The following is a 288,358-nucleotide window of genomic DNA, read 5'->3' as shown; positions in this document are numbered from 1 at the left end:
TGTTGTGATGAAGCACTTCTCCATGGTGGGGGAAGCACCACCTGGCCTGGAGCTGAGAGAGCCTGCTGCTGTGCCCATGCATGCCAGGATGGTGGCAGCCTCTGCCTCCCGCCTTCTCAGGGTGCTGGCAACAGCGCCCGCCTCCAGCAGGTTGAAGGAAATCCAACCGCAGCAGCTGGAGAGCCAGCCAAGGAAAGCTCAGCACCATAAAGACCACAGTAATTATTGTTCTGCACATAAAATAATATTGCTGTTGTTAATCATGTGGTAATCATGACAAGTGATGGGCTTAGCTGACACCTTCTTGCTGTGGTAAATAAACTGATTGTTGTTTATTAGCCGCCTGTGGTGTTGCCTTCCTCTGTCTCCGTTGCCTGTCTTATCATCTTGCCAGATAGTGCTCATATTGCACTCACCATAAAAAGTTAACTCAGAGACCCTGATACTTGGGGCCAGTTTTCATCATACTTGCACCTCGCACCATGGTGCAAGAGCGATGCAAACCTGACATGTGATTTATAAAGCCACGCAGAACCCCTTTGTTTGGTCCTGAGTGGCTTCATAAATCTGGGGTATGGCAACGCAGCTTAAATCGCTGTGTTTGCCTTACTCTGCCGTGGGAAGACATTTCATGGGTGTTGCGTTGGTGTACCCACTTAACTCCCATGGTTTTTGACGCATTCCCAGATTTAACAAAACTGCTTAACTTGGGAATGCGCGAAAAAGATACGCCTTCCCAGGAAAGGTTAGATCTGTCAGTCTAAGGGTGGTCTTCCCCCAAACGTTTTGCTTTGAACCTCCACGTTTTTGCTGTATTTATCTTTTTGTTGACCTTAGGACTCTGAGCACTTTACCACTGCTAGCCAGTGCTAAAGTGAATGCGCTTCTTCCCGAAACATGCTTTTGATTGGTGTATACCTTATTGACCTATTTAGTTTACATGTAAGCCCATTGTAAAATGGTACCCCATGTACCCAGTGACTGTAAGTGTAATGCTACAAGCAGCAGTGGTGGCTGGCATCTATGGGGTGAGGGGGGCACACGCAAGAGCAAATAAAATAACATTAAACACTTACTGAGTCCTCAGCACTGGATCTGTTCTTTCTTCTACTGCAGCCTGCCCACCATGAAACTCACTTGACTCATCATAGCGATGCTTTCAAGAGCGCAACCTAATTTCCGGAAGCAGCCTCACTCAGTGCTCTACAGCGCTCTGGAGGCCTGCACTTGCTCTAACCCAGCTGTCTGAAGGCAGCTGGGTTAGAAATGTTTAAAGTACGCATGTGTGTCTGGCCAAAAATACATGCCCACTTTAAACAGTGCACATACATCCCACCCTCCTTCGTCTGCTGTCACTCAACAGGGCCCACCCCATCCTGACACTCTGTTCGGGATGGGGATGAAAAATAAAATTGTAATGAATTAACATGTTATTTTTCATCTCTGGGGCTTTGGTGGTAATTTAAGTGAGGTGACCCTCCTCCGCTCCCACGGAGGAGTCGCCCATGATCAGCAGGCTTGCAGCACAGATTGTGCCACTTACAGAAGTAGAGCCCTTTAAACCTGTCTCAAGCCGGCCATTGCAGGATGTAAGCATGTAGTTTACTGTCAAGACCTACATGCCAAGCCTTAAAAACGTCATTTTTATTACATATAAGTCACCCCTAAGGTTGGTCCAAGGTAGACCTGAGGGCAGAGTGCTATGTAAGTAAAAAGTGGGACATGCACCTTTATCTTTTGCGTGCCATGGTAGTAACAAACAGCCTATTTCGTTTTTCAGTACTGTGAGGCCTACCCCTCTCATTGGGTAGCAATGGAATTTCCTTAATAATCTTTAAAACTGTAATTCCAGATCATAGAGGAGTAGCTTTTTGATGTTTCATATGTTTGTGTTGGTATTGATAAATCCTTCTTACTGGTGTGGTTGGATTTGACTTTACTGTTTTAGAAATGCCACTTTTAAAAAGTGGACATTTCTCCGTACTTACTACTCTGTGAGTTTGACAGCCCGTCCCCAATACATATCTGGGCTGGGCTGGGCTGGGCTGGGTGACAGCTATATTTGTGCATTTTATCTGAACATTCACAACACAGGACGCTCAACTGCATCTGCATTCATCTGCATACTGATGGGTCATTCTTGGCAGGTGGGAGGTGAGGAGGTGGCACTTTACTTGAATAGGTAGTGTCCTGCCTCCACACAAAGGGCTGATTTACCCCTGATAGCTAGGCTGCCAGACAGGACTGGGCTGAAAGGGGACCTGTGCACTTTAGAGAGTTCTTTTGAAGTCAACCCCCACATCAAAGGCACATTTGGGTATAAGTACTGGCTCTCTGACCCCATCTAATCAGACACTTTTTGGACCTGTAACCATCACTAGATCTACATCTGCACATTGTCAGAAGGTACTGCTGTGCTGCCAGGAGGCGCTGCCTCCGTGCTTTCTGCTCTGCTGTGTTGGCCTGCTGCTTTTTAAGCTGCAGGAAGGACTACCACTTTGCGACATGCCTTGCTGTGCTGGCCTTCTGCCTGCTACTTTAGTGCTCTGTGGACTAAACGTGTTCTCCAAGTGCTTTTTGACTTGCCCCCTGATCCCTGAAGTCTCAGGGCTATTAAAGACTTTGCCTTCTAGTCTCTGCCATGGGGCTTTGCACCCTGTGCGTCCAGCAGTGGGCTGTTGACAACAAACAAATAGCTCCTAATCCCCTGCTTGTGGTCGGAGCAGAGTGAGCGCTTCACCCACTGGCAGATCCAAAGCATGTGGTAACCAGGAATAACGCTTCCTCCCCCACAGAACGAGAGAGCTTGAGAGCTGTTTGTTACTATGTTTTCACTGAACACCCTATAATGGAGTCCGCTGCCCCCCCTTTTGCTGTGTAGCCACGCCTGTACCTGTCACCGCTACAGTTCATGTCAGCCCAAGCGTCCTGCCTCTACACACGATGCTGTTGCACTCCAGGCGGACACTGCAGCATACTTTGTGGTTGCTGTTGTCTTGACGACGAAAGACTCACCTTCCGCACCACGTCCCTGGATCAAGGTTTGCTGGACTATGTCATGCCCGCCTCCATCAACGAAGGGAGCTGTAGTGCAGCTTGCTGAATGACAGCCTTTATTTCAAAAAGGAACTTTGATCCCCCAGACCCAAGAGGTCTCTGAGGCTGACCTATGCAACATCATGGACAGCTGGGGGTTCCGGGACTGAGTAGAGACATCCTCATTGAGGACTTCCACGGAGTACTGCTCATGCGCATCTACAGTGAGAAAGTTCCCAAGCCATTGAATGAATGAATGAATGAATGAAAGAGATTATAAAGCGCAAGACTCACCCCCAAAGGGGTGTCTCCATGCTGCAAGCGGAGGTGGAAAAGCTAGGAAACTGGATCAGTTCTTAAACAGTTCCGTCTTCAGGAGTTTCCTGAACTTTAGGAAAGTAGCACAATTGCATAAGTGGGTACAGAGCGAATTCCAGTATCGTGGGGCAAGGTACGAGAAAGTTGTGCCACCAGAGCGAAGTTTGTTGAACCGAGGAACTTTAAGAAGGGCCTTCTTCCTCGAGCGCAGAGATCTACTCGATAGATAGCGTGTACGTTTTCCTGCCAATTACCTAGGGCCTCTGTTGTTAAGGACTTTATGGACCAAACAGCAGATTTTAAATGTTGTTCTTTTACGAATCGGAAGCCAGTGGACACGTCTTAGTAAGGGGAGAGAAGCTGTTGTAGGTGGCATGTTGAGGGCCAGCCGCGCCGCCGTTTTCTGAACCACTTGCATCCTGTTCAAAACGGCTTCACTTGCTGCTGCTAGGAGGGCATTGCAGTAGTCAAGACGACTGATTACCAAGGCTTGGATCAGGATTTGCGTACTGATAAAGGAAGGAGATTGAACACACTGCTTAGAAGCCTCAAAGTATAGAAACAGGTGCCTGTAGTAGAAGCTGCTTGATCTCTCATAGATAGAGAATGGTCTAGATAGACCTCTAAGTTCTTTGCAGTCATTGTTAGGCGGGGCATGGCTGACGGCCACCAATCATGGGACCACAGTATTTGTGAATTGCTGAAAATTAAGATTTAGGTTTAATAAGCATAACGCTGGAGACAGTTTATCATCAACTAGCCTTTGTCAAATGAAAAGAGAAGCTGGGTGTTGTCAGCATATGAGAAGGGAATAAACCCATGGTCTCAAAAAATGTTTGCAGGAGAGTCCACGTACACATTGAATATTGTGGGGCTAAGGCACGAGTCCTGTGGCACCCCCTTCATGAGAGTTCTAATACCAGAGCAAAAAGGACCTGCTCCAGTAAGCTACAGGGCCATTGAAGTGCTAACCCTTGAATTCCAGTTTCATTGAGTCTTTGAAGGAGCTTCTGGTGGGATACAGTATCGAATGCTGCAGACAAGTCTAGCAGCACTAGCGATACGGCCATATTATTGTCCATCTAATAAAATCTGTAACACCTATAAGGGTAGATTCAGTGGAATAATTTGGTCTAAAACCGGACTGTGAGGCGTCAAGACAGCCTTGGGATTCTAGGTACTCCATGAGCTTCACAATAATATGTTTTTCAAGTAGTTTACTCATAAGTGGAAGGAGTAAAATGGGATGGTAGTTAGATAGCTCTGTTGGGGTACATTGGCCTTTATACAAATCGGAAGTACTTGCGCTGCTTTCCAGGCCAGGGGTAATTTCCCCTCACTCAAGGATAGGTTAAATAGAGTACATATGGAAGGAGCGGGGTGTTTATCCAATAAGACAAAGATGCTAGCTGGTATTAGGTCATTAGGGGAGCCCAAATTAGCTAATTCTAGCATCTCTTCTACTATTGAAACCTGTAAAAACGAGAAGATTGTTAGGGCAGAGTCTGGTCCTCTTGCAGCTAAAGGGAGTAAGGTAGAAGTAACTAAAGTTTCGGAATCATTTGGAAATTTATTGTATATTTTGTTAACTTTTTCTTCAAAAAGTCAAATATGTCATGGCACAAATCTTGGGAGTGAAGAATTGTATTGCCACTGGCCCTAGGTGTTGTGAATGATTTAAGAATGTTATAGGGTTCCTTCGAGGAGTTACCAGCTTGACTTAATTGGGAGGAGATATGGGCTTTCCGGACCAACTTGAGACTTTTATGGTAAAGGGCAATAGCATTTTTAAACATTTCTTTATCTATCTGAGTGTGGGTTTTTCGCCACATCTTTTCCAATTTTTAACATTTAGATTTCTCTCCCCGTAGTTCAGGAGTTAACCAAGCTGCATGCTTTCTTTAGGGGTTTAATGCTGTTTCTTGGGTAGAGCCAGCACATCCATAACTGATTTTATAGCATCCTGCAGTTCGTTTAGCCTATCGTTGATATCACCAGGTGTATCAAGGGTGGGAGGTATGAACTCCTTCAAAAATGCCTCCTCTGCTATTCCTTTCTTTTCCTTTTCTAATTTTACCATAAAGATCCTAAGAAGAGCGGAGATAATTATACCACTGCTATGTTTAACGCTTGCATAACTTTAAAAGTATACTTGTGATTTTTAACTTTTTGGCCTTGCTTTGTTCAGGATATAATCTATATTTCTAAACCTGTGTGGAGTCTTTTTGTGATGTATTCATTGTGTTACTGCATGTGTGTGTTGCGCAAATACTTTACACATTACCTCTTTTGATAAGCCTGTCTGCTCTGTGCCAAACTAAAAAAGGTTGGCACCAGTCATCTCAGTTGTGAATCTAGCTTACCCTGACAAGATTGGTGGGTCCTGCCTGGCTTGGGTGTACACTTTAGCCAACCATAAACCCCATTTCTAACATTGGTGGCAGCGGTGGGATAGGACTTGCGTTTGTGCACTATCATACAGTAACTCATTGAAAATCTGCTCTCGTATGGCTATCCCGAAGAATAATTCTTATACTCCGCTTAGCGCTGTGGGTGTGTTGCCACCGATATTTCAGGATGCTGTAACATTTAAATGGTACTCTGCGGGCTTAAAAGACATCAGCGATCTGGGACAAGACGGTCAGCTGGCCTCCTTTTCCTTCCTAAAGGATAAGTTTCATTTGCACTCTAATGATTTCTTTAAATATTTGCAGGTCAGGAGTTTTTTGGATAGGAATTATCGTAGAAATCCTACCTTATGTGATAAGATTATCTTACTTGAATTGATCAAGAAAAGAGCCAGCATAGGCGTTATCTATCAGTATCTCATGTCAGATCTCCCCGACGATCTGGACATTCATAATGTTAAGTGGGCGGAGAAATTTGGTATTCCAATAGTAGATTTGAAATACCCGCTTGAACTAGCTAGCTCTGTTTTAATTTCGGGTACTTTGCGTATGCAAAGCTACATGACTATGTTCAACCTATATCATACCCCGCCAAGATTGCTAGCTGGGGGGGGGGTGGTAAGGGGGATTCTTGCTCTAGATGTACATTTTTTGCAGCTGATGCAATTCATATGTTTTATTCATGTCCTAATTTGAGTTTTTTTCTGAAGGATACTGAGGTTTTTATCAATCAGGTGCTCAAAATCCCGGTTAACATCTCTCCGGAGTTAATCATAACAGGCTGTGAATATTCAGGAGTTATTGAAAGAACAAGGTATGTTCAAGGATTCCTGTTCATTGCAATGGCAATGATACGGTTATGTATAACTTCACAGTGGTTGAGTCCGGAGGCTCCTATCTTTGATCACTGGAAAGCTAGGATGTTGGCTTGGTATAATTTGGAATCTTCAGTGTACTTGTTGAGAGGGAACAGGAGGCGCCAAGTGGCATCTAAGATTTGGGCCCCCTTTGAGTACTGGCTCTCGCATTAAAACCATTTTCTCCCCCCTTTTTTTTTCTCTCCATTGATGTAAAATCCTAAATTGTTTAGTAGGTCAAACTTTTCTTATCGTTGATTAATATATATGTATTCATTAACTTTTTTCCCCGACTCAACACAATGTGTTATTGTTCTTATGTCTCTGGCTTTTTGTTGAAAAAATAATAAATAAAGTAAAAAATAAATAAACTTACTGATCCCAGGAAGCTTGCTGAGGAGGTGGACCTCTGGGTCAGCACCAGAGGGTCCAAGAAAGTTCGGAGAACTCCCAACAGGGGGTTAGGGTTCCCATCAGAAGAAGGAGAGGGGAGATAAAAAGCCAGAGTTCTCCAAAAGCCCCCATAACAGCTCACAGAGGAAGGGTATGATTCCCATTCCCAATCTGGCCACTAGAAGAAAAACTACACTGACAAAAGTCAGCAACCCAAGCCCTTCATGTGTTGGAGTACTATGAGTATGGGCACTACAAGGGGGATCCAAGTGTCCAAAAAGAGTGCAACCTCCCACAGGAGGAAAGGTTCCAGGGATGGAGAGTGTAGTGTTAGGGGAGGAGTTTGTCCCAGTTATTGGGGGGTAGGGAATTCGTGAGGACCTGTAAAATATTGAGATTTCCATTAAGCTCTAACAGTGCTCCTCTGTTCCTTATTGAACCACGCGTGCCCTGAAATCCCATTGGTGAGACACTGATAGGACTTGTACTTTACACTGACATCCACATAGCTCTAACAGTGCTCCCTTGTCCATTAGTGCACCATGCGAGCACGGATATCCATGTAAATCATCACATAAGGTGGTTGCCTTGTTCTATGCGTGTTGCAGAATGCAGCACACATAGAAAGAGGAGAAAAACGAGAAGAAATGAAAACATTTCTCCTTGTTGTGCCTCCTTACACCTAGTGTAAAATTTGAAATGTGGCAGAAGCTGTGGGTGTTGTGTGAGAACCCCCACGGCAACATCCATTGCACGCCCCTTTCACGCTAAGTGTTGCGTGTAAAGGGGACATATTCACAAGGACACGAAAAGCAGCAGGTTGCACCACCGGTGCGTGACAAAAAGTGAAGCACCATTGGAGCAAGGGGATTGTAAATATCCCATCTGGCCCATTGGTTCGCGGTCCCTGACTTCTTTTGACACACCGGCGGCGCAGTGTGCCTGCCTATAGTTACAGGGCCAAGTAAAGTCACCTTGCATGACTTTTTATGGCTTTGTAAATATGGGCCCCTTGCACGCATTACTCTGCATGAAAGTGGTGTTCCATGGGTGTTGCCATTTAATATCCATGGAACCTGACGCATTCCCAGATTTGCAATATTTAGTTAAGCTGGGAGTGGGGCAAAATACTACACCTCCCCAGAGGAGGTGTAGGAGTGTCTCAACGAGAAGAAATACTTGTATTTCTCCTTTTTTGTTCCTCTTTCTATGTGTGCTGCATTTTGCAACATGTATAGAAAGACGAAAACACAATCAATGATTGTTTTTGTGCAGGAATGTATCCCTTCCTGAACAAAAACAATCATCCCCACAATGTAGGCACCCTTGCAACATGAAGCAAGGGTGTTTGCACTGGCGCAAGGCTGTTTGTGCGCTGGAGGACAGGAATGCACCTTATCTTGTACATATGGCTCAATCCTGCACTTTTATTTTGATGCACGGCAGCACTGCCATGCGTCAAAATATAGAACATGAGTCCCTCTGGCCCTCTTTTACAAGTTTTTGGCACAGGGCAGCGCAGTAAGTCACTTTTCTGTGCTGCTCTGCGTGAAAAAGAAAGGGCAGGAATGCTACTTATTTATAACACACGGCACATTCCTGTCCTTTCCCACTGCTATGGTGCCAGTTTGGCTTCCTTGCCTCAACGTAGGCACCTTTGCACCATGGTGAAAGAGTGTCTGCGTTGTCAGGATTGTTTTTGTGCAGGAAGGGAGACCTTCCTGAACAAAAACCATCAATGGAGGCATTTTCCTCCTTCTATCTGCACTGCAGATTACAGTGTGCAAAGAAAGATAAAAAAACGAGGAGAAAAAAGTAATTTCTCCTCGTTTTGCCTCCCCTGGGGAGGCGTAGCCTATTGAGACATTTCCAGGTTTACAAGTCATTGTAAATCTGGGAATGCGTCAAAACCCATCGGTATTGTGTGGGAACACGGACCGCTACGTCCATGGAACGCCTCCTTGATGTAGAGTAAGGCAACGCTGCTGCTTGCGCTACTTTGTCTTACTTCCTATCTATGAGGCCATGAAAAGCCACGCAAAGTGGCTTTGTTTGGCCGCGTAGATATGGGTCTGCACTCTGTGCCAATGGTGTGTCAAAAAAAGGGACGCACGGGCAGTGCAATGGGTTTGTAAATAGGCCTCTGTATCTTGCAGTGTGTGGGGGGGGATAAGGCCAGAACAGCGTTGGCAGTCGCAGGCTTAGAACAGAGAAGTGGTGGCCAAGGGCAAATATGGTGTTTAAAAGTGAAGTGAAGTATTTTTGTTGTCAATATTCTGTCCTTTCAATATTTTGTCCATTTCATTCGATATTTTTGTAGTCTATATTCCGTCCATTCGATATTCTGTCCATTCTATATTTTTAACTCGATATTAAGGTAATTCTATATTTTTTACTCGATATTATGGCACCATGGAAATTACCACAAAGGCGTGACGATACCAGAGCCGGCACCAGCGTCTCTGCCACCTGCCCAATCACAGCTGGACCAACCGCAATGCGGCGCAGGGGCGTAGTGTCACCCCCAGGAGCCCATTGGGCAATAACCACGCCTCACACCAAGATTGGGTAAAAGGCCGCTTTATTGGACAGGTAGGCAGTATAATAAATGCATACATATCATATACAAAACATTTCCCAAGCTAACACCCCATCCCCTAAGCCATGACCCCCTAACCACTATTTCCCCACCTTCTACATCCTAAAGCTCCTCCCAGAACGCCTAACCCAGTCTCCTGCCTACCTCTTGGCTCCAACTTCTCTCCCCTGCTTCCCTCTACCCAAACCTATACTTAATGCTCCCAACCCTTCCTGCCTGTCTTGCTTTCCTCCAAATCTGCCACCAGGAAAAATCCTATCACAGGTGTTTTTCCTGTCACCCCCCCCCCCCCCTCCGTAGGCCATTTTCATTATAGAAATGGTATGTAAAAAACCACTGTCCCCAAACAGGAGAATCTTTATTATTTGAACCAATAAATGAAGAACAAACAAGAAACAAATGTATTGTCGCTGTAACAGCCAAAACACATTATCTCAATACAAATGTACACAGAGGAAAAAACCCCGCCCCCTCAAAACTCTGAAACTGCTCTATAATGGAACTAATAAACACATCAGAAGAAATTTACCAAGGAACAGAGAAAAAAGTAAAAGGGGGAAAAGAAAAGAAAAATGGTGTGAAAGAAAATGTAGGGGTGAATGGAGAGAAACAAGAAAAGATGAATAAATCGTGACGAAAAGGAATGGATGGAGAGAGAAATAGGATGTCAGCAAAATGTCATAGCTATTGATAACGAAAAACGTATACAGGCCCACTGTCGCTATAACAGTAAATTCTTTAACACCATGGATTAATTTTCAAAATCCCGGCAATCATGTCTTTAATGTTTAACAAATAAATTTCATTACCGATGAACCCCATCGTGCCTAAAGAATTAAAAATCTGCCTTGTGAATCTCCTTCATGCACCAACCAAAAGATTCTATTTATAAAACAAAAGCGTTGCAAATCGCGATTTACTTTTAAAATTGATACTTGTATAGCGCACTACTCACCCACAAGGGTCTCAAGGTGCTTGTTCAAATACCGCTGTGGAACCAATCCTGGCTTTCCCTGTGAGGTGTCCACTCCTGGGCATCCCCAAGGTGGAGGCCAGGCATCCTTAGCGTTGTGGGGGCCGTTGTGGAGATTAGGCAAGCTATTGCCCAGAGTTCAAGAGTGGGACTCCATGATTAGAATAGGCACCGAGGCGAGAATTATCAGGTCCATGGAATTTTGAGCCCAAGACCCGCCGAGGCGGGGAATTGAACCCTGGTCCTGGGCTAGACCTCTGCATCAGGGTCTGCCACTCTAACCATTGAGCCACACTTCTCCACACTTCTTTTCTGTCTGCTCTTTCAATGCCAGTATGACTGTCCGCCCCTCTCCAAACTCTCCGAGGCAGAAGTGCTGTTAACATGAGTCGTGATTGCGGCTGATACTTTATGAAAAGTTCTAGATCTGTTTTCATTTCAATCAATAAACCCAAACCTGACAATTGGACTAAATCATTCTCACCCAGATGTATTAAAAGGATATCTGGCATGTTCTTAGGGGGGAATTCGCCTATCAATGGTAAAAACTGGCCCCATCTCATTCCACTCTTACCCCACCATGATAAGGCCACTGCATCAGAAGAAAAACACAGGTTCTTGCCAAAATGTCTCTTATTTGCCTGGGTAGCTGCCCATTTTATGAATGAATGGCCGATGAGCCAAACATTCTTGCGGGAGGACTCCACACCTGGAAAGAAATGACAATGAATATCCTTGAAATCAAATGATATGTTCCAATCGTCTGACATAACGTAAAAAACAATCGGAAGACCATCTCGAACAATTTCTTAATGTCACCCACAGAAAAACCCCACCTAGCTGCTTCCGAAGCGGCCCCAATACGAAAAGAGTGTGTACCAAAATTCGGGGGATTCTCGCTAATACTCTTCAAAGACTTCCTAAGGATAGCTAGTAATTGTGGAGCTGTAAAACGAGAACCGTTATGATGGCGAAAAACACATTTAGACAATGCACCACCAATGCTCAAAAATTCAGACCACGCTTGGAAAGGGCAAAGAGAACCTACTATAGCCTGTAAAACAACTGTAGAACCTTTGCCTGTCTGATCGTTTTTGGACTGTTCTAGAAATATTTCAATGTGTGAAGTAAATCTTGAAACATTGAAAGTCTTCAAGTCATCATGAATGTCAGTACCCAGTAGCTCAGAGACCCTGAAAGCCCCAAAAAAGAGCCATACCATGCACAATTTGATCAAACGGAATTCAAATTCAGAAAAACAAATATTGGGAAGAACCAGGATAATCTTAGTTAGCAGCTGTAGGGATATAGGTTCTCGTTGATATGAACCCCACTTTCTGGACTTAGCCCAACCTTGTAGAATGCGTTTACCCATCTCTCTTGCTGAAGGCTTGTATCCCGAGAATGATTTCCCATAAAAGGAAATACCTGCCAGTTTACCAGCAATAGTGGTTGAGGAAATATTCTTTTTAATGTTAAGCATAATTAAATTTACCACACCATCTCTACGCTGCCGTAAACCCAGACCATTGCAAATTCTAAATGTAGCACCTGACCCTAAAAATTCCATCCAAGCTCTTTTCTTTAAGCCAACTTGGTGCTTTGTACTAGAGAGTTCTCGACGAGCTAATAAGCAGTCATATCCCTAAACTCCATACCTCGCTGGGAATGAGAGTCCTTCGTAAGTCTGCTCCGGGCGCCAAACCACGGAATCTCTCCCACTGAAAACGAGACAGGGCATCCGCGATATTTTTAGCTTTGTCTGCAAAGTGTTTTGCCTTGAAAACAATGTTACATTTTAAGCATCCCATCATAAAGTTCTGTAATAGCTTTAGCATCCTTTTGTCTTTTGCTTTCTGCCCATTCACTAACTCCACCATTGTTTTGTTGTCCACATTAAATAATACTGTTTTATTTGCCAATTTGAAACCTCATACTGTAAGAGCCACTATGAGTGGAAACAATTCCAAAAAAGCGATGCTCTTCTTCTCGGCAACCCAATTGTCAGGCTATCTCTCTGCACGCCACTTACTGTCCCAAAACAGGCCAAAACCATGAGTGCCAGAAGCGTCAGAAAAAAGTTGTAATTGCCAAACAAAGTCTTCGCCAAGCGACCAAAGTGTAATGCCATTGAAATCTGATAAAAATGTGGTCCAAACCTCAAAATCAGCTCGCATATGTGCTGTCACCCTAAGTCTATGGTGAGGGAGCTTCAAACCAGACATGGAAAAACCTAGTCTCCTGCAAAAAGACCTTCCAGCACGTATGACCTTACAAGCAAAATTCAGATGTCCCAGTAAACATTGAGCTTCCACCAAAGTCAATTTCTGTACAGAGCGTGCATGTACTAAAAGGCCTGTAATTTCTGTAATCTTCTTTTTAGGGAGCCTGCATTGTGATGGTGTCAATCTCTATGCCCAGATACATAAGGCAACAACTAGGGCCCTCAGTTTTATCCTCTGCCAAAGGCACGCCCAGTGTCTCTGCAAAAAGTTGAAAGTCATGTAAAGCAGCTGCACATTGTTGTGAATTAGCTGCGCCTATAAAAAGAAAATCATCCAAATAATGTGTAATGCCTTTGTGCCCTGTGTGGAATGAAAAACACCACTGAAGAAAATAACTAAATGCTTTAAAGAGTTTACAGGAAATGGCACAGCCCATAGGGAGGGTCTTATCAACAAAGTATTTACCTTAAAAAAATATGCCTAGTAAGGAAAAATCTGAAGGATGTATGGGCAACAGTCAAAAAGCGGATTTAATACAGCACTTAGCTAAATGTGACCCCTCACCCATGTCTTTTATCATAAGTAAAGCGGAATCTACTGACTCAAAATGTACCATGGAATCCTCCTTTGCAATGAAATCATTAACCGAATAACCTTGCGGCCATGACAATTGTTGGATCATTCTGTATTCTCCCTCAGCCTTTTTTGGTACAACGCCCAATGGAGATACAATAAAATTTTCCAAAGGGCAGTGATCGAAAGGCCCCGCCATCCGGCCTTCTCGGACCTCTGTCAAAAGTTTCTCCCGAACTATGGGGCCAATTATGATGTCGGGCTGATTGCCACCGCCAGCCTGGCGGGGGCAATCCGCCCGACATCCACACTCGTTTACCCACCCGCCATATTATTATGGCGGGGGGGCCTCGGCGGACGGAAAGACCGTCCGCCGCTTTTCCGCCCGGTCGCCTTGCGGCTGGGGCGGAAAAGGAATAATATGGTGGCCGTGTCTATCAGACACCGCCAGCCATATTATGATGGGCATTTTCCAATGCCTTTCCGTGGTGGCAATTCCGTCACGGAAAGGCTTGCGGAGACTCCCTGCTGGGGCCCGTTGCAGGCCCCCTGAGAGTCCGGGGGTGGGGGGTGCACATGGGGGGTACCTATGGTACCCCCCCGCATTTCAAAGTGCAACATGGCAGGCACCGCGCGGTGCCTGTCATGTTGTGATTTGAAATGCACAACGTGCATTTTTACCATTGCGGCAGGCGGCGCTTTCTGCACCGCCCGCCACAATGGTAAAAATACAGGATGCGCCCGCCACTGTGGCGGGCGCATCCTCATTGTCAAGGCGGGACCGCCGCACCTATGGCGGGCGGTCTCATTTTGAACTGGGATGGCGGGCGGACTAAGTCCGCCCTCCATCCTAATGGACCCCCTATGTGTGGAAAATTATTTGCAGATTTTAAATTCTGTGCAAACCTGGGGCTTCTTGGACCTTGGTATCCCAGACTGAAACCTTCTTGAAAACCCCAATATAGCAGATTAGCATTCAGGGTGTCTGGGTATAATCGCAACCAGTTACATAGGATGTCTACCTTGATTGGTGTAAAAGCCCTTGTTTCCAAACTGTGGTGGAAACCCTCCTCCTCTACCTGGCAAACTGTGCCCCCAATGTATCTGTTACCCGAAACATTGTGTGACTGCATGTTTACCCCCGCATCTGGAACATTCGTGCCTGTATTTGCAAGGGTTCCTAGTGCAGTAACCTTTGTTGAAATTCCAGCAAGCACCGGATAACATGGTTTGAGGTCTGCTCCATACCCCCACCCCACCCGGGGTGGGCCAAGATTGAAAGAGCCGGTGCGCCACTGCTAAGCCACTGCCGTGTGTAATGATGGGTGTGGCCTTTGTGGATACATCCATTGAACCCAAAGCTCATTGTCGACTTCCCCCCAAGGTTTGTCCGGCATCGTTAGCCTAGCCCTGAACTCCTCGTCTTAATGAAGACATGCGTAACCACCAAATTCATTTGCTGCCTTTCTAATGATATCAATATATTTAAAAAGAGAGAACGATCTGTCAGCAAATTTTTCACAATACACACTAGCAAACATGAGAAAAGCAGAAGTCCATGAATCTATATTGGTATGAACCCTTGGCCGTTTTGAATGCTCCCAAGCCTCTTCTTTGGAACCTTCTTTCGCTTGTATCTCCCTATGAAGAAGTTTAAAAACATCAATGAAATCCCCTTTCCATATCCTATCCTTCGTAGTCTTGCTCAAATGTGCACCCAAAGGCATAGCCACACCCATATAAGGCAGATGTTTAAAATTGATAGCCGTTTAAGGATCAGAGTCTGTTTTGTTTTCCGTCTCTTTAACTAGATGTAATGTTGGAACCATGTTGGAACCATGTTAGAAACTGTGCCCCCTTGCTTACTATCATTAATGCCATCCTGCAAAGAATCTACGTAATGTGCCCCTTCAGTACCCAAGCCCTTGTCTAATCTTATGCGTTTCGCAATCGATACTTGATGCTCACCTGACTTATTCAAAGCTTTGTATTCTGGCAGGCAAGCGTGCTTCACCCCTTTGTTCTGCTGTTGGGCTCCAAAAGTATTGTTGTCCTTTGTGTTATTCTGCAAAAAATAAAAGCTAGACAAGTCTTTAGTAAACCCCCCCTGCACCCTCCAAAGTCTTTGGCAAAACAACTTCCCTGTCTTCAGACTGCGACAATTCCCCGTCTTCTAAGGAGACAGAGTCCTCATCCTTTGCAAAAGAAACTACCACCCCATCCTGGCGTAACCTACCACCTTTACCACTACTACTAGGAATCTCCCCGTCCCCGACACCTCCATCAAATTCCCTCCAATTGACCACTTTCTTAAACCGAGTCGCTCTCTTGTCCTCCAAAGGTGTTGGGAAAGCTGCTGAAACTGCCCTCGTGTTCTGACTTCTGGTGGAGCAGGATGCCTGATGCCTGCCTGACGCACTCTCACTGCCATTTGCTGAGTCTGACAGTATTGAACCCTCGTGGGACTGCAAACCGCTTAATTTTGCAGTCAGATTCTTACAGCCCACTTGTAATTTCAGTAACCCGGCCTCGTCTGAAATATCCTGAGGAATCCATACCCATTCGCCTTGCACTCCAAGCTGTTTGGAACAGGGAACTTGTATCCTGTTCATTTGAGTAAGCATGTCCTTGGAAGGTGTAAGGAAATGTACTGGAACTGAAAAGTCAGAGGCCTTATCAGACACCTTATCTCTATGTATGGGTAATGACTGTTCACGGTGAAAATGTTGCAAAAATGTTTCCTGTCCCACAAGAACATCTCCATGCTCATTGGATATCACAGGAGATAAACCCCTATCCATATGTATTTCCGGAGAAAAAACAGAGTAATTTTTCTTAAACCTGCCAAAAATACCAATTTTCTTTGTCACATCAGAAATATTAGCAGGCAAGCTGGGCTTAGTCTCAACCTGGCCACTAGATGGAGTGCTCTGCACATGAGAGACCTTTTTAGAAGAAACTTGAGTCTGTGCTTTATTTTTCTTAAAAACGACCTTCTATTTATTTTAAGGGCAGGTACAGTGGTGGTTCTTGGTCTTCCATTTTCCCTTCTTTCTAATGGAATCATTGCTAGACTTGGGCCCAGGCGCTTCACTCTGCTGTCGCTGTAATTTTGTATCATGATGAGAAGCCATTTGCGAAAGCTCACCTTTCTCTGACCCTGCCGGTGAGCCTTCACTCGAACAACATGCAGCCACAGCTGCAGACTCTCCTCCTGCCGCCTGACGCTTCCCCTGCTCTAGGCCGACCCACACCTGTGACAGCGTGCCCGGCACAAGCAGGTCTTCTCTCCCCGCAGCCGCTAGCATACGGAGCGCTTCCTGCACTGAAGCGGAGGCGTTCTCCATTACAATAAATAAATGCATCGCAAATAAAATTTACCGCGCTGTGGCAGCCAAACTTCTAACGCCTTAGTCGCCTTCTGGAAATTACCACGAAGGCGCGACGATACCAGAGCCGGTACCAGCATCTCGCGCCACCTGCCCAATCACAGCTGGACCAACCGCAACGCGGCGCAGGGGCGTACCACCGCCCGAACTCACCCGGGGGTAAACACTCTACCAGTGTCACCCCCAGGAGCCCATTCGGTTGTTACCGCTCAGAATTGGAGCTCTGCAACCATGGTGACTCGGAGTTACCCTGTGTCCCTGTTCTAGCATCAGTGGCAAGCTGTGCATTCACGAAGCACCAGTGTGCAAAACTTCTCTTGTGTGCTATTTTGTCGTGGGCTATTCTCAGTCGCGTGTGGGAATGGATGGGAACGTTTCCCGGCTCCTCTGTGATTTGGAACAAGCGCCCAGAACGTGAAGTATGTATTATTTATACTGGTATCCGCGAGGGCGGTGCAGTCAGCATTGCATACCCTTGGAATGCAGCCAGTGTTTGCCTGAACACTCCACCCTCTGTGTGTCTGGTATCAGGCAAATGTGGTGTCCAATAATATGTAACAGAAACGGTAGCTCTGTTTAAAACAAAAACACACACCGCCCCCCCCCCCCCCCCTTTCACTGGATGACATGCTTCCCCCCGCCCCACACGCTCTTTCCGCAGTGCCATTTCCCTATTCGATTAGCGCTCGTTCTTGCTGCACGTGATTTAAGGTTAGCAGCACCTTCCGAGCGCGTGCCATTGTTCCTGCACATTCTGCCTCTGCTTGAGTTTGGGCTCAATGTCTGTAGTAAAGCTTGCGTGCCTTTTTTTCGTCCCACTTGGTGCTTTCGCGTGTTCAGGCGTTTCTTCTGTGACGCTAATTTCCAGGCCAGTTCGGGAGTCCGCTTTTGACATCCCTGCCCCTGCTTGAGGCCCGGAGGCGGGATCTGAGCCTCACGTGGCCAGGCTGGCAGGTGAAGCCTTGCAGGCCAGGAGCAGCTGTACGGCGCTCTTGAAAACATATCAGCTGTGCAGCGTGTACACAGAAGCTGGGCTTTCTTTTCTCGAAAATACCAAACAGGGGCGATGGACTGGTGGAAGTTGTCTGAACGAGGTGTGAGCATTCTTTTCTTCCCTCCAGAAGGGCTGCCAATAGATCTGGCAATTGACATTGTGGCATGCCGGATTTCCACATATCTGACCTCTGCCTCATAAAAGAACAGCCTCGCATTCGCTGCACGTTCACCTTGATTCTTTTTGTTATGGTATTACAATGAAGATTGTCATACCTTACTACCCCGGACAAGGCTTTGAAGTGCTTTGCTAAGGGACTACATGCAACTATGTGGAGCCCAGAGTTACTTTGTAGAGCTAGTTGTAACTGCTGCAGTTGGTCGCAAATAATGCACAGTCACTGGAATTATATGGTAGAGGAGGACACAATTATGCGGCAAGAAGAGCGAAATTTATGTAGCAAACTTTCTGGCAATATTACTTCACTACTTTGTGTGTGTGTTTTTTTTCTTCTCTCTGTCTCTCACAATGTTAACACTTCCTGGGCAAATGTTTCACCTCATTAGCTTTAGGTTACCAGGGTTAATGTCTAAACACAGCAACGAGCAACTGGAATGTGACACTGCGCACTAACACCAGTAGCAGCATTTCTAGACCCTTTTAATTAGTTTGAGTTAGAAAAAAACATAGAAGATGCTGGATTATGTGGCAAAACCATAATTATTTGGAAAGCTGCCTTCAACTCACCTATTTCCAGTATCCTTGGTTATTCAACATGAGTCCGTGTACCACTAAGTTTACAGTGCTTTTAATTTAGAGGAAAGCTGGTTGTTCATTGTCTCTGATGCGAATGGTTTAGCTATGTATCCACTGGTATTCTTAATTGTCTCTCTCTGATTAAAGGGAATGGGGGGCTTGCCTTATTATTCTGTTGTGTTGTCATCTTAGTACAGTGTGTTTATTGGATGGCAAGCATGTTGTTATCGTTTTCTATGTTATTTGGTGCTGTCCTCGCGCCACTGGCCTGGAATGTTTTATTTTGAGGAGAATTCTATGTGACGGTTTGTTCAGGCGCTGAGCTGCGCTTGTCCTGGACGTCTGAATAAATCTTACACTTGCCTCTTTGTTCTCCACCATTTCCTGTCCCTTCTGTAAACTGTGACTTTGGCACAGGCAATAAAGGCTTGGCACTCAGGACCACCCCACCCAACATTTTGTAAAGCTCTTTTGCTGATAACACAGGCAGCCTGCCTGCTATTCCAGGTAGAAAGGTGTTGACATGCTGTGTATCAACAGTTGGCTCTTCGGGGATGGTGTGCGTTGAGGCATCCGAAGTACTGCCACAGCAGAAAACATTCCGCCTCTTCCTTGGACATGCACCCGCCCTCTCCTTAAAGCGCATGCGTGGTATGCAAGAAATTACATACAACTTTGGGAGGGAAGGGGGGCAAGCCACACCAACAACCATTTGTGTATGTAAAAGGCCGCTTTATTGAAACAGGTGCATATCACAACTTTACTAACACTGGCCTTTGCCTTACAAAACTCAATCCTCTCTAGACATAAAATGACCTGACCCCTTGGCTTTCCTCCCCCACCCCTACGATCCCCACATCATAAAACCCCCACCCTGCAACATACAATACATACATTTCCATAACAATAAATATTACACAATAAATATTACACAATCTTATAACATAGCATTTAAAACTCCTACCCTCGCATGACCTACAATCCTACCTGCCTTTCTGCAACTGTAACTAACGAACCTCTAATGTAAACTTCCAACCTGCTTAACCTTTCCCCACTCCTGTTCCCCAACCCCCCAACTTAACCATAAACTACCAGACTCCAGCCAAAGTTGGCCAACTTCAAAAACAACCCCACCAGCACCTTTTACAAGCGACAAATCCACAACAGTATAGTCCCCTATGCACCTGTTCCAACCAGGGCTCTGCCTGAAAAAACCTTCCCTAACAGTCTCCCACAAAAAAACGCCAAAGCCTAGGGATGGTGGCTGGGGAGGCGCCAACAACCCCTAATTAGCCTTGGGCTATCTTTCAAAATTGGGCTACATTTGGGCTAGTCCCAAAGTAGCCCAAGGCCACAAAATGGCCACGCCCGTCTGGCCCCCACCCCTTCGCAATCTGCCCAGGGGGGCAGACCTCACGGTGCTCGGCTGCCCCCAAACCCCACTTGGGTTGGAAGGGGGGGCAAGCCACACTGACAACCATTTGGGTGTGTAAAAGGCTGCTTTATTGAAACAGGTGCATATCACAACTTTACTAACACTGGCACTTTGCCTTACAAAACTGAAACCTCTCTAGACATAAAATTACCTGACCCCTTGTCTTTCCTCCCCCACCCCTATGATCCCCACATCATAAAACCCCTACCCTGCAACATACAATGCATACATTTCCATAACAATAAATATTACACAATCTTATAACATAGAATTTAAAACTCCTACCCTCCCATGACCTACAATCCTACCTGCCTTCCTGCAACTGTAACTAACAAACCTCTAATGTAAACTTCCAACCTGCTTAACCTTTCCAGTTCACAAACTCCCCAAACTTAACCATAAACTACCAAACTCCAGCCAAACTTGGCCAACTTCAAAAACAACCCCGTCACCCAGGAAAAGGCGGGAGGGTAGGTGAATATGCCGCCTCCACCTTCCTCTGCCCCCCTGACCTCTAGCCTTAACTCCCAGCCCCCTCCCCTCCCCAGGCCCCCTGTCTAACCTAACCCCCTTCGGATCCCCAGAAAATGCCCTGCTCAGCCTCTGCGCACTCCCAGCATCCTGGCCAGCACCTCCCTTAACTCCAACAAATAGAGATCCATTCCAAGTCGTGAAAGGTACACCCCATCGCCCCTAAAAAATTCTGGTGCTTCATAACGAATGTCCTTATTTCTGATTCTAGAAAAGCCCAAATGGCGACCAAACCTTACCATCTCAACATTCACCTTCCTCCTGGCCTTATCCACCGCACCGGGGTTCACTGCACCCCTCCACACCTGACACAGGACAAACTCTGTCCAGACCACCGTGCACCCTGACCACTGCCTCCTAATCTCCTCCTAATCCTTCTTTATGGCCCTCATCAACACTAGCCCCGTCTCTCTGACCATGTCATTCTCCCCCAAGTGGAGGACCAGGACATAAGGACACCTACCAGCCATCAACATCCTGTTCAGCACGTTCAAAAGTTCCCTCCAGAGCATACCCCCTTTCCCTTCCAACAAACATTAAACAAATCTGGGTTAAATCCAAGGTTCTCCCTAAAATAACTGGAGCGGGCCTGAACCTGGGCCCATTTCACAAACGAGTGGCCCACGATCCATATTGGCATATCCCTGGCGAAGGGACCCGTCACCGAACCTGAAACAAAAAACATGAGTGAGTACAGGGGAAAACATACACAATATGACAGGGGATCAAGTAGCTCCAGCGATTTAAAATAATCCTGTTGCAATTCCTACAATTGACAGAACTGCCTCTGGCTATTTCATTAACTTTGATACGTTTTCGGAGGATCCCAGTGAACCTGAACGCCAGCAAAGAGAACATTCAAAGAACAAGCAACAGAACTTTTTCAACATCTGGAAAAGACTTATCTAGTTTCACCATGGGTTGAACTATGGATTGTGTTGGATATATTTTTTCTTTCTTCTACTTTGGTTGACTCATTTATTAACTTTGGGAATGCTGATATATGGGAGATATAGTAAAAAGGACACAACAAGTAAGAACATCAACTTACTCCTCAAGCCACACAAATAATCTCATCGTGAACAAAGAGACTTGTCATCTGTGAACATCACAGCCATTCCTATACCTGGTGGTATGGCTTGGGACAGAACTGATTATGACATCTTTGGTCCTGCAGAGCTGCTGAAGATTCTACACCAATTCAAGGTTTCCTTGAGTGACTCTGTTTCATCTAGTACCTTTTCACATGATTGGGACTTTGAGACTGTTAATAATATGATGTTAGACTTAGAAATATCTGCAAAATTTACAAATCATGAGTACTTAGAAGGTTCATCAGATTATGAACAAATGTAGTGTTATAATCACTATGGTCATCATTTTTTGCACAAATCTGCAAATCCTAGAAATGTTTATACTTATAATCAATGGGAACATTGTCCAACGCCACCTAAGGTTTGCTCGAAAACATTTTATGACAAATTTCCATACTTTTCAGGTTTTAATGTTTCAAATCCGGAAACATTTTATTTTAAAGATACAAATAAGACAGGACTGATAAGTATGCTGACAAAGACAAAGCAAATCTATTCTGCGACCTTTTATGCTCAATTGTCTACTTTAGGTTTTGACTTCTGGAAAGACAACATTGAGACAAAAACTGCCTGGGACACAAAGGACTGGCAGGTACAGAGACTAGAAGCTTTATTTAGAGCCTGCATCATCCCTGACCAAATCATGTTTTTGAATGACACTGTTCAACAGACATCTTGTCTTGGCTTAGCGAAGATAAAAGATTTAAAGATACCGCCAAAACCTACACCTACACCTGATAGTAAAAACACTACAGAGGGGGTTGTCAACATACATACTATTTTTCTTCAAAACAGAACAGATCCTGATTAGAAAAAAATGGTTCATCTTGCCCACAGACACAAACAACTGTCAAGATAGATTCCTGAATAAGACACAAGGGTTCACATTCACTAGGCCAGATTCCGGATATGTCCAGAGACAACATATAGGGATAGTAACATCATACAGTGTAGGGAAACTGTGCCTGGAGTGGCTACAAAAATCTACACTACAAGAATTAAAACAACACTTATCTTTACTTAAAGATGGCGTTGATTTACGGGACTTCTTAAAAGGACCTATGAAACCGATCTAATTCATTTAGAGAAATCTCTCTCTGTAGTTGACAATGGGTTAACGGCTCTGTCATCCAGAATATGTTCTTTGGACAGCATAGTAACCTCTGCCATAGACATAATGCAACAGGACTTGGTCATGTTACAACACGGTCAGTCACAATTGCGTTCTATAATGCTTTTAGGCTGGTCATTACAAAACCTTCATTCTGGCTATGTGCCATGGCGTCTAATCAACACCACATCATTGTTTTCTGAATTTAACCTTACAGATAAACAAATCACTTTAGCACAAAGAGGAGCAGACTATACGGTACTGAGCATTGAAAAACTGGAAAGATTACCATTAACTGTTTCTGAGAAACCAGCAACAGAATGGATAAATACACGGTACGATCACTCTGCCTGTCACAATTTTCCATTTTCAGTATTGCTTAAAACATATACCAGCAGGAGTATATGAAAGGTTGGGTAAAGAATACATCAAGACACCCTGGGATTTACCATACACACACAGATGTTGGAGTGGGGGAAAGGAAGTGTTTCTTAGTGGTACAAATTGTGAAAACACACTAAGCGGTACACTTTTATGTTAGGGTATTAATATACACGGGGCCTGCGATGGTTACTTGAACAACTTATCCTTCCACCTGCAAGGTTCTCCAGCTGCAGTGATTGATCCAATTTTTAGACAACTTTCTAATGGAAGTTATATTATGTTTAATGATCACAGCTGCTCTGGCATGTTGCCAGGAATACCCTATCTAGTAAGCGTGTCAGCCAGGGTCACTTGCTGTATGCAAGTATTGTTTCCTAAAACCAAGACAGACCGGGAGTCTCCGTTATGGCCTTCACTGAACATCTCTTCTATACAAATTGATACTTTAAGCAAAATGAAAGCCATTCTTTTACAAAAAAAACATGCCACTGACCTCGTCTAAAGAAAGATATGATCTGCAAGTTGCAACAACTTCTGCGGAGATACATGCCCTTTTATCGACAAACTGCCCTATACATGTCTCAGAAATGTTAGGTCGTATCTTAAACATGTCTGATACAAGTGGTACTGTACATGTATTTAAGACAGTTGTTTTGGGACTGTTAGCACCCTTTGAAGCAGTCCTAGGCATTTTTCCAAACTTCGTGCACTCGGTGTTCGGCAGACTGCCTCTACTTTTGGGACTCGTATCAGGGATACTATTTTTGCTCCTTCTGCTCCGATATGGCAAGCCAAGTCACCATCGACACCCAGATCACCTTGGAGAACACCCTCCTGCAATGAAGTATCGTGAGCGCATGATACAGATTCTGGGTCTTACTCGTTTAAGAGATATCTGAACACCACGTGGTTCCTATCATTTCGACCAATCTGGCAAGCTTGCACTTACCTGTTCTACGATACCTGCTATATGGAGACGAATGCGTACTAGACATCTGTCTGACACTCCCATCAGTCCCGCCAATGGAAGTTGATACTTTGTTTGGACCAGTAACGGCTCATGCATAGTGTTGTCCCCAGCGGCTACCAATCCTGATGACGGCATTCGTTGAGAGCTCACAGACGCACAAATCAGTCGGTGAGACGGTGAGCAACAGGCACACAGGTACCATCTACTTCGAACATTGCTAATGCGGATGATGCTGACGGCGCTGCTTCTCATCTATGTGCTATTGATCTGCTTAACGAGGTAGTCCAATTTTCACCTACAGTAGTATGCAAATTCTTTACCATCTTAGACAATTTGATGTTTTCTCCTACCAATGACACTTCTAACTTTGGAACTCTATTTTTTCTATGATTTGACATTTTTCCCAGATTGATTTTTTTTTTGTTGGTACAAAGTAATCTGCTTAAAGTAAAACTATTCATAGAGAACTAGAATTTTTGGAATAACTTCCAAGAGACAATATTGGACCTCGTCAACGCTCAAACGGTTTATATACTCTGTCATGGAATGGTCTCAACTTTTTCTTCTGTATTTAAGAGCCATTTCATATATGTATTTTCGTGATTCATTCGTATAGCAGTTTTTTCAAATGTCATACTATATGCTTTGAGTGAAACATTGCTTTTAAATTCGTACAGCACAAATGCTCTTTTCGCGTACAACCATTTCAATTGCATTTTTATGTATTTTGGGTGGGTTTTTAACTCATTATGTTTAGATATATTTTAATGTCTTTAGAACTTAGTGATGTCGTACATAATAAAGTGGAGTGGGTGTTGTGTGGCGTTTTATGCTCCGAGTGAATTTTCCCGATCTATGCCCTTATATAGGTACAATTCACATTGCCCTAATATAGGCATAGAAATCATTCCTGTATTCAGACATAGCCCATGCAGACCAAATACAAGCATGGCTACTTCCACCCGTACCAAAAGTCACAACGATTTCTTGGAAAATCGGCTTAAGCAGTTAGGGAACTTCCCCTTGCTCGAATATTGATTTGTCCAAGAAGTCATGTACTTTGCAAAGACCTACTATTCCCTAGGGGTTCTTTCTTGACGTTAGCATGCCGACTTTACGTCAAACTTTACGTCAAACTAGACACCTTCAAGGTATAAATATGCCTTCACTTGCTACAGCAAGACACGGTGGTTCGGAGCAGTTCGACTATCTACTTGCCCGATGCAGCTCGCTACAGCAAGTGCCAAAGGAAGCCGACCCTCCAGCTGACGCACTGATCGAGAGGCTGCCTTTCTCTTGCTGAGAATCCAGCTACAGTGTTTCCAAGCTCCTCTTGCGGGGTGTTGGGAAATCGAGTCCCGAGACAGGGATACCAGACCTCCTTCATTCTAAATTAAGGTATGGAGCTGATTAGAACCTAAGAGAAATCTTGGATAGATTCTTGGCAAAGAACACTAAACCTAGGCTACACAATACTTACTTCCTCCCGCGTACTTGACTTAGGTTAGGTACATTGGGGTAGGCGTATTTTAGAAGCACCAGTTGAGTATTTTAGTCATTGTTATTTATGTATGTATTTTTATGGTATAGAAACCATACAATGCTCTTACAGTATTATTTTATAATATTGTTCTCGCTGTATGCATTATACTTTGCAGCCTGCATTACGATTGTAGCAGTTCATTTCTTTTGCATGAGAAAGAAGACTGTTCAATAAATTCTTTTTATTGAAAAACGCCTGTCTCTCTATTTCTCTGCACCGATGTAAAAACGAAGCATGCACGATTGACTGAGTGAAATACTTATCTATTGTTTCCACGACTCTAGAGATATATTTCTTATCCTTGGAAAACAAAGTTGTCATGTTTATGCAGTTGTCAGAAACTAATCCCTTCTTATGAATTTGAGAAAGTTTCTAGTGACCTCTGAGCTAGCTGGCACTCACTATTAAGTTTAATATATTGGATAGAGACCTAGTCGACCTCGGTCCTACATCTAAACTATAGGATATATTTTTCCAATGCGCAGAGCCTATTGGGAATATAGGAACTTCACGACATAGATATGGAACATTTCTGCAATGTCCGGTCATACAGTGCAGCTAGTTGTCTTGCTGTGTGGCGTTAAAAACTAATAATCTGGCTCAAAATATTGAAAGATGCCTTGAATATCTCAGTGGGATTAAATCTGACATTTATTGGCTCCAGTCCCAGGTGCAATCCACAGAGATTCTAGTTCTCAATGCCACAAGTGATCGCGTGGTGAGGTTGCTGGACCGAGACAGTGAGGTTAGTTCAAAGTGAGGTGTGTGAGGACTTGATCTCTTTACTGTGTCTTTTTTTCCACCGTTTCCACCTCATGCTATATATTCTCAGAGGTCTGACTTCAGTAAATCCTCCTCAGGATATACCCCTCTCCCACTCCAGTACATAACAACTGCCAGCAGAACACAGTGTGGCACTGACGTATCAACCTCCCCTCCTCTGATCTGTCAACCTCAACCTCTATGATGCACCAATCTGCACTCCCTATAATGTATCAATCTCCACTCCCTCTGAAGTATCAATCTCCACTCCCTCTGATATGTCAATCTCCACTCCCTCTGATGTATCAATCTCCACTTCCTTTGATATGTCAATCTCCACTCCCTCTGATGTATCAATCTCCAGTTCCCCGGGTGTATCAATCTCCACTCCCTCCGATGTATCAATCTCCACTCCCTCTGATATGTCAATCTCCACTCCCTCTGATGTAACAATCTCCACTCCTTCTGATGTAACAATCTCCAGTCCCTCTGTTGTATCAGTCTCCACTTCCTCTAATATATCAGTCTCCACTCCCTCTGATGTATCTGTCTCCTCTCCTTCTGATGTATCAGTCTACACTCTCTCTGATGTATCCATGTTCACTCCTTCTGATGTATTAGTAGGTCCTCTTTCTGATGTATCAATCTCCCCTCCCTCTGATGTATTAGTATCCACTCCCTCCATGTATCAATCTTCCCTCCCGCTGATGTATCAGTTTATACTCCCTATGATGTGTTAGTCTCACATCCCTATTGCGTATCAATGTCCACTCCCTCTGATCTATCTACCTCCACTCCTCCGATGTGTCAATTTCTACTCCCTCTGAATGTATGTCTCCACTCCCTCTGATGTATCAATCTTCACTTCCTCTGATTTACCAATCACCCCTCTGTCTGATGTATCAACCTCCACTCCTATCATCTATCAACCTAAACTTCTCTGATGCATCAATCTCCAATCCCTCTGATTTATCAGTGTCCACTCCATTTGATGTATCACTCTCCAATCCCTCTGCTGTATAAAACTCCACTCTTTCTGGTGAATCAATCTCCACTTCCTATGATCTATCCACCTCCACTCCTCCAATGTATCAATTTCTACTCCCTCTGATGTTTGTCTCCACCCCCTCCGATGTATCAATCTCCACTCTTCTGGTGTATCAATCTCCACTCCTTCTAGTGTATCAATCTCCATTCTCCAGTGTGAGAAGAGACAGCTCTGGGGACAGATAGTGTGAGAAGAGACAGGTCTGGAGACAGATAGTGTAAGAAGAGATAGGCCCGGAGACAGATAGTGTGAGAGAAGAAGCAGGTCTGGAGACAGATAGTGTAAGAAGATACAGGTCCGGAGACAGATAGTGTGAGAGGAGAATCAGGTCTGGAAACAGATAGTGTAAGAATAGACAGGTCTGGAGACAGATAGTTTGAGAAGAGACAGGTCTGGAGACAGATGTTGTGAGAAGAGACAGGTCTGGGGACAGATAGTGTAAGAAGAGACAGGTCTGGAGACAGATAGTGTGAGAAGAGACAGGTCTGGAGACAGATAGTGTAAGAAGAGACAGGTCCGGAGACAGATAGTGTGAGAGGAGAATCAGGTCTGGAGACAGATAGTGTAAGAATAGACAGGTCTGGAGACAGATAGTTTGAGAAGAGACAGGTCTGGAGACAGATGTTGTGAGAAGAGACAGGTCTGGGGACAGATAGTGTAAGAAGAGACAGGTATGGAGACAGTGTGAGAAAAGACAGGTCTGGGGACAGATAGTGTGAGAAGAGACAGGTCTGGGGACAGATAGTGTGAGAAGAGACAGGTCTGGGGACAGATAGTGTAAGAAGAGACAGGTCTGGAGACAGATAGTGTAAGAAGAGATAGGTCCAGATACAGATAGTGTGAGAGAAGAAGCAGGTCTGGAGACAGATTGTGTGAGAGGAGAATCAGGTCTGGAGACAGATAGTGTAAGAATAGACAGGTCTGGAGACAGATAGTTTGAGAAGAGACAGGTCTGGAGACAGATGTTGTGAGAAGAGACAGGTCTGGGGACAGATAGTGTAAGAAGAGACAGGTCTGGAGACAGATAGTGTGAGAAGAGACAGGTCTGGAGACAGATAGTGTAAGAAGAGACAGGTCCGGAGACAGATAGTGTGAGAGGAGAATCAGGTCTGGAGACAGATAGTGTAAGAATAGACAGGTCTGGAGACAGATAGTTTGAGAAGAGACAGGTCTGGAGACAGATGTTGTGAGAAGAGACAGGTCTGGGGACAGATAGTGTAAGAAGAGACAGGTATGGAGACAGTGTGAGAAAAGACAGATCTGGAGACAGATAGTGTGAGAAGAGACAGGTCTGGAGACAGATAGTGTGAGAAGAGACAGGTCTGGAGACAGATAGTGTGAGAAGAGACAGGTCTGGAGACAGATAGTGTGAGAAGAGACAGGTCTGGAGACAGATAGTGTAGGAAGAGCTAGGTCTGGAGACAGATAGTGTACGAATAGACAGGTCTGGAGGCAGATAGTTTGAGAAGAGACAGGTCTGGAGACAGATGTTATGAGAAGAGACAGGTCTGGGGACAGATAGTGTAAGAAGAGAGGTCTGGAGACAGATAGTTTAAGAATAGACAGGTCTGGAGACAGATAGTTTGAGAAGAGACAGGTCTGGAGACAGATGTTGTGAGAAGAGACAGGTCTGGGGACAGATAGTGTAAGAAGAGACAGGTATGGAGACAGTGTGAGAAAAGACAGGTCTGGGGACAGATAGTGTAAGAAGAGACTGGTCCGGAGACAGATAGTGTGAGAGGAGAATCAGGTCTGGAGACAGATAGTGTAAGAATAGACAGGTCTGGAGACAGATAGTTTGAGAAGAGACAGGTCTGGGGACAGATAGTGTAAGAAGAGACAGGTATGGAGACAGTGTGAGAAAAGACAGGTCTGGGGACAGATAGTGTGAGAAGAGACAGGTCTGGGGACAGATAGTGTGAGAAGAGACAGGTCTGGGGACAGATAGTGTAAGAAGAGACAGGTCTGGGGACAGATAGTGTAAGAAGAGACAGGTCTGGAGACAGATAGTGTAAGAAGAGATAGGTCCAGATACAGATAGTGTGAGAGAAGAAGCAGGTCTGGAGACAGATGGTGTGAGAGGAGAATCAGGTCTGGAGACAGATAGTGTAAGAATAGACAGGTCTGGAGACAGATAGTTTGAGAAGAGACAGGTCTGGAGACAGATGTTGTGAGAAGAGACAGGTCTGGGGACAGATAGTGTAAGAAGAGACAGGTATGGAGACAGTGTGAGAAAAGACAGATCTGGAGACAGATAGTGTGAGAAGAGACAGGTCTGGAGACAGATAGTGTGAGAAGAGACAGGTCTGGAGACAGATAGTGTGAGAAGAGACAGGTCTGGAGACAGATAGTGTGAGAAGAGACAGGTCTGGAGACAGATAGTGTAGGAAGAGCTAGGTCTGGAGACAGATAGTGTACGAATAGACAGGTCTGGAGGCAGATAGTTTGAGAAGAGACAGGTCTGGAGACAAATGTTATGAGAAGAGACAGGTCTGGGGACAGATAGTGTAAGAAGAGAGGTCTGGAGACAGATAGTGTAAGAAGAGACAGGTCTGGAGACAGATAGTGTGAGAGGAGAGTCAGGTCTGGAGACAGATAGTGTGAGAGGAGAGTCAGGTCTGGAGACAGATGGCGTGAGAGGAGAGTCAGGTCTGGAGACAGATGGCGTGAGAGGAGAGTCAGGTCTGGGGACAGATGGCGTGAGAGGAGAGTCAGGTCTGGAGACAGATAGTGTGAGATGAGAGCCAGCAATGGAGACAGATAGTGTGAGAGTCGAGGCAGGTCTGGAGACAGATAGTGTGAGAATAGACAGGTCTGGAGACAGTGTGAGAAGAGACAGGTCTGGAGATAGATGGTGTAGGAAGAGCTAGGTCTGGAGACAGATAGTGTATGAATAGACAGGTCTGGAGGCAGATAGTTTGAGAAGAGACAGGTCCGGAGACAGATAGTGTGAGAGGAGAATCAGGTCTGGAGACAGATAGTGTAAGAATAGACAGGTCTGGAGACAGATAGTTTGAGAAGAGACAGGTCTGGAGACAGATGTTGTGAGAAGAGACAGGTCTGGGGACAGATAGTGTAAGAAGAGACAGGTATGGAGACAGTGTGAGAAAAGACAGATCTGGAGACAGATAGTGTGAGAAGAGACAGGTCTGGAGACAGATAGTGTGAGAAGAGACAGGTCTGGAGACAGATAGTGTGAGAAGAGACAGGTCTGGAGACAGATAGTGTGAGAAGAGACAGGTCTGGAGACAGATAATTTGAGAAGAGACAGGTCTGGAGACAGATGTTGTGAGAAGAGACAGGTCTGGGGACAGATAGTGTAAGAAGAGACAGGTATGGAGACAGTGTGAGAAAAGACAGATCTGGAGACAGATAGTGTGAGAAGAGACAGGTCTGGAGACAGATAGTGTGAGAAGAGACAGGTCTGGAGACAGATAGTGTGAGAAGAGACAGGTCTGGAGACAGATAGTGTGAGAAGAGACAGGTCTGGAGATAGATGGTGTAGGAAGAGCTAGGTCTGGAGACAGATAGTGTACGAATAGACAGGTCTGGAGGCAGATAGTTTGAGAAGAGTCAGGTCTGGAGACAGATGGCGTGAGAGGAGAGTCAGGTCTGGAGACAGATGGCGTGAGAGGAGAGTCAGGTCTGGAGACAGATAGTGTGAGATGAGAGCCAGCAATGGAGACAGATAGTGTGAGAGTCGAGGCAGGTCTGGAGACAGATAGTGTGAGAAGAGACAGGTCTGGAGACAGATAGTGTGAGAAGAGACAGGTCTGGCCATTGGTGCTGACAAGTAAGGTCTGGTGAGAAGACAAGCAATTTTGCTCCACCATCTGGGTGTTGAAGAGCGTAGGCTGTAAGAAGATTTGCCTGAAATCTCTTTAGGATTTGGGGGTGGGCAGCCCACGAATGTATATAAGACGTCTTTACAAATATTGGATGCACAATTTACAACAAAAGTTAACTTTCTATTAGAGCTGCATACCTTTTTTTCTAGGTCTCAAAGAGCAGAGGAGGACATTGCATCCTATGCAGCAGCATTATGAGGATTGTCATTGATGTGCTAATTTTAACATTTGAGTGATTCTTTGATTAAGGATCAAATAGTGCAATCCATGAATAGTAACAGAGTAAAGGAAAAACTCTTAATCAAGGATCCAACAGTTGAAGATGCCATAAAAATGCCAAAGGGCTCAAACACACGCAAATGTGGATAAATGAAATGGATAAAGGTTGTGTAAGTGAACTATGGAAGGAATCTCAGGCCAAGGTATCTGAAATTGTAGAGCCCAAAGAAGACGTTAAGAAAGTAAAATCTAATCACAAAGTCAATCAACATGTGTTGGAAATGGGATCCCCGGCTGGCCAGGGCTTTCGCCAAAGTCAGCCAGAGACCACCACTCCCAAGTCAGGGCAAGGGAGTTACACACCAAGATAACCCCTACTCACCCTCTAGGTAACGTGGCGCGAGCAGCAAGGCTAAACTTGGAGGCGATGTAAGTTAAGTATTTGCGCACGCACCCCAGCAACAACACCCAAAGGCCCACCACAAAGGAAACTCCACACAAGGTTATATAAAAATAGCCTTTGTATTACACCAACACACATTAGATAAAACACACACTTTACAATGTGCCAGGGGCACGGGCAGAATTTACAGGGGATATTTACAAGACAGGGCCACCTGGACCACTGTCCGGAATTAGCACTTTTAGAAGTAACAATACAATACTTGTAGGCCTAGAACTTAGAACATAGCCTATCAGACAGTACCTTCCGTCCTGGTTGCACGGGATAATGCGAGTGACCTCCTTAGTAAGCTTGAGCGGGCGACCCAGCGAAGCGGCGCGGCTCAGGGGAGAGCGGCGCTGCTCGAGGCTTGGACGGGCTGCCGGCACGGTACAAGCGTTTCTCTGGGGCGACCAATGTGTGCGGCTCAGAAGAGGAGGGGGAGGCAGGATGCGGGCGACCCAGCGAAGCGGCGCGGCTCAGGGGAGAGCGGCGCTGCTCGAGGCTTGGACGGGCTGCCGGCACGAGCTGCTGAGGGGAACGAGCGAGGCACACTTCAGCGAGGCCCCAGGGGCCAAGGGAGATCAGACAAGTCCCAGCAATTTGGCAGGGAAGGCACCATAGAGTCCACTGGTCCTGGGACTCTGGTCAGGGGGCAAGCTTAGTATCAAGCCCTTGGGATCACTTATAACAGAAGATCACTGTAACACAAAATAGGACATAAAGCACAAAACCAGTACCCACTGGTAACTGGTAAGTCCCCCATACGCAATCCTAACCACCCTAGGAACAGGTCACGCAGGGAACCAGGACCTTACTAGCACCACCTGCACTAGCAAGAACAACCACCTCAGTATCACAATACAAGTAGGGGCATAGATCTGGGGACAAAACACATGATGCAGAACCTACATTCAGCGGTGTAAGGAACACATGACGCATCAACACACGTTCAGCCGTGTAAGGAACAGGGCACATAATGTATCAACAACACATTCAGAGGTGCAGCAAAGAGCACTTTGCAGAAATCACAGTAACATGAACTTACATCAAAGTCCAGGGTCCAGGTTGCGCCACTGCGCCAAGACCTAAACGTAGCAGCTGCCCACAAAGTGCTGGGCAGCTGAGGGACAGAACAGGGGGCCTAAACGCTGCAGCTGGCTCTAAGTGCTGCGCAGCTGGGGAAAGGCCATGGATGAAGGAGTGCGCCTCACTCCTAAAGTCCAGAACATGTCCCTAGGGAGGAAAATACCTAAACGGTGCAGCTGCCCACTACTTGCTGGGCAGCTGGAAAACAAATCTGCGACAGGGGCCCTCACCGGCCCCTCAGGACAAGGACTGCGCCCAACTGAGCCCTCTGGCTCTAAAACATCACTTGCCCGTCGTTGGAGCCCTCTAGGCTCAAGAAACACTACTGCCCAGTGTGGGAGCCCTCAGGCTCTGCAGTAAATACAATGCCCCAACACGTTGGAGCCACGGGGCTCAGCACGAGCTCCTCGGGCCCTTTCACTCGATACTGTGCCCTGGGGAAACGTTGGGGCGGCCCTCTACCATCCGGGGCCGCCCTGAAGGCACCTGAAGGCGGAGCGCACGGACAGAAGAAAACGCTATGCCCCCACCGAGCCCTCTAGGCTCAAAGAACTACTGGGGGCCGTTGGAGCGGCCCTCTGTCAAGCGGGGCCGCTCAGCGTTGCGAGGGGATCCCTCGCGCACTTTCACCACCCCCCACCCCCCCCCCGGAGCAGCTCTACTCACCGGCTGCTCTCCGGGGGCGGCGGGGGACACCATCTTCTTGCAGCAGTCTGCCGGGGCCCTTCCTCGCTCACGGGGGCCTCGGCGGGTGTCAGCAGGGCAGCAGGGCAGCGGGCGGGGCTCTCTCACCTCATGAGAGCCCCGCTTTCTAGACACAGGGGTCTTCTCCCGGTCCCCCATCTCGGGACCGGGACTCAGCCCCAGGCTCGGTCTCCCTGGCGGCGCTGGCCAATCCCAGCGCGGCGGCGGGCGGGACTTCCTCCGGCAAACCGGAAGTCCCGCCCCGCATCAGGCACTGTAGTGCCTGACTTCCTGTTTTGCGGCGCTCGGGCCGCGGCGGTGAATCTCGGGGGCATTTCAGAGGGGTGGCACCCTCGAGATTAAAAATAAACAGCGAGGTGGGCACTCGCTCGCTTTAAGTAATAAACAGGGGCAAAAGTAAAAATAAAGCGCTCCGATCGCTAGGGAACAACACAGCGCTTTCAAGCGCTAGGGGCAGAATAAAAGCGCTCCCATGCGCTATAAAGCCAATAAAGCGCTCCTTGCGCTAGGCAACAGTCCCTCTGGCATCCAGGAGCTGGGCAGGGCAAAGAGGCCCCACGAGTCCAGGGACAAGCACAGCAGAGAAAAGTCCTCCAGGGCATCAAGGCAAGGCAGAGAGACCCCAGAGGGAGAAGGCATCCAGGGGCTGGGCACGGCCCAGGGAGGCAAGCCTTCCCCTGGGCCCAAGCAGCAACACGCCCCTGGTAGTTTCAAGTTGGCAAACAAGAACATTTTCCAAGAGGTCACAGCCTCTTTTTATACAGACAAATCCTTTGTCTAAGGGTGCAGGGTGGGGGAGAAACCAGTCGCAGCTGGTTCTGGAGCACTCTTGATGGCCCAACCACCCATTTCATTCACTGGGGAGGCTAGGGTCGTTAGACACACCACAGGGGGGCGGAGCCAGCATTGTGTGGGGAAAACCCAGCCCATCCAGGACACAGGTACACTCCTCCCACACATCACTCATGCTAATCTCACACTCACCACCGGGCAGACCCATCCAGACTTCCTGGAGCCTGGCATGCCAGCCAGCTCCAGTCAATCACGCCCCAGCACCCTCACTGCACACATATCTCAATGTCCAGAAGTAGCACTTCCCTTCTAGACACATACATGCTGCATACACCATCTCGCAGCATTCACTCCCCCGAGTTCACACATACCAAACTTGACCATGCACACCTCACGCATCAGGAACTACCAGGGACACAGACATTCCCCATGCATTCCTATGGGAGGGCAGGCCAATCTCACACACGCACTCAGGGAGAGCACGCACTTTACACTGCGCCACAGTGCTAAAGTGCGCAAAGACCAGAAATCACTACACTTCAAGGCAAAAAGTTCAGGGGTGAACCTGCCACAAGGCCCAAGTCCAACACAACCCCCTTCCAGCCAAAACGCAGGGTAGGCCAATCACCACTGTTAGAACAGGGACGCGGGCCCGCACTGCAGGGACACCCTCCGGTTCTACGCCACGTTGATCCATAAGACAAGCCCATCCTACAAAAAAACAGGTCCAACTAGGCTACCCCACTGGTACTCCTTACTTGTCCACGGCTAGGACCAGGCCCTAGGCCACCTAGATACCACTGGTCCTTGCCAATCCACAGAGTGGGGGGTAGTAACCCCTGGCCTACAATAGCCATTCTCCACTCCCTTTCTCAGGGTAGTTCCAAACTACCACTGATCCTTCAACCTAGGGTCCGTACCCTCAGGCTGACCAGAGGTCACGGGCATGATTGCCCCACCCTACCTCTACTTCTGAAGCACTCTCCAGAACACAACTCTCCCACCTGGGATCCACATTCAGCGGATGCACAGGGGTCAGACTCCCTCTGACCCCCTTCCAGAGTTCTACACCCTCCCACTGTAGAACAGGGTCCCTCCACTTAAGGTAGGCCCCACCTGCTCTCAGGGTAGTACCACAACACTCAGCCAAGAACCCTAAAGATCCCTGCTAGGCCTGTACCACCCCTTCTGGGAAACACAGGGTCTCTTCACTTAAGATGAGCCCCACCTGTGTTCACAGGGGTACCCCTAGAAGACAAACCGGCCAGGACACTGGCTACAGTCGCCCTGCCGTCCAGGACAGGCAACACCTGACCCTGGCTCCCCAACCTATGGACGCTACCCTTTGGTAACATGAAAATCAAAGAAAAAGGAGCAGAATCAGTCTACTTCCTCAGGCTCTTATTCCAGGATCATAAAATGTTATTGATGTGGAGCACTGGGACACATAACATCTAGCACAAGGTGTGCTGCAAGGAATGTTGTATGCCACAATTGTGGACGAAGAGGCCATTTTGCCAAAGTTTGCAGAATGAAAGGAGGAACTGTAAAAGTTAAGCAAGTTGATGATGCATGTAAAAGTGTACATGAAATAGTACTCGATATTGAAGAGGTGGATGATAGTGAAGAATGGATCAATACAACTCAAGAAGAAAAAGTGTTAGAGAAAGAAAACACAGACAAGTTGGAAAAACCTCTCTGTAACCTGCATATAGATGACCATTAAGGGCCAGATGTAGGTAGAACTTATTTACCGATTCTTAATTACCGAATTTTACCGATTCGGTAAATAAGAATCGGTAAATAAGAAGGGGGGGTATGTAGGAACATCCAGAAGTTCCATTTACCGAATCGGTAAATATCTGTATTTACCGATTCGGTAAATACCGACCGGTATTGCTCCATTCATTCCTATGGGCTTTGAAGCCCATAGGAATGAATGGGGCATTACCGGTCGGTATTTACCGAATCGGTAAATACCGATTTTGACAAGGGTGCAGGGGGTGTCACTTTGACACCCTCTAGCACCCCCAAAAAAGGTTCGGGGGCCATGTGGCAGGCATACCTGCCCTAAGGGCAGGTCTGCCTGTCATATGGCACAGGTGTGCATGCACACATGTGCATGCACACCTGAATCGGTATTTTTCCATCAAATATATTTGATGGTAAAATACAGATTCAGTAAGGGTTGTGGGACTCAGAAGAGTCCCACCTACAAATCAAAAATATCGAATAGGTAAAATATGTGGCCCTACATACCATTTTGTAAATACCGGTCGGTAACGGCCGAAAATACCGATTTTCGGCCGTTACCGACCGACCTACATCCGGCCCTAAGTGAGGATACTGGCTGACTTGGGGAGTTTATACACTTTGATAGCTATTCTAAAGCTACCTATGGAAAAATCTTGGAGGATGTAGAACAGAACAAATCTGACATCAGGGTCATAGGGTATGGAGGAATACCCACAGACATCATGAGGATTAGATGGATGAAAATTGAGTATGGGAAGTAAGATATATTTGGACGTGTGTACAATACCAAGCAGGGGTCAGCTCTATTGGGCTTGCATCATCTAAAGGATCTCAAAATAATACTAAATCCGAATGCCAAACAACAAGTTATGCCAGTTGAAGTACATAGTGTGGCCACAGAGATTGACACTCGAGAGCCGTATAGTGAAAAGTAGCTTTAAAGATTTGCTGAAGTATTCATGGAAAGTCTGGGCAAATTAAAAGGTTTCTCACAGAAAATTGTGCTGAAGAATGGTGCTGTTGCAGTTGTTCACAAAGGAAGGAATATCCCACACCTGATGAGAGAGCCATTGCAAAAAGAACTTCATAAATTATTGGAATAAAAGAGCATTGAGCCAATTGAGTCCTCAGAGTGGCTAGCACCCATTGTGGTGGCCCCTGAGGAGGGGGGGAAGATTCACCTGGACATTGTCTTGCGTGAACTCAATAAAAGCCTTTGGGTTGAAAGACAACTGCTCCCGAAAATTTCAGAGATGCTGATATCAGTGGGGGGTGGGGAAATTTTAAGTGTCATGGATATGTCTGCTGCATATCATCAAATTGATCTCCATGAGAGATCCAGACATTTTACATCATTTGTCAGACTTCTGTGGGCCTATCGGTATTGAAGGATGCCCTTTGGTTTAGCTCGGGCCTCAGCAGTGTTCCAAAGTAGGATGCAGCACATATGTAATGGATTAAAATACTTTTTATGTTTTCAGTACAATATCTTGATAGTGGGGAAGACTGAAAAAGAACATAACGAATTATTGGAACAAGTGATTGAATGATTGTGTAAGTGTGAGTTAACAGTAAAGAGGGGGAAGTGCCAATTAAGGAAAAACTGAGTAACATATTTGGGACATGAGATCTCTAAAGAGGGCATTTGACCTAAGAAAAGTATAGTGTTGGCTGTACGTGATGTTCGTAAACCGGTTTGTAGAGTTCAGCTAAAATTCTTTTTAGGTCTGGCATAATATTGTTTCAAATTTGTAGCCAATTTTACTGAAATAGTTGAACCTTGAGATTGTTAATGAAAAATAATATCATCTTCATTTGGGACGAGAATTGTGATTTGGCTTTCCCGTATATAAAGGATAGAATTCTGCAAGCTCCTACATTAGGGCATTTCGATGACCTATATAATTAACAACTTATGCAAGCAGTGTTGGAGTTGGGGCTGTGTTGACACAAATCAAAGATGGTCAAAACAGGTTTGTAGGGTTTGCTTCGAGTCGGCTTCAGAAAGCGGAGGCCTCATACTTGAGAGAGAGGCTCACAAACATTTCAAGTATTTTGTGTTGGGATTACAATTCAAAGTTAAGACCAATCACAAACCACTAATACACTTATTCAAAGGGGGGAAAGGACTTGAAGCAAGTGTGACCCCAAGGATATCCAGGTGGTTGCTATTGGTGTAATAATATAATTTTGTTGTTGAATATGTTATGGGCTTTTAAAATGTTGTTGCGGACTTTCTGTCTAGAATGCCTGTGAATGAACCTGACCAAGAGACAGAGGCAGAGGTGATAGTGGTAATGGTAGGGAGAGAAGAAATCGCTCTAGGGAATGAGGAATGGAATGCAGTAATCAAATGGAAGAGGATATACAATTAAATGATTAAAAAAAAAATGTGAGTTCTGGTTGGGATAATTAAGCAATTCATGGTGTGGGACTGAATGCCTACCGCAATGTGAAGGTTGAAATAAGTGTACATGAAGGGAGATTGATGCAGAGGACCCAGATTATTCCACCAGAGAAATTAAGGAGGAAAATAATCCAAACAGCACATGAGGGACATCCAGGGCCCAATATGACAAAGATACGAGCGCATCAGTCTTTTTGGTGGCCCAAAATGGATCATATCATTGAAAGTATTATCAAGGAATGCTACGCGGGCACCAACAGCGTCAAAACCAAAGTTGTGAGACAACCACCACTGCGTTGCTTGGAGTTACCTAATGGACCTTGGGAAAGGTTGGCCATTGATGTGTTGGGTCCTGTGGGCAGACTCGGCATGAGAGACAGATATATGATTGTGCTGATTGATTACCACACAAAAAGGCTTGCCACCAAATCTACTGATCACCTTGATACTGAAACTTTTATCAGATTTCTGTAGGGCGTGTTCATGGAGGAGGGTATTCCCAAGAAACTAGTTTCAGACAACAGGGTACAATTTGTTTATAAGACGAGGACAGATTTTGGGAAAAGATGGGTGTCAAACATGAGAAGTTGACATTCTTCAGACCTCAGGCCAATGGCCTAGTTAAGCGAGGCAATTTTCTAATTATGGGAAACATGAAACTGTCCTTGACCAGTGGGTGACCATGGAAAGAGGAGCAGAGGAAATTGGTGTGGACATACAGAGTTATGCCTCACTCAATGGCTGGTGTGTCACATTTCATTCCCCTTAAAGGAAGAGAACCACAGAGGAAGTATATTCCAGTATAAGAGTGTGAGTGGTTTGACCGAAATGCTGTAAAAGAGAGCGTGAGAGAAAAACAACAAAAATCTGAGAAATATAATAAGACAAAGAAAGGTGTAAAAAGAGTGGACATAAAGAAAAGTGATTGAGTGGCATGCGAAAAGGTGGGATTGTTACAGGAAAGGGGAAAGTACATTTTCCCAACCACTCAACGTGAAAGAGGTAAAACGCAGTGTAGTGATTCTGGAGGATGGACCTGTGTGGAGTTTGGGGAGTGTGTTCAAGTCTCTAAAAAGAGACATGAACGAGGAAGAAGAACAATAGTACTAACAGTCATTGCATAAAATCTTGTGCACTTGCATTTGCATTTTATAAACAATTTACTGAGTGCATACATTGTATACATCTGCACATCATTATGATGTCTTAAAAGTTATTCCTTGAGTACATGTGTTTCTAAGAGATACTCATTTAACACTGCATTAAGGTTGTAAAAGCATAAGCTGTTTCTTTTCTTCTTATTGATTATCATCTGTAAGTATAAGGGTGGGATGTGTAGAGTTGGTAGAACTTTGAATATGTACTACAGAATTTATTATGAGGGTGACATGCATTTTCTGGTGGATTGAGGCAGGAGTGGAGTGGAAAGCTGTAAGCTGGAGATAACCTCATGGACAGAATACACTTAGATATTGATCTATCAACTATTTGTTTAGTGAATCCTTACAGCGAGGAAGGTCTGCAGATGTATAGTGTGAGATGAGAGGTAGGTCTCAAGACAGTGTGAGAGGAGAAGCAGGTCTGGAGACAGTGTAAAAAGAGACAGGTCTGGAGACGGATAGTGTGAGAGGATAGGCAGGTCACAAGACAGATAGTATACGAAGAGACAGGTCTGGAGACAGCTAGTGTGAGAGGAGAGGTGGGTCTGGGGACAGATAGTGTGAGAAGAGAGGCAGCCTGTAGACAGGTTGAGAGGTGAGGCTGCCTTGAGACAGGTCTGAAGACAGTGTGAGAGGATAATAAGGTCTGTAGACTGATATTGTGAGGAGAGGCAGGTATGGAGACAGCGTGAGAGGAGAGCCATATCTGGAAACAGATGGTGTGAGACGAAGGCAGGTCTGTAGATAGATAGTGTGAGACGAGAGGTAGCCTTGAGACAGGTAGTGTGAGAGGAAAGGCAGCACTAGACAGTCTGAGAGGAGAGGCAGGTATGGAGACAGACAGTGTGAGAGGAAAGACAGGTCTATAGGCTGATAGAGTAAGAGGAGAGGCAGGTCTGGAGAAAGTGTGAGAGGAAAGGCAGCCTTGAGACTGATAGTGCGAGAGAAGAGGCAGATCTGTTGACAGATAGTGTGAGGAGAAGCAGGTCTGGAGACAGCGTGAGAGGAGAGGCATATCTGGAAACAGATGGTGTGAGAGGAAGGCAGGTCTGTAGATAGATAGTGTGAGAGGAGAGGCAGCATTGAGACATGTAGTGTGAGAGGAGAGGCAGCTCTAGAGACAGTGTGAGAGGGGAGGCAGGTCTGGAGACAACGTGAGAGGAGAGGCATATCTGGAAACATATGGTGTAAGAGGAAGGCAGGTCAGTAGATAGTGTGAGAGGAGAGGCAGCCTGGAGACGGATAGTGTGAGAGGAGAGGCAGGTCAGAAGACAGCGTGAAAGGACAGGCACATCTGGAAACAGATGTTGTGAGGTGAAGACAGGCCAGTAGATAGTGTTAGAGGAGAAGAAACCCTGGCAACAGATAGTGTGAGGAGAGGCAGGTCTATAGACTGATAATGTAGGAAGAGAGGCAGGTCTGAAGACTGTGAGAGGAGAGGCAGCCTTGAGGCAGGTAGTGTGAGAGGAGATGGTGTAAGAGGAAGGCAGGTCATTAGTGTGAGTGGTGAGGCAGGTCTGGAAACAGATAGTGTGAGAGGAGAGGCGAATGATCCCCAAAAAGAAATCCATGTTAGACCTGGCACCATTGGCGTGGGTCTCCCTTCCATTTTTGCTGTTGCCTCATGTATTTTTGCTGGTGTTAGATGCTGTGGGCACTGTGCCACTGCTATGCTATTCAGTGCCACAGTGCAAGTGCTCCCTATTGTAAATTGATGTATTAATCAGTGGTTCCATGTTTGGCTATTTGGTTTACTTGTCAGACCTTAGTCTAGTGCCCTGAGTGTGCCCAGGGTGTGTAAATCCAAATGCTGCTGGTGGGCCTGCAGCACTGGTTGTGCCACCCACAGAAGCAGCCTTGTAAAATGTGTCTAAGATCTGCCATTGCAGAGCCTGTTTGCAGTCTGGTACTGTCACACTGACTGGGCAAGTGCACCCACTCACCAGTCCCTACACCTTCCCTTTTCTTCATATCAGTCACCCCTATGGTAGGCCCAAGGGCAGGGTGCATTGAACGTATAAGGTAGGACAAGCCCTGATGTGTGTGGCATGGCCTAATAGTGAATTCAGCCATTTTCGTTTTTTACTATTGCAAGGCTACCTGTTCTCCATAGGCCAGAATGGGCTGTTAGATTATTACATGTTTATAATCCTAACTGACTCTGAGATCATGGTAGAAATTCGAGTTTAGTATGCCTGAACTCAGAATGATATAATACATCTTTCAGTGAAGGTGGTTTTAATATTCTGTGTTTGCAAAAAACACTTTTAGAAAGTAGGTATTTGCTTTCCTAACCTTTAAAGCCTGCCTCTGCTAGGTTGTGTATTCCTTTGTCTGGTTTTGTGAGTGACAGGGCTGGGGGATTCCAAGAGACAGGATGAATCAGCCCAGTGGTGAATAGAGAGATCTGCATCTAGATGGGAGGGAGGAGTTGCACCTGAACCTTGAATAGGGCTGTGCCTGCCTTGCACAATGCTGGCTCCACCTCCTGGGGAGCGGCTGATGTCTCTGCCCTGCACACTGAAAGAAGAGAAGGAGTCCTGTAAACAAAGTGCTCCAGGACTGTACTTGCCTTCCACAATGTTGGCTCCACCTCCTGTGGGGCACCTGATGTGCCTGCCCTGCACTGTGAAAGGAAAGGAGAAGTCTGGTAAATAGAGTGCTTCAGAACTGGTTTGGAATAGGCAAAGGCCCCTCTCCCCTCAGAGAACAAAGGATTTTGGGGTATAAATATTGGGACCCTGATCCCATGAAATTAGATCACTTTGGACTACAAGAAGAAACCTTTACTGAGGAGAGGAACCTGAAGAAACTGAGGAGAGATGATTCCCAAGCTGAAGTGCTGCTTGGGGGATTGGCCTGCAGTGGTTGCCTTACTGCCAAAGGAAGGAGAAAGGAACTTTGTGTACTTTGCTTTCAACTTGTGAAGGATCTCCAAGGGCTTGGAAAAGAGCTTGCCTCCTGCTGAAGTCTCAGGGACAACAGACTTCAACCCCCAGCTCCCCATAGTTGTTTTGGAAGTGCCTGCTGCTGTTTTGTGCCTTCTGAGGAACTGCGTGTCGCAAGGAGCTGGAAGCGCGACTCATTGAGAAGAAGCGTGTCGCCGTCGCTGTAACTGCCATCGCAACTCCGAAGGAGGGTGTCACCACTGGAACTGTCGCACTGCACCGCATCAGAGAGAAGCGTGCCGCAATGAAGAGGAAGCGTGTCAACGTTGCTGCTGCTGCTGTCGCAACTCCAAAGAAGGGTGTTGCCGATGTAGCTGTCGCATTGCACCTCATCAAGATAAGAGTATCGCAACGAGGTTGCAGCGTGTCGCCGTCGCTGTGCTTACCGTGGCAACTCCAAAGGAGGGTGTCGCAGCTGGAACTGTCGCACTGCACTGCATCGAAGAAAAGTGCCTCGCATCCCCGAGAAGTGCATCGCCATCGGAGCTGCTGCCGTCGCATCATGGATGTCGCCGCTGTAGTTGTTGCATCGTGCGGAAGCTTCATGCATTGTGGGAGAAGATTGTCGCAAGTGGATCTGCTGCCGTCTCATCGCGGAACAAGGATGTCGCCGCTGCAGTCCACGCATCGAACGAGAACTATTCGAATCCCCGTGACGCATCTGGAAGATCTTCACGTCTTTATTTCTTTGTACTTTAACTTTGCCGCATTTCCCTCGCTGCGACGTTACTTGTCGTGGAAGCGCGATGTAACCTAAGGTACATTGACGCAAAGTGTCGCATCTTAAGAACTGAACTAAACTAAGCTAAATCTACCATCTTAAAGTAACAGTATTGTGTATTTTTGTCGTTTATAGTCTTGTGGTAATGCTACACAAAGTATACTTATTTTTTATATAAAGCCTTGTGTGGTGTCCATCTGTAGTGTTGTCACTGGGTTCCTGTATGTGGTCACAAATGCTTTACACACTGCCTCTGAGATAAGCCTGGCTGCTCGTGCCAAGCTACCAAGGGAGTGAGTAGGGTTTATTTTAGGAGTGTAATCCCCTTATTCTGACAAGAGGCAAGGGTCCCTATTTGTCACAAGTACCTACCTGTGCCAACTAGAGACCCCCAAATCTAACATTTGTGGTCAGCGGTGAGGATTCTGGACTTTCATTTGTGACTCATGTACCGTGATTGGTGAACACTACTTAGTGAGTGCAGACCATAACGCAACCACATACTTTTTGCTAAATTCCTTTTTGAATTTTTGTTTTCTATTTTTGAAAGATGCCTGATTCAGTTATCATGGGAGATACAGAATCCATAGCCTCTATTGATTGTGAATGGGAAGAAGAGAAGCTAGAGAGCTACAAAGTAAAACAGCTGAAGTACTACTGCAAAAAGTTCAGTGTTTCCACCTCTGGGTTCAGAGAGAGTTCTACAAGGCGCTGAGGGCTTGGGTAGAAGCAAAGAAAACTCATGAGATTGAGGAGGATGACCTGGCAGTTGTGCAACAGGAAGGGCCATTGGGCTCAGGAGGAAGGAAGGTACCTTCCCCCGCAGGTAGCATTGGTTCTGGCAAAAGTCTGTCTCCAGAGGAGTTGGAGGACAGAGAGAGATCAAGAAGGCATGAAATGGAGATGACCAAGTTCAAGGTGAATAGGCAACTGGAAATAGAAAATAGGAGATTAGATATAGAGGAAAAGGAAATGCAGTTTGAGCATGAAAATGTTTTGAGGGAGTTGGAGTTTAAAACCAAAAGTTTGGAGGTTACTCCCTCTGGTGGCAGCGTACCGTCAGTACATACAGAAAGTAGAGTGTATATTCCCAAGGATGTGGTGAAAGAGTTTTACAAAAATGATGATATTGGTCAGGGGTTCAGTGCCTATGAGGTAGCCATGTCTTCCCACCGGGTCCCTGAGAGAGATTGGGGAGCGGGGTTGTGGGGAAGTCCACAATTCATACAGCCACATGAAAGATGCTTTGATGTCTAGATATGGTTTGACACCTGAGCTCTATAGACAGAGGTTCAGGAAACGCAAAAAGTTAGAAAACAGTACTTGGGTTGAATATGTCACTTTGTTTTGCATAGCATTGGATGGTTGGGTGAAGGGCAGCAAGGTTAATGCTTTTCAAGGTCTCTTTGATTTGATTGCATGGGAGTACTTGTGTGATAACTGTTTTCCAGAGCTGCGCCAGCATCTGATAGATAGCAAGCTAACTAACCCTAGGAAGCTTGCTGAGGAGGTGGACCGCTGGGTGAGCACCCGGGTCCACAAGTGTCACGTGGGAGACTCAGCCAAAGGTGGGCAGGGTCGCCAGCAGAAGAGTGAGGGGGACAAGGGTAAACAGAAGGAGTTCCGTAAAGGGCCCCAAAGTAATTCCCAAGGGAACCAAGGGAAAAGTTCCCAGCCTCCCCCAGAGAAGAAGCACGGGCCCGACAGGTAGTCCTGTTCCCCAGTGGCCCCTGAAGTGTTACAAGTCTGGCGACCTGGGTCATAAGGCGAATGATGCCAGGTGCCACCTGTTTGGTAAACCAGCACCCACTGGTGCTCTGCCCCGGCAGATGGCTAGTGTAGCCTTGGTGGAGGAGATTGATGTCCAAGGTGGGTGGAGTCCCACAAAGATGACCTTAGTCTCTTTAGGAAACCGTGAGATGGTCTCAGAAGCTCAGCTGTCCAGGAACACTAAGAAATATGGGCAGTGAGTGACCATCAATGGCCAAAAGGTTGAGGCCCTTAGAGATACAGGAGCCAGTGTGACAGCTGTCCGGTGTCACCTGGTGTCTCACGAGCAGATTATCCCGCATGCATTTTTTTGGAGTTGTTGCCGCCGACAACACAGAGATTCATTGTCCAATGGCTCAGGTTCCCTTTGAGTGGGGGGTGGTCTCTGGTACTCTTCAGGGAGCTGTGAGGCCTGCCATGCCTGTTGACTGTTTGTTGGGGAACGATTTGCAGAGCTCCCCTTGGGAAAAGGTGGAGAAAACAAGTCACTTGAAGAGGGTTGGACTGCCTGACTGGGTGTGCGTGACCACTCGGTCAGTGTCAGCCAGTAGGGGTTCTCATGAGGACCTGGAGCCTGAGAGGGAGGCCCAGGAACCTGCCTTAGAGAGAAGTGACGGGGCATGGCAAAATGGCCCGAAGTTCCCCCGGTCTAGGAGGAGGTAGACCCTGAGGGGGATGCCCTGGAACCTATCTTGGGGCAAGTAGCTGAACTGGGGGACCTGCCTGAGCTGACCCATTGGCAGCCAAAAGGAGGCCCCGCCAGGGAAGAATTCTGCAAGGAGCAGAGAGAGTGCCCTTCTCTTGTGGGCTTGCGGCAACAGACTGCAAGCCAGGCAGCAGGTGATCAGTCAGGATCACACTTGATTTACTGGGTAAATGGTCTCCTGTATAGTGAGCCTAAGGTTGCTGAACCTCGGTCAGCCTGTGTGCTGGTGGTACCCCTGAAGTTCAGAGCCTTCCTCCTGGGGCTGGCTCATGATGTGCCATTAGCAGGACATTTAGGGCAGAACAAGACCTTTGAAAGGCTTGTTGTCCACTTTCATTGTCCCCAATTGCGCAAGAGTTCAGATACTCATTGCAGAATTTGTCAGACTTGCAAGGCAAGTGGAAAGAGTGGGAGGAAGCACAAGGCTCCTCTCCAGCCATTCTCTGTGGTCAGTACCCCCTTTGAGCGGGTGGGGATTGACATTGTGGGGCCACTGGACCCCAAGACAGTCATGGGCAACAGGTTCATCCTGGTCTTGGTGGACCATGCTACCTGGTACCCGGAAGCCATACCTCTGAGGACAGTGACGGCCCCTGTGGTGGGACGAGCACTGATGGCAATTTTCTCCTGAGTGGGATTCCCTCGAGAGATAGTGTCTGACGGGGGAACCAACTTAATTTCCAAGTATATGAAGTCCATGTGGCAGTAGTGTGGGGTAACTTACAAGTTCACCACTCCTTACCGGGGAACATCGTTTACGACGCGGTTTTTACACCGCAGTGCCTTTACCCCGCAGCTATTACAACGCAAGTCGTTTCTACGACTTGCCCTGGATGGCGCTGTGGGATAAGGAATCTTGCAATTTTATATTCCAACACCTTCCCTACTGTTACGGGGACTGGTGTTGGAATATAAGATTATAAGATTCCTAAATCCACGCCCTACAGCGCAAGTCGTTGTAACGACTTGCGTTGTAAGACTTGCGTGGTAAAGGCATGCGTTGTTACAACATGCGTTGTAACAACGTACATCCCTCCTTACCACCCCCAAGGTTCAACCGGACCCTGAAGGGCATGATAATGGGTCTTCAGGAACCCATGAGGCATAAGTGGGACGTCCTCTTACCATGCCTACTGTTTGCATACCGGGAGGTACCACATAAATCTCTAGGGTTCAGTCCCTTTCAGCTTCTCTGTGGACACCCAGTCAGAGGACCTCTGAGTCTGGTCAAAGAAGGCTGGGAGCAATCTCCCAGGAAACCTCCCCAGGATGTGTATAGCTACATGGTGGCCTTCAGGAACCAGACTAGGTGTGTCAGGCATCTCGCTGAGGTGAATCTGGAAGCCAGCCAGGAGGAGATGAAGCAATGGTATGACCAGAATGCCACTCTGGTAGAGCTTCAACCTGGACAAAAGGTGTGGGTCATGGCCCCAGTGGAGCCCTGTGCGCTCCAAGGTAAGCGGACCGGACCTTTTGAGGTTGTGGAGCGCAAGAGTCCAGTTACCTACTTGGTGGACTTGTGGTTTCCTAGGAACCCCTTGAGGGTCCTACATGTCAACCGCCTTAAGCCTGACTTAGAGAGGTCTGAAGTGGGCATGCTCTTGGCAACAGATGCTGGGATGGAGGAGGAGACTGAGCCTCTTCCTGACCTCCTGTCAGCCTCAGATGGGTCAGTGGATGTTGTTAACCTCTCTTCCACCCTGACCCATGAGCAACAGAATGACTGCCACCAGTTGCTGGAACAGTTTTCTGATCTGTTCTCCCTGGTTCCTTGTGTCACGTGATGTGGGCACAGGAGACAGCTTACCTGTGAAGCATAAAACTTACAGGGTAACTGACAGGGTGAGGGCTTGCATCAAAGAGGAGGTCTCAAAGATGCTTGCGCTAGGGGTGATTGAGTCCTCCATCAGTCCTTGGGCCAGCCCAGTGTTCTTGGTCTCGAAGGCTGCCGTGCCAGGTGCCACACCCGAACTCCGGTTCTGTGTGGACTACAGAGGGCTCAATTCAGTCACGAAGACTGAGGCGCACCCCATCCCCAGAGCTGATGGGCTCATTGATCGGCTAGGGGCTGCACGGTACCTCAGCACGTTTGACTTAACGTCTGGGTACTAGCAGATCGCCTTGACTGATGGGGCCAAGGAGAGGTCAGCATTCTCCACACCAGGTGGGCATTTCCAGTTCCGTGTTATGCCCTTTGGGATGAAGGATGCCCCTGCCAGGCTGCCACCTTTCAGATGTTGGTCAACCATGTGTTGGTTGGACTGGATGAGTTCAGTGACGCCTACCTGGATGACATCGCAGTGTTCAGTGCCAGTTGGGAGGAACATCTGCGCCACCGCTGGGAAGTGTTGATGGCGCTGCGGAAGGCAGGCCTCATGATCAAAGCGAGTAAGTGCCAGATCAGGCAGGGTTCACTGGTGTACTTAGGACACCAAGTTGGGAGCGGCCAGGTGGCGCCCCTACAACCCAAGATTGAAACCATCCTAGCTTGGGAGCCACCCAAAACCCAGACAGAGGTGAGAGCCTTTTTAGGTCTCACAGGGTATTACAGGAGGTTTGTCAAGGGGTATGGCAACATTGTTGCACCCTTGACAGAGCTGACTTCCAGGAAGCAGCCCAAGAAGGTGATCCGGACTGACACCTGTCAGAAAGCTTTTGAGGCCCTGAAAGCTGCCATGTGCACGGTGCACGTGCTCCTGGCATCCAACATCTCAAGAGAGTTTATCGTTCAAACAGACGCTTCAGAGCATGGTGTTAGAGATGTTCTTTCACAGATGAATGAGGAGGGCCTAGATCAACCTGTAGCATTTATCAGTAGAAGGTTACTTCCACAGGAACAGAGATGGAGTGCTATTGAGCGTGAGGCATTTGCTGTGGTCTGGGCTGTGAAGAAACTGAGACCATACCTGTTTGGGACTCACTTCCGGGTTCAGACAGACCACAGGCCCCTCAGATGGTTTATGCAAATGGGGGGTGAGAATCCAAAGCTGTTGAGGTGGTCTATTTCCCTACACGGTATGGACTTTACGGTGGAACATTGCCCTGATACAGAACACACCAACGCTGATGGTCTGTCCAGATTTTTCCACCCTAGTGAAGAGAACTCCCAGGAATTAGGGTAGTTCTCCTCACATTTCAGCTGGAAGGGACACGTGTTAGACCTGGCACCATTGGCGTGGGTCTCCCTCCATTTTTGCTCTTGCCTCATGTATTTTTGCTGGTGTTAGATGCTTTGGGTACTGTGCCACAGATATTCAGTGCCACAGCGCAAGTGCTCTGTTGTAAATGAAGCCAGGATACAGATATAAGACTTAATTGGTATTTATTAAGTACCATAGAGAAGAACTGGTGATCCCATCAGAAAGCAGGGAGCTAACTGACTAAGTAGAACACAGTAGGTAATGACATCAAGGATATGGAATGTCAGGCTTAAAGGGATACAGTAAAACATAAGTGAAGAGAATACAACATATCCTCTTCCCTTCATATGGAAAAACTAGTTAAATAAAAAAACAAATTACAAGCACATGTCCTTCGTTACAGAGAGAGACCTTATTTGCAAACAAAATCATGTAAGTAACCTGGAGGTCTTCTGTCTCTCTGAGCTCTACCAACATTAACATCTTTAGAAGAAACGTCATGGTCGCACTCAGCTTTTTTGTACAGTGCTACACGCCTCAAGTTCCAACTTTCACCGTTGAATAGAGTTACAAACCTTTTGTGAACAGACCTAACTTTGAATGGTCCTCTGAACTTTGTCAACCCAACCCCAATTCGACCAGGCTTGACTTTCACCCAATCATTCACCGCAATCTTGCAACTTCCATCCGGTTCACTTACAACGTTAGGGTTGTCAGGACCAACATTTATCAACTCTTTCATCCAGGCAGCAACCAATTTGGTGCCAGCTGAACGCCCCCTCATGATGTTAAAAGGAACCGTTCCAGTCACACCATTTTCAGTGGTTCTGTAGGCCCAAACTAGGTCGTTAACCAATTCTCTCACATTTGTCCTGGACGAAATTGCCATCTGAATAGCACCCTTAACCATCCGGTTCGCCCTCTCGACTATTCCGTTTCCCTGGGGATTGTAAAGTGAGGTTCTTGAATGCGCAATACCGCACTCTTTCAAGAAATTAGCCATCTCTAGGGAAGTCAACTGTGTCCCATTATCGGTGATGATCCTGGTTGGGAAACCTTCCTCTCTAAAAATGTCAGTTAACACGGTGATAGTGTTGTTGGTTGTGATCTCTTTCATGAATTTAACCACTAACCACTTTGAGGAAATGTCAACTACTACTAACCCAAACCGCATATCTTGACTCAACTGGTAAAATGGGCCAATGAAGTCCATACATATAGTGTGCCATGGACACCCTGGGTCACCTAATGAGCCACAGCCAGCCTGACTACCGACTTTAAGTCTCTTCTCACTCTCTAAGCAGTCTATACATTTTTCCACCCACTGAGATATTTCAAAGTCCATACCGGGCCACCAAAAATTCTCCCTAAGTCTCCTCTTGGTGAGGGATTGGCCCAGATGGCCTTCGTGGGCTAACTTGAATAGAGCAAATCTCACATCTTGTGGAGGAATGAACTTATCTTCCATTAAAATCAAGAAACCATCATTGTCTAAAACTGACAGTTGTTCAAGGACTTTCAAATATGGACGAAGTGCTGGGGATAGGCAACTCTCTCTCCTTGGACCCTTTACTATCAATTCCTTTACTTCCCTCAATACTACATCTTTAGCCATGGAGGTATTCCATAGACTCTTACTGATCGCTCCAGCACAGATATCCACTACCTCATCTACAGCAGCTACAGACCCCTCGGAATTGGATGATTCTACTCCCAACTTATCTACTAACTCCCAAGGTAGTGGTAGTCTAGAAAGTCCATCAGCTTGGCAATTCTTCCACCCTGGAATGTACTCAATAGTATACAGATACTCTTGAATCCTAGCAGCGAGTCTAGTTAACCTCGCGGAACCCTTGCCAGCTCCTCCAGGTGATAGGATTTTAACTAAGGGTTTGTGGTCTGTCAACAGAGTAAACTTGAACCCCCACAAATACATCCTGTAATATTCACAACCCCATGCTGCGGCTAAAGCTTCTCGCTCAATTATGGAGTAATTCCTCTCAGCTGTTGTGAGCGTCCTTGAAGCAAAAGCTACAGTTTTGACCCCAGACTCATGTACCTGAGCCAAAACTGCACCAACACCCACAGCACTGGCATCCACAGTCAAGACTGACCTGCGGTTGGTATCAAATGGTGTTAAGATGCCTGCATCACAAATTTCGACCTTGATTTTTTTGAAACACTCTTCTTGCTCCTCACACCACACAAACTTGCATCCTTTTCTTAACAACACCTTAATCTTTTCTGTCTTCTCTGCAAAATCTTTTACAAATTTGGCATAATATTCAATGAGGCCGAGGAACGACCTTAACTGATCTTTGTCGCATGGAGCTGGTGCATTCCTGATAGAGTCTAATAAATCTCGCTTTGGTTTTACACCATCAACCGACAGAGTATATCCGAGATATTCAATTTCCTCCACTGCAAATTTACATTTCTCTTTTTTAAGAGTCAATCCGGCTTGTTCCATCCTTTCCAAAACAGTTTTTAAGATCAGGTTGTGCTCTTCAACAGTCGCACCAAATATCAGAACATCGTCTTGAAAATACACAACGTTGTTTACTCCTTTCAGTACGGCCCCCATCATTCTTTGAAACACTCCAGCTGCGGAGGCAAGTCCGAAGGGCATACGTGTGAATTGGTAAATCCCCTCAGTTGTTATAAAAGCTGTCAACGCCTTTGAGTCCTGATGTAATTTTATTTGATGATACGCGCTGCGGAGGTCTAGCTTAGAGAAGTACTTTCCTCCTTTTAGTGACAAAACTAATTCGTTGATGTTTGGTAACGGGTAGTTATCCACTACTATGTTTTGGTTCAGGGTGCGAAGGTCCACACAAAAACGAAATTTTCCGTCAGATTTGGTTGTGATAACTACTGGAGAAATCCAGGGTGATGTTTCTATCTGTTCTATCACTCCCTGATCCAACATTTCCTTCAACATCTTCTTCACTTCTTCACGTGCAATAAATGGAACTTTCCTTACCCTGTGTTGCATAGGCATAGCATCATCGCGCAGTACAATTTTATGTACATAACCTCTCAACTCTCCAATGTGCTCATCAAACAAACCATTCATTCCTTCAACAATTGAATCTGTGGTTATGCTATCCACAACCATCACCTGTTGTGCTGCCCTGGGATTAATGATTATACTAAGGTCGTACTGTTGCCCCCATCCTAAAATCGCTGGGCCTGATCTGGCTACATACACCTTCCCTTTAACAGAACGGTCCTTAAATGATATCACACATACCATAAATCCAATTACATCTATGCTCTCACCTTGGTAACCACAAGGACTAATGTCGCTAGGCAATAACTGCACATCTTTCCAATTTTCTAAGTACATGTCTTTGGGTATGATAGTCCACAATGACCCTGGATCAACCATCAGCTGGGTCTCTATTCCATCAATAAAAAATTGAGCTTTGGGCCTGAACCTTCTACCAGGCTCACCTTCATTGACACTATCCTCACCCAGACACAATATTTTATTGGCACCCTCTACTCCAACAATGTTTTTCACTATATCCCTGTTTTCCACAACAGCCACTTTATCTACATTTCCTCCCCTACACATCTTGGAGAAATGTCCCTTCCTCCCACATTTCCTACATACTTTATCAATTGCAAAGCATCTCCTAAAGTCTGAGTTATGAAAAGTACTCCCGCACCTACTACACATCCTTCCTTGAAATCTGTTCTTGTCATTACTAGAAAACCCATTGTTGAACCTCCTGGGACCTCTCTCACTCAACTCTCCACTTTTCCTGCTCACAGCAGCAACTTCATCTTGTTCAACACACGAAACCCCTTGCCCTTGCACATTTTCCTTTCCAGTATCTCTCTTTTCTATCTCTTTCATACACGCATTAGACTCTTCAACTACTTTCGCTATATCAATGGCCATTTGTAAAGTAGGGTTTTTCGCAGCCCACAGTTTTTCCTGCATTTTCTTATTGCGACATTGTACTATCAACTGGTCTCGTATCATTTCATCTCTTATCTCGCCAAAACTACACTTAATGGACAGTTCACGTAACCTAGCCACAAATTGATCTACTGATTCTTCAATTCTTTGAGGCTGAGTGTAGAATTTATGCCTGGCCATAACGATATTTACTTCTTTTGCATACTGTTTTTTCATGCGAGCCTTTGCTTCCGTGTATACATTGGTTATTGCTCTTCCATCTTGATTTATTCCTACTGGGAGATATTTAAATGAACGTTGACCTTCCTTGCCTAGAGCGCTTAATAAAAGGGCTTTTTTTCTTGTTGCGCTGAAATCTTTCCCATCAAGTGCTTCTATGTAATTCTCAAAAATGTCTATCCATTCATCCCACTCAATGGGTGGATCTCCAGTAGATTGCAAGAACATGGGAGGTACGATAACATTCAAGTTCTCCATATCAATAACAAATAGAAAAGAGAGAGAAGAAAAAAAAAAACAAAAAAAAACAAGGAAAACGACCAAAAATGAGAAATTTTTTTTTCAAATTGCAGGTTCTCAATGTATTGTTTTTAAGATAGTGTAGGTACTATATTCCCCTTTTTTTTTTGTATAAGAACAGTGAGTTTTAATTCATGTGGTTGTTCATCTATGTCAAACACATCAAGTACTAAAGTCTATAGTCGACCTCTTGACAAGCTCTTGATTAATCAAATAATTTCCTCACCGTTTGAATCATCTCTTTTGTTGTGTGTAGACACTCGTTTGCAGAAAGAACAGTAGCGGAGAATGTTTTTGTCTGTTACCGCGATATTTGTTTACCGCGTTAGTGAGGTTGCTTAGTTTCTTCACTCGGCTTCAAAATGGCCGCTACGTCGCGTCAATACGTCACTTCCTTGACGCTCGTTTCCTTTTCCTGTCCGACGTTCTCTTCCCTACCTGACGTAGGTTGCAGTAAGAATGGCTCCGTTGGGGAAGAGGTCACGGGATTCTGCGGGTGAGTAGGCACGCGAGCTGGATTTAAAAGATGCAGCGCGACGCCAAATGCTTGTCAGTTAGTTCCAAAAGATGCTTTTACTCACTGCGTGTGAATGCAAAAGTGGAGCCTGTTTCTGTCGTTTGAATTCTATCAAAAACGCAGTATGATACTTTAAGATTTACAGTTTGATGTGGCAAAAACATACCAGGGAATCTTCTTGCTTCTGGTTGGGTCGCAAACGCATAAGCCAATGTCCTCATATGCGCTTGGATTCAGCTTATCACAATTTCCATAAAACGATGTAGTTTTATGTAGAATAAATCATTCACAGTTCTACGACCAATTCGGTTATGGTTCAATTTAAATCCAAAGTATAAGCAGATTTCAAACTCACCGGTTGTTTGAGAAAGGAGCAGATTTTACTTGTCGTCTTTAAATTTTGGACATATCTATATTTAGAAATTCCTGTTGACAGTTCTGCTTTGTTTAAAATGTCCGATTCCTTTCAAACTTGCGTGGTTTCTTTTCTTCAAAATCTGCGTGGTTCTTTTCACCAGTGGAGTTCTCCTCCCTCTATGGTTGTTCAGCTCCTTCTGCTCATCGTCGCCATGTGTTGTAAATGAAGCCAGGATACAGATATAAGACTTAATTGGTATTTATTAAGTACCATAGAGAAGAACTGGTGATCCCATCAGAAAGCAGGGAGCTAACTGACTAAGTAGAACACAGTAGGTAATGACATCAAGGATATGGAATGTCAGGCTTAAAGGGATACAGTAAAACATAAGTGAAGAGAATACAACATGCTCCCTATTGTAAATTGATGTATTGTGGTTCCATGTTTTGCTATTTGGTTTACTTGTCAGACCCTAGTCTAGTGCACTGAGTGTGCCCAGGGCTTTTAAATCCAAATGCTGCTGGTGGGCCTGCAGCACTGGTTGTGCCACCCACAGAAGCAGCCTTGTAAAATGTGTCTAAGGTCTGCCATTGCAGAGCCTGTGTGCAGTCTGGTACTGTACTGTCACACTGACTGGGCAAGTGCACCCACTTGCCAGTCCCTAAACCTTCCATTTTCTTCATATCAGTCACCCCTATGGTAGGCCCAAGGGCAGGATGCAATGTAAGTATAAGGTAGGACAAGCCCTGATGGGTGTCCCAATAGTGAATTACAGCCATTTTCGTTTTTCACTATTGCAAGGCTACCGGTTCTCCATAGGACAGAATGGGCTGTTAGACTATTGCATGTTTATAATCCTAACTGGCTCAGAGAACATGGTAGAAATTCAAGTTTAGTATGCCTGAACTCAGAATGATAGAATACATCTTTTAGTGAAGTTGGTTTTAACATTCTGTGTTTGCTAATACCACTTTTAGAAAGTAGGTATTTGCTTGCCTAACCTTTCAAGCCTGCCTCTGCTAGGTTGTGTATTCCTTTGTCTGGTTTTGTGAGTGACAGGGCTGGGGCGTTCCAAGAGACAAGATGAGTCAGCCCAGTGGAGAAGAGAGATCTGCATCTAGATGGGAGGGAGGAGTTGCACCTGAACCTTGAATAGGGATGTGCCTGCCTTCCACAATGCTGGCTCCACCTCCTGGGGAGCGGCTGATGGCTCTGCCCTGCAAACTGAAAGAAGAGAAGGAGTCCTGTAAACAAAGTGCTCCAGGACTGTACTTGCCTTCCACAATGCTGGCTCCACCTCCTGTGGGGCGTCTGATGTGCCTGCCCTGCACTGTGAAAGGAAAGGAGAAGTCTGGTGAACAGACTACTTCAGAACTGGTTTGGACTGGGCAAAGGCCCCTCTCCCCTCAGAGAACAAAGGATTTGGGGGTATAAATATTGGCACCCTGATCCCATGAAATTAGATCACTTTGGACTACAAGAAGAAACCTTTACCGAGGAGAGGAACCTGAAGAAACTGAGGAGAGACTATTCCCAAGCTGAAGTGCTGCTTGGGGGATTGGCCTGCAGTGGTTGCCTTACTGCCAAAGGAAGGAGAAAGGAACTTTGTGTACTTTGCTTTCAACTTGTGAAGAATCTCCAAGGGCTTGGAAAAGAGCTTGCCTCCTGCTGAAGTCTCAGAGACAACAGACTTCAACCCCCAGCTCCCCAGAGTTCTTTTGGAAGTGCCTGCTGCTGTTTTGTGCCTTGAGGTACTGCGTGTCGCAAGGAGCTGGAAGCGCGACTCATCAAGAAGAATCGTGTCGCTGTGCCTGCCGTCGCAACTCCGAAGGAGGGTGTCGCCGTGTAGTTCTGAAAATTCTGGACTCGTGAATAAAACTTCGTCGTAGCATGACGATTTTTATATCAAAAGACCGAGAATGACTAGTACACTATGTACAACCATTTTCGTCATATTCAAGTGACGATTTCATTTCGCCTCGAAATCGTCATTTTCGTCCTGAACCCTTGGCTTCCATTTTGTGTACGGCAGCCATTTTGTGAGTTGCCCTCACATAGGCAGATGATTAAAGCCAAATTCGATTCCCAAGGACACGTACACCTAATTGACTTTTCTCTGACCTGGGCAAGCTGGAACCATTGCCCCAGGCCAAACCTGTTCGGTCAGTTCCTCTCCCAGTGGCCGAACGAGATAGCATCAAGGCACAACATGCCAGAAACCCTTTTCATCGCACACACACCCTGCCTAATCTTGCTCACACCTGCCCCTGCTCTTTTCTCTCTCACTTGCTTTATGATGAGGAGGTGCCCGTTTTTATTGGGGGTCCACCGATATCTGATGGAAATGTTGGGCCTTGCCGGGTAATTTGTTGTGGGCTGGACAAACTGAAATGTGGGCTTGTCATCATGACTCTGCTTTTTCTTTGTAGTGGAAACATGTGAATAGTATACTAAAATGTGGAGAATGTTTGCCTGAAGCACAATATTTTGTATAAAAAGAGAAGCCTGGCTTTGTAAGATTGAGCAGTCTCCTGAGAATATACATCCTGTGTTGTTGTACTTCTAGGACGCCTGTTACTTGGTTGCAGCCAATAAAATCGATCCTTGACTTCACCTAGAAGACTCTGAGTTTCTGTGGTCTAAATCAGGAAAGTACTCGAGGTCTTTGGGTGTGTACCCTGACACCACTGGGTTACCGGTTCGGTACCGGTTCTGAAAAACCCAGTACCTCAGTTGGCGCCCAACGTGGGGCGATACCAGCGGTACCGGTCCAGCCAGAGGTTCGTGAGGAGCTTCGTGAGAAAATTCTGGAGGAAGGCCAACCACTTCATCGACCCCTGCATGTCGACGTGGTCCGAAAGTCTTTGCTGTGAGGTTCCCCGCTTCCCGACGGCTACAAAGGACTGCTGCCCTGGCTATCGCCCTGATTTGGACCCTTGAAGTTTGGTAGAGTGAAACGATAAGACGAGTCTCTGGTGACGTCATCGATATCTCAGTTAAGTATAAGTGGAGCGTCTCCCAGTCCTTAGTTGGTCTTAGTTTGGGTATCCCCTTGGGATCACTTTGTTTGGAACTTGCAAGTGCCAAAGCCGAAGGACTCGTGTATTCACGAGAATATCGTAATCGATAATCCTTTGAAGTTTGAAGCTAGACTAGAGAGCGAAGATGCCTGGTCTTAGCAGACTTGGAAATTTGTTTTGTCTTGGTTGTAGTAATAGGGATTCCCGATTGGAGGACTCGTGTCCGGTTCCTCCGATTGGAACTCCAACGTATGAATTGTATGTGAAACATGGAGTAGGCCCCATCACATACAATGAAGTGTGGATCAAATACACCAGAAAAGATGGTGTTTTAAAATGGCCCCAATATGGTAGCTTTGACACGGAAATCCTAGATAACCTCGAAGTTAAACTTTTCAAGAAGAAAGCCCGACCGGCGATGTTTGACTCTTTCCGCCTATGGCGTAAGGAAGCCAAACAGAAGGAAATTAAATTAGCGAAGAAAAATAAGAGAGAAAGGGGTATTTCGATAATGCAAGCTGCTATGCAGTTTAAAGACAATGAAGAAGAACAGATGAGTGAGCAGTTGCACAGGCAACGTAAAATGGTGATAGATAAATGCTATCCAATTTTGCCGCCTCTTCAGCAAGATGCAGCAAAAGAGCTTGAAAAGGATCCCCTAATGTCGCATTTGTTAAGTTCGCCACCCCCCTATGCGCAAAATGCTACGGCACCTCCGCAACCTTTAGTTGCGCAACCTGTGATTGCATTGCCTCCTGCTCCTCCACAGCACCCACCAGCTACTCTTCAGCTGGCTCCTGCTCCTCCGGTGCAGTCTCCTCAAGGGCCACCGACTTTTACATCTGCTCTTCCTATACTTCCTACAACTTTGACTACTATATCGACTACCACTCCTGGTACTCCTCCTGACACTGCCTCTGCATCTGCCTCGTCTCACCCTGCTTTTCCGCTTGTCTTTTCATCGACTTCTCCTTCTGTTCGTCAGAGAGTGGCTAGTACTGTTACTAGTATTTTATATCCTTTCTTTGGAGAGGCAAGTCCGGCTCCTGTCTCTGAGCATAAACAGTTGCGTAGCCAACAGCCTGATTCTAGGGAGAAGGAAACGTTAAATCATTTGGCACATAGATGGGTGACTGACCCGACAATATATGATCTAAATTCTGTTATGGATGTCTTCCATCAGTGGGAAGCATCAAAGCAGAGATACGTTTTTGAGAAAATGTGTGTTTTTCTATGTGAAGATTTAGAGGAAAATGATTTGGACTCTAATCCGCCCGAGCTGAGCCATGTACGGTTCGAATTCTCAAAAGGCGCAATTGTGGGTTCAGATGTTAGGAAAGCAGTTGCGACGTTGTTGTCGCTTAGGACTGAAGGTGTTTCTAAGTCGTTGTTTGAGTCTGATTCTTCTGTTAAAAAGAAGGGAAGACAATACCCCTTGAGAGAAGTTCCCCCACAATGGAGAGAGGGTGACGCAAATGCTAATCCGGTTATTCTGCCACACTTTCAGCGTGTGTGGGTACATGTTCCTTGGAAGCGAGCTGAAGTTTTGGCCCTTAAACAGACATTGCCTGATCCCCGTAAGAATCCTGCAGGGTATTACAAAGAATTGTCGCAGACTGCAGGTTCATGCATCATGAATTTAGCGGATATAGACATGTTGTTTGGGAACGTTGTTCCACAGCCTTTATGGGGAAAGATCCGTCATACAGATCATGATCAGGAGTTGGGTGACTCATGGGCTAATATTGCTGCTGCAGATGCCCTACAAATTGGTGGTGCTAAGCCTGAGCCTTTAGTAGCAGAACTTCCTGGTAAGATCATTGATTACATGAAAACGATAATGCCTGCGATGCGTGTAAACTGGGATAAGTTGTCTGCGTGTAAGCAGAAGAAAGATGAAACAGTGTCTGATTTCTTCACCAGGTTTGAAGAGACGTTTGTCGACCACAGTGGTCAAGATATGAGCACAGAAGGTGGTCAGCGATTGTTCGTTGATAAATTTGTGCACAATCTGCTTCCAGAGTTGTGTAAAAAGTTGAAAGATTCAGAAAGTTCTTGGGCAGTTTCCTCTTCAGCACAGATATTGGCTACTGCACAATATTACGAAAATCGAGACAAAGACGAGAAAGATAGAGCAGAAAAGAAAACTAAAGAGTTGAAAACGAAGGTTCTGTTACAGCAAGCGTATCCGCCACGTGGTGGTGGTGGCCAGAATAATGGTGGTCAGAATTACTATCAGAATAATTATCAGCAGCCTCAACAGTATCAGAGGAACTCGCAAAGAGTCGAGTATACTCAACCACGTGTCCCTGTAGGCCCCAATCAGTGTTCATATTGTAAAGAAGAGGGTCATTTCAAGTATAGTTGTCCCATTTTATTACAGCGTACAAATGGTGCTTCTGGTGGAAGAGGTCGGGGTGTTCAACAAGCGTCTAGAGGTAGAGGACGTGGAAATTTCCCCCAGAACACACAGTCTCTTCCACCTCAAAATTCGATGAATAGGTTCGATCAGCAGAATAACGCATCTGGTAGGACGGCTCAGTACTATGCTGATGATTACTATGCAGAAGATGAGCATATGGAAGGTAATGATTGCTAGGACAGCCATAGACAAAGAGAGGGAGTTGTTTCAGTTCCAGTAGATCAGAGTGGACCATACGTTGAGGTGATTACATCACGTGTGTCAGAACCTTTTCTGTTGGATACTGGTGCTACAAAGAGTTCTATTATGCACTCAAAACTCCACGGCGCACCTTTGTCTGGTGAAATGAATGTTTCTGTAGGTTTTTCTGGTGCCCCGGTTAGGAACCCGATTTCTAGTCCTATGTCCCTTTCTGTTGGTCCTTGTGAATTCGAAGCACCCCTTATTCTGACAACTGGTTGTGGTGAAAACTTGTTAGGATTAGATCTGTTAAAAAGATTGTATGCGACTTTGTACTGTTCTCCTTCAGGAGTACAACTCACAATGGGTAAGAAAGTGGTTTCTCCAATGTATTTGTCAAGGGATAACCTTCCGACAGAATTATCGTTTCTTCCTGATATTCTTTGGGCTACTGGTCCTAATGATGTGGGCCTTTTGGAAATACCACCATATGTTGTAACATTGAAAGCCAATGTTAAAATGCCACGCATTCCCCAATACAAAATTTCTAGTGAAGGTGAAAAAGCGTTGTTAGCGATCATTTCCGATTTGATTGAAAAGGATGTGATTGAAGAGACAAGAGGCAACGTTTGCAATAGTCCTGTTCTGCCTGATTTGAAACGTACTGATCCTTCCCAGCCACCTGTTTACAGATTTGTGATTGATCTCAGAGAGGTAAATAAAATAGTTGTGCCACAATTCCCAGTTGTTCCTGACATTACTGCGCTATTGACTATGATTCCAGCTTCTGCCACCTGGTTTTTGGTGATTGACTTGAAAAATGCTTTCTTCAGCATCCCGATTGCTGAGGAGAGCAGGGATATTTTTGGCTTCAGTTTAGGAGGACAAAGCTTCCGCTTTAAACGCGCTCCCCAGGGCTACTGTGAAAGTCCATCAATATATAGTCAAGCTCTAAAAACACAGCTTGATACGATTGTTTTACCTGATGGTGCTACTCTTGTACAGTACGTTGATGATTTGCTTGTTGCTGCAGATACTGAGGAAATCTGTAAAGAAGCCACATTGTCAATATTGCGTCATCTGTGTGATTTACATCACAAGGTGTCATTTTCCAAATTGCAATATTGTCGACAAGAAGTGACCTACTTAGGTCATCTCTTATCGAAGGAGGGAAGGAAACTGACCCCAGAAAGAATTCAGGCAATAGCGAAATTGAGTGTGCCAAGAACACAGAGAGAAGTGCGTGCTTTCTTGGGCATTACATCATATTGCAGGCAATGGATACCAAATTTTTCGTTATTAGCCAAACCTTTGGTGGCATTAACGTGTAAAGATACACCCAATCCCGTTCCTTGGTCTGAAGAGTGTCAGAAAAGTTTTTCTGAATTGCGCACAGCATTATGTTCGGCTCCTGTGTTGGGTACCCCCAACTACAGTAAGCCCTTTACATTGTATGTCCATGAGAAAGAAGGTTGTGCATCGTCATTGTTGACACAGTTGTTTGGAGACAAGCAGCGCCCATGTGCATATTTTTCGTCGACTTTGGATCCGGTAGCTAAAGCATTGCCAAGTTGTTTAAGGGCAACAGCGGCAGCAGCTGTTTCTATTCGACAGTCTGCTGGTCTAGTGATGAATAACATGTTAGTTGTGATGGTTCCACATGCAGTAGACACGTTGTTAAACAGAACCAAGACACAGCACTTAACTAGTGCTCGATTGTCAGGTTACGAGTTGACATTGTTAGCGAGTCATGTGCACATAAAAAGATGCAACACTCTCAACCCAGCTACGTTGTTGCCAATTGTAGAGGAGTTAGATGCTTCAGAACAGCATGATTGTTTTCTTAGAACAGAAGAAGAAACGAAAGGGAGAGTAGATCTCCAAGATACTCCTCTTGCTGAATGTGATGGTACATTATGGGTGGATGGTTCATGCTTCAAGCTTCCGAATGGTGATACGACTGCAGCATATGCTGTCACGACTTTGCATACGATTGTTGAAGCTGCACGTATCCCACATAATTCAGCTCAAGCAGCAGAATTGATTGCACTTACAAGAGCATGTGTGTTGTCGAAAGGAATGAAAGTGACCATCTACACCGACAGTCAGTATGCGTTTGGAGTGGCTCACAGTTTTGGACGATTGTGGAAAGAACTTGGGTTCCTGACTTCGCATGGAGCTAAGATTCAGCATGGTCAGTTGGTGAATGAGCTTCTTGAATCACTGACCTTGCCTCTACAAGTTGCGATTGTGAAATGTAGTGCTCACAAGAAGGTGACTGATGATGTTGGTCGTGGAAATGCATTTGCTGACGAAATCGCGAAAGAAACTGCAAGGAATGTGATGAGCCGAATGTATGTTGCAGGCCCTGCAAGATGGGTTGGTGATGTTGGAATGTGTGAAGACACGATAGAGAGTGTGAAATCTATTCAAGCTGAAGCTACAGAGAAAGAGTTGAGTGTGTGGAGAGAAAGTACGGGTAGAATGGATGCAAATGGTTGTTGGGTTGAATTGTCAGAGCATCAGAGATGGTTGTTACCCGATGCGTACGTGCTTGCAGTGGTTACAATGGCTCATGGAATGGCTCACATCAGCGTGAAAGGGATTTGTAAGTTGTTGGCTCCAGTATGGCAAAATGCAGGAATTCCTAAGTGTGCAGAGAATGTGGTCAAGAATTGCATGGTGTGTCTGAAACACAATCCTGGTAGGGGAACCCCAACTCCAGCTGGTCATTTTGCACCTCCTACGTATCCGTTTGAGGTTTTGCAGCTAGATTTCATCCACATGGAGAGGTGCAACAACTTAAAATACGTACTCGTTGTTGTTTGTGCCTTCTCAAGATGGGTAGAAGCATATCCCCTAAAGGACAATACTGCCTTGTCCACAGCGAAAGCCCTTGTGAAAAAGTTCTTCCCTAGATTTGGAATGCCTAGAATGGTCTGGAGTGACAATGGAAGTGAATTTGTGGGTCGTGTGATGAAGAAAGTATGTGAAGGGCTAGGCATTCACCAGAAGTTTCACGCTGCAAATCACCCCCAAATCAGCTGGACTAGTAGAATGCTATAATGGCACGCTGAAGTTAAAATTAGCCAAGATTCAAGCGATCACTGGTCTTAAATGGCCTGATGCTCTACCCTTAGCACTCCTATCAACCAGAATGACTGTGCATTCGCGAGTGGGACCTAGTCCATATGAGATCGTTTTCGGCCGCCCGGCCAACATATGGGGAGTGCCAAGGCCCACAAAGTTCAGTGAAATCGAACACCCTGTTTTGCTTGACTATTTGTACGAATTGATGGCTAAATTGCGTGTTTTACATCAACAGGTCCATGACACCCTGCCTCCGGTCTCTGAAACTCCAGGTCATCCCATCGACCCTGGATCCTGGGTTCTCGTGAAGAACTTCCAGCGAACCAAGAACGACCAGCCCAGGTGGACCGGACCGCACCTCGTCCTTCTTTTCACGAGATCAGCTGTTCGAGTGGAAGGGAAAAAGCACTGGATCCACGGGGTCCATTGTAAAAGGGTACCTTTACCTCTGCCGTATGACCAGTGGGTCCAGAAGGGTGTCGCCGACTCAGAGACTGAAACTGTGCCACGTTTTCTGCCTTTCAGTGATGCACGTGTAAAAGGAACACTTACTGAAAAAGAGAGTGACAATATTTTGCAACCAGCTGTATCACCGTCAGTTCGATTGGACACTACAGAGCCTGAACTCCTGTTTCAGGACCAGACAGTACCTGGAAAGAAGCGCTATAATTTAAGGCCGAGACCTATGGACAAATAAAATTCTTTTTTTTCCCCTGCTATTTTTGAAAGTGCAGCTCTCCCATCTGAGAAACTTGCTTATTTTTGTTTTTCGAACCGCCATCCGGGTTCCGCTGCTAGGGCCGCGATTGTCCAAAGTCTTTGGGGTGCAGCTGACGACGTTAGGTCGACAGTTCTGGTTGGTCCAGGGGAGTTGCCCTAGACTGACGGAAGCATTCCTTAGCAGAAACAACCTCCCATCGCAGGCAGCACTTTAGAGAGGATGGAGTTTTTCGAGATGGAGAGACCTGCCAAAACAATGAACTTTAAAGCCAGGATACGTAAAATTATGACAAAGAAAAACTTTTTGATATTGTGCATGTTCATGTTATTCAGTATGATAATGTTTTTAATAGGATATGTTTTATTCTCTTATCGAGTAACATTTGCACCCACTATATCGCCCATACCTCCTCCTACTGTTTCCTCACACTCTTTTCAACGTCTTCCTGAACATGAATCCGCTAGGAGATTAGAGTTTATTAATAACTCCTTTGTTCAGCTTTTGCACCAACACCAACTAGTAATGAACACGACTAACTGTTGGGTGTGTGGTCTTAAGCTATGCACCACGGATAAAGGTATCCCTTATCTGGTCCTGCCTTTCAGCCATAATGGTTCTGTGTGGGCATACAGAACGATGTTCATCTATGCTTGTGAAGTCCACCCCCTACGTTCTGTAAAAGACAATCCTAAGAATAGTGCTCTAGTTAAGGGTATAGTCGACATGATTAAGGAAGATATTTCTTATGAAACTACCCCCGAAGATGAGACACTTGCCTATATAGGATGGAACGTGACCGGATATGGAACTACTCTGAGTGAGAAACAGCAAGCTAAGAGATCCTCCCTGATTTGGATTGTACCCCATCAGGGTCACCTGTGTTTGCAAGGTACTGGCAAGAATCCCAGAGCTCAGTTAGGGAAGAGAATCTGTACTCAAACGTATGTTTTTGGGTCTCAGACTTCCCCTGCGTTTTTAGCAGCTAAGGGTACCTATTTCATCTGCCATGATAGAGCCTATACATGGTTGCCCCCTGACTTTTCGGGCTCATGTTTTGTTTCGTTCCTGTTGCCTCCCACCTACACAGCAGCGGCAGATTACCACAAGACAAGTATAGTTAGAGGTGTATTAAGTAAAGAAGACACCACAGGTCAAGAATTTGGGGACTTCGTAAAGGGTTTTCTGCCGTTCTGGGGACCCATGGTTAACAGCAGGAACATAAGGCAATTGACAAGGGTAGTTGAATCCACCGTAGTTGAAACTGCTGGTGCCCTTAGTAACTTGACTGCTGAGCTCCAGTCGGATCGTCTTATGACCCTTCACAACAGGGTCGCATTAGATGTCATACTTGCAGACCGAGGTGGGGTATGTAAATTGATCCAATCGAGTTGCTGTGTTTTCATTCCAGATAACGCTCCAACAGTGTACCAGGCCATCTCCAAACTGCATAAGATTTCCGAATCTATTCATGTGGATAAAGGAGATTGGTCTTTGATGGGATGGTTCTGGGAACTGATATCTGGCTGGGGATGGACAATTCTGATGGTCATTGGGATGGTCTTAGCTATTCTTTTCCTGTTCTGTCTGTGCGTGCAGTGTGCTTCTGCAATATGTGGCCTCTGTGCTACATCATGTGTAAGGAAACCTGTATCAAGAGACGGGCTAAGTACTAGAATGATGTTACAGCAACATCTCAATGACTTTAGGAATATAGACCTGGACTCAGATTAGCATGAGATTAGGTTAATTGCCTATGTAAGGGCAAAAGGAGGGTTTGTAGTTCTGAAAATTCTGGACTCGTGAATAAAACTTCGTCGTAGCATGACGATTTTTATATCAAAAGACCGAGAATGACTAGTACACTATGTACAAGCATTTTCGTCATATTCGAGTGACGATTTCACCTCAAAATCGTAATTTTCGTCCTGAACCCTTGGCTTCCATTTTGTGTACGGCAGCCATTTTGTGAGTTGCCCTCACATAGGCAGATGATTAAAGCCAAATTCGATTCCCAAGGACACGTAAATCAGGAAAGTACTCGAGGTCTTTGGGTGTGTACCCTGACACCACTGGGTTACCGGTTCGGTACCAGTTCTGAAAAACCCAGTACCTCAGCCGCTGGAACTGTCGCACTGCACCGCATCGGAGAGAAGCGTGCCGCAACGAAGAGGAAGCGTGTCCCCGTCGCTGCTGCTGCCGTCGCAACTCCGAAGGAGGGTGTCGCCGCTGTAGCTGTCGCATTGCACTACATCGAGAGAAGAGCCTCGCAACGAGGTCGAAGCGTGTCGCTGTCGCTGTGCCTGTTGTTGCAACTCCAAAGGAGGGTGTCGCCACTGGAACTGTCTCACTGCACCGCATCGAAGAAAAGCGCCTCGCATCCCCGAGAAGCGCACCGCCGTCGGAGCTGCTGCCGTCGCATCGTCGATTTCCCCGCTGTAGTCGTTGCATTGTGCGGAAACTTCACGCATCGTGGGAGAAGAGTGTCGGAAGTGGATCTGCTGCCATCGCATCGCGGAAGAAGAGTGTCGCCGCTGCAGTCCACGCATCGAACCGAGAACTTCTCGCATCCCCGGAAAAGCGTGCCGAATCTGGAAGATCTTCACGTCTTTATTTCTTTGTACTTGAACTTTGCTGCATTTCCCTCGCTGCGACATTGTTTGTCGTGGAAGCGCAACGCAACCTATTGTACATAGACGCAAAGTGTTGCATCTTAAGAACGGAACTAAACTAAGTTAAATCTACCATCTTAAAGTAACAGTATTGTGTATTTTTGTGGTTTATGGTCTAGTGGTAACTCTATATAAAGTATACTTATTTTTTATATAAAGCCTTGTGTGCTGTCCATCTATAGTGTTGTCACTGGGTTACTGTATGTGGTCACAAATGCTTTACACACTGCCTCTGAGATAAGCCTGGCTGCTCGTGCCAAGCTAACAAGGGGTGAGTAGTGGGTATTTTAGGAGTGTAATCCCCTTATCCTGACTAGAGGCAAGGGCCCCTATTTGTCACAAGTACCTACCTGTGCCAACTAGAGACCCCCAAATCTAACAATCCAAAAAAACATCCAGGTCAGGGTCACCACATCATCTCAGTGGAGACCTGGAACTCGTTATTCCCATTGTCCATCATTTCACATCACTAAGATCAATGTGCACGAAGGTCCTAGGCCTTGTGTTTGTTCCCTTTTATTGGCCAGTCTATTTCAGGAATTCCACCAAAACCTGGAGATCTGTGAGCATGTGAACATCCCCAGCCAATGCACATCTCAGCCCAGCAGAGTGTCCAGTTCGTTACGTTTTTTCTCGACCAATATGAATCTCTGGCGTGCTTCCTTCATGTGTAAAGCCGGCATTTATAGAACTTTGGAGCCAGCAACTGTGAGGTCCCTTTGTTTTGTGGCTAATTGGTGAATTTTATCCCGGTCTCTGTAGCATAGCAGTTTGGCAATAAGAGGGCATGTCAGGGCACCTGGTATTGGCCTCGGGGCAAGCAAACAATGTGCCCCCTCAACCATATGCTTACGGAACAAGTTCTCATGTCCAAATAGTATGTCTAGCATCTTTTTGAACTAGTCTTTAATTTTTCCCACCTCAATTTTCTCAGGAATGCCCAGAACATGGAGATTTCACCTACGAGATTGGAGCTCCAAATCCAATATATGTTATTCTGTCATAGCGATGCAAGTCGAGTGCTTATCAAGCTGCTCCTTCATCCCATCCAGTAGATGTGTGAGGGCTGCAACATTGCCTTCAAAGGCATCTCAAGTACTAGGTTTGCATATCTATTTCAGCATTAGCCACCTCTATTGTTTCTGGGTCATTGGAGGAGCCCCCTTCTTTGACTTTCTCCTGTGACCTGGTGACTTTTCTGGATTCAAACTGGAGTCAGACTTGTATGTTATCTACTGTACCCATCGTGTGGGAACACATTGTGTTAATAAGCGAACTGAGTCTGCTGGCACCTGAGTCCCCACAGTCTAGGCCCACTATGAGAAAAGTAAGGTAGAACACTGTGCCCACATGTAATCAAAGCTCTCCCCTTCGTTTTGTGTTGCAGGAAACCAGCAGCAGGGGCACTCGCTCCTCCCACGCTCCCTAATGCAGCTATGGACTCAGGAGTATGAGTTTCAAGTAAGCCTTAATAGGCATATGTGGTTTACAAGTGCCTCAGCAAGCGCCTACACTGATATGTTCTATGAAAAATCCAGTGCTGGAGAACATGCAGTACTGTCTAAGTGCGTCTCCCTATTTACCCTACCGATATTTATTCACCCCCACGGCTGGCTCTGCTTGAGTGTGTGAATCTATGAACGATCCAGTGCTGGTGATCATGCAGTGTTGCCTATGTGCATATCCCTAGGGTCCCTACCAATATTTATTCACCCCACGCCTGGTTCTGCTTTGAGTGTGTGAATCTATGAAAGATCCAGTGCTGGTGATCATGCAGTGGTGTCTATGTGCGTCTCCCTAGGGTCCCTACCAATATATATTCACCCCGTGCCTGGCGCTGCTTTGAGTGTGTGAATCTATGAAAGATCCAGTGCTGGTGAACATGCAGTACTGTCTATGTGCGTCTCCCTACGGTTCCTACCTATATTTATTCACCCCACGGCTGGCTCTGCTTCGAGTGTGAAAATCTATGAAAGATACAATGCTGAAAAACATGCAGTACTGTCTATGTGTGTCTCCCTAGGGGCCGTACCGATATTTATTCACCCCACGGCTGGCTCTGCTTCGAGTGTGTGAATCTATGAAAGATCCAGTGCTGGAAAACATGCAGTACTGTGTATGTGTGTCTCCCTGTACTGTGTATGTGTGTCTCCCTAGGGGCCGTACAGATATTTATTCATCCCGCGGCTGGCTCTGCTTCGAGTGTGTGAATCTATGAAAAATCCAGTGCTGAAGAACATGCAGTACTGTCTATGTGCGTCTCCCAAGGGTCCCTACCAATATTTATTCACCCCACGCCTGGCTCTGCTTCGAGTGTGTGAATCTATGAAAGCCAATATTTATTCACCCCATGCCTGGCTCTGCTTTGAGTGTGAGAATCTATAAAAGATTCAGTGCTGAAGAACATGCAGTACTGTCTATGTGCATCTCCCTAGGGTCCCTACCAATATTTATTCACCCCAAGCCTGGCTCTGCTCCGAGTGTGTGAATCTATGAAAGCCAATATTTATTCACCCCACGCCTGGCTCTGCTTCGAGTGTGTGAATCTATGAAAGATCCAGTGCTGGTGAACATGCAGTACTGTCTATGTGCATCTCCCTAGGGTCCCTACCATTATTTATTCATCCCACGCCTGTCTCTGCTTCGAGTGTGTGAATCTATGCAAGTTCCAGTGCTGGTGAACATGTTGTACTGTCAGTGCGTCTCCTTAAGGTCCCTACCAATATTTATTCCCCCCACGCCTGGCTCTGCTTTGAGTGTGTGAATCTCTGACAGATCCAGTGCTGGTGAACATGCAGTACTGTCTGCGTTTCCTTAGGGTCCCTACCAATATTTCTTCACCCCATGCCTGCCTCTGCTTCGAGTGTGTGAATCTATGAAAGATCCAGTGCTGGTGATCATGCAGTGTTGTCTATGTGCGTCTCCCTAGGGTCCCTACCGATATTTATTCACCCCACACCTGGCTCTGCTTTGAGTGTGTGAATCTATGAAAGATCCAGTGCTGGTGAACATGCAGTACTGTCTATGTGCGTCTCCCTACGGTCCCTACTTATATTTATTCACACCATGACTGGCAATGCTACGAGTGTGTGAATCTATGAAAGATCCAATGCTGGAAAATATGCAGTACTGTCTATGTGTGTCTCCCTAGGGCCGTACTGATATTTATTCACCCCACGGCTGGCTCTGCTTTGAGTGTGTGAATCTATGAAAGATCCAGTGCTGGAGAACATGCAGTACTGTGTGTCTCCATAGGGGCCGTACCGATATTTATTCACCCCACGGCTGGCTCCGCTTCGAGTGTGTGAATCTATGAAAGATCCAGTGCTGGTGAACATGCAGTACTGTCTATGTGCGTCTCCCTACCAATATTTATTCACCCCATGCCTGTCTCTGCTTTGAGTGTGAGAATCTATGAAAGATCCAGTGCTGGAGAACGTGCAGTACTGTCTGTGCGTCTTGCTAGGGTCCCTACCAATATTTATTCACCCCAAGCCTGGCTCTGCATCGAGTGTGTGAATCTATGAAAGCAAATATTTATTCACCCCACGCCTGGCTCTGCTTTGAGTGTGTGAATCTATGAATGATCCAGTGCTGGTGAACATGCAGTACTGTCTATGTGTGTCTCTCTAGAGTCCCTACCAATATTTATTCACCCCATGCCCGGATATGCTTTGAGTTCTACTAAGAATTCCTTCTTGTGCTGCCAGTTTTGTTTCAAATTTCCACATAAATAATTCAGTGTAACCATATAGTAACAGCATCCACCTTCCACCGTTAGTCACGGTTGAATGCTACTACCACTTGCTATGTTTCTCCTCACACGTACAGATGAACATATGATTTCAGCATCTCATGTGCACTGAGACTCCTGCCAGTGTTTTCAACTCCCAACACACATTCATTGTTTCTGCTTTCTGAGATCTTCATACAAAAACAGTGGTGTTTTAAGTGCTTTATTCATCAATTTGTTTGTACAAACCTTTAAAACCATTTATCGGTACAATTACCATCTCCATGCCCTCGTATGTACAAATGCATTTTGAAGCTCCTGCAACCAAGCAGAGTGGAAGAACAGAATTGTCAAAATCAGCTGTAGTTTGGCCCATTTTGTCTTTTTTTTTCCGTTATAGCTTGGAGTGGGATCTTGCACAGCCTCGCTAAAATATTCTCCCTTTTCCATGTATTCTGGGATCTGGGAGTGGACTTGGGGCCTAATATTGCTACACTGAGGCAGGTTGGGCTTCATAAAGCAGCTGCACAGCGGCCGTCCACCGATGCAATGCTTAGTCTGCAGCTTAAAGAGGATTGAGACGCTGTGCCCATCATGTCTTCAACACACCTAGTCTGTCACTAAGGAAGGCCGGAGGCACTCTGACATCAAGTCTTCTCCACACCAAGGCTTCAGCTGAGGTTCTGTGGCCATCATGTTTTCTCCATACTTGGGACAGATTTATTACAAAGTCACGCAACGCAACACAGCAAGACAACTTGCGGCTCTCCGTAACAGGGAGAGAGCAGGGATGTGCCATATCTACTAAGATATGACTCACTCCTGCTCTTTCCCTGTAAAGAGTCACTTCAGGCTGTCTAGTGCCACCACAAGCCCCCTTGGGCTATGGGGCAAGGGTTCCTGCATTACAGGCAAATTGCTTTTGTACAGGAAGGGACGCCTAGTTTCAACGCAAGCACCCTTGCACAATGGTGCAAGGGTGCCTGCATTACAGGCAGGATTGTTTTTGTGCAGGAAGGGACGCCTAGATCCACGCAAGCACCCTTGCGATATGGTGCAAGGGTGCCTGCATTACAGGCAGGATTGGTTTTGTGCCGGAAGGGGCACCTAGATCCAACGCAGGTACCCTTTAGATATGGCGCAAGGGTGCCTGCATTACAGGCAGGATTGTTTTTGTGCGGGAAGGGACACCTAGCTCCAAAGCAAGCACCCTTGCGCTATGGTGCAAGGGTGCCTGCATTACAGGCAGGATTGTTTTTGTGGATGAAGGGACGCCTAACTCCAACGCAAGAAAGGGTGCCTGTATTACATGCAGGATTGTTTCTGTGGAGGAAGGGACGCCTAGCTCCAACGCAAGCACCCTTGCGCTATGGTGCAAGCGTGCCTGCATTTGAAGCAGGATTGTTTTTGTGCAGGACGGGACAACTAGCTCCAACGCGAGCAAGGTTGCCTGCATTACAGGCAGGATTGTTTCTGTGCAGGAAGGTGCACCTAGCTCCAACGCAAGCACCCTTGCAAGGGTGCCTGCATTTCAAGCAAGATTGTTTTTGTGCGGGACGGGACAACTAGCTCCAACTCAAGCAAGGGTTCCTGCATTGCAGACAGGATTGTTTCTGTGGAGGAAGGGACGCCTAGCTCCAACGCAAGCACCCTTGCGCTATGGTGCAAGCATGCCTGCATTTCAAGCAGGATTGTTTTTGTGCAGGACGGGACAACTAGCTCCAACGCAAGCAAGGGTGCCTGCATTACAGGCAGGATTGTTTCTGTGCAGGAAGGTGCGCCTAGCTCCAACGCAAGCACCCTTGCAAGGGTGCCTGCATTTCAAGCAAGATTGTTTTTGTGCGGGACGGGACAACTAGCTCCAACGCAAGCAAGGGTGCCTGCATTACAGGCAAGATTGTTTCTGTGCAGGAAGGGACGCCTAGCTCCAACGCAAGCACCCTTGCGCTATGGTGCAAGCGTGCCTGCATTTCAAGCAGGATTGTTTTTGTGCGGGACGGGACAACTAGCTCGAACGCAACCACCCTTGCGCTATGGTGCAAGGGTGCCTGCATTTCAAGCAGGATTGTTTTTGTGCAGGACGGGACAACTAGCTCCAACGCAAGAAAGGGTGCCTGCATTACATGCAGGATTGTTTCTGTGCAGGAAGGTACGCTTAGCTCCAACGCAAGCACCCTTGCGCTATGGTGCAAGCGTGCCTGCATTTCAAGCAGGATTGTTTTTGTGCAGGACGGGACAACTAGCTCCAATGCAAGCAAGGGTGCCTGCATTACAGGCAGGATTGTTTCTGTGCAGGAAGGGTCGCCTAGCTCCAACGCAAGCACCCTTGCGCTATGGTGCAAGGGTGCCTGCATTTCAAGCAGGATTGTTTTTGTGCAGGACGGGACAACTAGCTCCAACGCAAGAAAGGGTGCCTGCATTACATGCAGGATTGTTTCTGTGCAGGAAGGTACGCTTAGCTCCAACGCAAGCACCCTTGCGCTATGGTGCAAGCGTGCCCGCATTTCAAGCAGGATTGTTTTTGTGCAGGACGGGACAACTAGCTCCAATGCAAGCAAGGGTGCCTGCATTACAGGCAGGATTGTTTCTGTGCAGGAAGGGTCGCCTAGCTCCAACGCAAGCACCCTTGCGCTATGGTGCAATGGTGCCTGCATTACAGATAGGATTGTTGTTGTGCAGGAAGGCATACCTTTCTGCACAAAAACAATCCTTTGAGGTACCTTCCTCTTTTTATGTGTGCTGCAGAATGCAATAGATGTAGAAAAAGGAAGGCCTACCACTGTGACGCATTCACATGTTTACAAGTCTTTGTAAATCTGGGAATGCAGCAAAATTCATGCATGGATGCATGGGAACGCCCATGCTTGACCCATGGAGCGCCTTCCTAAAGCAGAACAACGCAAGGCAGCAATTTGCAGTACCATGCATTACTCTGGATTTACTAATCCACGCAGAGCCATGCAAGGTGGTCTTGTGTTACGTGGTAAATCTGACTAAAGCCCTTGCGTTTCCTTCTGTCCCCTTGTGTGACACATGGGCTTCATATATCTGGTCCCTAGTCTTTAGTTTAGGAAGGATCGAGGCAGGGTGGCCATCATATCTTCTCCATACGTTGGCTTCCGTTAGGAAGGGGTGAGTTGGGGATGCTTCCTCCCCTTAGGTCTGGCCCTCAGTCCAGGAGGGGTGGGCTCACTATGAGGGTCTCTTCAAGTATTACAAGTGCTGCACAAGGGATGCTTCACTCCCTCATCTCAGGATGGGACCCTATGAGGGTCTCTACAAGCGTTTCACTCCAGATCTCAACCTTAGCCCAGGGCGGGCCCGGTTCTCTGAATGATGCATTGCGTTGTTACTTCCCTTCCAACCTGGATCTCAGTCTCGGAGGGACATGGTCTTCATCTTCCTTTCCTTGCTTGAACAGGAGTCCAAGAAGGCTCTTGGTCTCTATAACATGAAACATGCACCGTCGGCTCCATCTCGGAGAGCGGTCTAGGTGGGAAGCAGTCTCCACCCAACGGTGCACTGTGGCTTTTCATTCCTCTCTATGCTGTCCCTTCAGCTAGGAATCATCTGCAGTTCCAATAACAAATAATAATAATAATAATAATAATAATAATAATAATAATATTAACAAATAGAGTGCCTTTGTTTCATTAATAAACATTATTTCCAAAGTATAATACTGTATAAATATATGCTGTTTGGATAATTGGCAAGATGTGGCCGTCACACTGGCATTTGTAGTAGAGCTTGAGAGATGATCCTGTGTCTCCGTGCCATCCGTGGCAGTGGGTCACAGCAGGACACAGTTCAGGAAGCCGACATCCCAGGCTGGCTGCATTTTTAGCATTGGCTGTCTACAACCACAGGAGTGCCTGACTGCACTCCCAGAAGTGTCTGACTACACTCCCAATTGTGTCTAACTACACTCCCAAGTGTGTCTGACTACAATCCCAGGAGTGTCTGACTACAGTCCCAGGAGTGGCTGCCAATACTCCCAGGAGTGAAAGTCCACACTGCCACAAGTGGGTGCCTACATTCTGAGGAGTGGCTGTTCACAATCTCAGGACCTGGCTGGCTGGCCACATTCATAGGAGTGATGGCCTCGCTTCTTGGATTGACTGCTGACACTCAAAGGACTGTCTGCACACATTTCCATCTCTGAATGGCCATGTGCTCTTGTCTGGCATGTCTAGGGAGGTGAGAATGCCTGCTAGTTCTGGACCCAGCAGATAACACCTACCACCTAATCCCCGGAAATGGCTCTTTGGTTTGCCCCCTGCTATAGAGCTCTGGGAGTCTTGAGCTTGGGGTGAGGGCACCTAATGGAGGGGCACAGTCCATGTCAAGGAATTGGTCACTGAGTGGGTCAGGCTTGGGCTTAACCAATGGGAGAGATATCACTTGCTCTCTCTCACAGTCCCTTCATTCACCCTCCTCAGAGGGTAGAAAGAATTCATATAGTGGCAATGTAAACAATGCACATCTTCAGAGTTCTTCTTTTTGCTGCTCGTTGGGGCATTCTTCCACCTTGTTTTTTCTTCAAGTTTGATGATCATTGAGATGGTCCAGACTGAAAATTAAAACAGAACCGTGTTAAGGAATCGGCATCAGTGTACATGAGATTATCAGGCATTCTAGGCAAGCACACTCTGCACTCATTTAGTGATCAGATAGCATAAGACTGCACCTTCTGTACTTATTGAATAATTGGATACTGTGAGGAAGCAGCCTTTGCACTCACTGATTAATCAAATATTCTAAAAAAGCACCTGCTGCACTAAGTGAGTATTAAGATATTTGCAAACCCTCTGTGCATGCGCACGCACACAATCACATACGTCAGCTCCTTCAGACCCTCAGCTAGAAGGTGCTACACACATTTAAGTTACTCCCTTCCTGAGCAGTGACCCTGCATCAGTCACTCTCTAGGCAGAGTGAACACATGGTGGTTGGGTGGAGTAGAGGGGCAGAGTGTGTGTTGCATGTATGTGTTGTCCACAGAAGTGCACTGACCCTGGGCAGCTGCACAACACGTGTGATTCACTAGCTATGGTACCCATCATTAGGCTTTAGGTGGACCATGGTTCCTTCTAAGAGGTGGAAGTGGGCTTCAGGTGAGTGACTGCAATGTCACGAAAACATTATCCAAAGGTCAGTGATGTGAGCCTTCTCCCCCAGATCACTGAAGGTGTGTGACATCTGCATTGCCATGCACCATGCACTATCGCTAGCATGATGCACTGGGCATGAGCTGGAATTGAGCATGATGGGTCCCACTTTCCATCACCCTTCCTTCAGCTGGATGGGGCATCATGACCGGTCTTGTCAACCTCTTATAATAACTTCATGGCACATGTGGCTACCAGTGGCCTGACTCTCACCAGGACACTGATTCTCATCTGGCTATCTTTTGACACAGAATGTCAGGAAGACTTTATGTCTGAGCTGACTACTGGTCTTCTCAGCTTCTCATCAGGACATTATGCCACACTTGCTACTTGTTGATTCAGACTATCATCCAGACTTTATGCACTAGCCAGAAGGCTACTAAATCTCCACTATTCCCTATATGCTGAGAATTCAAACCATTATTCTAAGGTCTATGAACCTCCTTGGAACAGCTTGACTACTTCCCTCTGGGTAAAATAGCCACTAAAAGAGTGGCAAAATGCTCTAATACCTCACTCGCCCTACTATTGACTTCAGTATTTACAAACCCTTCTCACTTTTTTATCCATTTACTTGGAAAAGATATGTTGTGTATAAAAATGGCAATTTATAAAAGTTCATCTTTCTTCTTATTTTTACACATTATTAGTTGCTTGAACAGACTTACCATCCAGCCAGTGTTCGGGGCACAGTATCCAGATCAGGAAGCAACTGTGGATGGTCTCAAGGACTCAATAAATCTACGCAAAAAGAGCGTTCTTCTGCAGAGCTGGTTGGGTAGAGAGAGAAGCACAGGTTTTTATCATTTGCTAATCCCCATCACCAGGTTACATCAGTCTCAAGAGTCCCAGCCATGATCCTAGACTAGCTATAACCTAGGAGTCATCAGAACCTAGTCCTCACCCAACTAATGAGGTAGCAGAACAGAGACCATCATACTCAAACTTCAAGCACCTAACACTGAACCACACACAACCTAGAAGTTATCAGAAACCAGACCACACCCAACCATTAGGAGAGAGGATGTGGCCTGATGGCCAGAGCGGTGGACCTTGCGGCTGGGGAACCAGGTTCAAGTCTCGGCAGGGATGGTCAACATCTTGTGATTCTGGGCAAATCACTTAATTTTCCTGTGCCTCACAAAATGAATGTGTCCGTCTGTAACGCAAGTGGTTCTCATGTAAAGCGCTCTGATACCTTCGGTACTATTTTGCGCTATATAAAGCATCAGAACCTGGACTACACCTAACCCATGAGGGATCAGAACCAGAACCACACCCAACCCTGAAACACCCAACCCTAGACCATACCTAACCCAGAAGGTATCAGAAGACATACAATTCTCAATGTTGGAGGCATCCGAATCTGGACCATGCTCAACCCATGAATTATCAGAACCAGCACCATACCCAACCCTGGACCACACCCAACCCAGGCCTATCAGAACCTATACCATATCCAACCCAGGAGGCATCATAACCTGGACCACACCCAATCCATGATGTATCAGAACAGAACCTAGACCACACCCAACCCTTGAGGTATCAGAACCAGCACCATACCCAACCCTGAACAACCCGACTCCTGACAACACTCAACTCTGAAATACCCAACCCTGGACAATACCCAACCCAGTATGTATCAGAAGACATACCATTCTCAATGTAGGAGGCCTCAGAAACTGGACCACACTCAGCCATGCACGAGGTATTAGAGCCAGCACCAAACCCAACCCTGGACCACACCCAACCCAGGACGTATCAGAACAATGATCATCCCAACCCTGGATGTATCAGAACCTATACCACACCCAACCCTTGAGGTATCAGAATCAGATCCTATGCCACACCCAACGCAGGTGGTATCAGAATCAGATCCTATGCCACACCCAACGCAGGTGGTATCAGAACCATGACTATCCCAACCCAGGTGGTATCAGAACCATGACCATCCCAACCAAGGAGGCATTAGAACCTGGACCACACCCAACCCATGAGGTATCAGAATCAGGACCTACCCAAAACTGAACCACCCAAAACCCTTACTTCACCCAACCCAGGTGGTATCAGAATCAAGGCTGTCCCCAAGCCAGGATCACACCAACACAGGAGGTATTGGAATCCAGACCATGCCCAACCCTGAAACACCCAACCCTGGACCATACCCAACATCTTAGGTATCAGAAGACATGCCAAACTTAATGTAGGAAGCATTAGAACATGGACCACACTCAACCCATGATGTATCAGAACCAGCACCATAACCAGCCTTGGACCACACCCAACTAAGGAGGTATCAGAACCTTGACCATATCCAACCCAGGAGGCATCAGAAACTGGACCACACTCAATCCATGATGTATCAGAACAGAAACTACACCACACTCCAACCCTTGAGGCATCAGAATCAGGACCATACCCAATACAGAATGACCCGACTCCTGACCACACCCAACCCAGCTGGTATCAGAACCATGACCATTCCAACCCAGGAGGCATTAGAACCTGGACCACACCCAACCCATGAGGTATCAGAATCAGAACAATACCCAACACTGAACCCCCCGAAACCCTGACCACACCCAACCCAGGTGGTATCAGAACCAGGGCTGTACCCAAGCCTGGATCACACCTACACAGGAGGTATCAGAATCCAGACCATACCCAACCCTGAAGCACCTAACCCTGGATGACACCCATCCCAGTAGGAATCAGAACCCACACCATATAGAACTCAGGAGGCATCAGAACCTGGACCGCATCCCTCTTAGCAGGCATCAAACTGGCCCACACCCAATGCATGAGGCATCAGAACCATGACCATCCCTGTCCCAGAAGAAAATAGGTTACTCACCTATAACTGTATTGCATTCCATGTGAGACCCAAGAGTGGTCTTTTTAGAGGATTTTGTAGGTTGGCTCCGTAGAGGAATGAGAATTAGTCGAAACTATTGTTTTTGTCACTGTCTGACACAGGCTTCTTTCTGTTCTTATGTTTTTAGAGCCATGACAACAATCCCCTTCCACGTTCCTTCAATATTTTAGTAGAGAAGGTACGACATACTTTACATTCCCCTGCCTTAGGAGATGGATACAGGCAGTAGATTCAGTCTTGATATGGGTCATCGGAATAAAGGTTCTTTTTACCACAGGTAGCACAGGCCCAGAATATGCTCTTCGAAGCTTTTTCTGACATGTTGAAGTCAGATTTTGAGCAAACAAAAACACAGATATACAGGGTTATGAATATATTTGAAGAGATATAGCCTTAAAATGTATTGTAGAACAAGTCTTGAACAGGTAGAACTGAGCAGAGCTCAGTAGAGACTCCCTCACACGATGTGCAGTAGAAAATCTGAGCGACTGGGGCTTCTCTCAGGAGTATTCCAGAGGGCGGTAACCTGATTGATTGAATCTTAAGTTTGATCTCTTTTTTGACAAAATGACTATGATAGTAAACTGAAGGGCCTATGCCTTCCTAGCCTACACCTATCATTGCATTGCTTTTATAAGGTACAGTGCGCCGGGGAATGATTCCAGCATGTGAATCCATGAAAGATTCAATACTGGAGTAACAATCCCAGACCAAACTCAACCCAGGAAGTATTAGGAAAGAACCTGGACCACATCCACCCCATGGGGTATCGGAATCCAGGCCATTTCCAACCCTGAAACATCCAACCCAGACCATACAGAACCCAGGAGACAAAAGAACTGAACCACACCCAGCCCAGGACCAGGACCCGATGTGCTCTACTAAACCGAAAGGCAGATTCTGGAGGGTCTTTTGATATCAATTACCTTGTTAAATATTAAGTTGTCAGGTGTTTATATAAGATATACATCTATATGTGTAGTTTATGTCTGGTGTAAAGGGATTTGCATGCATAAACGGTAATACTTTAAAGAATTGACTGGACTGCTGTAGTAGATACACACATGTTCTTTTCTGAGTGTGCCAGTGTTTATGTCACACCTATATTGGGGCGTTGTGCACAGGAGCTTTGCAATGTTGTTATCAAATGATAATTATGGGGACTGGGATGTGCTGTAATGTCGCACTGCTTAAGGGTCACTCGTAAAGGCATCTCAACCCTCGTTTGAGAGTTAAAGCTTTTACAGAAAGATTGTTAAAAACCACATTCCTTTAGAATACATTCAGATTGCATGCAATCACATAAACCTATGCCTGCTATATTCCTAAAACCCTGCATGGAAAATTGACCTTGATTTACGCGTTCAACTTCTCCCTCTCTTATTTATCTTAAATGCCCCTGTCCCTTACTTCTTCCTTCTGTTTGCCTCTTGTGTAAATAGACTTCTCTAAATTCATGTCTGTCTTAATCTCCCTTTCTTTGAAATCATATCCCTGCAACTTGGCAATATCTGTTAATTTCATCAAAAACAAGCTTCTCAGACAACCCCCTCTCATGGGACCCTTCCGGGTGAGTAGTGCGCTATACAAGTGTTATGATTGATTGATAGATTGATGATCACCGTTAAGTCTTTAAAGTGCTAGAAAAACTGGAGTAACTTCATGGAAAGGTTTCTTTTAGAGCACAAGACAAATCCTCATGACCAAAGAAAGGACTGACCCCAAATGTTAACCCAAGAGGTACAAGAATCTGGATCATATGGAACCCACAAGGTAACAGAACATGTATAAAACCTAACCCACGAGGAATTAGAACTTGGAAAGTACCTAACTTTGGAGTTATCCAAACTTGGAAAATACCCAGCCAATGAAAAAACATAACGTGGACTATACCTAACTCAGGCTGGACCATAAACAAACCAGGAGCAGAACTTGGACCAAATCAAACAGAAAAGGCAAAACTTGGACCACACCCTACCCAGGAGGTACTGAAACCTGGTGTAAATAGCAAGGACCCCCTGGGTAGTAACAATCTATAGACTCCTAGGGCAGGGTAACAACATATGCGAAAAAATTCTAGGACGTCTAGGTATATAGGTGTACAGATAAGACAGGCCAGTTATCAAGAAGGAACAGTAGGGGAGGATGAACGAAGTTGTATAAAAAGTATATTTTTATTTTGTATATTTAAAAATCATATTAGAAATGACTGGGGGTCAAACCAATATGACGGGTATTAAAATAGCTTTGTCAAAATTCCATACAATAATCATAACGAGTTAACATAAAATTCATAGTACAAAAAATAGAGAAATATATTAACAAAAGCATACAGATAATCACATCAATAATAAAACAAGCATAGGAACTCGACGCGCGTTTCGGCAGGGGACCGCCTTCTTCAGGAGACACAATTTTAATTCAAAGGTAGACTTCTATCCGTACAGCAAGAACACCCAAGGGGAGTCTTCATACAAACGTGATGCGTATATGGAATAGGTATTGGTAGAGGGATTCCTTATGATTCCATGAACGATGGATGAAAATTGCTGACGAAGTTATTCATTAAATAAACACTTGATGGCCATATTCGAGGTGTCCTAGAACAATGGGTACCGGAAAAACACTATAGCTAGAGCCTACATTAGATGGTAGACTTGACGCTTGAAACAAGGTCGCTGTTGATGGCACCTTATCTCGTTGTTAATTAAACAGGCTCTTGGTGTATCTTAAAACGCGCCTTGTAATGTGGAAAAATAAGACACTCGTAATGTGGCTCGATACTGGCGGACAGCAAGATGTAGCTGCTTCGTCTTCCGGCGTGTGGGGGTTCGTCCTCCCTAGCGATACAATGACATTGCTTGCTGTCCGCCAGTATCGAGCCACATTACGAGTGTCTTATTTTTCCACATTACAAGGCGCGATTTTAAAGCCACCACTCAGAATTGCGTCGAACACAGGCACTACTTCGTTTTAAGATACACCAAGAGCCTGTTTAATTAACAACGAGATAAGGTGCCATCAACAGCGACCTTGTTTCAAGCGTCAAGTCTACCATCTAATGTAGGCTCTAGCTATAGTGTTTTTCCGGTACCCATTGTTCTAGGACACCTCGAATATGGCCATCAAGTGTTTATTTAATGAATAACTTCGTCAGCAATTTTCATCCATCGTTCATGGAATCATAAGGAATCCCTCTACCAATACCTATTCCATATACGCATCACGTTTGTATGAAGACTCCCCTTGGGTGTTCTTGCTGTACGGATAGAAGTCTACCTTTGAATTAAAATTGTGTCTCCTGAAGAAGGCGGTCCCCTGCCGAAACGCGCGTCGAGTTCCTATGCTTGTTTTATTTTTGATGTGATTATCTGTATGCTTTTGTTAATATATTTCTCTATTTTTTGTACTATGAATTTTATGTTAACTCGTTATGATTATTGTATGGAATTTTGACAAAGCTATTTTAATACCCATCATATTGGTTTGACCCCCAGTCATTTCTAATATGATTTTTAAATATACAAAATAAAAATATACTTTTTATACAACTTCGTTCATCCTCCCCTACTGTTCCTTCTTGATAACTGGCCTGTCTTATCTGTACACCTATATACCTAGACGTCCTAGAATTTTTTCGCATATGGTACTGAAACCTGGGACATACAGAATATAGGATGCGTCAGAATATGAACCCTGCTGAGCCCAGGAGATATCAGAACCTGTATCACAACGAATCCAGTATCATAATCTGTACCACACAAAATCCAGGAGTTATGGAATCCTGAACCAAAATCAACCCCAGAGCTATCAGGACCTGGACCTGCTCATAATTCCAGACCAGGGAGGTTTCAGAACCTGGACTAAATCAGGTGTTAGAAACATGATTAATTAAAAAGAGGGTAAAAGCAGCATTCCCACCTATGCTGGGGCCACAGAGACCATTCATATGGAGGCAGGAATAATAGCTGTTTTCACTAATGTCTGGATTAATGGAAGCAGTTCCCTGCATAAGCCCCTTGGCTAGAGCGGGACAGAACGCTTTTCGATTAGAGTAGGTTCAGTGACACCATGACCATCTAGATAAGATATGGGTATCGCACAACAGGCCCCGGCCCTATTGTCCTCCTTCCTTAGGGATCATTCACAGAGGGTGCTGCTACATCAGCTCTATTTGGAGGCCTTCTCCCTGTCGTGCGGAGTGCTGCAGGGGTCATCATTAAGCCCCACACTTTTCAACCGAAATGTGTTTTCACTTATAGCCATCATATGGGCCTATGGGATGTATGTGATATCATTTGCTGATGACACACAGATCATTGTGTTGGTTCCTAAGAACTCTGCTGCCACTGCAGATACTTTTTCTCAATTCATGTCAGCAGTTGCAGACTGGATGAGACGGACTTTCTAAAAATTAAATGGCGATAAAACCCAGGTGGTACTCTTTAACCCGCACTCCTCGAGTTTGAATAGCAATTGGAGGCCAGCCACTTTAGGTACCTGCCATGTCCCAGTGGACAAGGCTAGAAATCTCAGGGTAATCCTAGATACTGAACTTACACTCAATGACCAGGCTAATTGCTCTGTGGCAACCTGCTTCTGGTTCATAAGGATGCTTAGCAGGGGCGGATTGGCACTGCGGGCACTCGGGCATGGGCCGGTGTCTCAGTGCACTCTGCCGGCCAGTTTTTTCCCCCTTTTCCCAGTCCACAGAGAGCACTGACAGGGAGAGGAAAGCAGCTTCGCTGGGCAGCCGTTCAGCGATGTTCAGCTGTGGCCTCTCCTTGAACCCCTGCTCTGCCAAACAATCATGCGGATGGTGGGCTGGGGAGGGGTGATTGTGTACCAGAATCTGACTCCCAGGGGGCCAGGTGTTGAGCCATTTGAGCCATTTTCACCTCCACCCCCTGGGGCCCGCACAGCCCAGAAACATTAATATTAACACCTTGCCCACAGCCCTTCTCTTTCAAGGCATAGTGGGCGAGGAAGAATGGGTCTTGCTGTGGGGGCCAGGTGATGTTGGGAACTCACACTATCTTAGCCTTCCCCCACTCCCATGGATGGCCCAGCAGCTGTGTTTTTTGCTTTATCTCCTCTCCTACCATGCCATTGCCCTGAGGCGCTGAAGGGCTGGGGAGGGCTGAGTAATTTACAAATAGCTGGGGGCTCTGTTTTTCAGGTGCCCCTGCGCTGGAGGGCTGGGAAATAATTCTTTAAGAGAAAGGGGCCTCACTGTTTTTCAGGTGACTCCTGCGCTGGAGAGCTGGGAAATAACTTTTTAAGAGAAAGGGGCCACACTGTTTTCAGGTGCTCCTGTGCTGGAGGGCTGGGGAATCATTTTGTAATAGAAAGGAGCCTCGCTCTTTTTCATTTGCTACAGCTTGTAGGACATTGTCACCTTGGCCCCGTGTCCTTCCCAAGAACAAAATCCTCCCACTTACATTCCTTGTGTGTTTCCTGAAAGGGCATGCCCGCGAATGTTGGCCACTTTTTTTGTCAGTGCCCGGGCCAAATTGTGATCCCAATCCGACCCTGATGCTTAGGAACAAGTTTCTTTTTATTCTCCTGCTAGCACGAAAGTAGGTCGCACTAGCCCTGGTCAAGTGCAGACTGAACTATTGTAACTCATTCTATCCTGACTCCAATATCAGCACAAAACACAAACTGCAAGAAGTATAGAATGTGATTGCAAGAATGATTCTTGATATTCCCCGGTGCCAATCAGCCACTGTGCGGCTGGGCGCCTTACACTGGCTTCCCATCAGAAAGCGCATTATGTTTAATATCGTCAGTATGGTGCGCAGGCCCTTTTCTCTCTAGCCCAGTGGGGATTAAAGATATGTTTCACTGGTATATTCCAAGTAGAAACCATTGCTCGGCACACTAACCTGTGCCTAGGACCCAAAAGAAGATATAGGGAGATAGAGCCTTTTCGACGCAAGTAGACTCTGCAACTCTATTCCGCAAACCGTGACAGCTATTTCAGAGCTGTTGCCTTTCAGAAAAGCAATGAAAACCTATCTCTATATAGGCAGCATTCTCTTTTATCGTGGGCTTATACACATGATTTAGTGCTGGACGGTCAGCTTTGGCACCTTGATGCCCTTGGATAAATGTTGCGCTCTATAAAATTAAGATCAAATCAAAAGTGGAAGTATTTCACGTAGTCCCCTTCCAGAAGTTTGGGATCAATGTGGTCACTTGTACCACTATGCTATGGCATTCCTAATAAGAAAAGATCAATTGGTGTATTTATGGGGGTGAAGGGCAAAGCAGCACATTTCCATCGGGATCTGACAGTGCTCCACGAAGGTGATATTAATGGAGATACTAACTAAACCTGGGAGGTGAACTCCACTCCGCTTGCGAAGTTTGCGGAGTTTCCCCGCACTCTGGAGTTTTTTCCTCACTCGCGATCATCAAAGTCAAGTGGAAAATAAACATCCCAGCGATATTTCTCAATGCGGGGTGGTCAGGTTTGTTATTGTGAGTGGTCGCGTATGCTCGCGACCGCTCTCGATGAGAAACTGCTTGGTCGCGTTGAGAAAGCTGCCGCTCGTGTAAAAATCTTCTCGAGCGACAGAAAAGGGAAAGAAGGGACCGCTTGCACTGTGCAATGTGCCGTTCGTGATGATTGCACAGTGAGGACTAGCAGCCGCACTGTGCAATCACCGCAAACAGCATTTTTCAATGGAACTCGGTGGATTGCGGAGCTCCGCGCAGCGTGGCAGAGTTTTTTCCCACTTCGCGGAGTTCTGTGTAGCGCAACTCCTCGAATTCCGCCTAGGGTTAGTACTAGCTAGGGCAGAATGAAAAGACACCACTCTCATCTCTATCCGGTCAATATTAATATTTCCATCAGGACACGGCCAAGAACATAGTGAATCAGCAGTGGTTCATAAGTGAATGTTTATGTCATGTTTGCTGCTAGTGAAACAAGGTGATTAGTTTAATGAAGGATTTATTCAAGCACAAAGAGCAAGACATCCCATATATAACACGGTGGTTTAACTGTACCCCAAGCCTCCTCTTTTAAACACGCTTTCCTGCGACAAATTGTAGCTTGTGGCATAACATTGTATATTGTAAAATAGTATGCCAGAATAAACCTAGCTGTATGGAGGAATTTAACACACGACACGCTTCACTTCTATCGGAGGAAGCATTCTTGATAGACTGTCTCATAAAGGCCTTCTCCACTAGGGTAGAACTCCTCCTCTTTCTTTGGGCCTTAGAGACTTCATGCCTCAGAGTCCACATTTTGTGGCAGGTAAGCGCTAATTTAAGCACCAGAAAAGTAATTACTTCCTGACTATGCATCAACAAGCACACCCCAGGCTATGATTGCAAGAACCCTGGGATACTTGCAGCTTCTCATTTGGCCTATGGGGGTGTCACAACAGTGCTGTTCAGGATATAATGAAAGAAAATACCTGGGTGATGGAGTATTTATTTTCTGGTTATTTGAGTAATGGGCATACAAGTGTGATTTCCCCCATAAACAATCACCATAAGACAGCGTGAGACTTAGGGCACAGTCAGGGATGTGTCAGACACAAAACACAAGAGTGATTGCACTGTCCATACTTGCATTTTGAGTTAGTGAGCTGGTACTGAATCAACATAATATCTGTCACCAGACATTTTCTGTGACTGCAGGAGGCCTGACCAGGCTACTTACCATCCACACAATGAAGGGCACAACAATGATCACCAGGCCGAACAGGACGATGAGTAAAATGGCCCACCAAGGAGGCTTCTCTTCTGATGAAACACCAGCAGCAACTGTAATTTTTACAATAACAGAAATGGTGAAATATGATGCATTAGATAAAAGGACTTGTTACCTATAATCCTGGTTTGCTCTCAGGGGAATCTCCATTAAAATCATAAGCACAGAATAGTCTAGCCCACGTGCGGGGATCCCAGAGCACCTCTTTACAATATATATTCTTCAGTGTAGATGTTCGCCCTTTCTTCACCAAGGCCAAGATAAGCATTTTATTTATTAAAATGGTTTGCAGCTTATAAATGAGGCTATGTCGGCCAATTACTTTAATTTGCATTTTAAAAGGGAGTAAGTAATATACAATTTACAAAAACAGGAATATGAGCAGGAGCTGTGTAATATGCCCCTATAAATCTCATTCACAAACTTTTTTTTAAAGGAAGATGGAGAAGAAGGAAGAGGACAATGTAAGCCTATAGGTTTTAGTTCTGCATCTATGAAAAGTGATTGTGTGCCATAAGGAATCACAGCCCACCAGTATCCCATCATGCTGAGTAGGTGGCAATTACCTCAGCTCTTTTTTACCTAGCAAACAGTACTACGACTTAAGGAAATAGACTACCTATTAATCATCTCTGTCCCTTCCACCTGGTAGGAGGGTGGGTTGCTTATGATCTCAATGGAGATTCCCCTGAGACAGAACCAGGATTACAAAGTAAAAAACCATTGTTCTTTCTCATGGGATCTCCATTGATAATAATGAGCACTGAACAGAGTTGCAAGCCCATTCCTACAAACTGTGGTAGAAGAAGAAAAAGACATTACATAGAGAACACTAAGCAAAGAGATTCCTCAGGGAAGCCTGTCCTATTTGAGCATATGTCCCAACAATAGAGTGTGGTAAAAGTGTAAACCGATTTCCACATAGCTGCTTTGTGTATTACAGCAATATTATTTTTTCTTATCAAAGCAGCTGTAGCTACTTTCTCTCTAGTGGAAGGAGTTTTGGTCTACCAGACAGAACTTTATTCACTTTTTGGTAGCATAGCAGGACAGGATGCAAGAAACTATCCACCTAGATATTGATTGTTCATACATGGCGAAACCTGTACGTACAGGGCCATACTTTACAAATACTTGATTAGATTTGTGTATGTCTTTTGTTTTGTCTAAATAAAATGTTAAGATCAGTCTACCATCTAAAGTGTAGAGAGATCGTTCTGTGGGAGTGGAAGGGTGCTGAAAGATAGCAGGCAAAATAATGGACTGATTAATGTGAAAATCCAAAACAACTTTGCGTAGGATTTTCGGATACCATGTCCTCAAAAATGTATCTTCTAACAATGAAGTTACCATCAAACCCAGTGACAAGGGTGGTGGTATTGTGGTTTTAGACATTATGGATTACAAAGAAAAAATTCAGGCAATGTTGGAAGTACCTGAACATTATTCAAGAACTAACACATATCCAGAACAGAGAATTAAAACAAAAATTCATAACATCACTCAGAGAGCCCTGGAGAAAGGCTTGATTTGCACGCAGGAGTTTGAGTACCTCAATAGGCCATTTAATAACATTCCGGTTCTATGTAGAGTACCCATAACCCATAAAAATACTACTAAACCGCTGTTTAGACCAATTATATCTACTATTGGGTCTATAACTGAACCACTATCCAAAAACTTTGATGTGTTTTTACAGCCCCTGGTATCTGATCTTCCTGCCTATGTTAGAGACACTGGCAACCTGGTTGGGAAGATAGACGATATAGCCTTCAATTCCCATACTGATGTTTTTGTCTCTATGGACATTGAGGCGCTATATACAAATAACCCCCAAAGAGGGGCACTAGAAGCAGTAAAAAGCCCCCTTGAGAAAAGTGACAGCCAAGATGACCATTTGTTCATCCTAGAGTGTCTGGCCATAGTACTCCAGGAGAATTATTTCGCATTCAACAAATCGATTTACAAATAAATTCAGGGCGTGAGTATGGGCACGGCTTGCTCCCCAAATGTAGCCAATATTTTTATGGGTGCATTTAAAGAGCCATTCATTTTTAATGAGATTGCACCATTTTTTTAAAAATCCAACATTGGCAATCAATTTATTAATGACATTTTTTCATATGCAGCGGTCCAGAAGAACAACTCACTGACTTCATTTTATAGATTAACTTGTGTGATCCCCATTTGTGGTTCAGTCCAAAATGAGCAAAGAGAGGATTGAATTCCTCGATATTTGGATCCAAGTTATTGACAAAACTATCGAGGTCTCTCTCTATACTAAGCCCAAAGCAAGAAACACGCTCCTTCAATATGAGAGCTATCGCCCGCGGTGTCAGATAGACAGCATACCGTTCAGTCAGTATCTGCGGTTACGCAGAAACTGTACTAACATCTGGAATTTTGACCTGCATGCGTAACAACTAAAAGGCAAACTCCTTAACAGAGGATACCCCCATAGACTCATCAAGGAAGCCTATAAGAGGGCTAAGTATTACAATAGATAGGCACTTCTTCAAAACAAACTCATCGCAGATGACATCAAGTTGGTATATGTTACCCAACACTCTCATTTTAACAACATACTCCGCCAGATCATCAATTCGCAGTAGCATATTTTTAACTCAGGCCACCAAGTCAACTATTTACCCTGACCAATTTTTGATTTTCGGCGGAATAAAAATCTCCAAATTCATTAGTCAAATCGATTCTTCCTGGAGAAAAGGAATATACTCATATCTGTCACAGGAAAGAACACCATCAGTGGCACACATAAATGTGGCAATTTTGCCATGTATTCAACTCTGCTATTGTATCATCAGAACTAGAATGGGGTAAACGAAAATTCCATTTTAAAAAATGACCAACTGCAGAACTACCAACATTGTGCATCTTATTTTATGTCCCTGCCAATAGGGCTACGTAGGTGGAATGAGCAGAGAATTTAGAATTAGGTTTGGTGAGCACAAATCCGCTATCAGAAATAAGCGCACAGGTGCTCCATTGGTTGCGCATTGGCATGAACTAAAACATTCAGAAAAAGATCTCAAATGGATTATTCTAGATAGAATACATCATCCTAAGCGGGGCAATATTGATAGCCTGAGACGTAAGAGGGAAGTGATTAGGATATATAACCCCCAGACCGCTATCACTAGCCTTAATGAATATCTACCATGGGAAAATGCCATAATGTAAATATATTTTTTCCTTTACCCTTATGCATGCTGAGTAAGTTCAGTATTTATTTATTTAGATTTGTAGAGCGCCTTATCACGCAGGGGTCTCTAAGCGCTTGTCAGAGGGTACACACAAGTTCGATGAAGAGGCAGAGAGCTGCTAGGGCGTACCCCAAGCCTCCAGGAAGAGCACGGTTTTAAGCTTCTTCCTGAAGGGTAGGAGGTTTGGTTCCTTGCGCAAGTTCACTGGCAAGTTGTTCCAAGCCACGGGAATTGCATTGGAGAAAGCTCTCCCTCCCATAGAAGATAGTTTAAAGAGGGGCAGACCAGGTGGGTGGCATCTACTGATCGAAGGGTCCTGCTGGGAGCGTAGGGGACTAGACGTTCCTTGATGTATTTTGGGGCTTGTCCGTACAGGGCTTTATGTGTGGTACAGAGACCCTTGAACATAATTTGCTGCTTAATTGGGAGCCAGTGGAGCTCACGTAACAGTGGTGTAACGTGTGCCCGTCTAGGTTTTTTAAAAGTTAATCTTGCTGCGTCGTTCATGACTATTTGTAATCTGGCCAACAGTTGTTGAGGGAGGCCAGCATACAACAAATTGCCATAATCCAGATCCGACAAGATCACAGCTGATACCGCCCGTTCAATTCGCAAAGAAGGGAAGGGGGTGTTTTGGCCAAAAAACAGGGACTTGGAAAAAAAGAGGGTTGTGAAGGACATTTTCTGTAGGCAGTAACATGTTGTCAAATGGACCTTAATAGAACACACAGTCTACCTCAAGAACTTGAAAACCTTTCTTTTCCCCAATTAAAATCCCCCCCATGCCTCACTGAATAGCTTTGGGTGGTAGGGTCTGAATGGGGGAGAGGGCGTTGGCAACCAAACTCTTGGTGGCGATACCGTAGCGCGGGGACACACTAGCCTAGTGTAACCAGGCGCTTTACAAACTTGCATATTATTAATATTATAATTGCAAGCCGGAATTGGCCAAATAAAGCGAGTATGGAAGTGTAGCTTCTTCTTGGCAAATAGATCAAAGTTCTTGTCAGAACATCAGACGCTGAATCTCTTCCATTTAAAAGAGTAAGCTGAACACGTTAACGGACTTTTAGCCTCTTTGAGAATATTGATGCATTCCTGTGGTATATTTAAATGTCTATATTTTACGAGCTCTGGAGCCATGCTGCCAAATTCAAAGAATAGAGATTTGGGATGAAGCATCTGACCTCCAAATTTCATGAGAACGTCCAGTCTATACAGCAACTTCATGTGAGGATGTTCTCACATGTGGAGAAGGTCTATTAACTACCATTGTCGGGGCCACTCCGGAGCTATTAAAATCATTCAGGCCTTTGAGTAAGACAGCTTGATGATTACTGATGGAATTAGGGGGATTAGAGGAAAAGTAAAGAGAAATTTGCCGGGCCAGGCGATCCATAGGGCATTCCACGATGTACCTCAAGGCAAAGTTTGGTAATTTTTTATTTTATGCAGTTGCAAATAAATCCCACGTGCCAATGATGGTTTGAACGACATTGTTGTTCAGAACCTACTCGTGATTTTCTTAAAGAATCCTGCTGAGGGAGTCTGCATAAATATTCTTTACCCTTGGTAGATGGGTTGTAGTGATTCTCAGGTCCCTCGCTAACAACCAATTCCATAATATTTGGGCTTCCAGTTACAAGGCTCAGGATCTTTTTCCTCCTTGCCTGTTCAGAGAGTGCATTGTCGTTAGGTTTTCAGTCTGATCAAGAAATTATTTAATGTTGAAGGACCGTAGGAAAGACCACAATGCTAAAGGAACAGCTTGTAGTTTCAGGACATTCAAGATAAGTAATTTCTTTCATGGACCATGTTCCCTGAATTTGAAGGTGATCCTTGTGCGCTCCCCAAGCTAACAGAGAGGCTTAGGTCACTATCGTCTGGGAGGGAACATCCTGATGTAAATGCTTCCTTGCACGAGATTTTTCGGCTTGCACCACCATTTGAGAGAGTGCCTCGCTGTGAGGAGAAGTGTGATCTTGTCTTCATGGTTGCCTGAGCATTTACTCCACTGGCCCTCCAGATACTCTTGTAATGGTATCATCTGAAGACGGGCATTTGGCATCAAAAATATGCAAAATGCCTTCGTGCTTTTAAAGAAGATACTTTTCTCACCATTGGATGAGAGATTGACATTTTAGACTTATGGATACAAGTCTCTCTACTAAAGGATACACTTTTGCTTTTATGCAGTCTATAGTTCCTCCTAGATAATGAAGAGGCTGAACAGATTATGAGGTTGATTTCTGGTGATTGACATGGAGACTGAGGGCCTTATTACGATCCCGACTGTAGCATTACAATGCGATCGGACCATACTCCCATTTCTCTATGGGAGCTTTTGCTACTGCCATAAACCGGCCTTAGCACAAGCTCCCATAGTGAAATGGGAGAACCTGTTCATCCCTGCACCATGTGGCAGGCACCTTAAGGTACCTGTCACTCGGTGCAGGGATTAGCAGGGGACACCATAGGTGCCCCCTCAGCCCCCAACCAGAGGCCACAGGGTTAAGGAGGCCCTGCTAGAGACCCGAGGTCAATTTCTGACAGACTTTGCATGTCAGAAAGCCCAACATGGTAAGCCTGTCGGAAACTGACATCGTAATCCCTATGGCAGAAATGCTGTCCAGAGGGATTAAGGTCAGGCCTCCGAATGGCCAATGGGTTCTTTGAGCCTGTTGGAATCCAGCCGAATGACCAGCTGGTTTTACCTCCCACTGCCTGCATCATAATGTGGTAGTCGAAAGTGAAACCTGCGATGAGATCCGGAAAGCCTCAGACTGTGGTAGGAGGCTTTCTGGGTTTCACAATAATGAGGTCTGAGCCTATTCAGAATAGAGTTAGATGTTAGATGTTGAATTTGTGCTTGTTGTTGCATTGACGCCTTGATAATCCAGTTATCTAAGTATGGATAAATGAATATTCTGCGTATCCTGTGATGTGTGGCGACCAATGCGATAAACTTAGGAAAAGCTTTGGGGGCTGTACTTATAGTGATCATGTACTACTACAAATCTCAGGAATTTGCTGTGTTTCCTGGCTACTAGAATGTGAAAGTACGTCTCCTGAGGAACTATGTAACACAGCCATTCTCCTTGATGGAGTTTAGGATAAATTAGATGTAATGCTAACATTCTGGATTTTTCTCTCTGTATTCATTTGTTTGCAACTTTCAGATCTAGTATGGGTCTGAATTCATTTTTGGGACCTTTATTGTTGACCAAGAAATAAAGGTAATAAATCCCTGTTCGCCATGGGTTGGGAGGTACAAGCTCCACCGCATACTTCTGTAGAAGGATGTTCACTTCTGATCTCAGCATTTTAAGACATTGATTGGAGGATTTTAGTGGAATATTTTGTGAAAGACTGATGAATATGAGGCTATAACCATTCTGTACAAATTTCAGAACCCAGGCATATGGTGGGTAACAGATGAAGGGAAGGCAGAGGCTCACTGTTTGGAGCCTGTAGGAGGTTTTCCTACTTGTAGATATTGGTAGCCACCTCTTTCCTTTGGTTGACGCCTTTGGCACTGCTGGAAAGGGCTTTGCTGCTAATGTTGGTGGTGGCCTTGCAACCAATGAGAGGTGTGAACCCATTTTGGATAGTACTGCCTTTCATAAGGTTTGTAAGGGTGGATTCATTGCTCCTTACATTTCTCCTGAACAAGGACTTGATCACAATTAGGCCTGGGTAGAGTTCGCAGAGTTCCTCTATGTAGAATTCCGGGTAATGACCAAAAAACCCTGCTGCGCTACGCAGAGTTCCACAAGTGGCAAAGTGTGTCAAGTAGCACCATTCATGCTGATTTTGACCAGCCGGTGTTTGTCCCACACTGGAAAATCAGCGCCAACGGCGCAATGCACAGCGTAAGAGAGCACGGCTTCTTTCTGCCGCTCGAGTAGATGCTTTACTTGAGCCGCAGCTTCCTCAATGCGAACGGAAGGTTTCTAAATGCATGCTGTAGCAACCATTTGTTGCTGGGAGGTGGTCTAGCATTGGATTTTCCTCGCTCATGCTCGCTAACTTAACATTAGCGAGCGAGGAAAAAACTCTGTCCCGCAGAACTGAGTTTTTCGGAGCTCTGCCTGCTCCGTGGAGTGCGGCTATGGAAAGTCAAGAAGAAGGGCTAGCGAAGATGGTGTGTACCCCTGGAATATTCTGAGTCAGACGTTGATGGCCACCTTCTTGTTCTCAATCCCCTGACCCTTTCTACAGATCTGGTATGCCTCAATATTGGCAGGCTTTTGGATGTCGATTTCCCTCTATGTCTCGATGTTGACAGACTTTTCGTCGTCGGGCGACCCTTGTGCCTTGACGTCATGGAAACCTTGGACATTGACCTCCTGTGTCTTGATGTTGAATATTATCTCCTTCTTGACTTTGATCCAGCTCTAGATGATGAGCATGGAGGCACTGTACCTCATACCATGTCGATGCCAACCTGGAATTGCATCCTTTTTTACTATTTTTTCTCATTAGATCTTCTTCTCCTGGAGTCCTCAGAGGAAGGTGGAAGAGTCCTGGTAGAGGTTTGACCCTCTAGTCGCTCATGTGATGTCCTACCTTTTGTACTGTGCTTCATGCTTTCTGCATCGCTCTTCAGCTCCATGAAGGGGAATCTTCTCTATATCCCCCAGGGTACACCTGGAAAAGGTCTTGGATGTGACTGACAGGAAGAGAGAAAATACACACATCCAGAGGATCAGATTTGGCCTTCTTTCTGTCACAGATAGACCTTTTGTCAAATCAAGATGGCATTTTATTTGATTAGAAAAATTATTCTCCTGTCGGAAATCGACAAGAAAACGCTGGAAATGTTGGAAACCATTGAGTTAAGGTGTTGACAAAAAATTCGGAGTCAATCAATCAATCAATCAATCCATTCGTAAAGCACGCTACTCACCCGTGAGGGTATCAAGGCGCTGGCGGGAGGGGGGGGTGCCACTACTGCTCGAATAACCAGGTCTTGAGGTGTCTCCTGAAGGTGAGATGGTCCTGGGTCAGTCGTAGGTGTGCGGGGATGGAGTTCCATGTCTTGGCTGCCAGGTAGGAGAATGATCTTCCTCCGGTGGTGGCTCTGCGAATCTGTGGGACGGTGGCGAGGGCGAGGCTGGTGGAGCGGAGCTGGAGGGTGGGGGTGTAGAACTAGAGGCGGTTGTTGAGGTATTCGGGCCCATGTTGTGAAGTGCTTTGGGTACGTGGGTGAGCAGCCTGAACGTGATCCTCTTGCTGACGGGGAGCCAGTGCAGGTTTCTCAGGTGGGCGGATGTGTGGTTGTGGCGAGGGATGTCGAGGATGAGTCATGCGGAGGCGTTCTGTATGCCCTGAAGCCGTTTCTGAAGTTTAGCTGTGGTTCCTGCGTATAGGGCGTTTCAGTAGTCCAGTCGGCTGGTGACGAGGGCCTGGGTGACTGTCTTTCTGGTTTTGGTGGGGATCCACCGGAAGATCTTTCGGAGCATGCGCAGGGTGTTGAAGCATGAGGACGAGACTGCGTTGACTTGCTTGGTCATCGTGAGGGAGGAGTCCAGGATGAATCCCAGGTTGCGAGCGTCGTCAGTGGGTGTCGGTGCGGTGCCCAGCGTCGTGGGCCACCAGGAGTCGTCCCAGGTGGATGAGTATTGTCCGAGGATGAGAACCTCCATCTTGTCCGTGTTGAGCTTCAGACGGCTGTGCTTCAACCATTCTGCGACATCTTTCATTCCATCCTGGAAGTTGGCTTTGGCGGTGAGAGGGTCTTTGGTGAGGGAGAGTATCAGTTGGGGGTCGTCGGCGTAGGAGATGACGTTGAGGTTGTGTTTGCGTGCGATGGTAGCAAGGGGGCTCATGTAGATATTGAGGAGGGTTGGGCTGAGTGAAGAGCCCTGCGGTACACCGCAGATGATCTTGGTGGCCTCGGAGCGGAAGGGAGGGAGGCTGACTCTCTGGGTTCTGTCGGAGAGGAACGTTGTGATCCAGTCCAGGGCCTTTCCTTGGATCCCAGAGTTGTAGAGGCGGGTTATTAGGGTGCGGTGGCAGACGGTATCAAAGGCTGCTGAGAGGTCCAGGAGGATGAGAGCGGCTGTCTCTCCGTTGTCCATCAGGGTCCTGATGTCATCGGTGGCTGCGATGAGGGCTGTCTCGGTGCTGTGGTTGGCTCGGAATCCGGACTGGAATCGGTCGAGCGAGTTGTTTGCTTAGAGGAATGCAGCCAGCTGTTTATTGACGGTCTTCTCAATGACTTTAGCCGGGAAGGGGAGAAGAGAGATGGGGCGAAAGTTCTTGAGGTCTTTGGGGTCCGCTGTTGGTTTCTTCAGAAGGGCATTGATTTCTGCGTGTTTCCAGCTTCCAGGGAAGGTGGCTGATGTGAAGGAGCTGTTAATGATGTGAAGGAGGTGTGGTGCGATGATGGTGTCAGCTTTGTTGAAGATATGATGAGGACATGGGTCGGAGGGGGAGTCGGAGTGGATGGTGTTCATGAGGTGGGTGGTGTCTTCAGTGCTGATGGGCGTCCATGCGCTGAGGCTGGTGGTGGGGGTCGTTGGTTTGGTGGCTGGAGGTGGAGTCTGGGGTCCGAAGCTATCATGTATATCTGCGATCTTGCGGTGGAAGAATGCGGCGAGGGAGTTGCAGAGGTCTTGCGACGGTGTGATGTCGTTGTTCCTGGCGCTGGGGTTGGAGAGCTCTTTGATGATGCTGAAGGGTTCCTTGCTGTTTTGGGATTTGTTGTCCAGCCGCTCTTTGAACGATGTCCTTTTGGTGGTGCGGATCATCTGGTGATATTCGCGGGTGGCGCTCTTGAGGGCTGTCATGTTTTCTGATGTCCGCTTGTGGCGCCAAGCTTTTTCGAGGGTTCGGCATGATTCCTTTGTGATTTTGAGGGCGTCTGTGAACCATGAGGTTTTTCTGTTGCTAGTCTTGCCTGGGTGTTTCTACAATGGAGCGAGGTCATCGGCGCAGTTGGTGATCCACTGTGCGAGATTGTCTGCTGCGTCGTTGGTGTCAGGGGTGTCGACAGGTGGGTTCTGGCTCAGCGATGTGGTCAGCTGGTCTGTGGTGACTCTGCTCCAGCACCTGCGGGGGATCTGTAGCGTGTGGTGGTGGGATGTGGTCTTCTTGAAGGTGAAGTGGATGCAGCTGTGGTCGGTCCAGTGTAGTCCGGTGGAGTGGCTTTAAGGCAACATGGTTGCTGGCAGAGAAGATGGGGTCGAGCGTGTGGCCGGCGTAGTAGGTGGGGGTGTTCACCAGTTGCTTGAGTCCGAGGTTGGCGAGGTTGTCGAGCAGGTTGGTGGTGTTGTTGTCGTGGTTTTTCTCCAGGTGGAAGTTAAGGTCCCCTAGGAGGATGTACTCTGGTGAGGCTAGGGCGTGCGGACTGATGAAGTCGGCGATGGCTTCGCTGAATTGTGTCCATGGGCCTGGGGGTCTGTAGATGAGCGTTCCTCTGAGGGTGGTCTGGGGGTCAGTGTGGATCTGGAAGTGTGGGTGTGCGGCGGCGGTGATTATGTCTTCAGCGTTGGTCGTGACGCTGATGGTGTTCCTGTAGATGATGGCGATTCCTCCTCCAGTTTTGTTGACGCGGTCCTTCCGGGTGATTTTGTAGCCGTCTGGGATGGCTATGGCGATGTCGGGGGTCGAGGAGGCATTCATCCAGGTTTCCGTGAGGAAGGCGACGTCTGGTGCTGTTGTATCAAGGAGTTCCCAGAGGTTGATGGCCTGTTTGTGGACGGAGCAGGTGTTGAGGAGGATGCACTTGAGGTGGTTGTTGTTGTCGTTGCTGTGTTCGGTGGGCGGGGTGCAGGTTCGGAGGCAGGAGAATTTGCATGCTTGGCTGGTGAAGGGTCAGTGGGTGCGCTTCGGGGTGGATCGGTGGCAGGCGGCAGGTCGTCCTGTGTTGAGTCCGGTGAGGGTGGCGGTGTCGTACCTCAGTCGGGTGCCCTGGCACCAGCTAGGGCCAGGGGTTCTGGCGCTGGGCGTGGTCCAGGCGCGGACGGGCGCATATCGGCTTGCCTTTGGCGCGCCAGCAGCGCGCTCGCTGCGCACGTCTGCTGCGCGATCTCCATAAGAGGCGAAGTGGGAGGGAGGGGCAGCTGGGAGGCGGGAGCGGGGTGGCCAATGGATGGGTGGGCAGGGGAACAGAAAGAAAAAGGGGGCGGGGCCACGGGGGAGCAGCGGCGGGAAGCGGGGAGCGGGGGGGCACCGAGGGCAGGGGCGCACAAGGAGCGCCTAAAAACCCACAAAAGACAATGGCCCAGTAAAAATACAGGAGAGCAACAACAAAAGTACAGTGAAGAAAGCAATGCAAACCCGGGGCACACCAGTGGCGAACCCTCGGCGCCACTCGGGTCCTAGAAGAGTCGAGCGGCGTGGGGAGTGACCTGGGGTCAGGTCACGCTCGCCTGCGCCGCGCGACCTCCGTAAGAGGCCAAGTGGAAGGGAGGGGCAGCTGGGAGGTGGGAGTGGGGTGGCCAGTGGGCGGGCGGGCAGGGGACCAGAGAGAAAAAGGGGGCGGGCCACAGGGGAGCAGAGGCGGGGAGCGGGGTGGCACCGAGGGCAGGGGCGCACAAGGAGCGCCTATAAATCCACAAAAGACAATGGCACAGTAAAAATACAGGAGAGCAACAACAAAAGTACAGTGAGGAAAGCAATGCAAACCCAGGGCACACCAGTGGCGAACGTTCGGCGGCACTCGGGTCCTAGAGGAGTCGAGCGGCGTGGGGAGTGACCTGGGGTCAGGTGAAAGTTTTGAAGGAACATCCCAAAAAAGGCTGAGCACAGTGCTCTAAGATCCTGTTACCAGGAGCTAGAAAAATTAACTGAGGTACCTGCCACCTACTGGGCATGATAGAATACAGTGGGCTGTGCTTCCTTAAGACACAGAGTCACTTTACATATCTGCAGAGCTGCAGCCTATAGGTCTACATTGCCTTCTTCCTTCTTCTCCATGTTCCTTTAATAAATATTTATGAATGACATTTATAAGGACAAATTACACAGCTCCTGCTAATTTCCTTGTTTTTTTAATTATATATTACCCCTTTTTAGAATGTAAATTAAAGCAATTGGCCAAATGCAGCTTAATTTATAGGCTGCAAAACATTTTAATAAATGAATTGCTCTGCCTGGCCCAACTGAAAAAATACGAACATCTATACCGATCCCCGCATGTGTGCTGGACTACTCAGTTCCCCTGGGAGAGAAATCATGTTCTTATTGGTTAGACTGCATAGTCCAAAAATTCTCTTCCCTACAAACATGCATGAACTGTCAGCTCTCGCCTTCAGAGCATTGCTCCAGAAAGTAGGAAGCATGTGAATATCACACACGGTGAAATGGAAAACCGATGCAAATGTGTACTTCTACAAAATTGCTGGTGTAGACCACAGTGGCTGCTCAGCACTCAAAGCTGGTATTGCCTCACACTGAGATATCTCTCTGCTGGTGTCGCCTTAAACTGAGATATCTCTCTGCTGGTGTCGCCTCAAACTGAGATATCTCTCTGGTGGTGTTGCCTCACAACGAGATTTCTTCCTGGTGGTATCATCACACACTGAGATATCTCTTTAGTGGTGTCAGCGCGCTCTGAGATATCTCTTAGCTGGTATCACCTCACAAAGAGATATCTGTGCTGGTATTGCCTTACACTGAGATATCTCTGTGCTTGTGTCACCCCACACTGAGATATCTGTGTCGGTATTGCCTCATACTAAGATATCTCTTTGCTGGTGTCACCTCACGCTGAGATCTCTCTCTGTTGGTATCACCTCAAACTGAGACTTGTGTCACCTCACACAGAGATATCTCTGCTGGTATCAACTCACCCTGAGCTATCTCTATGGGAATCACCTCAGACTGAGATATCTCTCTGCTGGTGTCACCTCACACTCAGATGTCTCCATCGGAATCACCTCACACTGAGATATCTCTCTGCTGGTATCACCTCACACTCAGATATCTCCATCGGTATCACCTCACACTGAGATATCTCTCTGCTGGTATCACCTCACATTAAGCTACTTCTTTGCTGGTGTCGCCTCGCACTGAGATATCTCTCTGCTGGCGTCACTTTTCACTAAGATATCTATCTGCTGGGGTCAGTTTACTCTGATATATATATCTCTCTGCTGGAATCACCTCACACAGAGATATCTCTCTGCTGGTATCACATTGCATTGAGATACATCTTTGCTGGTGTCGCCTTTCACTAAGATATCTCTTTGCTGGTGCTACTTCGCTCTGAGATATCTGCTGCTACCAGCATAAACTAAGATATTTCTCTGCTGGCATCGCCTCACACAGAGATATTTCTCTGCTGGAGTCACCTCACATTGAGTTTTCTCTGCTGGTGTCACGTCACACTGAGATCCCTCTCTGCTGGAGTTACCTCACTCTGTGCTCTGTTCTCTCCCTCACTCTCTGTATTCATCACCTTAGTTCCACCTCCCTCCACAGATAGATTCTCTGTGTACTCTAACCTTACTGACTATGAACTCTGCTAAAACACTTTCTAATGTCTCTTCTCTATACTAGACTCTCTGAACACTCAGCATATGCATTCTTTATTGTCTCATTGTTCCTATAAATTCTTACAACACATACTTTACTCTCCACAATCTACAGACTGAGCCAATACACATTTACTTGGGGATCTCCCCCACACATTCTCTAAGGAATCCCTAAGTTCATATTGTCGGTAGGATATCCCAGACGCTTTCTCTAGGAACTCTGCCCGGCTCTAGGTTCCAGTGCACCTGTGGTGCACACCACGGCTTGTAGTACGCACATTCCCCTCGAGGAGCTCCCCTCGAGGCGCTGCGCTGCGCAGGCACTCTCAGTGTTACAACTTAGTTAGGGTCTACTTACCGGCATTGGATGGACGGGTTGTAGAGGCTGTAGTGGTGTCACCCGTTCTGCCAGCTGCACCTGTTGCTCTGCTGGTAGTTGCAGTGCTGGCAGATGATCCAGTTCTACCAGCTGTTGTAGTGCTGGTTGTAGCAGTGCTGGCTGTAGCAGTGCCAGTTGTTGTGGCGCTGATCATACCAGGGCCAGTTGTAGCAGTGCCAGTGGTTTCACTACTGGTTGTAGCAGTGCCAGTTCTTGCACTGCCGGTTGTTGCAGTGCTGGTCGTAGCAGGGCCAGTTGTTGCAGAGCTGGTGGTAGCAGGGCCAGTTGTAGCAGAGCTGGTGGTAGCAGGGCCAGTTGTAGCAGAGCTGTTAGTAGCAGGGCTAGTTGTAGCAGAGCTGTTGATAGCAGGGCCAGTTGTAGCAGAACTGGACGTAGCAGGGCCTGTTGTAGCAGAGCTGGTTGTAGCAGAGCCAGTTGTAGCAGAGTTGGTCATGGCAGGGCCTGTTGTAGCAGAGCTGGTGGTAGCAGGGCCAGTTGTAGCAGAGCTGGTGGTAGCAGGGCCTGTTGTTGCAGAGCTGGTCGTAGCAGGGCCAGTTGTTGCAGAGCTGGTCGTAGCAGGGCCAGTTGTTGCAGAGCTGGTCGTAGCAGGGCCAGTTGTAGCAGAGCTTGTCGTAGCAGGACCAGTTGTAGCAGAGCTGGTCGTAGCAGGGCCAGTTGTAGCAGGGCTGGTTGTAGCAGAGGTGGTCATAGCAGGGCCAGTTGTAGCAGAACTGGACGTAGCAGGGCCTGTTGTAGCAGAGCTGGTTGTAGCAGAGCCAGTTGTAGCAGAGTTGGTCATGGCAGGGCCTGTTGTAGCAGAGCTGGTGGTAGCAGGGCCAGTTGTAGCAGAGCTGGTGGTAGCAGGGCCTGTTGTTGCAGAGCTGGTCGTAGCAGGGCCAGTTGTTGCAGAGCTGGTCGTAGCAGGGCCAGTTGTTGCAGAGCTGGTCGTAGCAGGGCCAGTTGTAGCAGAGCTTGTCGTAGCAGGACCAGTTGTAGCAGAGCTGGTCGTAGCAGGGCCAGTTGTAGCAGGGCTGGTTGTAGCAGAGGTGGTCATAGCAGGGCCAGTTGTAGCAGAGCTGGTTGTAGCAGTGCCAGTTGTTGCAGTGTTGGTCATAGTAGGGCCAGTTGTATCAGTGTCAGTTGGTGCAGTGATTGTTGAGGCTGCAGTTTCAGTTGTTATAATAGTTGTGGTTGGCATCAATGTAGTTGTGACACTTGTGGTTGGAGAGGCAGTTGTTGCGACAGTTGTTGTTGGAGAGGCTGTTGTTGCGACCGTTGTGTTTGAAGAGGCTGTTGCGACAGTTGTGTTTGAAGAGGCTGTTGCGACAGTTGTGGTTGGAGAGGCTGTTGTTGTGACAGTTGTGGTTGGCGAGACTGTTGTTGTGACAGTTGTGGTTGGTGCAATAAGATCTGGAAAAAGAACACAGGAACACATTAGTGATGTCATGACTACATCAGAGGGGGGTTCTTCTAGGTGAACTGAGTGAGCTGACAATGCAGGCTACCACCCAGAATGGTACAGTTCCTCCCTCCCCGCCACCAGTAGGGAGCTCTTTAAAAGCTTATTAGAGCGTTCTATTTAAGATGGTTAAAAATAGTGGGAAGCCAAATTCAGGGCCACTGGGGTTTACTGCAGTGCCTCTGCGTGGGCAGTGGGACCGAGGTTGTGATTACGGACATGTCTACAAAATGTGGGACAATTGCCGACCCTCATTAGTGGGCTAGTTTGCTGCTTTTCTTTCTTAGACAGCAGTGCTGTTGTGCAGCAACAAACCACATTTTTATGTCCGAAGCCACTGGTTTAATCTTTTGATAATGAAAATGCATGACGAAAGCTGCAGGTCTGACATATTTATTGTGTAAATCACATGTAAAAGACATAGGCCTTTAATGGTGGCTTTTACTACCCCTCCGACACTTGAAGGGCAAGATATGCAATAATCCTTGTTAGACCCTCTTCAGAGTGGCTGCATATTGTTTTGCCAACTGTACCTCAGATCAAGCCTTAGGGTGGAAGACTAGCACTACGATATTCCTTGCTAGACCTACTTAGGCGGGTTGTATATTGCTTTTCCAACAGTAATGTCGTACACATTTGTTATTTTATGACTGTATACTTGATGGTTACCTTGTAAGAAAGCATAATCTTAATACAGGAGGCCTGAGTTGATTGGAGTGAAGGGCCGATGACAGAGGTTATGGGTCTGAGTGATTCATTAGGAAATGTTTTGTCAAATGTCATGGGTCTGATCTGTTTATTATGAAAAATTACACCAAAGGCAGCAGGCCGGCATTCGTTATTGTGAAAATAGCATGTTAAAGCCGAGAGGCTCACACATTGGTATAGTAAGCACGGCATTTGGCGTTGGTTACTTCTTTGAAAACCCAGGGGAGGGGGGAGGTTTTCACAGTGATACTCCATGCTAAACCCTCCTGGAACAGCCTTTGAGATTTACTTGTAAGCTCTTAAAATAAAAAAGAATAAAAACATCTTTCCATACATATTCATACATAGACATGTGTTTCCTTTTACAGAGCCCCTTACATTTCTTTCCTTCTTTTTTTCTGAACATGCTCCTCCCCGTGTCAGACTCTCTCCCGGGGCGGCGGGGTTGCCGCTCATCTCATCGGCAGTGCGCTGCATTCTGTGCAGCCACGTTTTTTAAACTGGATGGCCATATTGGAATGGTAATGTCCAAGTGTATCACAGTTTTACCATTGATAATTGTAAGCTCTGAATACAGAAGAAAGTTGCTCCCTACAAACTGTGGTAGAAGAGAAAAAGGGGATAAATAGAAATTGCTAAGTAAAGAGATTCCACAGGGACGCCTGTCCTACTTGAAATAATTTCTAGCATCTGAGTCCAACCAATAGTGTCTCATAAAAGTGTAAAACCATTTCCACGAAGCTGCTTTGCATATTTTAGCAGTAGTTAAAGCGGCTGTAGCTGCTTTCCTCTAGTGGAATGAACTTTTGGTCAACCGGAAAAAAAAAATCCTTTCTGGTAGAATCTGGTAGGATGCAAGAATCTGTCCTCCTGGATATCGATTGTTTAGATGTGGCTAAATCTGGATGCACAGGGTGATAGTTTACAAAGAATTGATTAGACTTGCATATGTCTTTTGTTTTGTCTAGATAAAGTTTTAAGACCTGTCTGCAATCTAAAGTGTGGAGAGTTCTCTCTGCTGGAGTGGAAGGGATCTGAAAGAAAGTAGTCGACGTAATGGATTGATTAACGTGAAAATCCAAACCAACTTTGGATAAGAATTTAGGATGAATACTCATAACCATTTTACTGCTAAGGGATACTGTAAATGGTTTGTGAGAGCATAAAGCTTGAATCTCACTAACTCTACCTGCTGACGTGATAGCAACTAGGAAAGCATCCTTCCGAATAATGTGTTGTATTGAAGTATTATGAGTGGTTTCGAAAGGAGGTGCCATGAAACTTGAGATTATTATGTTCTAGTGGTGGGGGGTATACTCTACTCCGCTGGCGGAGTGTTCCCAACACGCGCTTCACTTCGATCACGTAATTTGGCAAAAATCTCTGTCATCTTTGTGTGGCGGAGTTTACTGGTATGTGCCCACCCCGAGCATTATTCATCTCTGAGATTTTGCCTTTCAGAAACCTTAGAGAGGGGCTGAAAAAAAGCTGGCACTACGCACAGATTTTGGGTAGGCAAAACGTAAACCAAATCCCACCAGTAGCGATCCACAGATTGCAGCAATTCTCTTTTAATACGTGTGTCTCGAGGTTGTTTGTGGCAGAGGTTGTTAGTGGCAGAGGTTTACTGGAGGTCACGTGCTCTAGAGGTCAGATAGCTGATTCACACAGCCCTCACACTCGACATACAGGAGAGGCAGGGATTATTCCAACATATCAGCCTTTGCCCAGCATCACGAGGCCCTAAAAGAGTTACCCAGGGATCCAGATAAAATGCGAATATGTAGAGTACAGTATAAGGCAGCACTACGGAATAGGACGAAGGAACTGCAAAATTAATATTTGGGTAAACTGATAATGGCATGTAGGCTGAAGGTCACCAGAGCCTTCTGGATTGAGGCAGACAAGGTTAGGTCTGTATGTGCTAAGCTCGACTCTGTTGTCACTACCATCAGCTCCGAAGCTTGGATAGACACTTTAAGGAGTTTACAGTGTGATGGCCGCCCAATGTTATGAAGAGGCGGAGGTTTGCTTCCCTTTAGCAACAGAATTCACACACGACAAAGTCTTGGAGGCTATTAACAAGAGCCCATTCAGTAAAGCTCAGTGTCCGGACGGTGTCCCTATGGACCTGTATAAATCAGCATCAGACCTCAGGGCCCGCCTACTTTGCAACATTTAAATGCTGTTTGTAAAGTGGGTCTCCCACTATTACATGACACACTGTAATAGTGCAATTTTTTGTTTTAACCCCTTCGCAGAGGGGTAATTCCCCCGCTGTGCTGGGGGAAGGGGGGCACGCACAGCGCCCCGGTGCACGTGACGATCTCAGCTCGTCACGCAGCACGGTGGCGCTGTGCTCATGAGGAGCTGAGCTCGTCACGGCCACACCCGTTTCTGTGGAACGCTCAGCACAGGGAGGAATTAGCCCCGCGTGCGAGCGTTGCAGCCGTTATGACGAGCTGAGCTCGTCATGAGCACACGGCCACTGTGCCTCATGATGAGCTGAGCTCGTCATGAGCACGCATGTGGCTAAGGAGAACACGCAATCCCCCAGGTGCTATCAGCCAATATCCTTGATCGATTCAACAATGAAGTTGGCAGGTAGAGTTGTTCTAGAGCACCTCCTCGCTGGATTAAGGCAACCGATACGCTGTCGGAGGTGCAATATGGGTTCCGTGAGCGCAGTGCTTAATTTGTAAAATATGAAGTGCAGGTGCTCAAATGTTTGGCAGAGGCCACACCTACTTTTCTATGGCTCCGCCCACTTCATCCACTGGCTCCACCCACTTACTATATTAGCTCCACCCACATTTTCAACTGGGTCTGCTAAAAGTCAGAGGTAATATATATGTGGCTGATCCGAATTTCAGCAAGGGAGCCTTCCTCATAGTAAGGTTTTGATAGGAGGGTCCCTTGCCCTGTGAACATTTTGAAAAAGATTAACTCAAAAGTGCATTTAAAGCACAATTTTGGAATAAATTAGCTAAAATCTCTAATGCATTGAAAAGGGACAATTTCAGTGCTGTATGTGCTGATTTGGTGAAAGGACAATACTGGGGTAGGGTATGCCATTTTTAACAGTCTATGAGTTCTAAGGTACAACTTTTACATAGCTTATGTGCCAAAATAAACCAAAATGTTGTTAAAACACACTAAACGGAGAAAGTGAATAACATCATGCAATGTACTTGAACTAGTCAGTCATGGCACTTCCAGTTGCCGAAGGGGTATGTGGTTATTCAGTACACTAGAGTATTTTGTTAGAGAAACAATTGAAAAAAGAGGATTACCAAGTGGGCTTGTTGCTATAGCTTAGTCCCCTGGGGGCTATATGTGCATTTATTAGACACAGATTAGTTAAATAAAATATGGAACTATGCAGTTCTGTATCACACAGACACAACAGATTAGAAAAGAGGCATATATTCCAAATATGACTTTTTAATTAAAGATTTGTATCTTACTATAAAGCTCAGAAAAATGTAATCTCCACCAAAAGGACCTAGAGCTACCTAGGCCAAAGGAATAGGTAATGTTGCATCCCTCCCACCCTCCCTTTGTGCTGTGACTGCATCCACACTTATGGAACTCTGCTCTTTGACTTATTGTAATAACTCTAATCAATAGTATTTGCTTTAGACCTTGCACCATATACCATTCCTATGTGACTCTTAGAGTATATCCATGTGTATCCCCTCCCTAAGTAGATCGAGATATCACTAGTATATGCCTAGAGTTTATCTCCTCCTTGTGTGACTTTATCTCTTGTACATTTGCATTTTTTTCTGTTTGTAAAACTTTGTACCTTTTTTATAACGCATGTATTCCTAAATCCGTATGTTTTCAACTGGTTCTTATGTAAGTCAAAAATTTGCCGCTTGTAACCTTCAGTCCTTATGTTTGAAACTGGGTCCTATGTAAAGCGCTCTGACACCTTCGGGTAAAGTTCGTGCTATATAAAATTGCACAAATAAATAAATAAATTGTTCCTGCCTTCAGTGTGTACTTGGTTTGGGTGTCTCTCTCACCCAGGACTGCTCTCACCTCACGCCGTATCCATTGCTTCAGAAAACCCCAGCCCTGCTTTGCAAATGTTAATGTGTAAGTCAGAACATTTGCGCACGCTGCCTGCAGTGCTTGCCTGGCACAGCCCCAACCCCCACAGATTTTATGAGCGTGCCCGGCCTGCCCTGAAAACGAAAACGAATCCTGCCCTGGGCCTGCATCCTGTACTGATTCCAGGCAGCCCGCAACTGCGCAACAAATAGCCAGTGCACTGCACCTGCACACACTGCTGGCAACAACAAAGTTTCAAACATGATCGTGCATCGATTCGTGATGATCAAAGTACCAGTAGCCAAGGCATCAGAAACAACATTTAAGCAGTGTGACGTCCATGAACATAAAAAAGTAAATCTGTAGGCCTCGCCTGCGCAGATTTATTAGTTAATTCATTATATATGTGTCTGACTCTGCCGGCCTACGCCGCCTATCATTCCCAGGCCAATCTTCATGATAACCAACCAATCATCAACAATGAATTGATTTTTAAAAAACGTAATCCGGTGCCTGCGGCCCCCGCCGCCCCCAGCCAGGCCCTGCCCAGTGCCAGCCCTGCCTGCTGCTTCGCCTCACCTGCCTGCGGAAGCGCAGCTCTGCTCGCCTCATCATGAGGATTATTTATTTATTTATTTATTTCGGCCAGCGCCGGCCTACCCCCATCTTGTCCAGGCCAGGCGCTGCTCGTAGCAGTGGTAGGTAGACCAATGCCAATCAGGATTATTTAAAAAACCTGACTGGCCACCACCACCAGTAAATTAATTAATCACTACTAGTGTAAGGGCGCCAGGCTCTGCCTCGCGGGTCGCGCCTCGCCCTACCTGCTGAGCGCTCGGATGGATGCGCTCCCAACTCCGAGTCCAGCAACTTTGGGCGGCGAAGGAATACCAGATACTCGCCGAGGGCCAGGGAGAGAGGGGTGCGGGTATGCTGTGGCGGGCAGAGAAAATGCGCGTGCAATGCATTCAATTGCATGCAATCTGCGCACGCGTCGCTTGCTCTGGGGCGCACAGCCCCAACCCCCGCAGCAAAGCCCTTCCCAGTGCCCTGCCCTGGCCCCTGCAACTGCAACAACACTCAACAGTGTCCTGCCCACTGGGGCCCTGATCCGCGCCGCGGCCTGGAAGAGAGAGAGTAAACTGGGAGCAGCAGGCACGTGACGTCAGGTCACCGACACAGCAGTAAGTACTGCCAGTGCAAGTGCATGCATGATCATCGAAGTGAATGAATCAATCAACAAGTTTGGCAGTGGCACAACAGCAGTAGCACAGCAGCGCACGCTCTCTGTGTGTGCCAGAGTCACTCACCGAGTCACCAGTCGGTGCGCAGTGACACGCACGAGTCGCGACTTTTAAAAATTTTTATTCTGAGGCAGGAGGACAGGTGCACTTAATGCCGCGTGATAGACCCGGCCCCCATAATTAAGTGCCGGTGCTGAGCACCGGCAGGCTCCGGCTCAAATTAAGCCCTGCGTGAGCGGCTCGGCACAATGGAGCAATGCCTAAATCTACATCTGCTGGTCAGTAAATATACTGTCGCAAGCAAGGGCACTGTCTGCCTGGCCTTCATGGATCTTTCTCATGCGTTTGAGTCTTGACAGTGTGGTTAGGTACAAATTATGGTGGATCTTATCCAACCTGTGGGTGGAGGATGATTTGGTGCAATTCCTGAGGGCCCTTCATTATGAACTATCAGCATCAGTAAGGTTTGGCCGGGCAGGCAAACAAACAGATAGTTTTAAGACAGAGAGAGGGGTGCAACAGGGCTTCATCCTGGCTCCTATATTGTGTTTTTTGCACATTAATGGCCTTGGCACAGCCCTCTCGAAAACAGTATCGGACGCCCCTTCAATGGGCAGGAAAAGGATCCCAGTTTTATTATACACAGATGATGCAGTTATATTATCTAGAACCCCCAATGATCTTAATATGAAAGCTCACATACCACAAAATGTGGGGCATCTATTTCAATGGTCATCCTTTTTCTCAGACCATGGAGTTTTGATACTTGGGAATAGGATGTTACTGATTCATTTTCACCTGGGGATCTTTCATAGACTTACAAGTTTTCCAGTCATGAATGACTGGTCTAGAACCCTGGGCACATGCCCATGTGACGATATGTCCCAACAGTCTACAATGCACATTCATTTATTCTGTACATTTTATACTGTTCCCAGAAAAAAGATGGATTGTACCCACTCTAAAGACATTAGGTTTGAGACAATGCCGCCCAGCCTTTTTAACGTTACAACTTTTACGGTATGAAATGTTCACTAGCCCTTAAGCAATGTACTTGAAATGCATGATCAGATATAGGAAGACAATGTGGAATATGAACCTGGCTTTTAACATATGATATTTATACTACTTTTAAACACATTTTATTTCAATGTGTTTTATTTCCTGCAATAATAAGGGATAAAATGTGCTAACATGATTTATAATTTTAAATCGAATATAGCTTGTTGTGAATTTGAATTTACTTGGGAATAGTAATGGATGCTAGGAGTAACTAGGGACCATGTGTAACGAAGGTGAGGCAAAACTTTGTAAGTGTGGTGGGCCAAATTGTTAATTTGGCCAAATGCATTGGGAAAAATACCATAATCTCCCTATTGGAGGTTTACAAGAGGCAATGCTTCCCTAGCCATACCTCTGGCATAGGAATTTGGGGGTATTCAAATGTAACCCCCCTCCAAGTGAAGCAAAACAGGGTGCCAAGGCGACTCTTGGGTGCTCAGGTTCTCAGGCGACTCCTGGGTGCCCCATCTGCATGCTCTATCTTTATTGCACGCCATGGGCTTGGGATGGAGTACGCCTAGGATAGTATATTAAGCTATCTCTTCTGCTTTTGTGGTGTTCAATTTGGGTTAATACAAATGCATCGAAAAACAGGGAAATTATTTGTGATTGCCTCGTATGTGAGAGAGGCATGAAAATATCCTGGTTTGATTATATTAAAACAGAGCTATCAGGGGGCGTGGCATAGCGCCCGGCGGAGTTGGCGGTTTTTATGTAAGCGCTCTGTGGTCGCTGGGGATAACGAGCGGCTCACGGACCTAATTTCTGCCGGAGACGATGAAATAAACCGTCGGAGGGCTCCGGGAATGCTTTGACACTCATTCCGCCGCATCTGGTGACTCCCTTCTTTGTTTTCGGCGATTCCCTTCGGCCGCGGCGTTATGACGGCCGCGACCGCCATTTTGGGGCTCTGAGGAGCATTTCACGAGCGGCGCTCTCCCAGCAATAACGATGGTGGCTGCACATTTCTCTCTGCCTCAAATAAGGTTAGCCTCAATTTCTTTTTGCAATGCCTCTGCTGTACCTTTACTGCTTCCACAACACGCTGTTTTGTGATGTTTTTTGATTTGGCAGCCATTTTGAACTGCATGCTACTATATGAAGCTTCAATGTTATGACCAGCTGAACTTGCTGCCGAGCCTCTCTTTCTTCGTATAATGCTGGCTCTCGCTGCCTTTTCATGTGTTTTCTGTGATTCTCGCCTCACACCCTCATATTGTAGTTTGAGCGAATACCATATTTGCCTCCAACGCTCCTAGGCATGAGTTTTTTTTTTCTTGAATAACTGTGCAGCCTTCACTTATTTTTCTTGCGACTTCAGGGATCCGAATGCCAATTCTTCTCTCTTGTGCTGACAAGACTTCACGACGTACTTTTATCAAGAATTCAAAAGTGTTTTCTGAACTGGCACATTTGGAAGCCTCTCAGGCATCTGCTCTCCACATGTCGCAATCCAGCGTGGACCATTCTGCGCAGCCCTCAGGAAAGCCACCACAAAAAGGCTAAAAAAAGACCCTCCTTCACCGTCTAATTCCTCTTCAACTGTATCCATGGAATTATTATTGGAGGAGATGAGAGCCTTGCGTCCTTTTATGGAAGAAACCAAAGCTAATCTGCAAGTTCTAACCGATAACTGGTCGCAGATGGACGCCAGGGTTACGTTGGTGGAGCGTAATGTCTCCTCTCTCTAGGAATCATCCTCCAAAGTCACCAACATGCAATTGCAAATCTCTTCTCTCCAGAAACAGGTTGAGGAGCTTGAAAACTGGAATAGGCGTAACAATCTACGCATTTACGGCCTGGCGGAGGGTTGTGAGGGGAACGATACTATTGCCTTCTTCAAGACTTTTCTTCCTAAACTCCTGCATTTACCAGAGGACACTTCACTTAACATACAGCGTGCCCACAGGCTTGGCCGCGCTCCTTTACATGCTTCCGCGTCTTTAAGACCCAGGGGTGTCATCATATATTTCTTGGAATATGTTGACCTTCTAAAAGTCCTCTCAGCCGCCAGAGCTTCCCCTCGCCTCACATGGTTGGGATCCACCTTATTTTTTGCGCAGGATTACGCTAAATCCACAGCTAACCGTCGCAAAGCTTTTTTGGATATGAGACCGGAGCTGCGTTCCATCTGTGCCAGATACGGTCTCTTTCACCCCTGTTTCTCACAATAATAAAACAACCACCTATGAAGCTTCCTGAAGTCCTGCAATGCCGCCGACATGGATACCTCTGGTTCCTCCTCTGCTTTTCCTCCGTGACTTATCTGAGTTGATGCTATTCTCTTCCAGTTCAGTTGGTTCATGCTAGTTCTGTTGTGTCAGTTCTGCTTTTCCGTAATTCCCTTTGTTTATCCCCTCCAGATATTCGTATATGATGTCTTCTCATGTGTTATTCTCATTATGAGTTATTCTTTCTTGTGTCGTTTCCTGATGTTTTCCTCATGTCTCCACAGAACTCGCCTTTTGTTCCGTGCCGTTCCCCCGGCTTGACGGCCCGTTGGCATTGGACGTCCTGCCTTCTCCAGTTGGCTCTACCCCCCTCACCCTCTCGTTCTCCTTCCTCGCTCCCATCCCTTGTAAGTACGTTCACCTTTCTGCCTAACATGTATGCCCTCCTCTTTCTATCCCTTTCCTTGTTTTTCTCCTTACTTAACCTTGATTCACAGGTGTCACCTTTCTGTTGTGTGCTTCAATGTTTTTACAACCCTTTCTCCTCATATATTTCCTTCATCTCTGATTGGGTTTTTTCTTTTTGTTTGTCTATTTGGATACACTTTGTTACAATGTTCTTCATTTTCGTCACCTACCTCTGTTCATATTCTTCTTTTCTCACTTTCCCCTTTTTTTTCTATTTTCTCTGCTCGCACTTTTATATTCTTATCCAGGGGATACAGAAAGGATGTTGTCAGTGGAGCTAAAAACAGGGCAACTAAACTCAAAAGAACTGTAACCCTTCAAACAAAACCAAAACATATTGGAACTAGGAACCCGGTTAGATTTGTGACCAGCTATAACTTATGGTCTACACACATTTATGGAATTTAAAAAAAATATTGGTTCATGCTAACCTCAGATCCCTTACTTAAGGAACACATATTGGCCCACCCATCCGTTACTTTCCGGAGAGGCACTACGATTGGGAACATGATTAGTCCTAGCTACCCTAAAAACATCCGTAAAACATCCTGGCTACATTCTCACAATAAGGGCTCTTATAGATGTGGGAATTGTAGTATGTGTAGAATGTCATTACATGGGACTACATTTTTTAATTACAATGACTCAGGCACTTACCATATCAAGACCCACATTGACTGTACAACTACTTATGTCATATATGCTATATTATGCAAATGTGGGAAAGTTTATATTGGAAGTACTATTAGAAAATTGAGAGACCGAGTCAGTGAACATTTCAGAGGTCTAAAAAATAGGGATAACAGAGTTCCAATAGCAGCCCATGCCATGGATTGCCCGGCGCAAACGGAACACCTTACAATGTCCTTCCATGGCATAGAGACCATGCCTATAGATATAAGGGGTGGAAATCGTGAGCTCAGACTAAGACAACGAGAAGCACGTTGGATAATGCGGGTTCATGCGGTGGAGCGGGGTTTGAATTTTGATGATGAATTACAATTTTTTCTGGTATAATCTCATTATGTGTCAGAACAGAGTTTCTTGCCCTGAGTATATGATTAACCTATATATCTAGCAAATCATCATTGGATGAATTTAGAAACTGGATGATATGTGCAGATTGCAGGATCTATCATTGGCAAGTATACTGAAAATATAACTTTCTTGTATTTCTGATATCCCGAATTGGTTATAAACTGTAAAAAAAACTGTTATGGATGTGCAATTTTCAATAATGTTCAATATACAATGTTTGGATTGCTTGTAATATGAATACTGACCCTCTTTCTGATTACCTTCCGTTTTTTCAGTGTTTGTTACTAACATTGTTCTTTGTTACTTGCTATCTGATATCTAATATCTGATCGTGACACTCACTTACTCTCGTGACACTACATCGGGTTCGAATGGTTAAGATACTAGTGGTTAACCAGTGGCCTTGCCTTTTGTTAGACGGACTAGTATATCATTTGTACATATACATCGGCACTGATTTGTGGGTTATGTTTAAATAGAACTTTTTGAATGTGATCTTAATTGGTCCGTTCTATTTCTATATTTTTTGGTGGCATGAATATGAATATTTGAGGATGTGATAATATTGCCTTGGATATGGTATGGGGCAACTTGGGTGAGAATACACGGTAGCGTTTTTACATTATGGAACTTACTTGTATGTTTTCCGGACCCGTTTTGATAACTATAAGATGGCGGCTACGTTAACGATATGTATGGTAGTCCTACTTCTATTACACTTCTCGCGCTAGGTAGTGATAAGGAGTCAAACATTATGGCGCTGTTGCTGCACGCCGCCAAACACTGGGAAACTCCTTTCCTTCCTGTCTCTGTACTCGGAGGTACGTTTGATGTTCATAATAATACGCAGGACATTTTGACTTATTATTCGTAAAAGGACATTTTTTGGTTGTCCTGGGGGGTGATGGTATACTTTTGGCTCGTTTATCTGGAGTATCGTTTAACTTAGAAAGTGATTTATTTTACTTGGGCACCTCATTAGTTTGCATTTCGTATAAACAAACTGTTTAACTAATTTACTGGTACTAGCCTAATTTTCGAGTTTTGAAATAGATAGCTAAAGATATATTTTTTAAAGCGCGTAATTGGTTTAACCTTTCATTTGGGGCGTAATACCCCTTTTTGTTTGAGGAAAATTATTAATTATGGATATATCATTTTGTTTGGTTCCCAGGATTAGAACCTATTCGTGAAGCGTAAAACTACTCAGTCCTTTGATATTGTGGACACAAATTAATTCTTGGAAGGACTGGACGTTTTGAATTGGACATGTTCTTTGAGCTTGGATGCTCTTTGGATTTGAGTGAGTGTATTATATACTTGTCACTGTGCCTGATATATTAACTAAAGAGACCATTATTAGACAAAGGTACTCTGATTTCTATTTAAAGAGATGTGTTGTGTACCTTGGAGAATCTCACTTAAGGACAGAATAGTGACCCTGTATGATCTTTACTTGCAGTACTGTTGCAGGCTATGGACTAGAACACTGCTTTTATTGCACCCATATGACTGTTTCGTGAGATTTATATGGTGAGCAACCATTTCGGTCTCAATAATATAATGTTCTTAATTGAACTAATATGGGTTCGGATTCTGGTATGTGTGCATCCCCAGGGAAAATTTTGGTTTATGAATTTGATTAGATTACTGTTATGTTGGGTATTTATTATTATTTTTTCACCAACATATTAATTTTGTGTTATGTCTCCTACCCTTTTGAATAAATATAGGACTCACCTCACTTGATGTGACTTTAGGTCAATAACAAACTAATTGTATGTGATGTTTCCTACCCTTTGACTAAACACACCATTCACTTCACTTGATGTGATTTTTGGTCGATTAATCACGGCACAATCCCCATTTCGGGCTCTTTTCTCTTGGCTTTCTCATCTCACTTACCTTTCTCTCCTATTTCTGTTAAGTTGAATTTACGGATTGGAGTATTTCTTATCACTTCTAATGTATATTGCTTTATTAGGTAAATAGATCTTCATTGTCTTTGTTAAAGAATATAATATCTAAAGTTAACTTCGAGGAGTTCTTTGTGCTATCCATTTATACTTTGTTCTCAGCTATTACAATCAGCCCAGCTTTAATGACTGAACTGATGCCACTTTGTATATAAAACTGTTAATAGATGTTTTATCTATTTTATGACAGCCTTTTAAGTGGAACGCAATTATGATTACATCTATTGTAATATTTACAGCCCTGACGAAGTCTTTTGGTCTTGACGACCTAGACGAAACACGTGTTGGCAGCGGTTGTCTACTTTTTTACGTGTGAAGATTGGATTCTACTAAAGAATGAAATATAAATGAAGAATAAAACGAAGAGTATTTGAAACTTTGGACTTGATATTTGACATTGACTTTAGCTTTAGCTCAGGATCTAATGCTTGTGTTATTACTCAGGAATCGGATGTTGATGGCCGGTGGATATATGTTAAATTGTCTATTAAAGGTGCTCCAATTTCTCTTCTAAATGTATATGCCCCTACTGGTGGCGATCCTGCTCTTTGGCATGAATTTTCTCATCATATCACCAGGTTTGTTTTCATCCTAGCAGGTGACTGTAACCAACCTCTTGATCCCTTCCTCGATAGAAACTCCAAAACTCCCTACATCCCAAACAAGTCCCATAAATTATTCGCTCAAGCCATCTCCCAGCATAAGCTTATTGACACCTGGTGCTTGTGCAATCCTTCAACAAGTGAATTTACTTTTTGCTCACCTTGCCATCATTCCCAATCTCGGATTGATTATATTTTTGTCACCCACAATCTTGCCCAAACTCTTACTAATGCTGAAATTGGCCCGATTTTACTCTCAGACCATGCCCCTACTTTAGTGCATCTTGATGTACTTCCTAAGCCTGTTGGCCCTAAGAGATGGCGTTTTAATAATACAATTTTGTTGGATCCCAAATTCACTGATTCCTTTACGGCATTTTTTGACGAATTTTTTTGCTTAACGACACTCTATCCCTTTCCAAACATACCATATGGGATGCTTTTAAAGCCACAGCCAGAGATTTTATAATTAGATATGTAGCAGAGAAACGAAAAATTGCCCGCAAATATACTACAGATCTTCTTCGAGATATTAAGAAATTGGAGCGCGCTTATTTTACGTCCCTTTCACAAGACAGTTTAACAGCCCTGGTCAAAGCCAAAATGTAATTTAACGCAAAGTCTACAGAAGATGCTTCCTTGTATTTACTGAAATCCAGTGCAAAGTTCTATGGCGGTAGGAATAAAGCCGGAAAAATCTTAGCCAGTTATTTGAAAGTTAAGCATAACAAATTGAACATTGAATCCATTTACGACACTCAATCTACCCTTAAACACAAAGATGCAGACATTCTTACTGAATTCTCCACTTTTTATGAAACCCTATACTCCTCTGAAACCCAACCCTCTTCCCAATCTCTTGATAATTTCTTCTCTACCATACATAAACCTAACCATTTTCTGATCTCTCTCCCCTTGAGCTCGACGTTTCTCAACAAGAATTACTTAAAGCACTCCAAACCCTCAAAAAAGATAAAGCTCCCGGACAGACGGTCTTACTGTCAAATTTTTCCTTCAGTTCTCAAAGCTTCTCATCCCAAAATTGCTTTCTCTCATAGACACTTTTATTACATTAGGTGCTTCTTCAGGTTCTTTCTCTGATGCCCACATCTGCCTTATACCCAAGGAAGGAAAAGATGTTCACTACTGTAAAAATTACAGACCCATTTCTTTGGTCAACATTGACTATATCATATTTGCTAAATCACTTGCAACACGTCTTGACCTTTTACTCCCAGACCTCCTAGGACAGGAACAATCAGACTTCGTCAAGGGTCGACTTATCACTGATAACACACGACTATTGTTTAATGTACTATCAAAATCCCATAATTTATCTCATCCCCTTGCAGCAATTGCTCTAGATGTTGAGAAAGCATTTGACAGGGTTGAGTGGACTTATCTTTTTCATGCCCTTAAATGGTTCGGTTTTGGTCCCAAATTTGTTTCTTTGATTTCGTTATTGTATTCTCATCCCCGAGCAGCAGTTTGCGCTAATGGCCTAGTCTCTTCCTTCTTTGATTTAGGGAGAGGCGTGCGTCAGAGTTGCCCTTTGTCCCCTTTTCTTTTTAATCTGGCTTTAGAGCCTTTCCTTTCCAAACTTCGCCAAAACCCTAATATTCATGGCTTTCAAGCTTTGGATTCTCAAGTTAAGCTCGCCGCATATGCTGACGATATTTTACTTTTTATTTCCAACCCCGTTGAATCTATTCCTGCATTCCTTGCCGAAGTCAAGGATTATTCACAGATATTTGGTTACAAACTCAACAATGATAAATGTGAGATCCTACCCTTGACGAAGCACACCTTTAAATCTGATTTTAGCACCTCTAACTTTACATGGAGCACTTCACACATTAAATATCTTGGCCTCCACATTATCCCTTCTATTTCAGGCATGGTCTCCCTCTGTTTAAATAACTGTCTTCAAAAACGATCGGACTTAACATCTAGATGGCATCCTCTTTATTTGTCATGGTGGGGCCGCCTAGACACCATCAAAATGATGTTAGCTCCTATAGTCCTTTACGTTATTTTTAACATCCCTGTCTCAATCCCTTCCAAGTTTTTTAGGAAGATCAACTCAATTCTTATATCCTTTCTTTGGAGTAAAAAAAAACCTAGTATGTCCTTACTCAGGCTTATCTGTCCCAAATCCGATAGGTGGAGTTAATTTCCCGGACTTTCCAGCATACCACAAGGCGTTTTTGCTGCGACAAGCTTCCTTCTGGTTGCAAGATCCGATCTCTCCCTGCCCCCTGTGGGCTAAGCTCGAACGCCTTTTTCTCTTACCCTTTTCCCTTGCTGAATATCTTTCATTCTCACGTAAACCCTCTTCTCTTCCCACTCCCATTCACAAATTCACCGCTAAATTACTTTTATCTTCTTCTCATGTTCCCCCTGTGACCGTTGCTAATTTCCTCACCTCTACCATTTGGCATAACGGTTCCCTCTTACTTCACAATAAACCTTTTTACTGGAAGTTGTGGCGACAAAAAGGATTAATATGGGTTTCCCAGTTATTCTCATACTCCTCTTTCATTCCCTTCCCTACTCTTCGTACTGACTATGGTTTGCCTGCCTCTTTTGCCCACAAATACCTTCTTCTGAAAGAAACAGTAATGGCCACTTACAATCGTCTTCTGCTAACCCCTCTTTCCTCTCCCCCCTCACCCACTCCAACCTCATTACTTCACTCCTTTTTACGTAATACTCCTAAAGCCTCCTCTATTTATAAATACCTTCACACCAGAGACAATGTCAGACCTAAGTCTAAAGTGGAAGAATGCTGGGAGCGTGATCTTGCCACATCCTGGCCCATTACTTTTTGGGATAAGATTTGGAATAAAATTCGCAAATCTTCTAGAGCAGCGACCTTGACACAATCCTTGTTTTTCATTTACAATAGACTTCTTTTCACACCTTTTGATCTCCATAAGCGCTTCCCCACCACCCCACACATCTGCTGGTCATGTTCCTCCCCACAAACAACTTTATTCCATATGCTGTTTCTGGGCAAACCTGTCCATGACTTTTGGCTGCAAGTTTGGGCCCAAATTAATGTTATTTTCCACACACGCATTTCCTTCTCTTACATTCACATTTTCTAGGCAGTCTATCTCCTTGTTGGGAGAATGTTGATCTTAATACTAAGATTATTGATTTATTGTTAGCTGCTGCATTTCAGCAGATTACAGTCAATTGGAAGGACTTCTCTAATATTTCCTTTAAAGCATGGTGGTATAATGTTTGCCACAATCAGAGATTGGACACTGCTTTTGTTTTTCCTGCTCAAATGGCAGCAAAACGTATGGATTTATGGCTTCCTATTACACTTTATCTTAATGTATGCGCTAAACGTGCATTCCACCCACGTCCCATACAGCAAGAAGTCTCAAAACCTCCTTAAATGTCTTCCTCATTCCATTTTCCCTTCATTATCAACTATGTCGATTTCCTTTTGTGTATTCATATTATTGCAATTACTGTTTCACTGTATTTAGTTTTTGATGCTCATGCTTGGATTTTATTATTGTTTACGCTTTTTATTAGGCTCATTGCTTACTGATGTATTCATATTTTATATTCTTTTTTTATTTGTATCTTGACACCTTGTTCTTTTCTCCTCTCACCAAATAAAAAAAAATTTGACCTTAAAAACAGAGCTATCAAAGTTGGGTAGACCGTGCCTTCTCATCAACCCTTCCAAAATCCATAAAAAACAATGTTTTGTGGGTCAGAACCAATTTTAAGGCAAGGTTGGGAGCTCTGAGGGAGGACCATGCCTAAAATCCGTTAAAGAGTATGTGGACAATCACTTTCCCCTTCCCTGGAGCCATACTTAGGGCCTGATTCCGATGCGGTTAGGAAAGCATTCCCACCTAGGGCCTGATTCTGATGCGGTTAGGAAGATATGCTCCCATTGAAGTCAATGGGAGTCCATCCAAATCGTATCTGGAAGCATCCGGATGCATCGTACTCCGTAGGTCAGACTCTCCCGATCCGAGTGGGTCGGAAACCATTTCCAAACCGATTCAGTCAGGAAGCTTCCCAACCCGCGTCAGAATCAGGCCCTTAGAGTGGATGTATGGCTCCTGGGACAATCTACTGCTGACTAGGGTCAGGCTAGGTTTTGTGAGGTGGCACTTTGGTTTTCCCCTTGGCCAATTTGAGAGCCCTAAAGTCTTGTTATGCTCATGTGATAAGTCTTCCCCTCAAAACCTCCTGCAATTTTCTTTATTTAGCATTTTTTATTGACTTTACAAAAAAAAATTGTAATTTCGATTGTAAGAAATCAGGGGATTAGAGCCTCCAGATTAGCCCTTGTGTATCTGCAACAACTAAATCCCCCCTCTAACTGCGTTAGCATTTGCTCTTTTTTTAAATGTGCAGTCAGCAGAAGGAAAACATTCGTGGTTTAACCGAAATGTCTCATTGTATGATGGAAGCCATACGCACTTTAATGTGTTTTGGCACTACGTTCTGCACTTCATAGGTATCCACCTGTTATGTAAGATAACAGTTAGTGTGCAATCTGTTGTTTGTTTTGTGACCAATTTAGTTATTTGGGTGGAATTGTTGTTTGCTTCTGCTATTCATTTAAATTGTGTTTTAATTCTCTGACTCTTGGATATATATATATATATATTTTTTTTTTAAATGCGATGGATTGTGATGTTTATTACATGTGCTCTTATGGTCACATGTGTGTCCAAAATAAAATGAATTCAATTTGGTTTGAGTGTGTAAGTGAAGTCTTCACTGAGTATTTGGGTAGTGTAATGAGTGAAGTAGGTAATGAGTGAGTGTCAGAGGGAGGATGAGTGAGTGAAGTACGTAATGAGTGAGTGTCAGATGGAAGATGTTTGAGTGAAGTACTTAATGAGCGAGTGTCAGATGCAGGATGTTTGAGTGAAGTACGTAATGAGTGAGTGTCAGAGGGAGGATGAGTGAGTGAAGTACGTAATGAGTGTGTGGAAAAGTAAATTTTGCCATGTTCTGTGTCCCTACGCCTCATCCATCATATGTTATGTGTGCATGATCAATATGCATATGTTATTCCCCATTTCTGATTAAAGACGCAATTACAGTTGTGTCCACCTCTAGTATGTTAGTTTCCAGTCCTCGTGAATACTACGAATATCAGGCCTATGTAAGTAATGTTGCCACGTTTCTCAGTGTGCACGTTATTCAATTATAAAGTCTCCGTTTCCAGGCCTCAAAAGGGCCCGGACCACAGATTCAGCTCCTGTCTCCTGAAAGCCTCGCTAAGGAGCGATACAGCCCCCACCTGTATCCTCGACCCTTCACTCACTTCCTGCCTTGCAGTGCCCGGTGCACCCCGGCTCTGCCTCTGAGTCTGCCAAAAGTATGTTATAGTTCCTGCTATCAGTTCAGTCCTCCTCCTCTGCATTCCTAAGCTACTGAACTGCATCAATAGTTTCCGTCATTGTCTAGCCTTCTCGTCTCCACGTTAGAGAAATACTGTATTTAATGGTCATTTAATATTCTTCACGCACTACATATAGAATAATGCATGGTCCAGTCTTAGAAATCAGGTTAGCCTCTCCCCTCATGACTTCTAGTTTATATCAACATGTTCCCTAAACATTAGATACCAGATAGGGTTTAGGTACATGTCGCTCCGACCCTCCAGACTCTAGTCTCTGCTCCTAGCACAGAGTTCGTAGCCCCCAGCTTCTCCTAGTAACACGTCATTGCTAGTTTTCGCGCACCATTAGGTTAGAGGTCCCGGCTCCTTAGGTAGCCCCCTCCAATGTTTCCGCCCATTCATGACATATTCTGTTACGTTTTGCATCACATGTCTAAGTAAACTCCCAGTTACACCTCTTATTTCTGTTATCTCTCGCGACTGCTACGCGTCACGCCTTCTGCTCCACCCACTGTTACGCCTACTGCAATGTAATGCTATGTGTTTGCGCTATGTATATAAGTCAATGTTTTGTTATTAAATGTTAGCGCGCTCATCCCAGACCCAGCCCCGGCAGCTGCCGGGCCTTATTGTCCTGTTCCCATGCAGGTTGTCCTGATCCTGTCCTTATGCTGTAATAAACCTGCAGAAACTCCTACTACCTCGAATCTTGACTCTTATTTATTGAGCTATCTGTTATGCTATAAGTCTAGTCAAAAATAGGGTATTATTTATTTATTTACCACATAATGGCGCCCGAATAGGGACTTGCCCTTTCCCCACGCGTCGGTGAAGCCACGCCGACCCCCTGACCCTCTGCAGTCGTGACGGAACCATACCGTGCACTGGCAGATATTTCTGCTTCAAGTATCCCTCAGGCCCACGGAGGAGACGGAGGAGGCGGTCCAGCATCCGAACGAGACGGTGGAGGAACGCGGCGAGTCCCGACCAGAGCCCAAGCCGAGAGTCCAAGGTCCGAGGTATCCGGAGGCCCACCCGTAACTGAAGTCCGAAGTCCGAAGTTCGTCGTCGTAGTCCAGTCCCGTCCGAGGCCTTCCGTTCCGTGCTGCCCGGTGAGTACCATTGCTGGGGTAGTGTCTAGACAGGGTCAGTCTAAATTGACTCCTGGTCCGTGGGTTGGTGGTACCCAAGCCCACAAACGAAGTGTTCACCTAGGTGGATACGGGTCTTGATGCGTTCCTTTATGGGACCGGTATGTTCCGTACTGTTACAGCAGTGCATCCAGTAACTCTAGTCTGTTCCGTTCTCGAGAATTCTGTTCTGTTTCTGTTTTCAGTATTTTCAGGTAGTATTCTGTTCGAACTGTTATTTATAATGTTGTTTAATGTATTTTCAACGTCGTGGTATGCCTGAATTGTTTTCCCAATTGTTATTGTTTTTCGTGTATTGTATTGTGTTCCGATTCAAGTTTAGAATGCCGCTCTTTTCCAAGTTACGTCAGTTAAAAACTAGAAAGGGTCTGCTGGAAGCAGCAGTTCCTGTTCCGCCTAGGGACAGTCCAGGTCACTTTATGTATCAGAAACATGGCATAAGCGCCATATTGTATCTAGATTTATGGGTAGAGTATACCAAACAGTTAGAAGGAAAGTATAGATGGCCCGTATCGGGTACATGGGATGCCGAATGTATCATGCGAGTAGAAGAAGCATTATGGAAAAAGAAAGCCAGACAGTCACAGAAAGATGCCATCGAGTTATGGCGTAAGGAAGCGCATAGAAGAACGGAAAAGGAAGTCAGAAAGTCAGAGTTAAGTAGAGAATCCCAAGAACGAGCCCAAGAAAGAGAATTAATCGAGATAGGTGAACAAGTCAAAGCCGAACAGTCAGACAGACAGAGGCATGCCCTTATTAAGGGTATGTATCCTCTCCTTGCCGAAGGCTTGCCAAAAGCGACCCCAGAGGCACCCAGTAATTTCCCGCCACCATTAGTTCCGACCAAGCTACGTCACAAACCGACCGCAGCTGATATTTTTATTTCGTCCTATTTGGACGACACAGTTCCAGAATATGCAAATCCAGTTCGCGCTCCACCTGTCCCTGTAAATCAGGCACTTCCCGTTCCTCCAGACACCGGAGTACCTGTTACGGTACCCCCGGGTCAGCCTGCCATACAAGTTCAGCCCACGTTACAATTACCGACCCTGCAAGCACGAAGAATGTCAGTCGACGATTCTAGTATAGGGGCCGCAGGAGGAGGTCCTCCTCAAACCCCGCCGCCACACAAGCGTTTATCAGCACTCGAATTACATGCTCAAGCATCACAGCGTACTCCTAAAAGTAATAAGTCTGTTACAGAAATCAGACAAGCCCTTGCCGAATGTGTTTATGACACAGTCCCAGGCGAGTATAATATGGTTTTATATTCCGTACGCGTAAGAAGGGTGACCGAGTATCTAGTCACCTTACCAAATATGAAAGAAGATCTAGACAGAATATATCGTTTCATCCGTACAGGGGATGATCCAGAAAGTATTGGCGAGATTATGTCTCAAAGGAAAGCCGAGATTCAGCTCATGATATTAAAGTTCCTGATCAATTGTCTCATAAGAGAACAAGATTACCCGTCTAAAGATCCCGCCGAAATGAGAATCCTAACAAGGTGGAGTGATAATATAGCCGAGGGTAAGCACAAGACCATTAGTGCCATGGAAAGTATGTACAAGAAAATTCGTAAAGAAATAATAAGGTTACACGAACAGCGTAAAGCAGCACAAGTAAGCGAGAAAGAAAGTATCTCTGATCCTGAAGAGGAAGACGAGAATCCCGCCAGAATAGCGTATGTAGGAAAATCCAGATTTCCAGATCGCCATTTACGTCCAGAACCTAAGTCTATTTTTCATCATCCAGCACCAGAACGAGGCTCTCTAGAACAAGTATTTCAAGCTACCGATCACATTCTGAAATCACGAGTCGGTTATAGCGAATTAAGTACCATGCACGAACAAGAACTAGCCCGATCAGCAGTCCGATGGATTACTGATTCTACCACTTTTCCAGACGAAATAGTGGCACAAATGTTTCTGAAACTGCCCCCAGCCGAGCAACGACTGGTGGGTATGTATATGATCCAGCACCTCATTACCCTGTATGAGGGTCAACATTCTGATCCAGGCCCGTTACATGATATCCTGAACGAGTTACTCCAGTATAGATGGAGAGGTCTAGGTACCGATTTAATAAGTGTCATTCTAGAACAGCGTCACAAGTATAGAACGTTCCTGAACCCGCATTTTGTTCATGTCTCACCCCCAGAAAGTAAACCATTCTACATAGACAGACAGAATCCGCTACGAGAAGTCCACCCAGTCCAAGGGGCGGGTGGCGTAATGCAACGAGTGTTTGTATACACTCCGATATCAAAGATGGAACTTCTTGAAATGAAGAAATTAATCCCCTGTCATGACAAAGATCCAGCAGGGTTCCATAGAGAATTAAAAGACATGCTCCGTATGGGAGAATACACTTACCCAGATATCATTAAAATGTTAAAGGTCCTGCTACCCGCAGGGGTGTATGAAAAGTTAAAGGAAAAAGAATGGGAGGTGGGAGAGAAAAAGATCGATTGGACAGCTCTAGAAGCTGAAGACAAGGCACGAGTACCAGGTACCGGTCTTGGAGATAAATGTAAAGAATTACCAGAATTATTGATTCAAGTTTTACCCAGATTATTGACAACTAGGAAAGAAGACTGGGATGCAATCTCAGCCTGTAAACAGAAACAAGATGAGGATATTAGTGATTTTTATTCTAGATTTGAGAAATGTTTCAGTATTAACAGTGGTCTCAAGACAAGTAGTGAGTCATACCCTCATCTTTTCGTTACCAAATTAGTCGAGAATTCAAGTCCACAAATTAAAAACCGAGTTTTGAAAGTCGAAAGCACCTGGCAAGCAAATACTCCGTCCCAGATGCTCCAGATGCTCCAGTATCACCAGAACAGAATCAGAGAAGAGCAAGAACACGAAAGAAAACGTATGAAAGACACGAAAATGAAAGTGCTAGTTGCACAATCTATTCCTCAAGACAGTCAGAAGAGGGGTCCGAATCAAGCCAGTCATCCTGCGGCTCCCGTTAAAGGGAACTGCAATTATTGTAAACAGCCAGGTCATTTTATAAACGAGTGTGCAGTTCTGAAACACAACATAGCTACTGGTAAGACTAAAGAAAGACCACGTCCGCCGAGACAAGAACAAGTTTCACAGACTCCTCAGTCACAGAATGCACCACAGACAGTTACAGTACCGCAGCCTATTGCTGCAACACAGCACGTTACATCGCAGATGTACCAGTATGCACAGTCCGAGTATCCAGAGTACCAGTCATATTCATGAAACAGCCTAGAGAGGGAGGTAGGCTTGCCTCTCATCGAGATACCTGTAGACCAAGAAGGTCCCTATGTTCATAGTCAAGTATTAGGGAAAGACAGAAAGTTTTTGATCGATACAGGGGCAAGTAGGACCACAATTAGTCACGCCGAAGTTCCAGGGGCTCCGCTCTCAGGCTCAAGAAATGTTTCCCTTGGATTTTCAGGAAAACCCATAGTTAATGAGATATCAAAGCCAGTTACTCTAGAAGTAGGTCCATTGTCCCGTACTACTGATCTGTTACTTACTAAGTCATGTCCAGAAAATCTATTAGGCATTAAGACATTGAAAGAATTAGGTGCAGTTATTTGCTGTTCCCCAGAGGGAATACGTCTGTTCCTACGTGACTTTAAGGGTCACTATGTATTACGAGATTTTGATTCAAGATTGTCTAATGTTCCGCAGCATTTATGGGCGCAAGGTCCAACTGATGTAGGTTACATGCAAATCACACCCTATCGTGTGACTCTCAAACCAGGTGTAGTGTTACCACGAATCAGGCAGTACAGATTGCCACCTGAGGCTGTAGCAGCCTTATCCAAAATTATTGACGAGCTCATGGCTCAAGGAGTAGTTGTAGAAACTGACTCCAATGTGTGTAATTCTCCGATCATTCCAGTCATGAAACGTACTGATCCAAATGCACCCCCAGTATATCGATTAGTGATTGATTTACGAGAGCTTAATAAATGTATTATTCCTCAGTACCCAGTTGTCCCAGACATTTCTTCCCTGTTAACAGCCATTGATTCCGAAGCCATGTTTTTCACTGTTATTGACCTCAAGAATGCATTTTTTAGTGTTCCAATTCATCCAGACAGCCAGTTTCTTTTCGGATTTTGTTTAAATGGAAGGAGCTATATGTTTACACGCGCTCCTCAAGGTTTCACAGAAAGCCCTAGTATTTACAGTCAAGCACTCAAGAGACAACTAGACAACATTCACATGCCAACTGACACTGCCCTGCTCCAGTATGTCGATGATCTACTGATCACAGCCCGTTCTGAACGTGACTGCGAGCGTGCATCACTTACAGTTCTGTATTTTCTAGCCGAGATGGGGCACAAGGTGTCACCTTCGAAGCTTCAATTCTGTGTCCAGCAAGTGGTATACTTAGGACACTTGCTGTCCAAGAGGGGTAGGCAGTTGACACCCGACCGTATCCAGTTAATAGCGAGTCTTCCCCAGCCCAGAACCCAGAAGGAGGTACGTGCCTTTATCGGCCTTACTTCTTATTGTAGACAATGGATTCCCCAGTATGCATTCCTAGCCAAGCCACTGATACAGTTAACGACACAGGAGGCAGCCGTATCGACTGTCCTCCCTTGGACATCTGACCATACACTTAGTTTCAACGAGTTAAAGAAAGCCCTATGTCAAGCTCCAGTTCTAGCTACACCGAACTACAGTAAGCCTTTTACACTTTTCGTTACTGAACGCGAAGGTACAGCATTATCTGTTCTCACACAAGATCAAGCAGGTCAATACAAGCCCTGTGCTTATTTTTCGAGCACATTAGATCCAGTCGCCCAGGCGTTGCCTGCGTGCCTTAAGTCAGTTGCAGCCACAGCACTAGCTATCAGACAAAGTGATTCCATAGTTTTAGGACATTCCCTGACAGTACAGGTCCCACATTCAGTAGAAGTTCTTTTAAACCGAACACAAACTCAGCACTTGACAATTGCACGTTTAACAGGTTATGAATTGACACTGTTCCAGCCACACATAGAAATTAGACGCTGCAACGTCCTGAATCCTGCTACACTGTTACCATCAGTTAGTTCAAATCCAGACACACATGATTGTGTGGAAGTAGTTAACATTACGACAAAGCCAAGACAAGACCTGACAGATATTCCGTTACCAGATCCTGACCTGACACTTTATGTGGATGGTTCATGTATGAGAACTAGTACAGGAGAACTAGTCGCCGCGTATGCAGTGACTACTGACACTGAAGTTATTGAAACACACCGTATTGATACTCTGTCCGCTCAAGCAGCAGAGCTAGTCGCTCTGACACAAGCCTGTATACATGCCAAGAACCTGAAGGTTAATGTTTACACAGATTCACGTTACGCATTCGGAGTTGTACACGACTTCGGAGTGCTCTGGCAGGAGAGAGGTTTTATGACTTCTCATGGAACCAAGATTCAGCATGGTCTCCTTATTCAAGCCCTGTTAGATGCCATACATTTACCGACATCTATTGCTATCATGAAGTGCAAAGCACATACGAAAGTTACTGACATTATTTCCCAAGGTAATGATTTAGCAGACCGCACAGCCAAGCTTACAGCACAGACTCCAGACATTCCAGTTAATCAGACACATATTCCAGATCTGACTACATGCATGACAGTTAAGGACCCTACTCAAGATGTCATAGATATCCAGTCACATGCTACTCCCGATGAAATCAAGAAATGGTCTGTACAAGGAGGGGTCCAGACAGATCAAGGATGGTTAACGAAGGGTAGAGCCACATGGTTTCTCCCCGATTCTATGGTCCAAGTCATTATCAATACCGCACATAGTCCAGCACATTTAGGAGAAAAAGCTATGTTAGACAGTATCCAGAATATTTGGTTCAACAAGCATTTACGAGCTGCAGCCAAGCAGAAAGTCCGTACCTGTATGATATGTTGTCAGTTTAATCCAGGTAAAAGTGTCCCGGTGGAACAAGGTGGTTTCCAGCCCCCTGACCACCCTTTTGAGGTCCTCCAGATGGATTATATTCAAATGGAGCGATGTCGAGGTTTCAAGTATGTCCTTGTAGTTGTATGCGCTTTGTCCAGATGGACAGAAGCATATCCAGTCCCAGATTACACAGCCGCGACCACTGCCAAGCAGTTGGTTCGTGAATTCTTCCCTAGATATGGACTCCCTAGAGTCGTATATTCTGATAACGGCCAGCCATTCTCATCTGAACTCATGAAACATGTTTCCCTTTTGTTAGGGTACCAGTGGAAGTTCCATTGTGTACGCCATCCAGAAGCAGCTGGACTAGTCGAAAGGCATAATCAGACTCTGAAAATCCGCATTGCAAAAGTCTGTAAAGACAAGGGTGTGGACTGGTTAGTAGCTTTGCCAGTCGCTCTGTTTTACATGCGTATGGTCGCACATTCCAGATCAGGTCTGTCCCCGTATGAGGTCGTTTTCGGCCGCCCCCCTAATATGTGGGGTACTCCTAGACCCCGAAGTATTACCGATGTTTCATGTAATATGCTGACAGATTACCTAGCTTCCTTGATGTCTGCCCTCAACTCATGTCGTTCACAGGTTGCCGCCGCATTTCCAGACAATACCGAGGTGGCACCGCACGAGATCGTTCCAGGCTCCCTTGTGATGATCAGAAATTTCGACAGATCAAGTCCGCTGGAACCACGTTGGAAGGAGCCACGTCAGGTCCTCTTGACCACCCGAACTGCCGTCAAGTTGGAAGGCAGGAAGGGGTGGGTCCACCTTTCTCATGTAAAACTTTTCAAAGGATCGAAACCAGTCTTCAAAAACATTTCCAAGAACATTTCCCAGGATTCGAAGGATTGCCAGAACATTGTTTTAAAGGACTGTCCCGCACAAGACATTATTACAACCCCTCACTTGTTAGAGAAAACTCCGCAACAGGAGTATAAGTTAAAGCTCAGGTCTAATAAGTCAGCCAGTTTGATTGTATAAGTCCTCCCCTAGGTGAAACGGTTAGACTGTTTCTGACATGTATAAAATAGACCCCCATAGTGAGAGAGTCAGTCAAAGCTCAATCAAATGTATCGTTTTTCTGAGTTTCGTATTATTCATCAGCATAATGGCTTCCTGCACCAGCTATGCTTTCTATCTGTGTTTTCCAGTTCCTCATGTAAATATGTCTGCTCATGCTACAGTAGAGCACACGTTTAGTGATCTGCCTCCTCACGAATATTCATACCGCCTCGCTATGCGTAATAACACATTTATCCGTATGTTACATTATTCACACCAGACCAGCAATGCCACTAATTGTTGGGTGTGTGGTCGACTCCCCCCTTTCCAGACACCGAAGGGAGTTCTGCCACTCTTTCCTTATCCATTCTCACACAATGGTTCGTGTGGAGCATGGTCCACGTTAACGTCATCCTCAACAGATATGTCTTTTCTTAACAGTACATGTTTCCCAGACAAGCAAGGTCTCCCCCACAGAACAGGTTTAGATTTAGAAAATGAAGTATATAATTTAGGAAATTATTCGTCGAATTTCATGGTTCTGAATGTTCAGTCTGATACTACTCCAGACTCACCCGCTATTTCAGTACTACCAGTCAAAGGCGAATTATGTGTCCGTAGTTATGGTTCTGTACATATAGGTCATAGTGAATGTACTACTGTTATCAAGTATAATGACAGTGGGAAATCTATTTTCAAAGCTTCACGTCATTCTTATTTTATTTGTGGTCAAACTGCATATGTCCGTCTGCCCCTCTATTGGGAGGGAACCTGTTACATTGCTTTCCTACTGCCACCTGTTTTTCTAGCCCCACCTGACTATCATAGGAATTCTTTCTTAGTACACACTAGACACAAGAGAAATCTCCCGATTGTCGATTATACTGAAACCGCCGCAGAGCAATTCATTGATATAGATAAAGGTGTTTTCCCTTATTTAGGTACAGTTGTAAATAGTAAGCTCATTCGTAGGTTAACAAGAACCCTTGAAGCAGTAGTAGATGAGACTGCCTCCGCTCTAGGTAACTTAACTGAAGAGCAATCCTTTATGAGAATTGTCGTTTTACAGAATCGTCTCGTCCTTGACGTCATACTGGCCGATAGGGGCGGGGCCTGTAGAGTTCTCGGATCCAGTTGTTGTATTTTCATTCCAAATAACGCGCCGTCTGTTTATTCAGCTATAACCAGACTCCATAAGATTGCCCACCTGTTACACCAAGATCCAGGCACCTGGACATGGTCCGGTTGGTTCTGGAATATAATTTCCGCATGGGGTTGGAAAGTCCTGTCCTTTTTAGGTATTGCAGTAGCGATCATATTTAGCTGCTGCCTCTGTATACAATGTGGCCCTGCGATTTGCAGCATGTGTGCTACCTCTTGTATTCCCAGTCCCAAGCCCTGTTCTAAATCCCGTTCCAAGACAATTCGAGACGAGCAAATGGTACTGTATGAAATGATAGACGGTATCATGAATATTGATGTTTCCTGATGGAAACGTAGTGACAAGGAGGGAATGTGGAAAAGTAAATTTTGCCATGTTCTGTGTCCCTACGCCTCATCCATCATATGTTATGTGTGCATGATCAATATGCATATGTTATTCCCCATTTCTGATTAAAGACGCAATTACAGTTGTGTCCACCTCTAGTATGTTAGTTTCCAGTCCTCGTGAATACTACGAATATCAGGCCTATGTAAGTAATGTTGCCACGTTTCTCAGTGTGCACGTTATTCAATTATAAAGTCTCCGTTTCCAGGCCTCAAAAGGGCCCGGACCACAGATTCAGCTCCTGTCTCCTGAAAGCCTCGCTAAGGAGCGATACAGCCCCCACCTGTATCCTCGACCCTTCACTCACTTCCTGCCTTGCAGTGCCCGGTGCACCCCGGCTCTGCCTCTGAGTCTGCCAAAAGTATGTTATAGTTCCTGCTATCAGTTCAGTCCTCCTCCTCTGCATTCCTAAGCTACTGAACTGCATCAATAGTTTCCGTCATTGTCTAGCCTTCTCGTCTCCACGTTAGAGAAATACTGTATTTAATGGTCATTTAATATTCTTCACGCACTACATATAGAATAATGCATGGTCCAGTCTTAGAAATCAGGTTAGCCTCTCCCCTCATGACTTCTAGTTTATATCAACATGTTCCCTAAACATTAGATACCAGATAGGGTTTAGGTACATGTCGCTCCGACCCTCCAGACTCTAGTCTCTGCTCCTAGCACAGAGTTCGTAGCCCCCAGCTTCTCCTAGTAACACGTCATTGCTAGTTTTCGCGCACCATTAGGTTAGAGGTCCCGGCTCCTTAGGTAGCCCCCTCCAATGTTTCCGCCCATTCATGACATATTCTGTTACGTTTTGCATCACATGTCTAAGTAAACTCCCAGTTACACCTCTTATTTCTGTTATCTCTCGCGACGCGTCACGCCTTCTGCTCCACCCACTGTTACGCCTACTGCAATGTAATGCTATGTGTTTGCGCTATGTATATAAGTCAATGTTTTGTTATTAAATGTTAGCGCGCTCATCCCAGACCCAGCCCCGGCAGCTGCCGGGCCTTATTGTCCTGTTCCCATGCAGGTTGTCCTGATCCTGTCCTTATGCTGTAATAAACCTGCAGAAACTCCTACTACCTCGAATCTTGACTCTTATTTATTGAGCTATCTGTTATGCTATAAGTCTAGTCAAAAATAGGGTATTATTTATTTATTTACCACAAGTGAGTGCCAGATGGAAGATGTTGGAGTGAAGTACGTAATGAGCAAGTGTCAGATGCAGGATGTTTGAGTTAAGTACGTAATGAGTGAGTGTCAGAGGGAGGATGAGTGAGTGAAGTACGTAATGAGTGAGTGTCAGAGGGAGGATGAGTGAGTGAAGTATGTAATGAGTGAGTGCCAGATGGAAGATGTTTGAGTGAAGTACGTAATGAGCGAGTGTCAGATGGAGGATGTTTGAGTGAAGTACGTAATGAGCGAGTGTCAGATGTAGGATGTTTGAGTGAAGTACGTAATGAGTGAGTGTCAGATGGAGGATGAGTGAGTGAAGGGAGTAATGAGTGAGTGTCAGATGGAAGATGTTTGAGTGAAGTACGTAATGAGTGAGTGTCAGATGGAGGATGTTTGAGTGAAGTACGTAATGAGTGAGTGTCAGAGGGAGGATGAGTGAGTGAAGTACGTAATGAGTGAGTGTCAGATGGAGGATGTTTGAGTGAAGTACGTAATGAGTGAGTGTCAGAGGGAGGATGCTTGAGTGAAGTACGTAATGAGTGAGTGTCAGAGGGAGGATGAGTGAGTGAAGTACGTAATGAGTGAGTGTCAGATGGAGGATGTTTGAGTGAAGTACGTAATGAGTGAGTGTCAGAGGGAGGATGAGTGGGTGAAGTACGTAATGAGTTAGTGTCAGGGAGGATGAGTGAGTGAAGTACGTAATGAGTGAGTGTTAGATGGAGGATGCTTGAGTGAAGTACGTAATGAGTGAGTGTCAGATGGAGGATGTTTGAGTGAAGTACGTAATGAGTGAGTGTCAGAGGGAGGATGAGTGAGTGAAGTACGTAATGAGTGAGTGTCAGAGGGAGGATGAGTGGGTGAAGTACGCAATGAGTGAGTGTCAGAGGGAGGATGAGTGAGTGAAGTACGTAATGAGTGAGTGTCAGATGGAGGATGCTTGAGTGAAGTACATAATGAGTGAGTGTCAGATGGAGGATGTTTGAGTGAAGTACGTAATGAGTGAGTGTCAGAAGGAGGATGAGTGAGTGAAGTACGTAATGAGTGAGTGTCAGAGGGAGGATGAGTGCGTGAAGTACGTAATGAGTGAGTGTCAGATGGAGGATGTTTGAGTGAAGTACGTAATGAGTGAGTGTCAGAGGGAGGATGAGTGAGTGAAGTACGTAATGAGTGAGTGTCAGATGGAGGATGAGTGAGTGAAGTACGTAATGAGTGAGTGTCAGAGGGAGGATGCTTGAGTGAAGTACGTAATGAGTGAGTGTGAGAGGGAGGATGAGTGAGTGAAGTACGTAATGAGTGAGTGTCAGATGGAGGATGTTTGAGTGAATTTTTAAGTTAGAAGGAAATGTAGCAGATGTGTAGCCCTAGTTATGAATCGTAGGTATTCTCAAAGAAGTCATGAACGTAGAAGAGTCCTGCCTGACCCCGGAACTCCTCGTTAAACATATTTTCTGACTTTGGAGTTAGCCACTTCAAGGTTTAACAGCCTGGTGACACCCCCGTAAGTCCGTCACAGATCAACTTTACCTGCATTTTATTTGTATAAAAGACCATAGCAATATAATTAACATTAAAAATCTAAACTTCATTGCAGCATTTAAATTCGAAATGTGCTTTATTATGAAAAATAACCTAGAATAAATGAAGGAAAAGGCACCTGTCAGGTCAAAAGTGGATTTGCTGCGCTCAGTGCACACTGTAGCTTTAAGAGAGCCAGCAGCTTCCATTTCCCAGCATGCACTGTACTGGGAGTTTGCCTCACAGGCTTAGGGGCATATTATCAATAGACGGCGATACATATTGCAAAGCGCGCTTAGCGCTTTTTTATTCATCGCCATCTATCGCTGGAATTTATCACCCGGTTAGAGCGTTATTAACAACGCGTGTCACCGAGGCAATAAAAATTCCAGCTATAGCCGGGATATCGCTGTTTTCCATGGAACAACGCTGGTTTTCCAGCGATGTTCCATGGAAAACGGAAATATCATTGATGATAGGGCCTGTGGTCTTAGCCACACAATCCATCCCCCATGTTAGGTACGCCTTAGTCTGGAATTTTTCAGACGTTAAATTCCTGCGTTAAGGCCCAGTTAGCGCGATAAAAATCAGCTCTAAACCGGACGAGGCTTAGTTGTAAATACAGCGAAGCACCGTTAGCGATATTTTATAATGTAGTTGTAAGGGGCACGCCTACCTTGCATCTCATTAGCGATGTGAGGCGATAGAAACCGGGCACTAAGGCAAGGAAACACGTGCTAGCGTGTCCTTGCTAATAAAGCGATAAAATGATCGCTGCTTTTCGCACGATAACGGACGCTAAAGCTGCGATAATGTTATCGCCAGCCCTTGATAATATGGCCCTTAGTTCTTCATGAATAGGAGTATAATATATCCCAGAGTTCTCTGTATACTAATGTTTGCCTTGTATTCCACTGATAGCGGGGGAGGCGGGAGGGTTGTTCAAGTCTTTAATGTGAATACCTTTGAATTAGGTTTGGGAGTACACATGAGTAACATTTCCTGCAATGCTGCATTGTTGTTTAGATTTATAATAATGGTAGTTATATTACTTATTACTGTCTTTTTTTTTTTTTTTTAAAAGAGGTTAAAGTTGTCCTGTCACAGACCTCTGGAGATACCACCAGATTGTTCAACTTAGAGGTGGTTACCTCCAATGTCCCAAAATATCTATAAAGAAGTGTTGCGGGGTCCCCACATGGGACTATTCTACGTTTATGACTTTCAGAGAGCGTCTTAGGATGCAGAAGTGAGAGCTTGCTTCAATAAGGGAATTAATCTGTGTGTGAATGAGATGAGTGAGTGAGTGAAGTAATTAGTGAATATGCAAACTAATTAAAGAGTGACGTTATGAGCAGGGACGTGAACGAGAAGAGTAATTAGTTAGTGAAAGAGTGAAGTATTTAGCAAGTGAAGAAATGAGTGGGTGAAGTAGTTAGTGAGTACCTGAAATAATGCACCAGTGAATATTAGTGGTGGCCAGGGGTACCTGCACACGTGTCATTATGTTTTGGACATGTCCAGTCAGATGTTTACTGCCCCCCGCCTTAGATACGAACCCTGACTGGACAGAACAGGAAATTGTCTTTCAGTCATTGGCTAACGAACGCTGTCACTCACCGCCCACTCTGATGCCCGCCAGTATAAATTGGCCCAGTATCTGCAAGAGGCTGTTAGGAGAAGACACGGCTGCCAGGAAGGCGTTGAGGATGTCTTGGTTGGTCACGCTGGGGTCTGCGAACAGCAACAAGAAGAACTCCACGGAGCCGCCGGGCCTGTGAGAAGAAAGAGTGCACAAGTGAAACAAGTAAGGGTCGAGCGCCAGCAAGAACTATGGTGAAATGAGAGAAGAGAGGCTCTAGGGACGAGACCAAAGCTTCCACCAGAGAGGGGACAGGAAAAAAGCCTGTAATGAAAATAAATTGGGTGCCACCAATATGGAGACAGGATGGAGTCTGTAAAAAAGAGACACTGGCTTCCACCAGTGAGGCGAGAGGGTGGGAGCCTGTAAAGAACAGACGTGCGCTTCCACCAATGAGGAGAGGGTGGGAGCCTGTAAAGAAGAAACATCAGATTACACATGTGGGAGCCTGTAAAGAAGAAACATCAGCTTCCACCAATGAGGAGAGAGGATAGGAGCCTGTAAAGAACAGACATGCGCTTCCACCAATGAGGAGAGAGGATGGGAGCCTGTAAAGAACAGACGTGCGCTTCCACCAATGAGGAGAGGGTGGGAGCCTGTAAAGAAGAAACATCAGATTCCACATGTGGGAGCCTGTAAAGAAGAAACATCAGCTTCCACCAATGAGGAGAGAGGATAGGAGCCTGTAAAGAACAGACATGCGCTTCCACCAATGAGGAGAGAGGATGGGAGCCTGTAAAGAACAGACGTGCGCTTCCACCAATGAGGAGAGGGTGGGAGCCTGTAAAGAAGAAACATCAGATTCCACATGTGGGAGCCTGTAAAGAAGAAACATCAGATTCCACCAATGAGGAGAGAGGATAGGAGCCTGTAAAGAACAGACGTGCGCTTCCACCAATGAGGAGAGAGGATGGGAACCTGTAAAGAAGAAACATCAGATTCCACATGTGGAAGCCTGTAAAGAAGAAACATCAGCTTCCACCAATGAGGAGAGAGGATAGGAGCCTGTAAAGAACAGACATCAGCTTCCACTAATGAGGAGAGGATAGGAGCCTGTAAAGAACAGACATCAGCTTCCACCAATGAGGAGAGAGGATGGAAGCCTGTAAAGAAGAAACATCAGATTCCACGTGTGAGAGCCTGTAAAGAAGAAACATCAGCTTCCACCAATGAGGAGAGAGAATAGGAGCCTGTAAAGAACAGATGTGCGCTTCCACCAATGAGGAGAGAGGATGGGAGCCTGTAAAGAACAGACGTGCGCTTCCACCAATGAGGAGAGAGGATAGGAGCCTGTAAAGAACAGACATCAGCTTCCACCAATGAGGAGAGAGGATGGAAGCCTGTAAAGAAGAAACATCAGATTCCACATGTGGGAGCCTGTAAAGAAGAAACATCAGCTTCCATTACTGAGAAGAAAGAAAAGAGCCTGTAAAGAGGAGAACCCAGCTTCCATCAGTGAGCAGAGAAGAAAGCAGCCTGTAGCGATGAGGCTGCAGTTTCCGCTGTGAGTGGAGAGGAAAGAGCCTGTAAAGAAGAGACGTCAGTTTCCACCATTAAAAGCCAAAGCAGCCTGTGGTGAGAAGACCTCAGCTTCCTGCAGGGCACTGAGAAGAGGGGCGGTCAGCCTGTAAGGATGAGACCCCGGCTTTCACTAAAGGAACAGAGGAAGATAGAAGATGGGGCCCTGCTTCCATGCGTGTGGAGAGAGGGGTGGAGCCTGTGTAGAAGAGACCCCAACTTCCACCAGTAAGTAGTGAGGAAGGCAGAAGATAAGACAAGAGCACATTTCATGCAGGATAAGATTTCTGCCTCTTACCGAAGTTCCACCAGCTTACAGGAGACGCAGGAAAAATTGGCTTTCCTATATATCTCTGTCACCTGTTGGCCACAAAAACATTGAGTGAGCATCAGTCCATTCACTGAGATGGGACAGAGAGGAGAAACAAGGAGAGGGGAGACAGGGGAGGAGCTTGAGGGAGAGAGTAAGAGACATACAGGGACGCGAGAAGTGAACAGTGAAGGATGGAGAGAGGGAGACTGCTGCGAAGAATGAGCGACAGGTAAAGGAGTGTGAGAAGGGAGAGAGGGGAGGGAGTGATAGATAGAGGGAAGAGAGAGGCAGAGTGAAAGGAAGAGGAGCAGTGTGAATGGAAGAGACATTAGGGAAGGACAAAGGGAGTAGAGGTAGAGAGCGATGAATGGTGAGAAAGAAGTGTGCGGAGGACGATAGGTTGGTGTGGGAGGAGAGATCTTGAGGGCTGAGTAAGAGAAGAGAATATACACAGGGAGAATAGACGTGAGCTGAACATGATGACATGAGATAAGCGCCGGGAGGGGTGGAGAGATGGGGAGGCTCAGCATGGGGGAGCGATGAAAGGATAGAGAGAAGACGCCGTACAGAAAGGAGGTAGTACGAATGAGTAGAGCGACTTGAAATATGTGTCCATTTGGATCAAACAAGCATTGGCAAAGCCAATGGGTCGCGCCTTGAATATGTGTATGTTGCGTATTTTGATCTCTATTTCTGTATTTGTAAAACATATTGGGCCCGATTCGCAAAGGCAATCTGAGACAAAAGTCTAACTTTACGACTTTTTGTATTCACAGAGGTCATTTACGAGTCATATCTTTACGTCCGCAGTCGGGCTGGAATCTCTGTCTTGGGCTGTGCAGGCTGCAGCCTTGCTTTTTCTGGCTGCCCGTTGTTCTCTCCCCAGTGCCTTGTTGGGTTTGCCTCTGGTTCTGTTCAGTTTGCGGCATACTTGGTTTGAAACTTTGGGGTTGAATGCCTTCTAGTTTCCTACTACCATGATTGTGTTTCTGATGGCTGCTTCGTTGGCATAAGGGTGGGGGTGATTGGGACTTTGTTGTCCTCCCCTCTGTTCCTTCACGTTTATTTCCAGGTGAGGTGGTTTCCTCTTTTCCTTTTGAGGTTCTGGGGTTGTTTTGCTGGCCTTTGGTCCTTCTCCTGTGTCTGTCAATGTGAGGCATTTTCATTCTCTAGTTGTCCCTTCTATGCTTTTTTGCTGTGCACTGCTTTGTTGTGCAGGCTGGTTGCTTTGTTGGTCTCTTCTAGTCTGATGGAGAGGGGCTACAGCCATCCCTCTCTCTACTTTGTCCTGTTGGTTTGGGTTGGCCTGTCCCATTCTTTTTCTTTCGCTGGCCTCCTGGTTCTGGCTTCTTCTATTACCACTTCAATCACTGCAACACAAAGTGTTGGATTGCGGCGGGGTACAATTTACTATTCCCACTCCAAAGAGAATGCAGAGGAATACACTTTAATTTTCCCACTCCAGGCAGTCAAACAATAGGCAAAGTGTTGGATTGCGGAGTGGTAAATATTTAGTATTCCAACTCGAGTCAGTGCAACATCAAAACAAATACATTATCTTCTAAACAATAAAATAATTTTAAAAAACAAGTAAATAAAGAGTAATTTAAATGTATAGAAAATACATTCAAATAAATTTAATATTAAAAATTGAAAAATACATATTAAATACATATCACAAACCATGACAAATATTATTATAAATAAATAACACAAATAATTTTCATACACATACATATTTTTATTTAGAAAAGATTTATTAACAAAATAAATATTAAATAATTTTAATTTAGTCACTTCCCACCCCATACCCCACAAAACTCGCAACGTTCACATAAAAACTAACTTTAAAAAGCAAATTATTTACACTCTTAATATAAATACTTATCAACAATCTAATTATCAGTAATTAAATAATAATTATTAATTAATTGTAATGTATTTACTTCCCACAATATATCCCCACAAAAAACACAACCAAATATTTAATAGAAAAGGGATTATGCAATTAACATAATTATCAATGTAATAATTAATACCAATTAAAAATGTATTATTACTTACTAAAATGTATTTAATTCCCACCCTACACCCTTACAAATCCCACAACCCACACCTAAAATCTAAAAGTAAAATAATATTTACAAATTGACATAATTAATTATCAATTAAATAAATGTTATGAACTAAAAATGAACTATTTATTACCTATTATATTTAACTTCCTTCCCTTTACCCCTATAAACCCCACAACCGGCACCTAAAATTCAACTTAAAAAAAATGTGTTGCACAAAAAATAATTAATTGTCAATTACATAATTAATACTATTTAACAAATAATTTCTAATTAATTTAAATAAATGTACTTCCAACCCTTTACCCCTATAAACCCCACAACTAGCACCTACAAAACAATTATTAGACAAGTTACATAATCAATGATCAATAAATTACTTAATAATAATTAACAACTCATTAATAATTAATTAAACATAAATTACCCCCTACCCTGTACCCCTATTAACCCAAAAATCAGCACATAAAATTTGCATTAAATAAAAATGAATAGCACAATTAACATAATTATCAATTAAACAAAAAAAGTTCATTAAAAAATATTAATGAATGTCTTATAATTAAATGACTTCCCTCCCTTTACCCCTATAATCCCACAACATGCTATGGTACTACAAATCATAAAAAGTAATTAATTGAAATGTATTACCTACTAAAATTTTTATAAATATATTAAAAAACTTAAACAATAATTATACAAATTATTAACATCATATACTTTAAAAATATATACTAAAATACATAACAATAATTATCAAACTCTGTTATAAACACCAATGGGCCCGATTCTGATGCGATTTGGAAAGCTTCCCGACCAAATGGATTTGGGAATGTTTTCCAACCGAATCGGATCGGGAGAGTCCAACCCACGGGGTATAGTGCATCTGGATACTGTTTCGTTGGACTCCCATCGTTATCGGGCAGTCGGACCACGAACTGACCGAGTTGGTCAAAAAGCCTCCGATCCCGCTCGAAAAGCTTCTAACTAGCGGTTAGAGGCTTTCCGAACAACATCGTAATCAGCTCCTTAAACTTGGTTTGGACATTCACATTATTTGTTTCTGTACTATCCCATTGCAGGCTCCTCAGTGACCACTTTTACCTTAATTTCCGCAAAGGCGACTGCCTCCACACTTCCACTGATGCCCTAGGGTCACTTCGCTGTGACCGGCTTAGACCATGGAATTGCATTTGCTTGAGAACTGGGGGAAAGAGAGGGATAGAAGGGACGGATATTCCTTGCTGGTATCCATTGGATGGGGGCAGGGCAAAAGGGCTCCATTTCTCTGCTCCTCATGACAGCAGAGAAACACCTGGGAGATCACTCATTGACTGCAGAGACTGTCTTGGGTTTCACTTACCCTCTCTTGTGACTACTAGTGTCTGGGTCTAATATGGAGAGGGTTCTAGTAACCGGACAAGGGTGAAGAAGATGAAAAAAGATTGGAAGATAGAATTCACCAATACAAAGGTGGGCCAATCAATGCATAGAGGCAATACAGTGAGGGCAGAGGTGGGGTTGGGGAGAGACGGAGAGCGACTGGAGAGATAAATAGATCAAGGTGGCGGACAGGCAAAGTTCACGGAGAGATTGTTGGTGTAAAGTGACACACAGGGAACGGGATTTGAGAATGAGAGAGTATGGGAGATTGGGACAGTAAACGGACAGAAGAACCAGGTGGGTTTGGGACAGTGAGGGGGAGCAAGAAGGGAGACGATTGGGAAATAAGGTGACCGATGGAGAGAATATGGGAGAAACTGGGAGAGTGCCTGGTGAGACAGAGAATTAGGAAACACAGAAAATATGGGGAGATTGTGAGATGGAATAGGGGTGAAAACAAATGGGGAAAGTGTGGGGAGCTGGTAGAAATGTGGTACAGAATAAAATAGTGAAGGAAAAGATGTAACGAATATAAGGAGGATTGAGAGGATAGAAGAGAGAGCATGATAGACTGACAGGAGAGAGTATGGAGAGATTTGGAATGTAGAGAGAAAAAGTAAAGGGAGTGGGGAAAAGGAATGTGTGCACTTCCATGCGACAAAAGCAAGGAAAAAGGTAGAGCAGTGGGAGAAAGGTAAGGTGAAAAGAACAAATCATTCAGAGGGAAAGAGTAGAGTTACATTCGAGTAGCGAGAGAGAGATGGCAGTAAAACAAGCGATAAAGAGAGGAGCCTACCTGGGGTTCTGTCATTCCCCTGATGCTTTGGAAATCTGGAGAGGTCTCATCGCTCATGTCAGATGTATATTGTAGGTTAGTAACTATGAACTGCAGTGGGTGGGCTACAACATCACTGCACGAAGGGGGCGCTGTTGTCTCGGAAGAAGGCACTGTGGCTGTTGTGGGTGCTTGTGACACCGTTGAGCTTCCGCCAGCCCCTGTTGTTCCACTGGATCTTGATGTGGGTCCTGAGGTAGCTGTGGTGGGTGTCTGTAATGCTGTAGAGCTCCCACTGACCGTTGTTGTTGCACTGGATGCAGATGTGGATCGTGAGGTTACTGTGGAGGGGGGTTGTGCTGGTGTAGAGCTTGACCCAGTCCCCACTGTTACACTGGAGGCAGATGTGGGTCCAGAGGTGGCTGTGGTGGGTGCCTGTGACGGTGTTGAGCTCCCACCTGCCCCTGTTGTACTTGATGCTGGTGTGGGCTCTGAGGATGGTGCCTGTGACAGTGTCGAGCTCCCGCCGGCCCCCGTTGTTGCACTGGAGGCAGATGTGGGTCCTGAGGTGGATGTGGTGGGTGCCTGTGATGGTGTCGAGCTCCCACTAGTCCCTGTTGCTGCACTGGATGTAGGCATGCTCTCTCCAGTGGTTCCCATCGCTGTGGTTGTTGTTCCAGCTGTTGTTTCTGCAGTTGTTTCAGCCGTTGTTGCAGCTGTTGTTGCTGCAGTCATTGCAGCTGTTGTTGCAGCTGTTGTTTCTGCAGTTGTTTCAGCTGTTGTTGCTGCAGTCGTTGCAGCCGAGGTTGCTGTGGTGGGTGCCTGTGATGGTGTCGAGCTTCCACTAGTCCCTGTTGCTGCACTGGATGTAGGCATGCTCTCTCCAGTGGTTCCCATCGCTGTGGTTGTTGTTCCAGCTGTTGTTTCTGCAGTTGTTTCAGCCGTTGTTGCAGCTGTTGTTGCTGCAGTCATTGCAGCTGTTGTTGCAGCTGTTGTTTCTGCAGTTGTTTCAGCTTTTGTAGCTGCAGTCGTTGCAGCTGAGGTTGCTGTGGTGGGTGCCTGTGATGGTGTCGAGCTCCCACTAGTCCCTGTTGCTGCACTGGATGTAGACATGCTCTCTCCAGTTGTGACCATTGCTGTGGTTGTTGTTCCAGCTGTTGTTTCTGCAGTTGTTTCAGCCGTTGTTGCAGCTGTTGTTGCTGCAGTCATTGCAGCTGTTGTTGCAGCTGTTGTTTCTGCAGTTGTTTCAGCTGTTGCTGCTGCAGTCGTTGCAGCTGAGGTTGCTGTGGTGGGTGCCTGTGATGGTGTTGAGCTTCCACTAGTCCCTGTTGCTGCACTAGATGTAGGCATGCTCTCTCCAGTGGTTCCCATCGCTGTGGTTGTTGTTCCAGCTGTTGTTTCTGCAGTTGTTTCAGCCGTTGTTGCAGCTGTTGTTGCTGCAGTCATTGCAGCTGTTGTTGCAGCTGTTGTTTCTGCAGTTGTTTCAGCTTTTGTAGCTGCAGTCGTTGCAGCTGAGGTTGCTGTGGTGGGTGTCTGTGATGGCGTTGAGCCCCCACTAGTCCCTGTTGCTGCACTGGTTGTAGACATGCTCTCTCCAGTAGTTCCCATCGCTGTGGTTGTTGTTCCAGCTGTTGTTTCAAGGGTTAAAGCTGCGGTGGTTCCACTAGTTGTTCCTGAGGTTGTTGCTGCTGTAGTACCGCCCGTGGCTCCAGATGTTGTGACTACTGACGTTGAGGCTGTTGTAGTTGTTGGGGCAGTTGTAGGGACAATAAACGGTACACCTGTAGTGGGATGATTTAGATGGGAATAATAATTAAGATTCATGCCTGTAAAAATTGGCCAAAAACAGTCAATTTTGGAAAGTGTGTACTAATTGACTAATAAACACAAATATATTTTCTGATTATTTTTAATCCCCTTACATTTTGTTATCATAAGCGATAGCATGACAGAAATATTATACAAGCAGAAAGGAAGTTTGTCTTTGAGCCTTGGTGAGTGTAAATACCCCCATGGGCTAGTGTGAGGATTAAAGGACTCTGCAGCTCAATCAGAACTTGTTGAAGGCCGGAAGTGGCCTAAATGTCACTGCACTGTAAGCTCACTTTTACTCTCTTGTCCTACTTCACAGCAGAGTGCAGTCCAGGGGGCCAGCAGTGTAAGTTAAGCTTCCTTTTCACACAATTAGAAGTTGATCACAGCAGAGTGCAGCCTCTGTAGTGTTGTATTGTGAGGTCACCTTTACTGTCACACAAGCAGAGTTTTGTCTCAGCAGAGTGCAAGTCCCTCAGCCTGTAGTGTGAGTCAAACTTCCTTGTCACCCGATCAGAGGTTTGTCACTGCAGAGTGCAAACTCTATAGTTTTACTTTTCTCCTTCTTAATAGCTTTTTAAATGATTGTATATTGTAATGATTTTAATGAATTAATTGAACAATAAAGTATACTTGACTTGACTATAGTTCACCTTTATCACCTTTACTGTCACACAAGCAGACCTTTGTCACAGCAGAGTGCAGGTCCCTTCCTTTGTAGAGTGGGTTAACATCTATTGTCACACAATTAGAAATTGGTCACAGCAAAGTGCAATCTAGGGGGCCTGATGTGTTAGTTAACTGTTACTGTCACACAATCAGATCTCACTCACAGCAGAGTGCAGCCTAGATGACTTTGCACTGTGGGCTCACCATTACAGTCGCACAGCCAGAGCTTGCACACAGAGGGGTGCACCTAGGTGACCTGCATTGTGAGTTAACCGTTACTGTCTCACAATCAGAGCATGTTCACAGCACAGTGCAGCCTCCCTGGACCTACAGTGTGAAATAACTCTCTTTAAAACACAATCATATTTTGTTCACAACAGAGTGTAGCCTTTGTTTACTGTCACGCAGACAGAGCTTGTTCACAGTAAAATGCAGTCAGTCAAGGCTGTCCGCTCATGCTTGCACACAGTGCTTCATTTACGCCGGTGTTTGCGAGTGCTCAACACCGGTACTTATTTCTGGACACTAGCACATGCAAGACTTCACAGCATGGGGGCGCTGTGTAGCTAGTTTGGTTAGGAGAGTGCATCAGTGGAGTGTGTAACTATTTGAAAAACAGCTCTTACGGGCCACCCCTACAGTGTGGGATGGCCCACAATAGTCCGAAATGTCCCACTTGTTTGAATGTGATCATTAGTAGGTAATACTGGCCTTGGTATACTGCAGCAGTGGCGTGAGCTGTGGGTGGTGCCAGCGGCAGTGAAAGCCTGTGATAAAACAGGGGTCTTGGCACTTACCGTTTTACACACTAAGCACTGTTTGCACTCTGAGTTGCACAGAATGACCCAGGGGTCACATTCATTCAAGCAGTAATGGCTCCTGCACTACAGCAGAGGGCCAGACACACCATACAGCGAGGTCTGCAGTAAGGGCTCCTGCTGCAGAGTGGGGTCTGGACACTCTGACTGCAGGTCTCCCAAGTTTGGATCTTGCTCCACAGCGAGGGTTTTGGACACGATTCTCCAAGGTGGATCAGTGCGTTAGTGAACTTATGCTTCCTACCTCCAGCAGGAGTTTGCATATGATAAGACACGGGGCATCCTTACATTAACAAACCGATGGCCCCTGCTACACCTTGAGGGTCTGGACACTGCTTGGGGTGTGTTGGGGCATTAGTGCAAGTGTTGGTCTCTGCACCACAGGAGGGGTTGGGCACTAGGACCCCGGGGATGACGTGCTTCAGAGCAGTGATAGGTCATTCACCACAACAGGAATTGTAAATGAAGATGCCGTGTGTGTCTAGTGAGAATGAACATAGCCACGTGCCCCTCGTCTCCACTCCCAAGTGATGCATCTATGTCAAGAAAGTAGTCTGTCATACAGTGGTGCAGAGCTCTGATTGGCTGAAGTCCATTCCTCTATTGCCATCTTGAGGCCACCGATTGAATATTGCTGTCATCAAACCACTATGTGAGAATCATCAGGAGAGTGTCATTTGCTCCACCCACATGTTGGGTGCCAGGAGTACATGTTTTAATTGGGCAGAAGTTGTGCGCTTCCATAAATGTATGGTGTTTTTCCTCCAGCAGCAGCACAGATAGGAGGAGAGCCATCATTAACCTACACTGATTTTTAGGGCCGGCTTGATGGGGCAACCTTTTAATCTACACCAATATTATTCTACAGTTCTTTCCTTCCACACAAGGACATATCCATGTCCATGCTATCTACTTCTAACGCTTGACATTACCATACAACCTTCTGTTGAAGCCCAGCCTCCTGGCATTGTCAATGCTTGTTCGTATTGCACTGTGGTTGCTAGAGGGCTCAATGTTACCAGGAAACAACATGTTTTGTATGCATATACACATACATGCAGACAAACATACATTTATTTTATTTATTTGTGGGAGTTTTGCATAGCGCAAACTCGACCCGTAGGTATCAAAGCACTTTATATGAGCACCAGTTGCGTTACAGACGTGCACATTCCTTTTGTTACGCACAGGGAGATAAAGGGGCATATTTACTAGAGAAGTGGCGGATTATGGCGTTAGCCTCATTGGCTTAACACCACACTCCGCCAATTCTGAAACGCAACGCTGCACCATATTTACAACAATATGGTGCAGCCCTGCTTTCCCCCTGCGCTGGTGCTCAATGCAGCACACATATAAGTTGCAAAATGTAATTTCTTTTTTTATCGATTGCTTATGTGAAGAAAGGGACACCTTCCTGCACACAAACAATCAAAGGCCTTTTGCTGTTTCTATGTATGCTGCGCAACGCAGCACACACGGAAACAACAAAAACCAGGAGAAATTAAACATTTCTCCTGGTTGCGCCTGTTTAAGATCAGGTTTTCCCTGGTCTTCATTTTGGCGCTGCCTGATATTTACTCCGCCCTTGTAACTATGGGGCAGCATCAAAATCAATGGGTGTTGCGGTGGAACGCCCAACGTAACACCCATTGCCCACCGCTTTCACTCTAAGTATAGCGTGAAAAGTGGGGCCTTATTTACATTTGTAACTAAGCGAAGCACATATCGCCACAGGAACGTCACTAAAATTAACATTCCTTGTTGCAATAGGGGTTTGTAAATATGCCCCTAAGTGACTTGCCTAGATTCACAGAATGTTGAATGTCCCTCCCAAAACTTGAACCCAAATTCCCAGATTTTAGGTTGACCGCTCTAGCTGTTAGGCCACATCCTGGGCCTTCCTTTCCCAAATCATTGGTTGAGGTCTGCTGCTTGGCTCAATTCAACTTAAGCAAGTTTACAACTCCCACAACCCACTTTTTTTTTTAATGAAATCCCATGGACCGAAAACAACATGCCCTGGATTATGTGGACCATACATTTATGTGGCAGGAAAAAATCCTTCTATCAAGAAAGTATCATAACTTAAGCACATGCTCCTGATCCCATCCTCTGCCCATAGGTTGGTGCAATTTAGGTGAAGTGAGCGCCTGAAACAGCTGTTTTGTTCCCTGCATTGAACAGGTGCAGCACCTGCTGCATGTCCTCCAGACAAAGGGTGATGTGCCCAACATTGAACAGGAGGTCCTCCGGACAATGTGTGATGTGCCCTGCATTGAAGCGGTGCAGCACCTGCTGCAGGTCCTCCAGGCAAAGGGTGATGTGCCCTGCATTGAACAGGGGCAGAACCTGCAGCAGGTCCTTCAGACAAAGGCCGCCAGTGTGCAGTTACTGCTACCCTGATCTTTAAGGAAACTGCATCGTCTAACATGTGCAGATTGCAAAAACCATTTTCATGTTTCATTGTCAAACCCTCATCTAATTTATATAGCGCTTAGAACCCCTGACAAGGAGTTTTGTGTTGTTTGCTAATTGCAGTTTTATAGCACTTACTACCTCTGACGAGGAGTTTAGATAATATCATAATTGACTTTATATAGGGCTTATTACCCTGATGAGGTGTTTGTGTTGTACTGTAATTACATTTACATAGTGCTTACTATCCCCAAAGAGCTATTTGTGTTGTATTGTGATTGTGTTTGTAAAGCGCTTACTACCCCTGACGAGGTGTTGTTTTGTAATTGCAATTACGTAGCGCTTCCTACCCCTGACGCGGTGTTTGTGTGTATTGTAATTGTGTTTGTATAGCGCTTACTACCCCTGACAAGGTGTTTTTGTTGTATTGTAATTGTAATTGTATAGCGCTTATTACCCCATATGAGGTGTTTGTGTTGTATTGTAATTGCAATTATGTAGCGCATACTACCCCTGGCGTGAAGTTTGTGTTGTATTGTAATTGTGCTTGTATAGGACTTACTACCCCTGACGAGGGGTTTGAGTTGTATTGTAATTGTGTTTGTATAGCGCTAACTACCCATGACGAGGTGTTTGTTTTGCGTTGTAATTATGTTTGTAAAGCACTTACTACCCCTGACAAGGTGTTAGTGTTGTATTGTAATTATGTGATTATAGTGCTTATTATCCCTTACGAGGTGTTTGTGTTGTGTTGTAATTGTGTTTGTATAGCGCTTACTACGCCTGATGTGGTGTTTGTGTTGTGTTGTAATTGTGTTTGTATAGCACTTACTACCCCTGACGTGGTGTTTGCGTTGTATTGTAATTGTGTTTGTAAAGCGGTTACTACCCCTGATGTGGTGTTTGTGTTGTATTGTAATTGTGTTTGTATAGCGATTACTACCCATGACGTGGTGTTTGTGTCGTATTGTTATTGTGTTTGTATAACGCTTACTACCCCTGACGAGGTGTTTGTGTCGTATTGTAATTGTGTTTGTATAGCGCTTACTACCCCTGACGTGGTGTTTGTGTGGTATTGTAATTCTGTTTGTAAAGCGGGTATTACCCCTGACGAGGTGTTTGTGTTGTATTGTTATTGTGTTGTATAGCGCTTACTACCCCTGACAAGGTGTTTTTGTTGTATTCTAATTGTATTTGTATAGTGCTTATTACCCCATATAATAATAATAATAATAAATGTTTATAAAGCGCATGGTTACGCCATCTCGGTGTGTCCCCGCGCTGTAGTGAGAGAGGACGAGGCACCTCAACCTGCATTACACGACGTCTGCGGGATTAACTAGCGAATAAGTAGATTTTAAGTCCCTTTCTGAACTTAGCTTCAGAAGTCTCCATCCGGAGTTTTAGCGGGAGTTTATTCCAATTCTGAGCTGCCAGGACCCGGAAGGATCTACCCCCCATTCTGACTTTCTTTACCCTTGGTACCGTTAACAGACCGGTCCCATTTGATCTCAAGGATCTCCCTGGCACATAGCTAGTAACGAGATCCCTCTAGTAGGCGGGACCAGATCCCTTGGTAATGCGATGGCAGGTGCAAAGAGTTTTAAACATTACTCTTTTCATAACTGGGAGCCAGTGCAGGGTGTCGAGGGCTCTTTTAGAGGCAACCCTTCTTGGCTGCATGAGAACAAGTCGTGCAGCAGCATTCTGCATAACCTGCAGTCTACTAAAACATTTCTCAGTGACAGGTAGAGTATGTTGAAAAAACAACTGTTAGAGAAGGGTCAAGGGGACAATTTTTACCGACCTCTCAAGTACACACCCCCAATTGAATCATAAGTAACAACAACAAAAGAACTAGGAGGTCTGTTGGGTGAAGGAGAAGTGACCGCGAGAAACTGACACACACCACTGTCACGACTAACGGTGAGGGTCCATCAGTAATGAAAGAGTCCTATCAGCCCACCCATATGGCGGAACCTCGTCATCTAGGACCTTGTCAGCAGGTACTCATATGGCCAAGCTCACATGTACTCGCTTGGTACCAATAGATCCTGTGCTGAAAGATGAGTCCTCACTGAGAGTGGTACTGATAGGGTGCAGTGCTCAAGAGAAAGTGCGTGATTAAAATGGCGGTCAAGGTAGAATTTTTTTTTTTTTATTAATATCTCCCTGGACGTCAGGTTAAAAAAGATGTGATGACAGTGTGACAATATCACTGTACAGTAAGCATCTAAGAATTAGGCCAACATGTTTCTGCCTCTCAAGTCATATTTTACAGGCATTCGTCAGGGCCAAGCTATAAAAGAAGGGCTACTGCAACATCTATTATATTCAAAGCGTGAAAGAATAGAAAATCAGAACAAACTGGACGGCATGGTTTAAGGTAAGTTGAATCACGTGGCTGGATCAGCCACCCTACCGTATCCTGAAGATAAACCATGCAGAGACCAATCCTTTCCTGTGAATATTAAAAAGAAAAGACTAATCTTGTAAACATTATAGATAATTATGTTTCAAAAGATGTGAAAATCAAGTTCTCGTGGTGTTAGATCACTTCTAAGGACCGCTATATTTTAGCCAGCCAAAAAGGTAACTTAAATGAAATCATGATCAGATAATCTGAGTAATAAAATATTAAAGAAAGAGAAAAACTCACCCAGCGTTGTGTGGGAAGCAAGCCTCACCTCACCCGGCAACGGCTCGGATAGAGAGGCCCCGCTCGGTGGGACATACGGAGAAGGACAGGTTCAAGTATTGATAAATGTCAGACTCTTTGTATGTGATATTATCTTCAAAAACAATCATAAAACTTGGTTTTTCACTGGAGGCTCCATGTCCAAACAATGCGAAGGCGTGAGCCTGTAGGGTCACCCTCGACTATGGCATTTGTTGTTAGGTATCTAGGATAAATGTGCTGATTGACAGCAACATAAAGCAAAGTGTGTGGAAATTTGTATAGTAAAAAAAGGGGCTAATACAGTCCACCTCGCTCCCAGCCCGGTTGAGGTAACAGCCAAAGGGAGGGAGGGGCAGGCTGTGCTCTACACCCTCTTTCTATAACTGATAATTATGCAGCGTAGGGATAGTCTGCACTGCTTAATCAAACCTAAATGGGAAGCGAGTATCCATAAAGGAAACGTGACCACATAGAAAAGCACACGGATGGACCAAAACACAAGGAAGCAGGACCACAAGGGGGATGTCCTTACCTGTCCGTCGGTACCTCCAAGAGTGACCAAAACCGAAGGGGAGGCGCCGACGGACAGGAAACGCGGGGCTTAAATACCAACGTGGATTGGTGATTATCTCGCTGATGAAGCACACCTGCGGTACACTCGGAGCGCAGCCGCAGTGCGTATCCAGCAACAAAGCGCATGACGCGAGAGAAGAGTAACAGACTCGCGCATGCGCACTAGGACAAGGGGCCAGCACCCTCGTACCCGGGTCACTAAACTAAATCGGCGCCTCCCCTTCGGTTCTGGTCACTCTTGGAGGTACCGACGGACATGTAAGGACATCCCCCTTGTGGTCCTGCTTCCTTGTGTTTTGGTCCGTGTGTTTTTCTATGTGGTCACGTTTCCTTTATGGATACTCGCTTCCCATTTAGGTTTGATTAAGCAGTGCAGACTATCCCTACGCTGCATAATTATCAGTTATAGAAAGAGGGTGTAGAGCACAGCCTGCCCCTCCCTCCCTTTGGCTGTTACCTCAACCGGGCTGGGAGCGAGGTGGACTGTATTAGCCCCTTTTTTTACTAGACAAATTTCCACACACTTTGCTTTATGTTGCTGTCAATCAGCACATTTATCCTAGATACCTAACAACAAACGCCATAGTCGAGGGTGACCCTACAGGCTCACGCCTTCGCGTTGTTTGGACATGGAGCCTCCAGTGAAAAAACAAGTTTTATGATTGTTTTTGAAGATAATATCACATACAAAGAGTCTGACATTTATCAATACTTGAACCTGTCCTTCTCCGTATGTCCCACAGAGCGGGGCCTCTCTATCCGAGCCGTTGCCGGGTGAGGTGAGGCTTGCTTCCCACACAACGCTGGGTGAGTTTTTCTCTTTCTTTAATATTTTATTACTCAGATTATCTGATCATGATTTCATTTAAGTTACCTTTTGGCTGGCTAAAATATAGCGGTCCTTAGAAGTGATCTAACACCACGAGAACTTGATTTTCACATCTTTTGAAACATAATTATCTATAATGTTTACAAGATTAGTCTTTTCTTTTTAATATTCACAGGAAAAGATTGGTCTCTGCATGGTTTATCTTCAGGATACGGTAGGGTGGCTGATCCAGCCACGTGATTCAACTTACCTTAAACCATGCCGTCCAGTTTGTTCTGATTTTCTATTCTTTCACGCATTGAATATAATAGATGTTGCAGTAGCCCTTCTTTTATAGCTTGGCCCTGACGAATGCCTGTAAAATATGACTTGAGAGGCAGAAACATGTTGGCCTAATTCTTAGATGCTTACTGTACAGTGATATTGTCACACAGTCATCACATCTTTTTTAACCTGACGTCCAGGGAGATATTAATTAAAAAAAAAAAATTCTACCTTGACCGCCATTTTAATCACACACTTTCTCTTGAGCACTGCACCCTATCAGTACCACTCTCAGTGAGGACTCATCTTCTTTCAGCACAGGATCTATTGGTACCAAGCGAGTACATGTGAGTTTGGCCATATGAGTACCTGCTGACAAGGTCCTAGATGACGAGGTTCCGCCATATGGGTGGGCTGATAGGACTCTTTCATTACTGATGGACCCTCACCGTTAGTCGTGACAGTGGTGTGTGTCAGTTTCTCGTGGTCACTTCTCCTTCACCCAACAGACCTCCTAGTTCTTTTGTTGTTGTTACTCAGGTAGAGTATGTTCCTATAATCCATACAAGATGTTATAAGGGCATGTACCAGCCTCTTTCGTGCCTCTATCGGCAGGAGATCCGTTGTTTTGCGCAGGCTTTTGAGGACTCCAGAACATTTCCCTACTACGCGCATGGTGTGCACTTCATAGGAGAGAGTGGGGTCGAGCCACACCCCTAGGTTTTTTGCCTGGGTGCATGGTATAGGTGTCGGGCCCAGACTACAAGGCCACCACGCCGACGTCCAACCGGCCGGATCACCCCCTATCGCAAGCACCTCAGTCTTGCTGCCATTTAGTTTCAGGCAGTTCTTAGCCATCCAGGAGGCAAGCTCCTGCATGCATGCCCTGAAGTTAGAGGCAGCCACGTCAGGTGCCCACGACAAGGAGATCACCAGCTGGGTGTCGTCAGCGTAAGAGACAACCTCCACACCAAAACCCTGCGCTATTTCCGCCAGCGATGTTACATACAGGTTGAACAGGGTAGGGCTCAGTGCAGAGCCCTGAGGCACTCCCTTCTCTTGTTTAAAATCCTTGGAGTAGTGTGCTCCCTGTCTAACCTGAAAGCTGCGTTCAGTCACGAAAGACTTCAGCCATTTCAGGGCCAGGCCCAAGACACCGCCCTTGTTCAGGCACTGTAGCAAGGTGTAATGAGCTACAGTGTCGAAGGCGGCACTCAGATCTAGCATAATCAGGGCCAAAGTATGTCCTGCATCAGCCCCCTTCCTGATGGACTCCGTGGCAAGCAGTAGTGCGGTCTCCGTGGAGTAACCGGCGCGAAAGCCCGATTGAGACGGATGAAGAAGGCTAGAGTCTTCGATATAAGTCATGAGCTGTTGGTTTACCACTTTCTCAGCTACCTTAGCTAGATATGGCAGAAGCGAGATAGGCCTGAGATTCTCCAGTATGTCCTGGCTGATGTTAGGTTTTTTCTGGAGTGGCAAAACAACAGCTCTTTTCCAGCTCGCTGGGACCGTATGTAATGTCTCCTGCCTCTCCTGTAAGTTCAACTGCCTCAGGACCCTCACCAAACACACTTCCTCCACACTCGGCTCCGAACCCAACGACTTGAAATGCATCCTACTGAACACCCGCTCGGTCCACAGACACGCAACCGAACTCTGGGACCTAATCGACACTGTGTCACCTGACATCGCCTTCCTCACTGAAACTTGGATGAATGCATCTTCTGCCCCCGACATCGCCATAGCCATACCGGACACTTACAAGATCATCCGTAAGGACCGCACCACTAAAAAAACTGGAGGAGGCATCGCCATCGTCCATAGAAACACCATCAAAATTACAACCAGCTCTGACGACAATCTTGCAACCGCCGAACACCTCCACTTTCAGATCCACACTGACCCCAGGACCACACTTAGAGGAACGCTCATTTACAGGCCCCCAGGCACCCGATCCCAATTCAGCGACGACATCACTGACTTCGTCAGCCCGCACGCCCTCGCCTCCGAGAACTACATTCTTCTAGGAGACCTCAACTACCACCTTGACAACATTCTCGACAACAACACCACCACCCTCCTAGACAACCTGTCCAATCTCGGACTCAAACAACTGGTCAACACCCCCACTCACACAGCCGGACACACGCTCGACCCTATCTTCACCTCCAGCAAGCACATCTCCTTCGATCACACTACAGCACTCCATTGGACGGATCACAGCTGTGTTCACTTCAGCTACAAAACAACCCTGACCCACAACCGCCCACAGCCCATTCCCCGAAGAAATTGGAACAAAATCACCACCGACCAACGCCTCGCATCCCTCCGCCAAAACATCCCCACCCCAACAACGGACCCAGACCAAGCGGCCACATACCTCAGGAAATGGATTACACATAGTGCAGACGTACTAGCACCCCTGAAAAAACACCAGTTGAAATCACTCAGCAAAAAGGCTCCCTGGTTCAATGATGACCTTAAAAATTCCAAGAAGACATGCCGCACCCTGGAGAAGAACTGGAGAAAAGAACCAACCTCAGACAACATAACCTCCCTCAAGACAGCCACCCGCAAACACCATCAACTGATTAGATCCGCCAAGAAATCGGCTTTTAAGGACCGTCTCGACAATAACTCTCATAACAGCAAGGAACTCTTCAATATCGTCAAAGAATTCACCAACCCCCCCCCCCGCAGCATCCAACGACATCACTAACTCCCAAGACCTCTGCAATGCACTATCCTCCTTCTTCTACAACAAAATTGCCGACATCCACAACAGCTTCAAGAACACTCCCAATGACCAACTCACCCCACCCCCTTCTGATCCCACCCCTCCAACTAACTACCTCAATTCCTGGAACCCAATCAACATTGAAGAAACCATTCGCCTCATGAACTCAATCCACTCTGGCTCACCTTCTGACCCCTGCCCCCACTACATCTTCAACAAAGCTGACTCAATCATCGCTCCCCAACTCCGCGATGTCATCAACTGCTCCTTCAGCTCAGCCACCTTTCCAGAAATATGGAAACACGCCGAACTCAGCGCCCTTCTGAAAAAACCAACAGCAGACCCATCAGAACTGAAAAACTACCGACCCATTTCCCTCCTCCCTTTCCCGGCCAAAGTCATCGAGAAAGCCGTCAACAGCCAACTCGCAGCCTTCCTTGAATCCAACAACTCCCTGGATCCCTCACAGAACGGATTTCGAGCCAAACACAGCACCGAGACCGCCCTCATTGCGGCGACCGACGACATCCGAACACTCCTGGACAACGGTGAAACAGTGGCCCTCATTCTTCTCGACCTCTCCGCCGCCTTCGACACTGTCTGTCACAACACCCTCATACAACGCCTCAACAACATCGGCATACAAGGAAAAGCCTTGGACTGGATCATCTCGTTCCTAGCCGGGAGAACACAGAGAGTCCGACTCCCCCCTTTCTACTCAGAGCCCACCGAAGTCATCTGCGGCGTACCTCAAGGATCCTCACTCAGTCCCACCCTCTTCAACGTCTACATGAGTCCCCTCGCCCCCATCGCACGTCGACACAACCTCAACATCATCTCCTACGCCGACGACACCCAACTGATACTTTCCCTCACCAAAGACCCCAGCACCGCCAAGGACAACCTTCACGAAGGTATGAAAGAAGTAGCCGAATGGATGAAACAGAGCCGCTTAAAACTCAACTCAGACAAAACTGAGGTGCTCATCCTTGGATCCTCCCCCTCAGCCTGGGACGACTCTTGGTGGCCTTCCGCTCTGGGATCAGCGCCCACACCCACTGACCATGCATGTAACCTTGGCTTCATTCTAGACTCCTCACTCTCAATGTCCAGACAAGTCAACGCCGTATCGTCGTCCTGCTTCAACGTCCTTCGCATTCTCAAAAAAATCTTCCGCTGGATCCCCCTCGAAACAAGAAAGACTGTCACCCATGCATTGGTCACGAGTCGACTGGACTATGGCAACACTCTCTACGCCGGAATCACAACAAAATTGCAGAAAAAGCTCCAGCGCATCCAAAACGCATCAGCGAGACTCATATTAGACATCCCACGCCGAGAGCACATCACAGGTCACTTAAAAAACCTCCACTGGCTTCCCGTCCACAAAAGAATTACTTTTCGCCTTCTTACCCACGCACACAAGGCCCTTTATAATCTAGGACCAGAATGCCTCAACTCCCGACTGTCCTACTATCCCACCCGCCATCTAAGATCATCCATTCAAGCCCTCGCTGCAGTCCCGCGCATCCGAAAAACCACCATGGGTGGCAGATCCTTCTCCTTCCTGGCTTCCAAGACCTGGAACTCACTCCCCACCCACCTCCGCCTTACTCAGAATCACATCTCCTTCAGAAAAGAACTTAAAACTTGGCTATTCGATAAACAATAAACCCCTCCCTCTAGCGCCTTGAGACCCTCTGGGTGAGTAGTGCGCTTTATAAATGCTTGAACTTTAATGTAAGCGATACTTCCAAAACATGCCTAATGTAAGGTTCAAGTATCTCTCGCCCAACAATTTAGGTGAAGCAGGGTCTCTCGGAGAGCCAGACTTAATGCTGAGACATATTTTACTGAGCATCTCCGCGAGAGGGATGGTAAAATTGCTCAGTGTCTGACCTGTTACGGCTTCATCCGCTATCTCCTCGAATTCCAAACCTCTCCTTACCATCCCCGAAAAGGAGGAGTAGATTTTCTCCACTTTTCCCGAAAAATAACTCGCAACCCGGTTACAAGACTCCACCGAGCCTTCTGTTGGGGTGGTCCTTGTTGAAATGGAGGAAATCTCCTTATAGACTTGAAAGAGCTCTTTAGTCGAATTCTCTGCTGTCCCAATTCTTGCCTGGTAATAAGTGGCTTTAGCCCGTCTAATAAGACCATAGTATTTTTTCTGTGCCACCTTATACTTTAATCTATCTTGGCATAGGAGTTCCTTTCTCCACTGCCTTTCCAAGCGCTTGCATTCAGCTCTTGCATCATGTAAAGCGGAGGTAAACCAGGGTGCCGATTTATGCGCCCTCCCCGTCGATTTACTAGGGAGTAGCGGGGCCACCTTATTAAGAGCATTAGCTATCCGCCTTTCTAGATTAAGACAGGCGGTTTCACTATCTGCGCCCCCTGGGGGCCCTCCCAGAGTCAATGCCATGTTAAAGTCCTCTCGCACGAACTGTTTCCATTTCCTGCGTTGATGTTTGCAGGTACTCTTACAACAAAAGGGACCAGAAAGTGATCAGACCGAGGGACAGGGATGGGAGTGGTTACTTCTATGTTCTCCCAGCTGGCAAGCACAGGATCGCGTAAGTGCCCATGCTGGTCAGTAGGGGCATTAGATTTAAGGCTCAATTGAAACGCCTTAAGATCCTGGCATAGCTCCGAGGCCTTTATTTCCATGGGATCCTCCAAATAAAGATTAAGGTCACCTAGTACTAATAATTTGTCATGTCTTAAAGCTAGAGGGGTAATACCCTCAACCAGACTGAATAAAAAACATGTAGGGGGCCCCGGGGATCTATATACCAAGAACCCTTTTACGGTGAGAATAGGGTTAACTTTAATTGAAAAAAGTCCCGCCTCACTTTCGCATACCGCAATAGTTTCAAGAGAGCATTCAAGGTTTTTTTTAGAAATAACCGCTATTCCCCCTCCTCTCCCTGTCGCTCTAACTATTCTGGCTATCATGTAGCCTGGGGGGAGTGCTTCAAAGATGTCGGGCTCAGAGTCAGAATCAAGCCAGGTCTACGTAAGAAACAGTAGATCAAGCTTTCTATCCAGGAGCATGTCAAAGATTTCAGCTCTGTGTTTTCTAAGGGATCTACAGTTTAGTAACCCCCCCCACAGAGTTCCCTACTCTCTGACTGACTTATGTGTTCTAAGTTCCACCTAAACGCACAGTGTCTGCAGGCTCGATCTTTGATAACCATCACACTGTGCCTGCAGTCCCTGGCTATGGGCGGACATAGTCCACGCAGTTCTGCCGCATTATATGTCAGTCTAGCTACTATAGACCGACCAGGTGTACTGGCCCCTGCCCCCGTCGGGCAGCGGACGGGGGCAGCGGACGGGCGCAGACGGGTTTGCCTCTGGCGCGCCTTTGGCGCGCCTGCTGCGCGGTCGTTTAAGCAGCCGCTTTTTATTCCTCCAAGCCTCTACAGCTTGAGAGCACTAGACCGCTAACCGGCCCCCCAGGCCACCGGAAGTGACTGTCTCTCCTTCCTCGCCCTCCACGCAACGGTCGGACCGGGGCAGGAAGGAGGAAATCGAGATCAGCCTTCAGGTCAGAGTGTGTAGCCCCCCAATCAGGTAAGCTTCGGAAGTTTATTAACAAATGTTAAATCCTTAAAATACAGCTGTCCCACAAAGTTTCAGCAACACGTGACAAACAATTATTTAAAAAAACTGATTAGCATAGTAAAAATGAAAGCGCGTACGCAGCAGCTCAGGGCACTGCCACTGCCCACTCACCCACATGAGGTGTTTGTGTTGTATTGTAATTGCAATTATGTAGCGCATACTACCCCTGACGTGGTGTTTGTGTTCTGTTGCAATTGTGTTTGTATAGCGCTTACTATCCCTGATGAGGTGTTTGTGTCATATTGTAATTATGTTTGTATAGCGCTTACTACACCTGACGAGGTGTTTACGTTGTATTGTAATTGTGTTTGTATAACGCTTACTACACCTGACGAGGTGTTTACGTTGTGTTGTAATTGTGTTTGTATAACGCTTACTACCCCTGATGTGGTGTTTGTGTTGTATTGTAATTGTGTTTGCATATCGCTTACTACCCCTGACGTGGTGTATTGTAATTGTGTTTGTATAACGCTTACTACCCCTGATGTGGTGTATTGTAATTGTGTTTGTATATCGCTTACTACCCTTGATGTGGTGTATTGTAATTGTGTTTGTATATCGCTTACTACCCCTGACGTGGTGTATTGTAATTGTGTTTGCATAACGCTTACTACCCCTGACGTGGTGTATTGTAATTGTGTTTGTATAACGCTTACTACCCCTGATGTGTTGTATTGTAATTGTGTTTGTATATCGCTTACTACCCCTGACGTGGTGTATTGTAATTGTGTTTGTATAACACTTACTACCCCTGATGTATTGTATTGTAATTGTGTTTGTATATCGCTTACTACCCCTGACGTGGTGTATTGTAATTGTGTTTGCATAACGCTTACTACCCCTGACGTGGTGTATTGTAATTGTGTTTGTATAACGCTTACTACCCCTGATGTGTTGTATTTTAATTGTGTTTGTATATCGCTTACTACCCCTGACGTGGTGTATTGTAATTGTGTTTGTATATCGCTTACTACCCCTGACATGGTGTATTGTAATTGTGTTTGTATATTGCTTACTACCCCTGATGTGGTGTTTGTGTTGTATTGTAATTGTGTTTGTATATCGCTTACTACCCCTGATGTGTTGTATTGTAATTGTGTTTGTATATCGCTTACTACCCCTGATGTGTTGTATTGTAATTGTGCTTGTATATCCCTTACTACCCCTGACGTGGTGTATTGTAATTGTGTTTGTATATCGCTTACTACCCCTGATGTGGTGTTTGTGTTGTATTGTAATTGTGTTTGTATATCGCTTACTACCCCTGACGTGGTGTATTGTAAGTGTGTTTGTATAGCGTGTACTACCCCTGATGTGTTGTATTGTAATTGTGTTTGTATATCGCTTACTACCCCTGACGTGGTGTATTGTAATTGTGTTTGTATAACGCTTACTACCCCTGATGTGTTGTATTGTAATTGTGTTTGTATATCGCTTACTACCCCTGACGAGGTGTGTTGTAATTGTGTTTGTATATCGCTTACTACCCCTGACGTGGTGTATTGTAATTGTGTTTGTATAACGCTTACTACCCCTGATGTGGTGTTTGTGTTGTATTGTAATTGTGTTTGTATATCGCTTACTACCCCTGAAGTGGTGTATTGTAAGTGTGTTTGTATAGCATGTACTACCCCTGATGTGTTGTATTGTAATTGTGTTTGTATATCGCTTACTACCCCTGACGTGGTGTATTGTAATTGTGTTTGTATAACGCTTACTACCCCTGATGTGTTGTATTGTAATTGTGTTTGTATATCGCTTACTACCCCTGACGTGGTGTATTGTAATTGTGTTTGTATATCGCTTACTACCCCTGACGTGGTGTATTGTAATTGTGTTTGTATAACGCTTACTACCCCTGATGTGGTGTTTGTGTTGTATTGTAATTGTGTTTGTATATCGCTTACTACCCCTGATGTGTTGTATTGTAATTGTGTTTGTATATCGCTTACTACCCCTGACGTGGTGTATTGTAATTGTGTTTGTATAACGCTTACTACCCCTGATGTGTTGTATTGTAATTGTGTTTGTATATCGCTTACTACCCCTGACGTGGTGTATTGTAATTGTGTTTGCATAACGCTTACTACCCCTGACGTGGTGTATTGTAATTGTGTTTGTATAACGCGTACTACCCCTGATGTGTTGTATTGTAATTGTGCTTGTATATCGCTTACTACCCCTGACGTGGTGTATTGTAATTGTGTTTGTATATCGCTTACTACCCCTGACGTGGTGTATTGTAATTTTGTTTGTATATCGCTTACTACCCCTGATGTGGTGTTTGTGTTGTATTGTAATTGTGTTTGTATATCGCTTACTACCCCTGATGTGTTGTATTGTAATTGTGTTTGTATATCGCTTACTACCCCTGATGTGTTGTATTGTAATTGTGTTTGTATATCGCTTACTACCCCTGACGTGGTGTATTGTAATTGTGTTTGTATAACGCTTACTACCCCTGATGTGGTGTTTGTGTTGTATTGTAATTGTGTTTGTATATCGCTTACTACCCCTGACGTGGTGTATTGTAATTGTGTTTGCATAACGCTTACTACCCCTGACGTGGTGTATTGTAATTGTGTTTGTATAACGCTTACTACCCCTGATGTGTTGTATTGTAATTGTGTTTGTATATCGCTTACTACCCCTGACGTGGTGTATTGTAATTGTGTTTGTATATCGCTTACTACCCCTGATGTGGTGTTTGTGTTGTATTGTAATTGTGTTTGTATATCGCTTACTACCCCTGACGTGGTGTATTGTAAGTGTGTTTGTATAGCATGTACTACCCCTGATGTGTTGTATTGTAATTGTGTTTGTATATCGCTTACTACCCCTGACGTGGTATATTGTAATTGTGTTTGTATAACGCTTACTACCCCTGATGTGTTATATTAAAATTGTGTTTGTATATCGCTTACTACCCCTGACGTGGTGTATTGTAATTGTGTTTGTATATCGCTTACTACCCCTGACGTGGTGTATTGTAATTGTGTTTGTATAACGCTTACTACCCCTGATGTGGTGTTTGTGTTGTATTGTAATTGTGTTTGTATATCGCCTACTACCCCTGACGTGGTGTATTGTAAGTGTGTTTGTATAGCATGTACTACCCCTGATGTGTTGTATTGTAATTGTGTTTGTATATCGCTTACTACCCTGACGTGGTGTATTGTAATTGTGTTTGTATAACGCTTACTACCCCTGATGTGTTGTATTGTAATTGTGTTTGTATATCGCTTACTACCCCTGACGTGGTGTATTGTAATTGTGTTTGTATAACGCTTACTACCCCTGATGTGGTGTTTGTGTTGTATTGTAATTGTGTTTGTATATCGCTTACTACCCCTGATGTGTTGTATTGTAATTGTGTTTGTATATCGCTTACTACCCCTGACGTGGTGTATCGTAATTGTGTTTGTATAACGCTTACTACCCCTGATGTATTGTATTGTAATTGTGTTTGTATATCGCTTACTACCCCTGACGTGGTGTATTGTAATTGTGTTTGCATAACGCTTACTACCCCTGACGTGGTGTATTGAAATTGTGTTTGTATAACGCTTACTACCCCTGATTGTCGGGATCTAGCCCTACGCGCCTGCACAAGAACTACAATTACCGACGGTCCTGGGCGCGGGACTACATTACCCAGAGTTCCCGGCGGGGATTCCGGGATATCTGCCGGCCGACCAGGAAGTCCGGTGTCAGTGATTCTTCTGTGTTTCCAAGGTGGCGGCTGCTCCTCGGATCTGCTCCTTTCCAGAGGCTCCGGGTATTCTTCTCTGACCGGTATTTGTTCGAGCAGGTTATTCAGTTGCCGAACAGCGCGCTGGCTAGCGTGCTGAGCTATGTGTGACATGTAAATGATTCCCGTTCTAGAGAACACGGAGATTGTTGTGTGTTGGATTTTCACCTCGCGGCTGCGAGGAAACAGTGTTGATTACGAGCGCCTCGCTCTTTATGTATAGGCTCAGTGGAGGGAGAGCATATATGTGCGGTTTCCACCTTTCAAGTGGCGGAGTGCAGGGGGGGATTGTAGGACCTCCGCACTGCCGTCACGAACCCAAGGCATAGGGTTCATTTGCATCTTGAATTTGTTGACAAGGCAATTGCCAAAGCGGAGTGTGGTAGTGATTGAACTACACACTGCCGTGTTTGGGTATTCTTGGTATTCACATCCCTTCAAGTGGCGGAGTGCAGGGGGGGATTGTAGGACCTCCGCACTGCCGTCACGAACCTAAGACATATGGTTCATTTGCATCTTAAATTTGTTGACAAGGCAATTGCCAAAGCGGAGTGTGGTAGTGATTGAACTACACACTGCCGTGTTTGGGTATTCTTGGTATTTGCATAGAAAGAAGGAACTCATCTGTTTCTGTTTGAAGCAAATAACAGTGTAACGTTACAGTTATTATTCGAGCACAGGAAGTGCCCTTTCATTTTACGTTTTGGGATCCTTTGTTCCAAACTCATACGTTATCACAGTGGGGTATGTGTAAGTCAGTTATCTTTAGGCTTTACGCTTCCCAATTAAGCTTGATAGTAACTCTGTTCTTTTTGTATTGATCAAGGAGGAAGACGGGAGATACAGCAAAGGGAGGTTTAGTGTCAATCATATTCAGGTGAATACATGTTGGTATGGTGTTAGTAAGAACTAATGAGAGTATGGTTTAGCAATGTATTAACCCGTGTATTTTTGTCTTTCAGTTTCTTTATCCCTGCTGCCCCTTCCTTCTCCTCTTTATTCTTTCTGGGTTTTTCCCCTTGTTGGGGTTTTTTCCCTCGCCGTATCGTCTGAACACCCTGTGTTTATACTTCAGGGTGTTCGGTCGGTCCGGAGGTGGAGCATTGTTGCTGCACGTGACTCCTGCGGAGTGCAAAGCCTTACAGAATCACTGACCCAAGAAATACACTCTGCCTGATTCATATGTAGCAACAATGGCGTCCATGGAGGATGTGTTACATGTCTTGGTCCTGGTACAGCAGGAGCTGGCCTCCTCCAAGGCTGAAACCGCAGCCTTGCGCGAGAAGGTGGAGCGTTTGAGTGGTAATCCGTTCAACGCTGCCGCTTCGACTTCTAATGTTCAGGTTACTGTACCCCCACCCATTCCATTGGCTACTCCTGAACGGTTTTCAGGGGATCCTCGTAAGGTGCATGTGTTCATGACACAGGTTCTCATGCATTTTTCCTGTAAACCGTCCTCGTTTCCCACAAATCATTCAAGGGTGGCATTTTTGATTTCTTATTTAATTGGGGATGCAGCTGATTGGGTGGTACCGTTAGTGAAACGTGATGATGCTCTTTTGTCTAATTGGGCAGAGTTCAAAAAGGAATTTGAGAGGGTCTTTGACCGCAGAGCAACCACTTTCAGTGCTGATCGTGAGCTGTTGACATTAAGACAAGGTAGAGGAGAATTGATAACATACCTGACTGCCTTCAATAGGCTTGTGGTAGAAGCATCATGGCCAGAGGAGAAAAAACTGTCTTTATTTTATCAGGGGTTACATGATGATTTAAAGGATGTGGTAGCGCAGGTGGATCCTCAGCCCACTGCCTTTGAGGACATGGTAAACCTGGTGTTACGGTTGGACAGTAGATTAACGGATAGGGGTAGTAACAGGAGACGGTGGGAAAGAGGAGCGTATTTTGGTGAAAGAAACACGAGGAAAGTATCCGGGGGTACGGACTCTACGTCTGAACCGATGGAGATAGGGGCTCTCAGAGCACCATTGTCTAGAGAAGAGAGAGAAGCCAGAAAGGTACAGGGCTTGTGCATGTACTGTGGTAAGAAGGGGCATTACGTCCGAGAATGTCCTTCTAAACCGAAAGCATCAGGGTCTTTTGGTAGGTTTAAGAAGGTTGCGGTGTCTAAAACTGTACCAGATAACAAGCAGAAGGAGGACCGCACAGCGGGAGTAGACGGAGAACAAGCATGGAAACTTACCTCCCTGTCCTCCTCGGGTGATGAGGAAACAGAGCCTCACCTGGTGGTGGTGATGACGTTAGAATATGAGTTAGAAAGATGTCCGGTAATGGTGATGGTGGATTCAGGGGCGACTTATAATTTTGTAGACGAAGGTCTGGTAAGACGTCTAGAATTGCCTCGAGTTCCTAGGGAGACGCCGGAAGATGTGTTGGCAGTGGATGGGCAGCCTTTAACCTCAGGTCAGATAACGGAGAGGACTGGTGATTTGGGGTTATCAATGGTGACGCAAGAGTATGTGCATTCTGAGGTGTTAACATTGAATATCATAGATGCTCCTCAGTACGAGATTATTTTGGGCATGCCTTGGCTGCATAAACATAATCCCGTGGTGAATTGGCAGTCAAAAACTATTCAGTTTGAACCAGAGACCTGTAAGGACCATTTAACTCCTTGTATGTCTGCTAATGTCACCGTGTTAGCCACACCGTTTTTGGCAGCCACTGCTGCGGAAAAGGACGTCAAGCTACCAGTAGTATACGCTTCTTACAGTGATGTGTTCAGTGAGGTGAAGGCAGAAACTCTGCCCCCTCATCGGGAATATGACTGTCGAATTGATTTAGTGGAGGGGGCATCGTTACCATCCTGTAGAGTGTATGCTTTGTCTGTGCCAGAAACCTCCCATTTGAAGCAGTACATTGACCATTATTCTCGATTGGGATTTATTCGCCCCTCTCGCTCTCCCGCAGCTTCCCCTCTTTTCTTTATATCAAAGGCCAACGGGGACTTGAGAGCATGTGTGGACTACAGAGCATTGAATAAGAACACCATTCGTAATCGATACCCTCTTCCGCTCATTTCAGTCTTGCTCGATCAGGTGAGAGAGGCCAGGATTTACACCCGTTTAGATTTACGTGGGGCATATCACCTGGTTAGAGTAAGAGAAGGGGATGAGTGGAAAACGGCGTTCAAGACACGGTTTGGTTTATATGAATACCTAGTGATGCCTTTTGGGCTTTGTAACGCCCCTGCAGCGTTTCAGTTTTTTATAAACGATGTGCTAAAGGAATACGTGGATCAATTCGTGGTGATGTATATAGATGACATCTTGATATACTCTCAGGACGTTTCATGCCACACGAACCATGTCTGCAAGGTCCTGGATAAATTGAGAGAACACCATCTATATGTAAAGCTGAGTAAATGTGAGTTCGGGGTGCATGAGGTGGAATTTTTGGGTGTGAATCTTAGTCCTGAAGGATTACAGATGTCAGAGAGGAAGGTACAGGCGGTGAGGGATTGGCCAGCCCCTAAGAATGTGAAAGAGGTACAGAGCTTTTTGGGGTTTGCCAACTATTATCGCAGGTTCATCGTACACTTCTCCCAAACCGCTGTCCCTATCACTAAGCTGTTAAGGAAAGGGAGGTCGTTTGAGTGGACAGTGGAGGCTGAGCAAGCTTTTCAGGCACTGAAAAAGGCCTTTACTACCGCTCCAGTGTTGGCGCATCCTGTTTTGGAACATCCATTCATCGTTGAAGCAGACGCTTCGGATTAAGCCATAGGTGCAATCCTGTCTCAGAGAGATGTACATAATGGTCAGCTTCATCCTGTTGCCTACTTGTCGAAAAAATTGAGTTCTGCTGAGGTCAACTATTCAATCGCGGAAAAAGAACTCTTGGCAATAAAAAAGGCTTTCCAGGAGTGGAGACCGTATCTGTGGGGAGCAAGTCAGGCAGTAACTGTGTACACAGATCACAGGAATCTCCAGTACATGTCCGCTGCTAGGCACCTTACACAAAGGCAGATGCGGTGGATGCTGTTTTTTTCCGAGTATAACTTTGTTGTAACATTTCGTCCTGGCTCGGAGAACAGAAAAGCGGATGCTCTTTCTAGACAGGGAATCCCCACCAAACAAAATGCAGAGGAACAGTCAATACTCCCTTCCACGAAGGTGGTTTGTGTAGTAAGAGCCGAGAAGTTTCTGGAGGACATCAAAGACTCTAGGTCCATGGAATGTTGGGTTCGTTGGGCTTCTGCCAAACCAGACAGGAAGATTAGGCAGGGCTTACCCTTCTATGGAGAGTGCTTGTTTCTGCCTAATATGGAGATTAGAAAGAAGGCATTCAGTTGGTGTCATGAAGCTCCTGCGGCTGGACATCCAGGGATCACAAAGACTGTGGATTTGCTTAGAAGGCATTTCTGGTGGGAAACTCTAGTGAAGGACACCACTCAATGGGTGGGCAGCTACGAAGTCTGTGCTAGAAGCAAGGGGGAAACATCAAAAAAGAAAGGGTTGTTAATGCCAATGCCCACGCCTGATCGCCTATGGTCAAACATTAGTTTGGATTTCATCACGGGCCTCCCAAAAGATCAGGGGAACACCGCAGCACTGGTGGTTGTGGACAATTTGACAAAAATGGGCCATTTCGTACCTTGTGTGAACCTCCCCACTGCTAGCCAAACGGCACAGATAATGGCATCACAAGTTTTTCGTTTGCATGGCATTCCAAGAGTCATTGTGTCCGATAGGGGGCCACAATTCATTGCTCGTTTTTGGAGAGTATGGTGTCGTGCATTGGGCATAGAATCAGCATTGTCTACTAGCTTCCATCCACAAACTGATGGACAGACAGAACGTCTAAATCAGACTCTAAAGAAGTACTTGCGATGTTACTCGAAGGAGGCTCATGGGTCTTGGGTGGAGCTGTTGTGGATGGCGGAGATGGCCTACAACAACGCTTGGCATAGCTCCATAGGTATGTCCCCATTCAAAGCAAATTATGGGTATGATGTACGTACTTTGCCGATACATATACCGGAAGAGTTAAACGATCAACCCTCGGTAAAGGAGCGGGTGCTAATGATAAGGAAAATACACAGCGCAGTGCAAAAACATCTGCTAAAGGCCAAAGAAACATACAAACGGTGGGAGGACAGACATAGGATACCTGGTCCTCAGTTCGAGGTAGGAGATAAGGTTTGGCTCTCAACCAAATATATTCGTTTCAAGCTCCGAAGCGTGTTTCATCCGCGCTTCATTGGGCCATATCCTGTGGTGCGCCGCATCAATCCTGTGGCGTACAAACTGAAGTTGCCTAACACGTTACGAATCCACCCCGTGTTTCATGTCCAGTTGCTGAAAAAAGCTCTTACCTCACGCAGGATTGCACCTCCGGTGTTGGCCAAGGATGGGAATCTGGAGTATGAGGTGAGATCCATAAAAGACTCCAAGTTTCGCAGGGGTGTCCTGTGGTACTTGGTGTCTTGGAAAGGCTACGGGCGGAGAAAGACTCCTGGGAACCAGTTCACAATGTCCATGCTCCTAGAGCTGTGCGAACATTCCATGTCAGATACCCCGTGAAGCCTGGGCCTAGGAGGCGCTTGGGAGGAGGGCGTACTGTCGGGATCTAGCCCTACGCGCCTGCACAACGAACTACAATTACCGACGGTCCTGGGCGCGGGACTACATTACCCAGAGTTCCCGGCGGGGATTCCGGGATATCTGCCGGCCGACCAGGAAGTCCGGTGTCAGTGATTCTTCTGTGTTTCCAAGGTGGCGGCTGCTCCTCGGATCTGCTCCTATCCAGAGGCTCCGGGTATTCTTCTCTGACCGGTATTTGTTCGAGCAGGTTATTCAGTTGCCGAACAGCGCGCTGGCTAGCGTGCTGAGCTATGTGTGACATGTAAATGATTCCCGTTCTAGAGAACACGGAGATTGTTGTGTGTTGGATTTTCACCTCGCGGCTGCGAGGAAACAGTGTTGATTACGAGCGCCTCGCTCTTTATGTATAGGCTCAGTGGAGGGAGAGCATATATGTGCGGTTTCCACCTTTCAAGTGGCGGAGTGCAGGGGGGGATTGTAGGACCTCCGCACTGCCGTCACGAACCCAAGGCATAGGGTTCATTTGCATCTTGAATTTGTTGACAAGGCAATTGCCAAAGCGGAGTGTGGTAGTGATTGAACTACATACTGCCGTGTTTGGGTATTCTTGGTATTCACATCCCTTCAAGTGGCGGAGTGCAGGGGGGGATTGTAGGACCTCCGCACTGCCGTCACGAACCTAAGACATATGGTTCATTTGCATCTTGAATTTGTTGACAAGGCAATTGCCAAAGCGGAGTGTGGTAGTGATTGAACTACACACTGCCGTGTTTGGGTATTCTTGGTATTTGCATAGAAAGAAGGAACTCATCTGTTTCTGTTTGAAGCAAATAACAGTGTTACGTTACAGTTATTATTCGAGCACAGGAAGTGCCCTTTCATTTTACGTTTTGGGATCCTTTGTTCCAAACTCATACGTTATCACAGTGGGGTATGTGTAAGTCAGTTATCTTTAGGCTTTACGCTTCCCAATTAAGCTTGATAGTAACTCTGTTCTTTTTGTATTGATCAAGGAGGAAGACGGGAGATACAGCAAAGGGAGGTTTAGTGTCAATCATATTCAGGTGAATACATGTTGGTATGGTGTTAGTAAGAACTAATGAGAGTATGGTTTAGCAATGTATTAACCCGTGTATTTTTGTCTTTCAGTTTCTTTATCCCTGCTGCCCCTTCCTTCTCCTCTTTATTCTTTCTGGGTTTTTCCCCTTGTTGGGGTTTTTTCCCTCGCCGTATCGTCTGAACACCCTGTGTTTATACTTCAGGGTGTTCGGTCGGTCCGGAGGTGGAGCATTGTTGCTGCACGTGACTCCTGCGGAGTGCAAAACCTTACACTGATGTGTTGTATTGTAATAGTGTTTGTATATCGCTTACTACCCCTGACGTGGTGTATTGTAATTGTGTTTGTATATCGCTTACTACCCCTGACGTGGTGTATTGTAATTGTGTTTGTATATCGCTTACTACCCCTGATGTGTTGTATTGTAATTGTGTTTGTATATCGCTTACTACCCCTGATGTGTTGTATTGTAATTGTGTTTGTATATCGCTTACTACCCCTGACGTGGTGTATTGTAATTGTGTTTGTATAACGCTTACTACCCCTGATGTGGTGTTTGTGTTGTATTGTAATTGTGTTTGTATATCGCTTACTACCCCTGACGTGGTGTATTGTAATTGTGTTTGCATAACGCTTACTACCCCTGACGTGGTGTATTGTAATTGTGTTTGTATAACGCGTACTACCCCTGATGTGTTGTATTGTAATTGTGTTTGTATATCGCTTACTACCCCTGACGTGGTGTATTGTAATTGTGTTTGTATATCGCTTACTACCCCTGACGTGGTGTATTGTAATTGTGTTTGTATATCGCTTACTACCCCTGATGTGGTGTTTGTGTTGTATTGTAATTGTGTTTGTATATCGCTTACTACCCCTGATGTGTTGTATTGTAATTGTGTTTGTATATCGCTTACTACCCCTGACGAGGTGTATTGTAATTGTGTTTGTATAACGCTTACTACCCCTGATGTGGCGTTTGTGTTGTATTGTAATTGTGTTTGTATATCGCTTACTACCCCTAGCGTGGTGTATTGTAATTGTTTGCATAACGCTTACTACCCCTGACGTGGTGTATTGTAATTGTGTTTGTATAACGCTTACTACCCCTGATGTGTTGTATTGTAATTGTGTTTGTATATCGCTTACTACCCCATACGTGGTGTATTGTAATTGTGTTTGTATATCGCTTACTACCCCTGATGTGGTGTTTGTGTTGTATTGTAATTGTGTTTGTATATCGCTTACTACCCCTGACGTGGTGTATTGTAAGTGTGTTTGTATAGCGCGTACTACCCCTGATGTGTTGTATTGTAATTGTGTTTGTATATCGCTTACTACCCCTGACGTGGTGTATTGTAATTGTGTTTGTATGACGCTTACTACCCCTGATGCGTTGTATTGTAATTGTGTTTGTATATCGCTTACTACCCCTGACGTGGTGTATTGTAATTGTGTTTGTATATCGCTTACTACCCCTGACGTGGTGTATTGTAATTGTGTTTGTATAACGCTTACTACCCCTGATGTGGTGTTTGTGTTGTATTGTAATTGTGTTTGTATATCGCTTACTACCCCTGACGTGGTGTATTGTAATTGTGTTTGTATAACGCTTACTACCCCTGATATGGTGTATTGTAATTGTGTTTGCATAACGCTTACTACCCCATACGTGGTGTATTGTAATTGTGTTGGTATATCGCTTACTACCCCTGATGTGGTGTTTGTGTTGTATTGTAATTGTGTTTGTATATCGCTTACTACCCCTGACGTGGTGTATTGTAAGTGTGTTTGTATAGCGTGTACTACCCCTGGTGTGTTGTATTGTAATTGTGTTTGTATATCGCTTACTCCCCCCTGACGTGGTGTATTGTAATTGTGTTTGTATAACGCTTACTACCCCTGATGTGTTGTATTGTAATTGTGTTTGTATATCGCTTACTACCCCTGACATGGTGTATTGTAATTGTGTTTGTATATCGCTTACTACCCCTGACGTGGTGTATTGTAATTGTGTTTGTATAACGCTTACTACCCCTGATGTGGTGTTTGTGTTGTATTGTAATTGTGTTTGTATATCGCTTACTACCCCTGACGTGGTGTATTGTAATTGTGTTTGTATATCGCTTACTACCCCTGACGTGGTGTATTGTAATTGTGTTTGCATAACGCTTACTACCCCTGATGTGTTGTATTGTAATTGTGTTTGTATATCTCTTACTACCCCTGACGTGGTGTATTGTAATTGTGTTTGTATATCGCTTACTACCCCTGACGTGGTGTATTGTAATTGTGTTTGTATATCGCTTACTACCCCTGATGTGGTGTTTGTGTTGTATTGTAATTGTGTTTGTATATCGCTTACTACCCCTGATGTGTTGTATTGTAATTGTGTTTGTATATCGCTTACTACCCCTGACGTGGTGTATTGTAATTGTGTTTGTATAACGCTTACTACCCCTGATGTGGTGTTTGTTTTGTATTGTAATTGTGTTTGTATATCGCTTACTACCCCTGACGTGGTGTATTGTAATTGTGTTTGCATAACGCTTACTACCCCTGACGTGGGGTGTATTGTAATTGTGTTTGTATAACGCTTACTACCCCTGATGTGTTGTATTGTAATTGTGTTTGTATATCGCTTACTACCCCTGACGTGGTGTATTGTAATTGTGTTTGTATATCGCTTACTACCCCTGATGTGGTGTTTGTGTTGTATTGTAATTGTGTTTGTATATCGCTTACTACCCCTGATGTGTTGTATTGTAATTGTGTTTGTATATCTCTTACTACCCCTGACCTGGTGTATTGTAATTGTGTTTGTATATCGCTTACTACCCCTGACGTGGTGTATTGTAATTGTGTTTGTATATCGCTTACTACCCCTGATGTGGTGTTTGTGTTGTATTGTAATTGTGTTTGTATATCGCTTACTACCCCTGATGTGTTGCATTGTAATTGTGTTTGTATATCGCTTACTACCCCTGACATGGTGTATTGTAATTGTGTTTGTATAACGCTTACTACCCCTGATGTGGTGTTTGTTTTGTATTGTAATTGTGTTTGTATATCGCTTACTACCCCTGACGTGGTGTATTGTAATTGTGTTTGCATAACGCTTACTACCCCTGACGTGGGGTGTATTGTAATTGTGTTTGTATAACGCTTACTACCCCTGATGTGTTGTATTGTAATTGTGTTTGTATATCGCTTACTACCCCTGATGTGTTGTATTGTAATTGTGTTTGTATATCGCTTACTACCCCTGACGTGGTGTATTGTAATTGTGTTTGTATAACGCTTACTACCCCTGACGTGGTGTATTGTAATTGTGTTTGTATAACGCTTACTACCCCTGATGTGGTGTTTGTTTTGTATTGTAATTGTGTTTGTATATCGCTTACTACCCCTGACGTGGTGTATTGTAATTGTGTTTGCATAACGCTTACTACCCCTGACGTGGGGTGTATTGTAATTGTGTTTGTATATCGCTTACTACCCCTGATGTATTGTATTGTAATTGTGTTTGTATATCGCTTACTACCCCTGACGTGGTGTATTGTAATTGTGTTTGCATAACGCTTACTACCCCTGACGTGGTGTATTGTAATTGTGTTTGTATAACGCTTACTACCCCTGATGTGTTGTATTGTAATTGTGTTTGTATATCTCTTACTACCCCTGACGTGGTGTATTGTAATTGTGTTTGTATATCGCTTACTACCCCTGACGTGGTGTATTGTAATTGTGTTTGTATATCGCTTACTACCCCTGATGTGGTGTTTGTGTTGTATTGTAATTGTGTTTGTATATCGCTTACTACCCCTGATGTGTTGTATTGTAATTGTGTTTGTATATCGCTTACTACCCCTGACGTGGTGTATTGTAATTGTGTTTGTATAACGCTTACTACCCCTGATGTGGTGTTTGTTTTGTATTGTAATTGTGTTTGTATATCGCTTACTACCCCTGACGTGGTGTATTGTAATTGTGTTTGCATAACGCTTACTACCCCTGACGTGGGGTGTATTGTAATTGTGTTTGTATAACGCTTACTACCCCTGATGTGTTGTATTGTAATTGTGTTTGTATATCGCTTACTACCCCTGACGTGGTGTATTGTAATTGTGTTTGTATGTCGCTTACTACCCCTGATGTGGTGTTTGTGTTGTATTGTAATTGTGTTTGTATATCGCTTACTACCCCTGACGTGGTGTATTGTAAGTGTGTTTGTATAGCGTGTACTACCCCTGATGTGTTGTATTGTAATTGTGTTTGTATATCGCTTACTACCCCTGACGTGGTGTATTGTAATTGTGTTTGTATGACGCTTACTACCCCTGATGTGTTGTATTGTAATTGTGTTTGTATATTGCTTACTACCCCTGACGTGGTGTATTGTAATTGTGTTTGTATATCGCTTACTACCCCTGACGTGGTGTATTGTAATTGTGTTTGTATAACGCTTACTACCCCTGATGTGGTGTTTGTGTTGTATTGTAATTGTGTTTGTATATCGCTTACTACCCCTGACGTGGTGTATTGTAATTGTGTTTGTATAACGCTTACTACCCCTGATGTGGTGTATTGTAATTGTGTTTGCATAACGCTTACTACCCCATACGTGGTGTATTGTAATTGTGTTTGTATATCGCTTACTACCCCTGACGTGGTGTATTGTAATTGTGTTTGTATAATGCTTACTACCCCTGATGTGTTGTATTGTAATTGTGTTTGTATAATGCTTACTACCCCTGATCTGGTGTTTGTGTTGTATTGTAATTGTGTTTGTATATCGCTTACTACCCCTGACGTGGTGTATTGTAATTGTGTTTGTATAATGCTTACTACCCCTGATGTGGTGTATTGTAACTGTGTTTGTATATCTCTTACTACCCCTGACGTGGTGTATTGTAATTGTGTTTGTATAACGCTTACTACCCCTGATGTGGTGTTTGTTTTGTATTGTAATTGTGTTTGTATATCGCTTACTACCCCTGACGTGGTGTATTGTAATTGTGTTTGCATAACGCTTACTACCCCTGACGTGGGGTGTATTGTAATTGTGTTTGTATAACGCTTACTACCCCTGATGTGTTGTATTGTAATTGTGTTTGTATATCGCTTACTACCCCTGATGTGTTGTATTGTAATTGTGTTTGTATATCGCTTACTACCCCTGACGTGGTGTATTGTAATTGTGTTTGTATATCGCTTACTACCCCTGATGTGGTGTTTGTGTTGTATTGTAATTGTGTTTGTATATCGCTTACTACCCCTGATGTGTTGTATTGTAATTGTGTTTGTATATCGCTTACTACCCCTGACGTGGTGTATTGTAATTGTGTTTGTATAACGCTTACTACCCCTGATGTGGTGTTTGTTTTGTATTGTAATTGTGTTTGTATATCGCTTACTACCCCTGACGTGGTGTATTGTAATTGTGTTTGCATAACGCTTACTACCCCTGACGTGGGGTGTATTGTAATTGTGTTTGTATAACGCTTACTACCCCTGATGTGTTGTATTGTAATTGTGTTTGTATATCGCTTACTACCCCTGACGTGGTGTATTGTAATTGTGTTTGTATGTCGCTTACTACCCCTGATGTGGTGTTTGTGTTGTATTGTAATTGTGTTTGTATATCGCTTACTACCCCTGACGTGGTGTATTGTAAGTGTGTTTGTATAGCGTGTACTACCCCTGATGTGTTGTATTGTAATTGTGTTTGTATATCGCTTAATACCCCTGACGTGCTGTATTGTAATTGTGTTTGTATGACGCTTACTACCCCTGATGTGTTGTATTGTAATTGTGTTTGTATATTGCTTACTACCCCTGACGTGGTGTATTGTAATTGTGTTTGTATATCGCTTACTACCCCTGACGTGGTGTATTGTAATTGTGTTTGTATAACGCTTACTACCCCTGATGTGGTGTTTGTGTTGTATTGTAATTGTGTTTGTATATCGCTTACTACCCCTGACGTGGTGTATTGTAATTGTGTTTGTATAACGCTTACTACCCCTGATGTGGTGTATTGTAATTGTGTTTGCATAACGCTTACTACCCCATACGTGGTGTATTGTAATTGTGTTTGTATATCGCTTACTACCCCTGACGTGGTGTATTGTAATTGTGTTTGTATAACGCTTACTACCCCTGATGTGTTGTATTGTAATTGTGTTTGTATAATGCTTACTACCCCTGATCTGGTGTTTGTGTTGTATTGTAATTGTGTTTGTATATCGCTTACTACCCCTGACGTGGTGTATTGTAATTGTGTTTGTATAATGCTTACTACCCCTGATGTGGTGTATTGTAACTGTGTTTGTATATCTCTTACTACCCCTGACGTGGTGTATTGTAATTGTGTTTGTATATCGCCTACTACCCCTGTCGTGGTGTATTGTAATTGTGTTTGTATAGCGCTTACTACACCTGACGAGGTGTTTACCTTGTATTGTAATTGTGTTTGTATAACTCTTACTACACCTGACGAGGTGTTTACGTTGTGTTGTAATTGTGTTTGTATAACGCTTACTACCCCTGTTGTGGTGTTTGTGTTGTATTGTAATTGTGTTTGTATATCGCTTACTACCCCTGACTTGGTGTATTGTAATTGTGTTTGCATAACGCTTACTACCCCTGATGTGTTGTATTGTAATTGTGTTTGTACATCGCTTACTACCCCTGAAGTGGTGTATTGTAATTGTGTTTGTATAACGCTTACTACCCCTGATGTGTTGTATTGTAATTGTGTTTGTATAACGCTTACTACCCCTGACGTGGTGTATTGTAATTGTGTTTGTATATCGCTTACTACCCCTGACGTGGTGTATTGTAATTGTGTTTGTATATCGCTTACTACCCCTGACGTGGTGTATTGTAATTGTGTTTGTATAACGCTTACTACCCCTGATGTGGTGTTTGTGTTGTATTGTAATTGTGTTTGTATATCGCTTACTACCCCTGACGTGGTGTATTGTAAGTGTGTTTGTATAGCGTGTACCACCCCTGGCCAGTTGTTTCTGTACTCACCATCAACAGTTATGCTGTTCGGTTCCACAGGGAGGCCCGCTAGCATGTTATTGTTTTTTACGGCTTCGTCTCCGAGAGCCTTGGCAATTTCCTCAGCGGCGGGCGCGGGAGAGGTGGAGTTGTCGAACGCAACTACGATCTCTGTGTCCACTGAGCCCTGGCTGTGGAAAAACATACAGAAAGAGTAATTGTTTCAGTAGATCACACCAGCCCCCACCTCCTGGCACACCCCTAGGGCTAGAGTGACCAACCATCCGTCATTTTCAGGGACTGTTCGTAAATTATCCCTAAAGTCCATTGTCCATGATGAATGCTTTAACAGACGGCCTTTGACCTTAATTTTAGCCTCTCAGCTAAAAAAGAAAAGTTAATTTCCACAATTTAGATTCTTGAGCTGCTTGCTTGATTGAGCCGCATGCAAGGGGGGTGCCTTCTGTGCCGCATTCCGTAGGGAGGGGCAGACGGCTAAAAAGAATAAGCTTTCTTGTCAGTGTGCCTGCTTACCCAAGGAAATGTAAATGTGTGCAATTGGTTACTTGGCAAATGTACAGGCTGATAGGGAGGCGTTAGTTGATGGAATCAGCTTCCTGTTGACAAGATACTTTCTTTTTGAGTGGCACTGTAAGTGTGTTCCAAGTTGACAGATGGATTGAGTTATACAAAATGTTTGCACTACCAATACTCTGCATATTAATGAAATATATACGTTAGTAGCACTTTTTATCTTTAACCTAAATTCATTATGATACTGTGCATAATGCACGCCTAAAATACTGACTTAAAGATTCATAGTGCTTTCAGGGACTTCCTAGCACTAATAATACACAAGTGCTTTTTCAAGCTTCTTCAAACAGGATTCAGTTCTGTGGGTCTCTGGTTGCACACACATACATCTGTAGAGATTGTATTGACCAATACAGATTTCAAAACATGAAATTGTGCCTTTCCCACTGATTAGTTTAACTTGTGTTTATTTTTCAGAGAATTATTTTATCAGCCACACCTTTGGTTACGCCTCTGCGCTTACTGACCCCGTCCCTATGGAAGTTTCCATACATTTGTTAATGCACTTCAAAAGCTGCGTGGAATATCTTCAAGGTGGGTGAGTCAACAAATTAACAAGGAGCGCAAGCCAAGGGTCTGGCTAAAATCTTAGAGACTGTGCTGTGCACAAGTCAAGCCCTGATATGGTTGCTATGCAAATCATATAACAAACATCATGTAAAATATGATATCATTCCAGAGAAGTGTATTTGAAGCATTGACATTAATAAGTCACATTAAAGTCTATTAAATCAAATACAATCGGTATTTGGACATTCATGAAAAAAAAAGAGTTTTGGTGAAGTAAAACATTTCCTAAGATCACACAATTTAAGCAGGGAAGCTTCAATTTATCCCGATTTCTAATATAACTTTTCACGAATCAATTAGGAATTATGGATTTGACTTTCCTTATGTTATGGGTTTTGGTTCGACTTCTTTGTGCATTTTTCTGCAGTGTAAACTTGACCCAAAGGTATTGGAGCACTTTACCTGAGCACCACTTACATTACACAAGGTCAAATTAATTGTTTTTAGGCATGTGGAGATCAGGGGCGATATTTATCAACATTCCATTTTGCGATTCCTAAATAGCGATTTTTAAGGAATCGCTATTTAGGAATCGCAAAATGGTATGTATGTAGAAATCAGCTTCTTTTTAGCGATTTCATAATATTCCTTAATTGCGATTAGCAAATTGCTAATCGCAATTAAGGAATAATTTTCCATTCATTTCTATGGGCCAGGAGGCCCATAGGAATGAAGGGGAAATGTGCGATTAGCAATTAGCTAATCGCAAATTGAGAATATTTTCAAGAGTGCAGGGGTGTCCAAAGGACACCCATCTGCACCCCTGAAAATGACATGTGTGCGCATATGGCACACATACATGCCCTAAGGGCATGTATGAGCGTCACATGGCACCTTTTGTTTTTAAATAAAATGCTTTTTAAAAGGAATTCGCAACTTACCACCAACTTGAAGTTGGTGGTAATTTGCGGTTCCTTAGGGACAATTAGCAATATTTTTTTGCATCATACATTGCATTTAAGGAATCGCACATTTTGCGATTCCTTAAATGCAATCGCAAAATAAGGAATAGCAATTTGTGCGATTCCTTATTTTGAACCACAATGGTTTAATACATACCATATTGAGAATTCGCATTCGCAAAGGCCGAAATTCTGCGAATTTCGGCCTTTGCGAATGCGAATGTCAATGATACATATGCCCCTAAGTGGTTTGTCCAGAATGACAGGATGTGGAGCCGTTGCCGAGACATGAACCTGGTTCCCCAGTTCCAAAGCCAGCAGCCCCATCCCTAACGTCACACCCTGGGTAGTGGGGCGGATGTAGGCAGAAGCCACATGAATGCTCGGCTTGTTTTGGGATCAAGGTTCCAACAGGACCTGGAGCTGAGCCAGAGACAGGCTTCAGGCTCCAGCATGGCTCAGGCTTTAAGTTGATCATCCACCTCTCGAATGGCTGTATAATGTCTAGAAAGTCAGTGATATTAGCATATGATGTCCTGGCTTCCCTTACCTTCATTATGAACCTTTTTTTAGATATTGTGTCAGATTAGCCCGTGGTCTGTATTTATTTAACACAATTTACTATTCATCTTACAAAGCTGTACAAAAACACTGTCTTCTGGTTTTAACCTGATGCGTGCGGACGGAATTCCGCTCGTACGCTGAGAATTTGTAAAGTGCATGTTACATGACGAGCTGGGCTCGTCATGAGCGTGCGAGGAGGCTACCTCATGACGAGCCCAGCTCGTCATCAGCGTCGAAGGGGTTAAAGGGGATTGAGAACAATAAATGAATCTAGTCAGCGTTTTAAGTGCACTGTGTGTAACCGTGAAGTCTGGCTTTATAATTTCGGATTTCCTATATGGCTAAGTTGTTTGATCTTAGTCAAATTAATTTACTTAATGTGTCTAATTTACTTGATAGTGATAGCTGAGAGCACTTTCAAGTAATTCAGTTTAAGATGGACTGTGACCAAAAACCCACTTGTATGTTTTATTAGCGTGGAATGTTCCCCCATCCTTAACAATAATATTGGCCACGATGTAAGGGGCACCAGATAATACATGGGTGGATACACAGGAATGCCCATGTGCCCCCATGGGATGTATGACGTTACAACGCATACTTTTACAACGCCTACCTTTACATCGCAACTTTTACAACGCATACCATTACAACGCATAATGCTTTTAGGCGCTGGATAGTGAATAGTTTAATTTACTATTCCAACTCCAGTCCCCGTGGATAGTAGGGAAGGTTATTGGATAGTAAATTAACCTATTCCCTATCCTAGAGCGACCCCCAGAGCAATGCGTTGTAATAGTTTGCGTTGTAAAAGTTGCTTTGTAATGGTAGTTCGTTGTAAAAGTTTAGTTGTAAAGGTTGTATACCGCCCCCATGTAACGCCTACCTAACAGAAGGTAACGCAAGACAGCGCCGCACACTGTATTGCGATGCTTTTTATTTTTTCAAAAGCCACGCCACTCTGGGTTGGCGCTAGTGTGTGCTCGAAGAGCTTCTTTAAGCTAGCAAGGTCAGGCTTATCTGCCTCATTCTAGAGATGACTCTTCTCAAAAAAATCCTACCATAAAGTGCTAGCAAGAAACACTGATTGGTGAGAATGGTGGGCATATAGCAAGAGGAGTGACAACAGGGCACACACGGGTTTCACTCTCTTTCACAGCTGCTAGGTGTCTCCATTCCAGGCTGGTCACATTCTGGCAATCTTTTTTCTAAACTAACAGAGCATTTGTAGGGGTGCTTCAGGGCCAGAACAGCTTCAGGCTACCCACCCTTGTGTTACTTTAGGTCATGCAGAAGCACTCCCTCCAGTCAACTTCTGGAAGGTTTAGTTGAATCAAAGTGCTTTCCTCTAGTTTTCACTGCTTTCTCTTGGTCTTCCCCCATTTTATTGCATACCTCCTCCTTGCTTTCCTCTAGTTTTCACTGCTTTCTCTTGCCCTTCCCCCATTTTATTGCATACTGCCTCCTTGCTTTTCTCTAGTTTTCACTGCTTTCTCTTGCTCTTTACCCCATTTTATTGAATACCGCCTCCTTGCTTTCCTCTAGTTTTCACTGCTTTCTCTTGCTCTTCCCCCATTTTATTGCGTACCGCCTCCTTGCTTTCCTCTAGTTTTCACTGCTTTCTCTTGCTCTTCCCCCATTTTATTGCATACGGCCTCCTTGCTTTCCTCGAGTTTTCACTGCTTTCTCTTGCTCTTTACCCCATTTTATTGCATACGGCCTCCTTGCTTTCCTCTAGTTTTCACTGCTTTCTCTTGCTATTTACCCCATTTTATTGCATACCTCCTCCTTGCTTTCCTCTAGTTTTCACTGCTTTCACTTGCTCTTTACCCCATTTTCTTGCATACCTCCTCCTTGCTTTTCTCTCGTTTTTACTGCTTTCTCTTGCTCTTCCCCCATTTTATTGCATACCTCCTCCTTGCTTTTCTCTCATTTTCAATGCTTTCTCTTGCTCTTTCACTTTTTTGTGTGCCACTCCCTTGTTTTTTCCCCTGTTTTATGTGTGGCCCCCCCAGGCACCTCTCTCTTTCTCACCCGGTTCCCCTCCTCCATGCTTTCCTCTAGTTTTCACTGCTTTCTCTTGCTCTTCCCCCATTTTATTGCATACCGCCTCCTTGCTTTTCTCTAGTTTTCACTGCTTTCTCTTGCTCTTTACCCCATTTTATTGCATACCGCCTCCTTGCTTTCCTCTAGTTTTCACTGCTTTCTCTTGCTCTTCCCCCATTTTATTGCATACCGCCTCCTTGCTTTCCTCTAGTTTTCACTGCTTTCTCTTGCTCTTTACCCCATTTTATTACATACGGCCTCCTTGCTTTCCTCTAGTTTTCACTGCTTTCTCTTGCTCTTTACCCCATTTTATTACATACGGCCTCCTTGCTTTCCTCTAGTTTTCACTGCTTTCTCTTACTCTTTACCCCATTTTATTGCATACCTCCTCCTTGCTTTCCTCTAGTTTTCACTGCTTCTCTTGCTCTTCCCCATTTTATTGCATACTGCCTCCTTGCTTTCCTCTAGTTTTCACTGCTTTCTCTTGCTCTTCCCCCATTTTATTGCATACCGCCTCCTTGCTTTTCTCTCATTTTCACTGCCTTCTCTTGCTCTTTCACTTTTTTGTGTGCCACTCCCTTGTTTTTTCCCCTGTTTTATGTGTGGCCTCCCCAGGCACCTCTCTCTTTCTCACCCGGTTCCCATTCCGAGGGCTCTCCTCTCCTTCAAACTAAGTCTCAATCTACGTGCAAGTTTATTTAATCTTTACATGCGCTGTAATACTTTGTTCATGTCCCCTGATCAAACAAATTATATGAAACTGAAGGCCAGTACTTTGGTTGAGTTAAGTTAGCACTGTCAGCCTTAAAAGACCTGTGACTTGATCTTGTTTTGCTGTTCCAGTCTCTGTACTTTAGTTTAGCTTGGAGAGTACTTGAGGGCTATTTAGGAGGCTGTTTGGTGCATATTTGCATCAACATGGTGTGCACTTGCTGAAGCAGTATTTAAATTGGCCTAGATTGGCTTGGGGATGGGCAGTTGAGGATAAAATGATCTGATTTTGGACAGCTTCGGGGTAGCTTTGAGCGCAATAGTAGTGTGAATGCAAAAATAGGTACTGAAGCACAACAGTGTTTAGGGGAGTCTCGCTAATGGGCATGTGAATTAGCATTTTATAGGATACGGCGACTCTGGCTGGTGGGAGAAGGTTAAAATAAGATCTGAGTACTGCGATACAAAGTAGATTGCTTGAGGTGGATCTTAATGACAGTGTCAGATGCAGTAGCCTTAGCAGCCCTTTGATAGGAGGGACCGTTGCCGGTTGGCCCCATTCCTAGAGTAGACCTGGCTGCCTGTCAGATTTAGCAGCTCTCCACAAAGTTGAAACTATGCTGATGTAAAATTGCCAGTGGAGGGAAGGTGTTGCCTTTTTTTGGTAATTGCATCTAAGATTTGTGGTATTATCAAGTTGTGTTCTCCTGCAGGGTGGAATTGTTTCAAGAGCTGCATGGGATACCATGAGCCAAGTATGTATCAATGGTCCCATTCTATTCACATCCACCTGCAATGTGGGACTGATTCAAGCCTGCGTGGGCTACCATGAGCCAAGCAAGTATCCAAGGTCATATTCTAGTCACGGGCCTTCCGCAGTGTGGGATTGTTTCAACAGCTGCGTGGGTTACTATGACTCAAGGAAGCCTCCATGGTACAAATCTAGTCATGTCCTCCTGCAGTGTGGGATTGTTTCAAGAGCTGCGTGGGCTACCATGAGCCAAGCACGCATCCATGGTCCCATTCTAGTCACATTCACCTGCAATGTGGGACTGATTCAAGACCTGTATGGGCAACCATGAGCCGAGCAAGTATCCATAGACATATTCTAGCCACTGGCCTCCTATGTGTGGAATTGTTTTAAGAGCTGAGTGGGCTACCATGAAACAAACATGCATGCATGGTTCTAATCTAATCACATCCTCCTGCAGTGTGGAATTCTTTCAAGAGCAGCGTGGTCCTCCATAAGCCAAACATGCACCCATGGTCCCATTCTAGTCACGTTTGTAGTTGTTTCAAGAGCTGTGTGGGCTACCATGAGCCAAGATCCCATTCTAGTCTTGTCCGCCTGCAATGTAGGATTGTTTCATGAGCCAGGCCATCATACATTGTCCCATTTAAGTCGTCCTCCTCCTGTAGTGTGGGATTGTTTCAAGAGCTGCATGGACTACCATATGGCAAGCAAGCATCCATGGTCCCATTCTAGTCATGTCCTCCTGCCGTGTGGGATTGTTTCTAGAGCTGCGTGGTCCTCCATTCGCCAAGCAAGCATCCATGGACCCATTCTAGTCTTGGTCTTGTGCAGTATGAGATTGTTTCAAGAGCAATGTGGGCTACCATGAGCCAAGCACGCATCCATGGTCCCATTCTAGTCACGTCCACCTGCAGTGTGGGATTGTTTAAAGAGCTGTGTGTGCGTCCATGACCCAAGCACACATCCATGGTCCCATTCTAGTCATCCTCCTGCAGTGTGGGAGTGTGCTTCCATGACCCAAGCCTGCATCCATGGTCCCATTCTAGTCATCCTCCTGCAGTGTGGGAGTGTGCTTCCATGACCCAAGCACACATCCATGGTCCCATTCTAGTCATCCTCCTGCAGTGTGGGAGTGTGCTTCCATGACCCAAGCACACATCCATGGTCCCATTCTAGTCTTGGTCTTGTCCAGTATGAGATTGTTTCAAGAGCAATGTGGGCTACCATGAGCCAAGCACGCATCCATGGTCCCATTCTAGTCACGTCCACCTGCAGTGTGGGATTGTTTAAAGAGCTGTGTGTGCGTCCATGACCCAAGCACACATCCATGGTCCCATTCTAGTCATCCTCCTGCAGTGTGGGAGTGTGCTTCCATGACCCAAGCCTGCATCCATGGTCCCATTCTAGTCATCCTCCTGCAGTGTGGGAGTGTGCTTCCATGACCCAAGCACACATCCATGGTCCCATTCTAGTCATCCTCCTGCAGTGTGGGAGTGTGCTTCCATGACCCAAGCACACATCCATGGTCCCATTCTAGTCTTGGTCTTGTGCAGTATGAGATTGTTTCAAGAGCAATGTGGGCTACCATGAGCCAAGCACGCATCCATGGTCCCATTCTAGTCACCTCCACCTGCAGTGTGGGATTGTTTAAAGAGCTGTGTGTGCGTCCATGACCCAAGCACACATCCATGGTCCCATTCTAGTCATCCTCCTGCAGTGTGGGAGTGTGCTTCCATGACCCAAGCCTGCATCCATGGTCCCATTCTAGTCATCCTCCTGCAGTGTGGGAGTGTGCTTCCATGACCCAAGCACACATCCATGGTCCCATTCTAGTCATCCTCCTGCAGTGTGGGAGTGTGCTTCCATGACCCAAGCACACATCCATGGTCCCATTCTAGTCATCCTCCTGCAGTGTGGGAGTGTGCTTCCATGACCCAAGCCTGCATCCATGGTCCCATTCTAGTCATGGCCTCCTGCTGTGTAGGGCTGCTTTGAACATTTTCAACAGTATTAGTTTAGTTCAGCCCAGACCGCAAGGACTGCCCTTGGACCTCATGACTCCATTGTGAGGAGGCACAGGGTGGTTTGTGATTAGGAACAATTCGCTATCATATAAAGTTCGAATTCATTACAATAACACCTCCGTCAGGGACAAAGGCTACACCCGTACAGTTATTTCTGTATACTAATTTATTTTATGAAATAGCTGCACACTTCTATTAAAGCCAGTAAATCTTATGCATGAACCATATTACCATTGTACATTACAGCCTAGTTTAGTATTATTTTATTACACCTGCAATCTTGATATAAAAACTTTTCTCTAATTTACTTATTACAGTTTAGAAGTGACGTCTCGCCGGTAATAAGAAAATTACACAGCTGCTCAACTGTAATGCATTATTACAGTTGAGTTCTAAGATAATAAGGCCTGATGCTAGCAGGCTAGGTGAAAGGTAGACAAGGAAACATCACTGGTGTTGCAATTTAAACAATGAAATTGAGAATGTACTTTTTGTTATGATGATTTTTTTAAATGAACAGTGATCTTCAGAAAGTAGATATTAATAGCAACATCTTCATTTTATGCATGCTCCAGTAGTTTATCACAGGAAAGAAAGACTTTCTTAGTATCCTACTAATTTTATTTTTAAACTCTTTTTATTTTGTTGGAAAAAAACAAGAATAAATGGCAGTCATCACAGTTTAGACAGAAATCAATCACATGTGCATCTAGGGCAGTCGCAGTACATACAGTGCAATTTAGTACAAAAACATTCAGAATAATGCATCACAATGTCATTAAAGTGCGAGTGGTTCGTCAATTTGGGTAGTCAGGGGGGGTTTGCAAATGTTGCCCCTGTACTCATTCCATCTGGACCATACTTCTATCCATTTCCGTGGGCGTCCACGGGCCACATTCACCGTTTTTTCTTGAAGCATGCACCAATCAATATCAGTCTTCCAGGGACCCAGTTTAGGAGTAGTAGTCGCCCCCCATTGCCTGGCTATATTGCGTTTGGCGATGGCAAATCCCAGTGTTACCCAAAACCTCCCTCGGGCGGTAGGTCTGTTGGCTCCCAGATTTTCAAGAGGCACCTCTTAGCTTCCACTGGAGCTCCACCCCCCACACCTCTTGCATGCAGCGGGTCACTCTGACCCCACCTCCCCGCAACCCCTTCGACAAAGCCCGTCCTCTCTGCGTCCCATGCTTTGCAGTCTGGTTACTGAGAAGTATGCCCGATGCAGGATTTTCATCTGAATCAACCGGAGCCTTGCCGATATAGCCACCTCCTTGGCGGAGGCCAGAGCCTTCCCCCATTCTTCCTCATCTATTTCCAGGCCGTCAGCTACCCATTTCCTTTTAAGTGGGAGCAGGAGGCCAGGAGAGTTGTTAATGATTTTTTTGTATGTAAGCGAGATGGCATGTTCGGGGAGGTGACCATCTAGGAGTATGTCCTCCAGGGGGGAGTAGGCAGGGAGTTGTGTACCTGTAGGGATATTTTTCTGGAGGGAGTGCCTGATCTGTAAGTACCTGAAGTATTCTGTATGCGCCAGCTCGTAGGTGCTCTGGAGTGAGGCAAAGAACCCACAAGTCCTGAATTCGGGAGATGCCTATGAGGTCCCAGCTTCGGAACCCTTTAGTGCGGTTCAGTGTCCCCAACCTCTCCGAGGCCCACAAGGGAGTGGCCTTTGTAAAGGTGTCGGCCCATCCCAACGTCCTTTGTGCAATATGCCACAGCTGCACCGAGTGCTGCGTAGGCCCAGTAAGTTTCTCCCGGGCAGGAGCCAGCGGTCCATGCCATATCCTGGGTCATCACCAGCACAATACGTACCCTGGTTGATGGCCGCCAGGTGGGCAGCCCAGTAGTACTTGCGGATGTCCGGGAGCGCTATGCCTCCGTCATACCACCCCAAGGTCAGTTTCTGGAGGGATATGCGGGGTGTACCATACCACAGTAGTTCTCTCTGTGTGGCTTCAATAGCCTTAAAATACGAGTGCGGAACTAAGTCCGGATGGTTCTGTAGTGCATATAAGAATCTTGGCAGCGTCATCATTTTAAAGAGCGCTGCCCGCCCGAGGAGGTACACTGGGAGCCGTCGTCAGGAGGCAGAGTCCCTCTTGAATCGTTGCAGGGGCGGCAGAAGGTTCCTCTCATATCTGGTGGTCTTATCCTTGGATATAAAGATCCCAAGGTATCGGAACCCCTCAGTGGCCATTGCGATTGGGCAATTTCGCGGTGCGGTTGGGGTGTTACCCTGTAGGGTGTATAGTATGGATTTATCCCAGTTAATCCTGTATCCTGAGTTCTTCCCGAAACTGGCAAAGATGTCCATGGCCACTATGAGGGACCTACGAGGCCTCGTGAGATAGAGGAGGATGTCGTCCGCGTATAACGAGATCCTGCCTTCCCACCCGTCAGTCCAGCGTATTCCTTTCAGGGAGAGATCCTGCCTAATCCAGGCTGCAAGCGGCTCCAAAGAGAGCGCAAATAACAGGGGTGAAGGGGGCATCCTTGCCGTGTCCCTCCTTCAAGCGCAAACACTGCAGAGATTTTATTATTGACACAGACCCGAGCCAGGGGTTTCGAGTAGAGTAGACGCACCCACCCTATGAAGTTGGGGCCAAATCCCAGCTTCCGGAGGACAGGCATCATATATGGCCATTCTAGCGTGTCGAACGCCATTGCGGCATCTAGGGCTACCACAACCGCATCTTCCCGGAGAGTGTGACCACGTCCCAGCACCCCGTGCAGCCGACGGAGGTTGAGCGCAGTGTTACGGTGGGGCATGAAAACAGACTGGTCTAGGTGGACTAGGACAGGGAGTACAGGTTTGAGTCGATTCGCAAGTACTTTGGCCAGGATTTTTGTTTATGCATTTAGTAAAGAAATGGGCCTGTAGGAGGCACAGGAATCCCTTGGTTTCCCCTCTTTCGGGATAGCCACTATGGTGGCAATATGTTGGTCTCGAGGTAAGGTGCCCTTCTCCCTGCTCTCCTCAAACATTTGCTTGAGGTACGGACTCAAGCCGCCAGGCGTCAGTTTGTATAGCCCTATCGGCAAGCCATTAGGCCCGAGGGCCTTTCCCGGTTTGAGGTCCCTGATCGCTTGGTTTAGTTCTTCGACGGCAAGTGGTGCCTCAAGGACATCTCGTTCCGAGTCTGAGAGGACGGGGAGCCAAATGTCGGTCAACAGGGAATCCGAATCCTATTGAGGCCTGTCAGAGCCCCTGCTATAGACCTTTCGATAGTGCCGCGCGAACTCCTCAACTATCTCACGGGGCTCTGTGACGACCTGTCCAGATTCAGTCTTGAGCTCCGCCACTACTCTCTGAGCCTGTTGCTTTTTTGTCGAACCAGGCTATTAGTTTGCCTGCCTTGTCTCCATGGTCATACAGTCTACCCTCCCTAACTCCGGCCATGGTTTTGGCTTCATCAGTGGCTAATGCCCTATATTCCGCCGCTTTGAGCTCCATCAGGTGCAGCGTTCTCGGTGCACCTCCCTCCTGAGCGGCCATCTCCAATGCCAGGAGATCTCCCTCCACAGTAGTCATTTGCTTTTCCCACTCCCTGCGGCGAACAGTAAAAGCGGACAGGGCTTCCCCTCTTAGCACTGTTTTAAAGACTTCCCACAACACCGATGACGAGTCCACAGTACCGTAATTGTCCTCGAAGTAGCAGTCAATCGAGAGGGTAAGCTTTTTCTTTATTTCTTCACTACGCAGGCACCAGGCGTTTATGGGCGCTACGCAACCCTCCTGTCTGTCCCCGAACGTAAGATGGGCTACTAACGGGGAATGGTCCGAGATTCCCCTTGCGAGGTGTGTAATTTCACGAATCGTTGTGTCGCACTGCAGAGGTGATAGTATGTAATCGATGCGGGAGAAGGATCTGTGTGGGCCGGAGAAAAATGTGTACTGAGTATCCCTTGGGTGACGGAGATGCCAGAGGTTAGTGAGGCCGAAGGCCTCAAGGAAATCCGATAGCCACCGTTGCCCCGTTGGTATGTCTCTGGGAGGGTTACGGTCAAGGGTCCCTGACACTACAGCGTTGAAGTCACCTCCCACTAGGAGGCTCCCTTCTGGTAAGGAGAGAAGAAGCTTACCCAGGTCCTGGAATGATTGGGTTTGGAGACCAGGTGGAACATAGACCGAGACCAGGTTAATCCTACGGCCCTCCCACCTACCCGAAATTGTTACAAAGCGCCCGAGGGGGTCAGAGTCTGTGTGGTCGATGATTAGGGGAAGGTTACGACGAAGCAAGATACCCACCCCGCGGGATCCTGAGGTAAATCTGGCGTGAGCCGCTAAGATGTATCCCCATCTATTTAGTGCGTGACAAGTGTTGCCTAGTAAGTGTGTCTCTTGTAGGAGTACCACGCCGGGGAGGTGTCTCTTGATGAATTGTAGTACAATTGTCCTCTTAAGGTTGTCCCCCAGCCCGTTGACGTTCCAACTCATTATCTTCAAACACTTATCCCACTTCATAGCAATGCATGCTTCCTATCAATACCTCCTCACCGTGACTCCCTGTGATGTGCACATGTGTATCCATACAGTTCTGAAATTACCCGCTATGCATGATAGTACAGATTTCAACAACAGCAATACAGTCCTTGCGTGACCTGACCAATCTTCTTTGTTCACCCCCAACGATCCCACTCCTCCCCCAACCCACCCTCCCAACTCCTCAGGACCCTCCCTGCTCCCCTGCTCCGTAGGCTTTGAACTACCCACATCCCAATTAGCACAGTGCCTTTCGCCCAGGACTCACCCCGGAAGAGGAAGAAACAACAACTCTAAGTAACCTGTCTTCCCTTCCTTGCATAACTGTTGTCTGGAGCGCGCACTAGCACTGGCCCACCCCGCCACCCGAGTCTCTCCCCCTCCCAAAACACAACAGAGAAACAATGCGCCCGCACTTCTCGCGCACAGCCAATTACAGGATCCGAACGCTATTATTCCATAGCCGACTCCTGCGGTCAGTATGAGAGCCCCTGTTTGGATTTACATGCCACCATGGGGAGTTAGAGAAGGGGGGAGGGGAGGAAGAGAGAGAGAGAGAGGAAGGGGAACAGGAAGAACAGGGCAGAGGAAAAAGGGGTGTTGTAGGGGATGAGAACCATCCTAATGTATACAGTCAACAGGCTGGCTCCTCATCAGTGCCCCCCCCCAAGATTATGCCCCCCCCCAAAAGAGCAGCGGGTGGAGCGCAGCCCCCCCCCCCGCGAAACAGCTCCCTTCAATACAGTACTTTACAGTTCATGTCGGCTCCTTCCAGCAGGTTATTCATTCTCCGTGACTAGCCGCCCCGCGCAGGGTGTCCCACCTGCGGCTCGCAGATCAGGATCTCCAGGAGCGTTGAATCTGTCCGTCCAGTTCCGATCTCCCAGCAGCTGACTCTGGAGATCCGGCTTGTGTGTCTCTCCAGTTCTGGGCCCCCGCTCCTTCGCCCGTTGCTGACGATTCCCTATCGAGCCAATCCTGCACCTCCGCTGGCGAAGTGAAAAATATAGACTTGCCCCCAGATATGACCTTGTGTCTGGCGGGGAAAAACATCATGTACTTGAGGCCTTTTTCTCTCAGCGCCGCTTTTACACCCGCAAAAGACCGCCGCTCACGCTGAACTTGATGAGTGAAGTCCGGGAAAAAACGGATGGTGACGTTTTCGTACTGCAAATCTCCGGTTTGTCTGACCGCCTGTAAAATAGCATCTCTGTCTCTGTAGTTGAAGATTTTTGTGATGATTGTCCTCGGCGGTGCCCCCGGTTTCGGCTTTGGGATGGGTGCCCGGTGTGCGCGTTCTACAGTGAAGATGGTGGACAGACGTTTGGGCTTGAGATGTTGAAGGATCAGATCCTCAATAAAGAGTTCCATGCTGGGCCCCTCCAGTCCTTCCGGCACCCCCACCAGGCGGATGTTACTCCTTCGTGCCCTTCCCTCCTGGTCCTCCAGCCGGAGAGCCATCTGACGGTGCTGGTGTATTAGCACTTCTACTCGTTGGTTCAGCTTCTTGGTGGAGGTTTGAAGCTCCACTATTCCCGCCTCATTGGCCTTGGACCTCTCTGAAGTTTTGTTCAGGTCCGCGTGTAGGAGGTTGACTTCTATAGAGACTTTGTCTATTTTCGTTTCTAGGTTGGCGCCCAGCGTTTGTATGACCGTCATGATGCTGGATAATGACGGCTCCTTCTGGGTAGGAGGTTCTGCGGCCTGACCCTCCTTCTGCGGTGCGCCCTTCTGCACTGTGTATTTATCGAGCTTGTTGGTCTGAGTGGCCGTGCCTTGCTTGGGCCTCATCGTTGCTGAGGCCAGATCTCGCGCCCTGGTGTGTGATGTGTCCTGTCGCAGCCGGGAGAGCAGGCGGTGTCCGGAGCGTTGACGCGAGTCAGGTATCTGTCCACCACTCCCATCTCGCATAAGGGGGGGGGACTCTGGGGCCCTAATCAGTCGTAATGTCGTGGGTTGTCGGGCCGTTCTCTCCACCTCGCCCCTGGGGCCTTTTCAGCCTTCACAAGCCGCAGCCGCCGCCACCAGGTGGCAACGTGGCAGGTGGCGCCCACTTTAGTTATCTGGTGCAGTCCAGTATATCAGCCCGTCCCCACCAGCAGTTCTCACCCGTTTGTTATGGGCTCTCCCCAAGGAGGTCTACAGCAACCCACGACTGTCCGACTCACGGGGGTGCGTCCCCACGTCTAGCAGGCCGCCTGTTGTAGTCTCCTCGCACGTATTGGCCTTCCAGGCAGTGCGACACAGCTCTCTGGCGTTGCAGGGCGTCACCGTCCGTGTGTAGGCCAGAGGCCGTCGCTACAGGTCGTTGCTGTTTCTCCTGGTATGTACCACACCAGGCTCCGGAGGTGTTGAGAGAGCCTCACCTTGGTATCTCGGGCTCACATTGGTGTCCACGGGAGGGTAGGCAGGAGGGCCGCGTCAGTCCGAGGAGCACTGTCCCTGCCTCTGGGGCGGCCCAGCTATCACCACCACAGGATACGCCTTTGTCCCTGGCTTCCTCAAGCCTGCGTCGTCATCAGCGGGCCACCGCGCCCGGGCTCCACGATATTGGGGCAGCAGTAGTGTTGTGCGTGCGAACAACGCTGTTTGCGCCGATCTTTGTGCCCCGCCCCCCCGATCAGGCCGCAAGGCCGAGGTCTTGCCTGCCGCAGTAGCCGGCCGAGTCGCAACCTCGCTCCAGGCCTGCTGTCGGCTGCCGAGTCTCAGAGCCGCGGAGCGGCAACAGAACCACCAATCGCGGCCGGAATCAGACCGCCAGGTGCAGCTTCGGAAGGGCTGTGCTGCGCTGTGCTCAGGGCGCAAAATCCGTCTGATATGGTCCGGATTTTAGCGGGTGGAAGACTCGGTGAAACAGAGCCCTCGGGTTAGGCGGCCATCTTAGCCAGAGCCTAGCCACGCCCCCTACTGTATCCTACTAATTTTAAGCTTTAATAAAAATCTGACTTACATTAAACTGATTTTTATATGTTTTTACAACAAATTACAGTTTTGATGTGTTTAATTTTGCACTACTTGATCCACTTTTATTATTTATAGCTGCAGCCATACTATCTCTTTAATAGGATCGAGCGAGAGACTAAAGCTTCAAGCAGTTTTAGGGAAGGTGATGGTGTGGCCATGTATCATAAGAAATCAAACACTCTGAGGCTCACATTTTTTTTTAAACCTTTATTATACAGAAAGTGCTCACAAATACGGGCCTACAACCCATCGGGCCGGCCACCACACTTTAAGAAACATATCGGGCAGTACAGAAGCGCCAACAGAATATCACAGCAAACCATACGGGAAGCAAAGGCGAAAAGCCATAGAGCAACCACCACGAGCAGGATAAGAGGAGGTTAATTTTATAATATAAGAAAGGGTATAGCAGAATTACGGCAATCAGTAAAGTCCAGAGGGCCGTGGCGGGCCGCGAGCAAGTAGAAATATTAAACACAGGATAATTCAAAAAGAACAGTTACATTTTGGCCAAGGCAGAACTTGAGTCCCACAGTAATAAGCAATTGCAACCGCTGCTCAGCGCCCACCCACCACAACGAGAACACAAAATGACACACCAAACTGAAAATGGGCTCGCAATACAAAAAGCCCTCCGCTACAACAACCCAGGGGAGGAAGAGAAACAATGAAAAGAAAGGGGGGGAGGGGGAAAAAGGGAAGGGACATCGGGAAAAAAAGGGGGAAAGAAAGAACGCAGCCTCACTGCATGCGCCCCATGGCTAACGAAGCACTAAAAAATTAGACGGCACATGGAACTAGTGGTACCAGGAGTAACAAATGCATAATAAACCGTGACGGCAGGAAGACCAGAAGGCCCATGCTAGCAAAAACACCCCAGGGGGCCCACATGCCGAGACCGCGTCCAGAAGAAAGGGGATACATAAGAGCCATAGAACCAAAAAAAGGGGAAACAGAAAAGAGGGGGAAAAAACAAAACGACAGACCCCCCCCACCCCGCATGCCCACCCTGCACCCCTGCAGAAGGCTATGGCCTAACCCCCAGCAGCGTGCCTGTCGCCCTAACCAGAACCCGAAATATAGAAGAGCTAAAAGCAAAGAAGGAACCACAAAGACAAAAAGAAGGGAAAATAGGGAAATAACCATGGGAGAGGAGCCACAAAATCAGAACCATCAGCTCCCGCCCCCCCATCCGAAAATACTCAGAGCCCTCGGGAAGATAATAAGCACAAGGATAAGCTCCAGGAACATGAAGGAGAATCGAACATAGTCATACAGTCACAAACGGATCATCCAACCATACCGCAAGATATTAGTCCATCAAGGCAAGTTCAGCTCAACCCTGTCCTTGTCTATCCAAAGCTGTAGTCGTCCAACTCACAAGGAACCAGATCATGAGGAACAGGAGGCAAATAACAGGGAGTCCAATCGTCAATCCGCACAAGTCATATCGATGGCAACCCGGATGAACCGGAAAGGACAGCAACCATCTCAGGCAATGCAGGCACAGTTCCGACGACAATAGGAGGAGAGCCGACCCGGCAGAGCAAACACAGGATCTTCGGTCGGCCATTCGAGGCAAAAAGGGACAGGGAGAACCAACGAGACCGGTCCGGGCAGGACCCGGCCGGCGGACCCCCGGCACAGGAGGGGGCACAGGATAATTGAGGGCAGCGGACATCCGTACACCCACACGAGCGGCAGCCGCCGGGCCCACGACCTCCAGGAAAGTTCCAGCAGCACACTGCAACGATGAAGCCGCACACACCGGGGGGGGCCCAGCAGGCCCGGCAAAATGACCCTCCTCCAGGTCAACAGTAGGTGCGGCCGTGGGAGCACCCCAGGAGCGCAAGGCGGCAAGGATGTCGCCCAGTGTAGGCTCACCTTTACGGTATTCAGCAAATGTGCCATGCGGCGGACCAGCGTCGCCCGTCTCGGCCAGGCTGAGAGACTTGGGGCCGGCCGCCATCTTAGAAGCCCGGCGGGGCCGCGGCAATCTCCGACCCCCGTTCGGCCACCAGCGGGGCAAACAGGATACAGCCGACCACCAGCAGAGGCACCTCCAGAGCAGGAAGGCGGGCCACCAAAAGAAGGAGGGTCGCCGGCTCCCCACGCTACCGGCTCCGTTCTCCGAGTCCGGGCGGAGGGACTCAAAATGGCCGGACAGGAGAACAAAGGGGAGACGAGCCTCATACACGGTCAACCCCGTCCATGGTAGGCAGCGCCCCAACACCAGGCCGCAGGACCGCCGGACCAGGCCCGGAGGGCCGTAACCGGTCTAACTGCACATCGGCCTCTCCGACCGAGCCCACTGCGCCACCAAGGGCCGGCCACAGCGCTCCGCCCCGCCTGGGCGCCGCCGAGGACTCTCAAGCCCGCTCGCTCCGGAGGCCCCGAAGCGAACAAGGGTGCAGCTCAGGATCCACGGCACCCAGGAACAAGCGGAACAGACGGTAAGTGCCTGCGAAACGTCTTAGTTCCATAGCCTATCAAAGAATACTTCCCGGGGCAGGATAAAACACAGGATAGACGTTCCAGACAGGAAAGCGAACGGAGCCGAGCTAAAACGCGGCCATCTCGGACGCAAGCTTGGCTCCTCCCCCCAAGAGGCTCACATTTTAAGGACACTGCAAGTCACCTCGGAGTTCCTTATAACTAAACTCTGCCTTCTGACTTGTTCTTCTGCAAGGTCAGTGTACTCCTCCGTGACTTGCAACATCCTTATAATGTACTGCAGGGAGCACGTTGTCCCATATATGTAATGGGGCTGCGAAAATGCCCACATGGCAACACCACTTGATCTAGTCCATGTTTTGTATTCATTTGAAATAAGAAACTGAACATGGAGCTAGAAATGTGGCATTCAGACCAGCAGTGCCTAGACCGCGCATTTGATTGACACCAGCTTGGTGAGCGCTTCTCTGTCATTTCTCTAAATTGGTCTGCTGCAATTATATTTAGATGTGTTTAAATTAACAGCAAGGTTAATATTTACTGCTGGTATAGGAAGTACTCTAGTGACGCCTTCTGTAGTTGGTATGGATCGAAGTGTGGGGCTCTCGTCCCATCCTAGCTGGAGCATCAGTGCTTATTTTACAGTGTACATAAGACAGCTATGTGTTTCTGTTTGTATCTGTGCGTAACTTCTATATTCGCCCTGGAAATGTTCACACCTATCAGCTTTGCCAATGCTTGTTCTGTTATGAGTGTAAAAACAGTGCCTGCATCCATGGTCCCATTCTAGTCATGGCCTCCTGCACTGTGGGAGTGTGCTTCCATGACCCAAGCAAGCATCCATCTGTTATGAGTGTAAAAACAGTGCCTGTCTCAAGGCAGTGTGCTTCACCACAAGAGGACTATGACAAGAAAGACCTGGAATTTGAGTAGAACAAGTTACTTACCTTCAGTAACTCCTGTGCTGGTGGAGACTCTGGTTAACTGCAGATTTCTCTTGTTTAGACTATTTTCCCAGGCGTCAGACTGGACCTAGAACATTTTCATCAGTACACCTGCGCACCAGCAGGTGGTATCACGTGGCTCCACAATGGCACCATTCCGCTCCAGAAGTGAAAGGGGAAATCATATATATTCGCTACTCATTCATGCTGACATTATTTGCTTTCTGCGCTGTCTGTGTCCTCAGACTCGGAGCCCCATGCAGATTGGCTTGCATCAAAGTCAGGGCTTTTTAGTGGGAAAGAGTCCAGTTCACAGAACAGGGTCTGTGAGAAATCTACAAGAAAAGGTGTTACCGAAGGTAAGTAACTTGTTCTTCTGACAAAGACTTCTAACTAGATATTCCTAACCTTTTGAATAAAGGTCAAAGCAGTACTATCCAGGAGGCAGGTTTGTGAACTGGTTCAAACCAAAGACCGAGTGGGCAAAATGTCGACCTAGTCTGACGTGGCAGTCTAGACAGTAATGCTTCATGAAAATATGGTGCAATGCCCAGGTAGCAGCATGGAAAATGTCCAGAACAGGCACTCCAGGTGCCAATGTAGTGGTAGCAGCCTTGGCATTGGTGGAAGGAGCACCCAAACTCTCTGGAAGTTGCTTTTTAGCCAATGCAAAGCAGATTTTAATGGATAGTACGATCGAATGGGAGAGGGTCATTTTCTGCACCGCCTTGCCTTTCTTCACTTCAGTGAATCCAATAAAGACCCGACTGTCCACATGGTGTTCTCCGGTACCATCGATGTAAAAATTAAAGGCTTTTTTTGCATCCAACCAGTGAGTTTGTCTTCCTCCTTAGAGGGGGGGATTTGGAGTGCCGAACGTCAGCAGTGTGATGTTTATCCCAACATGAAAAGGAGTCACCACGTTTGGAAGAAAGTAGCCTCCAGTCCTCAAAAGCAGTTTGTCTAGGTAGGGCATGGTGAACAGTGGGTTGACAGAGAGGGCTTGCAGGTTGCTCATCAACTGTATCAATGGTATGGTGACAAGGAAGGGTGTCGTGTGTAAGTAACCATAGAGGACAGGTGTGCAGAAGTTCCAAGAGAGTACACATATGCAATGTAAGAACTAAATTTAGGTCCCACTGAGGTATAATGAATGGAGAATGAGGAGACATATGTTGCAAACCTTTAAAGACACACCTGATGACAGGTAATCGAGACAAAGATGGGTGATCCTTCAATCACATAAAAGGCGAAAGAGCCAACAGGTACCCTTTAACTGTGTTGAAAGCAAAGCTTTGCTGGACTAGGGACAATGTAAACAGCAACTTTGGAAAGATTGGCAGGTGCCACAGCAAGCTACAAACATGTCCCAATTACAGGCACACAGATTTAGTTGAAAGTATTCTAGCCACCAAAGATAACATTGGCCACTTTGAGAGGAATGTCAAAGGCAATTAATTGCTGCCGCTTAATCTCCAAGCATGGAGGTGGAGTGTGCACAGGCTCGGATGCAGGACCATGCACTGCTGCTGTGACAGAAGATCTTTCCAAAGGGGCAGCTTAATTGGAGGCAAATGCCCAAGAGTTCTGAATACCACACTCTCCTTGCCCAATCAAGCGCCACTAAGATGATTCAGACTTTGTGAGTTTTCGGCAGTGGAGAAAGGATCGAGCTAGGGTTCTTCCCATTTGCAAAAGAGACCCTGGGCCACCTGTGGGTATAGCTGTCATTAGTGATCTGGAAGGCGTCAATAGTTGAGTTTGTCCACCCTGGCAGTAATCCCCCCAGATGTTCCAGCCACTTCCAGAGCCTGAGAGCCTCCTGACACAGAGTCAACAACCCCACCCCACCCTACTTGTTGCAGTCCCACATGGCAGTGGTGTTGTCTATGAACACCTATACCAGCCTCCCTTTGATGGCTATCAGAAAGGCTTTCATTGCCAAGCACACGGCCTGCAATTCCAAAAGGCTGATGTGCATTCAATCCTGCGCTGGAGACCAGATGCCGCTGATCTCCCCCTCTCCCAAGTGGCCTCCGCAACCCACAAGTGATGCATCACTGTCAGCTCTGGATTTGATAGGGATAGGGGTCTTCCACTGACCCAATAGTGGCCCAGCAGCCACAGCTGCAGCTCTTTTATAGATTCCTCCAAAATCTGGACACGATTGTAGAAATCCCCCCGATGTTGTGCCCATTGGGACTTCGGATCCGACTGCTAAGCCTGCATATGCCACTTGGCATATGAGATGTTAGGTGGTTCTCGGTTTTCTTGAGGTGGGTGATGATTGCCTGGGGTGAGCCTATCCTCAGCAGCAAGTTGTTGAGGTAGGTGAAGACTAGGACCCTGCCCTCTAAAGATGTCCTACTACCACTACCATCACTTTTGTGAACGCCGAAGGGGCATTGGTTGAGCCAAAGGGGAGCAAAGCAAACTAAAATTGCTACTGGCCAACTGTGTACCGCAGGAATATCTGTGGGTCTGCAATACAGGGATGTGGAAATAAGCACCAATGCTACCATCCAGTGTACAGGGTTGAGGGCAGACGAGACCTGCGTCAAGGTGAGCATCTTTAAATCTGTCGTTCAGCATCGAGAGATCAAGGATCTAAAATAGGACAAAGGTGTTTGTCCCACTTCTGCACCAGAAAGTAGAGGCAATACCAACCACAGCCTACTTCTGCTGCTGGCACCCTCTCTATGGCTCCTTTGGCTAAAAGGGCCTTCACTTCCTCCCGCAAGAGGTACAGATTGTCCTCCCTCAGCCACTCTGAGGATAGTGGAAGGTATGGCGGGCATCTACAAATCAATAAAGTCTAACCCCACTAGTCAATTTGCAGGACCCACTTGTGACTGTTTGCTACTCTGGCAGAGTGGCTGTGTGCCAATAAGGACATGTTTGGAGGCTTGGAGGCAGTGGAGGGTTGTGGTGCCGGGATGGGATTTGGCATCAATGTGGTTTCAGAAATCTTATCAGGCCAGGGGGCCCAGTGAGGGCAGACCTGCTAGGGGTAGACCAGTTGGGAAGCTTTGCGGTTCCATGGGGCCTGAGGGTGTGCCAGAGGGAGCTGATAATGTCCTAAAGAAGAGAAGCATTGCCTCACAAAACTCCTCTATTTAGTGAGGGGTCGCTGTTGCCTCAGGAAACTTGGGTAGCCACAGAACAATGGTCTGAATCGGCTCTAAAGATTGGCTGCAGTACTGAGACTGGGAGGCACGTTGACACCATTGTGCCTTCTTTGGAGATCGTGAGTGATGAAAGGAGGTCGAGTCCCACTTTGACTTATTTCGGTTCTTCTTAGAATTCGACTGCAACAACAATCTGACACTGGAACAACTTTGGGAGCTTGAATGGGATCCTCTCTTGGACCTCAACTGGTCACGTCATGGAGTCTTTCGATGTTTCACAATGTAGAGCTTCGCTTCCCAACCCTGAATGGCCTTACAATTAATTAAGTCCTATTGACTGCAGGCTTTGGAGTCGTCACCTGACCCCAGACACTATAGGCAAACCTGATGGGGATCTGTCAAATACATTTGTTTGCAACAGTCCCTACATGGTTCAATCCCTAAAGTTTTGGGTGGTGACATTTCCTTTGCATACTGGTACTAGAATTCTAGAAAGAAAACAGTCTCAAAGAAACAAGAAGTGGCTCCAGATCAGAATCTGCAGGCATGGAAAGAAAGGAAGTGACATCAACGTGAATTAAGGGCTCCTATATATGAATCTGCATGTCTCTCCTGGAGTGTAATGACGCAGTTGTGGAGTCACAAAATCCCACTTACCGGTGCACAGGGGTACAGCTGAAAAGTTTCTAGATCCAGTCTGATACTTGGTGGAATATTCAAAAAGTGATGAATCTGCGGTTAGATGTCTCTATCAGAAATGAAGATTACTGGCCAGGGATTGGCAAATGGCCACAAAGAGTTCCCACACACTAAGGTAAAACACACACACATACATTCAAGACAGTCAGCTGTAATTTCACTTAGAGCAACATAAGCATTGCATAGTAACATAGCAGAACAGGCAAGACAACTGGCACATATCTAAAATAGCAAAGATCAGCCTTAATGTGAGCCATCACTTTGCACCCAACTGCACCATCCACCAGCAGATGCCACAAAAATGAAACACAACTAATTAGACATGACATTGCACTCAAGTCCAACAAATCGCAAATATTCCAACGGCGAGCGACACAGGTAGAGTGACTGTAACAGTAAGTATACTGGCTACTTGGAGGCCGAGGCAGCTTGAACCATCTTTCAGACATAGGACGTGGGGTGGTGGATGGGTGGGTGATCAGCAATCCTTACCTGAAATGACATTTCTGCACCTTTACAGTTCGCTTAAAAAACTTCTGGAAGAAGGCCTCAATCTGAAATGAGATACACGTGACAACTATATTGCATGATCTGTCACAAGAGCAGTGAGCACAGGCAATGTGCATAGAGGGTAGTGCAAGAATTAGAAGGGCAGTGGGTACAATAAGCTTTGCTTAGGGGTAGTGTCAGCATTAGAAGGGCAGTGAGTACACAGAGCCTTTTTTTAATTTTTTCTTTTTCTTTTTTTTAAAACTTTTAAATAAATGAAAATAGAAGGCAATTACACCATCACTATGCTCCATCACCATTTGTACAAAATGCATGTCCACATTATCTAGTATCTGAAAAGCTTATGCACCCTGTAACACCTAATCTAAGCATTATAACAGAGCATCAATTACTTCCAACATTGATAGAATGTTCCCCCACAAAACCGAGGAGGACAAGATTACACAGAGCCTTGCTTAGGGGGTAGTGTCAGCATTAGATGGACAGTAAGTACAAGGAGCCTTGCTTAGGGGTAGTGTCAGCATTAGATGGACAGTAAGTACAAGGGGTCTTGCTTAGGGGTAGTGTCAGCATTAGAAGGGCAGTGAGTACAATGCACCAGTGGAGGAGTGTGGCTCAATGGTTAGAGCGGCAGACCCTGATGCAGAGGTCTGGCCCGGGACCAGGGTTCAATTCCCGCCTCGGCGGGTCTTGGGCTCAATTTCCTCGGACCTGACAATTCTCGCCTCGGTGCCTATTCTAATCATGGGCCCCACGCTGCAACTCTGGGCAATAGCTTGCTTAACCTCCACACCGGCCCCAACAGCGCCAGGATGCCTGGCTTCACCCTGGGGGTGCCCAGGAGTGGACACTTCACAGGGAAAGCCAGGAAGGGTTCCACAGCGGTATGCGTAATAGCGCCAGGAAACCGCTTGGTGGCAGTGCGCTCTACAAATACCTTGACATTTACATTCACCTTGCTTAGGGGTAGTGGCTTAGGGGTCAGTATTAGTGGGACAGTGAGTATACATAGCCTTGCTTAGGGAGTAGTGTCAGCATTAGAGGGGTAGTGAGCGTAGGGGACATCTTCATGAGGTAGTGTCAGCATTAGAAGGACATAGAGTACTAGGGGTCTTGCTCATGGGGTAGTGTCAGCATTAGAGAATCAGTGAGTTGAAGGATCCTTGCTAAGTGGCTAGTGTCAGCATTAGAAAGGCAGTGAGTATAAGGGGTATTGCTTAGGGGGGAGTTTCTGTATTAGAGAGACAGTAAGCACAAGGGGAGATACCTAGAGGTAGGTTTCAGCATTAGAGGAGTAGTGAATATTAGGAAGATCCCCTGGGGGGCCGAGAGGATCAGTGAGTACAAGGGGTCTTGCTTAGGGTGCGGTGTCAGCATTAGAGGATCATGAGTATAGGGGACATCCTCAGGAGGTAGTGTCAGCATTAGGGGGCACTGAGCACAGTGGGAGATGCGGAGTAGTGAATAATAGGGAGATGCGTAAGGGTGTGCAGTGCCAGCATTAGAGGGACAGTGAGTACAAGAAGCATCTCTTAGAAGGCAGTATCACCACTAGAGGGGCTGTGAGTACAAGGGTACACGAATCCTTGCTTAAGGGGGTAGTGTCAACATTAGAGGGGCAGTGAGTACAAGGAAACTTGCTTAGCGGTAGTGTCAGCATTAGAGGGGCAATGAGTAAAAGAAGCCTTGCTTTGGGGGCAGTGTCATCATTAGAGGGGCAGAGAGTACAAGGAGACATAATTGGAGTACTGACTGCATTAGAAGGACAGTGAGTACCAGCAGACATGTTGATGGGGTATTTTAAGCATTAGAGGGTCAGTGCTTAGGGGGTAGTGTCAGCATTAGCGAGTCTGCAAGTATGGGGGAAATCCTTACTTAAGGGGCAGTGTAAACATTAGAAGGGCAGAGAGCACATGGGGTCTTGCTGAGGGGGTATTGTCAGTACTAGAGGGGCAGAGAGTGCAAGGGGGTAGTGTCAGCAGCAGCGGCTGGGACGGATCAGAGGTAGGAGGGTGGGAAGGGGGAGGACGCGGTAGGTAGGGGGGCTAGAATGTGAGGGAAGGCTCCCAGTCACTGACTGTGGGCCTGGGCATGTTCTCCACGTAGGCTGTAATGCAGCCTGAATGGAGAACATGCGAGAAGCGCAGGGCTGTTTTGGGTGGCCCGAAAGGGCAGGCCAAGCAGTCATTGCGCACTTAAGGAGGTTGCTACCACTCCTCCCCTCTCCCCATCCCCTCACGCAAAGCTGTGGGCGGAAGTAGGAGTAAATACAATGATAATAATGCAAGCTATTATCATTTTATTTTCCCTTTGTTTTACTGCACAAAAGCAGCGGGCTGTGCTCCGCTGCCTTAGCGGAGGAGCCACCCCTGAGTGTCAGCATTAGAAGGGCAGTGAGTACAAGGAGCCTTGTTTAGGGGGTGGTGTCAGCATTAGCGGGCAATGAGTAGAGGAGAGCTGCTGGGAGGGGTATTGTTAGTATTAGAAGGGCAGAGAGTACAAGGGGTCTTGCTTAGGCTGTGGTATCAGCATCAGAGAGACAGTGAGCACAAGTAACCATGTTTACGCCTAGTGTCAGCCTTAGAGGAACAGTGATTGCAATGAGCCTTGCTAAGGGGGTAGTGTCAGCATTAGAGGGGCAGTGAGTGCAAGGAGCCTTGCTAAGGGGGTAGTGTCAGCATTAGAGGGGCAGTGAGCACAAGGAACCATGCTTACGCCTAGTGTCAGCATTAGAGAGACGGTGAGTGCAAGGAGCCTTGCTAAGGGGGTAGTGTCAGCATTAGAGGGACAGTGAGTGCAAGGAGCCTTGCTAAGGGGGTAGTGTCAGCATTAGAGGGGCAGTGAGCACAAGGAGCCATGCTTACGTCTAGTGTCAGCATTAGAGAGACATGAGTGCAAGGAGCCTTGCTAAGGGGGGTAGTGTCAGCATTAGAGGGACAGTGACTGCAAGGAGCCGTGCTAAAGGGGTAGTGTCAGCATTAGAGGAACAGTGAGTGCAAGGAGCCTTGCTAAAAGGGGTCGTGTCAGCATTAGAGGGACAGTGAGTGCAAGGGGCCATGCTTACGCCTAGTGTCAGCAATAGAAAGACGGTGAGCACGGAGGAGATACTTAGAGGTAAGTTTCATCATTAGAGGAGTAGTGAATAATGGGAAGATGCTTAAGGGTGTGTAGTGCCAGCATCAGAATGGCAGAGAGTACAAGGGAGCATGCTCTGGGCATAGAGTAAGCATTAGTTGGTAGATGAGTGCAGGGGGACCCTAGGGGCATGACAGACTGTTCAAGGGCCATGCTTAGCGGCAGTGTGAGCATTAGAAGGGCAGCGAGTACAAATGGCATGCCCAGAGGGTAGTGTAAGTATCAGTCAGTCAGTGAGTACAGGGGGAGACACAAGGGGTAGTGTCAGCATTTTTGGGGCAGTGAATACAAGGAGAGATGCTCAGTGGACGTATTGTCAGCATTATTGGGGCAGTGAGTAGAAGGGGATTAGGGTCTGGGGTAAAGTCAACATTAGAGGCGTTAGTGCCAGAGGGGTTAATGTTGGCATTATAGCGACTGGGAGCAGTAGGAGCTGCTCCGAAGTGTAGTGTCAGCATTAGAGGCTTGAGCATGCTGTAGTCAGGATATTGTTAACCAACCAAGTGAAGGGAATTATTACAGTGACACTGGATCCTGAGATCCACCTCAGTGACAGACAATGACACCGGGACAGGAGATCAGTTGTCAATCAGTCATTGACACTGGGCAGTACATCAGTCCTCAATTCTTGAATTACAAACAGTGACGCTAGATCAGTTGTATCAGTCACAGACAGTGACCCCGGGAGATTATTCGTCAGCAATGAAAAGTGACCTTGGGCAGTAGGTCAGTCTACAATCACAGACAGCTACCCTAGGAGATCAAAGCCCAGTCATAGACAGTGACAATGGGCAGTAGGTAAGCCACAGTCAGCCCAGGAGGTCATAGTCACATACAGTGGTGCTATGCAGAGGTCCATCCTCAGTCACACACACCGAACTCAGGAGATCATTCATCAGTCACAGACAGTAACCAAGGGAGACAGTCCTCGGACACAGACCCTGGCACTGGTTTATAAATCAACAGCAGACAGTTATCACAGAATATCACACTATCAGTCGTCAGTCACAGACAGTGACACAAGGAGATCAGTCCTTTGTCATAGTCAATAACTCCAGGAGCTCTGTCCTCAGTGACCCCTCAGTCAAAGACCTTAAATACAGGAAATTAGTCATCAATCACAAACAGTGACCCGAATAGATTATTGATCAGTCACAGACAATAACACCGACCATAAGTCAGTCTTCAGTCACAGGAGGTTACCTCAGGAGATCAGTCTTCAGTCATAGACAGTGAGGCAGACAGTAGGTCAATTCTCAGCCACTGAATGTGACATCAGGAGATCAGCCTTCATCACACACCGTGAGGTTGGACTGGGGGTAAGTCACATATAGTGATCCAAGGAGATTATTCCTAGTTACAGTGAACAGCACTGTAGATCAGTCCTTAGTCACAGACAGAAGAATAGAAAAATAGGTCAGGCTTTAGTCATGGATAATGCACTCAGGAGATGAGTCCTCAGTCATAGACCATTATTCTATGCAGTAAGTCAAACCTCAGACACACACAGTAAGACCAGGAGATCAGTCTTTAGTCACAGACAATGACAGCGGGCAGTAGGTCAGTCACAGATAATGTGGGAATAGAGATCAGTCATCTGTCATAGACAGTAACCCAGGGAAATTAGTCCTTAGTAACAAGCAGTGATGATGGGCAGTACTTCAGCCCTCAGGCGTAGATAGTTACCCCAGAAGATTAGCCCTCAGTCACGGACACTGACCTCAGGATATCAGTTTTCAATCTTCAGTCACAGACATTTATGCCAGTAGATCACTCGACAATCACAGACAGACCCCAGGAGATTAGTACTCAGCCACAGAAGGTGACTTTAGTCAGTAGGTCAGTCACAGACTGTGATAATTGGAGATCATTCGTCAATCGCAGGCTGTGATTCCAGGATATCAATTGTCAATCAAAGATAATGAACCCATGATATTGGTTCTCAGCCACAATCAGTAACCCCAGGAGATCATTCCTGGGTCACAGACATATATGCTGAGAAATCCACAGCCAGCGACCCCAGGAGATGAGTTATCAATCTAAGGCAATGATCACAGGCAATAAGTTCTCAGTGTTATACAGTGACAGTAGGATATTGGTTCTCAGTCAGTGAGCTCAGGAGATCAGTCATCAGTCACAGACAGTGGCCTCAAGAAATCAGTCATCAATCACAAACAGTGATACTGTGCAGAAGATCAGTGATCAGTCACAGAGAGTTATTCTAGGAATTTGGTCCTCAGGCATGGATAGAGAAACCAGACAGTAGGTAAGTCTTCTGTTATAGACAGTGACCATAGAAGATAAGTTGTCAGTTCCAGATAATGATCCAGTCAGATCTATCCTAGTCATAGACAGTGACTCCAGGAGACCAGTGGTCTGTCACAGCCATTGACCTCAAGGGATCAGTCCTTGGTCTCATACACTGAGCTCAGGAGATCAGTTTTCAAACACAGACGATGACCCCAGGAGAGCAGTCCTCAGTCACAGATAGTAACATCAAGAGATCAGTCACATACAGTAACCTCAGATGATCAGTCCTCAGTCACAGACAGTTGCACCAGGACATCAGTCCTTACCAGATATTAACCCCAGGTGATCAGTCCTTAGTTACAGACAGAGACCATAGGAGATCAGTCCTCAGTCACAGACATTGACCTGAGGTGAGCAGTACTCAACCACAGTGACCCGAGGGTATCAGTCATCGGTCATAGACAACAACCCCAGAAGAGGGGCACCCTGCAGATGATAGGCCCCTCCCAAATAACAGCTGGTATGTATGTGCATTGCTTTCTTTAATTGTCCCTGTGAGCTGACAATTAAAGTGAAGTTCAACCTTCAGAGTGACTATTTTCTTACCGCTTGTGATAACTTCTGACAGCGCGCCTGAGACTGGGTTGACGTAGGGTCTGCGAGTCGCTGGTCCCAAGGATCTGTAAATGTGCATTTCACATCCCTTGTATCAGTGTTTGCAGAAGACAGGGTAGTTATTGTTTCTGTGGTGGTGGTCACACCTGTAGGAGTAAATCAGAATTCATGATTAATGCTGGCCTTCCCTCCTTCGCTCTGCTTCCTGGCAGGTGGGTCTGAAGGTGGCTTCATTCTGACCTTTAGGGCTATCATATTTTACTTTTGTAGTTTCTTACATCATCCTCAAGCTGTTGTGTTACTGTCAAATCTCATTATAGCTGAGGTAAGAAGAATTACTGTCATTTCTTATGTCATTGATCAGGTATGGGGTGTTACTATCATATCTCATATATTCACTCATGTGTGGCATTACTGGCATTAAAATGCAACATGATTCCTGAAGTTTGTTATATCTTACATCATTGCTGAGGTATAAAATGATACCAGTGTAGTGTGTTACATCATTGTGAGATATCGAGAGATACTAGTCTAGTATCTTACATCGGTGGTGAGGTATGGGGTGTTACTAGTATAGTATGTTATATCATTGGTGAGGTATAGAGTGATAATAGTCTAGTATGTTGCATCATTGTGAGGTATGGAGAGATACTAGTCTAGTATGTTACATCGGTGGTGAGGTATGGAATGTTACTGTTATACTGTCTTACATCTTTGCTGAGGTATGGAAAGTTAGGCCATGAGGTGTTATTATCTTATCTTGTATCATTGCTGAGGTATGAAGTATGAAGAGAGGGGTGTGACCTTTGTATAGTAGGAGGACGGAAGGCTCTGTTTGGCCCTTTGGATGTGAGGAAGGATGAAAGCTAGGAGGGGGTGTAGGCTTTGGGATATGAGGGGAACAGGAAACTTGGGAGGGGTGGACCTTTGAAAATGAGGGAAATTGTAGGGTCAGAGGCTGGTGTGAACATTTTGGATATGAGGGGGATAGAAAGCACAGAGGCTGGTGTGACTCTTTGGACAGAAGAGGGACAGAAGGGTCAGAATTCGACGTGACATTTGGACAGGAGCTGTACAGAATCAGTGCTTAATATTCCAGGAATAAGCACGGGGGCACAAGGTTTTGCTCAGAATCCCACTGCGGGCACTACTGAATGTTGGCATGCAGGGTACCAAGGCTGTGAAGTCTTGATTCCACCACCAGACACTCCCTTCTCCTTTATCTCATTCTTTGGGTTGTTTTTCATTCCTCCTTTCTCCCTTTGTCACAATTTTTCAAGCTTTCTCTTTCTTCTTTACCCCTTGTGTGTTTTTCTCTCTCGTTCTCTGGGTCAAAGTCTGATGAGGAAAAATGAGTGCTGGTCCCTGCCATCTCTCTGATGCCCAAACTAAGATGTCTCCTCTGCTTCAATTTTGCCTCCACACCTCTACGGGAAACCCCGAAGCAACACTGGTCCTGAAAGTGTGCACTGGGCCCTAATACATGCAAGGAAGGATTGTAAAACTGTCATAACTGGGGTTTAGTTTGCCCCTCTTACTGCAATACCCTGGTGGCCTTGCACCTGCAGCACCAATGTTGTCTACAGCGCTGTGAAGCAGGCTGCCAGCTTTTCTCACTCCACTGGACCATCGTTCCTAGGCTGTAGGCACAAATTAAGGCTTTCTGCCCCTTTGTCCAAAAAAACAAGGAAAAAAGATGCATATATTGCACCCCCACCACCCCCCATTGCTTGGGCCTGTTCCGTACTCAGGAAGCATGGCCTGGGCCATAATAGGAGCAAATGGACCCCACTCCTCTTCACCAGTGCCACATCACCTGCTGCACTACTAGTAGTGATAGCCCAGTAAACAAAAGACCCCATACATTGCCCCCCTTCTCCATGGGCATCTCTCTGTCCATTTGTAAACAAACAAACGAGCCCCCATATCTCTTTGACTATCCATGGAACTTGCTCCTTCCCTCTTGCGCCTGGGCTTTTACTCTCAGGTCCCCTAGGCCGGGAGGAGCAGGGATCTGCATCTAAATGCAACCCTGCTGAGCTACTCCTTCTGAGGAAAATTGAATTTTGCCCTCTCATGTGTCCCAACGTGTTCCCCATTATATGTTATATGTGCATGATCGATATGCATATGTTCCCCCTTGACCGAATAAAGACGCAATTATAAGTTGTGTCCAACGTTAGTATGCCAGTTATCCAGTCCTCGTGAAAAGCAACGAGTATTAGGCCTATGTTGCCAACGTCTTTTCATTGTGCACGTTAAAGCATCGAGTTATCCCCGTTTCTAGGCCTCACAGGGCCCGGACACCAGATTCAAGCTTCAAGTCTCCTGAATCACTCTGAGGAGCGATGCAGCCCCTCCCGCATCCCTGACCCTTCACTTACTTTCTGCCAAGCAGCGCGGTGCCCGGCCTGGCCTGCCTGCCTGTCTGCCAAGAATATGTTATGCTTACAGTTATCAGTTCAGCTCCCCGGCTTCACATTCCTAAGCTAACGAACCGCATAAACATCTTCATCTATAGTCTAGTCTTTCTGTCTCCATGCAAGAGAATTACTGAATTAGTATCCATAGAAGATTCATAGCACACGCAATACATGTAGAATATATGCATGCACCAGCCTTAGTGTCAAGTAGCCTTTGCCCTGATGACTTTTAGATTCAAGCAACATGTACTCCAAACACAAGATATCAGATATGCTATAGGTACATGTCGTCCTGACATCCCAGACTTTAGTCTCCTCTTCTAGTGCCAGAAGTCAGAGCCCCCAGCTCTCTCCAGTTACACGTCATGGCCCGTTTGCGCGCACCAGTGGGTTAAAGGTTCCAGCTGCCCATGTAGCCCCCTCCATGTATCCACCCATTTATGACACTTCTGTGACGTTTACATCACATGTTTCCGTGCACGCCCTGTGCACGCCTTCTCTTCTTTCGTTTGTCACTTGTTACGCCTACTGTATTCAATGCAATTGTACTGTTTTACTATATATACTGTATGATGTTAATATGATATGCGCGACTTCCTTTTTTCATTGTGTCTGTCCCTTCCTGAACCTTTGCAGGTGATGGAACCCGATGGTCCATTGGCTCGAGATACCACGGATTCTGCCTCTTATTTATTGAGCTATCCTTTTCAGTTAATGCATAGAAAAATAGTACCGGTAATTAATTATTTATTTACCACATAAATGGCGCCCGAATAGGGACGAGCCCCTTCCCCACGCGCCGGCGATGTAACGCAGGCCCCCTGACCCTTCTACAGCCGTGACGGAACCCTACTGTGCACGTGCAGATATTTCTGCTTCAAGTCTCCCTCAGGCCCACGGAGGAGACGGAGACTGCGGTCCGGCATCCAGACGAGGCGGTGAGGAAGGCGGATCGTCCCGACCAGAGCCCAAGCCGAGAGAGCAAGGTCCGAGGTATCCGGAGGCCCACCTGTTTCCGAAGCCCGAAGCCCGAGGCGCATGCGTAGTGCGTAGCAGTAACCAGACGTCGTAGCAGTCCAGTCCAGTCCGAGGCCTTCAGTTTTGCTTCCCGGTGAGTACCGTTGCTGGGACGTATCTAGACGGGTTCATTAGTTTGTGCCCGGTCCGACGGGTTTGGGGTACACAGATCCGGTCCGACGTGTTCATCTAGGTGGATACGGTATGACGTGTCTCTTTAGGAGACCGGTATGTTCTGTACTGTTTTAGCAGTGCATCCAGTAATTCTAGTAAGTCTGCTCTCGAGAAGTTCAAGTATTGTGTTTTCAATGTACTAGGTAGTATCTGTTCGAACTGTTATTAATGTGTTCTAGATGTCGTGGTATGAATGATTGTTTTGCTATTCATTACTGTGTTCATTGTGTATTGTGTTCAAGTTCAAGTACGGTTCAAATATGCCTCTGTTTTCTAAGTTACGTCAGATAAAAACAAGAAAAGGGTTACTCGAAGAATCCGTTCCTGTCCCTCCCAGGGACAGTCCTGGACATTTCATGTATCATAAGCATGGCTTAGATGCCATACTGTATCTAGATTTATGGGTTGATTACACGAAGGATCTTGAAGAGAAATATAGATGGCCTGTTTCAGGAACATGGGATGCCGAGTGCATCATGAGAGTAGAAGAAGCATTATGGAAAAAGAAAGCCAGACAATCCCAGAAAGATGCCATAGAATTATGGCGTAAAGAATCCCATAAAAGAACGGAGAAAGAATTCAGAAAAGCAGAATTAAGTAGAGAATCCTCAGAAAAAGCCCAAGAAAGGGAATTACTAGAAGAAGGTGAACGAGTTAGAGCAGAACAGTCAGACAGACAGAGAAATGCCCTTATTAAAGGTATGTATCCTCTTCTCGCCGAGGGTTTACCGAAGGCGACCCCGGAAACACCCTGTAATTTACCGCCACCCTTGGTCCCGACTAAGCGACGTCATAAACCGACCGCAGCTGAAATTTTTCTTTCTTCCTATTTGGACGACACTGTCCCAGAATATGCTAATACGAATCCTATTCCGCCAGTTATTCCGCCAGTTCAAGTCCAGCACCCTGTTAATAATGTAATTACTGTGCCTCCAGTCGTTGGTCCTGTTAATGTGCCAGTACCCCAGGATCAACCCACATTACGTACCCCTACTTTGCCAGTCACGTTACCAGCAGCCGCACATTCAGTATTAACTGACGATTCCAGTTCAGGAGGAGCAGGGGGAGGTACTCCTATCACCCCGCCTCAAACAAAGCGACTGACGCTGAGAGATGCAGCGTTACAACGTACGCCAAAAGTGACTACGTACGAAGCCCTCAAAAAGTATTTTAATGAGTGTGGATCTGATTGTAGATATGACCCAGTGCCAGGTGAAGATAGCATGATAATATATTCCATACGTTTACGACGAGTTGCAAGCTTCCTGGTTACCATATCAAATATGGAAAAGCATCTAGACAGAATATATCATTTTATCCAAACAGGGGAGAATCCAGAAAGTATTCACGAAGCTATGGTACACAGGAAAGTCGAGATTCAAGGCATGATTTTGCAATTTTTAATAAATTGTTTAATAAGAGAACAGGATTATCCTGATAAAAACAAAGAAGATATGAAAGTCTTGACAAGATGGAGTGACAATATAGCAGAAGGAAAACACAGAACACAAAATTGTATAGAAACCATGTACAGAAAGATTCGTAAAGAAATTATAAGTATACACCAAAAGGAGGAAGCAATGAGAGTAGCCGAGAAAGAGAATGACTCTTCAGACGAAGAGGTAGACAACGAGAATCCCACCAGAATAGCGTATGTAGGTAGAACGAGACCTTTTGATAGACACACACGCCTAGATTACAAGAAAGCTTTTCCTCCTCCCGTACCAGAACAGTGTTCTCTTGAACAATTATTCCAGGCTACCGATAAAGTTCTGAAACTATGAATAGGTTACAGTGAGCTTAGTACCATGCATGAACAAGAACTAGCCCGATCAGCAGTCCGATGGATTAGTGATTCTACCACGTTTTCAGACGAAGTAGTGGCTCAAATGTTTCTGAAACTGCCCCCAGCCGAGCAGCGACTGGTGGGTATGTACATGATCCAGCACCTCATTACACTGTACGAGAGTCAGCATTCTGATCCAGGTCCTTTATATAATGTATTGAACGAGTTACTCCTAAACAGATGGAAAGGTCTAGGTACCGATTTAATTAGTGTCATTTTAGAACAGCGCCACAAATACAGAACGTTCCTGACTCCGCATTTTGTTCCTGTTTCACCTCCGTTCTACATAGACAGACAGAATCCGTTGCGAGAAGTGCATCCTGTTAAGGGAACGGGGGGTGCGCTCGAACGAGTATTTGTTTACACCCCTATAACGAAAATAGAACTACTAGAAATGAAAAAGTTAGTGCCCTGTCACGATAAAGATCCAGCAGGGTTCCACCGAGAATTAAAAGACATGCTCCGTATGGGAGAATACACGTATCCTGATATCATCAAAATGTTAAAGGTCCTGTTGCCTGCGGGCATATATGAAAAACTCAAAGAAAAAGAATGGGAGGTGGGAGAGAAAAAGATTGACTGGACCGCGTTAGAGAACGAAGATAACACACGAGTCCCAGGTACTGGTCTTGGGGAAAAAGCCAAAGATTTGCCCGAACTGTTAATACAAGTCTTGCCAAGATTGCTAGCCACGAAAAAGGAAGATTGGGATGCCATCTCAGCCTGTAAACAGAAACAAGACAAAGACACTAGTGATTTTTATTCCAGATTTGAGAAATGTTTCATTATTAATAGCGGTCTGAAAACAAGTAGTGAGTCGTATCCACATCTTTTTGTTACCAAACTAGTCGAGAATTCTTTACCACAAGTTAAAAATCGAGTATTGAAGGTCGAGAGTACTTGGCAAGCTAATACCCCGTCCCAAATGCTACAGATGTTACAGTATCACCAGAATAGAATCAGGGAAGAGCAAGAGCACGAAAGGAGACGTATGAAAGACACGAAAATGAAAGTTCTAGTTGCACAGTCTGTTCCACCAGATAGTCAGAAGAGGGGTACGAATCAGACTAGCCATTCTGCAGCTCCCGTTAAAGGGACATGCAATTACTGTAAACAACCAGGTCACTATATAAACGAATGTGCAGTTCTGAAACATAACATAGCTACAGGTAAGACGAAAGAGAGACCGCGTCCTCCTAGACAGGAACATGTTCCGCAAAATTCGCAGCAACCGCCGCAGAACGCACAACAGTCAGTTACAGTACCGCAGCCTATAGCTGCCACACAACACGTTACACAACAAATGTACCAGTACGCACAGTCAGATTATCCAGAATATCAGCAGTATTCATGAAACAGCCTAGAGAGGGAGGTTGGCTTGCCTCTCATCGAGGTTCCTGTAGATCAAGAGGGTCCCTATGTACACAGTCAAGTATTAGGGAAAGACAGAAAGTTTCTGATTGATACAGGGGCAAGTAGGACTACCATCAGTCATGACGAGGTTCCAGGGGCTCCACTCTCAGGCTCAAGAAATGTTTCCCTGGGATTTTCAGGAAAGCCTATTGTTAATGAAATATCGAAACCAGTTTCCCTAGAAGTTGGTCCATTGTCCCGAACTACAGACTTGTTACTTACGAAATCATGTCCTGAAAATTTACTTGGTATTAAAACATTGAAAGAGTTAGGTGCCGTTATATGCTGCTCTCCGGAAGGAGTGAGATTGTTTTTACGTGATTTTGAAGGTCATTATGTGTTACGTGATTTTGATCCAAGATTACTGAATGTACCACAGCATTTATGGGCGCAAGGTCCAACTGATGTAGGTTGTATGCACATTACACCCTATCGTGTCACTCTGAAACAAGGTGTTGTATTACCACGAATCCGACAGTACAAATTGCCACCTGAGGCTGTAACAGCCTTATCGAAAATTATTGACAAGCTCATTGCTCAAGGAGTAGTTGTAGAAACTGACTCCAATGTATGTAATTCTCCTATCATTCCGATTCTTAAACGTACTGACCCAAATGCACCTCCAGTTTATCGATTAGTGATTGACCTTCGAGAACTTAATAAATGTATCATACCCCAGTACCCGGTGGTTCCAGATATCTCTTCCCTATTGACTGCCATTGATTCTGAAGCTACGTTCTTTACTTTTTATTGATCTCAAGAACGCATTCTTTAGTGTCCCCACATTCATCCAGACAGCCAGTTTCTTTTCGGATTCTGTTTAAATGGAAGAAGCTATAAATTCACACGTGCTCCTCAAGGTTTCACAGAAAGTCCTAGTATTTACAGTCAAGCACTTAAAAGACAACTAGACAGTATTCACATGCCAACTGACACTGCCCTGCTCCAGTATGTCGATGATCTATTGATCACAGCCCGTACAGAACGTGACTGCGAACGTGCGTCACTGACAGTCTTGTATTTCCTGGCAGACATGGGGCACAAGGTGTCCCCTTCGAAACTACAATTCTGTGTCCAGCAAGTGGTATACCTAGGACACTTACTGTCCAAGAGGGGTAGACAGTTGACACCTGACCGTATCCAGTTAATAGCACATCTTCCACAGCCCAAGACACAGAAGGAGGTACGAGCTTTTATCGGCCTCACTTCTTACTGCAGACAATGGATCCCTCAGTATGCATATCTAGCCAAACCACTGATACAGTTGACAACACAGGAGGCAGCCACATCGACTGTCCTCCCTTGGACCCAGGAACATACACTTGTTTTTAATGAGTTAAAGAAAGCTTTATGTAATGCACCTGTATTAGCGACACCAAACTACAGTAAGCCTTTTACACTTTTTGTCACTGAACGTGATGGTACAGCATTATCTGTTCTCACGCAAGATCAAGCAGGACAACACAAGCCTTGTGCTTATTTTTCTAGCACATTAGATCCAGTAGCCCAGGCTCTGCCTGCGTGCCTCAAGTCAGTTGCAGCCACAGCTCTAGCTATCAGACAAAGTGATTCCATAGTGTTAGGACACTCCCTGACAGTACAAGTTCCACACTCCGTGGAAGTTCTTTTAAACCGAACACAGACTCAGCACTTGACAATTGCATGCTTAACAGGATATGAACTGACACTGTTTCAGCCACACATAGAAATCAGACGCTGCAACATTTTGAATCCTGCTACACTGTTACCCTCGATTACATCGAACCCTGCCACACATGACTGTGTGGAAGTTATTAACACCATGACAAAGCCAAGACAAGACTTGACAGACATTGCGTTACCTGATCCCGACCTGACACTTTACGTGGATGGTTCATGTATGAGAACAAATACAGGAGAACTAGTAGCTGCGTATGCAGTGACTACTGAAACTGAAGTTATAGAAACACATCGTATTGACACTCTGTCTGCTCAAGCAGCAGAGCTCATCGCTCTGACCCAAGCCTGCATACGAGCTAAGAACCTGAAAGTAAACATATATACCGATTCACGTTATGCCTTCGGAGTCGTTCACGACTTTGGAGTCCTCTGGCAAGAAAGAGGTTTCATGACCTCTCATGGAGCCAAGATACAGCATGGTCCCCTCATTCAAGCTCTGTTAGAAGCAATACATTTACCGAAAGCCATTGCCATTATGAAGTGCAAAGCACATACGAAAGCCACTGACACCATTTCCCAAGGTAACGATCTAGCAGATCGAACAGCCAAGCTTACAGCTCAGACTCCAGACATTCCAGTTAACACGACAAAGACAGATGTTCCAGATCAGACGACTTGTATGACAGTGAAGCACCCTACACAAGATGTACTAGACATACAGACACATGCTACCCCAGACGAAATCAAGAAATGGTCTGAACAAGGAGGGGTCCAGACAGATCAGGGATGGTTGACGAAGGGAAAAGCCACATGGTTTCTCCCCGACTCTATGGTTCAAGTCATTATTAACACCGCACATAGTCCAGCACATTTAGGAGAAAAAGCCATGTTAGACAGCATCCAGAACCTTTGGTTTAACAAGCATTTACGAGCAGCAGCTAAGCAGAAAGTACGTACCTGCATGATCTGTTGTCAGTTCAATCCAGGTAAAGGTGTTCCGGTGGAACAAGGTGGATTCCATCCCCCTGACCACCCTTTTGAAGTCCTCCAGATGGATTATATTCAGATGGATCGATGTCGAGGTTTCAAGTATGTCCTCGTAGTTGTATGCGCTTTATCCAGATGGACAGAAGCATATCCAGTCCCAGATTACACTGCCGCGACCACTGCCAGGCAGTTGGTTCGTGAGTTTTTCCCCCGCTATGGTTTGCCCAGGGTCGTGTATTCAGACAACGGCCAGCCATTCTCATCCGAACTCATGAAACAAGTATCTCTTCTGTTAGGGTACCAGTGGAAGTTCCACTGTGTGCGACATCCCGAGGCAGCTGGCCTCGTCGAGAGACACAATCAGACTCTGAAAATCCGCATTGCAAAGGTCTGTGCCGAGAAAGGCGTAGATTGGATGGTAGCTCTGCCAGTCGCCCTTTTTTACATGAGAATGGTCGCCCACTCCCGTTCAGGTCTGTCACCGTTTGAAGTTGTATTCGGTCGTCCCCCAAACATGTGGGGTACACCTATGCCACGTAAAATTACCGATGTTGACAGTAATATGCTGACAGATTACCTAGCTTCCTTGATGTCTGCACTACTCTCTTGCCGTTCACAGGTCGCGGCTGCCTTTCCAGACAACACCCAAGTGAAACCGCACGAGGTCATTCCAGGCGACCTCGTTCTTGTTAGGAACTTTGATCGTTCAAGCCCTCTGGAGCCCTGCTGGAAAGAGCCGAAACTTGTTCTGATGACCACAAGGACCGCTGTGAAACTGGAGGGCCGCAAGGGGTGGCTACACTCCAGCCACATCAAGCGTTTTCATGGACTCCGTCCAAAGACTTTTCTCAAGGACTGCCCCGATACTGACTCTAAACTTCCCCTGTTAGAGAAAACTCCGCAGCAGGAGTATAAACTTAAATTACGGTCTAGCAAGTCAGACAGTTTAATTGTCTAAGTCCCTCTCGGGTGAAGCGGTTAGACAGGTTCCTGACATGTATGAGATAGACCCCCGTAGTGAGAGAGTTAGACGAAACTCCAAGAAACTACGTTATTGTAAGAATCTGCGCAGCAGATGCGTTATTACTTTATTGTTTATGTTATTTCTGAGTCTTACAATTACATGCATAAGTTATGTTTTACATGTATTCTTTCCTCCTATTGATTCACATGTACATCTTTCCTCTAATGATACAGTAGAGCACACTTTTAGTGAACTACCTCCTCACGAGTTATCCTATCGCCTTGCCATGCGCAACAATACTTTTATACGAATGTTACACTATTCACACCAGACTAGCAATGCCACAAATTGTTGGGTGTGTGGTTGACTCCCCCCTTTCCAGACACCGAAGGGAGTTCTGCCACTCTTTCCCTATCCGTTTTCACACAATGGTTCGTGTGGAGCATGGTTTACGATAACATCATCCTCAGACGATAAGTCCCTTCTGAATAGAACATGTTTCCCAGACAAGGAAGGTCTTTCCCATAGGACAGGGTTAGATCTAGAAAATGAAGTATATGATCTAGGTAATTACTCCTCGAATTTCATGGTTTTGAATGTTCAGTCCGAGACTACTCCAGACTTGCCTGCTATTACAGTTCTACCAGTGAAAGGCGAATTATGTGTTAGAAAGAATGGTTCAGTACATCTAGGACATAGTGATTGTACTACTGTGGTCGAGTATAGTGACAGTGGGAAGTCTAATTTCAAAGCCTCACGTCATTCGTATTTTGTATGTGGTCAGACCGCATATGTACGTCTGCCTCTAGATTGGGATGGAACATGTTACATTGCCTTCCTACTGCCACCAGTTTTCCTAGCCCCATCCGATTATCACAGAAATACACATCTAGTACACGTCAGACATAGAAGGGAGATCGAGTCCCCAATTGTCGATCAAACTGAAACTGCATTAGAACAGTATACAGACTTCAATAAAGGTTTCTTTTTCTTCATAGGACCTATCCAGAATAGTAAGCTAATACGTAGGTTAACCAGAACCCTTGAAGCAGTAGTGAATGAGACTACTTCCGCTCTAGGTAACTTAACAGAAGAGCAATCTGCTATGAGATTTGTCGTTCTTCAGAACCGCCTTGTTCTTGACGTCATACTGGCCGATAGGGGCGGAGCTTGTAGAGTCATCGGATCTAGTTGTTGCATTTTCATTCCTAATAACGCACCGTCTGTATATTCAGCAATAACAAGACTTCATAAAATAGCCCATCAGCTACACCAGAATCCAGGCACCTGGACATGGTCTGGTTGGCTCTGGAGTATAATATCTGCCTGGGGATGGAAAGTACTGTCATTCCTAGGAATAGTAGTAATGATCATATTCAGTTGTTGTCTATGTTTACAATGTGGCCCTGCGATTTGCGGCTTGTGCGTTACCTCTTGTATTCCAAGTCCAAAGTCCCATTCCAAGAAGATTAAAGACGAGCAAATGATGCTGTATGAACAGATAGATGGTATCATGAATATTGATGTTTCCTGAAGGAAACGTAGGGAACAAGGAGGGAATGAGGAAAATTGAATTTTGCCCTGTCATGTGTCCCTACGTGTTCCCCATTATATGTTATATGTGCATGATCGAAATGCATATGTTCCCCCTTGACCGAATAAAGACGCAATTATAAGTTGTGTCCAACGTTAGTATGCCAGTTATCCAGTCCTCGTGAAAAGCAACGAGTATTAGGCCTATGTTGCCAACGTCTTTTCATTGTGCACGTTAAAGCATCGAGTTATCCCCGTTTCTAGGCCTCACAGGGCCCGGACACCAGATTCAAGCTTCAAGTCTCCTGAATCACTCTGAGGAGCGATGCAGCCCCTCCCGCATCCCTGACCCTTCACTTACTTTCTGCCAAGCAGCGCGGTGCCCGGCCTGGCCTGCCTGCCTGTCTGCCAAGAATATGTTATGCTTACAGTTATCAGTTCAGCTCCCCGGCTTCACATTCCTAAGCTAACGAACCGCATAAACATCTTCATCTATAGTCTAGTCTTTCTGTCTCCATGCAAGAGAATTACTGAATTAGTATCCATAGAAGATTCATAGCACACGCAATACATGTAGAATATATGCATGCACCAGCCTTAGTGTCAAGTAGCCTTTGCCCTGATGACTTTTAGATTCAAGCAACATGTACTCCAAACACAAGATATCAGATATGCTATAGGTACATGTCGTCCTGACATCCCAGACTTTAGTCTCCTCTTCTAGTGCCAGAAGTCAGAGCCCCCAGCTCTCTCCAGTTACACGTCATGGCCCGTTTGCGCGCACCAGTAGGTTAAAGGTTCCAGCTGCCCAGGTAGCCCCCTCCATGTATCCACCCATTTATGACACTTCTGTGACGTTTACATCACATGTTTCCGTGCACGCCCTGTGCACGCCTTCTTTTTACGCCCATATGTTCTTATCTTTCGTTTGTCACTTGTTACGCCTACTGTATTCAATGCAATTGTACTGTTTTACTATATATACTGTATGATGTTAATATGATATGCGCGACTTCCTTTTTTCATTGTGTCTGTCCCTTCCTGAACCTTTGCAGGTGATGGAACCCGATGGTCCATTGGCTCGAGCCATCTGATTAAAGCCCATACGACTCAGATACCACGGATTCTGCCTCTTATTTATTGAGCTATCCTTTTCAGTTAATGCATAGAAAAATAGTACAGGTAATTAATTATTTATTTACCACACTTCCACCCCTGCAACAGCGGCGTAACATGGACCCTCGTGGCATCCCGCAGTGCAGGGGGCCCCGAGCTGCAGGGAGCCTCCTCGGAACAGTAGTCTGGTCTGAGAGCTCCTGATTAAATCCGTAACGGGGACCCCTCCGTGTACCTTGCAGGCGGGGCCCCCTCAAGTTGCTGTGAAAGGTTAAGATTGACCTTGTGGTGCCTCTGCCTGAAGGTGAAAATGTGTCGGGTGGGGGGTGCTTCTGTGCTGTGAAGCTGAGGGAGGAACAGAAAACTAAAGAAGAGGCAATCCTTCTTACCAGGGTGCTTGCTACTTAAAAGAAATGTAAATGTGTGTAATCCTTTAATCAGTAAATGTAAAAGCTGCTTGAGAGCGAGTATAGGCTTTAACTGGCGGAGTCACGTGGAGCTGTGCCATGACGACCATTTATCCTTCTTGATAGATATTTGAAGGGTGGTCCAACTGAGTTCTGGAGTGAGTCCTTTTAATGGACGCTTATAAAGATGTACAGCGGTGTAGTCCGAGTACTTATTACTAAAATATATAGATATAAATAATGATTTACATTACTTTTTGCCAAGACCTGGGACCTATTATCACAATAAATACACAAGTTGCTACTCTCTGCTCCAACCAGGATTAAATTCTGTGACTCTCTGGTCACACGCAAACATCTGCACTGACTGCATGAGCCAACTGAGGTTTCACAATATACAAGAGCACGTTTTCAACCGATTCCTTTAACTTGCATTTATTTTAAATTTAATGTGTTACTTTTCATTTAACACATATATATATATTCAGTCCCCACACTTCCTTCTGCACTTCACCCTCTGCATGTAAATGAAGATGGCCTGGGAATGCAGCCACAGACTCCAAGGGGACACGCCTTACAACTAAAAGACCTCTGGCTTATAGGGTGGTGGGGAAGGTGACTCTACTGAGTTTAAAAAAATGATATGAAGTTAAGAGGGCAGAAGACTTTGCAAGCTGCCAGAAATGGAAACAGCCTTGTTACTCGCCCTCTGCGAGCCAGACTCATGTTCAGGAGCGGCTCCTCCGTAATGGTGGAGGAGCGTCACCCCCACTCGTCAGAGTCAGTCAGAGAAAAATAAAACGACAACGAAACAATATCATTTTATTTTTCTTTGACTGCTTCTGCCTTGCATGCAGGGCAGGGCTGGGTTATGAAAGGCAAACGGTGGCACTTAGAAGTGTGCATGCATGTTTGGCTGGCAGTCCTAGTCTGGTTAAACATACATGCATACTACTATTTCTCAAACCCAGCTGTGATCACAGCCAGTTTCGAGAAATTCCGCAGGCTCACGGGCATTGCAGTATTGTCTGAGCAGCAGAGCAGACCACTCAGACCAATCCTGGTGCTGCTCTCCCAGAGCAGCGCCAATATTGGCTGAGCAGCAGAGCAGACCAATCAGGCCAGTCCTGGCGTTGTTCTCCCAGAGCAGCACAGTATTGCCTGAGCAGCAGAGCAGACCACTCAAACCAATCCTGGCGCTGGTCTCCCAGAGCATCGCCAGTATTGGCTGAGCAGCAGAGCAGACCACTCAGACCAATCCTGGCGCTGGTCTCCCAGAGCATCGCCAGTATTGGCTGAGCAATGCAAAAACAACAGGTGATGGACAGAATGCAGAACAATCTCATACATTCATCCCAGTACAGAGATCTGGGCCTAAATCCCTCGGTTTTTTTCTCACCATGCCATTGCAGTTTGAACCCGGCCATAACCAAATCAGTCTTGACCCTGTGCCCCATGGGAACAGTCCAGCCCGAACTGACAAGCCAGGTCCTCCCTGGACTGGAAACAAGCATCCAAGGACCGGTTTTGGGCTTTCAGCCCTCATCTGCCAGGATAGCTTGATTCCAGTGGAATGGAGAGCACGGGACTCACGTCTGAGCATACCCGTCCCACTCGGGGTGACAAATGCAAAAACAACAGGTGATGGACAGAATGCAGAACAATGTCATACATTTGCCGCAGTACAGAGATCTGGGCCTAAATCCATTGTTTTTTTTCTCACCATGCCATTCCAGTTTGAACCCAGACATATGCAAAACAGTCTTGACCCGGTGCCCCATTGGAACAGTCCAGCCCGAACTGCCAAGCCAGGTCCTCCCTGGACTGGAAACAAGCATCCAAGGACCGGTTTCTGGCTTTCAGCCTTCATCAGCCTGGACAGCTTGATTCCAGTGGCATGGAGAGCACGAGACTCACGCCCGAACATACCCGTCCCACTCAGGGTGACAAATGCGAAAACAACAGGTGATGGACAGAATGCAGAACAATGTCATACATTCACCCCAGTACATAGATCTAGGCCTAAATCCATCGTTTTTTTGTCCCAGGATGCTTGTTTCCGGTCCAGGGAAGACATGGCTTGGCAGTTCGGGCTAGACTGTTCCCATGATGCAAAAACCACAGTTGATGGACAGAATGCAGAACAATGTCATTCATTCGCCGCAGTACAGAGATCTGGGCCTAAATCCATCGTTTTTTTGCACTCCACACCACCCCAGTTCAGTCATGGCCATATGCAAATCAGCCTTGACCCTGTGCCTCATGGGAACAGTCCAGCCCGAACTGCCAAGCCATGTCTTTCCTGGACCGGAATCAAGCATCCTAGGACCGGTTTCTGGCTATCGGCCATCTTCAGCCAGGATAGCTTGACTCCAGTGGTTTGGAGAGCATGGGACTCACGTCTGAGCATACCCATCCCACTCGGGGTGACAAATGCAAAAACCACAGTTGATGGACAGAATGCAGAACAATGTCATACATTCTCCCCAGTACAGAGATCTGGGCCTAAATCCATCGTTTTTTGCACTCCACACCACCCCAGTTTAGACATGGCCATATGCAAATCAGCCTTGACCCTGTGCCTCATGGGAACAGTCCAGCCCGAACTGCCAAGCCATGTCTTCCTGGACCGGAATCAAGCATCCTAGGACTGGTTTCTGGCTATCAGCCGTCTTCAGCCAGGATATATCTGATCCTATGTAAGCAAATAAAAGGAATGGTCCATCGCTTAATACATAGAATATTGGACTGCCATAGACGTGAACATGATATGAAAATCAAACATATGGAGCCAATGGTATGTATGTAACTTTCATGTTATGACGGTGATCATTGCATATGCAAACGCCCTTCCAAACGTCCACTTATTCATTAGGACTTGTGCCATGGTGGCTATGTCTCTATACTGAAACATTGGGCATTACTTAAGAAAAGTTGTTTTTCAGTAAAAACGGATGGCACTATATGTTACTAGGTAAAAACATCAGGTAGAGTTATGGTTAAAACTGAAAACTGTAGTAAAAAAGAAAAAATTCACTCTTTCAGAGAAAACACAAGGTAGTGAAAACCAAAAGATTGTGTTAATTAGAGAAAAGAAAATAAGCTACACTTCATAAAACCCAAAGCCAACCAAATCAGTTTCCAGTAGACCGACTGAAATGTCAGTGTGCTTTGGAATTTGCCTCTAAAGGACTGCTATGTATGTGGGCTATTTAAGCGGCGATGCTCCAACTATTTCTAAGGCAGCTATACTTTGTGTTGACCCACCTGTTGTTCCTGTTGTTGCAGTGGCTGATGCTGTTGTTGCGGCAGATGTTGCAGCAGTTGATGCTGTAGTTAGAGCTGTTGTTGCTTCTGTTGTGACTGCTGCTGTTTTGGCAGATGTTGCAGCTGTCGTTGCTGCAGTTGTCGCAGCTGTTGTTTCTGCAGTGGTTCCAGCAGTTGTTTCTGCAGTTTCTGAGGTTCCTGTGGTGGGTGTCTGTGATGGTGATGTGTTTCCTCCAGCCCCCGTTGTTGTACTGGATGCAGCTGTTGGCCCTGTTGTGGCTGTGGTGGGGGCATTTGATAAGGTATAGCTCCCGCTGGCCTCCGTTGTTGCACCATATACAGATGTGGATCCTGAAGTGGCTGTGGTGGGTGCCTGTGACAGTGTCGAGCTCCCGCTGGCCTCCGTTGTTGCACCATATACAGATGTGGGTCCTGAGGTGGCTGTGGTGGGTGCCTGTGATGGTGTCGAGATACCGCTGGCCTCCGTTGTTGCACCATATACAAATGTGGGTCCGGAGGTGGCTGTGGTGGGTGCCTGTGACAGTGTCGAGATACCGCTGGCCTCCATTGTTGCACCATATACAGATGTGGGTCCTGAGGTGGCTGTGGTGGGTGCCTGTGACGGTGTCGAGCTCCCGCTGGCCCCCATTGTTGCACCATATACAGATTTGGGTCCTGAGGTGGCTGTGGTGAGTGCCTGTGACGGTGTCGAGGTGGTGGCTGCTGTAGTACCTACTTCTTCTCATGACCCGCAGAAAAAGAGACAGTACAGTAGTTTGACCTAACCCCCTGTCAAATACTTATACACATTCCGGAACAATTAATATAATAAACCCAGCAATCAATATTACAATAAATTCAACATTTGATCAAATAGGGTTGTTATTTGAATTGCGTGACCCCAACGTCGACGCGTTTCGATGGTATATCAATTATTCTCCCATCTTTATCAAGACGCAAACAAATTTTTGTCTCTTAATCTTCTATTTGTGTCGGTATTTCTGTTAATCCTATACAGAACAAATAAATATTCATAATCAGCTTATTGAAGGAACACTTTTAACTATACAGGATTTCTTCATATTCGATACTCCTTTACATATGGAGGACATTATAATGCAACCCTCATTCTATTATACTACCATCAGCCCCACTTCTACACTTGTTTGAAGGCTCTACAACTAAATTTATGACATAAAACTATTTGTTATACACAATTACTGTGTTTGCCAGTGTCAGAATCCCTTGTTGTCACATTTTCATAATTCTTAATTATTCTAGTACTCCAGATGTCATTATATATCTTCTAGAAAAAGTAAATGCCACAGTAATGTCATTCCCACTGCATTACCCCCTCTGGCGTTTTTTAACTAATATTCAGCATACTTTTATTTTCTATATTCTATACCTTTATCCTTTCGAGCTTCTGCTATAGTGTTGTGGTCTTACCTCCTTGATAGGGGTCTTTCTAGCTGTATCACTTCCTGGGTTTCGTGCTTATCTAGGTTGCGCTTTCTTTTGGCTGCTACCACCCTTATTACACCAATCTGCATTATTAGGTATATGGCAGAAAAGAAAAGGGGACATTTTGACATTAGATCTACCTCTTCTGAATCTTATTAGTAAACCCCAAAGGTCGCTAGCCGATTTTACCTGATTAGTAGTTGTGTCTAATTTTCCCTCAATCAGCATGGGATAAAAAGAATTTCTTTTCTTTTAGTTTGTATTTACGAAGTCCTATAAAGGGTTAAAAAATGAACAAATCTTCACTATTGTGCTTTGTCTCCCTAACATACATACAAATTGCAAATTATGATCCCGCCCTATCAGGGATTCCTAACTTTACAATATATTTCTTAAAATATTTGCGAAACGTGAAGCAGTAGTTTAGATACACTCGCTGACACACGATGATTGGACACGCGGCGTTGAATCAATCTGCAGTCGCTGTTCCAAATAGCCCTGTCAAAAAAGATTTAATAAGGGTTTTAAGCCAATATAAGAACTAATTAAAGTATCTCCGCCAACAGTTACCCTTGACTCCCAAGGTGGATAATACAACCCACTAGGGTTCTTGCCTGCCATCTAAGCCAACTCTTACCTCAAATTTGGGGAAACTGTTCTTGCCGCTTTACCTTCACCTCGGTTGGGATGCCGTCAGTTACGTGTTGCTTTGTTCCGTTTTTATGAGGCAATCCCTAATAGGCTACCGATCCCATGTGATCGCTCACGTAATAGACTTTATGGTTCCTTGTACGTGATTGGTTTTAAATAACACGTGGGACCGTTCTTAAGTGACTCATTCTTTATTTCTTTTTTTCAACTACTAACTCTATTGTTATACATTCGTTCATGGACATCAACAGGAACGTAGAAAAACTTTCAGTTTTATTTATCGTTCCTACTCCCCACCATCATGTTTATATCTCGCGCTTTAGTTATATTAAGAACTACCTTCACACCTTATCCTATTTTTGCTTTCTTTCTTTTATACTTGAGTCCCCTGGTCTTATTGCAATTAGCTCATGTGTGAAGGTGAGCTCGGAATCTACAATTGTGTAGTCCGTTTTTAACACTCCACCCGAGCTATGTTGATTTCCTATGGATCATAGTCATAAGGCAGGTTACTCTATTGATCTACAATATGGCCACCCTCACATAGATTTAAAGTCCCCTGAATTAGTATTGTAATATTTGGAGCCAGTCTTCTCTGGTGTTAAGACCCTTATCAACTGTATTTAAGTAGCACATATACCACTGTTCCCGTTTTTTTCTTTTCTGATCAATGTCGCCTCCTCTACGGTTAATTCTGATCTTTTATAGAATGAACCATTGGAATTCATTGCACTGGTGATTCTTAGTACAAAAGTGATTTACTAGGGGGGCGTTATCTTTCTTTGTTCTGATTGCAGATTTATGTTCCAGAAGGTGAGTACGTAACTCCCTGCTGGTTTCGCCAACATATCCTTGAGAACAGGGACAAATGAGGAGGTATACCAAATTCTTACTACGGCAATTATTAAGTGTAGTAGGGGTCAGAATTTTGCCAGCAAATGTGAAGCTGTTGCTAATAATGCATTGTGCACAGATAGAACATGTCCCACATTTATTATTTCCTGTGGCTAATCCTCCATTAAGTGTGGTTTGTTGTGGTTCTGGTGTTCTATAAGTTTGAACCAATGCATTCCGAATTGTTTAATTACGTCGGAAGGAAAACATAGGTTTTTCCAATATAGCTGCGGTGTTCCGATTTAAGATCTTCCAGTTTTTGTTCACAATTTTTTTTATTTGATTACTGATGTGGGAGTACTGAGTCACAAAGACCACTCTCCCTATTGCTACATTCTTTTTTTCTCTATTCAGGTTTAAAAGGCTTCCTCTATCATAGAATCTTGCTCTTTTTAATGCATTTTTGATGAGTTTATTGGGATAGCCCCTTGCTTTTAATTTGTTCTTAAGTCCCTCAGCATGCCGGTAAAAATCTGTTAGTGATGTACAGTTTCTGCGCAATGTCAGGAATTCCCCGAAAGTAATATTATCCTTTTGTGAGCGCGGATGGTTCCTGGAGTACTGGAGAAGAGTATTTTTGTCGGTGGGTTTGACATACAGTTCAACTCCTAACTCCTTATTGGTCTCCTTAATCACGATATCCAGAAATTCAACTGAGGTATTGCTCATATGGGCCTTGAATTTTAAATTGGGGTCTCCCAATTTTAACCACTCAAAAAAATCCACCAATTCACTGCTGGCACCGCTCCGCACAAAAATGATGTCGTCTATGTAGCGGTGCCAGCAAGAAATATTTTCAAAATAGGGTGCCATCTCGTTAAAGAGGTGGCGCTCCTCAAAAGTGCCCACATATAGACAGGCCAGACTGGGGGCACAAGTGTCCCCCATGCTGGTCCCCTCCCCTCCACCTGGAGATATAATTCTTCTTTAAACAGGAAGATGTTATTTTTAAGTATCATTTTGATACCCTCTAAGATAAAATTCCTGTTTCCTCCATTCAGATCCTCATTTTCAAGAACTCTGCTAATCACCTGTATGGTATCATCTTGAGGGATGTTCGTATACAGGGCTTCGATATCCAGGGTGACCAAAAAATGGGTCACCCCGTCAAAGCCCTGTCCCTCGAACACAGTCATCACATGAGCAGTATCCTTGAGATAGGATCTCTGTTTTTGAACGATGGGTTTAAGGAAGAAATCCACGTATTTACTTAGTGGCTCCAGAATTGACCCAATGCTGCTGACTATGGGGCGCATGGGACGATTTAGGATATTTTTGTGGACTTTTGGCAGTCCATAAATTGCTGGGGTTATCAGGTGGTCATTATAGCGAAAATTATATTAATTCTCACTAATCAACCCCGCTTCCTTGCCTTTTAATAGTAAAGTATATACTTTGTTTTTTAAAGCTTCTATTTTGGAATACTTGATTCTTTGATAGTGCTCTTGGACATTCAGTAATTCCCTCATTTTAGCATCATAAGTTCTTGTGTCAAAAATGACAACACCTTCGCCTTTATCGGCCAGCTTTATAGTCACATTTCCATCATTCTGTAAATTTTTAAGAGCTTTCCTGTGGTTTCCTGACAAATTATTGTTCCTATTCTTTTGGACTGACATGACTACACGTTCGAATATTTCTACATTATTGTCCACTTGAGATAAGCTAGGGGTGAAAATTGACTTTGGTTTAAATCAAGTTACACTGGGAATTTCCTGACTTTCCTAAGGGGTCCCTCTCTTTTTCTATAGAGCTGCTGTAGTACCGCCCATAGCTCCAGATGTTGTGACTGCTATAGTTGAGGCTGTCGTAGTTGTGGAGGCAGTTGTGAGGAGACTATAGGGTACACCTGTAGTGGGAAGATTTGGGTAGGAATAATAATTATGATTCACACCTGTTAAACTTGGACACAAACAGTCAATTTTGGAAAGTGTGCTTTATGTGTGAATAAACACAAATATGTATTCTGATTATTTTTAATCAGCTTATATTTTTTGTCATAAGCGATAGCATGCCAGAAATATTATACAAGCAGAAAGGAAGTTTGTCTTCGAGCCTTTGTGAGTGTAAATACCCCCATGGGCTAGTGTGAGAATTAAACAACTCTGCAGCTTAATCAGAGCTTGTTGAAAGCCGGAATCAGCCTAAATGGCACTGCATTGTAAGCTCACTTTTACTCTCACACAATTTGTCCTATTTCACAGGAGAGTGCAGTCCAGGGGACCAGCAGGGTAAGTTAAGCTTCCTTTTCACACAATTAGAAGTTGATCACAGCAGAGTGCAGCCTCTGTGGTGTTGTATCGTGAGGTCTCCTTTACTGTCACACAAGCAGAACTTTGTCACAGCAGAGTGCAAGTCTCACACAAGCAGAACTTTGTCACAACAGAGTACAGGGCCCTCCCTTTGTAGAGTGGGTTAACTGCCATTGTTACATAATTATAACTTGGTCACAGCAGAGTGCAATCTAGGGTGCCTGAAGTGTGAATTTACTTTTACTGTCACACAATCAGAGGCTGCTCATGGCAGAGTGCAGCCTAGATGACTTTGCACTGTGAGCGCACCATTACAGTCACACAATCAGAGGTCGCTCACAGAGGGGTGCACATAGGTGACCTGCACTGTGAGTTAACCTTTACTGGCTCACAATCAGAGCATGTTCACGGCAGAGTGAAGCCTCCCTGGACCTTCAGTGTGAAAAATCCTTTTTAAAACACAATCATATTTTGTTCACAACAGAGTGTAGCCTTTGTTTACTGTCACACGGTCAAAGTTTGTTCACAGTATAATGCAGACAGGCAGGGCTGTCCGCTCATGCTTGCACCCAGTGCTTCATTTATGCTGGTGTTTGCGGGTGCTCAACACCGGTACTTATTTCTGGATACTAGCACATGTAAGAAGAGTCCACAGCATGGGGGCGCTGTGTGCCTATTTTATTTTAGGAGAGTGCATCAGTGGAGCATGTAACTAGTTGTAAAACAGCTCTTACGGGCCACCCCTACAGTGTGGGATGGCCTCCAATATTAAAAAATGTCACACTTGTTTGAATGTGATCATTAGTAGGTAATACTGGCCTTGGTATACTGCAGCAGTGGCATGAGCTGTGGGTGGTGCCAGCAGCAGTGCACCCCTGTGAAAAAAACGGGGGTCCTGGTACTTAACTGTTTACACATTAAGCACTGCTTGCACCATTACCAGAGTTGAGCAGCTCGGTAGGGTTAGCTGGAAGCATTCTGGGGACGATTTTATGTTTAGATTTTTTTAGCAACTTCTAACATAAAAAGAAATTATGTCTAATCCCCTCTTTCACATAAATTGATATTTCCCTGTTACCCTGTAATCTAAAATATGCCAAATTAGACAATTCAAGATTTACATTTTTAGCTTTATGAATTAATTTATGTTATGTTACTGGATTTTTATATAGTGTAGCATTCACCAATGACCTGGCCTCTCAGATTTTTGTGCAGACACCTGTCTGTAGTTGGGTCATCCATCCGGGGTTCTGCACCAGATGGTGGATGGTTTGAAGGGTGTGGAACACCCTGGCAGATGTGTGCCATAAGGGTGGTACGAGGGAGCCTTGTGACGTTCCATCGTACCCGGTGTCAACGTTGCGTTTGCAGTGGGTTGCCTCGGCATGGTGGTTCACCATTGGGGTTGGGATCTTGAGGCCCTCTGCCTGACCCCGAAATCCTAGACCAACTAGCGGTCAGCACTCGAAACACGCTGCGTTCTAATCTAACAGCAACGAGCTCCAACAAAACAGTTTTGGATCTCCCCCCAGATTGTACGCCCTAGCCGGGGTCTCAGAGTTGGGTAGTGACAGCACAGAATCCTATGAAGAACTTAAGAACAAGTCTACACACTGGTTGAACAAGCATAGGCCCCTACCCCCACATGTGTTTAGTGAGATTATACACGTACGAAGAGTATGCTGGGTTGGGAGGCGTGAGAAACATATGAAAGGAGATTGTATAGTGCTCAATTTTAGAGATATGACTACAGTAAAGTATATCTGTGAATGGGGAAGAGTGGGCATGGCTACTTGTATTGAACCCCATCCTCTCTCCTACTTCTACCCGAATCGCAATCCAATGGGGAGAAAGCGTGTGGTGGACGCACACCACAACTCTTGGTGCCCTGATAGGGGAAGGGGAAACGATTTTACCTTCAATATCCCTGTAGCAAACAGATTCGGAACACTGGATGAGGTGGATTGACTCGCCCGTTCTATCTCCCAAACTTCCCCCCGGTCCCTGATGGTATAGGTGCACCCCCTGGGAATGTTATATTGTATAGGATCACTGACATAATATCGACGTCACAAATATCGAGATACACAAATATCGAGTAAAAAATATCGAGTGACAAAATAACGACTCCCTATCTACAAACAGGTAAGTACCAAAATATCGACTCCAAAATATCGAGTTACAAAAATATAGACTGTCAAAATATCGATTTTTTTAAATGTCTTAAAATTAAGTTAAAACTAATATAGTAATAAATATATTTAATATAAACTTAGAAATAATTATTTTAATAATGTAATTTTAATAAATAATTTCTATAATTAAAAAAATTATATCACCACAAATAATACATATATATATATATATATATATATATATATATATATATATATATATATATATATATATATATACATATTATTAAATAAACATATATATATTTTTAGCATAGCATAGAAAATGGTTAACATTTATTGTAACAACTATAGTGAGTTCAACATTAACAAAAGTGTTGAATAGCGTAGAGGTAAAATTTACTATTCCCACTCCAGTGGGTGCAACAGTAGGGAAAGCGCTGGATAGTGTAGGGGTTAAAATTACTATTCCCACTCCAGGGATGTATGACGTTACAACGCATACTTTTACAACACCTACCATTACATCAAAACTTTTACAACACAAAAACTTTTACAACTCATACATTTACAACGCAAGATTTTACAACGCATATACCTTTACAACGCATACCATTACAACGTAAGTATTGGTAAGTATATACATTTTTTTTAATATAAAGTAATTTAAAATATTATAATATAATTTAATTTTATTTAATTTTATTTAATTAATGTAATTTAAATGTAATTTTACTTTATTTTTACAAAGTACCCCTGTACCCCAAAAACCCTAAACTGACCCTGAACCCTAACAATACCCCTTTACCCAAAAACTGGAAACTGACCCTGAACCCTAAAAATACCCCTTTACCCCAAAAACTGAAAACTGACCCTGAACCCTAAAAATACCCCTTTACCCAAAAACTGAAAACTGACCCTGAACCCTAAAAATACCCCTTTACCCCAGAAACTGAAAACTGACCCTGAACCCTAAAAATACCCCTTAACCCAAAAACTGAAAACTGACCCTGAACCCTACAAATACCCCTTTACCCAAAAACTGAAAACTGACCCTGAACCCTAAAAATACCCCTTTAACCAAAAACTGAAAACTGACCCTGAACCCTAAACATACCCCTTTACCCCAAAAACTGAAAACTGACCCTGAACCCTAAAAGTACCCCTTTACCCAAAAACTGAAAACTGACCCTGAACCCTAAAAATACCCCTTTACCATAGAAACTGAAAACTGACCCTGAACCCTAAAAATGCCCCTTTACTCAAAAACTGAAAACTGACCATGAACTCTAAAAATACCCCTTTACCCAAAAACTGAAAACTGACCCTGAACCCTAAAAATACCCCTTTACCCAAAAACTGAAAACTGACCCTGAACCCTAAAAATACCCCTTTACCCAAAAACCCAAACATATAACATTTTAAAAATAATTATATACTTAGCAATACTTACGTTGTAATGGTATGCGTTGTAAAGGTATCTGCGTTGTAAAAACATGCTTTGTAAATGTATGCGTTGTAAACGTTTTTGTGTTGTAAAAGTTTCGTTGTAATGGTAGTGCATAGTAAAAGTTGCGTTGTAAACGTTGCATACCCACTCCAGTGGGTGCAACAGTAGGGAAAGTGTTGTATAGCGTAGGGGTTAAAATTACTATTCCAACTTCAGAGAGTGCAATAATAGGGAAAGTAAATACTTCACAAATAGATATAAATAACATAAATAGTAATACCAATTACAAATAAATAAAATATTTTACTTGTGTATAAAAAATATTAAATATTTATTTATAAATACAAAATAAAATTATTTAATTTTAAAAATTGCCTACTCATACGAATTAATTACCTATTAACAATAAATTATTTTACAATTTAACAATTAATAAATTAATTTTAATTACCAATTATATTTTAATTAATTACCAATTAATACATAATTAACAATTAATTATAAATAAATATCAATAAATAATTTAAATTTTTTAAATTAATTATAATTAAATTACTTCCCACCCTATTCCCCTATAAACCCACAACCCGCTACAGAAAATAAATTACTAAAATTAAAATATTTATCAATTAATCAATTATAATTAATTACCAATTATATTTTAATTAATTACCAATTAATAAATAATTAACAATTAATTCTAAATAAATATCAATAAATAAATTAACATATTTAATTAATTATAATTAAATTACTTCCCACCCTATTCCCCTATAAACCCACAACCCGCTACAGACTTATATTACACAAAAAATAAAAATGATTATTAACTTACCTTAAATTCGATATTTTTGTTGGCTATATTATGTCTAGTGGATATTATGTCCATTCTATATTTTTGATTCGATATTATGTCCATTCTATTCGATATTAATTTTCTCTAGTCGATATTTTTGTTGTCTATATTATGTCTAGTCGATATTATGTCCATTCTATAGTTTTTTACTCGATATTCTGTCCAGTCGAAATAAAAGACTCGATATTATGAGTGCACACCATTGGATGGCACCTATTTGCCAAATCAGACCCATACCAATCCAAGGGAAAACCATGCTGTGGAAACAGCGGGGGGCACCAGAACGGATACTGGTGAGCCCATGAGGAAGGACTTTGGGTCCCTTGAGTATGGGTGCATTAGTACGAGTGGGGTGTCTAATACAGATTTCCAACAAGCCAAGGTTCCCCCCAGTTTAGTCAAGCAAGCGAAAAACACACGCTTATGTTGGTCTCCTGGAACATTGCAGGTCTAAAGAGCAAAACATCTATAGTTGAGAGGTCAGACCTGGTGGAGGAACATGATATCTGGATCTTCCAGGAGACGTGGGCTGTGGACCCTATCCACCGCCCAGATACCTACATTTTCACAAAGCGGCAGTAGGAGGAAAAAAAGGTAGACCATCTGGGGGCATAGCTATTTGGGTTAGGCAATCAATTAACTATAGACCAGTGAAAATTGTTGTATACAGTCCGGATATCCTTGTTATAAATCTGCATCAGCCAGATCAACAAGATATCCTTATTGTAAATGTGTATATCAGAGGACAGCCAGGTGGGCGTGGTTCTAGAACCTTTTTAGATCTGGATACCTTCTTTGATTCTGTTAGGTTTGTTTGCAACACAATATTCGCTGGGGACTTTAACTGTTCGTTTGAGCCTCTAAACCATGAAGGGGAAAATCTCTTGGTAGAGGAGGATGTTCAGTGGAATATTCCTCCCCTTGACCTAAAGGCAATTAAGAAGTGGACAGAATCGGCCCTGCAGTGGATGGGTTTTTGCCTGGAGCGTGGTTTTAGGGCAGCAAATGGGCATTCCATCTCTGACAAAAACGGTAGGGCAACCTTTGATAATGGTATATATAAAAGTTGAATAGATTATATCCTTATCAAGATTGAGTATCGGTCAATACTAGGGGATATGATGAATCTGGATCGCCCAGAGAGCGATCATAATCCACTCCTACTGAGTCTTCAACTCACTGGAGGTCCCAATCGTAATAACCAAACTGAGATAGACACTGCTGAAGCCCTGCTTACTAATGACCTACGCAGGGTTCGCTGGGCTAGGATCATTGATGACCCAGGGCCTCTGGAAAAGATAAGGTTGGAGGTAACACGGTCTCTGGGTGTTTTGCGCTCATTCCCAACTCAGGAAGATATAAATGGGAAAATAATTTCATTACATGAAGAATTATTTAAGGGATTAAAATCCCACTTTTCCAAAATGAGTAAACACTTAAAACCCACATCTTTTAGACGCTATCAAGACGAAAAATCTGACAAAGTTCTGGCAATATAGTCAAATGAGGAAATATTATCAAGGGGGTTTATCTCCGCTTTTTTGGCTTTAAAAGCCAAGAAAGCGGAGATAAAATTATCTCCCTATTACCTAGCTGTCGCTAACACCCTACCAGTTAGCGACAGCTAGTAGGAGATAGCGACCATCTTGGGCCCCACTTTGCATGTCAGTGATATTTATCACTAATGACATGCAAAGTGGGCGTGCCAAGAACATCGCTATCTCCTATTACCAACTTTTGGAGATATTCGCGCTAAGCGCGAATATCTCCAAAAGCTAACACCTGCCCTGAGCAGTTCTTAGCCATGTTATCCAATGGGAGGTGGATAACATGGCTAAGAGCATTAGCTCGGTAATGCATGAATATCGCTGACATTTCAACGATATGCATGCATTGCGTCCGTTTTTTATCGCATTTGCGATAAACCTTGGTAGTACCAAGGTTTATCTGCGATAAAAATCGCTGCAGCTCAGCGGTACATTTTTGTCTCTAACCAAACAATAGCGATAATTATCGCTATTGCTTGGTAATATGCCCCCATATTCCCAAGTTTCTGCCAGCCATGTCTCTACCGAGGACTGGGTTGAGTATTTCGAGACCCAGTTTTCAGGGTTGGATTTGGAAACTGATTGCTCTCCATATGACTTACGACCCCTGCCGACCCCTCAAGTCTTAACGTTCGACAGCAAAGAAGTCGAGGATGCTCTAAAAAAGTTTCCTTGCGGAAAAGCCCCGGGATTGGACTGTTTCCCAGCAGATCTCTTTAAATATGACCCAATCAACTCGGTGCCCTATATTGTATTTCTTGGAAATGCTATTGCAAAGGGGGCATGTATCCCGGACTCATGGCGAGGAGCTGAGATCCTGCCAATATATAAGAAGGGGGATCGCTCCATTCCGGGGAACTATCGACCAATCAGCTTGATTGACTCCATCCAGAAAATTGTTGCTAGGATGGTTTTAGCAAGAATTCAGAGCTGGATTGAGCTTGAAGACGTATTGTCTCCTTTACAGTCTGGGTTTAGATCATGCACAAGTACCATCGAGCAGGTCTTTAGGTTTTTATTGATTTATTGGAGAGTAGTAAGTTTGGGAGGTGGCACTATCTATGCCACCTTCGTTGACCTCAAGTCAGCATTTGACTTAGTACCCAGGGCTAAGTTGTGGAGGGCTCTAAGTAATATGGGGTTGCCCCAGGAGCTCCTGGATATAGTGATCAAGCTACATGAAGCGAACTTTGCACAAGTTCGCTGGGCAAAGCAAGGGCAGGTTACAAATAGATTTGCAGTGTCCCGGGGTGTAAGACAAGGGTGCGTACTAGTGCCAACCTTGTTTTTGTTGTTCATTAACAGGGTTGTACAGTACTTTTCAGCCTTTCCAACTGATGCCCCCTCTCTGGACGGCATTAAGATTCCGCTACTTATGTTCGCGGACGACACCCTTATACTATCAAAGACCCAGATGGGGCTGCAAGCGGCCTTGAACAAATTTGAGGAATTTTGCCATGATAATGATTTACAGGTTAATGTAGCAGATTGACACTCTATCCCTTAAGTTTGCCCAGTTATCAGGGTGCTTAGTCAAAGAACAGAGATCCTCGCTGACAAAAAGGATAGGTCCCGCTTTAAAGATCTATAATTCCAAGATAAGTTCAGCGATTCTGTATGGCGCGGACCTCTGGGGTTTTGCGGACATTTCCCCGTTAGTTAAGGTTCAGAATAAATTTTTACGAACTCTAACAGGTCTTCCTCGCTCTAGCCCACTGAAGCCACTTTTAAAGGATTTAGGATGTCACTCAATAGAGGATGTGGCACGCTATAAGCCTGTGGCTTTATGGAGGAGGATCTGGACTACCCTCGAACTGGCACTCTTTGCAAAGGCAATCTTGGATGTTAGATCTGTTGTGTGTTCGGGTAACATCTTATGGTTTGAAAAAGTAAGAACGCACCTAGAGAATATGGGATTGTACAATTTGTGGATAGATCCTGCTAACAACCTTTTTCCCCCAAAAAATCCTTTAAAGATCGATATTGGCTATCAGTTCGTCAAACATATATTGAACAGTCCAATGCCTCTTCCTTGTCTGGAATGTTCTTTGAGCATAAACTTGATCCATCAATAGAAGACTATTAGGACATTATCACTAGGTCTAGTGATAGGAAGTTATACCACCAGTTTAGGGTCGGCTCCCTTCCAATAAAAACGCTTACCAAAAACTGGAATGGTCAGGATGATGAATTTTGCCATTGGTGTTCCGACCAAAAGGAATCAATTGCCCACATATTTTTGGTATTCCCCCCCTATACAGCCCCTTGGAACAAATGGCTTAAACCTATTTGTCGAAATATTGGTACACGGGTAGGGCTCGAGGCATTGAGGATCCTTAGGACTGACACAAATGAACTGCTGGTAATTGCGGTAGCAAAATTCTTAGGGTGGACGTGGATCATTAGGGCTAAACACTAGTCTATAGTATAGTCCTGAAATGTTCATATTTTTTTATGGTACTACATTCCACATACCACTATATGATGCAATATCTTATGCTGTAGCACCTTTTTTGGTATAAATTGTTTTAAGTGCATATATAGTTTTAACCTAATGCTTTTTAAACTTGATGTGTGTTTTATGATGTTTTTACTTCCATGTTTCTGTCTTCTATGGTGAAATACTAGAAATAAAGACTTATGAACTGAACTGAAAACCCAGGGGATCCCATGCATTAATGCAGCAGTGCTTCCTGCTCAGAGCAGGGGGATGTGCATGAAAACTCAGGGGTCCCATGCATTGGTGCAGCAGTGCTTCCTGCTCAGCAGCAGGGGGAAGAGCATGAAGACTCAGGGGTCCCATGCATTGGTGCAGCAGTGCTTCCTGCTCCGCAGCAGGGGGATGCGTATGAAGCCCCAGGGGATCCCATGCATTAGGGCAGCGTTGCTTCCTGCTCCACAGCAGGGGGTGGGCATGAAGACCCAGGGGATCCAATGCATTGTGCAGCAGTGCTTCCTGCTCACAGAAGGGGGTGCGCATTAAGACCCAGGGGCTCCCACGCATTAGTGCAGAGTTGCCTCCTGCTCACAGCAGGGGGTGGGCATTAAGACCCAGGGGTCCCATGCATCAGGGCAGCAGTGCTTCCTGCTCCGCAGCAGGGGGTGGGCATGAAGACCCAAAGGATCCCATGCATTAATGTAGCGGTGCTTCCTGCTCAGAGCAGAGGGGTGGGAATTAAGACCCAGGGATCCCATGCATTGGTGCAGCGTTGCTTCCTGCTCAGGGCAGGGGGTGGGCATTAAGACCCAGGGGATCCCTTGCATTAATGTAGCTGTGCTTCCTGCTCAGAGCAGGGGGGGGCATTAAGACCCAGTGGTCCCATGCATTAGTGCAGCAGTGCTTCCTGCTCACAGCAGGGGGTTAGGCATGAAAACCCAGGGGATCTCATGCATTAGTGCAGCAGTGCTTCCTGCGCAGAGCAGGGGGTGGGCATGAAGACCCAGGGGATCCCATGCATTAGTACAGCAGTGCTTCCTGCGCAGAGCAGGGGATGGGCATGAAGACCCAGGGGTCCCATGCATTAGTGCAGCATTGCTTCCTGCTCTGTAGCAGGGGGTTAGGCATGAAGACCCAGGGGTCCCATGCATTGGTGCAGCAGTGCTTCCTGCTTCGCAGCAGGGGGTGGGCATGAAGACCCAGTGGTCCCATGCATTAGTGCAGCAGTGCTTCCTGCTCAGAGCAGGGGGTTAGGCATGAAGACCCAGGGGATCCCATGCATTAGTGCAGCGGTGCTTCCTTCTCTCTAGCTGGGGGTTGGGCATGAAGACCCAGGGGTCTCATGCATTAGTGCAGCAGTGCTTCCTGCTCCGCAGCAGGGGTTGGGTATGAAGACCCAGGGGTCCCATGCATCAGTGCAGCAGTGCTTCCTGCTCCGCAGCAGGGGTTGGGTATGAAGACCCAGGGATCCCATGCATTAGTGCAGCAGTGCTTCCTGCTCAGAGCAGGGGGTGTGTATGAAGACCCAGGAGATCCCATGCATTAGTTCAGCAGTGCTTCCTGCTCTGTAGCAGGGGGTTAGGCATGAAGACCCAGGGGTCCCATGCATTAGTGCAGCAGTATTTCCTGCGCAGAGCAGGGGGTGGGCATGAAGACCCAGGGGTCCCATGAATTGGTGCAGCAGTGCTTCCTGCTCTGTAGCGGGGGTTGGGTATGAAGACCCAGGGGTCCCATGCATTAGTGCAGCAGTGCTTCCTGCTCTGTAGCAGGGGGTTAAGCATGAAGTCCAGGGGATCCCATGCATTAGTGCAGCAGTGTTTCCTGCTCTGTAGCTGGGGGTTGGTTATGAAGACCAAGGGGTCCCATGCATTAGTGCAGCAGTGCTTCCTGCTCAGAGCAGGGGGATGCGCATTAAGAACCAGGGGATCCCTTGCATTAGTGCAGTGGTACTTCCTGCTCTGTGGCTGGGGGTTAGGCATGAAGACCCAGGGGTCTCATGCATTAGTGCAGCAGTGCTTCCTGCTCTGTAGCTGGGGGTTGGGCATGAAGACCCAGGGGTCCCATGCAGTAGTGCAGCAGTGCTTCCTGCTCAGAACAGGGGGTTTAGTATGAAGACCCAGGGGATCCCATGCATTGGTGCAGCAGTGCTTCCTGCTCTGTAGCAGGGGGAGGGCATGAAGACCCAGGGGGTCCCTTGCATTAGTGCAGCAGTGCTTACTGCTCTGTAGCTGGGGGTTGGGCATGAAGACCCAGGGGATCCCTTGCATTAGTGCAGCAGTGCTTCCTGCTCTGTAGCTGGGGGTTAGATATGAAGACCCAGGGGATCTCATGCATTGGTGCAGCAGTGCTTCCTGCTCTGCAGAAGGGGGATGGGGATGAATATCCAAGGGTCCCATGCATTAGTGCAGAGGTGCTTCCTGCTCAACAGCAGGTGGTGGGCATGAAGATCCAGGTGATCCCATGCATTGGTGCAGCAGTGCTTCCTGCTCTGTAGCAGGGGGTGGGCATGAAGACCCAGGGAATCCCTTGCATTAGTGCAGCAGCGCTTCCTGCTCCTCAGCAGGGGGATGCGCATGAAAATGCAGGGGATCCCATGCATTGGTGCAGCAGTGCTTACTGCTCTGTAGCTGGGGGTTGGGCATGAAGACCCAGGGAATCCCTTGCATTAGTGCGGCAGCGCTTCCTGCTCCTCAGCAGGGGGATGTGCATGAAAATGCAGGAGATCCCATGCATTAGTGTAGAGTTGCTTCCTGCTCCGCAGCAGGGGGATGCGCATTAGGACCCAGGGATCCCATGCATTGGTGCAGCAGTGCTTCCTGCTCTGTAGCGGGGGTTGGTGCAATGGTACAGCAGAGGGATGGGCATTAAGAACCAGGGATCCCATGCATTGGTGCAGCAGTGCTTCCTGCTCTGTAGCGGGGTTGGTGCATTGGTACAGCAGTGGGATGCGCATTAAGACCCAGGGGATCCCTTGCATTAGGGCAGCTGTGCTTCCTGCTCACAGCAGGGGGGTAGGCATGAAGACCCAGGGGTCCCATGTATTAGTGCAGCTTTGCTTCCTGCTCTGCAGCAGAGGGATGCACATGAAAACCCAGGGGTCCCATGCATTAGTGCAGCAGTGTTTCCTGCTCAGAGCAGGGGGTGGGCATGAAGACCCAGGGGATCCCATGCATTAGTGCAGCAGTGCTTCCTGCTCAGAGCAGGGGGTAGGCATTAAGACCCAGGGGATCCCATACATTAGTGCAGCATTGCTTCCTGCTCTCAGCAGGGGGTGGGCATTAAGACCCGGGGATCCCATGCATAAGTGCAGCAGTGCTTCCTGCTCAGAGCAGGGGGTTGGCATTAAGACCCAGGGGATCCCTTGCATTGGTGCAGCAGTGCTTCCTGCTCAGAGCAGGGGGTGGGCATTAAGACCCAGGGGATCCCATACATTAGTGCAGCATTGCTTCCTGCTCTCAGCAGGGGGTGGGCATTAAGACCCGGGGATCTCATGCATAAGTGCCGCCATTGCTTCCTGCTCTCAGCAGGTGGTGGGCATGAAGACCCAGGGGCTCCCACGCATTAGTGCAGAGTTGCTTCCTGCTCACAGCAGGGGGTTGGCATTAAGACCCAGGGGATCCCTAGCATCAGCGCAGCAGTGCTTTCTGCTCAGAGCAGGGGGTTGGCATTAAGACCCAGGGGATCCCTTGCATTGGTGCAGCAGTGCTTCCTACTCCACAGCAGGGCATTGGATAGAATGACTCAGTTATGATTTGGATAATGTGCAGTAGAGGGAGCCATGCATTAGTGCAGCTGGCTTTCATGTTCCCCACTCTGAGTTGCACAGGATGACCCAGGGGTCACATTCATTCAAGCAGTAATGGCTCCTGCACTGCAGCAGAGGGCCAGACACACCATACAGCGGGGTCTGCAGTAAGTGCTACTGCTGCAGAGTAGGGTCTGGACACTATGACTCTGGTCTCTCAGTGTAGAGGTACAGTTATGGGTCTTGCTCCACAGGGATGGTTTTGGACACGATTCTCCAAGGGGGATCAGTGCGTTAGTGAACTTATGCTTCCTACCTCCAGCAGGAGTTTGCACATGATAAGACACGGGGCATCCTTACATTAACAAACCTATGGCCCCTGCTCCACCTTGAGAATCTGGACACTGCTTGGGGTATGTGGGCATTAGTGCAAGTGATGGTCTCCGCACCACAGGAGGGGTTGGACACTATGACCCCGGGGATGACGTGTTTCGGAGCAGCGAAGGGTCATTCCCATAACAGGAAATGTAAAGGAAGATGCAGTGTGGGTCGATTACATTAATACAGTGAGAATGAACATGGCCACGTGCCCCTCGTCTGCACTCCTAATTGATGCATTCATGCCAAGAAAGCAGTCTGCCATACACTTGTGCAGAGTTCTGATTGGCTGAAGTCCTCTATTGTCCAGCTTCTAAAGTGGAAAGCGATGCCTTCCTGAGGCCACAGATTGAATATTGCTGTTGAGTGTTACTGTTATACTATTTTACATCTTTGCTGAGGTATGGATAGTTCCTAGTATAGCATATTACATCATTGGTGAGGTATGGAGCGTTTCTAGTATAGTATTTGACATCCTTATGTTATATCATTGGTGAGGTATAGAGAGATAATAGTGTAGTATGTTACATCATTGCGAGGTATGGAGCATTTCTAGTATAGTATTTGACATCCTTATGTTATATCATTGGTGAGGTATAGAGAGATAATAGTGTAGTATGTTACATCATTAATGAGGTCTGGATTGTTACTGTTATACTATCTTACATCTTTGCTGAGGTATGGAAAGTTAGAGCATGGGGTGTTATTATCTTATCTTGTATCATTGCTGAGGTATGAAGTATGAAGAGAGGGGTGTGACCTTTGTGTATTAGGAGGACGGAAGGCTCTGTGTGGCCCTTTGGATGTGAGGAAGGAAGAAGGCTAGGAGGGGGTGTAGGCCTTGGGATATGAGGGAAACAGAACGCTTGGGAGGTGTGGACCTTTAAAAATGAGGGAAATTGTAGGGTCAGAGGCTGGTGTGAAAAGTTTGGATATGAGGGGGATAGAAAGCTCAGAGGCTGGTGTGACTCTTTGGAGAGAAGGGTCAGAATTTGACGTGACCTTTGGATAGGAGTGGTACAGAATCAGTGCTTAATAATCCAGGAATAAGCACCGGGGCCCAAGGTTTTGCTCAGAATCCCGCTGCGGGCACTACTGAAAGTTGGCATGCAGGGTACCAAGGCTGTGAAGTCTTGATTCCACCACCAGACACTCCCTTTTCCTTTATCTAATTCTTGTGGGTTGTTTTTCATTCCTGCTTTCTCCCTTTATCACAATGTTTCAAGCTTTCTCTTTCTTCTTTACCCCTTGTGTGTTTTTCTCTCTCGTTCTCTGGGTCAAAGACTGGTGAGGAAAAATGAGTGCTGGTCCCTGCCATCTCTCTGATGCCCTAACTAAGATGTCTCCTCCGCTTCAATTTTGCCTCCACACCTCTATGGGATACCCCAAAGCAACACTGGTCCTGAAATTGTGCCCTAATACATGCAACGAAGGATTGTAAAACTGTCATAACTGGGGTTTAGTTTGCGCCTCATACTGCAATACCCTGGTGGCCCTGCACCTGCAGCACCAATGTTGTCTACAGCTCTGTGAAGCAGGCTGCCAGCTCTTCTCACTCCGTTGGACCATCGTTCCTAGGCTGTAGGCACAAATTAAGGCTTTCTGCCCCTTTGTCCAAAAAACAAGGAAAAAAGACCCATATATTGCACCCCCACCACCCCCCATTGCTTGGGCCTGTTCCGTACTCAGGAAGCGTGACCTGGGCTATAATAGGAGCAAATGGACCCCACTCCTCTTTTTGGTAGTAAGACAGTCATACCTTGAGTGCCATGGCCACTAACACGCCTGGCACCAGTGCTACATCACCTGCTGCACTACTAGTAGTGAAAGCCCCCTGAACAAAAGACTACATATATTGCCCCTCCTTCCCCAAGGGCATTTCTCAGAGCATGTTGTTTGTGTCCATTTAAAACAAACGAGCCCCCACATCTCTTTGACTATCCATGGATCTGGCTCCTTCCCTCTTGCGCCTGGGCCTTTACTCTCAGGTAGGCCTGGGCAGTAAATTCCGTTCTGCTCGCGGAATTTCGCTTTCCGTGGTGTGGTAAATAAATAAATTATTACCTGATCTATTTTTGACTATAATCAATAAACGGTTAGCTCAATAAATAAGAGTCAAGATACGAGGTAGCTAGAGTATACAGGCTTTAATTAAGCATAAAGGACAAGAACAGGACAGCCTGTACGGGAATGGGATGGCAGCTGCCGGGGGCAGGAAGGAAGGACTGGAATAAGGGACAACTTTTAATAACAGTACATTAGTATATATAGTTAAACAAAATACATGACATTCAATACAGTAGGCGTAGCAGTAGGCAGAGTTTGTAGCAGTCGCGAAAGATAAGGCATGACTGATGCAACAAGAAGGCGTGTACAGGGCGTATACATAGACATGTGATATAAACGTAACAGAATATGTCATAAACGGGGCGGAGACATGGAGGGGGCTACCTGAGCAGCTGGGACCTCTAACCTAGTGGTGCGCGCAAACTGACAATGACGTGTTACTAGGGAGAACTGGGGGGCTATGACTTCTGCGCTAGAAGAGGAGACTAAAGTCTGGAGAGTCAGAGCGACATGTACCTAAAGCCTATCTATTATCTAGTGTTTAGAGAACATGTTGATAGAATCCAAAAGTTAGCAGAGCAAAGGCTAACAGACATTAAGACTGGTGCATACATAACCCTATATGTAGTGCGTGTACGGGGAATATTCTATGAATATTAATACAGTATTTCTCTTACATGGAGACATAAAGGCTAGACCATGACGGAAACTATTGATGCGATTCAGTAGCTTAGGAATGCAGAGAAGGAGGGCTGGACTGATAACTAGAAACATAACATACTCTTGGCAGACTGGAGGCAGAGCCTGGCCGAGCCGGGCACTGTGAGGCATGAAAGTAAGCTAAGGGTCAGGGATACAGGTGGGGGCTGTATTGCTCCTCGGAGAGGGTTCAGAAAACGGGAGCTGAATCTGAGTCCGGGCCCTTTTGAGGCCTAGAAACGGGGATAATTCAATGAATTAACGTGCACACTGTGAAACGTGGCAACGTAGCTTTACATAGGCATGATTTTCGTTGTATTCACGAAAACTGGAAACTGGCATACTAGAGATGGACTCAACTGTAATTGCGTCTTTAATCGATCATAGGGGAATACATGCATATCGATCATGCACATATGACATAACATGGGGAACACGTAGGCACATATAACATGGCAAAATTTACTTTTCCACATTCCCTCCTTGTGCCCTACGTTTCCATCAGGAAACATCTATATTCATGATACCATCTATCATTTCATACAGCATCATTTGCTCGTCTCGAATTGTCTTGGAACGGGACTTAGGACTAGGAATACAAGAGGTAGCACAAATGCCGCAAATCGCAGGGCCACATTGTATACAGAGGCAGCAACTGAATATGATCGCTACTGCAATACCTAGAAATGACAATACTTTCCATCCCCAGGCAGATAAGATACTCCAGAGCCAACCGGACCATGTCCAGGTGCCTGGATTCTGGTGTAACTGATGGGCAATTTTATGAAGTCTGGTTATAGCTGAATAAACAGACGGCGCGTTATTAGGAATGAAAATGCAGCAACTAGATCCGATAACTCTACATGCTCCTCCTCTATCGGCCAGTATGACGTCAAGAACGAGACGATTTTGGAGCACGACAAATCTCATAGCAGATTGCTCTTCGGTTAAGTTACCTAGAGCAGAGGCAGTCTCATTCACTACTGCTTCAAGGGTTCTGGTTAATCTACGGATTGACTTACTATTCTGGACAGGGCCTATAAAGAAGAAGAAACCTCTATTGAAATCTGTATACTGTTCTAGAGCAGTTTCAGTTTGATCGACAATTGGGGACTCAATCGCCCTTCTATATCTGACGTGTACTAGATGTGTGTTTCTGTGATAATCAGATGGGGCTAGAAAAACTGGTGGCAGTAGGAAGGCAATATAACATGTTCCATCCCAATCGAGGGGCAGACGAACATATGCGGTCTGACCACAAACAAAATAAGAATGACGTGAAGCTTTGAAAATAGATTTCCCACTGTCACTATACTTGACAGTAGTAGTACAATCACTATGTCCTACATGTGTGGAACCATTATTTCGGACACATAATTCGCCTTTGACTGGTAGTACTGAAATAGCAGGTAAGTCTGGAGTAGTATCAGACTGAACATTCAGGACCATAAAATTCGAAGAATAATTACCTAAATTATAAACTTCATTTTCTAGATCTAACCCTGTTCTATGGGGGAGACCTTGCTTGTCTGGAAAACATGTTCTATTCAGAAGGGACATATCATTTGAAGATGACGTTAACATGGACCATGCTCCACACGAACCATTATGTGAAAACGGATAAGGAAAGAGTGGCAGAACTCCCTTCGGTGTCTGGAAAGGGGGGAGTCGACCACACACCCAACAATTGGTAGCAAAGCTGGTCTGGTGTGAATAATGTAGCATTCTGATGAATGTGTTATTACGCATAGCAAGACGATAGGATAACTCGTGAGGAGGCAGATCACTAAATGTGTGCTCTACTGTAGCATTAGAAAACTTATTTACATGAGAAATTGGAAAACATAAATGAAATGCATAACTTGTGCAGGTAACCATCAAACTTAGAAACAATAGAAAACTTAGAAAAACGATACATCAGATAGAGTTTTGACTAACTCTCTCACTATGGGGGTCTATCTCATACATGTCAGATACCTGTCTAACCGTTTCACCCGAGTGGGACTTAGACAATTAAACTGGCTGACTTATTTTACTAGACCGGAGTTTTAATTTATACTCCTGCTGCGGAGTTTTCTCTAACAGAGAAACTTTCAATTCGGGATTTGTATTAATGTCTGATTTAGAGTCTGGTTTCAGGCAGTCTTTAGAAAAGGAACAGTCCTTGGAAATGTTCTTGGCAAAAGTTTTGTTACGGAGTCCATGGAATTTCTTGATATGCGACAGATGGACCCAACCCTTGCGGCCCTCCAACTTCACGGCCGTACGGGTGGTCAGAAGGACTAGTTTCGGTTCCTTCCAGCGAGGCTCCAGCGGACTTGAACGATCAAAATTCCGTACGAGAACTAGATCACCGGGAAGGACCTCGTGTGGTTTCACTTCAGTATTGTCTGAAAATGCAGCGGCAACCTGTGAACGACAAGAGTGTAGGGCAGACATCAAGGAAGCTAGGTAATCTGTCAGCATATTACTGGAAACAGCTGTAATACTGCGGGGTCTAGGTGTACCCCACATATTTGGGGGGCGGCCGAATACGACCTCATAAGGGGACAGACCTGATCTGGAATGTGCGACCATGCGCATAAAGAATAAAGCAACTGGCAGGGCAACTAGCCAGTCTACACCTTTCTCTTGACATATCTTGGCAATACGGATTTTCAGGGTCTGATTATGTCTCTCTACGAGACCGGCTGCTTCTGGATGGCGCACACAATGGAACTTCCACTGGTACCCTAACAAGAGGGAAACGTGTTTCATGAGCTCGGATGAGAATGGCTGCCCGTTATCAGAATACACGACCCTAGGGAGTCCATAACGGGGGAAGAATTCACGAACCAACTGCTTGGCAGTGGTCGCTGCTGTGTAATCTGGAACTGGATGTGCTTCTGTCCACCTGGACAAAGCGCATACAACTACAAGGACATACTTGAAACCTCGACATCGCTCCATCTGAATATAATCCATCTGGAGGACTTCAAAAGGGTGGTCAGGGGGCTGGAATCCACCTTGTTCCACCGGGACACTTTTACCTGGATTGAATTGACAACATATCATACAAGTACGGACTTTCTGCTTGGCTGCAGCTCGTAAATGCTTGTTAAACCAAAGGTTCTGGATACTATCTAACATGGCTTTTTCTCCTAGGTGTGCTGGACTATGTGCGGTATTGATAATGACTTGAACCATAGAGTCGGGGAGAAACCATGTGGCTTTTCCCTTCGTCACCATCCCTGATCTGTCTGGACCCCTCCTTGTTCGGACCATTTCTTGATTTCTTCAGGAGTAGCATGTAACTGTATGTCTATGACATCTTGTGTAGGGTCCTTAACTGTCATACATGTAGTCGGATCTGGAGTGAGTGTCTGTGTGGTGTTAACTGGAATGTCTGGTGTCTGAGCTGTAAGCTTGGCTGTTCGATCTGCTAGATCATTACCTTGGGAAATAATGTCAGTAACTTTCGTATGTGCTTTGCACTTCATGATAGCGATAGCTGTCGGTAAATGTATTGCATCTAACAGAGCTTGAATGAGGAGACCATGCTGAATCTTGGTTCCATGAGAAGTCATAAAACCTCTCTCCTGCCAGAGCACTCCGAAGTCGTGTACAACTCCGAATGCGTAACGTGAATCTGTATATATGTTTACTTTCAGGTTCTTGGCACGTATGCAGGCTTGGGTCAGAGCAACTAGCTCTGCTGCTTGAGCAGACAGGGTGTCAATACGGTGTGTTTCAATAACTTCAGTGTCAGTAGTCACTGCATACGCGGCTACTAGTTCTCCTGTACTTGTTCTCATACATGAACCATCCACATAAAGTGTCAGGTCGGGATCAGGTAATGCAATGTCTGTCAGGTCTTGTCTTGGCTTAGTCATAGTGTTAATGACTTCCACACAGTCATGTGTGACAGGATTTGAAGTAACTGACGGTAACAGTGTAGCAGGATTTAAAACGTTGCAGTGTCTAATTTCTATGTGTGGCTGGAACAGTGTCAGTTCATAACCTGTTAAATGTGCAATTGTCAAGTGCTGAGTCTGGGTTCGGTTTAAAAGAACTTCCACGGAGTGTGGAACTTGTACTGTCAGGGAGTGTCCTAATACTATGGAATCACTTTGTCTGATTGCTAGAGCTGTGGCTGCAACTGACTTGAGGCACGCAGGCAAAGCCTGGGCTACTGGATCTAATGTGCTCGAAAAATAAGCACAAGGCTTGTACTGTCCGGCTTGATCTTGTGTGAGAACAGATAATGCAGTACCATCACGTTCTGTGACAAAAAGTGTAAAAGGCTTACTGTAGTTCGGTGTAGCTAAAACAGGTGCTTGGCATAAAGCTTTCTTTAACTCATTAAAACTAAGTGTATGTTCAGATGTCCAAGGGAGGACAGTCGATACGGCTGCCTCCTGTGTCGTTAACTGTATCAGTGGCTTTGCTAGAAATGCATACTGAGAAATCCATTGTCTGCAATAAGAAGTAAGGCCGATAAAAGCACGTACCTCCTTCTGTGTCTTGGGCTGTGGAAGACTCGCTATTAACTGGATACGGTCTGGTGTCAACTGCCTACCCCACTTGGACAGTAAGTGGCCTAAGTAGATCACTTGCTGGACACAGAACTGGAGCTTCGAAGGGGACACCTTGTGCCCCATCTCGGCTAGGAAATACAGAACTGTAAGTGATGCTCGCTCGCAAGCACGCTCAGAACGGGCTGTGATCAGTAGATCATCGACATACTGGAGCAGGGCAGTGTCAGTTGGCATGTGAATATTGTCTAGTTGTCTTTTAAGTGCTTGACTGTAAATGCTAGGGCTTTCTGTGAAACCTTGAGGAGCTCGTGTGAATTTATAGCTCCTTCCATTTAAACAAAAACCGAAAAGGTACTGGCTATCTGGATGAATCGGAACACTGAAAAATGCATTCTTGAGGTCTATTACGGTAAAAAATATAGCTTCAGAATCAATAGCTGTCAATAGAGATGAAATATCTGGGACTACTGGATACTGGGGTATGATACATTTATTAAGTTCTCGAAGGTCAATCACTAATCGATATACTGGAGGTGCATTTGGATCAGTACGTTTCATGACTGGAATGATAGGAGAATTACATACATTGGAGTCAGTTTCTACAACCACTCCTTGAGCAATGAGTTCGTCAATAATTTTGGATAAGGCTGCTACAGCCTCAGGTGGCAATCTGTACTGTCTGATTCGTGGCAAGACTATACCTTGCTTGAGGGTCACACGATGGGGTGTGATTCGCATAAAACCTACATCAGTTGGACCTTGCGCCCATAAATGCTGCGGAACATTTGACAATCTTGGATCAAAATCTCGTAATACATAGTGACCTTTAAAATCCCTTAAAAACAAGCGTATTCCTTCTGGAGAACAGCAAATAACTGCACCTAATTCTTTCAATGTTTTAATACCTAACAAATTTTCTGGGCATGATTTCGTAAGTAACAAATCAGTAGTTCGGGACAATGGACCAACTTCTAGAGTAACTGGCTTTGATATCTCGTTAACAATAGGCTTTCCTGAAAATCCAAGGGAAACATTTCTAGAGCCTGAGAGCGGAGCACCTGGAACCTCGTCATGACTGATAGTAGTCCTACTTGCCCCTGTATCAATCAAAAACTTTCTGTCTTTCCCTAATACTTGACTATGTACATAGGGACCCTCTTGATCTACAGGTATCTCGATGAGAGGCAAGCCTACCTCCCTCTCTAGGCTGTTTCATGAATACGGTTGATACTCTGGATACTCTGACTGGGCATACTGGTACATCTGCTGTGTAACATGCTGTGTTGCAGCAATAGGCTGCGGTGCTGGAACTGTCTGTTGTGCATTCTGTGGTGACTGAGAAGTCTGTGAAACTTGTTCTTGTCTAGGCGGACGTGGTCTTTCTTTAGTCTTACCAGTGGCTATGTTGTGTTTCAGAACTGCACACTCGTTTATAAAATGACCTGGCTGTTTACAATAATTGCATGTCCCTTTAACGGGAGCTGCAGGATGACTGGCTTGATTCGGACCCCTCTTCTGACTGTCTTGTGGAACAGATTGTGCAACTAGTACTTTCATTTTCGTGTCTTTCATACGTCTCCTTTCGTGTTCTTGCTCTTCCCTGATTCTATTCTGGTGATACTGGAGCATCTGTAACATCTGGGACGGGGTACTAGCTTGCCAAGTACTTTCGACTTTCAAAACTCGATTTTTAACTTGTGGACTTGAATTCTCGACCAGTTTAGTAACAAAAAGATGAGGGTATGACTCGCTACCTGTCTTCAGACCACTGTTGATAATGAAACATTTCTCGAATCTAGAATAAAAATCACTAGTATCTTCATCTTGTTTCTGTTTGCATGCTGAGATTGCATCCCAATCTTCCTTTTTCGTGGCTAATAACCTTGGCAAAACTTGAATCAATAACTCGGGCAATTCTTTACATTTCTCTCCAAGACCGGTACCTGGTACTCGTATCTTATCTTCAGCTTCTAGAACTGCCCAATCAATCTTTTTCTCTCCCACCTCCCATTCCTTTTGCTTGAGTTTTTCATATACCCCTGCGGGCAACAGGACCTTTAACATTTTAATAATATCTGGATACGTGTATTCTCCCATACGGAGCATGTCTTTTAATTCGCGATGGAACCCTGCTGGATCTTTGTCGTGACAGGGAATTAATTTCTTCATCTCTAAGAGTTCCATCTTGGTAACTCGGGTGTAAACAAATACTCGTCGCATTTCACCATCCGGTGTCCTAACTGGATGTACTTCTCGTAACGGATGCTGTCTATCTATGTAAAATGGTTTACTTTCCGGAGGTGAGACATGAACAAAATGCGGGTTCAGAAACGTTCTATATTTGTGGCGCTGTTCTAGAATGACACTAATTAAATCTGTACCTAAACCTTTCCATTTATACTGGAGTAACTCGTTCAGAACATCATGTAACGGACCTGGATCAGAATGCTGACCCTCATATAATGTAATGAGGTGCTGGATCATATACATACCCACCAGTCGCTGCTCGGCTGGGGGCAGTTTCAGAAACATTTGTGCCACTATTTCGTCTGGAAAAGTGGTAGAATCAGTAATCCATCGGACTGCTGATCGGGCTAGTTCTTGTTCATGCATGGTACTGAGTTCACTATAACCGATTCGTGATTTCAGAATGTGATCGGTAGCTTGAAATACTTGTTCTAGAGAACCTTGTTCTGGTGCTGGAAGATGAAAGACTTTCTTGTGTTCTGGACGTGAATGTCGGTCTGGAAACCTAGATTTACCTACATACGCTATTCTGGCGGTATTCTCGTCTTCTACTTCTTCGGTATCAGAGTTACTTTCTTTCTCGCTTACTTGTGCTTTACGATTGTCGTGTAACCTTATTATTTCCTTACGAATTTTCTTGTACATACTCTCTATACTACTGAGTGTCTTGTGTCTACCCTCGGCTATATTATCACTCCACCTTGTCAGAACTTTCATTTCGGTCGGATCTTTTGTCGGACAATCTTGTTCCCTTATTAAACAATTGATTAGAAATTTTAATAACATGAGCTGGGTCTCAGCTTTCCTGAGAGACATGATTTCGCCAATACTTTCTGGATCTTCTCCTGTACGGATGAAACGATACATTCTGTCTAGATCTTCTTTCATATTCGGTAGGGTGTCCAAATACTCGGTCACCCGTCTTACACGCAATGAATATAAAACCATACTATCATCACCTGGGACTGGATCATAACAGCATTCCGTAAGAGCTCGTCTGATTTCTGCGACGGACTGATGTTTGGGCGTACGCTGTAACGCACGTTCATGTAACTCGACTAACGTTATACGTTTGTTTGGCGGCGGGGTACCAGGAGGACCTCCTCCCGCGGCCCCTAAACTGGAATCGTCGACTGATACTCTCCGTGCTGGCAGAGTGACCGATGTAACGGGTACTTGTATTACGGGCTGGACCGGGGGTACCGTAACAGGTGCTGTAACAGGTGCCCCGGTGGCTGGAGGAACAGGAATTACATTATTTACTGGAGCTGGCGGAGCGGGATTCGCATATTCTGGGACTGTGTCGTCCAAATAGGACGAGAGAAAAATATCAGCTGCGATCGGTTTGTGACGTAGCTTAATCGGAACTAATGGCGGCGGAAAATTACATGGTGCTTCCGGGGTTGCTTTTGGCAAGCCCTCGGCAAGAAGAGGATACATACCCTTAATGAGGGCATTTCTCTGTCTGTCTGACTGTTCGGTTTTAACTCGTTCACCTACTTCGATTAATTCCCTTTCTTGGGCTCTTTCTAAGGATTCTCTACTTAATTCTGACTTTCTGATTTCTTTTTCTGTTCTTTTATGAGATTCTTTGCGCCATAACTCGATGGCATCTTTCTGGGACTGTCTGGCTTTCTTTTTCCATAATACTTCTTCTACTCGCATGATGCACTCGGCATCCCACGTACCTGATACGGGCCATCTATACTTTTCCTCTAATTGTTTGGTGTACTCCACCCATAAATCTAGATACAATATGGCACTTATGCCATGCTTTTGATACATGAAATGACCTGGACTGTCCCTAGGCGGGACAGGAACTGCTTCTTCGAGCAGACCTTTTCTAGTTCTTAACTGACGTAATCTTGAGAACAGAGGCATGACTGGACTGGAGTCTGGACACAATACAATACACAATGAACACAATAATTACTTGAAAACAGATCATTCATACCACGACATTGAAAACACATGGAATAACATTAAGAATAACAGTTCGGACAAAATACTACCTGAAATACTGAAAACAGAACACATGAATTTCTCGAGAACAGAACTTACTAGAGCAGAAACTAGAACAACTGGATGCACTGCTAAAACAGTTCGAAACTTACCGGTCCCATAAAGAGACACGTCAGGACCCGCATCCACCTAAGTGGACACTTCGTGTTGGATCTGTGTACCCAAACCCACGGACCAGAGACAAATCAATTGACCCTGTCTAGATACTACCCCAGCAACGGTACTCACCGGGCAGCAAGAACGGAAGGCCTCGGACTGGACTGGACTGCTACGACGACGGACGGACGAACTTCGGACTTCAGTTACAGGTGGGCCTCCGGATACCTCGGACCTTGGACTCTCGGCTTGGGCTCTGGTCGGGACTCGCCGCGTTCCTCCACCGCCTCGTCTGGACGCTGGACCGCAACCTCCGTCTCCTCCGTGGGCCTGAGGGATACTTGAAGCAGAAATATCTGCACGTGCACGGTATGGTTCCGTCACGGCTGCAGAGGATCAGGGGGCCTGCGTGGCTTCTCCGGCGCGTGGGGAAAGGGCAAGTCCCTATTCGGGCGCCATTATGTGGTAAATAAATAAATTATTACCTGATCTATTTTTGACTATAATCAATAAACGGTTAGCTCAATAAATAAGAGTCAAGATACGAGGTAGCTACAGGCTTTAATTAAGCATAAAGGACAAGAACAGGACAGCCTGTACGGGAATGGGATGGCAGCTGCCGGGGGCAGGAAGGAAGGATTGGAATAAGGGACAACTTTTAATAACAGTACATTAGTATATATAGTTAAACAAAATACATGACATTCAATACAGTAGGCGTAGCAGTAGGCGGAGTTTGTAGCAGTCGCGAAAGATAAGGCATGACTGATGCAACAAGAAGGCGTGTACAGGGCGTATACATAGACATGTGATATAAACGTAACAGAATATGTCATAAACGGGGCGGAGACATGGAGGGGGCTACCTGAGCAGCTGGGACCTCTAACCTAGTGGTGCGCGCAAACTGACAATGACGTGTTACTAGGGAGAACTGGGGGGCTATGACTTCTGCGCTAGAAGAGGAGACTAAAGTCTGGAGAGTCAGAGCGACATGTACCTAAAGCCTATCTATTATCTAGTGTTTAGAGAACATGTTGATAGAATCCAAAAGTTAGCAGAGCAAAGGCTAACAGACATTAAGACTGGTGCATACATAACCCTATATGTAGTGCGTGTACGGGGAATATTCTATGAATATTAATACAGTATTTCTCTTACATGGAGACATAAAGGCTAGACCATGACGGAAACTATTGATGCGATTCAGTAGCTTAGGAATGCAGAGAAGGAGGGCTGGACTGATAACTAGAAACATAACATACTCTTGGCAGACTGGAGGCAGAGCCTGGCCGAGCCGGGCACTGTGAGGCATGAAAGTAAGCTAAGGGTCAGGGATACAGGTGGGGGCTGTATCGCTCCTCGGAGAGGGTTCAGAAAACGGGAGCTGAATCTGAGTCCGGGCCCTTTTGAGGCCTAGAAACGGGGATAATTCAATGAATTAACGTGCACACTGTGAAACGTGGCAACGTAGCTTTACATAGGCCTGATTTTCGTTGTATTCACGAAAACTGGAAACTGGCATACTAGAGATGGACACAACTGTAATTGCGTCTTTAATCGATCATAGGGGAATACATGCATATCGATCATGCACATATGACATAACATGGGGAACACGTAGGCACATATAACATGGCAAAATTTACTTTTCCACAGTGGAGAACGCGGAATTGCTAAAAGTTCCGCGATCCACGCAATTGTTTCCTTGGTCGCGCTTTCAAAATGCATATTCGTGAGATACTTCCCCCCAAGCACGCAAACAGCGTTCGTGAACAGGAATAAGGCATAGCGAATGGGCAAACAAGCAATTCTGCGTGTTCGCGGAACTCTGCGTGCTCGTAGAGACTTTTTACCATTTCGCGGAGCTTTGCGTAGCGCAACTATGCAAATTCCACCCACCCCTACTCTCAGGTCCCCCAAGTCCGGGAGGAGCAGGGCTCTGAAACCAAATGCACCCTGCTGAGCTACTCCCTGCACCCCTGCAACAGTGGCTTACCACAGGCTCTCAAGGCCGGGGGGGGGGGGGTCAGAGATGCAGGGGACCTCCTCAAACCAGTAGTTTGGAAGACGGCAGACTAGTCGGACGTGGTTTCGTGAGGCTCCCTGCTCCAGGCTCCCTTCCCCGGCCAATTCTAGCTTTAATGCCCCCAAAAGTATAGTTTTTTGGCCCCCTGAGTGTGGAGGTGTGAGAGCTACTCACAGAGGGGGTCTTTGGGGCACTGAGAGATGACAAAGCGGCTGAGGGGGCCATCTGCACTGTGCATCATGCTAGCCGCCATCTTGGAAACGGCGGGGCGGCGGACTTCAGCTCTGCAGAGGTACCCCTGAGCCTGGCTGCTCCCCCTCTGTGTGCCTGATCATCGCGGGAGAGGCGGCAAGAGTGCTGCGGCGAATCGGTGGCGGGGGGTGTGCTGTTGGCCCCACTGCCGCACAACACGAGAAGCTGTAGGGACCTGCTGGCTCCTATCGCTGCACAAATCGAGGCCGAGGCTGCCGGGCCGGCCAATAGGCGACCGGCCTGCTGGATTCCGGCCGCACCTGCCCCTGCGCGATACCCTGAGGTGAGGAGTGGGCGCCCATCATGCCACCAGCACAGCGCAGCTACGCTCTGAGAAGGCCAGAGACACAGCAAGCAGCCGTAGACAGGCGCCGCGGTCCTTGAGGCGGGGAGGGCCCGGTCCCGGGAAGCTGACGCATAGGCCTCCTTTGTCTATCCAAGGCGCACATCACGCGAGGTCTCTGGAATGGCAGCTGACTGAAGGCCAGGGCGCCGCCAGACCGGATCCTAACACTACAGCATGGCGCTGGGGGGGCCGAGATGTTTGGCGGCCAGGCCCAGTGACGAGGCCCTGCAGCATCGGTGGGGGGCCTTGGTGTTTCCCCCCCCCCCCGCCTGGGTAATTCTCGGCAGTGCTGAGACGAGCGGTCTGTTGTAGCGGGGCCGGGCGGAGGAAGTGACCCCCGTGTGGTGGTGTGCTGGTAGCGGCTGGAGCAGGGGGCCCAGCCGAAGAGAGAGGTGGACCTGTAGGTTAGGTACAGCAAGACCTGCCCCGGCGCAATTGTAATTTTCCTGACCGAGGCCCCACGGCATTACTCCTGGAGGAGCGCTACGTCGCTGGAGAGCGTTTAGTCGGTGGAGTGCCCACAGGGGTGGACACCCGGAAAACAGACGGGTGAGTTCTAGTAACCGGGCCTCGGGGGCGGGGGCCCATAGTCTGGCGGCTGGCCCAGCTTTTCGCCGCCTCTTTGCGGGGTTCTCGCCCCCGCGCACCACAAGCAGCCAGCACTTGCAGGGACAGAGGGGGGCTGGTCCCCAATCCCCCTCACTGCCGTCCACCCGGCTAACTTTCATAACAGCAGGACGCACAGAGGAGGTATCCTAGACCGGTGGCGGATGTCGGACCACGCGCCTTAGGGGGGGCCATAGCCTACTGCAGAGTGGTAACTGTGGCCATTGGGCACCCGTGTCGACCACCAGGTCTACTTGGCAGCAGCCTTTAGGGTCTCCGCCAGGAAGGGACCCACAGAAAGAGGCCCACCACAAGAGACTTGAGCGCCTGCCGCTGGTGGTGGTTGGACCATCATGTCCTCGGTGCACAAAAAAAGAGAGTGCACCCTCACGGACATACTTGTCAAGGGCCCCTCCAAAGGTGATAAAGGCCCCCCGGCCACATCCCCATCCAAGCCGCAGCCAGAGGACGCTACAGGGGAGGCTCCAATCACCCGCACATTTCTTCAAACGCTCTTTTAATTCACTTAGAGAGGACTTTCAGATGCTAAAACAAGAGGTGGCAGGCAAAGTGAGGGAGATACGACGAGAAGTGGACGGTCTGGGGGAAAGAGTGGCCGCACTAGAAGGCAATGATCAAGCCAGGAGTACCGAAGTGGAACAACTCCAACAGAAATTGATCTGTCTCAAGAAACAAAAGGTAGAACTGCAAGCCCATGCAGAGTATCTTGAGAATAGATCACGCAGGAACAACATACGAGTCCGGGGAGTTCCTACATCTCCAGAAGGATCTGACGTGGCCTCATACCTACAGGGCCTATTCAGGGACATCCTGGGTGCCGGCTCGGAGGTGGACATTCGGATTGACAGGGTGCATAGGGTGGGCCAGCTATGGTGGTCCTCGACCCCTCTGCCGGACATCCTCGCTTTTCTGCCGGATTGCCCCCTGAAAGAAAAGATTCTCAAGGAAGCTAGGCGGAAACAACCACTACAATACCGGGGCCAAGCGGTGGCACTCTTTCAAGCCCTCTCCGCCATAACATCACAAAAGAAAGGCGTTCAAGGAGGTCACATCCTTTCTCAGAGGAAAAGGAGTTGCATATGCCTGGGGCCACCCATTCAGACAGATTTTTAAGTGGAATGGCACGCTGCATCAGATGAGGTCCCTCCAGGAAACCTGCGACCTTTTGGGCCTCGACCAAATGGAGTCGGGGGGTTCGCCACCCCGTCCTAGCAACCCCACGAAGGCGTATGGCAAACGGTGCGCAGACAACGATCCTCACCAGCGACAAGCTTGAAACCTGACCTGGCCACCGTGTCGCAAGAACGAGAGGCATCGGTGACGGCGGAACTCAAAGACACTTCTCCTGAAGCCTGAATGAACATCTAGCGGTGGCTACAGTAGCACTAAGTCATAGCGGCTGGCGGGGGGAGTAGGGGGTTGCTAGGGGTTGAGGTTGCATGTGCTAACACTTACCTTTCCACATGTCTGCGAGGTTGGACGGTAGACATGGGACACTGTTTGACTGTTGGGGATGTTCAGTTGGGGTTAGGGTGGGGGAGGGGGGAGATTGGAGGAGTTGGGGGAAGGGAGGGGGAAGGAGTGGGTCTGGGGAGCGGGGGCAGGGTCAGAGGCAGGGGGGTGGGAAGTGGGAGGGTAAACCGGTGTGTCTGCAGGAGGGAGGTTCTGCCTTGGGGTGGCTTTAGGTATCTGGGTCCCCCTGGAGGTTGCCAGGTTGCCAGGTCATGCCATTGTGTCGTGAAGATAGTGACCCTCAACACTAAGGGTCTCAATAATCCCATCAAACGCAGAGCCATTTTGTCATACCTGGACAACTCAGGGGCTTCCATGTGTCTCATTCAAGAAACACACTTACTCTCAAAGGACTGGCACAGGATGCGTTCTCGCACCTTCCCACATCAATACTACTCCTCCACTGCAGATAAAAAGATGGGGGTTGCCATACTGGTGGCCAAACACTTGCAGGGCTCAGTGGGGGAGAGAGTGGCGGAGGTTAAAGGTTGGCTGTTGGCGCATGAGGTCACAATGGAAGACATAACTATGGTAGTGGGATCTCTTTATGTTCCCAACACAGGGCAGGAATCCTTTCTTAAGGGTGCAGTGTCGGGCGTCTTACAGTCTCACGATAAATATTTTCTGATAGGGGGAGACCTCAAATTTGTTATGCACCGGGACAGAGACAGGTCGGGGCACCGCTATTGCATGACTGGGGCAATTTTACTTGATGGGAGGGCTTGGTTGAGCCAGAGAGGGCTCTTGGATGTTTGGCGGGAGGCCCACCCCCAGAGTACTCAATATACGGCTTGACCATTTCCTCAGTACCTTAGAACTTTACCCGTTAATAGATGATGTGGAAATAATTCCTGCTGCACTTTCAGACCATGATGCCTTGTCACTCTGCCTCACAGACACCCGTACACATAGACCTAAGGACAGATGGAGGTTGCGAGAATCCTTATTACACAGAGATGGGGTGCTCCAGCAGCTTAGGAAATGTATCACCAATTATCTCTCACTCAATGATCAGCCCAACGTGCCCCTTCCAGCACTGTGGGAGGCAATGAAAGCAGTGTGAGGGGGGAGCTGATAACACTGTCCGCAGCCGAAAGTAGAGAGCCTGCGGAACGGATAGGACTCCTCACGGCCAAGGTTACAGAGCTCGAGAGGGTTCATAGCCGTACGGGGGCCCCTAGGGTCTTGCGCCAATTGAAGGCGGCAAGGGCGCAGCTAGCGGGTTTAGATTTAGACCGCATGGAATTTGCGGCATTGCTTGCGGCTTAAACACTCCTACTATGTGGGAGGCAACAAAACAGGGTGACTTCTGGCGAGCAAACTTAGAGCCCGTACCCAACAAGCCAATGTTACTACCATCCGGGATGCTAAGGGCACATCGGTCACCACCGACGATCAGATTGCTGATGCTTTTAGGGAGCACTAAACATCCCTGTACAGCAGGGATCAGACTGTAGACACAGCGAGAGAGTCCTATCTTAGTCAAGCGGCGACCACGGCCCTCAATGCTGCCGGGGCGGCAGCTTTGGATGCACCTATCCAGTTATAGGAGGTCATCGGAGCGATATCTAGACTCAAACCTTTGAAATCCCCGGGGCCCGACGGCTTCTCGGCGGGCTTCTTCAAGTCACTTTGCCAGTTGCTAGTGCCAATTTTAACCCGGCTCTTCAATTCTTTCCAGGGCCCGGGCTCTATCCCGCCGGATATGTTAGAAGCGGACATTATTGTGCTGCCTAAACCAGGCAAGGATGCCGCTCAACGCTCCGGGTATAGACCCATCTCCTTACTAAACCGTGACTTAAAATTGTTCACAGGGGTCTTAGCTTCAAGGTTGGGTTCACGTCTCCCTGGCATCATTGAGCCGGACCAGTCTGGTTTCATTCCAAACAGCCAATTTGGCGACAATACCAAGCGCCTCCTACATCTTATTGATAAAACCCATTATAATCAATCGGATGCCATGCTACTATCAATTGATGCTGAGAAGGCATTTGATCGGGTGGACTGGGGGTTCCTAGACAAGACGCTAGCACACTTTGGCATTGGGGATCGCTACAGGGCCTGGGTCGCAAGTTGTTACGATAGGCCGAGGGCATCGATCCGGGTGAATGGCATGACATCGAGACCATTTGACATCCAGCGGGGCACGAGGCAGGGGTGCCTTTTGTCCCCCCTCTTGTGAGCGCTAGTGGAACCCCTCGCCCAATGAATTCGGGACAATCCAGGGGGTTTCCTTTGGGGGGGGGCAGCACGCGCTCAGTCACTACGCGGATGATATCCTGGCAGCTCTGGATTCACCTCGGCGGTAGGTGCCCACGTTTTTACGCGAACTGGAAGCCTTCGAGGCGGTGTCGGGTTTTAAAGTTAACACAGGGAAATCCATGCTTCTTCCCTTGGGTACCAATGCCTCAGGGCCCGTGCATACCCCTTCGGACTTTGGGGACTTGTGCGTTTACCCAGAAATATCTCAACAAACCCCCTGTAACGCGCACAATCATGCGGTTTGGGATGCCGTCACTTCCCGGAAGGGGCTCACTACGTTTCCCTCTCCGCTGACACCGCTGTTTGAGAACCCGTAATTTGAGCCCGGGATGTATAAGCTGGCCTTCCCACAGTGGCGCACATCCGCATGTAGGTCTGCTGGCCACCTATTCGATCTTGAAGGCTTCATGCAATTTTCAGACATTATTCGGTACTATGACCTTCCCAACCCACACAGGTACCAGTACTTTCAACTTTGACATTGGTTGGTGGGTCGGAAATTGTTGGCCTTCGAGAAGTGGCTTATCACTAAGGAATCCGATCGGAAACTAATCTCAGAGATCTATTGTATGCTTTACCCTGAGACCCCCACATCGCGCTCCGCGGGTCAGAAATGGTGGGAGAGTGCACTGGGCAGGGCTGTTTCTGATCAGGAATGGCAGGCCTATACTACAGAGAAAACCACACTGCAAGGAACACTGCGAGTAGGGAGGCGGCGGTCAAAATAGTCACCTACTGGTACCTGACCCCGGTCCGCTTGAAATGCTCTTGTATATTGTGAAACCTCAGTTGGCTAATGCAGTAAGTGCAGATATCTGTGTGTGACCAGAGAGTCACAGAATTGCATCCTGGTTGGCGCAGAGAGTAGCAACTTGTGTAGTTATAGTGCTTTGAGGTCCCAGCCTGTGGCATAAACTAATTAAATCATTATTTATATCTATATATCTTAGTAATAAGTAATCAGGCTATACTTATATACATCTATATAAGCGTCCACTAAAAGGACTCACTCCAGAACTCAGTTGGACCACCCTTCAATTATCTCTCAAGAAGGGTAAATGGTCGTCATGGCACAGCTCCACGTGACTCCGCCATTTAAAGCCTATACTCACTCCCAAGAAGCCTTTCCATTTGCTGATTACATAATTATACACATTTACATTTCTTTTAGGTAGCAAGCACCCTGGTAAGAAGAATTGCCTCTTCTTTAGTTTTCTGTCCCTCCCACAAATTCCCAGCACAGAACCTCCAACCCCCCACCCCCGACCTGCTCTCCCCCTCAGGCTAAGGCATCACAAGGTCAATCTTAACCTTTCAGGTATGGTTGTTTTTTAAAAGGGTGATTTCAGGGCAGTTGAGTAACGAAATTTGAGGGGGCGCCCTCCTGCAAGGTACATGGAGGGATCTCCCTTCCGGATGCATGCAGGGCGGGTGCTGGGTCATGACAGGCACATTGTGGCACTTAGAAGTGTGCATGCATGTTTGGCTGGACGTCCTAGGACGGCTAAACATACATGCGTACTTCTATTTCTCTAACCCAGCTGTGTTCACAGCCAGGTTTGAGAAATTCCGCAGGCTCACAGGCCAGAGCAGCACCAGTTTTGGCTGAGCAGCAGAGCAGACCACTCAGACCAATCCTGGCACTTGTCTCCCAGAGAAGTGCCAGTATTGGCTGAGCAGCAGAGCAGACCACTCAGACCAATCCTGGCACTGGTCTCCCAGAGCAGCGCCAGTATTGGCTGAGCAGCAGAGCAGACCATTCAGACCAATCCTGGCGCTGGTCTCCCAGAGAAGGTCCAGTATTGGCTGAGCAGCAGAGCAGACCACTCAGACCAATCCTGGCGCTGGTCTCCCAGAGCAGCGCCAGTATTGGCTGAGCAGCAGAGCAGACCACTCAGACCAATCCTGGCGCTGGTCTCCCAGAGCAGCACCAGTGTTGGCTGAGCAGCCTCTGCATTCCCAGAGCCTGCAGGGAGAGCTCCAAGGCTGTGGGAGCTGTCAGAGGCTGCTGGAAAAAGGTACGTTTTTAAAAATTATTTTTCCACCCCCGCGCCCGCCCATCAGTCCAATGCACCCATATCTTCGTGTTGTGGCGGTATACCACTGCTCATGTTGTTAGATTGCATTTGGGAGCAGGGAATTCACAAATTCAAATTGTAGATGGACAGCTGTGAAAAAGACAGTTTTCTACCACCAAATCTAAACTGGAGCCCCTACGTGGGAATAAATCCCTGATATAGATATCTACCTTTCTATGGCTTTTATGACTGTATGTATTCTTTGGAAGGCACATTGCAGGCTCTTTACATGAAGAATTTCTGCACAAAATTAAACTCCTATCTAACCTGGTACTGACTTGAATGACGATGGAAGGATGAGAGGCTAATGCTCGATTTAACCACTCTTGTCTACTGTTGACACATGGATCTCAGTAGTAACTGAACAAAAAAAAGCAGCCAGGGAACCAAATGCCGCATTACCTGGACTAATCACAGTATCAGTATACCCACACTGACCACCTCTAATGGCCAGCTGCTCATTGACCATACATTTAAAAATGTTTTTTTCACAAAGAAGAGAGGCAACAAACACATCTGATTATATTTTAGCAATGAGCACAAATCGTGACTCGTAGGTCCTTGCCACAGTGGTAGTTTTTTCTTTATTTTGATTCTTCATCCAGCTTACTAAAAATGCAGCTGACGCATTTCGCATTGTAAAAGCTTCGCCAGGGCAATGTTATTAGTTTGAGGGCAGTATTAAAAAAATCTGTTGATTTTCCCTTCCATCCCTCTTCTTCAATCCTTTCTTCCTATTGACTTTTTTAGGACAGAGGCACGGACGTAGCTCATTGCAGCAGGGTCTCTATTGTAGTTCCTAGTCCTTCTCTTTTTGTGAGTCTCGATGCTTTCGCAAAAGGAGTTAGAGAAGGCTCATCCCCTTGTCACTCTTTTTTTGTCTTTTTTCAATATTATCAGTTCACTGGTTCTCCAAAAAGAACTCCTAACACTACTTCAACAACTACAGTAGGCCATACTGGATCGCGGGTGTCTGTGCCGTACACATCCGCACTAGATGACCCCTCGAACCTTCAAGTAAAGGGGCCTTTGTCCTCACTGCGCCTTTGCAAAGTCCAGGAGAAATTCCGTGGACACAATGCCATGAGTTTTTTTGTTTTCTTATGCACATAAATTATTTGTGAGGATTGACCACGGACTCCCGGCTTAAATGCGTCGTTCGACTCCATGACGTTCTGGCTGTTAAAGTGGAACATATTGACTGAAGCATATTTACAGACTTTCACTTTGGAAAATCAGTGAAGTGATAATATTGCCCTGAGGAAGACTTTGAAAGGCGAAACAAGTTGGCTGCGTTTTTGTATTGTGGATTAAGAATCAAAATAAAGAAAAAATAGAAGGAATGCTCCATCGCTTAATACATAGAATATTGGACTGCCATTGGCTTGAAGTTAATATGAAAATCAAACATATGCAGCCAATGGTATGTATGTAACTTTCATGTAATGACAGTGATCACAGCATATTCAAATGCCCCTCTACACGCCCACTTATTTATTAGGACTTGTGCCATAATGGCTATGTCCCTATACTAACAAATGGGGCATTACTTAAGAAAATATGTTTTTCAGTAAAAAAAGTATGGCAATATATGTTGCCACGGAAAAACATCAGGTAGAGTTATGGTTAAAACTGAAAACTGCAGTAAAAAAGATACATCCCACTTCAGAGAAAACACAAGGTGGTGAAAACCAAAAGATTGCATTAATTAGAGAAAAGAAAAAGAAGCTACACTGCGTGAAAACCAAAGCCAACCAAATCAGTTTCCAGTAGTCTGACTGAAATGTCAGTGTGCTTTGAAATTTGCCTCTACTGCTATGTATGTGGGCTATTTAAGCGTTGATGCTCCCACTATTTCTACAGCAGCTATACTTTTTGTAGACTCACCTGTTGTTGCTGTTGTTGCGGCTGTTGTTGCAGTATTTGATGCTGTTGTGGCAGATGTTGCAGCGGTTGTTGCTACTGTTGTTGCAGCTGTTGTTTCAGCTGTTGTTGCAGCTGTTGTTGCTGCAGTCGTTGCAGCTGTTGTTGCAGCAGTTGTTTCTGCAGTTATTGCAGCTGTTGTTTCCGCAGTGGTTCCAGCTGTTGTTTCTGCTGTTGTTTCAGCTGTTGTTGCTACAGTTGTTGCAGCTGTTGTTGCAGCTGTTGTTGCAGATGTTGTTGCTGCAGTTGTTGCAGCTGTTGTTGCTGCAGTCATTGCAGCTGTTGTTGTTGCAGCTGTTGTAGCTGCATTTGTGGCAGGTTTTGTAGCTGCAGTTGTTGCAGCTGTTGTTGCAGCAGTTGTTGCTGCAGTTGTTGCAGCTGTTGTTGCAGCTGTTGTTGCAGCTGTTGTTGCAGTTGTTGTTGCTGCAGTAGTTGCAGCTGTTGTTTCTGCTGTTTCGGTCGCTGTTGGGGCTGTTGTTGCAGCTGTTGCTCCAGTTGTTTCAGCTGTTGTTGCAGCAGTCGTTGCAGCTGTTGCTGCAGTTGTTGCAGCTGATGTAGCTTTAGTTGTGGCAGCTGTTGTTGCAGCTGTTGTTGCAGCTGTTGTTGCTGCAGTCGTTGCAGCTGTTGTTGCTGCAGTTGTTGCAGCTGTTGTAGCTGCAGTTGTGGCAGGTGTTATAGCTGCAGTTGTTGCAGCAGTTGTTGCAGCAGTTGTTGCAGCTGTTGTTGCCGCGGTTGTTTCAGCTGTTGTTGCAGCTGTTGTAGCTGTTGTTGCTGCAGTTGTTGCAGCTGTTGTTGCAGCTGTTGTTGCAGCTGTTGTTTCTGCTGTTGTTGCGGCTGTTGTTGCAGCTGTTGTTGCAGCTGTGGTTGCAGCTGTGGTTGCTGCAGTCGTTGCAGTTGTTGCAGCTGTTGTAGCTGCAGTTGTGTCAGGTGTTGTAGCTGCAGTTGTTGCAGCTGTTGTCGCAGCAGTTGTTGCAGCTGTTGTCGCAGCTGTTGTGTCAGGTGTTGTAGCTGCAGTTGTTGCAGCTGTTGTCGCAGCTGTTGTTGCAGCTGTTGTCGCAGCTGTTGTTGCAGCTGTTGTGGCTGCAGTTGTTGCAGCTGTTGTTTCAGCTGTTGTTGCAGCTGTTGTTGCTGCAGTCGTTGCAACTGTTGTTGCAGCAGTTGTTTCTGCAGTTATTGCAGCTGTTGTTTCTGCAGTGGTTCCAGGTGTTGTTTCTGCTGTTGTTTCAGCTGTTGTTGCTACAGTTGTTGCAGCTGTTGTTGCAGCTGTTGTTGCAGCTGTTGTTGCTGCAGTTGTTGCAGCTGTTGTTGCTGCAGTCATTGCAGCTGTTGTTGTTGCAGTTGTTGCAGCTGTTATAGCTGCATTTGTGGCAGGTTTTGTAGCTGCAGTTGTTGCAGCTGTTGTTGCAGCAGTTGTTGCTGCAGTTGTTGCAGCTGTTGTTTCAGCTGTTGTTGCAGCTGTTGTTGCAGTTGTTGTTGCTGCAGTAGTTGCAGCTGTTGTTTCTGCTGTTTCGGTCGCTGTTGGGGCTGTTGTTGTGGCTGTTGTTGCAGCTGTTGTTTCAGCTGTCGTTGCAGCTGTTGCTGCAGTTGTTGCAGCTGTTGTTGCTGCAGTCGTTGCAGCTGTTGCTGCAGTTGTTGCAGCTGTTGTTGCTGCAGTCGTTGCAGCTGTTGTTGCTGTAGTTGTTGCAGCTGTTGTAGCTGCAGTTGTGGCAGCTGTTGTCGCAGCTGTTGTTGCAGCTGTTGTGGCTGCAGTTGTTGCAGCTGTTGTTTCAGCTGTTGTTGCAGCTGTTGTTGCTGCAGTCGTTGCAGCTGTTGTTGCAGCAGTTGTTTCTGCAGTTATTGCAGCTGTTGTTTTTGCAGTGGTTCCAGGTGTTGTTTCTGCTGTTGTTTCAGCTGTTGTTGCTACAGTTGTTGCAGCTGTTGTTGCAGCTGTTGTTGCAGCTGTTGTTGCTGCAGTTGTTGCAGCTGTTGTTGCTGCAGTCATTGCAGCTGTTGTTGTTGCAGTTGTTGCAGCTGTTGTAGCTGCATTTGTGGCAGGTTTTGTAGCTGCAGTTGTTGCAGCTGTTGTTGCAGCAGTTGTTGCTGCAGTTGTTGCAGCTGTTGTTTCAGCTGTTGTTGCAGCTGTTGTTGCAGTTGTTGTTGCTGCAGTAGTTGCAGCTGTTGTTTCTGCTGTTTCGGTCGCTGTTGGGGCTGTTGTTGTGGCTGTTGTTGCAGCTGTTGTTTCAGCTGTCGTTGCAGATGTTGCTGCAGTTGTTGCAGCTGTTGTTGCTGCAGTCGTTGCAGCTGTTGCTGCAGTTGTTGCAGCTGTTGTTGCTGCAGTCGTTGCAGCTGTTGTTGCTGTAGTTGTTGCAGCTGTTGTAGCTGCAGTTGTGGCAGGTGTTATAGCTGCAGTTGTTGCAGCTGTTGTTGCCGCGGTTGTTTCAGCTGTTGTTGCAGCTGTTGTAGCTGTTGTTGCTGCAGTTGTTGCAGCTGTTGTTGCAGCTGTTGTTGCAGCTGTTGTTTCTGCTGTTGTTGCAGCTGTTGTTGCGGCTGTTGTTGCAGCTGTTGTTGCAGCTGTGGTTGCAGCTGTGGTTGCTGCAGTCGTTGCAGTTGTTGCAGCTGTTGTAGCTGCAGTTGTGTCAGGTGTTGTAGCTGCAGTTGTTGCAGCTGTTGTCGCAGCTGTTGTTGCAGCTGTTGTGGCTGCAGTTGTTGCAGCTGTTGTTTCAGCTGTTATCACAGCTGTTGTTGCAGCTGTTGTTGCTGCAGTCGTTGCAGCTGTTGTTGCTGCAGTTGTTTTTGCAGTTGTTGCAGCGGGTGTTGCTGCAGTCGATGCAGCTGTTGTTGCAGCAGTTGTTGCAGCTGTTGTAGCTGCAGTTGTGGCAGGTGTTGAAGCTGCAGTCATTGCAGCTGTTGTTGCGGCAGTCGTTGCAGCTGTTGTTGCAGCAGTTGTTGCAGCTGTTGTAGCTGCAGTTGTGGCAGGTGTTGTAGCTGCAGTTGTTGCAGCTGTTGTTGCACCTGTTGTTGCTGCAGTCGTTGCAGCTGTTGCAGCAGTTGTTGCAGCTGTTGTTGCTGCAGTCGTTGCAGCTGTTGTTGCAGCTGTTGTTGCAGCTGTTGTTGCAGCTGTTGTTGCAGCTGTTGTTTTTGCAGTTGTTGCAGCTGTTGTTGCTGCAGTCGTTGCAGCTGTTGTTGCAGCAGTTGTTGCAGCTGTCGTTGCAGCAGTTGTTGCAGTTGTTGTAGCTGCAGTTGTGGCAAGTGTTGTAGCTGCAGTTGTTGCAGCTGTCGTTACTGTAGTTGTTGCAGCTGTTGTTTCTGCAGTTGTTGCAGCTGTTGTTGCTACAGTTGTTGCAGCTGTTGTTGCAGCTGTTGTTTCCGCAGTTGCTGGGGCTTTTGTTGGTGCTGTTGTTGTGGTTGTCTGGGCCTGTGTTCCTGAGAGCACTCCTGGAGGGAGGGGGGACATGAGAGAAAGATGAGAATGAGTTTATGTAAAAATGTCAAGCATTATCAGCACTGATGGGCAACAAGAAAGTTCACAATACCATAGCCTAACATGGGAACCTTCCTGCCTAGAGAAGCCAGGCCACGTGCAAGGGATGGCCCCTTGCCAGGGTATGACATGGGATGTGTGGAGTCACTGGAGTTTTATCCATTGACCGATGCTGGAGCAGGGGAGGCGAGCACACACCACGCCTGATTTACTGAAGTTTTTCCATAGCCTAAGACTGTCTTGAAATATGCAAGGCCTTGTCTAACAGTCTTAAGATTATCCTTGCTGGCTCTGCAAGTCTTTTCTGATAGCCTTGACACTGCCTTAAGCCTGAAACCCCCGCTGCATAGCAGTCCTCTGGTATTCATTTTCTCAGCATCTGCATGTTCCGATGAGTTCCTAGGGTATGGGGCCTCACTGGTGGACCCCAAGTGCACGGCTGTCAGTATGACCGTGCACCAGTAGTTATGGTGCTGCTTCATGGGAAAAGAGTGGACATATCCTCTTATAACCATGTCTTTCTTGGACTCCAGTGCACATGTTTCTGCTGCACTCATATGCACTGGTTTGGAAATCTGTGCATGTGTATTGATGACGCTGCATCTGTGAGTGAAGAGGGTAGTGGTCCCTGATGTTGCCGGTAAGTAATAGCGCAAATAATATGCAAAGTGATCCCCGAGGTGCCGAAGAGAGATCTGCGCCATTCTGAAGAAATTGTGCTGTGGAGAAAGAAGAACGTATGTACTTGGTGATCCTAGTACTAGGCGCTATGAGCTCAAAACATCTTAGCTAGGAAACTCGGAGTGGTAACCACTGATCGGTGTCTTTAGGCCCTGCTTCTGCCTGTAACTTTACTGACTGGGTACCAGTTGGATGCAAATGCCTGTAGAAGGCACAATGTCTTCACAAACAGGCCTGTGGCTCCCTTCTGCCCCTGTGCACAGGCACTGACTAAATATATCCCTGATAGGGCCCTACCATATGTTTGCAAAAGTCAGTCAACAGTGGCATTTCTTTCGGACCAAGGAGTGTTTTACATGAGGAATCCTTGTTTATTTTTGGAGGTGTGGTGGTACTCCTCCTCAGATACACCCTGGTTGGGGTAGAGTGGGAGAATATTCAACTCTGCCCACAAAGTTGTAAGAAGTTTTTCAGACTACATTTCAATAGGTTTTGTCAGAGTGGGCCAGGCTGGCCACAGCAGGGCCCTGTGTCTTTTTATTGTCCCGCATCCACAGACATTACCAGGGCAAACGCTGATGGTAGGTCAACTCACAAGATTTCCCTCTATACCCTTGGACATACGGTACTAAAGGGCCCATTTCTTCAGAGACCTGGCCCATGGTAAGAAGAAAAAGGTTCATGCTCCTGGGGGCCAGATTTCCTCTGCTATTTCTCTTGCTTGATCTCACATCCTGTTCATCGCTTCATAAACCATCAGTCTTTCCTTGTAACCTTTTTTCAACTAAACCATTGGGGAGCCTACGTACATTTGTCATCTTGTCATTTGGCCTGATGATGACAAGTTCTAATCTTTGGTGAGCCGAAACGTTGCCAACTTGTAAAGATTGGACACCTAGAAATGCTCTCAAGAATTATTGTACTTATAATTTTGTTATATTTGGGGTTTGTACAACATCCCATTGTAATGAGATTACCACATAACTTATTTGCATTGTGTTGTTCCTTGTTAAAGTTTAATAATGAACTTCCTCGAAGTATTTCACTTTTACAATTTATTGTGTGATTGAGTTGTTTCCAAAGTGTGGCTTGGCATTTAAAAAAATATTTTTTGCTTAATGGGGCAAACCAACTTATTCTGTCACTAAGCTGCCCATTGGTAGGTGATGTTGGATGTTGCTGGCATTGGTAATGGGTGGCCACTGTCGGTAGGCTCATCTGTGTAAACAAATGTGATGTTTGGGGGTTGCATGTTCCACAGTTTGGTCACCAGATCCTGTTCTATGGCTGTCCATCTAAGTGTCTCCTTAATACCGCTGGGTTTGGGCTTCTGTCCAGGTTGCAATTACAACCAATGGTGTGATAGCATGTGATATATATTACCTCATGAGGAATTCTGAAATTTTGTAAGGACTAATTCATCAGGTCAGACCTCAAGGAACTTCTCCTTAGAGAATGGCCTGGAATTTTTAATGACATAATGTAATCATTATATGCATTTTACTCCCTCTCCCCTCGTAGAAATGTACTTGCACAGTTTGAAAGTGTTGTTCAATGCATAGTTTTCTGCACTCCGCGAGCTTGGCGTTGTGCATTGGAGATTTTTCCCCGCTCGCGAGCACGAATGGTAAGTTTGCAATCGCGAACTGTAAGTTTGCGAGCGCGAGCTGCTGCTTGGGTAGAATTTCTACCCGAGCTGCAGTAATACTAGCACAAACTGCAGTTCTCACTGCACTCCGCCACTCGCGGAACTTCGCGGAGTTCCCCCGTAGCAAAACTCTGCGAACTCCACCCAGGCTTAAATTTGTCTTGGTGGCTGTTGTGGCCTCTGCGCACAATATTCAAGCAGGAACTTAGGAGGTCAAGGCAGAACCCAAAGGGAACTTGCATCGGCCTGCATTAAATCGGAAGCGTTGGCAACTCTATTTACAAGCCCCTTGCTCCGCCAGTGCATCACAGTGATATATCTGCCAGAAACACATATTGGGGCAGATTTACAATAACAGGTGCATCCCTACAGATCAGCAGGGATGCACCAGTTATTTTGCGTGACATTAGGTACCTCTTGCACCACCATGGATGCGCCGCATTTACAATGTGGCGCACCATGGCGCGAGAGACAGATGCGTGAGGCATCTACCAGCATATAGGTGACATAGTGGTGGAGTCGTGTCGCAAGCATGACACAACTCCAGCATTGCTCAGGGGCGGCCCATGATACTGATACTGATAGTGCTGCGTCACTCCTTACGCCTGCTTCAAGCAGGAGTAAGGTTTTGATGCTGAGGGGATGTAAAAGTGACTCAGTGAAATGTTGTTGATTTCACTGCGTTGCTTTTACAGGTCTTCCTTGCGACTGAACGGCCATCTTGCATATATTATACCTGACGCAGGTATAATGTAGTGCAGGGGTTTACAATGTAATGCATGTCACTAGATATGTCACGTTGTAAATCTGTTGCATGGTGGCGCATTGTTTACGACGCCGCTGCCTCACAGAAGTGACGCAAAGGTGTCGTAAAAATGTCATAAGGGGCTTGTAAATCTGCCCCTCTGTGTGGATGGGAAATAGAGTGATATGTCTGCCACAAATATCTAGTGTGTGTATGGAACATGGAGTGACATATCTGCCACAATCACTTAGTATGTGAATAGAACACAGAATGCTGTGTCCGCCACAAACAGCTAGTATGTGGACGGGACATGGAGTGACATGTCCACCACAAACCTAGAACCTGACATGTCAACCAGATACCTAGAGCCTGATGACGAGTTTAGGTGTTATTTATTGCACATGATAAATAACGATACCACAGAGTATATTATTTGTCTTGGGCAATAAATATCACCTATCATGAGTTTATGAGGAATACCATGCAAATCCTGGTGTTTAATGCACCAAAATCTGCATGGTACGCTAAATACCGTACAATTTTCCCTGTTAAATTTCAACAGGTTTGACCTGCCAAAATCTAACAAGAGCTGAGCTATTTAACGCATCGGATAATTATATTAAGTATACTGGTTGCAATATAATGGCTTACCCGTAATCTGGGCCCTAGTGTGAAGTTGAGACAAGGAGTGATATGTTTGCCACAAACAGCTAGTGTACATACAGAACATCGAGTGACATGTCCGCCACAAACATCAAGGGCCTAATGTACAAAGCATTTTACAGGTCACAAATGGCCCATTGGGCCGTTTGTGATCAGTAAAATGCATTTTGCCATGTACCAACCCTATTTTGCTATGGTAACCTATTACCGACTCGCAAAATAGGGTTTGTGAGAACCTATTAGGAAGGGGCAAGTTAAGGGTTTCCCTCTCCAATAGCAAGTCGCAAGGGTATGTAGGAATGATGTGCGACTGAGAATGCAGTTGCAAAACATTCCTACTTCCCACCAACTTCAAGTTGGTGGTAACCCATTCGCAACTTTGTGAATGTGGGCGCCAACATCTTTAAGTGCACGCAGTGGTCCCAGGGACAACTGTCTACTATTATGAAATGAAAAGGTAGCTTTTCGTTTTTGTTTTTGAAATTCATCCCATTTTCCTTAATAGAAAAGGGGTTGCATTGCAAAAAAGAAATTGCTTTATTTAAAAAGCAATCACAGACATGAAGGCCTGCTGACACCAACAAGCCACCATCCTTGTGAGTGTAGGCCAATACCAATGGGTCGCAAAGAAAGACATACCTCATGAATGTTAATGAGGTAGGTCTATTTGCAACCCACTGGGAATCGCAAAATGTGTCTCAGACACGTTTTGTGCATGGGTGTTTGCAATTTCTTGTTTGCGAATGCCAAAAATGTGCAATTAGAAAATCACAAACTAATTTTTTGTACATCTGGCCCCTAGTGTGACATATCCACAACAAACATCTAGTGTGTCAACTGAACACAGACTAACAGAGTGAGGGGGGGGCAGGGCACACACCCAAAATAAAATGATAATTAAAGAACTTACCTGTTTGACGGTACGACACTCCTCTCTGTCTCCAACACCGTTTACTGCAGGCATAGGCTCCCAGAATCCCCTGGGCTAGCCCTGACTTTGCTTTCATGCTGCATAAAAGCAGCATCAGGATTTTGCTGCATGCTGATTTGCACTCTCAGTGAGACTGGGAGCCTGTGCCTGCTCTCTCCAACCGGGCAAGGCAGCTCGGATTGTAGAGAGCTTCATTGCTCATGATGGATTGGCCAACCTCAGACGGCCGGCCAAAACATCATGCACACTGACAACGAGTGCACCTACCCCTCTACCACTACCTCTGCCTGTCATTCCTATGGCCCCACCCCTTAGATGGGGTGGAGCCATAAGGAGAAAAATTAAACAATGATAAACACAGGTTCCTTATCATTTTATTTTTTGACTGCTGGCAGAAGATGAGCCGCCACTTGCCATTGTACGCCCCTTTGCTGCAGAAAACTGCATTCGAGGAGGGCCATGTTTACAAGCTGCATTAAGCCATGCAAAGTGGCTTAGTGCCGCCATGTAATTATGGAGCAGGACAGAGTGCCACCTGGGCGTCGGAAAAAGTGACGCTCTGGTGGCACTATGTCCTTGTATATATGCCCCTAAGTTTAGGACTTTTGGTATTATTATTATTTAATATATTTGTAGAGCGCAAGCCTGTCACCCAAAGGGCATCCTGGCGCACAATGGCATGTTACGAGTAGTATCTTTATGTTCACTGTCAAGCGGAATCTCCAAACTTGGGACAGAATCTCAGCCCTAAGTGTGGGAATTCCACCCCGCACCCAGAGAGGAATCTCCAACTCCATCCCGAGTGTGGAGACTCCACTTTGGGTGTGGAGTGGAATCTCCGCACTCAGGCAGAGATTCCGCGCGAGTGTGAACGTAAAGATAATACTCGTAACTTAACTTTGTGACTACCAAAAGTTGTAAACTTAGACTTTTGGTCTAAGTTTACCTTTGTGAGTACTGAAAGTCACAAACTTAGACTTTTGGTCTAAGTTTACCTTTATGAATACTGAAAATCGTAAACCTACACTTTTGGTCTAAGTTTACCTTTGTGAATACCGAAAGTCGTAATCTTAGACTTTTGGTCTAAGTTTATCTTTGTGACTACCGAAAGTCGTAAACTTAGACTTTTTGTCTAAGTTTACCTTTGTGACTACCGAAAGTTGTAAACTTAGACTTTTGGTCCATTTTTACCTTTGTGAATACTGAAAGTCGTAAACTTAGACTTTTGATCTAAGTTTACTTTTGTGAATATCGAAAGTCGTGAACTTAGACTTTTGGTATAAGTTCACCTTTGTGACTACCGAAAGTCGTAAACTTGGACTTTTAGGCAACTTTTACCTTTGTGAATACTGAAAGTCGTAAGCTTAGACTTTTGGTCTAAGTTTATCTTTCTGAACTGAAATTTGTAAACTTAGACTTTTGGTATAAGTTTACCTTTGTGAATATCGAAAGTCGTAAACTTAGACTTTTGGTATAAGTTTACCTTTGTGACTACCGAAAGTCGTAAACTTAGACTTTTGGTCTACTTTTCCCTTTGTGAATACTGAAGGTCGTAAACTTAGACTTTTGGTCTAAGTTTACCTTTGTGTCTACCGAAAGTCGTAAACGTAAACTTTTGGTCTAAGTTTACCTTTGTGAATCGGGCCCCAAGTGTGCAGACAAGACACGGAGTGACATCACTGCCACAAACACCTAGTGTGCAGATGGGGCACAGAGAGATGTGTCATCACATGAAGCTGGTGTGAAGATAGATCGCAGAGGGATGCATCCGCCACAAACACCTACTGTGGAGAAGGGGTGCAGAGTGACATGTCAGCCACAAAAACATAGTATGTGGGCGGGACACTGAATGGCATGGTCACTACAAATGGCCAGTTTTCAGATATGCTGGAGAGTTACCTGGCTACCACAATGACCTAGCGGGAACAGAGTGCTGCTGAGGTCACAAACAGTGTGTAGACAGATGACTTGCGCTGCCTTGTGGTACTCTAGATTTACTAAGCCACACAGGGCAACACAAGGTAGCTTAGCATGGCTTGGTAAATCTCGCTGAAGCTGTTGCGTTGCCTTGTGCCACCCCGCGTGATGCAATGGCAGACACAGAGTGACATCTCCACCACAAATACCTAATGAGCGTACAGTACACGGAGTAAAATGTCTAAATTCTAGTGTGCAGATGGGACCCAGCGTGACAGCGCACCCTAGGACACAGAGCAACATGATCATGACAAAGGGCCTGTGTGAATATATCACACAGAGTGGCATGGTTGTCAGAAGTGGGCAACACGCGGATCTGTACGGTTGGCATGGTTGGAATGAACAAAAAGCTCATATATGAATATGACAAATTGTGATGCAGCTGACACAAACAGCCAGTGTCCTGCAAGGACACAGCATGACATGAAAGCGAATGTGAACCAGTGTGTGAAAAATACAAGGAGTGACATGACCAACACAAAGAGCCAGTGTGTGGAACAGCGCTTACCTGACAAGAAGAGGGCGATCAAGGCGCTCCAGAGCTTCGGCCCCCTCATTTTGAGAGTGAATCTCAGCTGCCTGCAGTGGTGCAGCCCTGCAAAGGAAGGAAGGGAGATTGTTACTGGGTGATTCTGTGCTCTCGCACCTGCGGGGAGAGCACGCACAAGCAGAGGAAACAACTGCAGGGAGTCCATTGCCGCTGCCTGGAGCGAGGGTTTGCACAAGCACATTTGCACGTACACAAACACGTACGCACAAATGCACCCACGCGGTCACGCACAGGTGCAGAGGGAACAACTGCAGGGAGAGAGGGCACACACTGAGGGCACGCCACTGCTTGGAGAGAGGGCGCACACAAGCATACTCGCATGCACAAATGCACCCACGTGGGCATGCACAAGCAGATGGCACGCACACGTGCAGAGGGAACAACTGCATGGAGCCCACTGCTACTGCCTGGAGAGAGGGCACGCACAAGCACACTCGCACGTACACAAACACGCAGGCACAAATTCACCCATGGAGGTACGCACACGTGCAGAGGGAACAACTGTAGGGAGTCCACTGTCACTGCCTGGAGAGTGGGCACGCATAAGCACACTCGCACGTACACAAACACGTGCGCAGACATGCACACACGTGGGCAGACACAAGCAGAAGGCACACACACATGCAGAGGGAACAACTGCAGGGAGGCCACTGGCACTGCCTGGAGAGAGGGCACGCACAAGCACATTCGCACGTACACAAACACGTGCGCACACATGCACCCACACGGGCACGCACACGTGCAGAGGGAACAATTGCAGGGAGCCCACTGCCACTGCCTGGAGAGAGGGCACGCACAAGCACACTCGCACGCACACAAACACGCACGCACACATGCACCCGCACGGGCACGCACACGTGCAGAGGGAACAACTGCAGGGAGCCCACTGCCTGGAGGGAGGGCACACACAAGCACACTCGTACGCACAAATGCACCCAGTGGGCACGCACAAGCAGACGGCATGCACACGTGCAGAGGTAACAATTGCATGGAGCCCACTGCCACTGCCTGGAGAGATGGCACGCACAAGCACACTCGCACGTACACAAACACGCACGCACCCATGCACCCGCACATGCAAGCACACGTGCAGAGGGAACAACTGCAGGGAGCCCACTGACTGGAGTGACGACACGCACAAGCACACTCGCACATACACGAACGCACAAATGCACCCACGCAGGCACGCACATATGCAGAGGGAACAACTGCAGGAAGGCCACTGCCTGGAGAGAGGGCACACACAAGCACACTCACACATACACAACCACGCATGCACAAATGCACCCACATGGGCACACACAAGCACACGGCACACACACGTGCAGAGGGAACAACTGCAGGGAGCAAACTGCCACTGCCTGGAAAGAGGGCATGCACAAGCACACTCGCATGTACACAAAGACGCACGCACAAATGTACCCACACGGGTACGCACACATGCAGAGGAAACAACTGCAGGGAACCCACTGCCACTGCCTGGAGCGAGGGCATGCACAAGCACACTCGCGCATAAACAAACACACACACACAAATGCACCCACGCGGGCACGCACACGTGCTGAGGGAACAACTGCAGGGAGCCCACTGCCACTGCCTGGAGTGAGGGCACACACAAGCACACTCGTACGCACAAATGCACCCCAGTGGGCACGCACAAGCAGACGGCATGCACACGTGCAGAGGTAACAATTGCATGGAGCCCACTGCCACTGCCTGGAGAGATGGCACGCACAAGCACACTCGCACGTACACAAACACGCACGCACGCACCCATGCACCCGCACATGCACGCACACGTGCAGAGGGAACAACTGCAGGGAGCCCACTGCCACTGCCTAGAGAGAGTGGTACAAAAAGGGGTGGTGATGGACGGAGCATCTGAACCAATCAAACACTCATACCCAGTCAACAGATCTGGGTTGAATCCATCACCGTTCTTTAGCCCACTCTGCCACCCCAGTTCAGACATGGCCATATGCAAATAAGTCTGACCCTGTGCCTCATGGGAACAGTCCAGCCCGAACTGCCAAGCCATGTCTTCCCTGGACCGGAAACAAGCATCCAAGGACCGGTTTCTGGCATTTCAGCCATCATTAGCCAGGCTTGCTTGAATCCAGTGGCAAAGTGAGCAAGGGGCTCACGTCTGAGCATACCCTGCCAACTTATGGCAAACAAAGCCCACTCTGCCACCCAGTTCAGACATGGCCATATGCAAATCAGTCTGACCCTGTGCCTCATGGGAACAGTTCAGCCCAAACTGCCAAGCCATGTCTTCCCTGGACCGGAAACAAGCATCCTAGGACTGGTTTCTGGCATTTCAGCCTTCATCAGCCAGGCTTCCTTGAATCCAGTGGCAAAGTGAGCAAGGGACTCACGTCTGAGCATACCCTGCAAACTTATGGCAAACAAAGCGGTACAAAAGGGGGTGGTGATGGACGGAGCATCTGAACCAATCAAACGCTCACACCATGTCAACAGATCTGGGTTAAATCCATCACCGTTCTTTAGCCCACTCTGCCACCCCAGGTCAGACATGGCCATATGCAAATCAGTCTGACCCTGTGCCTCATGGGAACAGTCCAGCCCAAACTGCCAAGCCATGTCTTCCCTGGACCGGACCCAAGCATCCTAGGACTGGTTTCTGGCATTTCAGCCGTGATCAGCCAGACTTGCTTGAATCCAGTGGCATGAGCATGTGCAGAGGGAACAACTGGAGAGAGGGCACGCACAAGCTCATTCGCATGTACACAAACACGCACGCATGAAGGAATGCCCCCACGCGGTCACGCACACGTGCAGAAGGAACAACTGCAGGGAGCCCACTGCCACTGCCTGGAGAGAGGGCACGCACAAGCACACTCGCACGTACACAAACACGCATGCACAAATGCACCCATGCGGGCTCACTCAAGCAGACCGCACACACATGTGCAGAGGGAACAACTGCAGGGAGCCCACTGCCACTGCCTGGAGAGAGGGCACGCACAAGCACACTCGCATGCACAAATACATCCAAGCAGGCACGCACACGTGCAGAAGGAACAACTGCAGGGAGCCCACTGCCACTGCCTGGAGAGAGGGTACGCACAAGCACACTAGCACATACACATACACGCACATACAAATGCACCCACGCAGGCACGCACAAGCAGGCGGCACGCACACGTGCAGAGGGAACAACTGCAGGGAGCTCACTGCCACTGCCTGGAGAGAAGGCACGCACAAGCACACTCACCCGTACACAAACACGCACACACAAATGCACCCACGCAGGCATGCACACGTGCAGAGGGAACAACTGCAGGGAGCCCACTGTGACTGCCTGGAGAGAGGGCATGCACGAGCACACTCGCACACACAAATGCACCCACGTGGGCATGCACAAGCAGACGGCATGCATATGTGCAAGGGAACAACTGCAGAGAGCCACTGCCTGGAGAGAGGGCACGCACAACCACGCTCACACGTACACAAACATGCATTCACAAATGCACCACGCGAGCACGCACACGTGCAGAAGGAACAACTGCAAGGAGCCAACTGCCACTGCCTGGAGCGAGGGCACGCACAAGCACACTTATACGTACACAAACACGCATGCACAAATGCACCCACGCGGGCACGCACACGTGCAGAGGGAACAACTGCAGGGAGTCCACTGCCACTGCCTGGAGCGAGGGCACGCAGAAGTACACTCGCACGTACACAAACACGCATGCACAAATGCACCCATGCGGGCACGCACACGTGCAGAAGGAACAACTGCAAGGAGCCAACTGCCACTGCCTGGAGCAAGGGCATGCACAAGCACACTTATACGTACACAAACACGCATGCACAAATGCACCCACGTGGGCACGCACAAGCAGACTTCACACACACGTGTAGAGGGAACAACTGCAGGGAGCCCACTGCCACTGCCTGGAGCAAGGGCACGCAGAAGTACACTCGCACATACACAAACACGCACGCACAAATGCACCCACGTGGGCACGCACAAGCAGACGGCACACACACGTGCAGAGGGAACAACTGCAGGGAGCCTACTGCCACTGCCTGGAGAGAGGGCACGCACAAGCACACTCGCACATACATAAACACATACGCACAAATGCACCCATGCAGGCACGCACAAGCAGAAGGCACGCACACGTGCAGAGGGAACAACTAAGGGGGGCCCACTGCCACTGCCTGGAGAGAGTGCACGCACAAGCACACTCGCACGTACACACATGCACAAATGCACCCAAATGGGCACGCACACATGCAGAGGGAACAACTGCAGGGAGCCCACTGCCACTGCCTGGAGCGAGGACACACACAAGCACACTCACATGTACACAAACACGCACACACAAATGCACCCACGCAGGCGCACACATTGTCACCCACTCACTTGTACACTCGCACACAAACCTTCCCCTGCAGGGAGCAATTACCTCAAATATTACCACTCTTGCAGCATTGAGTAATGGAGTGCAAACACAAGACCTAATAGTTCTGCAAGGCAATGGGAAATAGTATCAGCACAACACAACAATATCCACACAATAAAGGGATATTCACAGATGAAACCATGCAATGAGTCACTGCAATGTGCACCATGAGAGAGGCGCGTAAGTTAGCCCTTAGCTCGGGTAATGCATTTATTCATTCATTCTTTCATTCATATTTATCTCTGACATTACCCAAAGGTGCTAGAGTGCATGGAAGTTATATAAGTAATTACAGGGTTAAGTAAACAACTAGGTAGATCATAACATACAATAGAATGTGCAAAAGCAGTAAGAGGGCCGAGGTGTTATACAGGTTGTACAAAAGGGATATTTGTCCGTAAAAGGGTTGAGGGAACATACAGAATGTGCAGAATCAGTAAGAGGCCCGAGGTGGCACACAGAGTGTACACAATGTTATTGTTTGTAGTTTTTAAGGGCCGTACCAAAGGATGGATGTTTAACTGGGTCCCCGGTAACATCCTCAGGGGGAATACCTTCTCCCCTGTCATAAAGCATGGTAAAATGGTCAACCCATTTCTCAGGCTGGATTTAATACCAAGGAGTAGTACCACCTTCCAGGCTCCCATGGGCTATAATGTGCTAGAACAAACGATTATCATTACACTGGGCAGCAGCCAGCAAGTCCTGCCAATTTGCATCGGCCCAATCACGCTTAGTTCTAGGGAGGGCAGATTGATATCTATTTCGTCCTGGTATCACATCTAGGCAATCATCGTCTCGGACCTTCTATCCGTCCCTTGGCTGCTAAGCTTTGGAATGCCCTACCATACTCCATTCGTGCCATGGAGAATTACATGGTCTTTCGCAGAGCTATTAAAACCCATCTTTTCCCCACAGCCTTGTGCTTTTTCTGACTTCCAGCCTCTATTTTCTGCTTCAGCGCTGGGAAGCCCCTTTGCTGAGGCAGCTGTGCGCTATACAAAACATATTAACATAACATAGCCCTCTACAACTCATGCTTTGCCTGTTGGCACTCGAGGTTGAACTATATACGTTTCCTACTTTCAATGAGTTTCTTCCTAGCTGGTATTGTTAGAAACACAGCATTCAATGCCTTGAAGAATTCTCCATGGGCTACTAGAATTAACTCAGGTGATAAAATGTCTTTATCTACGTTGGTAAAATATTGTAAGAATAAATGGTATATCTTTAAATGCAATTTGCTATCCTCCTGGATCTTAGGCCAAGATACTCTTCTAAAGTTGTTTGTTAGTAGGGGCTCTTTTGGTGTTGCTTGGCTTCCAGAGGGACCCCTTTTGAGAGGAGTACCTCCCATAGTTAAAATCAGGGGATTGTGGTCACTATCAGGCTGAAAAGGATGTATCGTGTCACCCACCAGTTGCCAAATTCTAACGTCCACCAGGATGTAATCAATAACACTAAGACTAAAACCTATCTTGACAGGAGTCTGCCTGTCGGGGTCTGATCGAGCCCTACCATTGCAAGCCCGTAGGCTCTTCCCAAAGATCAGGGCGCCCTGGAATGGGTTCGCCCTGAGAGAGGGGCCCGAGCCTTGGAAAGCGTTGCGGTTCCGGCGGCGTCCGGTGAGTTCTCGCTGGTCCTTGAAAATCCGGGGGAGATGGTGTAAATCTCGTGCCGGGCCATACCCATATCCGCAGCAGGTCTCCAAGGTTAACAGCCTGGTAGGCTGCATTAGTAGAAAGATGGCAGCCTGCTTTATGTGTTAGGTTGAGGATTCCTCAGAACTCATCTTCGTTCTCATCAGAATACTGATTGAAGGAGATGGTTCAAACGTAACTTTGAAATCCCCTGCTACCAAAATGTTGGTCTGGTGCTGATGGGTATCGACCAGATCATCTAACATAGTCAAAACTGGTGAATCGGTCCCTTTGGAAACAGACCTAGCGTAAACATTGAAAATAGTCAAAACTAACCCTAGAGGAATAGTGATCTGGATCCCCATTAGATCATATGATTTAATCAGCAACTGTTTATGGGCTCAAGCAACGGGATTCTTTACAAACATGGCTCGGCTTTGCTGGCTTTTCCTGATTTCTTTGGAACTGGCGATTCCACATTGTATGTGGTGTAACCATCAATAAATACCCTCTCAACAGCCCGTCTCTTGGAAGATGCAAATATAATTTCCTCCAATAAAAGTAAACCACCCTGAGTCAGAGGGTTTTGATTAAACCCCTGCCAAATTCCATGAAATAGTGGAAAGGCTAGAATTAATATCAGGGTCTAAAGCAACAGTATAGGAGGAAACCCTGTCTTCAAACATATAATTAGCATCGCTGTTAAAATTAACTTTATTAGGCCCCCACTTCTGATTATTTGTATTAAAAGAGATGGTAGCTGACACATCATTGGGCTTTTTAAATGAAGAAAACCTTGCAGATTGGCATGCATTGTTTGAAGATTGCCCTGGGGGAAAGACATTCTCGGAAACAGGAGTAACCTCTTGAACAAATGGAACATTGTTAATAGCCACTCTTAGAGCGGTAGAACTGGACTTTTCAAGAAAGTTATACGATTTAGACTCCGCATCAGAAGAGTTGGTGCAAGATCAAAGAGTTGAAATGCTATAGGACCCAGTTCCAGTCTGTCTTTAAAAATCCTCAGGTATGGAACGTATTAGTTGGGTTGCAGGATGAGTGAATGCCTCAAGTCAATCGAGTTATCTGTCAGTGGTGTTAGCATACTCGCTCTATGCTGGGCCAGACAGCAAGTCAGTGCCGATTCTACAATATTTAAACTCAATGCTAGAATTGTTGGTTGAGCTACACCTACATCCAGGGCAACCAATTGTTCCCTTGTCCTTCCATCTTTCAAAGGTCAGTTCGATCATATCGTTCAGTGGATTAGATGTTGGACTCCTCCAGGCACTAAGAATATCTTCGCGAATCACCAAACGGCAACCCCTAACATGCCTAATCCAGTGTATTACCTTGTTGATGGGAGAGTCCACCATGAGAAGAATGTTTCGGGACCTTAATCTTTGCAATTCTGTTCTTAAAAGAATTGTGCCTCCAATCAAATAAACAGCTGACTTTTGTCTCCACCCCCCTGTAGCCCATTCACAGCTAGTATATACATGCTCAAACGTACTCTTTGATTGCCAATCAAGGTTACTGCTTGCTATGAGCCCGATTCACAAATGTAATCTGAAACATAATCCTAACTTTACGACTTTCCGTATTCACAAAAGGCATTTAGTAATAAAGTTAGGATTTCGTCTCAAGTTTGTCTTAAGTTTTGGACTTAAGAAAAAATCCTAACTTAAGACAAACTTAAGACAAAATCCTAACTTTACTACTCCTAAATGCCTTTTGTGAATACCGAAAGTCGTATTAGGATTTTGTCTCAGATTACTTTTGTGAATCGGGCCCTATGTTCTTTGCATTTAGTTTAGGTGGAGGACCGAATCCAGGTAGAGAGCAGGTCCCATGCTCTGAAGCACTTTGGCCTGCACTCGTTACAGCACGTAAATGGGCGGTGTTCGGTTGTGGTTTAGGTTGCAGAGCCTTTGGCTGAACATTGAGCTGAGGGATAGGCGCATTAGTATCATTAATCACCTGGAATTGCTTTATTGTAGCTGATAAATAATGGTTTTAAGCTCTCCCACCTCAGCCTTCAGCTCCATGATCGAAGAGATACAATCAGCATTAGAAGGAATGGAAAGAACCACTGCAGCGATGGGAGAATACGTAGAAGAGAATAATGATTCATCAGTTAATTCAAGCATTGGTAAAAACGGGTTACCATAAGGGAGAACGACTCCAAGGGGGGAAACAACGTTTACATTGCAGATTTTACTCCGCAATGCAAACACAACACAGTCGTTACAACGACCGCGTTGTCAGAACGCACTACCTTTACAACGCAAGTCGTTACATCGACTTGCACTAGATGGTGCTCTAGGATAAGGAATAGTATGATATTCCAACACTTTCCCTAGTTTTGCACACACTGGAGTTGGAATAGTAAATCATACTATTCCTATGTCCAGCATGCCATCTAGCGTAAGTCGTTGTAACGACTTGCGTTGTAAAGGTAGTGCGTTGTGACGACTGCGTTGTGTTTGCAGCGCGGAATAAAATATGCGATGTAAAGAGATATATTCCTCCAAGAGGGGAGGTATGTAATGAGGAAATAGCAGTATAAGATTTATATTAGGGCCCAGTTGAGTGGTGCTATCTAGGTCCGAATTTTAGAATTCAAAACATGTTGGGGATTTGTACCTTTTGTGGGTTTGAAATGACTGACATCGGGGATTCCCTCATTAGGCAGGCTGCAGTAGGCTGCACTGGGTCAAGATTTAACAATTCTTCGCGCTCAACCGAAAGGTCGTCTATACAATCAATTACACAATTGCCTCCTGCCGCTCCTAATTATTTTTTAGTTTTCTACATTTTTCTTGGAACACTTACACCCTCTCCAGCCTTCCTTTTGCCCATGTTTGTTGACAAAATATAGGGAAAAGAGGGATTAGAGAGGGAAGAGAAAAATTGCAATTGGAAAATGCTGACAATTTCCCTATGCCAGAACAATTATTACCCACTACAAATATCATACAATTGGTAAAACGGTTGTGTTCCTTGCAAGAAACCTAATAAAACAGCCAACACTCACAGCCTTATAGCATAAACATACATCAAAGAATGCTTATAATTTTTTTTTAAGTAAAACAAGAAAAAAACATGCCTTTCAGAATCCCCCAAGGAGTGTATCACGCTGGTATTGATACACCCACAAGTTTTTGTGCACATATGTGCAGGTGGCAGCACCTTTGCTAGGAGACACCTTATGGGGGGCCGGGGGGGGGGGGGGGCAGCCCTGCCTCTTCCTGGCGCTGACGGGTGCAGGACAGGCCCGCGCTTTACCAGGATCCAGTCTGCCATGTACAGTGTAATGCTTCCATGGGACCAAGAGCCTGGGTCATGAGATAGCATGGTTAGGGCTTCCAGAGCTGGTGATATGCACCTCATTATCTGCGCAGGAACCCCTGCTTCTCTACCCTGCTTCCCCATCTGGAGCCTGCGTGCTGTGTACAGTGCAATGCTTCCATGGGACCAAGAGCCTGGGTCATGATATAGCATGAATAGGGCTTCCAGAGCTGGTGATATGCACCTCATTATCTGCGCAGGAACCCCTGCTTCTCTACCCTGCTTCCCCATCTGGAGCCTGCGTGCTGTGTACAGTGCGATGCTTCCATGGGACCAAGAGCCTGGGTCATGAGATAGCATGGATAGGGCTTCCAAGGCTGGTGATATGCACCTCATTATCTGTGCAAGAACCCCTGCTTCTCTACCCTGCTTCCCCATCTGGAGCCTGCGTGCTGTGTACAGTGCAATGCTTCCATGGGACCAAGAGCCTGGGTAATGAGATAGCATGGATAGGGCTTCCAGAGCTGGGGAAATGCACCTCATTATCTGCACAGGAACACCTGCTTCTCTACCCTGCTTCCCCATCTGGAGCCTGCGTGCTGTGTACAGTGCGATGCTTCCATGGGACCAAGAGCCTGGGTCATGAGATAGCATGGATAGGGCTTCCAGAGCTGGTGATATGCACCTCATTATCTGCGCAGGAACCCCTGCTTCTCTACCCTGCTTCCCCATCTGGAGCCTGCGTGCTGTGTACAGTGCGATGCTTCCATGGGACCAAGAGCCTGGGTCATGAGATAGCATGGATAGGGCTTCCAGAGCTGGTGATATGCACCTCATTATCTGCACAGGAACCCCTGCTTCTCTACCCTGCTTCCCCATCTGGAGCCTGCGTGCTGTGTACAGTGCAATGCTTCCATGGGACCAAGAGCCTGGGTCATGATATAGCATGAATAGGGCTTCCAAGGCTGGTGATATGCACCTCATTATCTGTGCAAGAACCCCTGCTTCTCTACCCTGCTTCCCCATCTGGAGCCTGCGTGCTGTGTACAGTGCAATGCTTCCATGGGACCAAGAGCCTGGGTCATGATATAGCATGAATAGGGCTTCCAGAGCTGGTGATATGCACCTCATTATCTGCGCAGGAACCCCTGCTTCTCTACCCTGCTTCCCCATCTGGAGCCTGCGTGCTGTGTACAGTGCTTCCATGGGACCAAGACCCTGGGTCATGAGGTATCCTGGATAGGGCATCCAAAGCTGGTGATGTGTACCTCATTATCTTCTTAGAAACTCCTGCTTCTCTACCCTGCTTCCCCATATGGAGCCCCTGTGCCGTGAACACTGTGATGCTCCTCTGGGACCAAGACCCTCGGCCAGGAGACCCTGGATAGAGCTTCCAGAGTTGACCTGTGGCCACCTTCAATTATCTATTGGGAGCCCCTGCTTCCCTACTGTGTTCCCCATCTGGAGCCCATGTGCTGTGCATAGTGCAGTGCTTTTGTGAGACCAAGAACTTGGGTCCTCATTCTCCATGACTAGGGCTTCCAGAGCTGGCCACCAGAAGTGGACACCTTTCATTATTTATTAGAGACCCCCCTGCTTCCCTTCGCTTCTTCCCCACCACGATCCAGTGTACCGTGTACAGTGCAATGCTTCTAAAGGACCAAGCCCCTGGGTCATGAGATATCATGGATAGGGCTCCAGAGCTGGTGATATGTACCTCATTATCTACTTTGGAACCCCTGCTTCTCTACCCTTCTTCCCCATATGGAGCCTGTGTGCTGTGTACAGTGCGATGCTTCCATGGGACCAAGAGGCTGGGTCCTGATATATCATGGATAGGGCTTCCAAGGCTGGCCACGACAAGTCTATTGAGAGCCTCTGCTTCCCTACCTTGCGTCCCCATCTGGAGCTTGTGAGCTGTGTATAGTGCAGTCCCCTCCTGAAACCAAGAGCCTGGGTCCTCAGACTCCATGGCTAGGGCTTCCACAACTGGCCACCAGAAGTGGACACCTTTCATTATGTATTAGAGACCCCCTGCTTCCCTACCCTGCTTCACCACCACGATCCAGTGTACCATGTACAGTGCAATGCTTCCATTGGACCAAGATTCTGTGTCCTCAGACTCCATGCCTAGGGATCTAGAGCTGGCTACCTCTCATAATCTGTTAGAGACCCCCTGCTTCCCTACCTTGCTTCCCCATCTTGATCTTGTGTGCCCTATACAGTGCAATGCTACACTGGGGCCAAGGGCCTGGGTCATCAGACATCATGGCTGAAGCTTCCAGAGCTGGCTACCAGAAGTGGCCACATATTAAATCTACTTGGGATCCCCTGCTTCCCCATCTGAAGCATGTGTACCCTTTATGATGCAATGCTCCCCTGGGACAAAGAGCCTGGGTCATGAAACGCCATGGAGGTGATTTCCAGAGCTAACCAGCGGCCACCAGAAGTGAGCCACTGCTTTCCTAACCCAATGCCTGTGTGCCATGAACAGAGTAATGCTGCTGTGGGACTATCAGACATCAGGTATTAGGTATGTAGACATGGTGCCTGACAGCACTTATGATATTGTTCTACCCACCGGTCAGTCCTCGCGCCTCGCCACCCCAGACCTAGCGCCTCACGGCTCAGTCCTAGTGCCTCACTGCGGAGACTTAGTGCCTCACGGCTGAGTCCTAGCACCTCACCCCTCAGTCCTAGCACCTTACTCCTCAGTCCTGGCATCTCATCGCAGAGTCCTAGCGCATCATGGCTCAGTCCTAGCACCTCACCGGTGAGTCTTGTCACCACACCGCTCAGTCCTAGCACCTTAGCACCTTACCGCTCAGTCCTAGAGCCTCACCGCTCAGTCCTAGTGCCTCACCGCTCAGTCCTAGAGCCTCACCGCTCAGTCCTAGTGCCTCACCGCTGAGTCCTAGTGCCTCACTGCTCAGTCCTAGCACCTCACCGGTGAGTCTTAGCACCTCAACGCTGAGTCCTAGCACCTTAGCACCTCATCGCTCAGTCCTAGTGCCTCACCGCTCAGTCCTAGCACCTCACCGGTGAGTCTTAGCACCTCAACGCTCAGTCCTAGCACCTTAGCACCTTACTGCTCAGTCCTAGTGCCTCACCGCTCAGTCCTAGCACCTCACCGGTGAGTCTTAGCACCTCAACGCTCAGTCCTAGCACCTTAGCACCTTACTGCTCAGTCCTAGTGCCTCACCGCTCAGTCCTAGCACCTCACCGGTGAGTCTTAGCACCTCAATGCTCAGTCCTAGCACCTTAGCACCTTACTGCTCAGTCCTAGTGCCTCACCGCTCAGTCCTAGTGCCTCACCGCTCAGTCCTAGCACCTCACCGGTGAGTCTTGGCACCACACCGCTCAGTCCTAGTACGTTAGCACCTTACTGCTCAGTCCTAGTGCCTCACCGCTCAGTCCTAGCACCTCACCGGTGAGTCTTAGCACCTCAACGCTCAGTCCTCGCACCTTAGCACCTTACCCCTCAGCCCTAGTGCCTCACCGCTGAGTCTTAACACCTCACCGCCCAGTCCTAGTGCCTCACCCCACTGTCCCAGCACCTCAAGACAGGGCTGAAATCTTTGTAGCTGTTTATGGTGTAGATGTTGCAGGCCCCCTGCTGACTGGACTTGTATCTCATCTGATAGAGGCAGGAGTGCAGGATGAGGGAAGATTCAGCGTCGCCCCTTCATCACCTGTGATCTGGTGTCTGTCACTCCCCAACCTGTGTGTCCTCATCGCAATGAGTCCCTCTGGGTCAATGCTGCTCTTCTTGTTTGATTTTATATCCCCTGCAGCCTGGCCTACCACGGAGGGCTGTGATTGGACCAGGCGCATCATGTGATTCTCGATAATAGTTCATTGCAAAGACTGAAAGTGAGAATTACAAAACAGCATTAAAAGAATCCTTTTAGAAGCAGATAGTTTTGAAATAACCTTTGTGAATGATGTCCTAGCTGGTCTAAAAGCTGTGTACACCCTTTTCTCTAACGAGTGACTTTCGAATAATTGCCTCATTAACTCAGGCACCGCGGTCATAAACTGCAATCATACCTGGTGAGCGCTGACTACTCTTTAATTAACTGAGTCCTCTTACTCAATCTCCTCGTTCACGCCCTTCGAACTCTCATTAATTCATACCATCACACCAGACTTCTTGATATTCATGGCAGCAGTGACTCGATAGTTGTGACCTGGTGGTGGTGACCTGGGGTCAGTGACCTGGTAGTGGTCTTCCAGTGGCGGTGAGCCAGTTGTGATCCAGTAATGGTGACCTGATCGTGGTGATCGAATGGAGGTGACCCAGTGGTGGTGATCGGGGGACGGTGGCAGTAGCGGTGATCTAGTGGTGGTGATCCAATGGGGGTGACCTGGTAGTCGTGACTCAATAGTGGTGACCCGGGATTAGTGACCTAGTAGTGGGGACTCTCTATTGGTGATGCAGTGGTGGCTACCCAATAGCGGCGATCTGGTAGTGGTGACCCAGTGGTGGTGACCTAGGGTCGGTGACCCGGTGGTGATGACCCAGTAGTGGTGACCTAGTAGTGGTGATCCAATGGCAACGACCCAGTGGTGGTGACTGGGGGCCTTTGACCTGGTGGTGTTGACGTGGTGGTTTTGACCCTGTTGTGGTGACCTGGTGGTGTTGACCCAAAAGTGGCGATCTAGTGGTAGTGATCCAGGGTCGGTGACCCGGTGGTGATGACCCAGTAGAGGTGACCTAGTAGTGGTGATCCAATGGTGGTGACCCGGTAGTGGTGACCCAGTGACAGTGACCCGGTCCACGTCCCGCCTCCTGACCCTCACTGTCCTATATTCATTCAGACTGCTCTTGCCCCCGCAGAATGATGGAGAGGTGTGGTGCAGAGACCAGGGCGGCTGACTTCGGAGCACAGGGTTCATGGTTGGATCCCCGGCTCCGGCGGTAGCTCAGCTCAGCACCATGTGACTCTGGGCAATAGCTCACTTAATCTGCAGAACGGCCCCGCGCCTTGAGACCCGGAAGGGTGAGTAGTTCGTGCTTTACAAATATGGATTTACATTTATAGAATCCTCCTCATCCCGGTAAAATGTCCTCCTCTGTGCTTAAAGACTTTCAAAGTGAACGAGTCCCCAGACATCATCAGCTGAGGGAGGTCCCACCACGGTGGGCGAAACAGGCACTTGCCAATGGCGGCTGAGCACCCAGACCTTACTTCGCCATGGGCAGCACCCATCTTGGAGTCCCTCTTCTGCTAAAAGTCAGGAGGTGCTTAGGACCAGTCCTCTTCATTCATTGGTCTCTTCAACTGTCATTCACATTTTGCTTCTGCCCACCACAGCATGCACATGATCCACTGGGTCCCCCCCCTGCATTAGCAATGAGCTCTCTGGCGCTGTAAGAGATGGTATTTTGCCTGATCACAAGTGAGCATCTCCATAAAAAGAAGTGCACTTCAATACCAGGGCTGCTGGGATAATATTTCACATCGCCAATGCTTTTTTTCCCCATTATTTACCTTTTTTAATTATCCTGGAGTGAATAAATTATGTTTTCTGGGTACAGTAATTCTAAGCCAATAGTAGCATGTTTATGCCAGTAAGAGTATTATATACAACGGTTGTTTTCTTTTCTTTTTTAAAAACGTTTTTAAAAAATTCCTCAAAGGATATGGCAGCCACAATACAAACCAGGCCCTTTGACTTTGCAATGCTTGTTGAGATAGCCTCCGTTCGTGAGCCTGCCAATCAGGATCGGCACCTGTGTTTACGCTATTTTGAGTGGCTGCTGGGCTGACCAATGGAGGCACAGACAGCTTGGGGCGGGTGGGTGTTCTGGGTTTATGAACAGCATCCGGTTCCTTTCAATTGTCTTCCTGCTTCTGCAGAGCGGGTTTAGAAGGTCGTGCAAAATCAAATCTTGGCCACAAATGGAATTTAGGAAGAGAGCTGGAATGCATCCCTTTTCCTTTTAGATGGATCATTTTGCTCAGTCCTTCCAGTCTTACTCTAGCCCTGACCCCTGTGGCCTTGGGAGACATGCCAGAATGAAACAATGCTTCTGCTGAGGTGATGCACTGAGCAGCCAGGGCTCCCTCCCCCACAGACCCCCTCACTAGCAGTCCTCCTGTCTTCTTGTCCCATTGGCTGCATGAACAAGTGAAACTCGCAGGATACTCCTCTCTGGTGGGCAAGTCTGATTGGTGCTTATAATCTCCCGAGATTTGGGGCCTCAATGAATCCTAAAGCAGCCGGCGGTGCTTGTTTTTGTATCTCGATCAGCAGGGTTCCACCTCTGTACCGATACATGAAGATGTCTTACTTCGAAAAAGTCTCTATTGGTGTCCTGTAAGCCACAGGGTGAATACAGAGGACTTGTAGGAAGACGGCTCGCTATATAGTGTACTAATGCGAAGTACACTGTGCAGAGTCCAGCGGATCCGTAACTGGTACACAGGGGCTAAAGTAGCTAATATTAACACTCTATTTGTGGTAGTGTGGGCGAGCAGTTAGGCTTCTCAGAGGGTAGTGCTAAGCATTTGTTGTATTCACAGAGGCAATAACTGAGACAAACACTCAAGAATAATTCCCAGACCAATTAAACAAAAATTGGCGATTTTTATGTATTTTGTTAAGACCAAGAACTTCGAACTACAGTATCTAATGTAGGAGCTACGATTTTTAAGAGTTCGGAAAATATATCACTTTTGTGCACAATTACACACCACTGAAGTAAATGGCGAAAAGCAGAAAAATTCAGATAAAACCAGGCAATGCTTTCATGAAGTTCATCTTCTCCTTTTAGGTCAATAGCAGGACTAGGACCAAAGGTCTAGCAGCTGAAGATTGAGATCATCCCGGATTCAGCCAGGAGCAGGGTGCTGAAGGTGTTGGTAATTGGTGCTCTATAAAGAAAGGGGCCACCTGAAAAGACACTGTGCAGGAGGACTTACAGGTAGGTCCAGTGGGTCTCACTCGAGGGAGGAGGTCACAAGGGTTGCAGGACCATGTGAGCACAGCTGGTACATCGCTACCAGGGCCAGTGGGGCAGGGTGTAGAGAAAGTATGTCAATCAGGCGTCATGCATCAAGAAGGCCTCGCAGTCAGGAGCAGGCAACCTTGAGAGGCAATTTCGGGACAGGTGGGCCACCCAGGACGTGGTTCTCAGGGGTCTAAGACATCTCTTGACGGTGCCTGCTTCTGTGGTAGTTGGGATCTGGCAAGGACTCTTCGGCTCGCTGTTTGCTGTAGGGGTTCCGGTACCCCAGGTATTGGTACGGTGCGGCTCTGGTGGGTCCTAGTGTCTCCAAACTTTATGGGCAGACATATCTAACCCTCTGGAGCTGATGTACCTCTTTTCGTGTGGGTGCTACGTCTTCAGGTAGCACCCTGTCAACAAACTGGACTCAGTGGGATTGGAGCCTGTGGTGTGCAAGGGAGTCATACCTTTACTCCAAGGGAGGGTCTTGGAGATTTCTTGAAGGTAGGAGGAGCTCCGGGGTTCTTGGAGTCTTTACAGGTTCAGGAGGACACAGCACCCC

The 288,358-nt window shown here is 46.1% G+C and overlaps 1 protein-coding gene across 1 annotated transcript; it reads right to left on the bottom strand.

Annotated features, from left to right (window-relative positions):
- Window positions 1–70,468: 70,468 nt before the first annotated feature.
- LOC144803959 (uncharacterized) lies at window positions 70,469–271,252 on the bottom strand. The gene is made up of 12 exons (XM_078671887.1): window positions 271,198–271,252; window positions 260,781–261,056; window positions 203,519–203,673; window positions 197,510–197,571; window positions 174,211–174,371; window positions 140,389–142,148; window positions 136,120–136,181; window positions 134,282–134,436; window positions 100,103–101,533; window positions 85,989–86,092; window positions 76,101–76,202; window positions 70,469–74,834 (listed from the first exon to the last, which is right to left on the bottom strand). Exons 1-11 carry the CDS (start codon window positions 271,250–271,252, stop codon window positions 76,134–76,136), a joined length of 4,290 nt encoding a protein of 1,429 aa, XP_078528013.1. The 3' UTR covers window positions 70,469–74,834; window positions 76,101–76,133.
- Window positions 271,253–288,358: the final 17,106 nt, after the last annotated feature.

Source organism: Lissotriton helveticus, chromosome 1_2 (assembly GCF_964261635.1).
Source record: "Lissotriton helveticus chromosome 1_2, aLisHel1.1, whole genome shotgun sequence".
NCBI lineage: Eukaryota > Metazoa > Chordata > Amphibia > Caudata > Salamandridae > Lissotriton > Lissotriton helveticus.
Note: the sequence above shows the minus strand (reverse complement) of the source record. Positions and strands in the feature narration are given on the sequence as shown.

What these genes read in the sequence shown, in the direction of transcription:
- LOC144803959 (XM_078671887.1), bottom strand. Translation starts at nt 271,252, where the DNA reads ATGCCAACCGTACAGATCCGCGTGTTGCCCACTTCTGACAACCATGCC. An exon ending in GGCGGGCATCAGAGTGGGCG is followed by an intron (nt 101,534 to 134,281) that starts GTGAGTGACAGC and finishes TTCTTTTTCCAG; the next exon opens with ATCTTATTGCACCAACCACA. An exon ending in AACCCGTCCATCCAATGCCG is followed by an intron (nt 86,093 to 100,102) that starts GTAAGTAGACCC and finishes TAAAAATTACAG; the next exon opens with TTGCTGCTGGTGTTTCATCA.